General features: G+C 42.7%; 3 protein-coding genes across 4 annotated transcripts in view; 1 reads left to right on the top strand and 2 right to left on the bottom strand.

Annotated features, from left to right (window-relative positions):
- Positions 1 to 54,647: 54,647 nt before the first annotated feature.
- On the bottom strand, positions 54,648 to 212,552 carry LOC139166693 (transmembrane protein 47). The gene is made up of 3 exons (XM_070750590.1): positions 212,262 to 212,552; positions 115,422 to 115,562; positions 54,648 to 55,245 (listed from the first exon to the last, which is right to left on the bottom strand). Exons 1-3 carry the CDS (start codon positions 212,485 to 212,487, stop codon positions 55,067 to 55,069), a joined length of 546 nt encoding a protein of 181 aa, XP_070606691.1. The 5' UTR covers positions 212,488 to 212,552; the 3' UTR covers positions 54,648 to 55,066.
- Positions 188,451 to 190,624, top strand: LOC139167332 (tigger transposable element-derived protein 1-like). Of its 2 annotated transcripts, none has more exons than XM_070751799.1 (2): positions 188,451 to 188,627; positions 189,213 to 190,624. In XM_070751799.1, exons 1-2 carry the CDS (start codon positions 188,477 to 188,479, stop codon positions 190,331 to 190,333), a joined length of 1,272 nt encoding a protein of 423 aa, XP_070607900.1. In that variant the 5' UTR covers positions 188,451 to 188,476; the 3' UTR covers positions 190,334 to 190,624. The 2 variants fall into 2 exon arrangements, with proteins under 2 accessions (XP_070607900.1, XP_070607901.1); XM_070751800.1 differs by having other exon boundaries at positions 189,270 to 190,623.
- A 38,576-nt stretch (positions 212,553 to 251,128) lies between the features above and the next one.
- CFAP47 (cilia and flagella associated protein 47) overlaps positions 251,129 to 288,358 on the bottom strand; it is a 1,022,460-nt gene continuing 985,230 nt past the window's right edge. Inside the window, exons 64-65 of the mRNA XM_070750589.1 lie at positions 271,372 to 271,540; positions 251,129 to 251,352 (exon numbers count right to left, since the gene is read on the bottom strand). Coding sequence (XP_070606690.1) covers positions 251,173 to 251,352; positions 271,372 to 271,540 — 349 coding nt within the window. The 3' untranslated portion in view covers positions 251,129 to 251,172. The remainder of the gene's footprint in view (positions 251,353 to 271,371; positions 271,541 to 288,358) is intronic.

Here is a 288,358-nt window from a genome sequence, read left to right as displayed (position 1 = left end):
AAAAGAAAAAAATTCAAAATTTTGCCTGACCGTACCCATAGGAGCCCATCACTGTACAGTGTTCCCTCGATTTTTGCGGGTTCAAACTTCGCAAATGGCCTATACCACGGTTTTTTCAAAAAATATTAATTTTAAAAATACTCTGCGGTTTTTTTTTAACACCACGGGTTTTCCTCTCCCAGGGTTAAGCATGGAAGCCAAGCCGCAGCTTTTCTTTTCTTGGAGAAGCCTGGAAGCTTCAGAAGGAGAGGCAACAGGTTGGGGGGGGGAGAGAGAGAGGAACCCCGAGCTGCCCTCCTCCTGTGCCCATATTTTATTATTATTATATCAACCTATAATATTTCTCTGTACCTTAAATCACTCTATTGTCCTGTATCCTATTATTAGTAGGAATAATACTCCTATTATTATGAGGAATGAACTTTAACCTGGGTGGGGTACTGGCAGAAAATTAGTATTAGTATGGCAACAGTGTAACCAACATGGCTCTGTTAATAAATCAAACCTTGGATGAGAGACTTGGACTGGAATCTGATTTATTTCTCAGATGCTATTTGGAGTACTGACTCTCTGTCTCTCCCTCCCCCCTCTCTCTGTGATTTTATCACATTATTCCACCAGTAACAAGTGATGCAATGTCCAGCCTCTGTTTGTTTGTACCACTGTTTTTTTTAAAATATAATCATTTTTTCCCTGTTTATAACAATAACAAGGGACAAATCTCAAATTCCAACTGTAAAACCACTGTTTCAGAGTTCTTCTTTTCTATTTATATTATCTGTTGAATATTAAGTGTATTGCCTCAGAGTATTGCCATGTAAACTGTCTCTAGGCAGACTATGTAAATAGGTTGCGCCTGATTGGCTGCGGCGCTGACAGCTCGCGTTTGAGCGGGAACTTTGTGTATAAATAGAGCCGGTTTTGCCGGCTCCAGCTGAGACGCGTTCCAGCTGGTAGTCACTTCTAAAGAGCTGAGAAATAAAGCGAACCGTCTCTGTACGTGCTGTCTCGAGTCACTTCACCTGGCGACGAGGATGGGATAACTTGAGGGAGAGTCTATCAACCAATACGCGACGCGCCTCAGAGCTGTGCTGTCAAAGTGCCGGTTTGAAAACCCGGAAGCGCGCTTAATTGATGCCCTCATCTTCGGAATGAAAAACTCTACGGTAAGAAACAAGCTCCTGACCGAAGAGGAGCCTTCACTTCAAAACGTAATAAAACTCGCCCAGACAGCTGAAGTCGCTGAAGCAGCTGCTCGAGAACTCAAGCAAAACGATAAACAGGAAGTCGTGGCTCACATCTATTCGCCTCCTCAACAAGCCAACTCTCCTCCCGAAGCAATTACACCTCCACACCCCGAAGACGACTGCTTCCTAATTCGACAAGAGCACCTCCAAGCTTCGAGATCTCCACGTCAAATTCTTCCCTGTTCCGGGTGCCGCGGCAACCATCCCCGCCATCAATGCCCCTTCCGGGACGCCGATTGCCGCCGTTGCGGCCGCCGTGGGCACATTGCGGCCGCTTGCAGAGCCCCAACTCCTGAGGACACCTTCTCCTCTACAAGGGCTGCCAGATTCAACAACCAAACCCGAGGGAATAGAGGCTTCCGTTCTTTCGGCCGAAACAAGCACTCAAACTATAACCGCGACTACATAAGAGGTACTCAAAACATCACTATTAATACGGTAACCACCAACAAAACTAAAATTAACATTTCTTTGCTGTTAAATGCTAAACCATGCCAGATGGAACTGGACACTGGTTCTCGTTATAGCATTATGCCTTGGTCAAAGGTTAAACTGTATATGCCTCATGTTAACAAACATAACTTAATTCATTCTGATTTACGTATTAAGGATTTTCAAGGGCAATTGATTCCTGTTTTAGGCATTGTAAATGTACCAATTGTATACAAATGTTTTAAGGGTGACCTTCCATTACTAATTGTGTCAGGGCAAACTCATTCCCTTTTAGGCTTAGATTGGATGGACCCATTGGGAATAGGGATTTCTGGAATCCACACAATTACACATTCTGACAATCCGGATTTTGTCAAGGAATTTCCAAATGTATTCAGTCCAACTCTAGGGACTTATAAAGGGCCGCCTATATCTTTCTCACTAGACCCTAAGGTGCCTCCAATCCGGCTCAAAGCACGGAGAGTCCCTCTACCTCTGTTACCCAAACTAGATATTGAGTTAGACAAACTCATCCATCAGGGTATTTTAGTGCCAATTGATCAAGCGGCCTGGGAAACACCAATTGTCACTCCCCTCAAACCAGATGGCTCGTTACGTGTGTGCGCAGATTACAAGTCAACCCTGAACAGAGCCTTACAACAACACCCATACCCCATTCCTGTTGTGCAACACTTACTGCATTCCTTGGGGGAGGGGAAGGTGTTTGCAAAGATTGACCTGGCCCAGGCTTACCTACAGCTTCCCGTAGACGAACCTACATCATATTTCCAAACCATTGTCACCCATAGGGGAGCGTTCCGATGCACACGATTACAATTTGGGGTTAGTGTAGCCCCGGGGATATTCCAGAGTTTGATGGAACGCCTCCTCACTGGAATAGGAGGAACTATACCATACTTTGATGACATTTTAATTTCTGGGAAGGATCAGGCCCAATTAAATGCTAGAATAAGACAAGTGCTAACTAGGCTACAGGACAAAGGCCTTAGGGTTAAACCAGGGAAATGTGTATGGGGAACCAGCAGTGTTAATTTTCTGGGATACACTATTGATGGCGAAGGGATTCATCCCACTAGCGAGAAAGTTTGGGCAATACAAAACGCTCCCGAGCCAAAAACTAAGTCTGAATTACAAGCCTTTTTGGGATTACTTAATTTTTACTCTGTTTTTTTGAGGCAGAAGGCCACAGCAGCGGAACCCCTCCACCGGCTGCTTCAGAAGGAAGTTCCCTGGCAATGGGGGAAAACTGAGAGTGAAGCATTTACCCGAATAAAAAGTCTATTAACGTCCAAAAGCGTAGTGGTACAGTACAGTTCATTACTTCCCCTACGTCTTACGTGCGATGCTTCCCCTTACGGGGTGGGTAGTGTACTGGCTCATGTACTGCCTAACGGTACAGAGGCCCCTATCGCATTTTTCTCCAGGACCCTGTCTAGCACAGAAAGGAACTACAGTCAGCTAGACAAGGAGGCGTTAGCATTAGTCTCAGGAGTAAAGAAATTCCACAATTACATTTTTGGTCGAAAATTCCAATTAGTAACAGATCACAAACCCTTGTTAGGCCTTCTAGCCCCAGACAGACCAACTCCACCTTTTATGTCCCCCCGCTTACTAAGGTGGGGAATATTCTTGGCAGGATATCAATATGAACTAATTCATAAGGGAGGAACAACCATCAACCATGCGGATGGCCTTAGCAGATGCCCCATTCCCGACTTAGTAGAGGATCCTGCCCCATCCGCTGATGTCTTATTAATAGAGTTGGCTGATAACCCAATGACTACTGCCAAGGAGGTAGCCGAACATACAGCTAAAGACCCCATTCTCATTAAAGTAGTGAATTGTGTTCTCAAAGGGTGGAATAATGAAAACGTGGGGACAGACTTGTCTGAATTTAAAAGTAAAAGGTTAGAACTCTCTGTTATTAAGGGTTGCTTGTTATGGGGCGACCGGGTTGTAATTCCTGAAACTCTGAAATCTAAGGTTTTAACCATGCTACATGTAGGCCATCCAGGCATCGTGAGGATGAAGGGGTTAGCAAGGGGCCATTTCTGGTGGCCAGGGCTTGATGGCCACATTGAGAGTTGGGTGTCAAAGTGTGACCCTTGCCAGGAGTCACGGCCTAAACCCCCAAAAACAACCCCTATGGACTGGGAGCCACCCCAGGGCCCGTGGTCTAGGCTGCATATAGATTTTGCTGGTCCCATTGATTCTAAATATTTTCTAATTGTTGTAGACGCATATTCTAAGTGGGTCGAAATAATATTAATGCATAATATCACCACATGCTCTACTATTAAAGCGTTACGCCACCTTTTTGCCACGCATGGCTACCCAGATGTGTTGGTTTCCGACAATGGGCCCCAACTGACAGCCAGACAGTTTGAACTCTTCCTGGATCAGTTAGGGGTAAGGCATGCCCTCATTTCTCCTTTTTCGCCATGGGCGAACGGATTGGCAGAGAGATACGTAAGAGTTGCCAAGGAAGCATTGAGGAGGGCTGGCCCTGGGGAGGTGCAAGAGCACCTTGATGAATTTTTATTGGCACAACATATGACTCCAAATTCAAGAACAAATAGAAGCCCAGCAGAGGTTTTAATGGGCAGGAAGCTCAGATCAACCTTGGACAGATTAAATCCTGTATATTGTACAAAGAATTATGTAAATAATAATGTTGGTAATGTTGAGAGAAATATGTATATGGGGCAATGTGTATTCGCAAGGAATTTCGATGGGGGCCCAAAGTGGTTGAAGGGCACTGTTATTCAACAAAAGGCTCCAAAAACTTATTTGATTTCTTTGAACGATGGCCGAGTATGGACTAGGCACATCGATCATTTGAGAGGGTGCCAATACACTGGGCCAAATGCTACCGTTAACCCGCTGATTGCACACGCAGGCCCACCGATGGAAACCAACGCAACGCCAACATGGACAGACTTAAATCTGGACTCACCCATGCGAAGCCGCTCGGCCAGCCTCCCGGAATCATCCTCGTCAACGGAGGTCGGAGATGTGCCAGCCCACTCAACTCTGGGCCTCGGAGTGCAACCAGGGCCTTCGGAGTCCAGAGGAGGTACCAGCGAATCGACCTCCTTCCATGCCTGCGACGAAGGACTAACTGAATTGCGCAGGTCCACAAGAAACACCCAAAGACCTCACCGATTGGATGAATATGTCACATGGCTTTCTGTATAATCTGTATGGTTTTTTTTGTCTAGGAGGGGAGGGGTGTTGAATATTAAGTGTATTGCCTCAGAGTATTGCCATGTAAACTGTCTCTAGGCAGACTATGTAAATAGGTTGCGCCTGATTGGCTGCGGCGCTGACAGCTCGCGTTTGAGCGGGAACTTTGTGTATAAATAGAGCCGGTTTTGCCGGCTCCAGCTGAGACGCGTTCCAGCTGGTAGTCACTTCTAAAGAGCTGAGAAATAAAGCGAACCGTCTCTGTACGTGCTGTCTCGAGTCACTTCATTATCTATTCAGGTTTTACTTCTTTCTCCTTACATTAAATGTATATACAGTTTTTCCCCCTCCAAGAAGTTGTCTCCCTTCTCAACTGCCCAGTAACCATGATTTCTCCGAGCATATTCCTTCCTTCCAGAACGCCGGGTGTTCTTTCTTTCCCTCCAACTATATCAATAGAAAGAGGATCACTCTAATTTGCCCTCCAGATCTTTCCTTAAGTCACTCCATTTTTCTCCTTTTTGAAGACTTCCTTCATCACTAATCTATCACCAAAAGAATCCATGATCTCTTAGAGATTTTCCTTTCCGTCTCTTATGCCTCTCTCTCTCTCTCCCTCCCTCCCTCCCTCCCTCTCTCTCTCAGTGGAATCTTGCCCGGCCACTCTGCTCAGGGTAACTCGCTCCCTTCTCAATAAGGGGGGACTTAGGCAGCCCTTGCAAAAAAGTGCCGAGGATTTTAACTCATTTTTCACTGATAACATCGACTTTGGACTTAGACTCCGGTTGAATAATAATAATAATTATTATTATTATTATTACTATTATTATTATTATTATCATCATCATCATCATCATCATCATTATCATTATTAATTAGATTTGTATGCCGCCCCTCTCCGTAGACTTATATATATATAAACATACATACAGTCATATCATACACAAAGAGTCGACTGGTAATGAGTCAGTCGAGGTGACTAGCGCTCATCATTGTCCATCAGTGTGGAAGGAGTTTGACCTGGTGACACCTGATGAAGTGGACAAGGCCATTGGAGCTGTGAGTTCCACCACCAGTTTACTGGATCTGTGTCCCTCTTGGCTGGTCTTGGCCAGCAGAGAGGTGACACGGAGCTGGGTCCAGGAGATTGTCAATGCTTCTTTGAGGAGGGGGTCCTTTCCGGCACCCTACAAGGAGGCACTTGTGCGCCCCCTCCTCAAGAAGACTTCCCTGGACCCAGCCATTATTAACAACTATCATCCAGTCTCCAACCTTCCCTTTATGGGGAAGGTTGTGAAGAATGTGCTGTCGCTCCAGCTCCAATGGTCCTTGGAAGAAACTGATTATCTAGGCCCTCAACAGTCAGGATTCAGGCCCGGCTACTGCATGGAAACTGCTTTGGTCGCGCTGATGGATGATCTCTGGCAGGCCCTGGACAGGGGTTTATCCTCTGTCCTGGTGCTTCTTGACCTCTCAGCGGCTTTCAATACCATTAACCATGGTATCCTTCTGTGCCGGCTGGAGGGGTTGGGAGTGGTAGGCACTATTCTGTAAGTGGTTCTCCTCCTACCTCTCCGGTGAGTCGCAGTCGGTGTTAGTGGAGGGTCAGAGGTCGACCTCTAGATTTCTCCCTTGTAGGTTGCCACAGGGGTCGATACTCTCCCCTCTACTTTTTAACATCTACAGGAAACCACTGAGTGAGATCATCCAAGGATATGGGGTGAGGTATCATCAATATGCTGATGATACCCAGTTATACATCTCCACCCCATGTCCACTCAGTGAAGCAGTGGAAGTGATGTGCTGGTGCCTGGAGGCTGTTGAGGTCTGGATGGGTGTCAACAGGTTCAAACTAGACCCTGACAAGACAGAGTGGCTGTGGGTTTTGCCTCCCAAGGACAATCCCATCTCTCCATCCATTTCCCTGGGGGAGAAATCTTTGACCTCCTCGGAGAGGGTTCGCAACTTGGGCATCTTCCTCGATCCACAGCTAATATTAGAACACCATCTTTTGGCTGTGGCAAGGAGGGCGTTTGCCCAGGTTTGCCTGGTGCATCAGTTGCGTCCCTATTTGGACAGAGAGTCTCTGCTCACAGTCTCTCATGCCCTCATCTCCCTGAGGTTCGACTACTGCAATGCTCTCTACATGGGGCTACCTTTAAAGAGTGTTTGGAAACTCCAGATAGTGCAGAATGCGGCCGCGAGAGCTATCGTGGTGCTCCCTAGATTCGCCCACATCTCGTCAACACTCCGTGGCCTGCATTTGTTGCCGATTAGTTTCCGGTCACAATTTAAAGTGTTGGTAATGACCTATAAAGCCCTATATGGCATCGGACCAGAATACCTTCGGAATCATCTTCTGCCGCACGAATCCCAGCAACCGATTAGGTCCCACAGAGTTAGCCTTCTCCATGTCCCGTCAACTATATATCCGGTAAGCCCCAGGGGAAGAGCCTTCTCTGTGGCAGCCCCGGCCCTCTGGAATCAACTCCTCCCAGAGATCAGTGTGGTTAAGGCAGTGGTGTAAAGCTGAAGGTTTTGGCTATGTAAGTCATTATGTCAGTAGGTGGTCTAATAGGGAGTTTTTTAAGAGGGATGGTTTGCATCCATCATACAGAGGTACCCAGGTGCTCGGTGAGGAATTCAGAACTTTTTTGGACAGGCATTTAAACTAGGTAAAGGGGACAGAGATGTAACTGATGTGGATGATTTCTGTCCCCGACCAATGAGGATAAATCAGTTTCTGGAAGCTTATGAAAAGGGAGCTGTAAATGAAATAGATGTAGTTGTTGATGATAAGGGGCAAACTAATAATGAAAATAATGTTCTTCAGGTAATGTGCACGAATGCTCGAAGCTTGAGCAACAAGCTCTATGAGTTAATGGCCATAATATCTAGAGATAATTTGGATCTGGTTGCCATAACTGAGACATGGTTTAAGGATTCTAATGAATGGGAAATATCTATACCAGGATATACACTGTATAGGAAGGATAGAATAGAGAGAAGGGGAGGTGGAGTAGCCATTTATGTTAAAGAAAGTCTAAAAACAACACTAATTCAAAATACATGTAAAGATCTGGAGACTCTCTGGATTTGCATGCAAAATAAAGAAGGTTCTATCATTAGAACTGGGGTGATCTAAAGGCCTCCAGGGCAATCTGAGGAATATGACAACAAGATGATGGATGAAATTACCCAAATGGCAGTGAAGGGAGATATTGTGATTATGGGTGATTTCAACATGCCTGATGTTGACTGGAATATCCCCAGTGACCTTACATGCAAAAGTAAGAATATAGTAGAGGCCTTTACAGGAGCAGCTCTGACACAGCGGGTTAAGACACCAACTAGAGGGGAGAATATTCTAGATTTAGTTTTTATGAATGGTTATTGGGCTTCAGAGGTCAAGGTGGGAGAAAATTTAGGTTGCAGTGACCATCTATGTTTGTGGTTTGATGTAAAAACTGATTGTGAGCAATCCTATACTGCAACCAAAGTATTGGATTTCAGAAAAACAATTTTTAATGCAATGGGGGAATATTTAAATAAGGAATTAAAGGGGAGGGATAAAATGGCAGGAGCGAGCACCCAGTGGACTGTATTAAAAAAGGCCATCTTAAAAGCCACTGAACTATATGTAAGACAAATAGCTAAAGATAAAAGGAAGAAGAAACCGCTATGGTTTAGCAATGATGTAAGGGCTATAGTCAATGAAAAAAAGGCTGCCTATAGGAGGTATAAAGAGTCTGGAAGTATAGCTGATAGAGAGGTGTATAAAATGAGACAGAAGGAGGCGAAACAGATAATATATGCTGCTAAAGCCTCAAAAGAGGAAGAAATTGCCAAATCTGTAAAGAAGGGGGATAAAACCCTCTTCAGATATATTAGTGATAGGAAGAAGAAAAACTGCAGCATCACGAAGCTTAGTACCGGGAATAATACATGCATTGATGGGAATAAGGAAATCGCTGACCATTTCAACAGCTACTTCTGTTCAGTTTTCTCAAAAGACACCTTACAAAATAATACTATAGAGGGCTATAGCATTGCTTCCAGCTGTACGGATTCAGCTCCAGTGATCTTAGAAGCCGATGTCTTAGAAGAACTTGAACGATTAAAGATAAATAAGGCAATGGGTCCAGATGGCATCCACCCCAGAGTTCTTAAAGAACTCAGATCTGTCATTGCTACCCCCGACTGATTTGTTTAACCAATCCCTGTTAACAGGAGATGTTCCTGAGGATTGGAGAATGGCCAGTGTTGTGCCTATCTACAAGAAGGGCAGTAGAGAAGATGCTGGTAACTAAAGGCCAGTTAGCTTGACATCAGTTGTAGTTAAAATGATGGAGACTCTACTCAAAAAGAGGATAAATCAGCACCTAAAAACATTATCTTATTGGACCCAAATCAGCACGGCTTTACTGAAGGCAAATCATGTCAGACTAATCTCATTGATTTCTTTGACTATGTCACAAAGGTGTTGGATCAAGGTGGTGCCGTGGATATTGCCTACCTGGACTTCAGCAAAGCCTTTGATACGGTTCCACATAAAGAGCTGATAGATAAATTAGTGAAGATTGGACTTAATCCCTGGATAGTTCAATGGCAATTCTGTGTTAGCAAAAACTTCAGAAGAAAAGGATTTAGGGGTAGTGATTTCTGACAGTCTCAAATTGGGTGAACAGTGCAGTCAGGCGGTAGAGAAAGCAAGTAGGATGCTTGGCTGCATAGCTAGAGGTATAACAAGCAGGAAGAGGGAGATTATGATCCCGCTATATAGAGTGCTGGTGAGACCACATTTGGAATACTGTGCTCAGTTCTGGAGACCTCACCTACAAAAAGATATTGACAAAATTGAACGGGTCCAAAGACGGGCTACAAGAATGGTGGAAGGTCTTAAGCATAAAACATATCAGGAAAGACTTCATGAACTCAATCTGTATAGTCTGGAGGACAGAAGGAAAAGGGGGGACATGATCGAAACATTTAAATATGTTAAAGGGTTAAATAAGGTCCAGGGGGGAAGAGTTTTTAATAGGAAAGTGAACACAAGAACAAGGGGACACAATCTGAAGTTAGTTGGGGGAAAGATCAAAAGCAACGTGAGAAAATATTATTTTACTGAAAGAGTAGTAGATCCTTGGAACAAACTTCAAGCAGATGTGGTAGATAAATCCACAGTAACTGAATTTAAACATGCCTGGGATAAACATATATCCATCCTAAGATAAAATACAGAAAATGGTATAAGGGCAGACTAGATGGACCATGAGGTCTTTTTCTGCCGTCAGACTTCTATGTTTCTATGTTTCTATCAGAACCACCTCCACCCTCCTTGCCGTTCGTAAATTACTGAAGACCCACCTATGTCATCAGGCATGAGGAAATTGAGCCCCTGGATTTATATTATTTATGTATGGTATGTGTTGTATGGTTTTAATAATGGGTTTTTAGATGTTTTTTAAATGTATTAGATTTGTTTACATTGTTGTTATTGTTGTGAGCCACTCCGAGTCTCCGGAGAGGGGCGGCATACAAATCTAATAAATTAAATTAAAAATTAAATTAAATTAAGAAGTATGAACTGCTTCTCAAGCCATATGTACATTTGTATGCCGCCCCGAGTCTGCCGAGAGGGGCGGCATACAAATCCAATGAATGAATGAATGAATGAATGAATGAATGAATGAATGAATGAATGAATGAATGAATGAATGAATGAATAAATAAATAAATAAATAATAAATAATAAATAATAAATATAAATAATAAATAATAAATAAATAAATAAATACAGTTTCTCCCATGTAATATATATTTCTTTCCTTTGTTCATTTCATAATTCCAAGGTGAATTTGCTCATTTTTGTGCATTCCAGTAGTTCATTAATTATGGCTTGAAAAGATAAAAAAAATTATAAGCTTAAAAACTACAAAACTGTAATGAGATATCTCATAAAAAGATTGTAATGAAGATTACGATATCAAGAGAAAAGGAAACATTTATATGGATATAGAAAACTACAAATTATATACTGATGTCAAAGAAGCAAATATTAGTGATAAGAAATTAACAACGTTGGATATTGTATTATTTTTGTTGTTGTTTGTTTAGGTTTTCTTTTTCTTTCTTTTTATCTATTATTTTCTTTCTTTTTCCTTTTGTTACATGTATTTATCTTATTTATTGTTTTTATGTATGTAAAACTTTTCAAAATTCCAAATTTAAAAAAAAATTAAAAAGAAGTATGAACTGCTTTACCTAGATCAGTGATGGTGAACCACAGGTGGCACGCGGAGCCATATCTGCCGGCACGTGAGCTGTTGCCCTAATTAATCTGCAGTATACATGTGCATGCTGACCAGCTGATTTTCAGCTTGCACAGAGGCTCTGGAAAGGCGTTTTCAGCCTCTGGAGGGCCTCCATGGGGGTGAGGAATCCATTTCCCCCCTCCCCAGGCCTTTGGAGCCTTGGGAAGTCGAAAAATGGTTCTAGCAGGCCCACCCAAAGTTGAGAAATGTGGGAGTGGGGGGTGCATGCACAGGGGATGGGGCAGCACGGGAATCACAGGTGCATGTGCAGGGGGCATTGAATTATGGGTGTGGGCACTCGCACAGGCACAATAGTGTGCACACATGTGCTTTTGGCACCTGAGGGGAAAAAAGGTTCACCATAATTGACCTACATTATTGTGGTTACATTTGAAAATAAAATTTATAAACACATGAAGGGTGATAATGAAAAGAAAGGCATGAGTTAAAAAATATTGTATTGTTTTGATTTAGGGTATGTATACTTTATTAAATGTGGTATGTATATATAGCATAGTTTTATTGCTTATATGATGGATGTAAAGCATATGTGACAATAAATGAAATGCCTACTGAATGATTATAGTCTGTGAACAAAGTAAAACAAGGATTTGTGATGTTCCATTGGTTGTTTAGTATGCATTCATATAGTATAAATATCTAAAGATAGATGATGAAAAACATGAACTGAATAAAATTTAAGTAATTATAGAAAATTAGTATGTTAGGACAATTAAATCATATACTGATTGAATTGAGAATTCAATTATATCCTCATGAGAATGCATGAGGATGTAACTGAAAGAACATATAAAACAATGAAAGAATGGAGAAGGGGAACATCAAGAAAATATATTTATATGGGTATCCGCAAGAAGAGAGACTTTAAGGAAGAAAAAACAATGTACGAACTGACATACAAATAAGGAGAAATTTGTAGGGTTAAAATATTATTTATAGGGATAGAAAAATATGAACATTTAGTATGTTTGTACAAACAAGATTTAATAAGATTTTTTCAATTCCTTTCATTTAGTATATCTTATATTTTTTTCTGCAGTTTGTAATGTAGTGTTCCCTCGATTTTCACGGGTTCGAACTTCGCGAAGTCTATACCATGCTTTTTCAAAAATTTTAATTTAAAAATACTTTGTGGTTTCCCCCCCTATACCATGGGTTTTCCCACCCAATGATGTCATATGTCATCGCCAAACTTTCATCCGCCTTTAATAAATATTTTTTAATAAACTGTAATAAATAAACATGGTGAGTAATAATCTAAATCAGAGGTCCCCAACCGCCGGTCCGCGGACCGGGACCGGGCCGTTGGGGCTTTTCAGCCGGTCCGCGGCGCCAGGGCCCCCTCGGCCTTTCCGCACCACCAGCGGCGCTCCCCCCGCCAGCCAGCCAAGCCCCGCGCCCGCCGGAACCGGCTCCTCGCTCTCCCCCGCCGCCCGCCGCGTTTGCAGGAGGTGGGGAGGGTTGGACGGCCCGCCAAGGCCAGGAGGGACGCCGCTGCCCCCCCCCTTCCCTCTCTCCGCCCGCCGCTGCGCCTCCTTGACGCCGAGAGGAAATGCCGGCAAAGGCTTTCCTCAGCGGAGGCCGGCAAAGGTGATATTGAATGTCGGGGGAGAACGGGCGGTTGCACGCGCTCCCTATCTCCCTGCTAGCCCACTCGGAATATTCAAAATAAGAAAAACCTTTGCCGGCGAAGGCTTTTCTTATTTTGAATATTCCGAGTGGGCTAGCAGGGAGATAGGGAGCGCGTGCAACCGCCCGTTCTCCCCCGACATTCAATATCACCTTCGCCGGCCCCGCCTCTCCTGCAAACCCCCTTGCTGAGAGCCCGGGGCGAAAGTGCTCTCGCAAAGGTGAGGCGGGCAGGGCGTGCGCACGTCATCGCTGAGAAGAACGGAGAGAGAACGAGAGTGAGTGAGAGCAACAGACAGCAAGATAGAGAGAAAGTGAGAAAGAGAGAGTGAGAAAGGGGGGGAGAGAAAGAGATAGCAAGAGAGAGAACAAGAGAGAGAAAGAGCGTGAGAAAGAAAACAAGAAAGAGTGAGAGAGAGAGAAAGCAAAAGAGACAGAAAGAAAACAAGAGAGAGAAAGTGAGAAGAAGAGAGAGAAAGAGGGGGAGAGAGAGAAAGAGAGGGAGAGGGAGAAAGAGAGAGGGAGAGGGGGGAGAGATAGCAAGAGAGGGAGAGAGGGAAAGGGGGAGAGAGGGGGGAGAGAAAGAGAGAGGGAGAGAGAGAGGAGATAAAGGAAGAGGAGAGAGAGAAAGGAAGAGAAAGAAAGAGGGATAGAAAGAGAGAGAGAGTGAGAGATGCTCAGTGAGCCTTTCTTTGAAGTTGCCTTTCTTTCTTTCTCTTTCTTTCTTTCTTCCTTGCTCTTTTTCTTTCTCTCTTTCACCTTCCCTTCCTCTATTTCTTCTTTTCTTTCTCCTTCCTACCTTCTTCCCTTACTCTCCCCTTTCATAAGTTTCCTTGCTTCCTTCCTCTGTTCCTGTCCCTTCCCCCTTTCTTTCTTTCTTTCTTTCTTTCTTTCTTTCTTTCTTTCCTTTCCTCCCTCCATTTCTTGCTTTCCTTTTCCTTCCTCCCTTCTTTTCTCCCTCATTCCCTTCTTTCACTCCTTCCTCTCTTACTCTCCCCTTTCACACCTTTCCTTGCTTCCTTTGCACCCTTCTTTTGTTCCTGTCCCTTCCCTCTTTCCTTCCTTCCTTCCCACCCTCCGTCCATTCATTCACCCATTCCTCTCTTGATCGCCCCTTTTACGGCGCCGCTGACAGCTAGCTCCCCCCCCCCCCACCGGGCCATGGAAAACTGGTCTAGCTTAAAGCCGGTCCCTGGTGCAAAAAAGGTTGGGGACCTCTGATCTAAATGGTTGCTAAGGGAATGGGAAATTGTAATTTAGGGGTTTAAAGTGTTAAGGGAAGGCTTGTGATACTGTTCATACCAAAAATAGTGTATTTTCCACATCTCTACTTTGTGGAAATTCGACTTTTGCGGGCAGTCTTGGAACATCCCTCATGAAAATTGAGGGAACACTATACTGCATGTATTGATGTTTTCAAATATAGCAACAAAATCTTGCAAATTTCTTTGCAAGAAGAAATTGATCAAATTCCTGCAGATCCATTTTTGAAGATAAGCAATTCAGAATATGAATTGCATGTTTTAAAAAATCAGTTAAAATCAGTTAAATCAGTTAAAAACAAACTACAGGTAGTCCTCAAGTTATGAATGTAATGGAGCTTGTACACTCCATTCGTAACCTGAAGATTCATGGGAGTGAATCCCGTACCTTGAACAGACTCATTCTCTTCTTTCGCTAATCAAATGCAAGGCTTGTTAAATGCACATGAAGTATTTCAGGGTGGGGAAGGCCATGAGGGGGCTAGTGATGGTACAGGCCACCTGCCTAAGACCACCCAAGGACTCCCTGTCCCATTGAAATACCACATGTTCCCCACAATTGCTTTCCTCCCACCCAACCTACCGTGATGGGTCACTTACTTGTGAAGATCTAGCAGTTTTCTCTCCAACCTCTGAACTGTATGGACCACTCTGCAGTTTCATTCAGCCTCCAAATGATAATAATAATAATAATTATTGTTGTTGTTGTTGTTGTTATTATTATTATTATTATTATTATTATTATTATTATTATTATTATTATTGTTGTTGTTGTTGTTGCAGGCCAAAACGAAGCTTCTAGAGACCCAAAAGGATCTACAGAGGATGTAGGTAGCTAAGAGGCTGAATATAACTCAAATTGTAAAATAACATTGCTCTTTTTAAATCACCCAGTAAACCTAACAAATATGAGTGGTATTTAAATATAAGTCTCTTATGTCCTAGTCAGACCTTGTAAGTCACTACCTGGTGAATTGTATTTGATAGCTAGTCATTCCATTGGTTCACATGCATGAGAGAAGTGCCCCAATATCAATGTGGATGCTGCTGTACATGCAATGGTTTCACATATACATTCTCTGAACTGGAAAGAATCAAGATCTAAGAATACATTGTGGTCTTTTAGTATCATGCTTTGCATTAATATTACACTGACTCAGAGCACAAAATATTCCTGACTCTTACTGCTTGGCAGCCTTCCATTTAAATACAGAGTAGACCCTTGTCTATTTATGAAAAATTATGTACTGGCAAATGAAGATAACATGTGACTGGACATAGAGAATTGAAATTCTCATTACTTTCTGTTGGCATTTCTGCACCGGACAATGTGAAAAAAATATATTATTAGGAAATAACCTATTGGCCTTGTCCAATGTTGAAAAAGTTATTGAACAGAAAGACTGGTAAACTCAATTTCTCAACATACAATTAAGTAAACTTTAAAATTAAAAGATTATAACTAATTAGACTAGATAAGGGTTTAAAACCTGACACGAACCTGAACTTTTGCCAAACTTTTCAGGTTCAGCATTCGGGAGAACGCCAAGAAGTGCCCGGCTGTTTCGGAAGGTGACAGCTGGGCGGCGGCGCCCAGCAGAGCACCTGTTTTTATGATCCTGGGATTCCCCTCCTGGGATTTCCCTACAGCATCGCAAAAACACGGAAGTCAGGAGGTGGGATTTCCCATGGAGGGGAGTTTCAGGGGAGTCTCAGGGGAATCCCAGGATCGCAAAAACGGGCGCTTCGCTTGCAACGGAAGTCCAGAGGCGGGGCATCCCAGCAGCGCCGGTGGGTTCGTAAGGCGAAAAAAGTTCGTAAGAAGAGGCAAAAACATTCCGAACCCTGGGTTCGTATCTCGAAAATTTTGTATGACGAGGGGTTCGAATCACGAGGTACCACTGTACTTGTATTTGTTCTCATGTTCCTCTTCTTCAAATTATTTTTGGTTGTCTTTTTATGTATATATACTTCTTTTGCTTCTTTCTCAATAAAGGTATTTTTAAAAAAAGAAAGAAAAGAAATTACAAAGGAGGAAATTGAATTCACCCACAAAGACATGTTGCTAGGAATTTGGAGGAAAAAATATCCTAAGCAAACCTGATATCTAATGACCCATATAATAACTGCAGAATATCCTATGCCCAATTATGGAAAATGAAAAGACTCCATCAAAAAATAATATCATAGATAAAATCTATTAATGTGTAGAAATGGACAAAATGACTATCGAAATTAAGGGAACAAGTGATAAAGAATTTGACAAGATATGGAATAATGGTATAAATGGATTGAAGACAGAAACATGGTGAAATGATACAATGTGTTAGTGTACACAAAAACAATATTTGATATAGATAATGCTTAAAGGAATACAAAAACAGATGGATAAATAGAGAAAACTATTTACCTCCTACCTTCTTTCCATACCTGCTATGCCTATTGCTATCTCCATATATCTATAAATGTGTATACTTATTACCTATCTATCTTACTAACTACACCTATTTCACTCTTGTGATTAGAATACATTGTACATAGATTTGTAAATAAGAAATACAATGAAATGCGCTATAGTCTGTAAAACACTATTGTGATGTACTATATATTTATTTTTAACTTGAAAAAATTAATAAATAAACTTTAAAAAAAGAAACCAACTGAGGAGGGTTTTTTGCTAACAGCTGCTCTTAAGCTATAACCCTTAAAAGATGTCTCAGAGAAGGGCTATTCTTGAAAATGTAACCAGTCAAAATTGTAATGCCTGGCTTGAGGAGGAAAATGCAGATATTTCTTTGAATAAAGACAGACCTAGTAGTGGTGATAAAAGCGCTTAAATGGGATTTAGCAGAAGGAAAAGCAAAGAACTCTGTTAGTTTATGTGAAGGATCAAAAGATGGCTAAAGATATGCTTGCTGCTTTACAAAAGGATTTGGAGAATGAAATAGAGGCAGCAAAGTTACTCTGTGTAGAGAATTATTTTCTGTTAAACTACAAGAATATGCAGATGCGGAACAACATATAGAAAGATTATTAAATTTAATTGATAAACTAGCAATGGCTGGTACTGTATTGGAAGAAGAGATAAAAATTGGGTTGCTGTTAAGCTCATTGTCTGAGTCATATTCTGCCTTAGTGTCTGTCCTTAATGGAAGGGAAATTAGTTTTGAAGAAATCCTGCATCCTACAGGAGATCCCACTTTAAGAATAAAAGGAATGTTCCTCTTTGTTTTATTTGTAATGAGCTAGGCCATTTACAGAGGGAGTGCCCATATAATAAGGATGAAGGTAAACAACCTTATACTGTTACACAGACAAAGGGATTTCCCTTCCAGGTAGCAATTTAACTATTGTATGATTTATGCTGCATGAACTGATGAAAATAGTAAACCATGGTTAACTGATAGTGGTGCTTCTGCATATATGACATCAGATGTTACTTTGTTTGATGAACTAGATAGAAATGCTGTAGGTAATGTACACTTGCAAATGGAGAGCAAGCTAACATTCAAGGAAAAGGAAATATTATTTTAAAATGCCATTTGAGTAATACTGAAGTTGAAACTGTTGCAGAAAATATATTATACATTTTGAAGGTGAATTTACTCAGTGTACCCATTCTTTCAGAGAAAGGGTTTGTTGTGCATTTTGAAAATAATAAATGTATTATTACAAGAGAAAGGGAGCTATATTCTACAGGTTTTATTTTTATTTTATTTATTTAGTTATTTTGACCAAAACGCAATGAGGTTACAGGGCATATACACATAGTACATCAATCAATGGAAGAATAAAGGAGAAGATGTAGGAATAATATAAAAGATAGGAAGAGTAGTAGAAGAAGAGATCGAGATATAGTGATAGAAGAAAAAGATAGTTATAGAAGAGACCTTAAATGCTCAATAATGTTGAGGTCTGCTGATTGTGGTGGCCAGATGAGATGCTGAACTAGAAGTTTTCTCATCATTCCTATCATCCTTTTCCTCCCACTTAGGACTGTATGACTGTAACTTGTTGCTTGTAGATAGAATAGAATAGAATAGAATTCTTTATTGGCGAAGTGTGATTGGACAGACAAGGAATTTGTCTTTGGTGCATATGCTCTCAGTGTAAATTTAAAAAATATACATTTGTCAAGTATTATGAGGTTAATGATTGTCATAGGGTAAAAATAAACAATCAGGAAACAATCAATATTAATAGAAATTATAAGGATACAAGCAACAAGTTACAGTCATGCAGTCATAAGTGGGAGGAGTTGGGTGATAAGAACAATGAGAAAAACTACTAGTAATAATAGACATCTCACGATAGTTTTTGATTAAATCACCATACAATTTATTTTACATTTGTATTATATATTTCAAGGGCACCTCCAAAATTAGGCTGAAATCCGAGATACCAAATATTTAAACAGAAAACCAGAATATGTGGTTGTCATGTGGAGTGGAGAGATGAACCCAAAGTTAGGTGAGGTATTAAAAGAGCACTAACAAATCATTTCAGCTACGCTGCCATGGTTCTTGCAAGTTGTTAGAATGTTTCCTAAAAAGGTTTTCTGCACAATCTTATATCAAGATGATTCTGCATGTCAACAAACTCTAATTGCACAGAATTTCCAATTTATATTTTTACATAAGAGTCCTCATGTGTTCTATGTACAGTATGTGCAGACTTATTGTTCCATGATAGGCCAGTAAATGTTCCATGATAGGCCAGTGATAGGCAATAAATGTAAGTAACTCATTTAAAGGAAACATGATTGAAGTCATATAAAAGTTGTGATTACTGCCCCAGATGGCATTTGCCACCCAACAGACTTTCTAAAATGTACCCGAATTCCCAACTGAATTGTTGGAAATGTAAAAAAGAGATAGGCTGGAACCTAATCGATATTACTGGAACCTAATCGAGAAATGGCTAAAAGAAATAATACAAGAGAAAGTGGGAAAGACTCCAGAATTCTTCCTACTAGGTATACCTTCTCAAAAATATAAAAAAGAAATTCAATACTTGTTAATAAATATTTTAATGGCAACCAGGTCAGCCTATGCACAAAAATGGAAGGATGCCGAAATCCCAAAGGAAGAAGAAATAATTAATAAGATTACTGATTGCGCCGAAATGGATATGATGACAGGGTGGTTAAAAGGACAAGAAGAATCAGAATATAATAAAATTTGGTATAGGTTTTATGATTGGTTGAACAAAAGAATACTTATGTAATAGTAAATTTTATATTAGATGGTATAAAATTATGTAATTTCTGTAAATAGTTGTAATACACTTACTTATAGTTTATATTTTTTCTCTCTTTACCTTTTTTTCCTTTTTTAAATACGATATGTAAGACTCTTCGAAACTTCTGAGAAGAATGGAGCAGTTTGGCTCCTTGTTTTGTTATGTGTTTTGTTTGTGTCTTTGTTTTGTCTTGAAATTAAAAATCAATTAAAAAAAGAAAGTTGTGATTACTGCAAACAATGCATCATGTTTAAATTAAGCCTGTAACTGGCAACAGACAGACTCCTCTTTGACTCCTATATTCCATTTTGCTTTATTTTGTATTTTCACTTAGAAATGAAAGAAACCTTAACTATATGTCTTATAAGGTGGGTACGGAAGACATTAATCTTTTTGTTTGGCTGGTTAACTACATAACTTTTCAGAAATAGTTAACTATCTAATTATTTTGTAAAAATTATGAATTCTGAACAGTTAATACCAGAATTGCCTGAACTGTTTCTTTTCCAATGCTAAAAACAAAGAGGAAGCCCAGGCAACTGAAACTTTATCCAATGGTGAACCATTATAGCTGCTTCCATATCTGGCTATAATGGCCTATGCTCCAACTTAGGAAATTCTTAAAACTCCTGTTATTAGAGCCTAGAACCTATTATTATGAATAATAACAACAGCTACTACTACTACTATTACTACTACTACTACTACTACTACTACTACTACTACTACTACTACTACTACTACTATTTCCCCTGACTTTTTTCCTGCATTATTAATCTAAAGCAAACAAGTCAGTTTTCTCAGAGAGATAAAAGTAATAAAATAAAATGCTAAATAAATGTTTCTTTTTTTCTATCAATTGTCTTCCACCCATCACCATCCCACCCATTCCATTATTTTCTTTAAACCTACATTAATTCTTAGCTACATATCCACTGGCTTCTAAGGAACAAGTGATTTAGACAACAATGCAGGAACAAATGAGATGAAATGGAATTGCCTTTTGACCAGAGGAGGATGGAAATCAAACCGCACAGATTTCCCCCCAAAATGCCACATTCCCAGCTTTAGTTGGACATACAGTTTAACTTAGTAGCAGAGGGCCCAGCAAGCCACAGAAAACTTTCCCAACAGCAACTTCGGAACTAACTTTTTGTGTGTTATCAATAACCTCTTTCACACAATGGAAAAGATCCTGGTGGGTTTTGTTTTTAAAGCACAAATCCAAGCCACGTGTAACATCCCCAAATCATTTGTCCTACCAGATCTGCTCTTGATAATATCAGTGAATTCGTCAACTGCAGTCACTTCCTCGAGTTGTCCTCCCACCTCAGCCATGGCCGAGCCGACGCGTCTAACCAGACACCCAAAGCTCTCGCTTGGCTCTGCTTCGGCAGGCTGGAGCTTCCCTCCGGCCGGGAAACCGAGACCCACCAAAGTTTGAATAGGTTTCTGTTCTCTTCGAAGAAGAGGGAACGGGAGGAGAGGGAGAACGGAGAGACTTAGCCTGGCAACAGGGAGCCAAAGAAAGGAGGGCGGCGACGGTAAAGCCCTCTGTCTAAACTGGCTGCAGATCACATAGGCGGGAGAACTGTCAAACTGAGCGCCGAGACGCCAGAACAGGTGCTGAGTGGCGAGAGTCTGCCTTAAAAATAGAGCCCGAGATCGAGAGAGAGAGACTGCCATGGAAGGTGAAAACGGAGAAGGTATGAAGTCTCAGTAAATCAGCAGACTCCAGCGAGTCCCCTTCCGCTCGGCATTAGATCAATGCAAAGAGGAGCAATTAGCAAATTGCACAGCGAGGGAAAGAGAAACGTGAATTATTAAATAATGAATGAATGAATGAATGAATGAAGCAATCCTTTCCTATATGGATGCTCCTCCTGAAGCTTCACTCATTTTTCTTTCTTATTCGCCTCAGTCAGCGCTGGAATCCCGGAATTGGAATGTCAAAGGAGGAGTCGTCTAAGCCTCTTGGGAAGTACAGTACAGTATTTCGGGGAGGTACTAGCCCTTAGCGAACACACTGAACTGTTCATATGCAAAACTTACTTGCTCAGTCAGCATTTTTCCCAATTCGAAAGGTATGATAAAGCTTCTGAAACACTTTTGTCTGCTTTACTTTTCATTTTTAGAATGCTTCAGTTGGAGAGGAAGACCTCTGCTTTTATATAAATATACACAGTAGAATTATAAGACTGGATGGAAACATTTAGACCATCAAGTTCAATCCTTATGCAAGAATCCCTCAAGTCCAACACATTCAAGGAACTTCTCTTTCTCTCTTTCTTCTATGTCTCTCCACCCCCTTCAATCAGATGTTATTTTTCACTTCCCCCACTAAATCTTTCACAATGATTAAATTCATGTCCTAGAGAACTAATGCTTTTCTGTCTTCTTCTGCCCTCTAAAAATCAAAGTGATCAGGAATTTCTTGGAAAAGCCTATTAAATCGAATTTGTTTTCTTCAATATGTGCAGATAATTATAGTCTTATTGGTTACTGCTTTGTGCCTGTTAGAAAATTGAAAATTGCTTTTGTAAAGCACCATCCACAACTGCACTGGGCAGGCCATGAAAGGCACTAAAAAGGGCTTTGTTCATTCACCTATTTCAAATCAACTCTACAGAATTGCTAAGCTTTCCCGTTTCCCCAACACATCCACCTGGCTTCTTCCCCCCCCCCTGCCCATCTTGGCTTTCCCGCTCAGTTCCCTTAATCTGGCCTTGGAAAGAAAGCGGGACAGGGTTGGCTAAGGAGTGGACGGGAGAGGAAGGGGAGTCCCGCAAAAGAGATCCTTTGGAAGCCAGTTGTGGGGGATCTTACAGCCTTGCCGGCCCAGCGTTGCGGATCCAGGCGGTGGCTTGTCTCTCTCATGTTTTTCTTTTAAAATAAAGAGAGCCAGACAGAGGAAAATCCCAGCAAGGTGCTAAAAACTCGATCCAGGCCAAAACGGGAGGGAGGGGGGAGGACGAGGCAGCTGCACAGCCGGTTTTTTAGGGGTGGGAGAAAAGGAGCACAGAAGAGATCGTGGCCACGAAGGAGAAAATGGGCTGAGAAATCCTGTCTCTTTCCCCCTCCCCCCCGCAGAGGACCGGGTGAAAAACAAAACAAAACCCGTTGCATTTGAAAGACCCCCATAAACCCTGCCATTCCCCGCATCATCCGAACCCCATAGACAAGGGACATGCATTCTTGCCCACCCCGCAGCATCTAGCGCTCCCCAGTCCCGCATTTTGGGACGAGCACGCAGAACAGGGGGTGAAAAATGGGTCCCATTGATTTCTGTGGGAATCCTTTTCCCTTCCCAAAATTTCACCACGAAACTATCCTGTGATCTTGGAGCAGTCTCCCATCCACTCCAACTCGGTCCCGCTTTCTTTCTGTCTCTTGTCTATGGATTCGGGGGATGCGAGGAATGGCAGGGTTTGGACATTCAAGGGCTCATTATGGGGGTTTTTCTAATGCATGCTCCTTTCCTCCCACCTCTAAAAAACTGGCTGTGCGGCTGCCTCCTCCTCCTCCCTCCCGTTTTGGCCTGGATCGAGTTCTTAGTCCCTTGCTGGGTTTTTCCAATTTTTTCACTTTATATATAAATTATGCTTGTGAATTCCAAATTACATAGGTTTTTGTAGTAAAATGGATTTATTTCATAAAATTAGTTGTCTGGCCATCATATACTTGCTTTGCAAAAGGATATTCCAAATATTTTCAGCCAAAGCTATATAAAAAGTGAAAATAATGACACACAGCAAGGCACAGGTGGTGGCCCTTTTCTGAGCAAAATAAACAAATAAGCATCATTTTTTCAGTTCATTTCTATTTTTCTTATGATCAGGAATTATAATTTAATTTAATTCCTGATCAGGATATAATTTATTATATTAATACCAAAGGCGAAAATCCTTTTGGGATTTGGAGCCTAAAAAATATATAAACTGAAAAAAAATTCTCAAAATCATGGGGGTGGGGATTTTCTGAGCAAAATAAACAAATAAGCATCACTTTTTTCATTTCAATTTTCATATCATTATGTTCAGAAATGTTCAAACTAGTTTCCCAGTAAAAATGTTTTCAAAAAGGTTGAAACTGACAGGCTAAAAAAAATGTAAAGTGGCAATGATTGCACACAGCTGAAATGTGGTTGGGGCTTTCTGAGTGAAATAAAAATATAAGCACCAATTAGAAAACTTAAGAAATATATTTCTGATGATCAGCAATGTTCAATTTAGTAAACCAATGCCTAGGGTATTAAAAATATTTTGGATTTGGAGCCTAAAAAAAATGTAAAGTGAAACCGATTGCACACAGCCATGGGGGGGGGGAGGCCCTATTTCTCAGCAAAATAAACAAATAAGCATCAATTTTTTCAGTTCAATTTTCATATCATTATGTTCAGAAATGTTCAATCTAGTAATCCAATACAAAAAGTTTTAATAATATTTTGAATTTGGATCCTGAAATATATATAAATTGAAAAAAATGCACACAGAGGGGGGGGACACATTTATGAGCAAAATAAAAGGATAAACATCCATTTTTTTCAGTTCAATTTTCATATCATTATGTTCAGAAATGTTCAAAATAGAATTCAATGCAAAATGTTTTCAAAAAAGTCGCAACTGGCAGGCTAAAAAAATGTTAAGTGAAAATGATTGCACGAAGCTGGGGGGGGGAAGGCCTTATTTCTGAGCAAAAAACCCCAATAGGCATCATTTTTTTCAGTTCATTTATATTTTTCTTATGATCAGGGATGTTCAAACTAGTAATCCCACACCAAATTTAGTAAAATTGTATGCAGTTTGCAGGCTAAACTATCTATAAATTGAAAACAAATTCACAAAAACGGGGGGGGGGGGCTTTTATGAGCAAAATAAAAAAAATATAAGCATTAACTTTTTCATTTCAATTTTCATTTCATTGTGTGCAGAAATGTTCACATTAATTTACCAGTGAAAAAGGTTTTCAAAACGACCAAATTTAAGTACCTAAAATAAACCATTTTTGATACGGGTCATAGTGACCCGGGAACAGAACAAGTGTGAGTTTTTTTGCCCAGCAAACACTAAGCCCCCCACTCCCCCCAAAAAAATTCTCATAGAAAGAACCCCTAAACTGATGCAAAGTCATAACATTTCAAGTTTCAAATATGCAGGGAAAATTTTTTACAGGGTGTCAAACTTCGTTTCGGGTCAAATAGACCTGAACAGAACTTTAATATAGTTTATAAGATACAACTTGTATAGAGCTGGTAGTTTATCATTAGAGACTTCTCACTATTAGTGACTTTGAAGCTAGAAATAATGCAATGTGCCATACATGCAGGGGTGGGTTCTTCCTGGTTCAGACCAGTTTGCCCAAACTGTTAGCAACCCTCTGGTGATATCACAATGATTTCAATAAACGGGGTCAGTTGGTGCCAGTCTGTGGGCGCTGCCATCTTTTTAAAAAATAAATAAATAAATTTCTTCTGAGCATGCACAGAAGCTGAGTTTCTAGCACTGCATGTGCACTGCTTCCCTACTCTCTGCTCACTAGCTCGCCCTGCCTGCCTAGCTACCTGTTGCTTGCCCAGCCTCTGAGACCACACAGTCCTGACTGGGTATAAAAATGGCAGTAGGTAATTACCAAGAGTGGTGCTGGGCTTCGCTGCCTGCTCAAGCAGGTTGGTCCTTGAGTTAGCTTAGTGACATGACCATTTTTCAAGTCCACAAGTCTTAAAGTTGCCAACCTTTGGCCAATGGTTTGTGAGATTTTGGTAAACAGAGTTGGAAGGGACCTTGTAGATCATCTAGTCCAATCCCCTACACCACTTATGACAATTTTGTGTATTTCTGTGCGATAACTGGTTTTTGAAGTAATTGCTTCTTGCAGCAATCACCTTTTGCATTGGACGTGAAATGAACACTCAGACACCAAGCTGGGTAAAATAGGTCACTTTATTAAATATTAACAGAAATACCTGCAGGGGTAGCTAAGTGAGGCGGAGTTACCTGAACACAACATGATTGGGCAACTAATGGGTGTAACTCCATGCTTTGTCAGGGTGAGGCATGCCCCGCCTGCACCCAGCCCGGTAAGCCATGCCCAGCGTGTGGGAGGACTCACCCCACATCACCCGGAACCGGAAAAGACATAGGTGAGCCCCAAGGGCACCCCCTTCACACCGCTCCAACCGGTTAGGCAGCATGAGTTGTGCAACAGGGGAGCCAATCATCTTACAAAAGATGCCCAAAGGACAACACACAGTTTCTACTGATACGCTTTCAGCCCTGTTTCTGCCATATAATGACCAAATATATATACATCCAATGGTTGATTCAAAACCTATTTACAGACAGATGCACCCCGTAACCACAAATCCATTTCACTCATCCAGGATGGAGTAGGCAAAAAAACAATCCATAAGAAATGCTCTAGGATTGCAAAAAATTCCTACTTAGCCCCCCACCAGGCAACCTTTAAAAACACCCTGGATTGAGCGGAGGGTGGGTGAGTGTCAAAGCAGGGCATTGGGCTCAGAGGACAAGGGAAGCAAGGGTGGCAAGCAGGCCCTGATATAGAGTGCTAGCCCCACCCAGGCTTCCCGGAATGCCCGAGCGGCTGATGAAATTCTCTGGGGTGCTCTCACACTGCCACGTGAGATTGCCCCAGATGGTAGGCAAGTTGTCAAGTTGCTTCCCACCTTCTGCAAATGTTGGCCAGGCGTTAGTTCACCCGGCCTCTCAATTATATGTTCATATGTTTGTGGCTTTTAAGTGCAGGTTCGTCCTTGAGTTAGTTTAGTGACTGTTCAAAGTTAAAATGCCAGTGAAAAATAGTGACTTATGACCATTTTTCGCACTTAATGACTGCTCCAGCATCCCCAGGATCATGTAATCAAAATTCAGACACTTGGCAACTTATTCATATTTGTGACCATTGCAGTGTCTCAGGTCATGTGATCCCTTTAGCAATTTTCTGACAAGTAAATCCAGATTCACTTAACAACTGTGTCACTTAAAAACTGCAGGGATGCACCTTAGCATCTCCTGGTAGTTCAAAGCAGGGGTCCCCAAACTTGGCAACTTTAAGACTTGTGGACTTCAACTCCCATACTGGAGAATTTTGGGAGTTAAAGTCTAAAAGTTTTAAAGTTGCCAAATTTGGCCTATGGTTTGTGAGATTTTGGTTCAATACTCAAAAAGCACTGGTGGGACTTCAAGCTCTGCAATCGGAGCAAGCTCTGCTGAGTCAGCCACAGTTGCCTACCACCCGCCTGCCTCCTTCAGCCTCCTGATGCACAACAAGGATGCCTCACTGCCCGACCACCTCCAATCCTATCCCTCAGGGCTACCTGCCCCTAATGAGGCTCCGCCCATCAGCAGCGGCATCAATACCTTGGATCTGCCCAGACCTCCTCCGTGTTGAATATGGGTTTTACAGATGATCCTGGTCCATCTCAATAATCCCATGTGGAGAAAATTAATTTAAAAGAAGAAATAGTGGTGAAAGTAGTGGAACCAGAAGAAAGTTCAGAAGATATGGCAGTTTTTCCTCCCAGCCAGGACCAGCTTCCTTTTAAGGGGATACCCAAAGGGGGCCCCTGAGGAAGCTGTCCGCTGTCCCTCAACAGATGGTGGGCTTGAAGATGAACCCCCTGCAGACACAGCACTGTAAGCCCATGTCCGTTGCATGGGCAACAATTACCACCTACCTGAAGATTCCCTTTGGAAGCTGCAATCTCGCACCATTCATCATAATACTTGACCTTTTCATACCTCCTGATTGTTTTATTATTTACTATTCTTTCGTTCTCCCTCCCCTTTTCCAATTTGTTGTGATTCTGTATTTTTTGTATCTTATGAGCGCTCGCATCATTGAGAACGTCTACCTGGATGTCACACCACAATTACGTCAAATTTTACGCCGGACTGCATGTTTAAGGAAAGCCCTTTTGTCTGCTTTCTGTGTGGTAATCTTCCTCCTCTTAATTAGTATAGCTGTTAACTCTATGTACTTATACCACTTGTTTAAGTCCCAGCAAAAGGCTTCTCAGGAGGATATAAGCTTAGCTGATTATGAAGACATCTGCCAGGAGAGGACTCCCCCTAATTCTGTTTCTTCATCAGTATGTTTCTGCTGTTTTGGCCCTCCACCCTCCCACATCTTCTACACTTATCCCTTGTTCTCATTGCATTAGGTGCTTCCCTACTGGGAGACATTTGTTCGTACTTTGCTTAAGCCAGTGTTTCCCAACCTTTTTTGAGCCACGGCACATTATTCATATTTTCAAAATCCTGGGGAACACTGAACGGGGGGCCGGGGGGGGGCGCAGGGGGGCTAAAGAAAAGTTTGGACAAAAAAATATCTCTTCCTCTATTTCACTCTATTTCTCCCTCCCTCTTTCCTCCCTCTTTCCATTGTATCTCTCCCTCCCTCTTTCCTCCCTCTTTCCTTTCTATCTCTCCCTCCCTCTTTCCTTTCTATCTCTCCCTCCCTCTTTCCTCCCTCCCTGTTTCCTTTCTATCTCTTTTCTTTCTATCTCTCCCTTCCTCCCTCTTTCCTTTCTATCTCTCCCTCCCTCTTTCCATTGTATCTCTCCCTCCCTCTTTCCTCCCTCCCTCTTTCCTTTCTATCTCTCCCTCCCTCTTTCCTTTCTATCTCTCCCTCTTTCCTCCCTCCCTCTTTCCTTTCTATCTCTTTTCTTTCTATCTCTCCCTTCCTCCCTCTTTCCTTTCTATCTCTCCCTCCCTCTTTCCATTGTATCTCTCCCTCCCTCTTTCCTTTCTATCTCTCCCTCCCTCTTTCCTTTCTATCTATTTTCTTTCTCCCTCCCTCTTTCCTTTCTATCTCTCCCTCCCTCTTTCCTTTCTATCTTTCTCTCTGTCCCTCAGCGGCGGCAAAGAAGAAGGAAGGCAGGCTGCAGAGGGCACCGAGGACAAGAGCGCTCGCTCGCTCCCTCACCCTCTGACTTCCCTCCCTCGCTGCTGAAGTGACGAGCGCGGGCACGAGCGTGCGCGCGGGCCCGCTGCAAGAAGTTTTTGTTTGCTTTTTTTCCCCTTCCCCCGCCTCACGGGAGAGAGAGAGAGAGAAAGAGCAGCGCCCTGTCGGTTCCGAGCACAGCCAGGGAAAGTGGCCTCGAGCCGAGTGCGAACTGCAGGATGCGGCAAAGGACTCCTTGCCAACCAAAAAAGGGGTGGGGGTGGCGAAGGCAAAGCCTGGGAGGCGGGGAAGGGAAGAGCGAGAGACCCCCAGACAGAACGGCTGAGGGGAAGGAAAGACGGAAGGAGGGAGGGATTGAGAAGCGAAGCGTTCAAGATAGAGCCAAGGATCAATAGATAGACAAATAACTTAAAAGTCTTTGAATCCTCCTATAGGGGTGGTGGGGGTGACGGTGTGTGTGTGTTGTTTGGTGATGGGCACATGCACTGTGCACTGTTATATGTTTGTTTTTTGTAAACCTATAAAATCAATAAAATTTATTTAAAAAAAAAAAAGAGAAGCGAAGCCAGGGAGGGCTGAGAGCAAAGGGGAGTGGCGCGCGCACGAGAGGGGAGGGGAGGGGCAGGGATTCCCGAAACGGACGGAGAAAGCCCTCTCTCACAGCGAAAGCGCTCCCAGCCAGGGGGCTGTGAGAGAGGGTTTTCTCCGTCCGTTTCGGGAAAGTCCGCCCCGGCACCGGCAGCGCCCCGCGGCACACCTGGCCGTGTCTCGCGGCACACTAGTGTGCCACGGCACACCGGTTGGGAAACGCTGGCTTAAGCCACCTAACTGTGTTACAGTCAATCTCCCTCCTTGTTGGCATGAAGGAAGAAAATTCTGGCAATGCAAGACCAGCTCTACTATTAGTACAATTTTTGCAAATTGTACAAAAGTCCCTACAAGCTTCCCCCAGACAAAGATATTATTTACCTTACCCCACTATCGGTCCTTGTCCGCCATGCAGTGGTGGGCTACTAGCTGGAATGCTAAATTGTGTTCCCCGCTGTGCTCTTAAGTGCTTGAGGGGGACAGTGCAATTTTGCTTCTGCATCTCTAGAGGTAGCAAAATCATACATGAAGCCACAGGTGCACCCATGTTTTGGCAATATGTTTTTGCTTCCGCGCATGCCAAAACATGGGCACACCTGTGGCTCCATGCACAATTTTGCTACCTCCACAGGTGCAGAAGCAAAATCACACTGGTCCTGCAAGTACTTACGAACCACGGTGGTGAGCGCAATTTAGGGTTCTGGCTAATCATGTATTCTTTTTGACGGAACTTTGAACCCCACCCTGACTCACTTATCTTCTTGTACTAATTTAGACTACCATTCTTGTACTTCTATTATAGGCCCTTTTTATCATTGTAATGGTACCCAGAGTTTTGAATGTTTCCTTACAGAAGTTACCAATTCAGACCCTGAGGAGGTTGTTGATTCAGAGCCTACAGAGACTTCTAACCCAGACCCTACTGAGATTGTTGACTACGAACCTGGACATGATACTGATTTGGAATCCCAAGGAGCTGCTGACATTACTACCTCAATGCCTACACTTCCTTTGGCTCCCTGTACTCAAGATCCCTCTTTTAATTCCAGAAAGAAGTGTGCTCTTAAAGCACTCCCTTTGGGTACCCAGTGTCATTCATGTATTCATATTACTCAATCTGGCAGTAAAATCACTCATACTCTTGTCTATCATGTCTCAACCCCTCCCACATGTAATCAATTTGGCCTTCCCATATGTATTGTCAATGGTACTATTTACCAGCGATGTTATAGATCTATGGGTATTGAATGCTATGATTCTAAACAAGCCTCTAAGGTTACTGAGCACCATGTAATTCTCTACCATGTCATGAAAGTATGAAATTTCCCGCAAAACATTACCTAGTTTTGGCATACCGCTACACTTTCATTTTGATGTTTGCTAGTATATTAACCGAAACACTTAACCTATGGATACTTGTGGTAGCCTTTCATGGGAACGATCTTACTCCCTTGCATACAAATATGTATGTCATCACAATACCGATGACTGTCACCCTGAAGGTCACAATTTTTGCCCCTATTAGTCATGTGTCACCTTTGCTACTTGGTCTAAAGGACCTACAGGCTATATGATTTTTTCTTTGACAAAAGGGAGGGTGGATGCTAATTGTCAGAGTGGTAACTGTAATCCTGTTACCTTGTCTTTTATTCCTCATAGGGTTATAAAAGCTCCTTTTCATTTGGGACTCCAGATTGAAGGAGAGGGGGTTGACCCTATCTTAGTTCTTTCTATAAAAGTCACAACTGCTACTTGTGTCATTGGAAGGAAAAAGTTTATTTTGGTCACACTACCAGGAACTGGATATGTTCAACATTCAGAAGATACCTTCTGCAGTCACTAACACATTATTATTATTATTATTATTATTATTATTATTATTATTTAATAATAATAATAATAATAATAATAATAATAATAATAATAATAATAATAATAATGTATTAGATTTGTATGCAACCCCTCTCTGCAGACTCGGTGCGGCTTTTGTTCAACTTGCTCAAAATGTGGCTCACACTTTACAGGTTACTAACTGCTTTGTGTGCGGAGGCACACTATGGTAGAGAAATGGCCTTGGGAAACATTGGAATTAAAGTATACTTAGTTCTGGAAATGGAACAGATGGGCAATCTGACTGCTGTAAAAGGAAAGGAGGGAAATTGGGCCTTAAATTGAAATCTGGTAGGATTTCCGGTTGGTAATCTGCATTGTTTGTCCACCTGGAACAATGGTGAATGGTGGTCTGGGAAGGGTGTGCAACCTACCCCAGAAGCCCATGCTTTGAGGAAAGTTACCCTCCTTAAGAAATACATCTTGAATCCTCAAGATACGACGCTTTTATAATTATCCCCTGATGGAATGTATTGGATTTGCAAAAAGTATGCTTATGCCCAATTGCCACTTATTTGGTGTGGCTCCTACATATTAGAAGTCACACAACCTGGATTCTTTTTGCTCCCTCTTAAACAGCGCCAGGTGTTGGGAGTACCTGCTTATGACGAAGTGAAGTTTATAACTGTGTTGCCACACAGTATGTATGTATAGCACAAGGACAAAAGCACTAGCCTGAAGATGACGACTGGGATCTCGTTGAAATGTTACCAGAACTCTCTGAAACTTACATGGGAAGAAACCCGAATATGCCAAGACTTTCATACCTGTACCTGTACCTTTGAAAATCTACAAAAACATATATATATATATCTATCCTAGTGTCCCTTAATTTTCAAATTCAGCAAAAAACATGTGACACATACAGATGGAATTGTCGGCTATCAATAAAATTAACTGTCTTGGAAATGGCCCTGGGTTGGGCCAAGAGGCAAATAAGGAGCTGTGATGTTACTTCAATACACCAGGGTGATTCGACACAAAAATATGTAACCCTTCCCTGGTGCAGAGCTGAAGGGATTGGATACTGTAGCCCAGAGGATAATTCTCTGCCTTACAAGGCAACGGTTGCAGGTTCAAGTCCCAGTGGGTATGGATAGCTGATGAGGCCAAAATAAGGCCGAAATAGATCTATCCTAGTCTCCCTTAATTTTCAAATTCAGCAAAAAAACATGTGACATATATATATTTGTTTTCATAGATTTTCACCCGTACAGGTATGACGGTCTTGGTATATTCGGGTTTCTTCCCGTGTAGGATTTAGAAATTTCTGGTGACGTTTCGATGAGGTCCCACTCGTCATCTTCAGGCTGGTGCTTCTGTCCTTGTTCTAGGACGAACACAGTGAGACCTGAGCTGCCTTCCTTCTATAAATACTGGTGGCTGGGTGTGGTTTGATGGCTTAGCAATTGCCTGCTGTCTAGAAAGTTCCTGGTGAGTCAATGGGGTAACACCTGGGGTCCTTGATTTAACAGGTATGCTGATTAGTTAATGATTGTGGATTAGGGGTGATATCCTGAGTAGTTGGAGCTTGCAGGCTACTTGGTTGTTTTGCAATGTGTGTTCTGAGTCTGGTTTCAGTTTCTATGACTGGGATACATTTGTTAATGAAGGCTGGTTTCTAGATGTCTTGTAGGCAGGAGGTAGGATTCCAAGATCTCTTTCATAGTTACTGTCATTGAGCAAGGTACCACATATACTTTTCTTGCCTAAATGTAGCTTACTTTTTTCTTCATTGAATTTTATTTTGTTAGATAGCACCCAATGTACAAGTCTGTCAAGATCCTCCTTTACTTGAGCTTATCTTCTGGAGAGTTGGCATTCCTGCCAGCTTGGTGTTGCCTGCAAATTTGATGAGTTCTCAATCTATCCCCACCTCCAAATCATTGATGAACATAGTTCTTCATTTTTCCAACTCTGTCTTCAATTTGCCATTTCTTCCTTAGAAGACCCCATTGGCAGGGCTTTTTTTCCATTATGAAAATACATAATTCAACCAAGGTTTAAAAAGTTCAAGTTTAAACCTGAAAAAGCATAATTATGCAGGGGAAACTTCAACATGTCATAGGCCTGTGTTATTGCCGATAGAGTCAGTTCAGAGTTTAGTTTCCTCGGATGAAGAAGAAGGTGGGAATGACTTGAAAGAGGGGGGCTTGGCACACAGCCCAGGCAGTCAATCTCCATGATCTTCCATTGATTCGGATGAAGACGTCTTGGACCCACGCAAGCGCAGAATTATGCATAGAAGAGAGCAAGTAAGGACATACTACAGGAGATAAGAGAGGTCATCTGTGTTTGGGTGGGGCTCCAGTAATTAGGGCTGCTGCTATAAATAGCAGCGTGTGGGTTTGGCCATTATGGAAGAACATCTGATCACAGTTCTTCAGGAATTGTGCCTTGACTTTGTTTGTTGATTTTTCACGTCTTTGAAACCAATGCAAAATACCCCCCCACGCACCCTTTTCCTCGAGCACGCGCTCCCCATCCCCCTGCCAGCCCGCGGGGGGCGGGCGGGGAGGCGCAGGCAGTAGAAGGGAGCCGCGGCCGCCCCTACCTCTCCATGGTGCCTCCATCCCCCTCGCGCTCCTGGCCTCTCGGCCCTGCCCCCCGCCCTCCCGATCCGCCTCTTTCTCCTCCGCTGCAAGAGAGGCGGGGCAGGTGTTCTCCGGAGGCTGGCGAAAGTGATTTACAATGTTGGGCTCACGGGCCGGCGCACGCTCTCCCCATCCCCCTGCCAGCCCGCCCAGAACATTCAAAGTGTGTGGGTGTTTCACTTCGTGGACGAAGAAGGGGTGTGAAGTTTCTTCACAGCTGCTACCTTAGTACTTAAAGACTGATTAAGGGAAATTGTACAGACTACCCGGTTGTTTTGGGACGAGTGCTTTTTGCAATACAAAAAGAGTGCTCAGTTTATTTTGAATTTTGTGATAAAGAACATTGTTTTGAATTTTCAAACGTGTGTGTGTCTGAAATTTGTATTCTTGAATTTTCAGGAGGCTCCTACCAGAGAGCCCAGCAGAACACAAATCTCCAAGGGATTTTCCCCCCAAAGGTTTGATATACTAAATTGAACATTCCTGATCATACGAAAAATATAAATGAAGTGAAAAATGATGCTTATCGGTTTATTTTGATCAAAAAGGCCTCCCCCCATTTTTGAGCATTTTGTGTCAGTTTATATTTTGGGGGGGCTACAAATCTCCAAAAAATTGTCCCCCAAAAGGTTTGATATACTAAATTGAACATTCCTGATCATAAAAAAAATATAAATGAACTGAAAAAATTGATGCTTATTGGTTTCTTTTTGAATATAAGACCATAGGGTCTTATACTCGAGTATAAGCCTATTTGAGTATAAGCATGGGGGCCCTTTTATGAGCAAAATAAACCAATAAGCATCATTTTAGTTCAATTTTCATATCATTATGTTCAGAAATGTTCAAGCTACCAATCCCACATCAATTTTAATAAAAGAGAACACAGTTTGCAGGCAAAACTACCTATAAATTGAAAAAGATTTCACAAAATGGGGGGGAGACCTTTATGTGCAAAATAAACCAATAAGCAATAATTTTTTCAGTTCAATTTTCATTTCATTGTGTGCAGAAATGTTCAAACTAGTTTCCAAGTGAAAAAAGCTTTCAAAAAGACTAAATATAAGTACCCAAAATAAGCAATTTTCAGTCCGGGTCAAATAGACCTGGGAAGAGTACAAGTGTATAGCGTTTTTGAAGAGAACAGCAGGGTTAAAAAAAGGAAAGAGGAGGAGGCACCACATAGTTGGTGCTTGAGATTCCCCAACACCAATTTTACCTCTTTTTTTTTTGGGTGTGAGCGGAAAAGTATAGCGTCTTAGCGGCAGTCCCCTTGGGACTGGGCGGCATAGAAGTATAAACAAACAAACAAACAAACAAACAAATAAATAAATAAGAAAAAAATCCCTTCTTTCTTATTAAAATAAATTAAGAATAAAACAAAACCAAAATCTATTACTAAAACAACCAGCAAAACCAAAAAAGATAACTATTAATAAATCCATGCTTTAAAATCTTCATTTCTTAAATATTTATCATAGTATTATAGTAATCTAGTAATACTATGAAAATCTACCTGAACACCAATGCATCATTTAATATATTTCCATAAATTATACTTTTCTATAATTTCATTCAATATTTCCAAGCTCAATTAATTTTCAGGCACTTGGCATTTACTATTATTAACATACACCAATCTTCTACATTTCCAAGTATATTTTAGATTCATAATGCAAACTCATAAAATCATACAGTACATATCATAAACCCCTTATTTATCATATGTATCTTCCATTAATTTTACCTATGTAATTCTATATAGTTCTAAAATTCTAATCCAATTTTTAAAATTAATACATTCTAATATTAAACAACACTCAAATATATCTTTTACCAATATTCCATAGTCAATCCATATTTAATAATCAATCATCCCTCCTCAAATTTCTACCACTGTTCTCATTTCTCCCCCTTTTCTGTTTCATTTGTTTCTCATTTCTCCCTCTTCCTCCATTTTCTCCCATTCCTTCCCTCTCTCACTTCCCCCCTCTTTTTCCATCCCTGCCTTCTCTCCCCCCTGCCTGTGTGCGTGTGTTTGTATGTGAACTCTTGAACCATTTCCAAAAACAGGTGAGGGCTGGGTTTTTTTTCTCTTTTATTATTTAAGTGCCTTTACCATATGTTTTAAATCAAGAGTCACTTCTTTCTCTGTTTCTCTCTCTTTCCTGTCATTCTCTGATTCAATCATTTTCTCATTTCTCTTTTTTCTCCCCTTTTTTCTATCATTTCTCTATCTCTTTCTTCCACTCTTCTCTCATGCTTTCTTCCTCTCTCTCACTCCCTTCCTCTCTCCTCTCTTCCATCCTATCTCTCTTGCTTTCTCTTTCTCTCTCTCTCTCCCCCCTTGCTCTCTCTCTTTCTTTTTCTCACTTTCTCTCTCCCTCTCTCGTTTCTATCTTGCTCTGTCTGTTGCTTTCTCTCTCTCTCTCTCTTGTTCTCTTTCTCTCTCTTGTTTTCTTTCTTTCTCTCTCACTCTTTATCTCATTTTCTTTCTCTCTCTCTCTCTTGCTTTTTCTCTCACACACATACTTTCTCTTGTTCTCTCTCTTTCTCTTTCTTTCTCCCCCTCTCTCTTTCTCACTTTCTCTCTATCTCGCTCTGTCTGTTGCTCTTTCTCTCTCTCTTGTTCTCTCTTTCTCTCTCTTCCTTTCTTCTCTGCAGAGGCCAGCAAAGGTTTTTCTTATTTTGAATGTGCCGGGCTGGCTGGCAGGGGGATGGGAAGCATGCGCGCGCACACGGCCGGCATTTCAAATCACCTTCGCCGGCCTCAGCTGTGAGAAGAACGCCTGCCCCGCCTCTCCTGTAGCCCCTTCGCTGACAGCCAGGACGAAAGCGCTCTCAGCGAAGGGAGGGGTGGGGTGGGTGTTCTCAAAGTGCTTGGAGCAGCTAGCAGCCGGATGAGGAGGACAAGAAGCCGCAGCCGCCACCACCGCTGCAGCCACCAATGCGGGAGGAGCCGCACCCCAAAGCGGGTAGTGGAGGAGGAGAAAGAGAGGCGGATCGGGTGGGTGAGTGGGGGGCAGTGGCAAGAAGCCAGGGGCATGAGGGGGCCAGAGGCGCTGGGGGGGCGGGGGCCTTGGAAAAGAGTGCGCGAAGGGGTGTTTTTGGGTGCATGGCCGCGTGGCCGCGCACCTTAGAGGGTACAGTGCCCCACACATCTTTTCTTGGCTGCCACAGTGGGAAGATCCCTGGACTTTTGCTCTCTGGCTTTTCTGCCCACAAATTTCATTGGACGTGTAGTGCACTATTCTAAGCTGCACGGCTGCACACACAACAATATACTTCCACACAACACTTTCCAATTGCTGCACAGTTGAAAGTGTTTCCCTCTCTCCTTTTGTTCCTCTGGCAAGCCACAACATGCAATTTCTAGGGTCTCCTTTAAAAGCAGTAACCATTTTGGCAGCCCCATTCCTTTTTGATGAGGCAAACTTAGTGCTCCAAGTTTTCGTCGGAAAGATGGTGATGTGAGGAGTGTGCATGTGTGCATGCATGTATGGGTGTTTTTGACCTGTGGGTGAACACCCATGGCATTAAAAGAGAAGGACAGTGATTCAATTCAGCCTTGCCATTCTCTTCCCCTTTCCACGCCACCCTCGCCTTTTTTCCACTGTTCTGCAATTCACTTTTTAACCCAGATACAAGCCTGCTTAGTTGCTTGGCACGGCAATTAAACATAGTCTTTTACCTCAAGGTGCAGTGTGTGAGAGTGGGTATCAGAATGCATGAATTTTGGGGCATAAGGTCAGAGTTATGAAGAGTAAAACTAAAAAGTTGCCAGGGCCAGAACAATGACTAAATTTGATATAACTGATACTGTTCTGTTTGCAAAGACTATACACTTGTTCTGTTCCCAGATCTATTTGACCCGGATTAAAAAAAGGTTGTTTTTACGTACTGGAAGTGTGTTTTGTATACCTTTTGCATTGGCATACTAATTTGAACATTCCTGATCATAAACAAATGAAAAATGAAATGAAAAAAATTAATATTATTTGTTTATTTTGCTCAGAAAGCCCCCACCCCGGCTGTGTGCAATTTTTTCAATTTATATATAGATTAGGCTGCAAATTCCAAATTTTTTAAACCTTTGGCATTGGCATACTAATTTGAACATTCCTTTTCTGAGCAAAATAATTAGCTCTATTAAAATGGGTGACACATTCCCTCTATTTCTCACTTTCCGTGGCCTGGTTCACTAAGTCAAAAGGAGGATGAAAATATTTTGGGACCAGTATATTTTACAGACCTAGACTTTTTTCACTTATAAAGTATAGTTTGTGAAAAGGTATAATGTGTGAACCCAGTCAGTTGTGGTTTATTTGGGAAACACTGATCTATACTATTAAACTATGGTTTGGCACAGGAATAGGCAATATTTAGAAACATATTTAGAAACATATCCTTCAAAAACATGTAATTAGGATACATTTAGTCCTTGACTTACAGCCATCATTTAGTGACAGTTTGAAGTTACAACAGCACTAAAAATATGACCCCCACCTTCAAGCCACTCCACTCAGCCACATGACCTCCAAACCACCCCCATCTGGTCACATGACCAGCAAGCCACCCCCCATTCAGTCACATGGCTGGCAAGCCATTCCTACCCAGTCATATGGTTGACAAGCCACTCCCACCCAGTCACATGACCATCAAGCCATACCCACAAAATAAGTCATGCCCACAGTGTGGTAGTAAAAAATTTGGGAACCCTACCCTGCATGTTTTGATGATATGCTCATTTCCCCCTCCACACCCTCAGAATTATTTGCAAGGGTTAGAGTCATCCTTAATTTAGATAAGTAGGCCTGTTTGTGTGGCCTGATAAATGCCATTTTGGGGTCCCCTCAAGTGGAATTCCTTGGGCTTCTCATTGATGCACACAGCATTCACCCCACCCCTTCCAAAATTGAGGCTATTCAATTGGTCCCTACTTTCTCCTCCATTTCAGCCCCATATCCATTGTTGCATGTTTGAGCTGAAATGCTCTGAATAAACAGCTAATTTTATTCAAGCCGTCTCCTGCCTCTTCCTTCGAGCCAGTTGATTTCTGGCTTCCAGCAATATTTGTCCTGACCTCATGTTCTGCAACAGTTTACATTCAATTTGTGGACAACAAATAAAAGAGCCTTTTCCAACAGTGACCAGAGCTTGATTGACTTTTGTCTCAACATACATCCTTACAAAAATGACCGAAATAATAGGATAACCAACTACAATTTTTAAAAAGCCAACTATGATATCATAGATGCTAACCTCTCATCTTGATTGGCTAACATTATTCTCTGGCTGCAATACTGCTGAAGATTATTACAATATCTTTTTGCTCAAAATGCAAAGAGTCATTAATTAACATGTACCACTAGAAATCACCAAAACCAAGAAAAACAAATTACCCATAAAAATAAGGAAGCTAAAGTTAAAAAAAAATCCCTTTGGTGGGAAAACAAAATTGACTATGCTGGTAACTTTAAAAATAGCTACAAAAATCAATGCCACCAATTAAACACTGAATGCACCAATTATCACATCAATCAAGAAGAAAATCTACTGTCACATGTGCCTTCTATACATTTGTAAACAACGAACTCAAAGGCTTGAGATCCATCCCACCCCTCAAAGACCCAAATGGTAAAGAATATAATGATGAAGCCATTAAAGCCAACCCCTTTAACACATTCTTTGACTCCGTGTTTGTAAACAGCAATGGCTCATGCCCAATATTTCCTAGTCGTACCACAGATAACTGCAACAATCTAACACAAATCAATTTTACAGAAGATAATGTTGGAAAAGCATTATGCAACCTAAAACCATCTCTATCCATTGGACCTAATGGTCTATGTGCATATTTCTTTAAAAAGCTCTCCACAACCATAGCTGAACCTCTAAGCATAATTTTTAAAAAATCCTTCAGGATTTTACCCAACTTATAGTGATTAGTCATACTTATCCCTATATTCAAAAAAGGAGATCCAAGTAATGTTGAAAATTACAGACCAATCTCTTTATGTTACATCACCTGCAAAGTCATGGAATCAATCATAAACCAATGAATTACTCTCCACCTAGAAACTAACAGACTACTCTCTAACAAACAAATTGGTTTCTGAAAAAAGATTATCCTGTAATCTGCAACTCCTACACTGCAAAAACATGCAATTTTTGTAAAGCCTTTGACTCAGTAGTACATGCCAAAGTACTTCAGAAACTAAAATCTTATGACATCTCTGGTCCCCTTCATTATTGGATAACTGCATTCCTGTCAAACAGACAACAAATCATTAAAATAGAGTAGAGGTATCCCTCAAGGCAGCATTCTAGCACCAACACTATTCATACTTTACATAAACAACCTTTATATTATAAGCAATAGTGTTCTCTTTTCTGACAATGTTAACTATTCAACACCACCAACATTACTGCCACCCTTCAAAAAAGACCTTGACCATGTACCACAGTCTGACAACAGGCAACTTCAAGTATCGACCAACAAATGCTCTGTCTTACACATTGGTAAAAAGAATCAGAACACAAAACACAAGCTTGGAGTACATGACCTTGTAGATGAACCTCACTCTGTCAAGGACACAGGAGTAATCATATCTAATGACCTAAGTGTACTGTAACAACATTGCCAAAAGGGATTAAGAGTGGTTAATTTAATCTTGCATATCTTCTTCTCTGGCAATATTATTGCTAACCAGAGTATACAAAAGAATTCACACCAATTCTCGAAAACAGCTCACCTATCTGGAATCCATACTGCACAATTGAGAGAGTCCAGAAATATTTCACAAGAAAAGTCCTCCACTCTTCTACTCACAATAGAATACCTTATTCCACCAGACTTGAAATTTGGGGCTCAGATGGCTTAGACCTAAGTCACTTTCGATCTGATCTAAACATAGTTCATAAAATCATCTGCCACAATGTCATACCTGTCAATGAATGCTTCAGCTTCAACCACAACAATGCATGAGCACACAATAGATTCAAACTCAATGTAAACCACGCGAAACTTGACTGCAGAAAATATGACTTCAGCAACAGAGTGATCAATGCCTGGAATGCACTACCTGACTGTGGTTTTTTCCCCAAACCCCAAAAATGTTAACCTTAGACTGTCTACAGTCTACCTCACCCCATTCCTAAGAGGTCTGTAAGGGGCGTGCATAAATTCACCATTGTGCCTACTGTTCCAGTCTTATTGTCCTATTGTCCAAATGTACCTGTACCTACTGTTCCTTGTAAGCTGCGCATGTGTGTGCGCGCGCGCTCCAAAATACCCCCCCGCGCACCCTTTTCCTCGGGTACACGCTCCCCATCCCCCTGCAAGCCCGGGGGGGCGGGCGGGGAGGCGCATGCAGTAGAAGGGAGCCGAGGCCACCCCTACCTCTTCATGGTGCCTCCAGCCCCCTCACGCTCCTGGTCTCTCGTCCCTGCCCCCAACCCACCTGATCCGCCTCTCTTTCTCCTCCGCTGCAAGAGAGGCGGGGCAGGCATTCTCTGGAGGCTGGCGAAAGTGATTTACAATGTTGGGCGTGCAGGCCGGCGTGCGCTCTCCCCATCCCCCTGCCAGCCCGCCTGGAACATTCAAAGTAAGAGCGAAGGGTTTTCTTATTTTGAATGTTCCGGGCAGGCTGGCAGGGAGATGGGGAGAGCGCGCGCCGGCCCGTGCGCCCGACATTGTAAATCACTTTCGCCAGCCTCTGGAGAATGAGAGTGAGAGCGACAGAGTAAGATAGAGAGAAAGTGAGAAAGAGAGAGAGAGAGAAAGAGGGGGGAGAGAAAGAGATAGCAAGAGAGAGAGAATGAGAGAAAGAGTGATAGAAAGAAAACAAGAGAGGGAAAGTGAGAAAAAGAGAGAGAGCAAGAGGGGAGAGATAGAGAGAGAGAATGAAAGAAAGAAAGAAAGAGATGAGAGAGGAAGGAAGAGAATGAGAGAGAGGAAGAAAGCAAGAGAGAGAAAGAGAGAGAGAGAGGGAGAGAAAGAAAGAAAGAGATGAGAGAGGAAGGAAGATAGTGAGAGAGAGGAAGAAAGCAAGAGAGAGAAAGAGAGAGAGAGAAAGAAAGAAAGAGATGAGAGAGGAAGGAAGAGAGTGAGAGAGAGAAAGAAAGCAAGATAGAGAAAGAGAGAGAGAAAGAAAGAAAGAAAGATGAGAGAGGCAGGAAGAGAGTGAGAGAGAGGAAGAAAGAGAGAGAGAGAAGAGTGGAAGGAAGAGAGAGAGAGAAATGATAGAAAAATGGGGAGAAAAAAGAGAAATGAGAAAAGGACCGTTGCACTTACCTGAACGGTCTTCTCGCTGCACTGCAAGGAGAGTCCAACATGGGTTAATCTTCAGCCTAGCTGGAAGGGACTGAGTTAAAAATTAGCATAATTTACTGGTCCAACCCCCATGCTGCCCTTCCCGGGTCAGTCTTACAATAAAACGAAGTCATAGTGATAGTAAACCAAAGAACTTTATTAATCAACTAACTTGAAAGTAACTCAAACTATGACAACCCTGAGACCCTGGGCCCAAACAGCCGGGTGGGTTTGGACTCTCCTTGCAGTGCAGCGAGAAGACCGTTCAGGTAAGTGCAACGGTCCTTCTCCACTTGCACTGCTTCGGAGAGTCCAACATGGGTATACCCAAGCTTAACTTATTAGGGGGGGAAAGGCTGGACCAGGGGCGCAGTATCGGTGCAAACTCTCTGCAGTACTCTGCGTCCAAAGGCTGCTTCAGCAGAAGTGAAAGTGTCCAATCTGTAATGTTTAACGAATGTATTAGGTGTGGCTCAAGTTGCCGCACGGCAAATATCGTCAATCGGGGCCTGTGTCGTCCATGCCGCTGAAGTGGCCGCACTCCTTGTTGAGTGTGCTGTGATGCCTCTTGGTATCGGTGTAGACCTCAATTTGTATGCCGTGATGATGCAGGAACGAATCCAGCAACTAATTGTCTTGGGCGAGACTTTACTCCCCATAGATGCTGGAAAATATGAGACAAATAGGGCTTCCGTTTTTCTAAAGGTATTAGTCCGTCTAATATAAAGTTTGATGGCCCATCGAACATCCAACTTGTGCCATCTTAGTTCCAGTGGATGAGACCCCTGGGCACAAAAGTCCGGCAGCACAATGTCCTGAGATCTGTGAAAAACCGTGTTCACCTTAGGTAGGAAGGCAGGATCTGGTCGGAGGACCACTCTGTTGGTGTGGAAGATGCATAAGTCCGGTCGTACTGATAAGGCTGAGAGCTCGGAGACCCTCCTTGCCGATGTGATTGCAGTGAGGAAGGCCGTCTTTAGTGATAACAGATGCAGCGGTATCTCCCTCAAGGGTTCAAAGGGAGGCTCCGTGAGGGCCTGTAACACTAGTGGCAGATCCCATGTGGGGAAACGGTGTATAGTAGGAGGTCTGATGTTCGCTGCTCCTCTAATGAAATCCCGAATCCATGGGTGCTGGGAGATTGGAGTAGCAAAGTCCATCTTAAGTATTGTGGCAATAGCCACCGTTTGTCTGCGAAGTGTATTTGGAGCCAATCCTTTATCCAGACCGGCTTGTAAGAACTCCAGAATCTGGATCACTGATGGTGACTGAGGATCCTGATTACGACCTCTGCAGAAGGAGCAGTAAGCCTTCCAGGTAGCTTGGTAAATTCGTGTCGTGGAAGGACGGCGTGCTGCCTGTATGGTGGATATCACTTTATCTGGAACCCGTTCCTTCCTTAACCTCTCCCCCTCAAGTGCCACACGGCAAGACTCCACCACTGGGGGTCTGGGTGGCAAATTGACCCCTGCATCAGTACCACCTTGTGATGTGGAATGCGCCAAGGGGGAGAAATTGAAAGGTCCATGAGGTCCGCAAACCAAGGGCGTCTGGGCCAGTGAGGAGCTACCAGGAGAATTTCTGCTTGTTCTTGTAATAGCTTGTGTATTACCCTCGGTATTAGGCAGACGGGGGGGAATGCATACAGCAGACCCCTCGGCCACGGGCAGGCTAGAGCAGTGGTCCCCAACGTTTTTTCCACCAGGGACCAGTTTCAGCAAGACAATTTTTCTATGGCCCGGTGGGGGCGGAAAGGGGTGTGGTTGGGGGCGGGATTAAGCATGGGGGTGCTGGTCCTCCCCGCCCCTCTTTCCCGCCATCGTCCTGTGGCCGGCAGAACCTGCCTCCCAAGCCCTCTTGCCCAGCGGGAGCTAAGCGCTGGAGACAGGGGGTCAGGCTGGCCCTCCTGCCTCCCCCCAGCCAAAAACGCAAAAGCGCCCCACGGCAGAAGCCAAAAGAGGCTTGAGCCTCTCGGTCCTTCCCGCCCCTCTGTCCCGTCCATCATCCTGTGGCCGGCAGAACCTGCCTCCCCAGGCCTCTTGCCCGGCGGGAGGCGAAGCGCTGGAGGGAGGGGGTGGCGGCATGAGGGCCGGCAGCTGCTGACTCCACGGACCGGTGCAACATGCCCCGCGGCCCGGTACTGGTCCGCGGCCCGGTGGTTGGGGACCCCTGGGCTAGAGCATTGATCTGTTCCGCTCCTGGTGATGGGAACCTTGAGAAGAACCTCGGTAAGTGGCTGTTGTGGCAGGTGGCGAATAAGTCCACTTCCGGAGTCCCAAATCTGCGCACAATGTCCCGAAAAAGATCTGAGCTCAGGCTCCACTCTGTCAGGTCGATAGTGGTCCGACTGAGCCAATCCGCCTTTATGTTGGAGGTGCCGGATATGTGCTCTGCTCGTAGAGATGCGAGATGTTGCTCTGCCCACCTGAACAGGGACTGAGATTCTCTCATCAGGCAACCTGATTTCGTGCCGCCTTGATGGTTGATGTGTGCCCTGGTCGCCACATTGTCTGTAAGTATCAGTACATTTTGGCCCCTCACCAGGCCCGTGAAGTGTCGGAGAGCCAGGTGGACCGCTCTGAGTTCCAAGTAATTGATGTTGGGACATGCGAGGTCCTCTGGACTCCATAATCCTTGGGCCATCCCTACCTCGGAGTGAGCTCCCCAACCTGAGAGACTCGCGTCCGTAGTTATCGTCACCTCTTGTTGTAGTAGGAACGGCGACCCCTGATGTAGCGCTGACGACTTCCACCATGGGAGCGATCGGCGCACCTCTGGTGAAATTGTCACCAATCTGGAAGAGTGGCTGGTCCAGTTCTGTTGAAAAGGAATGAGAAACCACTGCAGTGGTCTGGCATGTAGCCTGGCCCAGGGAACAATGTCTATGCAGGATATGAGAACTCCCAACAGTTGGGACAGAAACGCCAGTGTTACTGTACGGCTGCGTTGCAATTCTGTGATCAACGCCTTGACCTTGACCTGGCAGTCTGACGATAGGAAGACCTTGCCCTCCATGGTGTCTATGTTGGTACCTAGGTGAGGTAAGTACCTGGTCGGTATGAGATGACTCTTTTGGTAATTGATTGAGAACCCCGCCTCTGCCAAGGTCTCTATAGTCTCTGACAGGTCGCGTCTTGCCCGACTGGAGCTGCTGGACAGTATGATGATATCGTCCAGATACGCCATCAGGCGTAGAGGACGTGTCCGTAGCTCTGCGGTGAGGATGTCCAATAACTTTGTAAAAGTCCTGGGAGCTGACGATAGGCCAAAGGGCATGGCCTTGTACTGAAAATGGTGGTTTTCGAAACAAAACCGGAGGTATTTCCTGGAATCTGGATGCACTGGGACATGGAGGTATGCCTCTTTGAGGTCTATTGACGTCAGCCAGTCCTGTTGACGTATTGCAGCTAGTATAGTCCTTAGAGAGTGCATCTTGAACCTGCAGTATTTTATGTATAGGTTCAACTGTTTCAGGTTGAGGATGAGGTGGCAACCCCCTGAGGCCTTGGGTACTATAAACACTATGGAATAGTACCCCTGCTTCTCCTGGTGTGGTGGAACCTTCTCGATGGCCCTGATTTGAAATAGATGATGAATTTCTTGGTAAAGGAGGTTGCGCTTGTGATTGTTGGAAAGTACCGGACACTCCAGAAATCTGTTTGGAGGATTCAGGGTAAACTCCAGGGTGAGTCCCTGAGTTATAGTATTTATGGCCCAAGTGTCGGTGGACATAGATGCCCAGGAGGCGGTGAAGTGCTGCAGCCGCCCTCCTATGGGAACTGTCGTGGTAAAGTCATTTGTTCCTTCTAAAGCCTCCCCTGTTGGAACCTCTATAGGCCTTCCTTGTTTGTTGGAACTGCCTGTTCCTATCTCCAAAGTTACCCCTGTCCCCTCTGTAGGACAGTTGGGAGTAGGACCCCTGGGTATATGATCTTCCAGCCTGGGGTGCAGAGGAGGAAGATTCGGCCCGAAAGGACTGGCGCCTAAAATATGGAGCAGTGCGTCTTTCCTGCCTTCTGTAAGTTCTAGGCATGACTTTCTTCTTGTCCTTGTCCTCCACAAGGACCTTGTCAAGAGATTCCCCAAACAATCTTGACCCATCAAATGGGGCCGAGGCTAGACGCCCTTTGAACTTGGCGTCAGCTTGCCAAGTCCGGAGCCAGAGTAGGCGTCGGGATGATTGGTTTGCTGCTAGGGCTCGTGAGGAGAAACGAGATGCAGACAGAGTGGCATCCGCCGAAAATTCCGCAGCAGCTAGCAACTTGTTAAGGTCCTGCCTTAAGCGACCCTCTTCAGGTCCCAGCTTCGAGAGCATTTCCTGGAGCCAAAGGACCGAAGCTCTGTTAAAAAATGAGGCTGCCGAAGCTGCTTTGAGGGCCCATGCCGACATCTGGTGAGCTTTTTTATTTATTCCCTCTGCCCTCCGGTCTTCCGGTTTTAGGCCATCTGCCACATCGGAAGGGACTAATGCATTAGATACTAGGGCTGCAATTGGAGCATCCACCGATGGAAATTCAAGTAACTTTTCCAATTCTGGCTCAAATGCGTAAAACTTACGCTCAGAGGCTGTTGGGCCTAGAGCAGGTGCTGGATATTGCCAAGGCCTCTGTACATTGTCCAAAAAAAGTTTAGGGGCTGGTATAAGGTCAGTATCCCTTTGGAGCTCCGTGAGCACCCTCGAGGCCGGAGGAGGGGCTGATGTTGGATCTGTGGGCTTTTCAGGGGTGCCCAAAGCCACAGTCATCTTTGCCTTATTGAGCAGTACGCGAAAGATAGCGGGCCTAAAGAGGCCTGTATACACTGGCAGTTCCGGGGGTGCCCCTTCATCCTCAGACAGGCCATCATCTGGCTCTGATCCCTGTCCTCTAAACGCAGGGTCTTCAAGGAATGAATCATGCGCAGGTGACGAGGGGGCTGGGGCTGCCCAAATATTCCTTTGCAGGGAAGGAGGAGGAAGAGGGTGTGGAGAGGCAGGGGGTGCACTTGCCGTGTATTGTTGTACCCCAGCTGCTATGCCATGCGAATATGCTGAAGCGATCATATCTTGCAAGGCTGGTGGTAGGCGTTGCCAGGTATCTGGAGATGATCTGAGCCCCGCAGCTGTTGGGGTAAATGTGGCAGTAGGCAATGGTTGAGGTGCCATGTGCCATGCAGGAGAAACAGAGGGTGGCCTGGCAACCTCAGGTCTCATGGGTTCTGCCACCTGGGATGGGCCCCCGAACCTATCTGGAGACCAGTCCTTGTCTGTGGCCAAACCACTTCCTTCTGGGAGTCTTGGGGGGGTCCCAGTTATCATGCCCCCACTCTGACCTGGCACTGATGAGACAGCGGCATTGCATTGCTTCTGAGCCTCTAGTTGCTCCTCCAATGCCTTAATTCGACGCTCGGCCTCTCTTAATCCAGATGATGATTGAGAGGTTTTTGACTTTGCCTTTGAGGAGTGAGTTTTCTCCTTGGCTTTTGCAGCTGAAGGCTCTGCTGTCCCCTGCTGTGGAAGATCAGCCATTGGGGAATTAATTCCAAGCCTCCGCAACGTAAGAGTAGAGAAAATAACTTTTTCTTTTGTTATAACAAGTATTACCGAGCGAAAAATGGCCACCGCTGTTCTTTTCCTGTGTAACAGGAAATCCGGTCTCTTCCTGCCTCTCTAGGCATTAAGCCGGAAGTCGGCTGCTCCAAAATGGCGGCCCCCTGTGTGCCGCGCCATCTTCTAATGGCCGTTCCCTTACGTAGCCGTCTCAGGCGGCAAAAGGGAATCGTCGGATTAGTTCCGATCCCGGGCGGCGTTTTTGGGCGGGAAATTCAAATTCCTGCTCGCCCTGGCCCAACTTGCTAGAAAAACGCCTTGCCCTGAGGTATGGCCGCGCAGGCCGGGGACCTCTGCCGATAGCGGTCTGTGGCGGGAGATTTGAATCTCCTCCTGCTGTGTCCAAAAAAACCGCTCCAAAGGACGGTATGGCTGCGCAGGCCAGGGACCTCCATCACCGGTAACACCCAGTCTTGGGAGCTGTACCCACGCAGGGAAGAGGCTCCGACCTGGGGAAGACGATTTAGGGGCAATACTCCACAGAGCAGGGGCCCAATCACATCGAGGTGAGCTGCTCCATGATTCTGGAATAGAAACAGAAAGGAGAAAAATCATTAAGCACATTTAGCATATTTATTAATCAAACAGTTAATTCAGATAAATATACAATTAAAATCAATTAAAAAACAATTAAAAAACAATTAAAAGTACCCCTAGACTCTAAGAGTCCTAGGAGGGAAAAACTCATGTGTCCCTACACTATGACTGAGTTTTTTAGACTGACCCGGGAAGGGCAGCATGGGGGTTGGACCAGTAAATTATGCTAATTTTTAACTCAGTCCCTTCCAGCTAGGCTGAAGATTAACCCATGTTGGACTCTCCGAAGCAGTGCAAGTGGAGAATGATTGAGGCAGAAAATGACAGGAAAGAAAGAGAAATAGAGAGAGAAGTTACTCTTGATTTAAAGCATATGGTAAAAGCACTTAAATAATAACAGAGAAAAAAACCCAGCCCTCACCTGTTTTTATTAATAGTTTTGCTGGTTGTTTTAGTTTTAATAGTAATGGATTTTGGTTTTTTTAAGTTATTAATTTCTTTTAATAAAAAAGAAAAGATTTATTTATTTATTTATACTTCTATCCCACCCAGTCCCAAAGGGACTGTCACTCAGACACTATACTTTTCCGCCCACACCGAAAAAAAATTAGAGGGAACATTGCCTGTACCTACTTTGTTTTTGTTTATGTTTATACCAATACCTGCTATCTGATTCGTGTTTTGACAAATAAAATAAATTAAACAGACAAACAAACAAAATATTTTGGTTTCTTTAACCTTCATCACTGGTAGTTTGACACATTTTGGTTTTCAATATTAAGCTAGTTACATTTTGTCACATATGGAAAACATTGAGCCACTCACCCTTTACTTCATAACATTCTCTACAATGGTTACAATGGTTCAAAATGGAATTCCAATGAAATATTCCGTTTGTTTCCAAGCTATGATACCTACCAGCCCAATTAGCATTCATTTTAGGGTGGGGGATAAATGAATGCAGATAATACCAATGATTTGTTTTGCATGGAGTTGTTTCTGCTTCTGAATATGCAGACTGTTAGTTCCTTCCACCTGGATATGCACCAACACTTTTTCAAGCTTCAATGACATGGGATGGATGAGTAGAGGTTGCCCAGAAAGTGTAAAGCATAAAGAAGTTCTAGACTGGGACAAAAATCATAGCTCAGATCTTTAAAAAAGCACACATCTGTTTGTTAATAATTATACATTTAAACATATTTATATTTTGCAGGACACTCCATTTTTTTCTTTCTGTCATTTGAAATAATTGTCTATTAGTTTTCAAATTAAGAAATTCTGCATTACAGAACAATAACATAGAGTAGCATTTCCATTGTTTTAAGTATTACATTTTTAAAGGAGAGCCAGACTAGGGTACACTCTAATTTATATATAAGAAAAATAATTGTTTTAAAATTTGTATTAAAATATACACTGTATAAAAATATTTTCAGAATTGAAAAATATCCAAATAAGACATTTCTTAACAAAAATAAATGTTATACTGGATAAATCAATTTCAATTTCTCATCCCTAACTTTGGTTTATGTGTCTATGTGTGTGTCTGCAAAGAGGGATTTGTCACATTAGCACTTTTTTATAATAGAATGTCTAAATTGTGTTATAATTCTTTTTTCTAGTTTTACTTCAAGTGAGTTTAATAGCAATATTATTACACACACCTTAATGGAATATATTTATCAGTATAGCTTTCAGCCATGGTCATATACATGTATGTTACAAAATATATAATTAAATACTGATAATATCTTGTTAAATTAGCCACTGCTCTCAGAAATTATACATATATTTATATTAATATTACCTTAATTTTAAAGGATGTTTCAATTTAAAATGTTTGTATTTATCTGCAAATTAATTTTATTTATGGCAAACAAATACTTGGCAGCAGTAGAAATTGTGGCAAACTCTTATTGATCATCTTAAGAGCTAAGCTAGATTAGATGTTTAATTTCTTACAGATACTGCAATCTTCCTACTGTAATGTCACACTTTTCTAAATTACAAGTTTATTGTTGAAAACATGTAGTTAACATTAACTAAGATTTGTTTGCAAAAACTAATTTCAGAATCCATAATTTTAAATTGGCGAGTAATTGAAATTTACCACAGCGGCAGGTAGGGTGAGAACCGAAGGGTAGGCCGCAATTCCTCATTCTGCCCCCCCGGACTCATCCTGTGTAGCAGGTGTCAGATGAAGTAACGGCCCTGGTCTCAGGCTGATGCTTCTCAAAGCCAGGTCAGTTGTCAGCAAAGACCCTTGATCAGAGATTTACTCTTGGATGGAGGGGCTGACCTGGCTTGTGTGACTGAAAACTGGCTGGGTCCCGAGGGATGTTTTCCTCTCTCAGAAATGTGTCTAGATGGGTTTTCCGTCTTGCACCATCCACAACCCCAGGGAAGGGGTGGTGGAGTAGCTAGTCCAAGGGACTCCAAGCTCTCACAGGGTCTCTGAACATAAGAATATAAGAAGAGCCATGCTGAATCAGGCCAAAGCCCATTGAGTCCAGCATTCTGTGTCACACAGTGGCCACCAATTGTACATGAGGTTCTTGAGCAGAAAGAGAAGGCAAAACCCTCCCTTTCCATTGACCACCAACAAATAGTACCCAAGGGAATCCTGCCCCTGAGATTGTTGAGTGTGAGCCCCTCCTCTTGAGATTGGACTTAGGGGTTCAGGTGGACTGGTTAACATACCTGCCTCCTAGCTATCTTGCCACAGCCTGCCTGCGTTGCTCGAGGTAGTGGCTGGGCTGACAGTGGAGTTCCCCAGGCTTATGGTCCTGGGGGACTTCAACCTGCCATCGCTCGGTGATTCTTCAGATGCAGCACAGGAGTTTATGGCTTCCATGGCAACCATGATCTGACCTAAGTAATTCAGGGTCTAACTCATAGAGGGAGACATACACTCGACCTAGTATTTCTCTCGGGGCAGTGGAAAAGTGATCTGGCCCTAAGGGGTATAGTCAAAACACCCTTGTCATGGTCAGATCACTCCTTGTTGAGGCTGGACTTTGATAGACCAATCCCCCACTCCAGGGAGGCAGAGCCAATTAGGTGGTTCCGTCCTAGGCACCTAATGGACCTGGATGGGTTTCAGAGAGAGCTTGGGGAAATTCCCGACTCGTCTGTCTGCAGCTTGGCTGAGTTCCTAGTGGCAGAATAGAATAAGGATGCACTGGGAGCCCTGGACTGGATTGCACCTATGTGGCCTTTCCGAAGTGGTAGACCTTGGAGTTCTCCTTGGTTTACTGAGGAACTCTAGGGGATGAAGTGCCAAAAGAGAAGTCTAGAGCAAGCATGAAGGGACAGTAACTCTGAGTCTGACTGAACATGGATTACATTAGGAGTTACCTTGTGGCGATAGAGATGGCAAAGTTGGTATATGTTGCCACCCTTACTGCGTCTGCATATTCTCGCCCAGCCAGCCTGTTTAGGGTGACCCATTCCTTTCTGCATAGGGAAGCAACAGTGGAAACCTTGCAGGTTTTGCTGAGGAATTTGTTCAGTTTCTTGCAGATAAAGTCGCTCAGATTCAGAATGATCTGGACTCCAATTTGGCAATCCAGACCGAGGTGACAGGGTCAGGTCTTAGTCCTGTTATTTGGGAAGAGTTTGACCTGGTAACTCCTGATGAAGTGGACAAGGCCATGGGAGCTGTCAGTTCCTCCACCTGTATACTGGACCTGTGCCCCTCCTTGCTGGTTTTAGCCAGCTGGGAGGTGACACGCAGCTTGATCCAGGTTTCATTAATGCTTCCTTGAGTGAGGGGTCCTTTCTGCAGCCGCTGAAATAGGTGATTGTGCGATCCCTCCTCAAGAAACTGTCACTGGATCCAGCCAAATTGAAGAACTTCAGACCAGTCTCCAACCTGCCCTTTCTGGACAAGGTTGTTGAATAGGTGGTGGCAGTCCATTTCTGGCAGTCCTTGGATGAAGCTGATTACCTAGACCAGTGATGGCAAACCTTTCTTTCCTTGGTTGCCAAAAGAGCATGTGTGTGTGCTATCAGACATGCATGAGTGCCTACACCCATAATTCAATGCCTGGGGAGGGCGAAAACAGCTTTCTGCACTCCCCACAGGCCTTCCCAGTAGGCTCACGTTTTGCCCTCACCAGGTTCCAAAGGCTTCCCTGGAGCCAGGGGAGAGCAAGAACAACCTCCCCCATCCCACTGGAGGATCTCTGGAAGCCAAAAACACCTTCCCAGAGCCTCTGTGTGAGCCAAAAATCAGCTGGCCAGCACACACATGCATGTTGGAGCTGAGCTAGGGCAACAGATTGAGTGCCAGCAAATATGGCTCTGTGTGATCCCTGTGGCCCCCGCCATCACTGACCTAGACCCTTTTCAGTCTGGTTTCAAAACAAGTCACAGCACAGAAAACGTTTTGGTCACACTGATGGATGGTATCTGGCAGGCCCGGGATAGTGGTTACTGCTCTAACCTGGTACTTCTTGACCTCTCAGTGGCCTTCTGCGATGGCTGGAGGTGTTGAGAGTGGAAGTCACCTTTTTATGGTGGTTCTCCTCCTTACTGTCTGGTCACTCGCAATCAATGTTAGTGGGGGGGGGGACAGAGATCCACCCCTCAGTCCCTGCTCAGTGATATGCCACAGGGGTCGGTTCTCTCCCCCCTATTAGTTAACATTTACATGAAGTCACTGGGTAAGATCAGCCGATGGCATGAGGTGAGGTATCATTAGTACACTGATGATACCCAGTTATACATCTCCACCCAATACCAGTTCAGTGAAGTGGTTGATGTGATATGCCGGTGCCTGGAAGCTGTTAGGATCTGGATGGGAGCCAACAAGCTCAAACTCAACCCATACAAGATGTGTGGCTTTGGGCATTCCCTCCAAAGGATTGTTCCACTTGTCACCCATTGTTCTGGGGGGGAAGGGAGTCTCTGAACCCCTCAGATAGAGTCCATAACTTGGGTGTCCTCCTGGGTCCACAGTTGAATCTTGAACATCATCTCTCACCTGTGGCCAGGTTTGCCTGGTGTACCAGTTGTGGCCCTATTTGGACCAGGAGGACTTGTGTACAGTCACTCAGGCCCTCATCACCTCCCATCTTGATTATTGCAATGTGCTCTACATGGGGCTACCCTTGAAGAGTGTTTGGAGACTGCAGATAGTCCAGAATGCAGCCGCACGAGCTGTTGTGGGTATACTTCATATAACATCAACATTCTGCATGCTTCACTGACTACCAATTAGTCTCTGATCACAATTCCTATACATAGACCTATAAAGGCCTACATGCCTTAGGGCCTATTTACGGGACCATCTCCTGCAGCATACCTTCCAGAGACCCATTAAATCGCACAAAATTGGCCTCCTCCAGGTCCCATCGACTAAACAATGTAGGTTGGTGGGACTGCGGGGGAGGGCCATTTCTGTTGCTGCCCCGGCTCTATGGAACCAAATCACCCCCCCCCCGATGTTTGCACTGCTCCTACTCTACTGCCCTTTCACAAAGCTGCTAAGACCTGGCTTTGCTGACAGGCCTGGGGGCCATAAATCTTAACATCTGACACGCCCAAATTATGCTTGATTGGTATATATGTTAGAATGGATTCAAGGTTTTTATATGGGATTATTTTACTTGGGTTATAACTGGGGTTTTATAATTATTGTTATATTTGACTTCTTTTTTATTATTGTATTACTGTATTGTTTTTATTGTTATAAGTCCTACGGGATAGGGTGGCATAGAAGTTGAATAAAAAAAATAAAATAATAATAAAGTTTGGATAAAATAGGAAACTGCAATTAATCTTAAGGAAAAAAATCTCCATATATATCCTCTTATAATCATGCCAGAGGAAAACATAAGAACTTGGTGCCATGCATACCTGAAATTCATTTTGCCTCATTTGCCACATAATACATGATTTATTGTGATGACTATGATGAAGACATCTCATCCCTAATTGTAGACAAGCAATATTAATTTTAATTAATTATTTTAAATCTATTGCAGAAAATTCTCATAAATTGATAGTCATTTAACAGCTTCTTGCCTGCACTCTATCATTAGCTTAGGGCAGTGATGGCGAACCTATGGCATGGGTGCCACAGTTGGCACACGGAGCCACATCTGCTAGCACACAAGCCGTTGCCCTAGCTTAGCTCCAATGTGCATGTGTTTGCTGGCCAGATGATTTTTGGCTCACATAAAGGCTCTGGGAGGGCATTTTTGGCATTTTTACCTACAGGGGGATGGGGGAGCGGTCTTTTACCCTTCCCAGGCTCAAGGGAAGCCTTTGGAGCCTGGGGAGGGCGAAACATGAGTCTACTCAGCCCACCAGAAGTTGGGAAAGCAACCTGTTCCTGACCTCGAGAGGGCCTCCAGGGGGGCGGGGGAAGCTGTTTTCGCCCTTCCCAGGCATTGGGTTATGGGTATGGGCATTTGCACATGCATAATAGTGCACACTCACACTCTTTTGGCACCTAAAGAAAAAAGGGTTCACCATCACTGGCTTAGAGTATCAGGTTCTATCTCCATAGTTCTATAATTACAGAGATATCAATAACAATTTTATCTAAAACATTTTCAAACACTGCTCATGAAAACTTTACTGTGGTGGTTAAAAATGAAATGGCATCAAAATAAAATTAGCTTGTGCATATTTTACTCACTCCCACTATTTTTGAGAATTCTTAGTATATATTTGTTATTCTCCACATTATTTCTAGAACTTGATTACAGCTAGACTGAATGTCCAAACACATAAAATGAAGAATATGTTCCAAGTTTTGACATTGACATAGTACAGCAGGATGAAAAATGTACCAACTCATCTTGTTTGCGAATTGCTGAATGCATGTAATAATCAGTTGTCTTCTTTTCTCTCAGCATTCGTTCAGTCATTTATTTTGCATAAGAGTCCCAGGACCAATACAAGACAGAAGCCTAAAGTGGTAAATTTCAGCATATTTCAGCATATATCTTCATGTATGATATAAAGAGACAATTGTACATTTTTGTGCTAATAAACTATAACAAATACAACTGCTTTTTGTCATATCCATTGTCTTCCTTACTATAGGTGCCATTGTTTCATTTCACTACGGATGTAGCAGATGTAATGTATCAGTTCTTTTAAAAAGAGAGGCTATAAAGCTATTTGCAGTAGTTATAGCCAAAAAGAATTGGCTAATAAATCAATGGAATAGACACCTTACACTCTACAAAAGTACTAAAAACACTTATAAAAGACAGGACAATCCTTGTTTTATTCCTTTCCTTAACAAAAGAAGAACTTTTAATAGTAGTCTTCATAGTTCTTAGGGTTCAGACAATAAAGTATGGCACCCCCAAATGAAAATATAGTTGCACCCCAAGCCAGGCCATAGCCCCAGTTGAACTCATGGTATATTCTTAAGTTGACAGTTTCAATGAACTTGATTGGGTAAAGGACAAGACTGCATACCTGAAGAACCACTGGAAAAAAAGAGGAGGGGGAGAGGGAGTCAGTATAATGTGTCTCAATTATCTAGTACAAATTTATTTAATTTGATTTAATTCAATTTATAGGCCACCCTTCTCCTTGCAGAGTCAAGGCGGCTCATAAGAGTAACAATAAATACATTACATAATAATACAATATAAAACATTTCAAAATGTATAAAACCCACTATTAAAACAATCAGTCATACCTCTTACATACAAATGGTAGGAGTGAAGCTCACAATCCCCAGGCCTGCCGGCATAGATGTGGCAAGGAGAGTGGGGGCAAATCTCCGGGAGGAGTTGGTTCCAGAAGGTTAGGGCCACAACAGAAAAGGTTTTTCCCTGAGGAACCACCAGCTGACATTGTTTGGCCAATGGGGCTCGGAGGAGGCCAACTCCTAACTGGTTGCTGGGATGTATGAGGCAGAAGACGGTCCCATAAATAATCTGGTCCAATGACATGTAGGGCTTTGTAGGTGATAATCAACACCTTGAATTATGTTCAGAGACCAATTCAACACAAAATCTTCAGGACATATTTTAAAATTAAAATATGCCCCTCCCTGGACTGGATTAGAAACCATGTATTTCAATGTTCTGAATTAGAAATTTTATTTTTACAAAGGCAGCAAAGTTGTTTTATGAACAGCAATGAAATATATTACCATATGTCATTCTTAATTGAAAATCACTTATAAAACTTCATATATTTGTAATGTCTAAAATAACTTCATTAACTTCATTAATTTGTAATGAAATTAGTTATAATAATAATAATAATAATAATAATAATAATAATTTATTAGACGTATGCCACCCCCTCTCTGAAAAATTGGACAGGATTGCAGACAAAGAACAATGCATTTTAGGGAATGTTGAATATAAAAAATTCTGGTACATAGAACTATATAAAAATCCATATGGCATTAGAAGTTATGCCTGCTTGACATAAAAATGCACAACTCTGATTGTTGAAGAGTGCTGAGGACTAGGGCAATACATAATTTGAAAATCCTACATATTGATATTAAAAAATTCTAATGAATCGTAGCATCTGCAGATTTATTCTTGTATATGCTATTTGTTCTGTTTTCACTAACAAATTAAAGATGGTAACTTATTTTCTCAGTTTATACTAATAATACTACTACTACTAATAATAATAAGGCAGACTCATGATTAATCTAAAATTCTTATTTGCTAAAATACTTTTATTTCTACATTTTCACTGATTATTCCAAAGAGGAATGTTGATTCATCCACCCTGTCTTGTAAGCATCTTTAGGACTTGCATTTAGGACAAACATTTAGGGCATGTTTGTACATAAAAAGTAAGAGGGAAATTTCTATTACTTGTCTGATATTAAATTGTTTACAAAAATTCTAGCACTGGCTGTTGCTACGATATATTTCCATCTCAGTAAACCTAAGAACTTGATAGAGTACCACAATTGCAATATAGCAATGAAAAACTCTTCAAACTGGATCTCATGATGTATGAACCCAAAGCCTTACACTTCTAACAACCCATATGTCACGCAAACCAAGACCCAGCATCTGAGAAAATAAATGAACTTCCACGTCTTCTTTCTTTAGCGTAGAGTCATTTTATTTAACAAAGCCAATTTGGATTCAGCATGTTTCATTCCAACTTAAGGTCCCTTAAGATTACATCCAGGTCAAAAGCTCATCTCCTATCCCCACACCCACAAGAGCAATCATCAGGACAAATCCAATGCAGGGATTTCTAATTCCTTCCTGTGTTCAGTACTTTGGATTCTGCGTGAAGGAATGTGTGCTACGTGGCATAATCTCTCACTCCCCTGTGTGTGGGGGTTTATTTTCTTTCTACCATACTGTGTCAGGCCAGCCTTTGAATTCACATATTAACCTGGGGCCTGACACCATAGCTGTTGAATTCTTATGAAATAAAGTATTATTTATCGTTTCATCTGCCACTTAAACTGACATATTTCAGGAAATGTAACTTATTACTTTATAAACATTTGCTTCTCCTTTATAAGCAAAACTTTTCAGAGTGTCTGAGAATGGACTTCTGTGAAGGCAGACCTGTGGCACGTGTTATGAGTGGCACGCAGAGCCATATTGGAGGGCGCACAAGACTTTGGCATGTTTTAGCTTCAGTGCGCATGTGCGCCCTGGCCAGCTGATCTTCGGTCTTGGAAAGGCTGTTTCCTCCTCCAGACGCTTCAGGGAAGTTTCCCTGAAGCCCTGGAGGCAAAATGTTCCCCCAAAAGAGGGCAGAATGCTGCCATCTAGTGGATGTGGTGAGCGGATAAAACTGCATTTTAAATGCCAAGTTTCCAAATTCTCTTATCAATGGCCTTGACAGCTAGAATTTCCCATAACAAGACCATCTGGTGGGAAAGTTAAGATTCTGCGGTTGCTGTTTATCTTTTTTTGTCTTGTTTGGGACTTCTTTTAATTTTGGACCAAGACAGTGTAAAAGACTTTTTTTTTGTAAAGACCTTTGTTTATTCTTCCTTTTTCTGTGTTATTTGTATGTTATAAAAAAGAGAGAATAGAAAGGAAATAAATCACTAATACTCTTTTTCCCCCTCCCCTGTTTGATTTTTACTTTGGCTGTATATATATCCCACCTTTTCTTTTTTTCCACTGTTTTTTTCTTGTTTTCCCTTCTCCCTCTTTTTGAGGGAGAGTGGTTTTTTGTGAGTATGTGTGTGAGTGCATGTGCTTTTTGACTTTTTTGGGGGGGACTCTCCTCCCTTTGGATCTTTTTTTGGGGGGGATTTTGGGAGCCTTGTGGTTGTTGTTTTTTGTTATGTTTTTTGGGGTCTTTCCTGATTTTTTTCTTGTATTACTGAGAATGTTTTCTTTTTTCTTCTATTGGATTACTTTTGTGAGCGTTTTTTGGAGCATTGGGTTTGCCTATCTATTGGATTACAAATACCCATATTTTAACCTATCAGATTATAAATACTTTTGTTTATACCCATTGGATTAAAAATATTTCTATTTATTCTCATTGGATTACAAATATTCTTATTTTTACCTATTGGTGTACAAATATTTTTCTTTCTTATTCATTGGATTACAAATATTCTTATCTTTCCTTATTGGATTACAAATATTACTATTTATACCCATTGGATTATAAATATTTCTATTTTTACCTATCGGATTACAAATATTTTTGTTTTTATACATTGGATTACAATATTTATATTTATCCCGTTGGATTACAAATTTTCCTATCTTTACCTATTTTTACCTATTGAATTACAAATATTCTTGTTTTTTATTCATTGGATTTTAGTTATTGGATTTTCCTATTGGATTATAAATATTCCTATTTTTATTTATTGGATTACAAATATTTTTGTTTTTACCGATTGGATTACAAATATCCATTAGATTAGAATTTTTCCTATTTTTACCTATTGGGTTACAAATATTTTTCTACTCATTGGATTAGAAACATTTCTATTTTTACCCATTGGATTACAAATATTCATATCTTTACGTATTGGATTACAAATATTATAAATATTAGATCACAATTTATTTATTTACTTTTGGATTGAATTGCTTCTGCTCTGCTTGATTGATTTAATTGCATGATGGCAGCAAAGAGAACATCTTCACATTCTGCAAGTATACCACCATTATCCTCATTAGGTATTGGAGAAAAGCTGGATATAGCAGAAATTAAAAATTTGTTTCAAACCTTAAATGAAGGTTTTAAATCTCTTAAAGAAGAATTTTGTTCCACAAAGGAAAGCTTGAGTCAAGTGAATGAGAATGTAAATCAGATGAAAGCAGAAATGAAAGAAATGATGGGAAAAAATGATCAGCGTTTACAAAAGATAGAAGAAAAAGTAGAAAGGCATGATTCAAAACGGGAGGAGTTGGCTACAGTTGATAAAATGCAGGAAAAGGCAATGATTATTATTTTATCTACGTTTTCAAAATATTCCTGAAGAAAGAGGAGATGATTTGCGAGAAATAGTTGCTGAAGTATTATCAGAACCTTTAGAGAAAGAAAAAGAAAAAATACTTAATGATATTGATGAGGCTTACAGGGTAAATACTCGATTTGCTATGAAGAATAACTTACCGAGAGAAGTTCATGTAAAAAGGCATGTAGAATTCAAGTGTTACAAAAAATGAGAAATACAACATTTAAATACCGAGAAAAAAAAATTATTGTTTTGAAGCAAGTGCCAAGGAAGGTGAGCGATCTAAGAAGAGAATATCAATTTTTGACAAGAAAACTTAATGAAAGAGGAATAAACTTCTGATGGTTGGTCCCGGAAGGTATTTTTGTGTTTTGGCAAGGGCAAAGATACAGATTGGATACAGTTAATAAGGCTGAGATATTCTTCAGACAAAATTTTGTACAGACAGGACGAGGTGAGAGAGAACCACAAGTAAAAATAAAGGGAACAGAAACAACCCAACCATCACTAGCACACGGAGGATTAGTGGAATTGTCTGAAAAGCATTTATTGGACATAGCAGCAGGGGGGATGGAACCAATACTATCACTACCACTTGAAAATATTGCAATTGCAGAAGAATTTGAAAAACAACTAGCGGCTAAGAAAAAGAGAGAAAGAGTTATGACGAGATCAGCAACAGAAAGGCAAAAGCCTTAAGATAGGAAAAATAAAAAATTAACAAGTATGGATCAACAGTTTAAATGGATTTCATTGAATATTAATGGACTTAATGCACCAAATAAGAGAAATAAAATATTTACTAAACTTAAAAAATTAAACATGGATATAATTTGCTGACAAGAAGTACATATTAAAAATCAATCTAAAAAGTTTTTGGAAAATAAATCTCTAGGAGAATTGTATGTTTCTTTAATTGATCAGAATAAAAGAGGAGTGGCAATGTATGTTAAGAAGAATATAGAATCTAAAGACATATATTCTGATCAAGAAGGAAGAATTCTCATGGTTGAAATAAAGATGAACAATCAAAATATATTATTGGTTGCAATTTACGCACCAAATGATAACCAAGAAATATTCTACACAAGATTACATAAAAAGATTAATGAATTAAAGTATGAAAATATTTGTATATTGTTGTGGTTAGCTCTGGCCCAGCTCCTGCCCCAAGGACTGTGGATGTGGGGGAGACATCCACATGCTGCAGGCCTGTTTTGCCCCTGGTGGAATCTGCTGATGAAGGCTCCTCTGATCAAGAAAACATGAGTGACAGGGAGGAGGAGAGTGTGGCAGACAGCTCAGAAGGAGATCAATTATCTAGCTCCTCCTTGGATTCAGAACAAGAGTTAATGATATAGCCATGCATGCGGAGAGCAATGCATAGGCAACAACAACTGAGAAACTATTATCAAAGAAAATGAGGCCACCTGTGGTTGGGTGGGGCTGTGGTAATTAGTGAGGCTGCTGTGGGTTTGGCCATTGTGGAGGATTATCTGATCGTTGTGTTTCGTGCCTACTTTGCTGACTTTGACCTTTTGTGTGCTGATTTTCCCCCGCTTTGAAACTAAATCAGAGCAAAGTGTGTTTCACTTTGTGAAAGAAGAAGGACTGTGAATTTTCAGGAGGAGTCTACTAGACAGCCCGACAGAACATATATTAGACTTTAATGCAATATCAAATATTGGATTGGATTATAAGACTAACAAACAAAATAAAACAAAAAGAAGAATACTTCCTAAAACCTTTTTTAATATGGTAGAGCAGTGATTTTCAACCTTTTTTGAGCCGCGGCACATTTTTTACATTTATAAAATCCTGGGGCACACCACCAACCAAAATGACACAAATAAATAAATAAATAAATAAATAAATAAATAAATAAATACATACATACATACATACATACATACATAAATAAATAACCCCCTCATATATACAATCCCATGTAACATCCCCTTATAAATACCTGTACAGTCAATCATCAATCATCCCTCCTGAAATTTATACTACTGTCTCATTTCTGGGTACTTCTCCTGTCTTTCCCCCTTTTCTCTCTCATGTTTCTAATTTCTCTCTCTTCCTCCCTTTTTCCCTCATTCCTTCTCTCCCTCCCTTTCTCTCTCTTTCCTTTCTCTCATTCCCTTTCTCTCTATCCTTTCTATCTCTCACTTGTTCTTTCTCTCCCTCCCTTTCTGTCTCTTTCCTTTCTCTCATTCCCTCTTTGTCTCCTGGGGCTGACTGCGGCTGCCCTCCACCCCCCACCGCGGAGGGAAAGCATTTGGCATCGGCACCGCCAACCCCCCCTCCAGGAGCAAAAGCCTCAGCGATGGAGCCGAAAGGGAAACGGCGCGATCCGTCACTTAGGCTTTTGCTGCTCCTGGAGGGGGGGGAGGATTTTCTCCTCCCCACCCCCTCGGCAGCCAAACGTCGCTGAGGCTTTGGGCATCGGCGCCTTCCCTTCCACGAGCAGCAAAAGCCTCAGCGACGGAGCCGAAAGGCAAACGGCGTGCCCCATCGCTGAGGGTCTTCCTGCTCATAGAGGGGTGGCGCTGATGCTCCCTCTCGCCGCCTCCATCTCCCCACGACCGCCTGGGGCCGCTGCAGCCGGCACACTCCCGCTCCCACCGCCAGTGCCCTCCCGCCGGGCCCAAAGGACACTTGCCGCCGACGCCAGGAAACTCCAGCTGGGCGGGGCGCTGCCGGTGCCTCCGAGCTCCCACTCGCTTTCCTTTTTCCCACCTTCCTTCTTTGGGGCCCAGCAGGAGAGCGCCAGAAACCGCGGCAACGGGCAGGAACCGGGGGACAGCTGCGAGTGGGAGCTCGGAGGCACCGGCAGCGCCCCGCCCAGCTGGAGCTTGGCGGCACACCTGACTGTGTCTCGCGGCACACTAGTGTGCCGCGGCACACCGGTTGGGAAACGCTGTGGTAAAGGAATGGAACCTGACTGATCTCTGGAGAGATAGACATAAGAGAGAACAACAATACACCTTTTTTTCGGCTAGACACAGATCTTAGTCTAGAATTGATATGATATGGACTACGTTAGAATTAACAAAACAGAAAAGTGGATATTGAAACGAATGTGTGGGCGGATCATAATCCTATCACTATGCAATGGAAAGTTAAAAGAAAAAGACCAAGATGGATTTTAAAGAGAGAAATTTTACCAGAAAAAGACTTTCAATTATTTATAAAGAAAGAGATGGTGTTTTTCTTTCAAGAGAATAAAACAGGAAACACTACCTTACAAATTCTTTGGGACATGGCTAAAGCCTATTTTAGAGGTTTAGTTTCAACTTATACAAGCAACCGAAATAGACAAATTTTTAGATATAAAAATGATATCGAAAGGAGACATGGAGAACTGGAACAGTCTTTACAATTAGATTCACAAGACATAGAAATTCAGGAAACTTTGGACTTGACGAAGCACAAATTAAATTTGATGGAAAATGAGGAAATAGCTAAAAACATTAAAAAAACAAGACAAAGATTTTTTTGAACAGGCGAAAAACAGGGAGATGGTTGGCTTATAAAGTATTCTAGTATTGTTTCTGATTTGTCGTGCGGGTAGAAATCCATTTTGATCGGAATGAATAGTTTTGTTTAAGATTTTTTTTTATCCTTTCTGTAATAATTGTAAAAATTTTGTAATCCACATTTAATAGTGAAATTGGTCTATAATTTTTAATTTGATTTGGGTCTGTATCGTTTTTATGAATTAATGTGATGTAGGTTTCTTCCCAGGATATTGGGCAGATTGCTGTTTGTAGGATTTCATTATAAACTTCCAACATCAAATCTCCTATAATATCAATTGTGGTCTTATAAAATTCACCGGGAAAACCATCTGGTCCAGGTGTTTTATTATTTTTCTGCTTCGACACTGCAAATAATAGTTCCTCTTTAGTTATTATATTATTCAACATATCACTTTCATCTTTTTCTATGGTATTTACATTCTTGTCTTGCAAGTATTTTGTTACTTCTTCTATCTTAATTTCATCCTTTGCATATAAATCTCTAAAATAATTTAATATAATTTCTTTCTTCTTTTCCGTTTGGTGGTATATTTTTTTATTCTGATCCTCAAGTTGCTGTATCATTTTTTTCTCCTTGTGTTTTTTTATTTTATAGCACGGTTTGTTTGCGTTTTCAAAATAATCTTGTTTTATTAATCTAATATTTTTGGCAATTTCTTCTTCCTTCATTAAATTTAGCCTGTGTCTCGTCATATTTTTTTCTGCTATAATTTTTGAATTTTGTGGGCACTTTTGTAATTCTTTTTCTATTTGTTTTAATTTATCTAATAAATACTTTCGCTGCAGTCCTTTTTCTTTGTTACTTTTTGCTAGATAGGAGATTGTCACCCCTCTTTGGAAGGCTTTTGCCATATCCCATAGGTTCTGAATACTTGTATCCTGATTTTTGTTTTCCCTGATAAACATTTCCATTTCTTTTTTAATCTGATTTATGTAGTCCTACCTAATATTCTTATTAGGTATTTTACCAGAAAATTTTAATAAAGAAACATATTTGATTATACATATTTTAACAGCAGCTAGAATAGCATATGCACAAAATTGGAAGCTGAATAAAATTCCAGACAAAAGAGAAATATTACGTAAGATTTTAGACTGTGCTGAAATGAATAGGCTTACTTTAAAACTTAAAGATAAAGAGGAGTGTGATTACTATAGGATTTGGGGACAGTTTTATGAATGGTTGGAAATTAAAAATAATTGAGAAGTATTTTCTTTTACATACTTTTGAAGAAATACATGATGATTTAATTTTAATCTATTAAAGACCCAGATGACAAAATAAGGACTGGTGGCAGCATTGGATAAGGAGTCAACACAGAGATGAAAGGATTAAATTAGATATTGAATTGATGTTCAGATGTTTATGTTTTATTATAAATAGAAAAAGGGAATATAAGGGACTGGATTTTATAATATTGTTATTTGTAGATGAAATATATCTCATGTGTGGTTAGTTTTAATTAACAGCAAAGAAGAGGATAAAAAGTATATATTAAAAGTATTATTAGTGCTTTTTTCTCTCTCCGAATGTTTAACATATCTAAGAAATATTATTAATTATTATTTTAAGCATTGATTCTGTGTTTTTAATTGCTTATGTTGTTTTATTGCATTGTAAAAGAAAAATAAATAAAAATTTTGTACTCAAAAAAAAAAAGTTCCTCCAATGAACAAACCAGAAAAATGCACTTCTGGTTTGCCATTGTGCTGTTTTTTGCACTCTGGAGGATTCAGGGAAGCTTTCAACTACCAGGCTTCAGAAAGGCCTATGCGCATGTGCTGTCACGCTGTGTATTGACAGCCCCAGAGACATTCAGTAATTAAATAGTTAACTCCATATATGTTAATTTAGCTCCGCCCATTATCATGTAAATCCTGTCTAGTCACTTTCTCTCCGTTTGGGGAAGAAGGAGGAAAATCTCCACCTTGTTTTAACTTTCTAGCCATGTAGATGTGCGTGAAAGCCTGTGATCAGGCAAAATTCATTTATTTGTTTTTCTATTAATAAAAGTAACTTCGTTTTGAAGCTTTTCTCTTATTTCATCCATCGACCTCCGGATTACATCTGTTGCAGCTCACGCGGGTTGTGATTGATGATTTATAATCTTGACATGTGCTGGGGGTAGTGCGGACGGAGTGTGCATGTGTGCGTGGAGGAAAGGGCTGTGGGCACATGCACACATGCCAGCACAACTACACACACACCTTTTGGCATGCAAACCAAAAAAGGGTCGTCATAACTGGTCTAGGTTTTATGCCCCAGACTAGAAACCAGGATATTGTGAGTTCTACTCAAACTTAAGCCTGAAAACCAGCTTGGTAATTTTAAACTCTCAGCCAAATCCACCTCAGATAGTTGTTGTGGAGAAAATAGGAGAAAGAAGAAGTATTAGCTATTTTTGCTGTTTTGAGTTATATATAAAAATAATAAAGATAGAATAAAAGAAAAAAATCCTCACAAGCATTTAAAATTTAAAAATTATTGCATAGAAATCCTCTGAGAATGTGAGTTTCATTTTAAAGTAATAGACAATCTAAATTTTGCTTAGCCAATATTAAGTAATATCAAAATTAGATTACCACAATTAATTATATTTAATCCACAAAGAACACATCATATATAAATCATATGTTATTAGAAAATAGCACATAGACTTCTGCCTGTGCTTCCACTGGCATCAGAGGTAATAATCACAAGCTCTGTGGCCCCGCCCTGAGTTTTCCCCATCATAGGGCTACAAAAGAAGTCATAGCCACCCTTAGGGGTGGTGAAGGAAAGGGAGGCATCCTGCAGGTTGAGGACAACTGCATCTCTTCTCCCTGACTTGGAAAATCTCCCTCATCCAAAGACGAAAAGCAGTGGCAGTCAACATGGCTGCCATGAAATTGAGGACAGCTGAAGCAACTAAGGAAGTACAGTGATACCTTGTCTTACAAACTTAATTGGTTCCGGGATGAGGTTCTTAAGGTGAAAAGTTTGTAAGACGAAACAATGTTTCCCATAGGAATCAATGGAAAAGCGATTAATGCGTGCAAGCCCAAAATTCACCCCTTTTGCCAGCCGAAGTGCCCGTTTTTGTGCTGCTGGGATTCCCCTGAGGCTCCCTTCCATGGGAAACCTCACCTCCAGACTTCTATGTCTTTGCGATGCTGCAGGGGAATCCCAGCAGGGGAATCCCAGCATCGCAAAAACGGGTGCTTCTCTGGCAACCGAAGTCCGGAGGTGGGGTTTCCAATGAAGGGGAGCCTCAGGAGAATCGCAGCAGTGCAAAAATGGGTGCTTTGCTGGCAACGGAAGTCAGGAGGCAGGGCATCCCAGCAGCGGCGGTGGGTTTGTAAGGTGTAAATAGTTTGTAAGAAGAGGCAAAAAAATCTTAAACCCCGGGTTTGTATCTTGAAAAGTTTGTATCACGAGGCGTTTGTAAGACGAGGTATCACTGTACAGGATTGAATAGAATTAACAATGATTGTTTCTGTGTAAGATGACTTTTCTTCTACTTAAAAATTAACCCCAAGAAAAATAAAAAATCTGTTGTAAAAGAGTCCAAATGATCAACTAAACATGAGCCAGCAATGTGCAGCAGCGGCCAAAAAAGCCAACACTATCCTAAGCTGCATCAACAGGGGGATACACTCCAAGACCAGGGAAGTACTAATACCACTCTACTACGCCCTGGTCAGACCACATCTGGAGTACTACATCCAGTTCTGGTCACCACACTTCAAAAGAGACATTGAAACTCTGGAGAAGGTGCAAAAAAGAGCAACCAAAATGATTAGGGGACTTGAAACCAAGACTTACGAAGAGAGATTGTGGGAACTGGGCATGGATAGCCTAGAGAAAAGGAGGGCCAGAGGGGACATGATAGTTGTATACAGGTATATAAGGGGTTGTCACAGAGAGGAGGGGGCCACTCTATTCTCCAGAGCACCAGACTTAATGTTGGACTTAATGACCTGCATGGTCCCTTTCAACTCTATCAATCAATCAATCAATCAATCAATCAATCAATCAATCAATCAATCAATCGTTTTAGCTGTGAAAATAAGCACTTCTGAGATCTATGATGAAAAGTAAGTTGAGAGTGCCATCTATTGATGAAAGGAAAAGTGATTCCTACATTCCTACAGAGAAGGAAAGGAATATCTGTTATCCAGTGGAGAGCTATGACATTTAACTGTTTATTATCTTACATTTACCAGAGGTAGAAATAAGAGAGAGATTTTATAAAAGAAACTCTGGGAAATTAGAATAAGAGGCCAAAATCATAGAGCAGATTTAAAGAATTTATAAAATAGCTTGGATTGTTAGAATATGGAATAAATGTTGTAATTGGCTCATTTAAATAAATGACTTTGCTTTCAAATCAATGAGTTTTGACTGAAATTAACATCTGCTGGAAAAAACACAGCATGGAAACCTGAGAAGAATGTGCCAACTACTAATGACTGGAAACTTATAATTTTGAACTCTTCTTGAAATAGATTGGGGCTTTTACTATTTTGCAGCATCATGAAATCACCAGAACTATAAAGCCTACAAACTATAAGTTTGGCTTCTATGTGCTTGCTAAGAAAGGATTTTTCAAAATCACCATCATATCATTAGTATTTCTTGTATTCTTTTTTAAAAATATTCAGAATAAATGACATAACAAAACATGCAACATTTAATACAAAAAGGAACTACAATTGCTCCACTCAGCATAGAAGTCTTCTTAATACAGAAAAAAAACCTAATTATAGTTTAGATCAATATAGAAAAGTAAACATATCAATAAAATATCTCTATATAATATATGCTATCATAGAGATTTTAACTTTTCAATACTTTCCACCAATTATATAATTGTGGTTTAGGCCAATTCGGAAAAATAAACTTATCTATCAAATATCTCTATATGGTATATTCAATCTAGTAAATTTAACTATTTAACACTTTATTTTGATATCTTTAAAAATCTTTTTTTGTGTTCCACCAGTTGTAAACCTTCTGCCAAGTTTTATAAAATTCTGTTTCAACTTGGTTATTCAACTGCCTCGTCATCATATCTAATTCTGAACATTCCATAATCTTCCTAAAGACCTCTTCGTCTTTTGGAATTTCCTTTTCTTTCCATTTTTGTGCAAAAGCAATCCTTGCAGCTACTAAAATATGAATTATTACATAATACAGCGGTACCTCGTCTTACGAATGCCTCTTCTAATGAACTTTTCAAGATACGAACCCGGTGTTTTTTTGCCTCTTCTTCCGAACTATTTTCACCTTATGAACTCAAGCCGCTGCTGCTGGGATGAAGGGGTTTCTTTTTTTTTCTTTTTTGAAGAAAGAAAAGGGAGGGGCGGCTTGGAGGGGGAAAGAGTTTGCATTAACAAAAGTAGGAGAACAGCGTGCTTGCAGAGGCACTGAAAGGGTGTCTTTTGAAGAAAGAAAAGGGAGGGGCAGCTTGGAGGGGGAAAGAGTTTGCATTAACAAAAGTAGGAGAACATCGTGCTTGCAGAGGCACTGAAAGGGTGTCTTTTGAAGAAAGAAAAGGGAGGGGCAGCTTGGAGGGGGAAAGAGTTTGCATTAACAAAAGTAGGAGAACAGCGTGCTTGCAGAGGCACTGAAAGGGTGTCTTTTGAAGAAAGAAAAGGGAGGGGTGGCTTGGAGGGGAAAAGAGTTTGCATTAACAAAAGTAGGAGAACAGCGTGCTTGCAGAGGCACTGAAAGGGTGTCTTTTGAAGAAAGAAAAGGGAGGGGCGCCCCCCTTGCCTTTCTTCCTTCCCACTCACCCTTTAGCCTAGCCTTGCTTCTTCCAACCGCCCCCTTTAGCTGCTCCTCCCTGCCCTCTGTTCGCCTCCCTTCTAAAGTTTGGAATTTTCCTGAAGGATTTGCATGCATTATTTGCTTTTACATTGATTCCTATGGGAAACATTGTTTCGTCTTACGAACTTTTCATCTTATGAACCTTGTCCTGGAACCAATTAAGTTCGTAAGACAAGGTATCACTGTATGTTTCTTTTTTTATACCTGATATCTGTGATACCTAATAAGAATAATTCTGGGGTCTTCCTAATTTCTTTGTTTGTAATTTCTCTTAACCATTTTTCCACCTTATTCCAATAGATTTTTATTTTTGGACATGTCCACCGTGTATGAAAGTATGTACCAATTTATTTTTTACATTTCCAACAAAATTGGGTGAAGTACTTGGAAACATCTTTGAGATTCTATTCAAGTGCCATCTATAAAACATCTTAATTTGATTTTCTTTAAAAGAGACTGATTTAGTTATTTTCCAATTTTATATCCAAACCTTTCCCCATGTATCTAAATCTATTTCTTTTCCTAAGTTTTTACACCAACTAATCATATTGTCTTTTAATATCCAATCTATTGTCTTGTAATTTATTAAATATTTATACACCTTCCCAATCAATTTTCCTTGATTTTGAATTAATAATTAATAATTTCCCTAATATATTATTATCTTTCTTAAATATAAATATTCTTACATCTTGGAATCTGGATTTAATCTGAGTGTATTGCCACCAATCCATTTCTACGCCTACTTCCTGTTTTCAATTTTAGTTAATTATCAAGTATATCTCTATATTTCCATATTTTACCTTCTTTTAATAAATTTGGGGGACATATAGCTTCTATTGGCGAAATCCATTCTGGCATTGCCAGGAAGTGAATTTTTTTATCTCATTCCAGACATCTAATAATGCCATTCTGATTGTGCGTCTTTTAAAATATGAGTGATTTTTTGAACTTTTCATACCAAACAAAGGCATGCCAACCTAACATTAAATCAAATTTAATAATCTTCTATTTTCCAAAGTTAACCATTCTTTTATCCAAGATAAACTGCCACTTGATAGTATAACTTCCAATTTGGGAGGGCGAGTCCGCTCCTCTCCTTCCGGTCTTCTAGTGAACTTTGTTTTATTCTTGGTTTTTTACCTTGCCATATAAATTTTTTAGTAATCTTGGTTAATTCTTTAAAGAAATTCCCTCCCGCATTTATTGGAATTACCTGAAATAAAAACAATACTTTGGGAGAATATTCATTTTAATTGTAGAAATTCTTCCTAGTAAAGATAACTGTAGATATATTCCATATTTCCAGATCTTTTTTAATTTGACCTAAAAATTTTACATAATTATAATTTTTTAAGGATATAGCTTTGGCTGAGATCCAGATACCCAAATATTTTACTTTTTTTGTTATCTTCATATTTGTTAAGTTTTCTAATTGTTTTATCTGTGAATCCATCATATTTTTTGTTAATAATTGCGTCTTTTCCTTATTAATTTTCAAACCTGCCACTTTCCCATATTCTTCTATTAAATCTATTAATTTTAATATTGATGCCATGGGATCTTCTATTATAAAGACCACATCATCAGCAAATGCCTGGAATTTGCATGATTCTTTTTTTATCTGTAATCCTTTAATGTCATTTTTTGTTCTTACCTTTATTAATAATGTTTCCAGTGTTAAAATAAATAACAATGGCGATATGGGGCAACCTTGTCTAACTCCTCTTTGTATTTCTAATTTTTCTGTTTGTTCATTATTTAATATAATTTTAGCTGATTGTTTTGAATAGATAGTGTCTATTATGTTAAAAAATTTGGTCCCCACATTCATCTTATTTAATTGCATTTTCATAAAAATCCAATCTACGTTGTCAAATGCTTTTTTGGCATCTAGAAATACTAGTGCCATTTGTTTTTCTGGGTATTGTTTGTAATATTCCAATGTGTTTATAATTGTCCTCAAATTATTTTTAATTTGTCTGCCTGGCAAAAATCCTTTCTGGTCTTCATAATTTCATTCATAATGTTTTTAAGTCTAAACGCATATATTGATACAAAAATTTTATAATCCATGTTTAATAACGAAATCAGTCTGTAATTTTCAATTTTTTCCTTTTCTGTTCCCAGTTTCTGACCAGGATCTAGGCAATGTACCATCTGCAATTATCTTGTTAAATATCTCTAACATATTCGAAGAGAGTATGTTACTGTCTAATTTGTAAAATTCTGCAGGTATTGCATCTGGGCCTGTGGCTTTGTTATTTTTCTGATTTTTAAAGGATTGCTGTAATTCAGGCATTGTAAAGGGTTTATTGAGCTTTTGTTGCTGTTCTTTTGTTAATGTAAGTAAGTCTATAGAACTTAAACAATCAAATATATTCTCTTCTTTTATTTCTTCTTTTTTATATATATTTTTATAAAATTCTAACACTATTTCCTTCTTTTCATCTGTTCTGTCTTATTGTACCTTTACCATCTACTAATTTTTTAATAGTTTTAGATTCTCTGTCTTTTCTTAATTTATAAGCCAACCATCTTCCCAGTTTATTTGCATGCTCAAAATATTCTTGTTTTGCTCTTTTTATTTTTTCAGCTATTTTTTCTTGTTCTATCAAATTTATTTTATCTTTTAATAGGTCCATCTGACTTTTAACTTTATTATCATATTCGTTATGTTGCAGTTCTAATTCTAATTTTTTTAACTCCTCCTCTAATTTTTGATATTGTTTCTTTTTCTCTTCTTTTTTTTCCATAAAAGAAATTGTCAGACCCCGAATATATGCCTTTGTTTTATCCCATAGATTTTGTGGGGTTGTTTCATTATTTTTATTTGTGTCGAAGAAGAATTCTAATTCTTTTTTGATCCATTCTTTATATAGGGGATCTCTCAGGATGTTTCTATTCTCATGCCAATTGTTGAATTTTTTTCTTACCTTTCCAATATATGACTAGTGGGTTGTGGTCTACCCAGCTATTTGTTTCTATTTCAGTATCTGTAATCCAAACCATGTCTATCCTAGTCCAAATTTTGTGGGGGTTTGAGTAAAAAGTATATTGCTTATTTTGTGGATGACATTCATGCCAGGCATCTTTTAAAGGTAATTCAGTACTCATTTTCCAGAAAGTTGTTGGTAAAAATGTCTTTTTCCCCTTTTCTTTCTTTTTACCTGAATAGTCCATTTGACTGTTAGAAATTGCATTGAAGTTGCCTACTAATTGTTGTGATTCCGTCTGAGGCCCCTCAGGGAACGGCTGATCCTCTGCCGGCTTCCTGCTCAGAGGGGGAGGAGGAGGAACAGGAGGTTCAGGCAGACGGGGAGGAGGAATCTCAGGCTGAGGGAGAGGGAGGACAGCCAGAGTCCCCCGAGAGGGAGCTCTCCCCAGCAAGCAGCCTGGATTCCTTAGATGAAAATGCACAAGCAATAATCGATCTCCGGCAGAGAAGAGCAACACAACGAAGGGGACAATTAGCCAGGTACTTTCAGCACTAAAGAGGCAACAGCTGGGTTTGGGTGTGGTGCTCTCTGGAAAGGCTGAAAAGGCAGACCCATCCTTCCTGGCTTGTGGAGTATTATCTTTGGGAGTCCTGGGACCTGGCTGTGATCTTTGGTGTCTTGGAATTCTGGTTTGTGACTTTGAATACTGAAACCTTGGGGGGGGGGGGAAAGGTGTGGGTCTTATTCTCTACAGTGGTGGGTGTGCCAGCAAGAAGTCTGCTGTATTGTCTGGCCATCAGGACTCTGCTGTGAAGTCTCATAGCCTGCCTGTTGGGAAGAACAGGTTTTTCTCTGTGTTTATTTTTCAAACTATAAAGTGCTTTTGCTTTTACCAGCAATTGTACAATTAAGATTCTACCTTCTTGATCACTATATAGTTGTTTTGAATTTATTGCATCATCAATATACACCTCTTTTTTTTGATCAGCTAAACTTGTTTAGATACTTCCTAATTTTGGGTTACTTAGTAATTTTCCATTTGATTTTTTAAATATGTACTTCTTGCAGGTTGCTTATTTGTGCTCTTTGTTTTTTGAGTTTAGTAAATATTTGGTTTCTTTTTCTAGGGTTATTCAATCCATTTACGTTAACTGATTTTTTTTTTTTAGATCTGATAACATCTCTATAGTATTTCTTGGTTTCTTTGGGCTCTTGTAGTCTACTGCTTAATACCAATTCTTGTTGTATTTGTGGCTGTTTCCTTCTGACATCTTGTATTTCCTCCCTCTCTTTACAGGCAGCCCCCTGTTCCTCTTCTTTATCTTTGGGTTTTTTGTGTGGTTGTTCGGTTCTATTCAAACCACTTTGTGGAAAAAATGCTCTAGCTTCTTCTACATTCTCTATCTTAATCCTAGCTCTTTGCCAATATAAGGGGAGTCCTTCTGGAACCAACCATCGAAAGATTGTTTTCTTTTATTAATATTCTAGTAAGAAAATAATATTACCTCCTACTTTCTCTTACTCTTTTTGGAACTTGTTTTAGGATTATGATGTCTTTTCCTTTATATTTGAAATTTTGGTTTCTTGTCCATTTTAAGATGTCCTCTCTGATTGTTTTCCTAGAAAATTTAATATGGACCTCTCTTGACAGATTGCGTTTCCTGGCATAGCTGGTCTGCGCTCTGTAAACTTCATCTATTTCTTTTAGTAGTTCTTGTGGGTCCATCTGCAAAATCTCTCCTATTATCTCTGCCATCTTTACACTTAAATCTTCATCCTTTTCTTCACTCATGTTTTGAAATCTCAATCTGTGTGAGGCAGATTGTAATTCCAGATGTGTTATTGCTTCGTCAAAGCCTCTGTTGATTATGTAACTATGTTCTTCAAATTCTTCCATTTTCTGTCCTGCGTTCTCCACTTTGTCTTCCATTGTTTTGATTCTTTGTTCATTATCATTCAGATTTTGTTGTATAACTTCTAGTTTTCCATCCATTACTTTCATATCTCCCATACTTTGAGATCTCCAATCTCAACTTTCATTTCTTCAAGGTATTTTTTCACTTCTTCTCTATTTGTATCCATAGAAATTTGAGTTTTCTGCATGAAATCTTGGATGACAGCCAAGGAATCTTGAATAGTCTGAAAATTTGGTTATGTCGGAGCTTTCTCCTTTTCTTTTTCTTTTTCCTTGGCCAACATAGTTGTTATTTACCTTTGTTGTAATGGAGATGGTACTGGAGATCCTTGTGGAGTGGAAGATGGAGTCGATGCCTGGTTTTTGTTGTTTTTATGATGGTAGTCATGCTTGACATCCTAGAGGAACTTCTCATACCTCTGAAATTAATATGTCTAAGCTGGCATCCAATTAATAATACAATATCATAACTTATTACCTATTATTCTTAATATTGCAACTATATTATTGTAACAACTATAATGAAACTAAATACAATAACACAATGAAGAGATAAAGAGAAAATATAAGTTAAATACAACGATAAAATATCAAAGGAGAATACTAAACAATCCAATAAAGGGTTATATAAAAAAGAAGAAAGAAAGCTTAATTAAAAGGCTGTATATATATTTTTCAAAACACACTCTTAATTAATTATTGTCACTTATTCTGATTAAAACCTCTTCAATAAAACAGATATTTATCAATGCTCTTATATCCAATCAATTAGTATATATGTATATGAAAAAAAAGAAAAAAAGAAAGAGAAATAATAATAATAATGTATAATTAGTTAATTAATTATTCATTTTAATTCAAACTGTTAATCTATTTAATCTGTAAAATCAGCAGGAGAACAAAAGCTAAAAGAAAAAGAGAAAAAAGAAGAAAAAAACCACATCTACATGTAGAGAACAACCTGTCTATAAAAAGTTTGGGGGTATACCAAATCGAGAGGGGGAAAATTAAAAGTTTAGCACATCATTCTATACCTTAGCTATCTATAATAAAAAAAGAAGCCATAGAATATAAAATATAATGAGAAAAAGAAAATCAATAAATATACTTAAGTTGTATTTTCAATGTAAGTAATTCCAAAAAAGAGAAAAAAAGATTTTTTAATTAAGTCCTTCTTGAATTCTTCTTCCTTGTTACCTTTATCTTTTAGTCTGTAATGTTTATTCAGTCCTCAACCTCGCAATTGTTTTTAATCCATAAAAAGAGTCCAAGAGACTTGATGTCAATCCACAAATAAAGAAAAATAAAAAATAAAAATGTATCTTCTATTTATAATCCACATTGGAATTTCTGTCCATTTATGTGTAGGTCCATTAGATTAGGCAATGTAATTTAATCCATACACTGCAATCTCTTATAAAGTAGTCCCTCTTATAAATTCATCCAAACTTCAAAAATCCATTTTATAAAGTTAATTTATTTCATCAGGGTTAAATCAAAAATTTTCAATGTCCAGTGTCTAATCTTCTAATATTTTAATCCAATTTGTATATATTTTTCTTTTGAGAAAAAAACAATCTTTAAAAACCCAAAGCCATTGAGTACACAATATTTTCTGTTAATTCATTTTCCCCTTTTATTTAAGTTTCATCCCCTATTTATATACAAGGCAAATATCTTTGTTCTTTTCCAGGGTGAAGTATACATGGAATATATCTTATCTGTTAAAGTTCGTTTATAAGAAAGAAGTGAATAGCTAAAAAAATAGATCCGGTTGTAGCTTTCCTTTTGCCCAAGGATTTAATTCTTAAGAAAAAACTTTTCTTTGTTCACCTTATTTATTTTCGAGTTCTTTCACTTTTCAAAAATTGTAAAGTCCAAATTTTACCTTATTCTGTACTTTTCTTTTCTGTTGATCTTTATTTCAGTTGACCTCTGTTTAAATGTTTTTGCTTCCTCCTTCGTTTACAAGCTGCTATGCTGCGTCTCAGTCGGAACTGAGGTGCGGTTCTTCATTGCTGGAGCTGCGGGGTATTCCTTCCCCTCCGGGGCAGTGGCATTCTGCCCCTTGGGATCCAGGAGACCCCCTGTTCTAGATCGAGCCCTCCGAGCTTGACCAAATCGCAATCTGCAACCTACAGCATGAAAAAAGGAGAGACGGTGACGTAGCACTATCCCCGACCTCCCGCCATGGCTCGATTGCTACCCAGAAGTCCAGTAGTTCTTATATTCTTATTAACATGCTCTGATGCTAAGGAATTAGATGTTCTACTCTCTCTTCCACCTGAAAAGAACTCTGTTTCAATTGCCACTTGGGTGTGGCCAGTGTGTAATGGCTGGGAGTTTGAACAGGATCAATGGGGCCAGCCTGACGAAGAGAAGAAGATAAGATAAGAGAGGCATCTGTGGGGCAAGCCTGTAGGAGAGAAGGAGAGAGGAAAGGATCAATGGGGTCAGCTTGAGGGAGGGAAGGGGATAACCTAGGAGAGGCCTCTTGAGGGAGGCAAGGGGGATAGTAGAAGACAGACCTTTGTGGGGCTATCCTGAGGGAAAGAAGAGGACCATTGGGGCCAGCCACAATGAGAGAAGGGAGATGGGAGTGGAAAGGCCTCTGTGGGGCAAACCTGAGAAAGAGAAGGGTGGTAGGAAAGAAGAGGCTTTTGTGGGACAAGCCTGAGGGAGAGAAGGGGAGAGGAGAGGATCAATGAGGCCAGCCAGAGGGAGAGAAGAGGGATAGTGTGGAGAGACCAATCATAACTACTTATTGTTGTGTTTGGGCCTGGGCCAGCCGTTGCTCCCACAGATGGGAGAGACACGGCACAAAGTGAATGCGAAAGCCTGGCTGACAGCCAGGAATATGTGGCAGACAGCCAGGAAGATGTGGGAGACAGCCAGGAGGACGAGGCCACTGGGACACAGGATTCAGCAGACAGCCCAGGGGATTTGGTATGGAGTCCCTCAGACAATCTTTCGTCCCTGGGTTCTTCTGCAGATCAATATATTGATCTGCGTAGCCAAAGAGCTATGCAAAGAAGGGATCGCTTTAAGGAGTATTACAAGTCATTATAGGAGCACCTGGGCTGGGTGTGGTTCTTATACTGAGGGCTGGGTGTGGTTCCCTTAATGAGGGCTAAAGGGATAAAAGGGAACAAAGGCCAAGGCAAACTGTGGCTGTTTATCTGTATTATTTTGTGGTTCCTGCTCTGAAGTTTCTGTTCCGTGCCGTTGGAGTTTTCAACCCAGCTTTTTCAGACAAGTGGGAGGTGAAAACTCTGAAACTTGCTGTTTGCTCCAAAGATTCAAAAGGACTCCTGAAACGTCTTTGCTCATTCCAGGTTGTCTTTGTTTGTTTTTTCCTGTGTTTTTGTATGCGGCTGCAGTAAGCCTTGCACTATCATTGTTTTCGGACACTAAGAACTGTTTTGAGTAACCCTTTTTTGTTTATTTAATACAAGTTTGCTGATTAGCAGAGCACGTGTGTGTTTGATTTCTTTTCCTTGGACTGTTACGCATTGCCTGAGCCAGTCAGATAGAACACTTATTAATTTGTAAGTGTCAATTTATCAAGCCTGATAACGTAATTTCATAGCAGAGCATAAGTATTCAGCTAATATTTTAATAGAAAAACAAAAATAATAGATATAAAAACTAAAGGGTTACAGATGTTAGGCATTTTTTTTGCTGTTCAAATAATATTATGAGATGATCACCTAAGTTTGATAAATGTGATAAAGATTACTAATATTGGTATTGTAATTTTGATTAATATTAATGATGCCCAGATTCAACACTATCCACATACAATATGGATATATATTTAAAAATAAAATTAAAAAAGGAAAAAGAAAAAAGAAAATAGCACATATGAGGATTCTAAACAACAATCCACGTTCTCCTTCCATTATTCTTTTTCTGTTTATGTCATTCAGACTTTTATGATAATTGTCAAGAACGCAGGTGGCAAAATTAATGATTTATATTATTAGAACAGAATAGAAGTTAATGAAATAATATAACCAAGTGAAGTTTATTTGTCACATATGGCTTGTTATAATATTAACGAGTACTTAAATATAATTCCTATGAAACTGTGTATATAATTAAATGGTGAATACCTATTCCCAATTGGGGAGATACCTATATGTAGAAAAAGTATAAAACTTTCATAGTATAGTTGGTAGATGTATTTGATGAATATCTTAGCAAGCTTTTTTGCTAAGAGCATCATGGGACAAGGAATAAAGTGGGATTGTTTGGAAAATAAATAAACTACTGTCCATTTTATTGTGTTCCCCCAAGTCTTGGGGAGTTCTATAAAATCCATAGCTATGTCTTCCCAAGGTCTGCTTGTACTTGCCACTTGTTGAAGGAGCCCAGGGAGTTTGGCTAGTCTCATTTTCATAGTGGCACAGATGGCACAGCTTTTCTTTTCTTTCTTAAATATTTTTTATTTTATATTGATCTGCGTAGCCAAAGAGCTATGCAAAGAAGGGATCGCTTTAAGGAGTATTACAAGTCATTATAGGAGCACCTGGGCTGGGTGTGGTTCTTATACTGAGGGCTGGGTGTGGTTCCCTTAATGAGGGCTAAAGGGATAAAAGGGAACAAAGGCCAAGGCAAACTGTGGCTGTTTATCTGTATTATTTTGTGGTTCCTGCTCTGAAGTTTCTGTTCCGTGCCGTTGGAGTTTTCAACCCAGCTTTTTCAGACAAGTGGGAGGTGAAAACTCTGAAACTTGCTGTTTGCTCCAAAGATTCAAAAGGACTCCTGAAACGTCTTTGCTCATTCCAGGTTGTCTTTGTTTGTTTTTTCCTGTGTTTTTGTATGCGGCTGCAGTAAGCCTTGCACTATCATTGTTTTCGGACACTAAGAACTGTTTTGAGTAACCCTTTTTTGTTTATTTAATACAAGTTTGCTGATTAGCAGAGCACGTGTGTGTTTGATTTCTTTTCCTTGGACTGTTACGCATTGCCTGAGCCAGTCAGATAGAACACTTATTAATTTGTAAGTGTCAATTTATCAAGCCTGATAACGTAATTTCATAGCAGAGCATAAGTATTCAGCTAATATTTTAATAGAAAAACAAAAATAATAGATATAAAAACTAAAGGGTTACAGATGTTAGGCATTTTTTTTGCTGTTCAAATAATATTATGAGATGATCACCTAAGTTTGATAAATGTGATAAAGATTACTAATATTGGTATTGTAATTTTGATTAATATTAATGATGCCCAGATTCAACACTATCCACATACAATATGGATATATATTTAAAAATAAAATTAAAAAAGGAAAAAGAAAAAAGAAAATAGCACATATGAGGATTCTAAACAACAATCCACGTTCTCCTTCCATTATTCTTTTTCTGTTTATGTCATTCAGACTTTTATGATAATTGTCAAGAACGCAGGTGGCAAAATTAATGATTTATATTATTAGAACAGAATAGAAGTTAATGAAATAATATAACCAAGTGAAGTTTATTTGTCACATATGGCTTGTTATAATATTAACGAGTACTTAAATATAATTCCTATGAAACTGTGTATATAATTAAATGGTGAATACCTATTCCCAATTGGGGAGATACCTATATGTAGAAAAAGTATAAAACTTTCATAGTATAGTTGGTAGATGTATTTGATGAATATCTTAGCAAGCTTTTTTGCTAAGAGCATCATGGGACAAGGAATAAAGTGGGATTGTTTGGAAAATAAATAAACTACTGTCCATTTTATTGTGTTCCCCCAAGTCTTGGGGAGTTCTATAAAATCCATAGCTATGTCTTCCCAAGGTCTGCTTGTACTTGCCACTTGTTGAAGGAGCCCAGGGAGTTTGGCTAGTCTCATTTTCATAGTGGCACAGATGGCACAGCTTTTCTTTTCTTTCTTAAATAATTTTTATTAAGCCTTTTTTTTTTTAAAAAAAATGATTTTTACAATCTGCTTATTTAACATTTATCCCATATCCTTTTACATACATCCCCAATCCATTTGTTCCTCTTTTCTGTTACAATTAACTATACATATCTATCCTTATCTATCAAATTTACAATACTATTAAATATAAAGATATTTCATTTTTACAATTTTTACAATTCCTTAACACCTTTCAAACTTCTATGCCTTCTTAATTTTATTCATTCATGGCCTATCCATCTATTATTTAACCATTTAGACCAATCATCCCCTATTTTGACACCTTGTTGTCTGTTTGATAGGAAGCCAGCTATTCAGTCATGTAGGGATCCTGAGATGCCGTAAGATTTCAGTTTTAGAAGTTGTTTGTCATGAACGACTGAGTCTATTTATTTATTTATTTATTATTTATTTATTATTTATTTGTATGCCACCCCTGTCCGTGGACTCGGGGCGGCTAACAACAGTAATAAAACAACATGTAACAAATCTAATATTAAAACTAACTAAAAACCCTTATTAAAAACCAAACATACACACAAATATACCATGCATAAATTGTATAGGCCTGGGGGGAATGAATATCTCAATTCCCCCATGTCTGACGACAGAGGTGGGTTTTAAGGAGCTTACAAAAGGCAAGGAGGGTGGGGCCAATTCTGATCTCTGGGGGGAGCTGATTCCAGAGGGTCGGGGCCACCACAGAGAAGGCACTTCCCGAGACTTCCGGTTTCGTTGAGGACCGCAGCGGAGTCTCTTGGCAGGGCTCTGCCTTGAGACTCCTTTCACCCTCCCAGAGGTTGCCCCAACGCGATCGGATCGAGTCCGGATGGCTCGATCCTAGAACAGGGGATTTCCCTCTGTCCAAGGAGCCATCGCCGAGGCTCCGGGGGCAGGGGGTCTGTCCTGCAGCTCTGGAGCAGGGAGCACCGGTCCTCTCGTAACAGGACGCGGCCATTGCGATCCCACCAAACCAGCGGGAAGCAAGAAACATCTGAAAAGTGAAAGCAGAGATTAAAGCAATCCTCAGTGAAAAAGGAATACACTAAAGAAGCTACAATCAAGGTAAAAAGATTTTTTTTCTTCTATGTTTCATGTTAAATAAGAAGATTGAAGTAAAAGAAAGCAGACAATAAAAAGTTTTAAAAGAAGAGAAAGTTGTTGAAAAACATTGTATCCAGGCGCAAATCAACAGCCGGAACTTATTTTTACTACTTTCACTTATTGTTTTGAATTTAGACTTGAACTGTCAAACGCTTGAAAACAAGGGGAATTTGAAGGATTTCAAAATGAGACATTAAAAGGTTTAATAGATATAAAATGATACTATTTGGCTGAATATTTTTTCCCCTCTTGAAGCAATTGGTTACAAAAATATTAGAAAATGAAGTCCGGGCTCGGATTTTTTTAGCGGAAGGATTAAGACTGTTTACTATCTAGTCACAAAACTTGAATAAATATATAAAAAAATATTTTCCTCCTATTTGGGATTTTTTGTATTTGGATTATCTGATTGACCCTATTTGGATTACTTCGTTGGATTATTTCGTTTGGATTAACGGCGGTTTTGTCGGATTCGTAGCGGAGAGGCTTCACAATTTCCTTTAAGCTGCGAGAGACGGATCGACTTCATTTTAACATTGGATAATTAAATTGCAATCGTTTGGAAAACTGAGATTTTATAAATTTTGAGAAGATTAAACTTTACTGTTTCTATTTTTTTAATCAACGGGACCTTCTTTTAACCTACGCTAAAGTGTCTTCTAAAACAGATTAGATCTTCAATCAACAAAATTATTCTATTACGACTGGAATATTAATAATTGGTTTTTTGCTTTTTCCTTCTTACAATTTTAAGTTTTGAATTTTAAACCCATATTACATCATAATTATCTTGGTTTTGTATATGCACTGTTAAAAACCCTTGGTATCCTGCTCCTCCTTAATTGAATAATATTCTTTCTTTGCTTCTAGATTGCCCTCTTCTTTTTACTCTCTTCTTCTTTTTTTCTTTATTTCCTTTCTTCCTCCTTCTCCTTTGGTTTTCCTTCTATTTTTTGTTCCCCTGCTGTGCCAAACCAATTTCTTTTTTTTATATATAAATTTTGGACTTAGAGTAATAAGAATTTACGAGTTACATCCTGAACATTGAATTCTAATCGTATTTGTACTTGAACTGTATTCCAAATTTCAGTTTTTATTGTGGTTTGCCTAGGGTAATTAATTGTGTAGGTTTGGAATTTATACTAATTGTCTACATATTGCTAACATAAAATAATATTAATTTCAAATTTTAAAATGTCAAGTACTTCTACCTACACCAAAACAATTAAGAAGCAGACATCTGTTGCATCGTCCCCCCAAGGCTCGCCTCATCCATCCCCCGCACAGCCGGTCTTATCAGCAACTATGTTTACCAAGGAGAAGGACAAAGAGAAACCACAACAACCTTCGCTGGCCTCAATCCAAGAGACACTAACTGCATTAAATGATTTTATGCTTCAATCTCAACGCGATGCAACCCAACAGAGAGACGAAATAAAAGCAGAGATGGCTGATATGAAAGTAGACACAGGAGAGATGAAAGACCAGATGAAGGAGATCAAACAAGCCTTGAAAGACAGTGAAGACCGAATGAAAGTAGCTGAAGAAAAGGCGGAGAAAATGGAGAAAAGAATTGATCACCTTGAGGACAGAGCGGATTCACGTTACAGAAGATATGATGAATCAATCACACATCTGGAAATGCAACGTGCGTCATATGGGCTACGATTTCAAAATATAATAGAAGAAAAGGATGAAGATTTAAAGGCCATTATGGCTGACATTATTGGGAAAATCCTCAAGATGGACCCACTTGAAATAATAAAAGAAATCGATGAAGCTTTCAGAACTTTGAACAGCTACATACGCCGTTTCAACCTTCCACGAGAGATTCACATCAAATTTGTAAGAAAAACCTTGAGAGATGACATATTGCACTGGTCAAGAACTGGTCAATTACAACACAAAGGTAAAGAAATAAAAATATTAAAACAAATTCCAAGACGTGTTCGAGAGACTAGAAGAGACTACCACTTTTTGACCAAACTCTTGATCAAAGAGAACATAACTTTTCGCTGGCTTATTCCACAAGGACTGTCATTGACATGGAAATCAACAAGATATAAATTGGAGAATCTGGACCAAGCAAGAGACTTTTATGAAAATAGTGGAATAAGCGAAATGGAACAGTTAACAAGAGAACTGGAAGCAATGCAGGCAGAAGCCATGGGGGCATCTGCACAAGTGGAGGAGCAGGACCACGGGGCCAGAAGAAAGCAACCCCAGCGGGAAACCAAGAAGTACAATAAATGACCACATTGAGAGACTTAAAAATTTTCTCTGTAAATGTCAATGGACTAAATGAACTAAAAAAAAGAAAACAAATATTTTCTAAAATTAAGAACCAAAAGGCTCAAATTGTTATACTTCAAGAAGTACATATAAAAAAAAGTAATCGGAACTTATTGCTAAATAATAAAATTGGAAATATGTATGCTGCATTAGCAGATCAAAGGAAAAGAGGAGTAGCAATGTATGTTGAGAGTTCTATAAATTCCAAACAATTATTTAGTGACAACGAAGGTAGAATTTTGATTGTCCAGGTTAATATTGAACCTAGACCTCTTGCTATTGTTTCTATATATGCCCCAAACGATGATCAAATTGCATTTTATAAAAAACTACACCAAAAAATTATAGAGTTAAATTTGGAAAATATGTTAATTATTGGAGATTTTAATGCCATAACAAACAGGCAATTAGACCACTCGGGGGAGAAGAAAAATAGTAAAAAGAAAAAAAAGAATTTACTACCCTCCACTTTTCAAAAAATGAAAGCAGAACTGTTATTGAATGATATCTGGAGGGAAAGACATCCTCAAAGAAGGCAATATACTTTCTACTCAAACCCCCACAAAATTTGGACTAGAATAGATATGGTGTGGGCTCCAAAAACAACAGCAGAGTATATACACGAGGTGGAAATAGATGTTAATACTTGGGCGGACCATAATCCAGTTATAGTCTACATGAGAAATAGTAAAAAAGCATTACAACTGGCAAATGAATAGAAATATTTTGAAAGAGAAAGAATATAAAGAATGGATTGAAAAGGAATTAAAAATATTTTTCAAAATTAATAAAAATACAGATACTACTCCCCAAAATTTATGGGACGCAACTAAAGCATACATAAGAGGATTAACAATATCCTACACAGCAAAATATAATAAAGAAAAGAAAAGAAAATATGAACAACTAACGAATGAATTAAAACAATTAGAATTTATATCACAACAAAATATGAAAAATAAGGATTTGGAAAAAAAAAATTTAATCAAACATAAAATTAGACTGGAAGAACAAAATCAGACACTGGAAAAAATAAAAAGAGCTAAGCAACAATATTTTGAACATGCCAACAAACCAGGTAGATGGTTAGTATATAAACTGAGAAAACAGAGACAATCTAAATTGTTGTGGTTCAGTCTGGGACCCCTCCGGGAATGGCTGACCTTCTGTCGGTTTCCAGCTCAGAGGGAGAGGCTGAGGAACAGGAGGTGCAGACTGACGAGGAAGAGGAATCCCAGGCTGAAGAAGAAGGACAGCTAGAGTCCCACCAGGGGGAGCTCTCCCCAGCAAGCAGCCTGGATTCCTTAGGGGAAAATGCTCAAGACATCATAGATATGCGACAAAGGAGAGCTAATCAGAGACGGACTCAATTGGCTAAGTATTTCCAGCATTAGAGGTCACAGCTGGGTTTGGGTGTGGTGCTCTTGGGAAAGGATAAAAGGCGGACCCACCCTTCCTGGCTTGTGGAGTTTTATCTTGGAGATTCGTGAGACCTGTCTGTGAACTTTGGTGGCTTACAATCCTGGTTTGTGCCTTGGACTATTGAAACCTTGGGGGGGGGGTGCCAGCAAGAAGCTTGGGGTATTGACTGGACATCAGGACCCTGCTGTAACGTATTATAGCCTGTCTGTTGTGAAGACAGGTTTTCCTTTGTGCTTATTTTTTCCAGCTATAAAATACTTTTGGATTTTACCAGAGTGTCTGGCTGTTTTTTCAGTTGGTGTTGAGGTCTGGGAAAACCCAGACAGAACACTAAATTAATTAAATATTTAGAAGACAAAGACGGAACAATAAAATATGACACAGAGGGAAAAGCAAACATAGTACAAATTTTTTTTAAAGAATTATACAAAGATGATAATATCAAGGAAGATGAAGTATTTAAATACTTAGACAGTTCAGAGTTACCACAATTAACAGAAGAACAACAGGAGAGGATGGAGAGTCCCATAACAATGGAAGAACTCCTTATAACTATTAAGAAACAAAAAAACAACAAAGCCACAGGGCCAGATGCTATCCCAGCAGAGTGGTATAAAATAGAAAATGAAACATTAAGAAATAATATGCTGCAAATCTTTAATGAATGCAGGTTAGATGGTAAAATTCCCAAATCATGGTCTGAATCTTTGATAACTTTAATTCACAAATCAGATACAGCAAAGGAAAAAATTAAAAATTATAAACCAATATCATTATTAAATGTAGATTATAAAATATTTATTGCAATATATGCAGACAGGTTGAAAACGGTAATAAATAGTAAAATCCACTCAGACCAAAATGGTTTCCTGCCAGGTAGACAAATTAAGAATAATCTTAGAACAATTATTAATGTATTAGAATATTATGAGCAACATTCAGATAAAACATTATCATTAATGTTCTTAGATGCTCAAAAAGCTTTTGATAACGTTAATTGGACATTTATAAAGATGCAACTAAATAGAATGAGATTCGGCTCTAAATTTGTTAATTTAATAGACGCTATTTATTCAGAACAAACAACAAAAATTATATTAAATAACGAGCAATTGGAAGTGTTTAAAATAAATAAAGGAGTTCGGCAAGGATGTCCTATTTCACCCCTCCTGTTCATTATGACTTTAGAAACACTATTAATAAAAATAAGAGCAGATTCAAAGATAAAAGGGTTAACAGTTGGAAAAGAGATATATAAAGTCCAGGCTTTTGCAGATGATCTGACCTTTATAATGGAAGATCCGATAGTCACAGCACCAAGATTAATCCAGACAATAGAACAATATGGTAAGGTAGCAGGTTTGAAAATAAATAAAAATAAAACAAAATTTATAACCAAAAACATGAATAAATCACAAGAAAGTAATTTAGAATGTATTACTGGAATACAAATAGTTAAAAAAGTAAAGTATCTGGGAATATGGCTAACAGCCAAAACAATAACATTAAAGAATGATAATTATATAAAATTAATTAATGAAATTAAAAAGGATTTAGAAATATGGAATAACTTAAAAATATCCTTTCTGGGAAGAATTGCTACAATTAAGATGAATATCTTACCTAAGGTATTATTTTTATTTCAAGTGATCCCAATAAATCCAGGGGCAAATTTTTTCAAAAATTTAACAAATGTGGTTAGAAAATTTTTATGGCAAGGAAAAAAGGCAAGAATTAAGATAAATATGTTAGAAGATATAAAAGAGAGCGGGGGGTTGCCCTCCCAAACTGGAAATTATATTACCAAGCAGCCGCCTTAACATGGATTAAAAATTGGATAACCCTAGAGGACACGAGAACATTAAAATTAGAAGGACATGATCTTATGCTTGGCTGGCATGCCTTCGTTTGGTACAAAAATCGAATGACAAAAATCATTCTTATTTTAAAAGACATACATTAAGAAAATACTTATTTGATGTATGGAAAGATATAAAGAAAAACCACTTCTTAACAATTCCGGATTGGGTTGCCCCATTAGACGCAATAATACATCCAAATTCCATCAAGGATACAAGAAAAATAAGATATAAAGATTTGTTAGATGATCAAATGAAATTAAAAACTAGAATTAAATTACAAGACGAAGGGATACAAATCGATTGGTGGCACTATGCACAGATTAGATCTAGATACCAGAAAGACAATATACTTTATATATTCAATAAAAATAAAAATTTGTTAAGTGATTTAATTACTAAAAATCAAAACAGGGTAATTGGGAAAATATACAAATATCTGATTGCTCACAAGAATATTGATTTAACATTAAAAGATAGTATGATACTGTGGTGCAGAAATATAGGCAAAGAAATAGATTTAGACACATGGGAGAAAGTTTGGATGTGCAATTGGAAGATGACAAAATCAGTTTCTTTGAAAGAGAATCAAATTAAAATGTTCTATAGATGGCATCTCCCACCAAGTAGAATAGCAAAAATGTTCCCTAAGACATCACCTTTGTGTTGGAAATGTAAGAAAGAAATAGGATCCTACTACCATCAATGGTGGACATGTAATAAAGCTAAAATGTATTGGAAAATGATAGAGAAAATGACAAAAGAGATTACAAAGCAAAAAATAGAAATTACCCCAGAGTTCTGTTTACTAGGAATTACTAACCAAAATTACAAAAAAGAAATCTTGTACTTAATCATACATATTTTTACAGCGGCAAGGATTATTTACGCGCAAAATTGGAAAGGGGAAAATATCCCCAAAGAAGAGGGAGTTATTACAAAAATATTAGACTGCGCGGAGATGGATATGATGACAAGACGCTTGAATGATCAAGAAGAAACGAAATTTTATGAAACATGGAACAATGTTTATGAATGGATAGATAAGAAAAAAAAACTAATAATAGAAGATTAATAATAGGTATAGATACTTTGGTTTAAATCTTTCTTTTCTTTTTATTGAGATTAATATTAGATTTAGTTTATATACATAGAATTGACAAGATTGTTTGACTTTATAGTAGTTATAACTATTTTTATTTTTTACAATATCACTTTTTCCTTACTAGATATTTTTGTATTAGTAGTATTGAATTACGCATTTAATCACGTATTCCTTTTTCTGTATCTGCATTTATACTTTTGAGAAAAGCGGGGATGATACATCCCCACATTCTATGTTAAATGTTTGTAAATCTGTGTGTTATTTTAAGAAAATTAATTAAAAAAAAATATTGGAGAGAAGGCACTTCCCCTGGGTCCAGCCAAATGCCATTGTTTAGTTGATGGGACTCGGAGAAGGCCAACTCTGTGGGACCTAACTGGTTGCTGGGATTCATACGGCAGAAGGCGGTCCCGTAAATATTCTGGTCCTATGCCATGAAGGGCTTTATAGGTCATAACCAACATTTTGAATTGTGCCCGGAAACTGATCGGCAACCAATGCAGACTGCAGAGTGTTGGTGTGACATGGGCATACCTAGGGAAGACCATGATTGCTCTTGCAGCTGCATTCTGCATGATCCGAAGTTTCCAAACACTCTTCAAAGGTAGCCCCATGTAGAGAGCGTTACAGTAGTCGAGCCTCGAGGTGATGAGGGCATGAGTGACTGTGAGCAGTGACTTCTGGTCCAAATAGGGCCGCAACTGGTGCACCAGGCAAACGTGGGCAAACGCCCCCCTCGCCACAACTGAAAGATGTTTTTCTAATGTGAGCTGTGGATCGAGGAGGACACCCAAGTTGCGGACACTCTCTGAGGGGGTCAATGATTCCCCCCTCAGGGTGATGGACGGACAGATGGAATTGTCCCTGGAAGGCAAAACCCACAGCCACTGTTCAATCTAAGCTGCGCGCGCACACACACGCACTCCAAAACACCCCGCTGTGCACCCTTTTCCAAGGGCATGCAAGGAGCTGCGGCCCCCTGCCCCCCCAGCATCTCCTGCCCCCTCGCACCCCTGGCTTCTCGCTGCTGCCCCCCACCCGCCCACCCGATCTGCCTCTCTTTCTCCTCCTCCTCTTTCCACCTTGGGGTGGGGCTCCTCCCGCAGTGGCGGTGGCGGCTGCAGCTTCTCGTCCTCCTCATCCGGCCTCTAGCTGCTCCGAGTGCTTTGGTAACGCCCACCCTGCCCTTCTTGCAGTCCCTTCGCCAAGAGCGCTTTCGTCCCGGGCTGTCAGCGAGGGGGCTGCAGGAGAGGCGGGGCAGCCGTTCTTCTCACAGCAGAGGCCGGCAAAGGTGATTTTTAATGTCAGGCGCGCAGGTGTGCGCGCTCCCCATCCTCCTGCCAGCCCACCCGGAATATTGAAAACAAGAAAAACCTTCGCCAGCGAAGGTTTTTCTTATTTTGAATGTTCAAGGTGGGCTGGCAAGGGGAATGGGGAGCACATGCACCCGACATTGAAAATCACCTTTGCCGGCCTCCGCTGTGAGAAGAACGAAGAGAGAATGAGAGAGAGTGAGAGCAACAGACAGAGCAAGATAGAGAGAAAGAGGGGGGAGAGAGTGAGAGAAAGAAAACAAGAGAAAGTGAGAAAAAGAGAGAGAGAGCAAAAGGGGGAGAGAGAGAGAGAGAAAGCAAGCAAGAGAGAGAGAAAGAGAGAGAGAAGAGAGGAAGGAAGAGAGAGTGAGATAGAGCAAGAAACAGAGAGAGAGAGATGAGAGAGGAAGGAAGAGAATGAGAGAGAGTGAGAGAGAGGAAGAAAGCAAGAGAGAGAGACAGAGAAAGCAAGAGGGAGAGAGAGGGAGAGAGAAGAGTGGAAGGAAGAGAGAGAGAGAGAAATGATAGAAAAAAGGGGAGAAAAAAAGAGAAATAAGAAAATGATTGAGGCAGCGAATGACAGGAAAGAGAGAGAAACAGAGAGAGAGAGAAGTGACTCTTGATTTAAAGCATATGGTAAAAGCACTTAAATAATAACAGAGGGAAAACCCCCCAGCCCTCACCTGTTTTTATTAATAGTTATGTTTTTGGTTTTGCTGGTTGTTTTAGTTTTAATAGTAATGGATTTTGGTTTTTTTTTATTGTTAATTTCTTTGAATAAAAAAGAAGGGATATTTATTTATTTATTTATTTATTTACTTACTTACTTACTTGCTTACTTACTTACTTATTTATACTTCTATGCCGCCCAGTCCCAAGGGGACTGCGGCTCAGACACTATACTTTTCCGCCCACACCGAAAAAAAATTAGACGGAACATTGCCCACAGCCACTCCGTCTTATCAGGGTTGGGTTTGAGTATGTTGACACCCATCCAGACCCCAACAGTCTCCAGGCACTGGCACATCACATCCACTGCTTCGTTGACTAGACATGGGGTAGAGATTTACAACTGGGTATCATCCGCATACTGATGATACCTCACCCCATGCCCTTGGATGATCTTGCCCAATGGTTTCATGTAGATATTAAATAGAAGGGGGGAGAGGACCGATCCCTAAGGCACCCCCCAAGGGAGAGACCTAGAGGTCGACCTCTGACCTCCACTAACACTGACTGTGACCGACTGGAGAGGTAGGAGGAGAACCACTGAAGAACAGTGCCTACCACTTCCAACCCCTCCAGCCGGCGCAAAAGGATACCATGGTCGACGGTATCGAAAGCCACGTGCTGTAGCCGGGCCTTAATCCTGACTGCTGAGGGCTTAGATAATCGGCTTCTTCCAAGGACCACTGGAGCTGGAGCCACCACCTTCTCAACAATCTTCCCCATAAAGGGAAGGTTGGAGACTGGCCGATAGTTGTTAAGAATGGCTGGGTCCAGGGAAGGCTTCTTGTGGAGGGGGCACACAAGTGCCTCCTTGTAGGGATCAGGAAAGGACCCCCTCCCCAAAGAAGTGTTGACAATCTCCTGGACCCAGCTCCGTGTCACCTCCCTGCTGGCCGAGACCAGCCAGGAGGGACACGGATCCAGTAAACAGGTGGCATCAAGGTGGCATGATACGCGCATCTTGCCGCCTTGAGTGCCACTTTGTAAGTCTTAATATGAGCTCTCTCTCCACCTCAGGGTTCGAAGGCTTTGCAGAAGTCTATGTAAATTGCATCTATTGATTTGCCCTGGTCAAGATATGTAGTCCATATATTTTTGCAGTGAAGGAGTTGCAGGTTACAAGATAATATTTTTATGAAGCTAAATTGTTTGTTAGAGAGTTAGAAATTCCATGACTTTGCATGTGATGCAGTATAGAGACATTGGTCTGTAATTTTCAACTAGACTGGGATCTCCTTTTTTGAAGATGGGGATGACCGTGGCTAGCAACCAAGCTTTGGTAGTGAACTGGTTCTGAATGATTCTTTAAAGATTATACTTAGTGGTTCAGTTATGGCTGAAGTATGCACATAGACCGTCAGGCCCAATTGATAGAGAATGTTTTAGGTCATGTAGTGCTATTTCAACACTGACTTCTGTGAAGTCTATTTGTGTTAAGTCATTGTGAATGTATGAGGTGTGATTATGGAATTTTGGGGATGAGCCATTGCTGTTTACAAAGACTGAGCCAAACAATGTGTTGAAGAGATTAGCTTTGATAGCAATCCTTGTTGTTGGGTTCTTCCAATGGTGGGATGGGTCTTTAGTCCTTGAGTTTGTTATTTACAATGCTGTAGAAAGCATGATTGGATTTGATGCAAAGGAGTGTCAACACCCCAAATAGCATCTGAGAAATAAATCAGATTCCAGTCCATTTCTCTCACATAAGGTTCAATTTATTATCAGAGCTATGTTGCTCACGCTACTGTCACTCCGATACTAAGTTCTTTCCAGTACCCCACCCAGGTTAAGGTTCTTTCCACATCCCTACACCCACAACTTCATCACAAGAACCATTCTGAGTGCAGGGATTCCACCGACTTCCTCTTTTCTTCAGTTGATGCAGAACAAAAGATGACCTTGGGCTCTAAGAAAGAAATTTGTTGTGGCTAGTAACTTTCCCTCTCATTCAACTACCCTTCCCAATTCCCTTAATACTGTGCTACTGTGGCAGGCAAAGTCTCTAACTCCAAATAATGGCTTCAGCCTGACAGGGGGCCCCCTTTTGCAAAGAACCACCTCCTGAAACAATAGAATAAAACATATAGGGGTTAGTACTGCTTTTAAACCCTTCTCCAACAAAAAGCTAAGTCTTCCAATATTTCATCGCCTTTTCTATGAATTTCCTGATATTTTCATTGACTCCAATGACTTCCAGGCATTTTATGATCCAGCTGTGTGGCAATGAGTCAAAGGCTTTCTTGTAGTCAATCCAGGTCATGTATAGGTTTGTTTTCCTGTTCTTACAGTTCTCTGAAATCATTTTATCAATTAGGAGCTGGTCTTTCGTACCTCTGCTTCATCTTTTATTGCCCTTTTGCTCCACTGGTATGATGTCATTTTCTTGTAGGTAGTCCTGAATTCTGTCAGCTATGATACCTGTCAGCAGTTTGAGCATAGTCGGCAAACATGTTATTGGCCTGTAGTTTCCTGGTATGGCTCCTTTCGCTGCGTCTTTCTGTATTTAATATGTTCTGTCAGTTGTAAGCCATTCACTAATATTTCCTGTCTGCAGCGTTTTGTTGAACAATTCAGCCATTTTTGCATGCAGGCTAGTCAGGTATTTCAGCCAGAAACCATGCACCTGATCAGTGCCAGGGGATGTCCAGTTCTTTACCCTCTTCACTCTTTCTGCAATCATTTCAGGTGTTATCTCCAGATGCTGCATATTGCTCCCTGAGAATTCCTTCTCAAACTCCTTTATCCACCCAGCAGTTCTGTTATAGTCCTTTTCGACCTCCCAGAGATCTTTCCAGAACTTTGTTGTTATTTTCACCTCTGGTTTTTCAATTTTCTTATCTGTTTGCTGATGCAGGTTCTGGTAGAACTGCCTCTGGTTGGATTGAAATGTTTGATTCTGCCTGTACTGGGTGATCCTAGCTTCATATCGCTCAATTTTCCTGGCTGTCACTGTTATCTGCTGCTTTACAATTTCCAGAGCTTCCTCGATCTTTCTTGTACTAAGCCAGTACTTTTTTGTCAAATAGTCTTTGATCTTCTGATGGTTCAGTTTCTGTTCCTTAATGTTTTTCAAGTTACTTGTATCTGATTTTGATTTTCAGTTCTAGTCGGATTTTCCATTTTGGTTTTCCAGTTGGTTTTCTGATTGGTTTCTGTTGCAGTAACCCTAGTTCTTCAGTTACTATCGCAGCTGTACTGTAGGCAAGCTGATTCAATTCTTCAATTGAAGTTACATTGACAGTTGCAAGTGCAGAGTTAATATCTTCCATCAGTGAGACAAGTCATTTCTTGCTTATGTTTTTTAAGGCTGGCAGTCTCTTTCGTTCTGCATTGGACCCTGCATGAGCAAGTATTTGGTCCTTAAGTTCTTGCTGCCTTTGAGTCATAGTGTCAAGTATCTGATCTGCAGCTTCTTGCTGTCTTTCCAAGTTTTCATCAGGTTCCAGTTGTGCAGTGACTCCAGATCTTATTGGAGCTTCTACTGGTGACAGATCAGATTTTGGTGTTTCTATTTTGAAAATTTTCTGTATTTCTTCTAATTCGACTTCACTGAACATTTGGTTCCTGATTATGAGTCGTCGCTGATCGGCCAGTGGAAGTTCCGTTATTTTTGAGTCTGCATATTCTTGTTTCCATAATTGGTACTGTTCTGTCTGGGTTTTCCCAGACCTCAACACCAACTGAAAAAACAGCCAGACACTCTGGTAAAAGCCAAAAGTATTTTATAGCTGGAAAAAATAAGCACAAAGGAAAACCTGTCTTCACAACAGACAGGCTATAATACGTTACAGCAGGGTCCTGATGTCCAGTCAATACCACAAGCTTCTTGCTGGCACCCCCCCCCCCCAAGGTTTCAATAGTCCAAGGCACAAACCAGGATTGTAAGCCACCAAAGTTCACAGACAGGTCTCACGAATCTCCAAGATAAAAATCCACAAGCCAGGAAGGGTGGGTCCGCCTTTTAACCATTCCCAAGAGCACCACACCCAAACCCAGCTGTGACCTCTAATGCTGGAAATACTTAGCCAATTGAGTCCGTCTCTGATTAGCTCTCCTTTGTCGCATATCTATGATGTCTTGAGCATTTTCCCCTAAGGAATCCAGGCTGCTTGCTGGGGAGAGCTCCCCCTGGTGGGACTCTGGCTGTCCTTCTTCTTCAGCCTGGGATTCCTCTTCCTCGTCAGTCTGCACCTCCTGTTCCTCAGCCTCTCCCTCTGAGCTGGAAACCGACAGAAGGTCAGCCATTCCCGGAGGGGTCCCAGACTGAACCACAACAGGTACATCCGTCTTTGATATCCACGTTTTTCAGGCTCCGAGTTGTAATAACACTTCATGATTGTGCGATTCTCTGACATTGAGAATTTCTGCCACTTTTTGATTTGTAAGCTTTTTTTGTTTTGTTCCTGTAGCTCATTTGTTGATGGCTGCCAAGGTTCCACGGCAGCCACTGCAGTCCTTTTTATCCTGGGCAATGACCAAGCCAATATGGACTTCTTTTTGTTTTGTCTCTCCATTAGTTTAAATGGGTGAGGTACGTTTAGTCTGGCTCCTCTGCTTTGACCACTCTGGCAAGGTTAGACCTACCAGTAGTTTACACTACCACCGGCACAGCTCTCAGCTTCATTGAAGCACACAAGCCCCACTACCATGACAAGGTATACCGATCAGTGGGGATTATTATTATTATTATTGTTGTTGTTGTTGTTGTTATTGTTATTATTATTATGTCAATACAACACAGCAAATGAGATCACTATGCTGGATTTCGTATTTCATCACCAGTCGGGCGCTTCCCATGCACCTAGGACTGCGTGATGTAGCGGCGAATTATGCTTGCTGATCCCAGTAAAGCGGCTTTTTGCAATTGACAGATGGAGATTTTGACAATTCTGATGGTTTTCAAATGTCCGCTGAGATCCTTTGGCACTGCGCCCAGCATGCCAAGTACCACTGGGACCACTTTTACTGGCTTATGCCAGAGTCGTTCCAGCTCGATTTTTAGATCTTCGTATTTCACTAATTTCTCTAGCTGCTTCTCCTCAATTCTGTTGTCCCCTGGAATTGCGATGTCGATAATCCATACTTTCTTTTTCTCCACAATCAGGATGTCTGGTGTCTTATGCTTCAGAATTTGGTCAGTCTGAAGTTGGAAGTCCCACAGTAGTTTCGCTTGCTCATTTTTGACCACTTTTTCAGGCTTATGATCCCACCACTTCTTTGCCACTGGTAAATGGTAGTTCCGGCACACGTTCCAGTGGATCATCTGTGCCACAGCATCATGTCTATGCCTGTAGTCAGTCTGTGCGATCTTTTTGCAGCAGCTGAGTATGTGATCGATTGTTTCATCTGTTTCTTTACAGAATCTGCACTTTGGATCGTCTGTTGATTTTTCAATTCTGGCTTTGACAGCATTTGTTCTAATGGCCTGTTTTTGTTCTGCCAGTATTAGTCCTTCTGTCCTCTTTTTGAGTGTTCCACTTGTAAGCCATGACCAGGTCTTTTCTTTATCCACTTTGCCTTCAATCTTCTCCAAGAACTGGCCCTGCAATGCTTTGTTCCGCCAACTGTCCATATGACATTGAGTTACAGTTTTTCTGTACTAGTCCTTAGTTTGCTTCACCTCGAGAAGCTTCCTATTGTTGACCTCCATCAACACTGACTCTTTGCTCTCCTTCACATAGTCAGCTAATGCATGCTTCTCTTCTTCCACTGTCTGCTTCACTTGCAAAAGTCCTCTGCTGCCTATTTTCCTTGGTAAATACAGCCTGTCAACGTCACTGCGGGGGTGTAATGCATGATGGATCATCATTAATTTTCTGGTTTTCCTGCCCAAGTTGTCCAGCTCTGCTTGAGTCCAGTTCACTATGCCAGCTGTGTATCTAATGATAAGTATGGCCCAAGCATTTATAGCCTTGATAGTGTTGCCACCATTCAGTTTGCTCTTCAAAAATTTTCTGGTCTTCTGGATGTACTCTTTACTGATCACAGTTTTCACATGACCATGCTTGATATTATCCAGTTGCAAGATGCCCAAGAATCTTTAGGCTTCTGGCTGGTGGCACTTGATGGTTTGACCATTTGGCATTTCAATGCCCTCACTTTCAGTGATTTTCCTCTTTTTCAGTGTCACTGTGGCACATTTATCCAGGCCAAACTCCATGCTGATGTCATTGCTGAAGATTTGCACAGTGTTGGTTAGTGATTGTATCTCAGTTTCTAATTTTCCGTACAACTTCAGGTCATCCATATATAGCAGGTGTGAAATTTTTGGTGAATTCCTAGCAGTTTGGTAGCCTAGGTTTGTTTTCTGTAGGATGAGTGACAGCGGGATTATAGCTATGATAATGATTATTATTGTTGTTGTCGTCATCATCATCATCATCATCATCATCATCATCATCATCAATCTCTTATAGATTTTCTAATGGATTTGATGTGCACCTCTCTTGATAATCAGTGTTTTCTTATGTAATTCGTTGAGACTCTTTATACTTCATCTATATTATGTCTAACTTCCTCTTTTTCCAATTCTAGGATTTCAGCAATAAATTCTGTCATTAAATCCAAAATATTTTCTCCTTTTTCTTCGGTCACATTCTGGAATCTTAAATAGTGAGATGATTTTTCGAGCTCTCATTGAACTATGGCACCCTGTTCACCTCTTTTGGTCTTTCTTCCATTAGTCCTTGTCTCTTCTCAACCTTCTCTGTTTTTCCTTCTATTTCTTTAATTTTATGTCCATGTTCATTTACTGTTTCTTGAGTATTGTCTATTTTCCTTTCTAATCTTTTGATCTCTCCTTTTAATTCCTCAAAATTTCCTTTCATTTCTTCATGGTGTTTTCCTATAATTTCTTGGATTTTACCATGAACTGTGTTATTTTGTCTAAGGTGGCCTGCATTGACTGTAAGGAGGGAGTTATTTGTTCTTTTTCAATTGTTGTTACCTCTGTGCTTTGTTTCTGTCAAGCTGGTAGTGGAGAGGCTGTCCCTGGTACAATTTTTTGAATTGTCTTTGTAACTGTGTTTGAAGACATTTGTGGTTTAATGAAAAAATTACTCCAGGCTCTTCTGCACTCCTTCATATACACCTCCTTTCCTTTTTTAACTTATTTGGTTATCACATCCACTTTAAATTTACCATCAAATTTCACAGATCAATTCAATTACTTTGCCAATAACTATTGTATATTATTAGATATCAAATATCAAATCCCTAAAAAAACCTATATCAATATATGTAATATCTCTTCAATCAATTAATTTGTCCTATATAATCAATCACTTATCAAATATCAATTAATATAAAAATGGAAAATATGATTTTATAAAGATTAATAATTTTACTCTGATTAAAATTTCTATATATACCGTGTTTCCCCGATAGTAAGACCCCCCCGATTGTAAGACATATGGGGGGTTTCAGGGGGGTCGGCTAATATAAGCCATACCCTGAAAGTAAGACATATGTCTTGCTTTCGGGGAAACACGGTACTAAAAGCGAGGGAGGCGTTGGAGCAGTTCGCGGCGCTGGCGAGGGAGCTTCGCGCCCAGGAGAGTCTCCCAAACCCGGCACGGATAAGAAGGACTCCTCGGCCGTTCACGCCAAGGACAGGCAGCCCCAGTTCCAGCGCCTCAGCCTGCTCGCCCGGCCTCTTGCCCGGTGGGGAGAGAAAAGGCGGCGGCGGGAGTAGCGGAGGCGAGGCGGAGAAGAAAGAAGCGGCGGAGCACCTTCACAGCCCCTCACTCAAGCACACAGCCAGGCTGGGCCAGAGCACCCTCAGGCTTCTTGGCGCAGGATCCCAAGCCGGCGCGTAAACGCCAGGAGGTCCGAGGGGAACATGAGGGTGGGTGACGGGGGAGAGAGAGAGAGAGAATCTTCGCTCTTCCCAGCTGGGGAGGCTACTGCCGCATTCCCCTGGAGCCTTCCCGACGCCTTGTTGCTCGCTGCTGCTGCCGCCGCAGCCATTGCTGCAAACAGACACCGCGCCACACCACACACGGCGTGCACAAGTGGCGCGCACAACCGGCAAAAAAAGGAAAAGAGGCAGGCGCGGCAGCTCCAGGAATACAGGGAAAGCTGGAGTCCCTTCGTTGGACTCGCCCCTGAGGTGCTGCTGCTGTCACTCGGCTTCGCTCGCCCGGGTCCGCCTTTCGTATCCGAGGCAGGGCTCCTCTCCTTGCCACCACCGCTGCTGCTGCTGCCGCTGCCACCGCTGCTCCTGCTTGGGAACGTGTTTCTATGCGCTACCGCCGAGGACACGAGACGCGGGAGGTGCAGGGTTTGGCCACGTCCAATAGCCCATTGGAAGGGGGGAGGGGGGATGGAGGGGGGGTGATTGGAGGGAGAGAAGACGGCGTGGAGGTGGGGGGGTGGAGACCGAAAGGAAAGGTTCGGCAGGGGAGGGGGGGCGACCGCGTCCCTTCCTTTTCCTCGAAGCGTTTGTGTGCTGAAATGCCCTCCCTCTGACTCGCCGAAGCCCGAAGACGAGCCGGCCCCGGTGCCCGGGACAATATAAGACATACCCCCAAAGTAAGACACAGTGGGGCTTTTGGGGGTAAAAAGAAAGTAAGACACTGCCTTACTATCGGGGAAACACGGTAATTTCTAGATAGATTTTAAGTCATATAGAATTCAAATATGTTGAATAAAGAAAAGAAAGAAAAAAATAATAAGCGCACAAGAAAAATATCAGCAATCAAATCCAATCACTTGCCAGTGTATTTCCATGCCGATATCACCATCAATACTTAGTATTCAAAATAAAGGTCCAGAAAAAAGAAGAAGTCAGAATACGAATCCAGCAAGGTCCAGCAAATGGTTCAAATATCAATATCCTAGAAGAGAGTCAATGTCCACTGATCACAAAGTTTACCTCAGAGCCACTCTATTTCCCATCATTCAAATCCTTCTCTTGACAGATAGATCCTCTCTTGTGCCTGATGTTCTCCTCTGTTCTCGTTCCCCTTTCTCTGCCCTCTCTCTCTCAAGTTCACACATTCAGATCTCTGCTTTGAAAGAAGACTCTAGTTTAAATCTCCGATTTCTCCAGTTCCATTCTCCAATCACTCCAATCCCTTTCTCCTTCTTGGGTCTCTTCCAAGATGTCGTCTTGCAGGTCTGGGTAGTCATGCTCGCTCCCATCTTTTCCTCACTTTTTGCTGTCTCCTGCGTCTGACAGCTGATTGTATGAACGGAATAGGACTGCCTTAAGCTCCAGGTTAGCTCTAAATTTAAATTATGTTAATGGCAATATTCCTAGGAGACAAATAGTCTATATCAGTGTTTCCCAACCTTTTTTGAGCCGTGGCACATTATTCATGTTTTCAAAATTCTGGGGAACACTGAAGGGGGGGGGGGGCGGGGGGCTAAAGAAAAGTTTGGACAAAAAAAAATCTCTTCCTCCATTTCACTCTATTTCTCCCTCCCTCTTTCTCTCCCTTCCTTCCCTTCTTTCTCTCCATCCCTCTTTCTTTCTTTCTTCCTCTCTTTTTTGCTCTCTTTCTCTCTCCCTCCTTCCCTCTCTCTATGTCTTTCCCTCTCCCTCCTTCCCCCCTTTCTTTCTCTCTCTCTCTTGCTTTCTTTCCCTCTCTTTCTCTTGCTTTCTTTCTCTCATTCTCTCTCCCCTCCTTTTTCTCTCTCTCTCTTTCTCTCTCGTTCACCACGCCAGCAACAGAGAGAAAAAGAAAGAGCGAGAGAGAGCCGGAGAGAGAGTGGAGTGCGCAGCAGCCATCAGCCTCCTCGCCCTCCCAGACGTCCCCAGCGCCCGGCCTCACGCCGCCTCCCGTTAGCCCGGCCGAAAGCCACAGTCCCGGACTCCCGGATCGCTTGCTTCTCCGGCCAGCGCGGCGCTTTCCTGGGCAGATGGTTTTGCTGACCGGAGAAGCGAGCGATCCGGGAGTCCGGGACTGTGTGGCTTTGCGCCATGAAGAGAAAACGGCAGCAGGGAAAAGTCGGCCGCTTTCTCTTCATGGCGCAAAGCCACACAGTCCCGGACTCCCGGATCGCTCGCTTCTCCGGTCAGCAAAGCCATCTGCCCAGGAAAGCGCCGCGCTGGCCGGAGAAGTGAGCGATCTGGGAGTCCGGGACTGTGTGGCTTTGCGCCATGAAGAGAAAACGGCCGACTTTTCCCTGCTGCCGTTTTCTCTTCATGGCGCAAAGCCACACAGTCCCGGACTCCCGGATCGCTCGCTTCTCCGGCCAGCATGGCGCTTTCCTGGGCAGATGGCTTTGCTGACCGGAGAAGCGAGCGATCCGGGAGTCTGGGACTGTGTGGCTTTGCGGCATGAAGAGAAAACGGCAGCAGGGAAAAGTCGGCCATTTTCTCTTCATGGCGCAAAGCCACACAGTCCCGGACTCCCGGATTGCTCGCCCCAAGGCAGGAGGCGGCGGCGGAGGAGAGTGGGCGGATCGGGCGGGCAATGGGGCAGGGCGGAGAAGCCAGGGGTGCGTTTGGCCGGAGGCACCGTGGGGAGGCAGGGGCAGGGAGGTGCGGCAGTAGGTGCCTCCGGCCAAACGCGCCCCTGGCTTCTCCGCCCTGCCCCATTGCCCGCCCTATCCGCCCACTCTCCTCCGCCGCCTCTCGCCACAGCACACCTGATGATGTCTCGCGGCACACTAGTGTGCCGCGGCACACCGGTTGGGAAACGCTGGTCTATATCCTATATTTCTTCCAAAGTTCAAGATCTGGTTTGTTTTGCACTTAGAGCTTAAAGTCTTTGTTAAACTTTATGCTCTTTGCTCTTAATGCTGCCTGGTTAATCTCTGAGCCTCCCTAGGTTCCAATCAAATCAGTCTTTTCAAGGGAGTGTTTAGAGATTGACTCTCCATATCTTAAATATATCGAAATCACACAGATAAAGTCCAACAGAGAAGTTTACCGATCAATCTCAGTGCTTCCTCTTTTTGAAGTTAAACCACTATGTCTTAGGATCTGCACATCATGTTGATCTCTTCTAAGCTTGAATTTCAAGTGTTCCACCTGCTGCAATGGGGAAAAGCACCTCTCCTCATTTGCAGCAGCTTATCCCCTTTATAGTAACGATCTCCTCCAGAATAATCGTTTGCCTAAACTGGCAATCCAAGTCTCAGAAAGTTGGGCAAAGACCACAATTGCTTTCTCTGCTCTGCTCCGACATAGCGCCACCCCGGAAGTCTCCAAAAAAGGCCAACACAGTTCTAGGCTGCATTAGCAGAGGGATAGAATCAAGATCACATGAAGTGTTAATACCATTTTATAATGCCATGGTAAAGCCACAGTTTTGGTCACCACAATGCAAACAAGGATATTAAGACTCTAGAAAAAGTGCAGAGAAGAGCAACAAAGATTATTTAGGGGATTGGAGGCTAAAACATATGAAGAACAATTGCAGGAACTGGGCATAGCTAGTTTAATGAAAAGAAGAACCAGGGGAGACATGATATCAGTGTTCCAGTATCTCAGAGGTTGCCACAAAGAAGAAGGAGTCAACCTATTTTCCAAGCATCTGAGGATAGAACAAGAAGCAATGGGTGGAAACTAAACAAGGAGAGAAATAACTTAGAACTAAGGAGAAATTTCCTGACAGAATGATTGATCAATGGAATAGCTTGCCTCCAGAAGTTGTGAATGCCCTAACATTGGAAGTTTTTAAGCAGATGTTGGATAACCATATGTCTGAAGAAGTATAGGGTTTCCTGCCTAAGCAGGGGGTTGGACTAGAAGACCTCCAAAGTCCCTTCCAACTCTGTTGTTGCTATTATTATTATTATTATTAGCAGAAATGAATGGCTGTTAGGCTGCTTCTCTGCTCCACCAGCAATCACGTGTCACATTTAAGGAGATTAATATATTATAATGAGATTCAAAATGACCAATGGCAAGTTAATGTATGCAAAATTGCCACCGGCACAATAATGTGTTCAAAATGGCTACCTGTTGATAATTTATCCAAAATGGCCATCGTAACTGAAAAACAGCCGATTCTTGTCAGATTAAGGCCCTGTGGCTGCTACAATCTCAGCAACTTCAGGAAACTGCAGATGTAAACAATGGCAAAAATCATTCAAGCTCAGTAAAACTATTTTGATTCAATCCAGCTATTAGGCCATGGAGGACCCAGCTGGAGGGAGAGGTAGATGGCCACTTGAGCGCTTGACTCCTGTGGCTTGATGAGGCAAAGACTGGAACCAGATGTGTAAAGAGCTTCTCTCCCCTCCAGCTTTTGATGGAATGATAAAAACAGTGATCCCCAAACTCTCTCCCCTCGAACAGTGATTCCCAAAGTCAATAATGCTTTCACAGCCAGAATCAATTGATAGTTAAAATTTTGACAGCTGTCATCGGCTGTCCCCTCAGGGCAGGGCACCGGCCCACCGCCCACCTCAACTGACACATGTTATCAGAGGAGGCAGATGTTATTGATGATTCTTATTTTCCCTGGTACTCACTGATGAATTTGAAGAAAAAAGATTTTTCATCTCAGAAGTGGCTAGCCTTTAAGGATGGGAGAGATGCACGTATCCTATGGCTAGGGACTGAGCCAAAAGAGGGGATGTGATCCTTAGGGAGCCCTATTTATATGATTTCAGGTTCAGTCCTTATAGGCTATGGTTGGCGTCATTCCATCCTAGGAGAGTAGCTACACCCACTGTGGAGAAGCTGTGAGTCCTGCTCAATCAGTCTGCCTGAACATTCACCACCCCTGCAATGTGATCTGCTTTGGGAGACCACAGGTTGGCATTTGTCCAACTGCACAGGGCCTCTGATTCCTCCATGAGCAGAAAGGACTAGGTGCCCGCCTGCTGATTTATGTGGACCTTTGTGGACACATTGTCTGTTAGGAGGAGGACATGGCAATCCCTGATGTCCTGTTGGAAGGCTATCAGGGCCAACTGGGCTGCCATGAGTTCCAGCCAGTTGTTATTGTGCTGGCGCTCCTGTGAAGGGGTGACACTCATCCCAAAGTGGGCCCCCAATCATAGCAGACTGATCTCTGACAAAATCATCGACCTGTCCTGGTCTTTGAAGAAGCAACCCTGGAGAGGGCACTTGACCCCCACCAATGCAGGGAATGAAGAAACCTGGCTGGCATCCAAACCCTCAACTGAGAGGTGCCCTGCCCCCCCTTCTGGTAGGGGAGGAGGAACCCTTGTAGGTAATAAGTGTGAAAGTCCAGAGCCAATGTCCAAGTGGGAGATCATCTTCCCCAGGAGTTGGGACAGAAGGGCCAGGGGAGCATACCTGTCCCTCCATATGCAGGTTACAGGGGGCCAAATCCAGCCAAATGGGAAGATGGCATATTAAAAATGGTGCCCAGCATAACAAAATCTCAGGAACTGCCTGTGTCCTGACCAGAGAGAAACATCAAGGTAAGTTTCTATAAGGTCCATGGAGGCTAGGAAATCTCACTCCCTGATTCCCTGAAGGATGGAGGAGAGGAATGAACCTGCGATAAACCAGGTACTTGTTGAGCCCACTGAGATTTATGATTGCCCTCCACCCTCCTGAGGATCTTTGGATGACAAACAGGTGGGAGTAAAATCCTAGCCCCCATTGATTCTAATGCATTAGCTGGATTGCCTGGATGTATTAGCTGGATTGCCTGATGCATTAGCTGGATTGCCTGGATGTCCAACAGATGCCAACAGGAACTGTAGGCAGGAGTAGAAAAAACTCTTTAAAACCAATCCAGTATGCAGAGCCTCCATCCCAGAATGTTAGAGGAAAGATTAGTTGCACACACACCCCTACACTGGACCCATGTGACAATGAAGCTGATACCAAAATGGCAGCCCCCTCATTCAAAATGGCCACCACCATGTGGCAATGAAATCCAAGTTGTGATGCCCACAAGCTGGTTGAGACTCCTGGCTCCCATCCACCTCCATGAAGAGCCAAATGGCCCCTTACCTGCCTGTTGTCCTGGGAATTGGAAGTTGTGTGGACTTGTTGCACCTGCTCTCACCTTAGTAGCCTCCTTCCAAAGCTGGTGAACTTGTTGCACTTGGCCCAGCTTCAACACCATCTGTTTCAAGCCAGAAAAAGTAGGGGGAGGAAAAGCTACCCCCTCTGAGCACTTGAGTATCACACCACAACCAACGTTGATCAGCAAGGCACCGATTGCTGGCCGATACTTTAGAAGGGCCCTGGCCACTCATCAGCTGGTGAAGGAGCCAGGGAAGGGTGCTACGATGAACCTGAATCCTTCCTTGCAAATAGCTCTCCCCTCTTGCTCTGTTCATTGAGGGGAGAGGGAAAAATAGAATTCTCTACCAGGGAAAAAACAAAAATTACAAACCAACTACAGTAGTTTAAACTCAGGAGCTAAAGATTTTATGTCCAAGAGCTGAGACTGCATTGAAAAACTGGAGAACATGACCAGGGAGGCATGTCTTCAGTTGGTCAATATAGTCATACAGCTAGAGGACTACAGATGACCCATCCTGAAGTCCCCTATCAATCAGAGCATGAATAGGTAAAGAATCAAATGGTTTGATGAGGACACATTTTATTCCTATCTTTGAAAGATGTGGCAGAAAGAACTTGGTGAAATAGAAACCACTAATTATGATTATCAATATCTTGAAAGATTGTAGAAAAAACATGTACATCTTGACATTGGGAAAGTGATAAAAAGGCCCATGGAATTCCGATTAGCCAGCTAGTTAAATATTTTATTTTTACTTCTTTTTTTATTTATTATTAGAGTTGAAAAGGACCTTACAGGTCATCAAGTCCAATCCCCTACTTAAGCAGGAAATCCTATAGCACCCTAGACAAATGACAGTCCAATCTCCTCTAGAAAATGTCCAAAGTTGGGGAGTTCACAACCTCCACTGGCAGGCTATTCCACTGGTTGATCGCTCTGACCATCAGGAAGTTCTTCCTTATCTCCAGGTTGAATCTCTCCTTGGTCAGCTTCCAACCATTGTTCCTCATCCGGCCCTCTGGTGCCCTGGAAAATAGTGTGACCCCCTCCTCTCCGTGGCAACCCCTTAAGTACCTGTATACAGCGATCATGTCCCCCTTAGCCCTTCTTTTTACTAGACTATCCATGCCCAGTTCCAGCAACCTTTCCTCGTATGGCCTGGTCTAGTCCCCTTATCATTTTAGTTGCTCTTTTCTGCACCCTTTCCAGAGTCTCTATATCTCTTTTGAAGTGTGGTGACCAGAACTGGATGCAATACTCCAGGTGCGGTCTGACCAGGGCCTTATAGAGTGGTATTATTACCTCTCTGGTCTTGGAGTGTATCCCCCTGTTCATGCAGTTTAGGATTGTGTTGGCTTTTTAAGCCGCTGCTGCACATTGCTGGCCCATGTTTAGCTGGTTATCCACCAAGACTCCAAGATCCCTTTCACAGTCACTTATGGTGAGTGTGATTTCGCCCAGTTTGTATGTATGTTTTGAGGGGTTTTTTGCCTAGTTGCAGGATTTTACTTTTCTCTACATTGAACTTCATTTTGTTCATTTCAGCCCACTGTACAAGTCTGTCTAGATTTTTCTGTATCCTGAGCCTATACTCTGGGGTGTTGGCCATTACCGCCAGCTTGGACTAGATGGCAGGTTCATTAAACAAAAACATGTACAGTGATACCTTGTCTTACAAACTTAATTGGTTCCGAGATGAGGTTCTTAAGGTGAAAAGTTTGTAAGATGAAACAATGTTTCCCATAGGAATCAATGGAAAAGCGATTAATGCGTGCAAGCCCAAAATTCACCAGTTTTGCCAGCCAAAGTGCCCGTTTTTGTGCTGCTGGGATTCCCCTGAGGCTCCCCTCCATGGGAAACCCCACCTCTGGACTTCTGTGTTTTTGCAATGCTGCAGGGGAATCCCAGCAGGGGAATCCCAGCATCGCAAAAACAAGCGCTTTGCTGGCAACGGAAGTCCAGAGGTGGGGTTTCCCAGCGAAGGGAGCATCAGTGAAATTGCAGCATCACAAAAACACCGAAGTCCTCAAAACCCCATCTTTGGACCTCTGTATTTTTGCAATGCTGCGATTTCACCAAGGCTCCCCTTGCTGGGAAACCCCACCTCCGGACTTCCATTGCCAGCGAAGCGCTCATTTTTGCCCTGCTGGGATTCCCTGCAGCATCACAAAAACAGGGAAGTCTGGAGGTGGGGTTTCCAATGGAGGGGAGCCTCAGGGGAATCCCAGCAGCGCAAAAACTGGTGCTTCGCTGGCAACAGAAGTCCGGAAGCGAGGCATCCCAGCGGCGGTGGTGGGTTTGTAAGGTGAAAATAGTTTGTAAGAAGAGGCAAAAAAATCTTAAACCCCGGGTTTGTATCTCGAAAAGTTTGTATGATGAGGCGTTTGTAAGACGAGGTATCACTGTACTTATTTATTTATTTTACTTATTTGTTGGATTTATAAGTCGCCCAACTCTTGCTGGACTCTGTGTGGACTCTGGAAATACTTGAACAGTATTCCTCAATGTCTCATCAAATGATTGGGTGGATATATGTCTATTGAATGAGGTGCTGCAGAATTATCCTTATGATTTGAATTAAATAAATATTTATATATTTATATAAATAAATATTTAAATATTGTCACATTTGATATCATGCAAGTAAAACAAAATCCAAAAAGAAAGGTTTGAAAAGATAATGAAATGCAGACAAATACAAAGTCTTTAACTTATGAAAAGAAATAAAAATGAAAATGTGACAATGATACTAGAAAAAAAAGCTTAATACAATAATATAGCATGGCTGCTAGAAAAAAAATGTAAATTGGGTGTAGTGGTGGAACATCTTCCTATTCCACCTATTCCCTTTCTCCTCCTACTCCTCCTCCCCCTACAGGTGGTGGGGGAAATGGGGGAGGAGGAGGAGGAGAAAGGGAATAGATGGAATAGGAAGATGTTCCACCACTACACCCAAAATTCCTTTTTTTTTTCTAGCAGCCATGCTATATTATTGTAATAAGCTTTTTTTTTGGTATCAGGTGAAAGGGCAAAGAGGGGAGATGAAGGAGGAGGAGAAACGGAGTAGGTGAAACAGGAAGATGTCAAAAGTTCTTATCATCATCACAATGCATGAGACAAAAAAGTATGGTACTGTTGTGAGCACTCCTTGTCCACCTCTGGTCATGTCAGATTTTGAGGAGGATGAGCCAGGCCCCTTTGATACCCTGGGCCAGTGGGGTTGCCAGCTGATGCAGAGAGTGATAGTGAGGGGGGAAATGACCTGAGTGAACCCAAGGAACTACCAGAGGGGTCTGATATAACAATAGGAGAGTGGTCTCAGTTGGAGGATGAGGAAGACATTAGAGTGGATAGCCCATTATTATTATTATTATTATTATTATTATTATTATTATTATTATTATTATTATTTATTAGATGTGTATGCTGCCCCTCTCTGAAGCCTCAGGGCAGCTATTAGAAGCTAGATGTAGGATATTTCTGAGAAGGCAAGAGGACTTGCATAGTAAAAGGAAATAAGCTTATAGCTTTACCTCTTTGGGGTGTGATGTCACTTCCAGTCAGTATAAAAGCTAAGGATTTGGGGTAATTGAGTGTGGGGTTTCAACGCCGTTCATAAAAGAGGTGTTCGAATGGGATGGGTGCCTGAAAAAGGCTTCAAAAACATGATTCCTGCCTTACTAAAAGACATTCTTTGCTGGATGATGTTTGTCCTAGATTCCAGTGAGCTGATTTATTCTCTTGAATGATAAATGGTTGCTATTATCACTAAAGAATGCAACTAGGTCGAGTTGGTGCTTTTCCCAGACTAGCTGCTCCGAGTCTTCAGAGAGGGGTGGCATACAAGTCTAATAAATTATTAATAATAATTATTATTATTATTTGTTCATAAATTAGAAATAAATACTAGGAAACACTACCTGGTGGAAACAGCATTTGAACAATTAATTTATTTATCAAGGAAATGTGAACTTCTTTTTCTGGGTGAGCACAGTCAAAGGCTGAATAACCATCTTAAGGATGCTTTAATTTTGATCCCTGCACTGAATACGGAATTGATGATTTAAATGGTCTTTTTAAATTATTTAATTCTATATCTATAATTCATTTCATTTTCTTCACAGCAGTAGTCAGTCAGTTATTTTTTCTAAAACATCACAAAATGTATGATGAAGGAGGGAGGGGGAGAGAGAAAGAGAGACAGAAGAATGAGAGACAGACAGAATGAGAGAGACAGAGAATGAGAGGGGGAGGGAAAGACAATGAGAGTGGGGGAAAATGAAAGAGAAAGAGAGAATGAGAATGACAGAGAATGAGAGAAGGGGAGGGAAAGAACGAGAGAGAGGGAAAGAGAGAGGGGGAAAGGAGAGAGGCAGAGATTTATAAAATCTGTAACACAACAATCCATATTTTCTATTCATTTTTATTTGTCATTTTACACTAGAATACTTTCTCCCAAATTCCATGATGCTCTTTGCAAAGGATAAAATACAGCTCCTATGATTTTTAATACTATGGCTGGATATTATACTTATTACATGATGAATGAGTGACTTTGTGATGAAAGAGAGGGGGAAGAGAGGGAGACAGGGAGAGACGGGGTGGATGAGAGAGGGAGGGAGTGGGAGTGGGAAGGAGGGGGAGAGGGGGAGGGAGGAAGAAAGAGGGTGAAAGAAAGGGAGAAAGAGTTTTGAGAAAGAGGGAGAGAGAAAGAGCGATGAGGGAAAGAGGGAGGGAGAAAAATGAGGGAGGGAGAAGGGGAGGAAGAAAGAAATGGGGGAGGAAGAGGGGGCAAAGAGAAAGAGATGGGAGAGAGGAAGAAAGAAAGAGAGGGAGAGAAGAGGAAAAAGACATACCTGTTTCCCATAGAAAATAACTGAGAACCACAAAACCTGAGTAGGTATGGCTGGGGGGGTCATGTGACTCAGTGGGAGTGAGTGGTATCAAGTTGGCCACACCCACCCTGGTTCTGTGGCTCCGAGTGTTTTGCTTTCTTTGGGAAAGTGGTCCAAATGGCTCTTTGAGTGTTTAAGGTTGCAGACCCCTGATTGATACTAACACTGTAAATGTAGACATTTGAATAAATATTTTGAAAAAAACCCACCATTCTTGTTTATTAGCAAAATCCAATTATCTCAAGGCACTGAAACATTTTTAATTGTTAACAAATTTCTCTTTTCAATAGCAGTTTCATCTATTTATGTAGGAATTCTAAACCAACAGAAAATAGCAATCTAACTTTTGTTCTGATATGTTCTTGGCATCACTGAATCAATTTCTCTTTCACACTCTTTTCAGTCTTAACAAATCTGTGATACAAAATGGTTTATTTTGTTTTCCAGCTTCTGCAGCATTGTTTACTACAAGTTTTAAAGTTGTTGAATGTTTAAAATTATTTGTATTATCATTCAAACTTGATCGTGTCACGTGATGTATCACAGTGTATTGTGACTTTTTTGCCTTTGTGGAACCGGGGCAGGCATAGCCCTTGCATGACACACCTGGTTCCTGGGTCACCAGTTTGATCTCCCCCGCCTCCGCTCTAGTATAATCCTTTTTGTCCTCCTTATTCTGTCAGATAACTGAAGCTTTTTTCAAACAGATGATACGCAATGGCTTGAATGAAAGCAGCTGAAGAACTACAATTGTCTCTCCTTTATCTCATATATCTTTTCTTACTTTCATATATCTTCTCCTCTATTTTTATATCTTATCTTCTATCCTTTTCTTTATATAAATTACTACATGTCTATTCTCTTAAATATATGTTGTGTACTGGACAAATAAATAAATAAATAATAAAACTATAAATGTTTAAGTAAAATAACTAAAATAAAACATGTTTTCAATAAACAATGGTGAGTGGAACAAAGATCAAAACAATCCTTGCAAATAGAAACATAGAAACATAGAATACTGACGGCAGAAAAAGACCTCATGGTCCATCTAGTCTGCCCTTATACTATTTCCTGTATTTTATCGTAGGATGGATATATGTTTATCCCAGGCATGTTTAATTTCAGTTACTGTGGATTTACCAACCATGTCTGCTGGAAGTTTGTTCCAAGGATCTACTACTCTTTCAGTAAAATAATATTTTCTCATGTTGCTTTTGATCTTTCCCCCAACTAACTTCAGATTGTGTCCCCTTGTTCTTGTGTTCACTTTCCTATTAAAAACACTTCCCTCCTGAACCTTATTTAACCCTTTAACATATTTAAATGTTTCGATCATGTCCCCCCTTTTCCTTCTGTCCTCCAGACTATACAGATTGAGTTCATTAAGTCTTTCCTGATACGTTTTATGCTTAAGACCTTCCACCATTCTTGTAGCCTGTTTTTGGACCCGTTCAATTTTGTAAATATCTTTTTGTAAGTGAGGTCTCCAGAACAGAACACAGTACTCCAAATGTGGTCTCACCAGCACTCTATATAGTGGGATCACAATCTCCCTCTTCTATGTAGCCAAGCATTCTACTTGCTTTTCCTACCGCCCGACCACTCAGCTCACCCATTTTGAGACTGTCAGATATCCTGGATATCTACCCCTAAATCCTTCTGTTTTGAAGTTTTTGCTAACACAGAACTGCCAATACAATACTCAGATTGAGGATTCCTTTTCCCCAAGTGCATTATTTTACATTTGGAAACATTAAACTGCAGTTTCCATTGCTTTGACCATTTATCTAGTAAAGCTAAATCATTTACCATATTACAGACGCCTCCAGGAATATCAACCCTATTGCACACTTTAGAGTCATCGGCAAATAGGCAAACCTTCCCTACCAAACCTTCCCCTATGTCACTCACAAACATATTAAAAAGAATAGGACCCAGAACAGACCCTTGTGGCACACCACTTGTAACCTGTCCCTGCTCAGAATACTCGCCATTAACAACAACTCTCTGATGTCTACGCTTCAGCCAGCTGCAAATCCACTGAACTATCCAGGGATTAAGTCTAATCTTCATTAATTTATCTATCAGCTCTTTATGTGGAACCGTATCAAAGGCTTTGCTGAAGTCCAGATAGGCAATATCCACGGCACCACCTTCATCCAACACCTTTGTGACATAGTCAAAGAAATCAATGAGATTAGTGTGACTTGATTTGCCTTCAGTAAAGCCATGCTGATTTGGGTCCAATAAGTTATTGTTTGAATAGATTTAAAAATTAGAAGGTACAGCTTTAATATAACAATACCTTAATGTATTCCTTTCCCTCTAAAAACAATCTAACTAAAATAATGGAAACTGAAGATGGCAGTAGGATTTTTTTCGTTATAATTATATTCATCCTTTTAAATTGATTTTTAAAAATCCACCTAGCAGATTAGATAGTTCTGTCATTCTCTCTATTTTGATTTATCAGACAAGCTTACTATTTCCGTGCCAGCAAAAATATGATTGACAGAAAGGAAGTCGCAGCTGAAAAATTTAGCAAGAAGGAAGGGAAAACTATTATTAGCTAACTTAATTGATATCCAAATCCAAATCAATGGTGATTTTGTTATACACTAAAGAACATCCTTGAAATTGCATATGAGCCTTAAAAATAATTTCTTCATATATCATATTTTTCAGAATATAAAATGCATCAGAATATAAGATGCACCTTAATTTTGAGGGAGGAAAACAAGAAAAGAAGAATTCTGCCTCTGCTTACGAGCATCAGGATTAGCGAGGTCCTCACTTCCACTGGGATTTTGATAACAAGCAGCACAGATCTTTTTATCTGTTCTATCAATAAAAATGACTTTTGCTTTCTAAGATTACAGAAATGTGAATAAGAAATTATAGGTAATTATATATGATTGTATAAACTTTTCTGTTTTTGTATTATTAATAAAGCATATTAGATAGTAGCAGATATTCCTGGATTTTTCAGAATCCACTTTTATTGCATAAGGTAAATCTCAGATTTCTGCTATGGAAATATAAGGTATAAAGTAACTAAATTTTCCAAGAAAAGTCTCCTCAGGTAATACTAGGAAAATTTAGAAGACTAAGGAGATTTCTTTAAAGCACATATTCTTCAAACCTTTAATCAGACTTTCTGTTTTATTATGCATTTTTCTACAGAAATTAGGATAGATCATCCCAGCTGCCAAAACACGGAACCCGATTCCCAACAGAGCAAAGAGTGCAGGAGGGAGGGAAGGAGGGAGTGGCGGGAGGAGGAAACAGCAGCCGGGGTTTGGAAGTGGGAGGCAGAAGTCAGGGGTAATTCGGGTCCTTGGGAGAACTGCAAGATGGCTCACTTCCCTTGTAACTGTGGAAGGTCCAGATTTCAAAGATTGCAGGAGTTCTTGAAGATGTTTTAAAGATAAGATATTTTAAAACAATAAGATCATTTTAAACAAGAGGCAAAAAATGCTGCGGCCTGAGAAAAAAAACGCTCATCTGAATACCTAACTAAGCAAACATCTGAACACCTAACTAAGTCTTCAGAGAGTGGCGGCATACAAATCTAATAAATTATAATTATAATTATAATTATAATTATAATAATAATAATAATAATAATAATAATTATTATTATTATTATTATTATTATTATTATTATTATTATTATCTCTTGCTTTGGTTTTGACCCAAGTCACCGCAGAAAGAGAGCAAAGGATTTAATAAGAAGTTTTCAGTGGCAGATCCCCCTTCATTTTGGGGGAGAGAGAAATCTGCCACCTGGTATCTCTTTCCTCCATATCTTCACTTTTCAGGCGACTTGGGATCAAAACCAAGGCTGGAGATCCCAATCGCTTGCTCAGTTAGGCATTTAGATGAGTGATCTGTCCCAAGCGGCAGTGTTTTTTGCCTCTTGTTTAAAATGATCTTATTGGAAAGCTCCTTGTCTTTGAGAACTCCTGAGTCTTTCAAATCCAGACCTGCCACAGTTAGAAATCCAGACCTGCTACAGTTACAAGGGAAATGAGCCCCCTTGCAGTTCTCCCAAGACCTGAGTTGCCCCCGACTTCTGCATTCCACTTCCAACCCCCAGCCACACTGCCTCCTCCCACCTCTACCTCCCTTCTGCACTCCTTGCTCTGTTAGGAATCAGATTCCATATTTTGGCAGCTGGGATGATTCCAGCACAGCATCTTTTTCACTCCTCCCAAACATTCACCCCCTTTGCTCTTTGTTAGGAATGCTCTCAAGGCAGTTCTTTGGATTCCATGTGGAAGTGAGGATCCCCACCACCTGGAACCATCCAAAAATGCAATGCACGGAGCCTGTGGGCAGGGCATATTCAAAGTATAAGATCCATATTCGAAGTATAAGACGCACCCAGATTTTCACCACTTTTTTGGGCAGGAAGGTGTGTCTTATTCTCTGAAAAATATGGCAATCCCTTTCCTTTGAAAAATAAGGAATTTATTTACTATGATGGTCATTGAAATAAATAACAAAAGGCTGAAACAATGAAAGTAAGGCTTTCTGTGGAGCATAAATATATAAATAGTGTTGGGCGAACCGAACTTGCACAGTTTGGGTTCGTACTGAACTTTGCTGTGTTCAGCATGCCGAACCCGCACTTGTTTGAAAGTCTGTGCAAAAGTTCGGCGTTCGGCATGAACTCTGCAACACACCAATCAAAAGTGTTCTTCTTAGCTGAAGCCATGCAGTCTCCGGACATAAAATGCAAGAAAAGGCTGTGATTGGCCATGGGTCCTGCTGGCCAGTGATTGGCCCGTCAGATGCATGGCTTAGATTGGTCCAGAGGGACACCTGACCTGCCTCTATAAAAGGCAGCACCATGAGGTTCATCACCATTGGAAGAGATTAGTAGCTAGTTAGGGACAGTTCTGTTGCTGCTGCTGAGAGGGAGAGATAGATTGGGGAGATTTCGAAGAGCAATTTGGCTGCATCTGCTTGCTGCTTCACTGAAATTGATATTTCTAAACTGTGACATTGTCTTCATCCAAATTAAAGAAAGAAGAAAAGTTGTGTGGGCGGGGTGGGTGGGTCATACCAGCCTAGCAATCCAGCCAGGGCAGAAGAAGATAAAGACAGGGGGCAGGGGGGCAGTTCCTCTCTCCTCATGTTCCAGTTGTACAGTGTTTTAATTTGATTTTGTGGTCAAAGCCAGCCAGGACCCAAGGAAAAAAAATTTCCTGAGCAAGACTGCAGTTCCTGTCTTCAACAGTTCCAGTGTTTTCCAGTGCCTGCCTTGTTCTGGGTGCCCAGCCTGACACCCAGGATCCAAGGAAAAAAAGTTTCCTGATCCTGAACAAGACTGCAGTTCCTGTCTACACTTCCACTGAAAGGTGAACCTAACTTGCATAGTTCAGGTACGTGCAGAAGTATGTGATTTTCGGTCAACCACAGGGCCATTTTCTTTCTGTGCATTTCCTTTCTCTCTCTCTCTCTCTTTATTTATTTATTTAATTGGACTTGTATGCTGCCCTTCTCCGAGCGCTTGGGGCAGCTCACAGCAATCTAAATTAAAGCCACATAGAGCTCTGTGGCATATGTGTTTTGGGGTCAACCACGGGGCAGCTATAATGGGAGTTGAAGTCCTTTCATCTAAAAGTTGTTGTGGTTGAGAAATGTGAGACTACATTAATGAATCTCATTCTTAAACCTAATGTGATTCCAAAGAAGTAGTACCTTGTCTTGAGCTCTGGGATATTAGTAGATTGCTCAACAATAGATTTGTCCTATGTGCAGATTGGGTTGGAAAAGTTACTGTAGAAGGGATACATTAGGGCTTTCCAGTAATTTAAAGGAGCCGGTCAGTCTTGCATTGCTGCTACTGAGCCTGACCTCCGGGTCAACGATAGACTTGTCCTACAGGCAGATTGGGTTGAAAAGGTTAGTATAGTAGGGATAAATTAGGGCTTTCCAGTAATTTAAGGGGGCCGGTCAGTCTTGCACTGCTGCTACTGACCTCTGGCACTTGTACTTTTGGGTCCACCACAGGGCCACTTTCTTTCTCTGCATTTCCTTTTTCTATGTAATCTAAAGCCACTAGTGCTCTCTCTAAATTTAATTTGGGGTCAACCACAGAAACACCTACTTTCTCTGCATTTCCTTTTTCTATCTAAAAACAAGCCACTAGTGCTCTCTGTCAATTTAATTTGGGGCCGTCCACCTGCCCCATCCCCAGTTGCAGACCTTTGGCTTCTGGATAGCCCAGAGCTTCTGCTGGAGAAAGAGGAGTGTCCAGGGCATCATCGAGGAAGGATGATGAGACCCAGATCCCCGCTCCTGCAGCTTACTGCAATGTTGAGGCTGAGAGGAAGGCTAGCAGGGAGGAGTGGGTGGAAGAAGATGCCAGGGGTGATGACGAGGTGCTAGATCCCACGTGGACCGAAGGCCGGCAGAGTTCAGAGGAGGAAGAGGCTGTGGTGGTCCCACAGCCCCAGTCAGCCAGCAGAAGAGGGACAAGGCTGCAGACCCTCAGCATTCAGTCTGCTGGTACCACTGGCCACAGTGGCCAGGGACCGAGCGCACCACATAGCACATGTCCTCCCATCACACAGGATTGCTGTAAAATAGCAGGTGCCTACTGCACACAGTATTGCTGTAAAATAGCAGGTGCCTGCTGTTGCCTCCTCCTGCTACTCTGCTTATCCCTCTTCACCCTATTGCAAATATAATTTTGGGTCAACCGCAGGGCCACTTTCTTTCTCTGCATTTCCTTTCTCTATGCAATCTAAAGCCACTAGTGCGCTCTCTAAATTTAATTTGGGGTCAGCCACAGGGCCACTTTCTTTCTCTGCATTTCCTTTTTCTATCTAAAAAGAGCTCTCTGACAATTTACTTTTAATAAAGTGTGGCTTTATTTCCAGAAGAGTTCAGAGTTCGGGTTCAGGTTCGGGTTCGACGAACTCACCCGAACTTCATGGCAAAGTTCGGCTGAACTTGCCAAACCCAAACTTTGTTGGGTTCGCCCATCACTATATATAAACACATTTGAGTTTAATCCTATTTATTTTTATATGAATGATTTCCAAAACTAATGCTAAAAACACTATCACTATCTTGCACAATAAAGTCCCTTAAGCTTCTACAAAGATCTGAAATGGTATCTGTTATAAAAACTTACAATGTGTTTTTAAAATGTCAAGCAAGCAATGCCAGAGGAGATAAGACACTATAATGTGTGCTTTATTTCTTGTAATGACATCTAGGCTGAAAAAATAGGTGCAGAAGTACTCCATTTAGTTGCCACTGGGATTTTGGCCTGCTGATAAAGAATGCTCTTCAAACTTTAAATGATAGAAAGAGTTGGCCTGGAAAGAAATCTTGGGGTTTCTTGGCCAAACAAAAGCTGAACCATCTGAAATGAAGGAATTATTTTTGGATTATCAGAGATGTTTTATCTTTGCCCTTTAGAAAGTAACAACTGTTAACTTACCTGCCGCAAACAGCATGACAGCAATAGGCCGGTAGAACCTTCTCCGTGATCCCACACAAATAGAAATTAGTCCAACCAAAAAAGCTATAAGAATTATGGTGGCACCACCCAACAGCATAGAAAGAGTAGTAATCTGCCAATCTATAAAGAAAAAGTAACAAGATAGGAATTTAATTTAGACAATAACTCAAATAAAGTGCTCTTCACTGGAATAGAAATAAATAATAAAAAATATGAAATAAATAAACTTATTTATTATGTGACAGCAGAACTCTAAATATATTCTTTACAGAACTTATAAACTTTTCATTTAAGACTGACATTTATCTGCTTGACCTATATTCCATAGGAAACAAAATATAACCACATTTTATGTGACGGTCTTGGTATATTCGGGTTTCTTCCCGTGTAGGATTTGGAAATTTCTGGCGACGTTTCGATGAGGTCTCACTCGTCATCTTCAGGCTGGTGTTTCTGTCCTTGTTCTAAGGCGAACACTGCGAGATCTGAGCTGCCTTCCTTCTATAAATACTGGTGGCTGGGTGTGGTTTGATGGCTCAGCAATTGCCTGCTGTGTAGAAACTTCCTGGTGAATCACCCCTGTCACCCGTCATCGCAAACTTATACATGGAATATTTTGAAACCAATGCCTTGGACAAATCTGAATACAAACCCAAACTCTGGCTTAGATATGTAGATGACACCTTCATAATTTGGCCACATGGGAAAGAAAAACTTCGCCAGAAATTTCCAAATCCTACACGGGAAGAAACCTGAATATACCAAGACCGTCATACCTGTACCCGTGAAAATCTACGAAAACAAATATACAGTGATCCCCCAGGTATCGCGATCCCGATCATTGCAAACGGACTAAATCGCGATTTTTCAACCCGGAAGTAAAAACACCATCTGCACATGCACGCCCTTTTTTTTTATGGCCACGCATGCGTAGATGGCGCCGGGCAGATCAGCTGCTGGGCGGCTTCCCTGGGTCTTCCCCCGCTTGCTGGCGGGAGGGCAAGAAGCCCCCCCAGCACCCGCCCGCCCGCCGTTCGCCCGCCCTTCGCCCGGCCACCCGCCGTTTGCTCGCTGCTCGCCCGGCCACCCGGGTTTGGGGGGGTGCTGGCAAGCCCCCCATGCCGGCGGCGACGTTTTAAAACAGCCGCGCGGCTTCCCAACTGAGTCCCGAAGACAAACGCGGAAGTTCGCCTTTGACGTTTGTCTTCGGGACTCAGTTGGGAAGTCGGGAGGCTGTTTTAAAATGTCGCCGCCGGCATGGGGGGCTTCCTAGCAGCCCCCCAAACCCGGGTTGGGGGTCCGGGGGGTGCTGGCAAGCCCCCCATGCCGGCGGCGACGTTTTAAAACAGCCGCGCGGCTTCCCAACTGAGTCCCGAAGACAAACGCGGAAGTTCGCCTTTGACGTTTGTCTTCGGGACTCAGTTGGGAAGCCGCGCGGCTGTTTTAAAACGTCACCACCGGCATGGGGGGCTTGCCAGCACCCCACCGGACCCCCAACCCGGGTTTGGGGGGCTGCTAGGAAGCCCCCCATGCCGGCGGCGACGTTTTAAAACAGCCGCGCGGCTCCCCAACTGAGTCTCGAAGACAAATGCGGAAGTTCGCTTCAGGACTCAGCTGGGAAGCCGCGCGGCTGTTTTAAAACGTTGCCGCTGGCATGGGGGGCTTGCCAGCACCCCCCGGACCCCCAACCCAGGTTTGGGGGGCTGCTAGGAAGCCCCCCATGCCGGCGGCGACGTTTTAAAACAGCCGCGCGGCTTCCCAGCTGAGTCCTGAAGCGAATTGGCTTCAGGACTCAGCTGGGAAACGGCGCGAGCGAGCGGCGCGAGCGAACGGCTTGTCCACCGCCTGCCTGCCCATGCGCCCGCCGCTCGCCCACCCTTCGCCCGCCCACGCCGTTTGCTTGTGCCGCTTCCCAGCTGAGTCCTGAAGCGAATTGGCTTCAGGACTCAGCTGGGAAGCGGCGCGAGCGAGCGGCGCGAGCGAACGGCTTGTCCGCCGCCTGCCTGCCCGCTCGCCCACCGCTCGCCCGCCCTTCGCCCGCCCACGCCGTTCGCTCGTGCCGCTTCCCAGCTGAGTCCTGAAGCGAATTGGCTTCATGACTCAGCTGGGAAGCGGCGCGAGCGAACGGCGTGGGCGGGCGAAGGGTGGGCGAGCGGCAGCGAGGAGTTTGCGTGGGCAGTGGGGAAACCCCAATCTTCGGCTCCTCGCTGCTGCGGCGGAAGTAAAAACACCATCTGCGCATGCGCAGATGGTGTTTTTACTTCCACAGCGCTACTTCGCTAAAAACCGATCATTGCGAGGGGTCCTGGAGCGGAACCCTCGCAATGATCGGGGGATCACTGTAGTGATCCCCCGATCATTGCGAGGGTTCCGCTCCAGGACCCCTCGCAATGATCGGTTTTTAGCGAAGTAGCGCTGTGGAAGTAAAAACACCATCTGCGCATGCGCAGATGGTGTTTTTACTTCCGCCGCAGCAGCGAGGAGCTGAAGATTGGGGTTTCCCCACTGCCCACGCAAACTCCTCGCTGCCGCTCGCCCACCCTTCGCCCGCCCACGCCGTTCGCTCGCGCCGCTTCCCAGCTGAGTCATGAAGCCAATTCGCTTCAGGACTCAGCTGGGAAGCGGCACGAGCGAACGGCGTGGGCGAGCGGTGGGCGAGCGGTGGGCGAGCGGGCAGGCAGGCGGCGGACAAGCCGTTCGCTCGCGCCGCTCGCTCGCGCCGCTTCCCAGCTGAGTCCTGAAGCCAATTCGCTTCAGGACTCAGCTGGGAAGCGGCACGAGCAAACGGCGTGGGCGGGCGAAGGGTGGGCGAGCGGCGGGCGCATGGGCAGGCAGGCGGTGGACAAGCCGTTCGCTCGCGCCGCTCGCTCGCGCCGTTTCCCAGCTGAGTCCTGAAGCCTGAGTCCTGGTACCTCGAGATACGAGTTTAATTCGTTCCGGACCTGGGCTCTTAAGTCGAGCAGCTCTTATCTCGAACGACTTTTCCCCATAGGAATTAATGTAAATAATTTTAATTGGTTCCAGCCCTCAAAAAACTCACAAAGTTAGTCTAAATTATGCAGAAAGACATGTTTTTAATGAAGAAATGTACATGTACATATAAATGAATAATGAAGTTTCTTTCACTTAACTTGTAAACTTTCTTAAACTTTTAAATTTACATATGTTCAACTTCTCTGCCACCCAATCCTGTAGGACAGAGGTCCCCAACCCTTTTTGCACCAGGGACCGGCTTTAAGCGATCAAGAGAGGAATGGGTGAATGAATGGACGGAGGGTGGGAAGGAAGGAAGGAAAGAGGGAAGGGACAGAAACAGAGGAAGGAAGCAAGGAAACTTATGAAACGGGAGAGTAAGAGAGGAATGAGGGAAGGGAGGGAGGGAGGGAAGAAGGTGGGAAGGAGAAAGAAAAGAAGAAATAGAGGAAGGGAAGGTAAAAGAGAGAAAGAAAAAGAGCAAGAAAGAAAGCTGCAAGCACCCCACCCCCCCGAGCCCCTCAGGCCGGCTGCAACCTTTTAAAACACGCGCGCCGCTTCGCAGCTGTCTCCTGAAGCCGAACGCGGAAGTTAGCGTTTGGCTTCAGGAGACAGCTCCTTGGCGCTTGTATCTCGAATTTGGGCTTGTAAGTAGAACAAAAATATCTCTCCCCTCCCAGCTCTTATCTCGAGTTGCTCTTAAGTAGAGCAGCTCTTATGTCGGGGTTCCACTGTATTTCTTTTCTTTATTTTATTCTTATTTTTTCTACACCTTCTATTTTTCTTTATTACACTTTGCACTGTGTTAGTTTTTACTGTTCTAATTGTAATCTATAATAAATTTATTCTTAAAAAATTAAACATTTTGACTTCAAACTGTTTCAGGACTGAGCAAGTGTGTTTTATTAAATTAAATTAAATATAATTATCAGTTTTTAAAATTGTTTAGCGCACTATCCAATCAGATTATATATTACATAAAAAACAGGATGGTAACCAAAGATAATAGAGTCTCAAGATTTACACCTGATAGCATCAAATCAGATAATAGCAAAATAATTTTGAGCTGAGATTTTAAAAGCTAGTGTTTTAAGTATTTTTTCAATTAGTGTATATCACTATTGTGGGAAGCCTCTCACCCCCAGAATAATGAAATATTTTAGGAAATATCTTTAAAAGGGCAGGATAGAATATTTCCCCTAAAGAAGAAATAGAAAAAAATCTTAAGGGTGGCAGAAAGCAGTCCCAGTTTCCCTAGAATAGTAGAAGAATAAATAAGTGTTACTGTTTGAACATTAAAAGTCTGAAGTAAATTATTCAAATATCATCTGATGAGCTTGAACCAGAAGAGCAGTGGGTGAAACAACCTCAGTCATCAAATCCATGCTGCGGTTCGGAGTTCAGGCAATGTGGTGAAGCGGCGGACCAATGGACAGCCTTCTTCTTTCTTTTTTTTAATATATTGAATTTTCCATAAAAAAGACAGATAAGACATACATACATTTAACATCTATTTGGGGTTACAACTACCCCACTTATTTTAGAACTCTTTCTAGTACAGAAAAAGAATTCACTAATAACTTATAAAATCAACTTAATAATTCGAATGAAAAGAAGAATTTTTGTTTTTATATAATTATTACCTATAAGCATAGTTCCCTCTAAGCTGAGCAGTGAGCAATGGCTCACTTAAAAATCATCATCAACTCAGAGTTTTTCAAACCTGCCCAGAAGCCGAGAGGGAAAGAGTGAGAGGGAAAGAGTGCCACCCAGTCCCAAAGGGACTGCCGCTCAGACACTATACTTTTCCGCCCACCCCAAAAAAAAATTAGAGGGAACACTGCCTATAAGGTTAACAAAATAAAGCTATTTCTAATATCTGTACATATTTTTGAATCATTTAAATTTTTATTTATTGATTTTATTTTATTTATTGTTAGAGTTGAAAGGGACCATACAGGTCCTCAAGTCCAATCTCCTCTTGAAAGTGTCCAGCTATCATGTCTCCTCTGCCCCTCCTTTTCTCTAGGCTATCCATGCCCAGTTCCCACAATCTCTCTTCGTAAGTCTTGGTTTCAAGTCCCCTAATCATTTTGGTTGCTCTTTTCTGCACCTTCTCCAGAGTTTCAATGTCTCTTTTGGAGTGTGGTGACCAGAACTGGATGCAGTACTTCAGATGTGGTCTGACCAGGGCGTAGTAGAGTGGTATTAATACTTCCCTGGTCTTGGAGTTTATCCCCCTGTTGATGCAGCTTAGGATAGGCTTTTTTGGCCGCTGCTGCACATTGCTGGCTCATGTTTAGTTGATTATCCACCTAGACTCCAAGATCTCTTTCGCAGTCACTAGTGCTAAGTGGGGTTTCTCCCAGGCTGTATGTGTGTCTAGGTTTTTTTTTACCAAGGTGAAGGACTTTGCTCTTGTCGATGTTGAACATCATGTTGTTAGTGTGGGCCCATAGTGTTAATCCCTCTCGATCTTTCTGTATTTTGAGCCTGTCCTCTAGGGTGTTGGCTACCCCTGCCAGTTTGGTGTCATCTGCAAATTTGATTACTTCCCCTTCTACTCCCTCGTCCAGGTCATTGATGAAAATATTGAAGAGTACAGGGCCCAGGACAGACCCCTGTGGTACCCCACTACCTACCTTCTTCCATGTGAATTTGGAACCGTTGAGGAAAACTTGTTGCATGTGGTTGGACAGCCAATTATTTATCCATCTGCATGTGTTGTAACCTACCCCGTTTTTTTTTTCTAATTTGTGGATTAGGAGGTTGTGGTCAACTTTATCAAAAGCTTTGCTGAAGTCCAAGTATATGAGGTCTATTACGTTGTGTTGGTCCACTGATTTGGTTATGGTGTTGAAAAATGAGATGAGGTTGGTTTGGCATGATTTGTTTCTGACAAACCCATGTTGGCTGTTGGATATAATGTTGTTTGTTACTAGGTAGGGGCAAAGTTGTTTTTTAATTATTTTCTCCAGTACTTTTCCAGGTATAGAAGTCAGACTTGGTCCAATCTTGGGCAATATACAAATACCGAAGCATCCGCTATTCACTGCACCGCAAAATGGGAGGATCAGGTCTAGATCAAAAGAACCAGAAACCCCAGATGGTGGGGATTCATGGTCCCCCCAAGGAAGAGGGGGACCCCCATGCTGCCGCAGCCATTTCACCTTGCCCTTTTCTTTCTTGTAAGGGTTTTGAGAGAATACAAAAGAGAAGTAGGAATATGCACTATGGTGTATTTGAAGTATTAAAAAGGAGAAGGATATTAATTTAATAAAGTTTTAAAGGAAGTTAAGCTCAAATTCAATTAGACAAAAATTAGATACCTAGATGACAAAATTAGAGGTCAAGGTTGGGGGGGTTGGATTGATACCAGAAGTAATTAATTCGGAATTAATAATTTTGGGGGGAGATTAATTATAAATAATGTACTAACTTGATATTGTTTTTATTATAATATGAAATAATATTTCCAAATATATTGAAAAAGTTTGTATGAAGAAAAATAAAAAAATCACCCCCCCTGCATATCCCATAGTATTTCAAGTCTTCCCTATCGTTTAACTCCAAAGTCATTTTATCTAATTTTGCACATTCAAATATTTTTCTAACCGTATTTCTTTTTTTAAAGCTTTATTTATTCAATTTTTTTCAGTTTTAAAAACATCACAATAATTTTGCACAGATCAGAACTGATCTCTCAAATTATATGTTTTATTGTTTAGTGTCATTATTTAAGTTTATGTTATTTACACAGATTGTACATACTGTTCATATTTACATCGTTCCTGTATTTATAGGTACTTTCACATTATAATACAGTTTAATTATTATTTTTCCTATCCAATTGTACCATTCCGGTTCCAGTGGGGTAACAAGAAGGAGGGAGGGTACTGCTGCTCTGACCAACTTCAAAATAAACATTAAAAAAAACATCAAAATAAAGGAAATTTGCTTGGGTGAGTACTGATACTGACCCAGAGCCCCAGCACCGATCTGATCCCTGGGGACCCCGATGCCACGAGGATTCCCCCGAGCCCAGCTACTTACAGGGAGCCCCGACGCCCAGCTGACTTCCCCGAGTGCCATGAGGATTCCCCCGAGCCCAGCTACCTACAGGGAGCCCTGACGCTCAGCTGAGTTCCCCAAGTGCCAGACACCAGGGGATTCCCCATGAGCCTCGCAAGCCTCGTGAGCCCTCGGCGACCCCCCCAGAGCCCCGACGCCCAGCTGACTCCCCCAAGCCCCCGGAGCCATCTGCGAAGCCAGGAGGACTCGCCCCAGCCTCCGGAGTTCTCAGCGACCTCCCCCGAAGCCCCGACACCCAGCTGATTCTCCTGGGAGCGTAAGAGGCTAGGAGGACTCCCCAGAGCCTCCAGAACCATCTACGATGTCCAGCTGACTCCCCCAAGCCCCCAGAGCCATCAGCCAAGCCAGGAGGACTCCCCAGAGCCTCCAGAGCCATCCCTGACCTCCCCTGAAGCCCCAACACCCAGCTGACTCTGCCGGGAGCGTCAGAGGCAAGGAGGACTCCCCAGAGCCTCCAGAGCCATTTACGACCTCCCCTGAAGCCCCCGACGCCCAGCTGACTCTGCCTGAACAACCAGACACTAGGAGGACTGCCCTGAGCCTCTGGAGCCCTCGGTGCCCACAGCAACCTTCCCCAACATCCAGCTGACTTCACCGGGAGCACAAGAAGCCAGGAGGACTCCCCCGAGCCTCTGGAGCCCTCTGTAACCCCCCATGAAGCCCTAAAGTCAGGCAGTCTGCCCTTGGCGTCCTCCCCCAACCTCCGCCATTACCTCGTGGCTGAAAGACCAGCTCTGCTCCTCAAATCTCTGTTCTTCATAATCCTAAAACCACCCAGCTTGCAGTGACGATCCAACCCCCCCTAGTGGCTGTATAATAACACAGTAGTCACATCCAAAACCTTTCTCATTCAAAAGCTATAGATCTCTACAGGTCGCTCCAACACCCCTAGTGGCTGCAAAGGAACCTAGCAGTCACTTCCAAATTGCTCTCATTCAACCAGCAGCTATGCCGTCCAAGAAAAAAACCCAAGCAAATCAAGTAAATGATTCTGTTAACATTTGCTTCATATGCAACAACACTATTAATACACAAGAAGGATTTATAAAACTCCTATAAAAAATCAGCTCAACATACCTGCCTTAACATAAATAAGCATGTCGCCACTTTTCTTCAAGATAATCCTTTCTACTATTTCTGCCCATCCTGTACTCCCAAACCATACTCCCTTGGCAATCTATCCAATGTAATCCAATCAGCAGTCTCTAAAACTCAACAATCATACACAGAAAGCATGGAATTACGGCTTGCCTCCATAGAAAAAAACATCCAAGATCTTATACTCGCTAAAACACCAAAACAAGTACCCTACACCACCCCACCACCACCACTTTATACTCCACCCAGGCCACCACTACCTCTATCTCCAAACCCTACTACTGACATCTCCACCCTGATGCAAGATACCATGGAACGTGGACAAAAACGCCATACCGCCGTACTTTTTGGCCTAGAAGAAAATGGGGAAACCAATCTATCAAATATCCGTAGTATCATCCACAACCATCACCCTCAATCAATCGCCCCTGATGATATCTTAGAGGTTTCTAGAAGTGGCCCTGTACTAAAGTACAGTGATGGATCAATGGCTCCCCAGCTGTGCAGAATAGTCTTCAAAAATGAAACTACCAAACAATAGTTCATCAAGACCATGAACTCCATCGCCAGAAATAACACAAAATACAACAAACTCCGATCCAGACCAGACCTAACACTACTCCAACGCATCTGCTCTCGGGAACTACGGGCCAAACTCCGGAGATGTTGTGACCAAGGTGAAACTAACCTCTACATTGACTACTGCTCTGATTGCATCAGGACCAAAACTCATAATCCTCCCTTCATCCCCAGACCCACTGTCCCTCCTCAACCATCTTCTCCACCCACCATCCCTCATCTACAAATGGACCCCCCCCCAGTACTTCAAGCAACAAATAGGATAGCGCGCCTCTTACTACCTCATTCCAATCCAATTTCAACTCAACTCATTCCAATCTCACCCCTGATCACAAATTCAATCTCAAATGTAAACTAATCAATGCAAGAAGCATAATCAACAAGTTGTCTGAATTCCTCATCCTACTTGACACAAACATATTTGACTTAATCTTTGTTTGTGAAACATGGCTGAATTCTTCCTATCCTGACTCCATCATCACACAAAGTAACTACCTGGTCTTCCGGTCTGACCACGAATCCCGCAGAGGGGGTAGTGTAGCCATATTCTACAAAAGCTCACTCAATCTAAAAAACATTCAAGTTGCACAAGATCTTATCCTTCCTGAAAGCCTAGTTTGTGACATTTCCCTCAACACTACACTCTGTTTCCTACTGTGCTACAGAGCTCCAAACTACGACATTACCCTGTATAGTCTGGAGGACAGAAGGAAAAGGGGGGACATGATCCAAACATTTAAATATGTTAAAGGGTTAAATAAGTTTCAGGAGGAAACTGTTTTTAATAGGAAAGTGAACACAAGAACAAGGGGACACAATCTGAAGTTAGTTGGGGGAAAGATCAAAAGCAACGTGAGAAAATATTATTTTACTGAAAGAGTAGTAGATGCTTGGAACAAACTTCCAGCAGACGTGGTTGGCAAATCCACAGTAACTGAATTTAAACATGCCTGGGATAAACATATATCCATCCTAATATAAAATACAGGAAATAGTATAAGGGCAGACTAGATGGACCATGAGGTCTTTTTCTGCCGTCAATCTTCTATGTTTCTATGATACATGTAATTTATTCCATTTTTCTAATTATGTTTCTTATGGTTTTTTAACAATACTTTATAGTTGTAATCTTTAATTGTGGTGCATTTTATGACATCATTACCCCTAGGTATTTCACTTTCTTTACAGTTTGAATTTCTAGCTTTGTTTCTAACTCTTCATTTTGTATATTTATCATGTTTTTAGTAATTTTTTTTTGTTTTTTGTTTGTTAATTTTAAGCCCTGACATTTCTCCAAATTTATCTCCTTTAGTAATTTTGGACCTGTTTATAGTGGATCTTCAATAATAAGCACTAAATTCTCTGCAAACTCCTGCATCTTGAATTCTTGTCCCCTTGTCATTAACCATATAATTTCTGGATTTTTATGCATTCGTCTTAGAAATGTCTTTAGGGAAAAAATTTAAAAAACAGTGGGGATAACGGACATCCCTGACATACTCCTTTTGCATTTTGGGAACTTTCTGTTATTTCTTCATTCAATATAATTTTTGCCAATTGTTTAAAATATATTGTCCTAATAATTTTAATATATTTATCTCCAAATTTCATTAGACTTAATTGTTTAAATAAAAAAATCCCAATTCAAATTATCGAAGGTCTTCTGGTCCTCTAGGAACATTAATGCCATGGATTTCTCTGGGTAGGCTTCATAAAATTCTACAGTACTTAATATTATCCTTGTATTGTTTTTCATGTCTCTACCATGCAGGAATCCATTTTGATCTGGATGGATCCACTCGTTTAGTATCAATTTTAATCTGTCATAATTGTGGTAAATATTTTATAGTCAGCATTTAGCAAAGAAATAGGTCTATAATTTTGAATTTTTTGGGGGGGGAGGTTGCGTTATTGTTTAATTGTTTATTTAATTGGATTTGTATGGTGCCCCTCTCTGAGGACTCAGGGCAGCTCACAGCATATACAAAGAGACAGTAGTAAATCAATCCAATTAATATACATTAAAACAATCCTTAAAAATTCTAATTTTAAAAACTTCCATTAACATTCATTCAACAAATCATACTAAAAAACATTCATTGGTCAGGGGGAAGATCTAGTAACCCCAGGCATGTGACAAAGATGAGTTTTTAAATTCTTTCAGAAGGCAAGGAGGGTAGGGGCAGGGCAAATTTCCAGGGGGAGCTGATTCCAGAGGGCCAGGGCCCCCACAGAGAAAGCTCTTCCCCTAGGTCCCACCAGCTGACATTGTTTGGTTGACGGGACCCTAAGAAGACCAACTCTGTGGGACCTCACCAGTCACTGGGATTCATGCGGCAGAAGGCAGTCTTGGAGATAGTCTGGTCCTATGTCATGTAGGGCTTTATAGGTCATAACCAACACTTTGAATTGTGTCCAGAAAGAGATCGGCAGCCAATGCAGTCCGCGGAGTGATGATGAGATACGGGCATGTCTTGGAAAGCCCAAAACCACTTGTGCGGCTGCATTTTGGATGATCTGAAGTTTCCAAACACTCTTCAAAGGTAGCATGTGGAGAGCATTGCAGTAGTCAAACCTCAAGGTGATCAGGGCATAAGTGACTGTGAGCAAAGACTCCCTGTCCAAATAGGGCCACAACTCTGCAATACAAGTTGTTTTATCCTCCTGACCACAAACCAGTAACACCTCTGAGAAAGTCACTGAATCAGTTATTCTGCTCAGCTCTACACTAAGACATTGGAAATCTCTTTTTACTTGATTAACATTTCTCCGGGACAAATCATTTGTGCCAAGATGCACCACCACATCAATGTTACTATCTTTTCTTACAGCCTTCACAATATTTATAATCCGCCTCCTGTCTCTGCTGGCAGTGGCCCCTGGAAGACACTTCATCAGCCTCACTACATCTTACTCTGTCCCAAATCAACACTTCTAACAGTCAAGTCACCCAGAAGAAAATGCATCCTCTTTTTATTTCCACTAACTGCACCTGATGGTTTGGTAATGCTATGAACTTCTCTTACAACACCTTCCCTTTGGAACATCCCCTCATCCTCTACCTGGGGGGTCTCGCTAATGTCCGCAGCAACTTCACTATTATAATCTGCAAGAATATTATAGGAATTAGATAAAGAGAGATCAAAATTGCTGTGTCTGTACTCCACTGCACGTAATCTTCCTGAACCAACTGTTGTCCACACAGCTCTTCTTGAGGGGTGCTGAGGAAGTGGAGGCTGCACACATGGCTGCATTACAGCATGTGGCTGGGACAATGTTTCCACTTCTGACTGCAGGGTACAACTAAGGACTGCAACCTAGAGATCTCACCATATAAACTAAATGTCCTTATGCAAAGAGGGCAGCGGCCCAAGTTCCACAAGGTACTACGGAACACAACAGCCAAACAAGTGTTACACTACACCAAGCCAGACATCTTAACAATTTATTGAAAAACAAGTACTTACCAAGAAAATCAACAATCCCTGCAATTAAAATTTTAAAATTTTACACAACTTTAAAACAAGTATAAAATATAAAATGGCTTTTACAGTACTAGTTAAATGGCTTTAACAGCCACTAGTTTCCCACCAGCCCCTTTGAATTCAAGCAACAGAAATACAAAATGGCTTTTACAGCACCTTCCTTCTCTCACTCAGCCTCAGAGTCCTTGCCTCATCCTCTGTGAACTGAAACTACCATGTTTTCTATTTCTCTGTCTGCCTAAACCATGCCAATTCTTGACCATTTATTTATTTATTTGTTTATTTGTTTATTTATTTAATTAATTGGATTTGTATGCCGTCCCTCTCTGTGGACTCGGACCATGCTTTCTAAGGTGGTGAAAAATATGTAAATTGATGTTCTAACGGATGCCCCTCTCTCCATAAATCTTTCAATCTATATTCTTTCACTATCTCAAAAAATCTTTTTGGTAATGTCTTTCTCGCCTTATTTTTTTTTCTTTCCTGTTTTATAGTCTTTCCTTATGTCAGTAACCATGTTAAAATCTCCAATAATACATATGTTTTCTCCTAATTGATTCATCTGTTCATAATTTTTTTCATTACATTCTTTTTGATTTATATTAGGGCTGTAAATTACCATCAATAAAGTTTTTTTATTTAATCTCTATATTTAGAATTCTACTTTCCATATCAGCATAGATTTGTTTGGGATTTAACAATTTTTGGACGTAGGCAGTGATCCCTCTCTTTTTGGACTCTGCCAATGCTACAAACTCTGCTCTCTGAGTTTGGGATTTTGTATTAATTTATGATCTGTTTTCTTTATGTGAACTTCTTGTAAACATGTAATATCCGCAATTTTGTGTAACTTATTTATTGTTTGTCTTCTTTTTATCACCGAATTTAAACCATTTATGTTTACCATTTATGTTTAATTGGCAGAATTGGCAATTAATTGGCAGAAGGCAAGAGGGCAACAGGAGCAGGCATCTAACCACATCACGGGAGATCGAGATAGGGAAAAAATAAAAAAATCCCAGTGATAGAGGTAGAATAAGCAACAGAAAAGCTAAGGCAAATTGAGGAAAATAATAGATAAACTCCACACAAATATTAAACCATGGCTGCGGCTGGAAATCAGAGCGAGCCTAATAGGCTCCACATGGTGACTGCAACCACCATTAGACTTGCCACCACCAACAGATACTGGCGGGACAATGCTGAATAAAGAGACCAACAGCCGTGAGCAAACCAGAAAATAAGAAAAAAATAATAAGGAGAAAGCAGAAGAAAAAGGACACACACCCCAGTCCCAGGTGAGGGACTATTGGAATCTCTCAGAAGCATTGGGAAAGGCAGCGGGCAAGCAGAGAGAACAGAGGTGATCACAGGGGGAAAGGAAGGAGAGAGCCGCCAGTTTCAAACAGCCCAAGAGACATTGGAGGAATTCAATGACTGAGGCAAATTAGGGAAGGGGTAAATCCCCCAATCCCCAGCAGATTCCTCCCTGGAGCTCCCAACACAAGGCAGACTCCCCCCCAGCCCTTCGGAGCCCTTTAATGACTTCCCTAAAGACCTGACGCCCAGCTGATCCCACCTCAGAGTGCCAGACACCAGGACTATTTTCCTGAGCCTTCAGAGCTTTCCAGCAACCAGTCCTGATGCCCAGCTGACGCCAGAGGGATTCCCCCATGCCTCCGGAGCCCTCGGAAACCTCCCCAGAGCCCTGACACCCAGTTGACTCCACTTTTTCATTTCAAGATGGCGACAAGGGCAGATGTATAACCACATTGCGGAAGATCGTGCTAGGGGAAAAGTAAAAAAATCCCAGAGCTAGAGCTAGACAATTAGGAGGAAACTTACCTGAACTCACCAGGACCCCCAATCAACTAATAATTAGACTATGTTCCCCTAAAGATAAGAGCAAGAAAAACTACAAAAACAACTAGCAATTGTTTAAAAAAACAAGCAGCAAACAAATCAACATAAACAAGAACATAACTCATCATAGCAATAATACACAAAGAGCACTCAACTGAACACCACTGGACTCATCTGGACACTCAACCCCACCTAACCAAGATATAACTCCCCATCATTCTCCAACACTCTAGCAAAATATCTACACACATCCAGCAACAAAGCATAACAAACCACAGGCTAAACTTCCAACACTCTCCCACACCCACCCTGCAACTTACCTTACACATGAAGAATGAATTAAGCACAGAGAGAGTAGACATGGAAGACAAATCCACTACTTATAAAGACGAGGAAGGACCTGACTCCATGGTTAGCTGCACACTGTGCTCAATGTATACACTCCTACCTTCAAACCTCCTGCACTTTACTTGCAACAAATGCAAACTAATCCAATTACTTGAGGAAAAAATAGAAAACTTAGAGAAAAACCTAAAAACTCTGAAACACCAACATCTAATTGAGAAAGACCAACACACTCCCAACAAAACTAACACCTCAGAGGAGCAAAACAGAATTAACACACACACACACACACACACACCAAGATAGTAAATGGCTGGACACATGTCACCCAAAGAAGAAAAAAACCAACCAACCCAAAATCTCTACCAAATCCAAACCACCTCCTCCCAACCCTACTGCCTACAAGCAACAAATATACAATACTCCTGGCACAAGAAAACCAACAAACACCTGACAAGGAATCATCAAGAACCAAGCACAAAAACACAGCACCACCAAATGCCTTCACAACGAAAGCTAGCCCTTGCTACCCCAACCAAAAATGAAAGGAGAGTGCTGGTAATTGGAGACTCAACTCTAAGGGGAACTGAACCTGCCATCTGCAGACCAGACAAACAATCCAGAGAGGTGTGCTACTTCCCGAAAGCCAAATTCTCTGACATAACTCAAAGCCTTACCAAAATATTAAAGCCCAGTGACTACTACCCCCTACTGGTGATCCATGCAGGAACAAACGACATAGGGAAAGACATGAATCAAATAATGAAAGACTATGATCACTTGCGTAACACAGTAAAAAAGACAGGTGCACAGGTTGTTTTTTACTCCATTCTACCCACAAGAGGATGACACCCAGCCAGGGAATGCAAAATCCCATAAATTAACTATTGGCTAAGGCAGTGATTTTTAACCTTTTTTGAGCCGCGGCACATTTTTTACATTTATAAAACCATGGGGCACATTGAGGGGGGGGGGGCGGCTAAAAAAAGTTTGAACAAAAAAATTCTCTCTCTTTCTCCCTTTCGCTCTATTTCTCTCTCCCTCTTTCTCTCCCTCTTTTTTTCTCTCTCCATCCCTCCTTCCTTCTTTCCTCTTTTTGCTCTGTTTCTCTCTTTCTCCCTACTTCCCTCTATGTCTTTCTCTCTCCCACCTTCCCTCCCTCTGTTTCTTTCTCTCTCTTGCTTTCTTTCTCTCTTGTTCTCTTTCTCTCTCTCTTTCTTTCTTTCTCTTGCTTGCTTTCTCTCTCTCTTGCTCTTTCTTTCTCTCTTTCTCTCTCTCTTGTTTTCTTTCTCTCTCTGAGCTTCGCGGCACACCTGACCATGTCTCGCGGCACACTAGTGTGCCACGGCACACTGGTTGAAAAACACTGAGCTAAGGAGATGGTGTCACCAAAACAACTTTGGTTTTCTCGACCACGGGCTACAATACCTCCAAGAAGGGCTTCTAGCAAGAGACGGGCTACATCTCTCCAGAGCTGGGAAGAACCTCCTAGGAAATCAATTAGCCCAACTTATCAGGAGGGCTTTAAACTAGATCCAAGAGGGGTGGGTGACCAATCTAAGGGACTGAATAACGAACAAAATAAGGAAGGGGAACAAGTGAAGCCCACAAATAAATCAGAGGATATAAAATATCTGCCCAGAATCAAACACAAATAAAATGCCTGTACACAAATGCACAAAGCTTAGGGAGCAAACAGGATGAACTGGAATTACTAATACTCGAGGGTGACTATGATCTAATTGGAATAACAGAAACCTGGTGGGACGAAACACACAACTGGAACACACAGATAAAGGGCTATAATCTCTTCAAGAAAAACAGATCAAACAAAAAAGGAGGTGGAGTTGCACTATACATAAAAGACCACTACACTGCCACAGAACTACATCCAACCAAAGAAGATAACCCCCTAGAAAGTATATAGGTCAACATAAAAGAAAAGTAGTGCAACCCTACTATAGGAGTATACTACAGGGCACCAAACCAAACTGATGCAATGGACAACCTCTTTACAAGCCAACTATCAGAAAAAAAGCAATAAGCACAGCACAACAATAATGGGTGACTTTAACTACCCCAACATTAACTGGAAAACAAACTTGGCACGAAGTGGAAAGTCTGATAGATTTCTCACCAGTCTCTCTGATAACTTTCTAACCCAAAAAGTGGAAACAGGGATCAGAGGGACTGCAATACTAAACCTAATACTAACAAACAGGGAAGAAATGATAGAGGGAATTGAAGTAGAAGGGACGCTGGGTGAGAGTGACCACATCATTCTAAATTCAACATACTGCAATCACTAATTGCTGTACCCAACACCACTATAGTCCCAGACTTCAGAAAAGCGGACTTTAGCAAGCTCAGAGTGAACTTGGAAAAAAAACCCTAGAAGGAACTACTTAAGGGTAAAACCACACAGGAGGTCCTCAAAAACACTATCATAGATGCCCAAAATGATACAATCCCTATGAAAAGGAAAAACAGGAAAACTAAAATGAAACCAGCATGGCTAAACAAAGATCTCGCAGACAACATAAAAGAAAAAGAAGCCAAATTCAATGGAAAGAAGGACACATAAGCAATGAGAAATATCAGCAAACAGCCAGAATCTGCAAACAAAAAATAAGAACAGCAAAGGCCCAACGTGAACAATACCTTGCAACGAAAGTTGATGATAACAAAAAAAGTTTCTTCCAGTGCATAAACAACAAGAAGAAAATCAAGGAAACAGTCAGCACACTAAAAAATGAAGACGGTAATGAAATCACAGACAACAGAGATAAAGCACAGCTGCTCAATCCCTACTTTGCATGAGTCTTCACACAAAAAGGAACCACCAATCAACCAACCTGTAGCTCAACTGCAATACACAGCCCCGAAACCGAACTCAACGTAGACAAAAACACAATAAGGGACTACTTGTGGGAGCTCAACAAGAACAAATCACCAGGACCAGACGGACTTCACCCCAGAGTCCTAAAAGAACTGGCAGACACCATAACCGAACCACTTCTCATCTACCAAAAATCCTGCACCACTGGAAACCTACTGGAAGACTGGAAACGAGCTGACGTAGTCCCCATCCACAAAAAAGGTAAAAAGACTGACCAAGGAAACTACAGACCTATCAGTCTGACTTCTATACCTGGAAAAATACTGGGGAAAATAATAAAAAAACAACTCTGCCACTACCTAGAAACAAACAAGATAACAGCCAATATGGGTTTGTCAGAAACAAATTGTGTCAAATCAATCTCACATCATTTTTCAACACCGTAACCAAATCAGTAGCCCAATGCAACGTAGTAGACCTCATGTACTTGGACTTCAGCAAAGCTTTCGATAAAGTTGACCACAATCTCCTAATCAACAAATTAGAAAAAAGCGAGGTAGAGAACAACACATGCAGATGGATTAACAGTTGGCTAACCGACCGCATCCAACGAGTTGTCCTCAACGGTTCCAAATCCACATGGAAGAAAGTAGGCAGCGGGGGTACCACAGGGGTCTGTCCTGGGCCCTGTGCTCTTAAACATTTTCATCAACAACCTTGACAAGGGAATAGAAGGGGAACTAATCAAATTTGCAGATGACACCAAGCTGGCGGGGTAGCCAACACCCTAGAGGACAGGCTCAAAATATAGAAAGACCTAGACAGATTAACACTGTGGGCCCACACTAACAAAATTATGTTCAACGTCAACAAGAGCAAAGTCCTTCACCTAGGAAAAAAAAACCTAGACACACATACAACCTAGGAGAAACCCCACTTAGCAGTAGCTACTGTGGAAGAGATCTCAGAGTCTTGGTGGATAATCAACTAAACATGAGCCAGCAATGTGCAGCAGCGGCCAAAAAAGCCAACACAGTCCTAAACTGCATCAACAGGGGAATACACTCCAAAACCAGGAAAGTATTAATGCCACTTTACCATGCCCTGGTCAGTCCACATCTGAAGTACTGCATCCAGTTCTGGTCACCACACTTCATTGAGACATTGAAACTCTGGAGAAGGTGCAGAAAAGGGCAACCAAAATGATTAGGGGACTTGAAACCATGACTTATGAAGAGAGATTGCATGAACTGGGCATCGATAGCCTAGAGAAAAGGAGGGCCAGAGGAGACATGATAGCAGTGTACAGTTACTTGAGGGGTTGCCACAGAGAGGAGGTGGTCACTCTATTCTCCAGGGCACCAGAGGGCCGGATAAGGAACAAAGGCTGGAAGCTGACCAAGGAGAGATTCAACCTGGAAATAAGGAAGAACTTCCTGATGGTCAGAGCAATCAACCAGTGGAACGGCCTGCCTGCAGAGGTTGTGAACTCCCCAACTCTGGACACTTGCAAGAGTAGATTGGAGTGCCATTTGGCTGGGGTGCTATAGGGTTTCCTGCTCAGGCAGGGGGTTGGACTTGATGACCTGCATGGTCTCTTTCAACTCTAACAATCAATCAATCAATCAATCAATCAATAAAATAAAATAAAATAATTTGTTTCACCATGTTCTTGTCTATTGAGTCTATGGAAATGGGCGGCATACAAATCTAATAAAATAATAGTAATAATAATAATGATGATGATGATATTATTATTATTATTATTATTATCATTATTATTTTACTTCTGCTCTCATTACTATTTTAACTGTCCCTTCTCAGCCTCCACTTCCACAGCGCCCCCCGAGGAGGAGGGCTGTGTGGACAACTGTCAGTTCAGGAAGATTATGTGCAGTGGAGCAAAAACATAGCAATTTTGGTCTCTCTGTATCAAATTCCTATAATGTTCTTGCGGATTTAAATAGTAAGGATGTTGTAGATATTAGCAAGGCCCCTGAGGTGGAGAATGAGGGGATGTTCAAAGGGGAAGTTGTTGTAAGTGAGGTGCATAGTGTCACCAAACCATCAAGTGCAGTTAGTAGAAATAAAAAGAGGACACATTTTCTTGTGGGTGACTTGACTGTTAGAGGTGATGATTTGGGACAGAGTAAGGATGTGGTGAAGGTGATGAGGTGTCTCCCAGGGGCCACTGCCAGCAGGGACAGGAGGCGGATTACAAACATTGTCAAGGGTTGAGTAAAGGTAATAACGTTGATGTGGTGGTGCGTCTTGGCATAAATGATTTGTCCCAGAGAAATGTTAATGTAGTAAAAAGAGATTTTCAATGTCTATGTGTGGAGCTGGGTAAAATAACTGATTCAGTGACTTTCTCAGAGGTGTTACCAGTTTGTGGCCAGGAGGATAAAACAACTTATATCAGAGAGTTTAATGTGTGGTTAAGGTAGTGGTGTAAAGCTGAAGGTTTTGGCTATGTAAGTCATGATGTCAGTAGGTGGTCTAATAGGGAGTTGTTTAAGAGGGATGGTTTGCATCCAACATACAGAGGTACCCAGGTGCTCAGTGAGGAATTCAGAACTTTTCTGGACAGGCATTTAAACTAAGTAAAGGGGACAGAGATGTAACTGATGTGGATGATTTCTATCCCCGACCAATGAGGATAAATCAGTTTCTGGAAGCTTATGAAAAGGGAGCTGTAAATAAAATAGATGTAGTTGTTAATGATAAGGGGCAAACTAATAATGAAAATAATGTTCTTTGGGTAATGTGTATGAATGCTCGAAGCTTGAGCAACAAGCTCTGTGAGTTAATGGCCATAATATCTAGAGATAATTTGGATCTGGTTGCCATAACTGAGACATGGTTTAAGGATTCTAATGAATGGGAAATATCCATACCAGGATATACACTGTATAGGAAAAATAGAATAGAGAGAAGGGGAGGTGGAGTAGCTATTTATGTTAAAGAAAGTCTAAAAACAACACTAATTCAAAATACATGTAAAGATCTGGAGACTCTCCGGATTTGCATGCAAAATAAAGACGTCATTAGAATTGGGGTGGTCTATAGGCCTCCAGGGCAATCTGAGGAACATGACAATAAGATGGTGGATGAAATTACCCAAGTGGCAGTAAAGGGAGATATTGTGGTTATGGGTGATTTCAACATGCCTGATGTTGACTGGAATATCCCCAGTGCCCTTACATGGAAAAGTAAGAATATTGTAGAGGCCTTTACAGGAGCAGCTCTGGCACAGCTGGTTAAGACACCAACTAGAGGGGAGAATATTCTAGATTTAGTTTTTACGAATGGGAATTGGGTTTAAGAGGTCAAGGTGGGAGAAAATTTAGGTTGCAGTGACCATCTATGTTTGTGGTTTGATGTAAAAACTGATTGTGAGCAATCCTATACTGCAACCAAAGTACAGTGATCCCCCGGGTATCGCGATCCCGATCATTGCGAACGGCTATATCGCGATTTTTCAACCTGGAAGTAAAAACACCATCTGCGCATGCGCGCCCTTTTTTCTATGGCCACGCATGCGTAGATGGCGCCGGGCAGATCAGCTGCTGGGCGGCTTTCCTGGGTCTTCCCCCTCTTGCTGGCGGGAGGGCGAGAAGCCCCCCCAGCACCCGCTCGCCCGCCGTTCGCCGCTCGCCCGCCCTTCACCCGGCCACCCGCCGTTCGCTCGCTGCTCGCCCGGCCACCCGGGTTCGGGGGGGTGCTGGCAAGCCCCCCATGCCGGCGGCAACGTTTTAAAACAGCCGCGCGGCTTCCCAACTGAGTCCCGAAGCCAAACGTCAAAGGCGAACTTCCGTGTTTGGCTTCGGGACTCAGTTGGGAAGCCGCGCGGCTGTTTTAAAACGTCGCCGCCGGCATGGGGGGCTTGCCAGCACCCCCCGGACCCCCAACCCGGGTTTGGGGGGCTGCTAGGAAGCCCCCCATGCCGGCGGCGATGTTTTAAAACAGCCGCGTGGCTTCCCAACTGAGTCCCGAAGCCAAACGTCAAAGGCGAACTTCCGCGTTTGGCTTCGGGACTCAGTTGGGAAGCCGCGCGGCTGTTTTAAAACGTCGCCGCCGGCATGGGGGGCTTGCCAGCACCCCCCGGACCCCCAACCCGGGTTTGGGGGGCTGCTAGGAAGCCCCCCATGCCGGCGGCGACATTTTAAAACAGCCGCGCAGCTTCCCAACTGAGTCCCAAAGCCAAACGTCAAAGGCGAACTTCCGCGTTTGGCTTCGGGACTCAGTTGGGAAGCCGCGCAGCTGTTTTAAAACGTCGCCGCTGGCATGGGGGGCTTGCCAGCACCCCCCGGACCCCCAACCCGGGTTTGGGGGGCTGCTAGGAAACCCCCCATGCCGCCGGCAACATTTTAAGACAGCCGTGCGGCTTCCCAACTGAGTCCCGAAGCCAAACGTCAAAGGCGAACTTCCGCGTTTGGCTTCGGGACTCAGTTGGGAAGCCGCGCGGCTGTTTTAAAACGTCGCCGCCGGCATGGGGGGCTTGCCAGCACCCCCCGGACCCCCAACCCGGGTTTGGGGGGCTGCTAGGAAGCCCCCCATGCCGGCGGCGACGTTTTAAAACAGCTGTGCGGCTTCCCAACTGAGTCCCGAAGCCAAACGTCAAAGGCGAACTTCCGGAAGTTCGCTTCAGGACTCAGCTGGGAAGCGGCGCGAAGGGCGGGCGCGCGGGCAGGCAGGCGGCAGACAAGCGGCGGGCGCGGCAGCAGCGAGGAGTTTGCGTGGGCGGCGGGGAAACCCCAATCTTCGGCTCCTCGCTGCTGCGGCGGAAGTAAAAACACCATCTGCGCATGCGCAGATGGTGTTTTTACTTCCGCAGCGCTACTTCGCGAAAAACCGATCATTGCGAGGGGTCCTGGAACGGAACCCTCGCGATAATCGGGGGAACACTGTATTGGATTTCAGAAAAACAAATTTTAATGCAATGGGGGAATATTTAAATAATGAATTAAAAGCGAGGGATAAAATGGCAGGAGCGAGCACCCAGTGGACTGTATTAAAAAAGGCCATCTTAAAAGCCACTGGACTGTATGTAAGGCAAATAGCTAAAGGTAAAAAAAAGAAGAAACCACTATGATTTAGCAATGATATAAGGGCTATAGTCAATGAAAAAAAGGCTGCCTATAGGAGGTATAAAGTATAGCTGATAGAGAGGTGTATAAAATGAGACAGAAGGAGTTGAAACAGATAATATATGCTGCTAAAGCCTCATCTGCCAAATCTGTAAAGAAGGGGGATAAAACCCACTTCAGATATATTAGTGATAGGAAGAGGAAAAACTGCAGCATCACGAAGCTTAGTACCGGGAATAATACATGCATTGATGGGAATAAGGAGATCGCTGACCATTTCAATAGCTACTTCTGTTCAGTTTTCTCAAAAGACACCTTACAAAATAATACTATAGAGGGATATAGCATTTCTTCCAGCTGTACGGATTCAGCTCCAGTGATCTTAGAAGCCGATGTCTTAGAAGAACTTGAACGATTAAAGATAAATAAGGCAATGGGTCCATATGGCATCCACCCCAGAGTTCTTAAAGAACTCAGCTCTGTCATTGCTACCCCCCTGATTTGTTTAACCAATCCCTGTTAACAGGAGATGTTCCTGAGGATTGGAGAATGGCCAGTGTTGTGCCTATTCACAAGAAGGGCAGTAGAGAAGAAGCTGGTAACTACAGGCCAGTTAGCTTGACATCAGTTATAGTTAAAATGATGGAGACTCTACTCAAAAAGAGGATAAATCAGCATCTAAAAACCAAAAACTTATTGGACCCAAATCAGCATGGCTTTACTGAAGGCAAATCATGTCAGACTAATCTCATTGATTTCTTTGACTATGTCACAAACGTGTTGGATCAAGGTGGTACCGTGGATATTGCTTATCTGGACTTCAGCAAAGCCTTTGATACGGTTCCACATAAAGAGCTGATAGATAAATTAGTGAAGATTGGACTTAATCCCTGGATAGTTCAGTGGATTTCAAGCTGGCTGAAGCGTAGACATCAGAGAGTTATTGTTAATGGTGAGTATTCTGAGCAGAGACAGGTTACAAGCAGTGTGCCAGAAGAGTCTGTTCTGGGTCCTATCCTTTTTAATATGTTTGTGAGTGACATAGGGGAAGGTTTGGTAGGGAAGGTTTGCCTATTTGCCGATGACTCTAAAGTGTGCCATAGGGTTGATATTCCTGGAGGCATCTGTAATATGGTAAATGATTTAGCTTTACTAGATAAATGGTCAAAGCAATGGAAACTGCAGTTTAATGTTTCCAAATGTAAAATAATGCACTTGGGGAAAAGCAAGTAGGATGCTTGGCTGCATAGCTAGAGGTATAACAAGCAGGAAGAGGAAGATTGTGATCCCCTTATATAGAGCGCTGGTGAGACCACATTTGGAATACTGTGTTCAGTTCTGGAGACCTCACCTACAAAAAGATATTGACAAAATTGAACGGGTCCAAAGACGGGCTACAAGAATGGTGGAAGGTCTTAAGCATAAAACGTATCAGGAAAGACTTAATGAACTCAATCTGTATAGTCTGGAGGACAGAAGGAAAAGGGGGGACATGATTGAAACGTTTAAATATGTTAAAGGGTTAAATAAGGTTCAGGAGGGAAGTGTTTTTAATAGGAAAGTGAACACAAGAACAAGGGGACACAATCTGAAGTTAGTTGGGGGAAAGATCAAAAGCAATGTGAGAAAATATTATTTCACTGAAAGAGTAGTAGATCCTTGGAACAAACTTCCAGCAGACGTGGATGGTAAATCCACAGTAACTGAATTTATACATGCCTGGGATAAACATATATCCATTGTAAGATAAAATACAGGAAATAGTATAAGGGCAGACTAGATGGACCATGAGGTCTTTTTCTGCCGTCAGTCTTCTATGTTTCTGTTTCTGTTTTTTCCATTGTACTTTCAATTTTTTTTAAAATTCTTTATTCCTAGTTGGCAATTACTTCCTGTATGTTTTCCATTTTTGCATGTAATTTTTCCATATTTCCCTTCATCATCTTGAAGTTTCCGTTTGTTCGTTCCTGATTTTGTACAATCATCATTTCCTGGTTTCTTATAATAAATTATTGGATCATTTCCAAAGATGCATGAATAGATTGCAGTGATGGAAGTTGTTCTTGTTTTTCTGAGGGTGTCATATCTATATTTGATTTCTGTCCCACAGGAGAAGGAGTCACAGGTGTTGTTTTTTTCACTGTTTTTGTTATCACTGTAGACATGTTGACCATTTAAAAAAAATAGCTCCACATTTTCATCAATTATTATAATCACCAAGGTATAGTTTAACACTCTTCTTAATTAATATCTATTAATATCAATCAAAATACTTAGTCTCTATCTAAGGTCAACTTAGTACACTGCTCAAAAAAATAAAGGGAACACTCAAATAATACATCCTAGATCTGAATGAAGAAATATTCTCATTGAATACTTTGTTCTGTACAAAGTTGAATGTGCTGACAACAAAATGAAATTGATTGTCAACCAGTGTTGCTTCCTAAGTGGATAGTTCTGTTTGATTTCACAGAAGTTTGATTTACTTGGAGTTATACTGTATTGTTTAAGTGTTTCCTTTATTTTTTTCAGCAATTTAATTCAAATTCAACTTAATATCTATTCAAGATCCATACATTAAACTTCAATTAATCTAATTATTCCACCAATTATTCCGAAATAGACCGAGTATGATGATCCACATGGATTTGGACAGCAATCGTGAGATGACGGTACGTTCTGGGATCAGTAGCCGAAGAATCCTGGGCACATGTAATGCCAGCCCAACCTAGCATTGCCACCAAGCCGGGCTGCCCTCGTTTCCTGACTGCACAACCAGCGGAGAAAGCAGGGGCATGGGAACCACCATCGGGGAATCGGGGACTATGGTGGAAACACTGGTTGCAGACTTTGGAAGCTGTCCTGCAAGAGTCAGGGTGGCAGCAGTCGGGCCGGGAGGTATCAAGATAGCGGCAGCAGCCATGCTCCACCATTTGCAAGGACAGGCATTTGCAAAACGACCTGCCCCCCCCCCCCAATAGTAGCACAGGCCTGACACACGTCAATGCGCTCTCTCCTCTGGGGTCATGCGGGATCGAACGCAGCTCACATACATGGGCTGCCCTGCAGGGGCACGATCCGCCATGCGAGGAGGCAGGGCTGGCATGAAGCGATGGGGTACAGGAACCGGGGTCTGCACTGGCATAGCGGACACCCCCCGCCATGGAGCAGGCACAGGCATGATGCTAGAAACACGGGGGGAGGACTGCCCAGCCTGACGCACCTCTCGTGCCAGCAGTCAAGCCTCAATGGCCAAGCAGTGCTGCTCCAGCTCATCTAGTGTGCCCGGCAAGGCCTCATGCACCAGCTCATCTAACATTGTCTCTGACAAGCCATCCTGGAATGCCTCCATCAAGGCGGCTTCATTCCACTGCACCTGTCCAATGAGACTGCGAAAGTCACTTAGATATTCTGCTAATGGGTGCGAGCCTTGTTTCAACTGCTCCAAGGCCCTCGTGACTGTCTGCTCCCGCACTGGATCTGAAAACTGACGTCACAACTGGGCAGAAAAAGTGGTATAATCCTGCAGTATCGGATCATCTCTGTCCAGCAATGGCTCTTCGCATGTATGCATCTATAACTGCTTCCTCATCAGAGTCCAGCGAAGATAAGGAGGATGAGGAACGGCTTCCTCCTGGGCTGCCTGCCAAGCTCCCCTCTGAGGGTCCCATTTCACAGTCACTCCCTGCTTCCGACGATACTTCGCTGCCCAAAGCAGTCGGCAGTAAAACAGGTCTCTGACAGGAGGATTCACCCACATCCACCCCCACAGTCCTTGGGGCAGGAGCTGGCCCAGAGCCAACCACAACAAATATACTGCTCAAAAAAATAAAGAGTGCACTTAAACAACAGAATATAACTCCAGGTAAATCAAACTTATGTGAAATCAAATGTCTGCTTAGAAAGCAATACTAACTGACAATCAATTTCATTTTGTTGTCAGCACATTCAATTTTGTACACAACAAAGAATTCAATGAGAATATTTCATTCGTTCAGTTCTAGGATGTGTTATTTGAGTGTTCCCTTTATTTTTTTGAGCAGTGTATAAAAATATTGCTCCCCTCTCTTGCCAAGGGGTATCCCCTCCCTTCCAGCAAGTGGAAAAACAATGTTCTTAAAAGTCCAATAATTAGGACTAATTAGGCAAATAACTAAAGGTAAAAGGAAGAAGAATCTGCTATGGTTTAGCAATGATGTAAGGGCTATAGTCAGTGAAAAAAGTCTGCCTATAGGAGGTATAAAGAATCTGGAAGTATAGCTGACAGAAGGTGGCAAAACAGATAATATATGCTGCTAAAGCCTCAAAAGGGGAAGAAATTGCTAAATTTGTAAAGAAGGGGGATAAAACCTTCAGATATATTAGTGATAGGAAGAAGAAAAACTGGAACATCACAAAGCTTTGTACTGGGGATAATACATACAGTACATTGATGGGAATAAGGAAGTCACTGACTATTTGAATAGCTATTTCTGTTCAATTTTCTCAGACGACAGCTTACAATATAATATTATGGATGGATTGCTTCCAGCTGTAGGGATTCAGCTCCAGTGATCTCAGAGGCCGATGTCATAGAAGAACTTGAACAGTTACAGATAACTAAGGCAATGGGTCCAGATGGCATCCACCCAGAGTTCTTAAAGAACTCAGATCTGTGATTGCTATCCCCTTGACTGATTTATTTAACCAATCCCTTTTAACAGATGTTCTTGATGATTGGAGAATGGCCAATGTTGTGCCTATCCACAAGAAGGGTAGTAGAGAAAAAGCTGGTAACTACAAGCCAGTTAGCTTGACATCAGTTGTAGTTAAAATGATGGAGACTCTACTCAAAAAGAGGATAAATCATCCCCAAAAACCAATAACTTATTGGTAGTGTCGGACGAACCCAACAAAGTTTGGGTTCAGCGAACTTACCCAAACTTGGCGGTGGAGTTCGGGTAAGTTTACCGAACCCGAACACTTCTGGAAATAAAGCCACGTGCCAGGAAGAAGTCTCTGTTTCATCAAAGATCCACCCTTGGAATCCCATTGTGGGATTCACCACCTCCTTTTTTTGCAGCGCTGCTGCGGTGTCCTTTTCTGTAAAAATAAAAACGATTATTTTTACAGAAAAGGATGCCGCACCAGTGCTGCAAGCAAAAGGAGGTGGGGAATCCCATGATGCAATTCCAGGGGTGGAGCTTTGATGTTACGGATACTTCTTCCTGGCCAGCCAAAATAAAGCCACACGTCAGGAAGAAGTCTCCCTGTCGTCAAAGCTCTGCCCCTGGAATCCCATCGTGGGATTTCCCACCTCCTTTTTCGCCTCCCTCCCAGTCTGCCGGCCAGCCGACAGCTCCCCGGTGTTCACCTTCCTCTGCCGCTACCAGCACCTGGCTCCTCCTTCTCTTCTCAGCAGATGACAGCTGTGCGGCGGCGCTTCGTGGCGTTCAGCACGAACGCCAAACTTGAATATGAAATTTTTTAAAAGTTCGGGTTCAGCATGCCAAATACTGCAAAGTTCGGTACAAACCTGAACTGTGCAAGTTCGGTTTGCCCAACACTACTTATTGGACCCAAACCAGCATCTTTGCTGAGTGAAGCCCACAGCCAGCTCAATAAACTTGAAGGAATTGTCCTCCTGACGGAAAAGGGGAATCTTTGAAAATATCTTCATATTCTTTCCCAGAAACCAAGTAAACAAAAGTATGAAACTGCCTTCCCAATTGCAATTGGGACAGGCAGAAGTTACCAGGTTCAAGTTGATTGAACTGGCTGTGGGTTTCACTCAGCGAAGCTTTTGCCTGTCAGGTTTCTGTTTGAGATGGAAAGGAAGTGAAGATTCTGTCCCCCACCCTGAGTCCTAGCCGGTTTCATCGCAATGCTTACCATATTTGCAAAGAAAGTAAGAGGGACAGAAGAGCTTGAAGGAATTGTCCTGCAGCCGCAAAAGAGGAATTTTTGAAAATATCTTTTGTTCCCCTCCCCCCATCCTGCTCCCCTCTCCCCCGTGCAGGCTTGGCTTTGTTGATAATGTTGGAAGGGAAAGTGCAAATGGGTAAGCAAGTCCCTCAATGCTGGGAAATGATGCTGTTTCAGCCGGTCTCAAATCTTCAATCAATCTGGTAAACATTGCGATGAAGACGGCTAGGACTGGGAGTGGGGGAACACAGAGACTTTGCTTCCTTTCCACCCCAAACAGAAACCTGACAGGCAAAAGCTTCACTGAGTGAAACCCACAGCCAGCTCAATCAGCTTGAACTTGGTAGCTTCTGTCTGTCCGGATTGCAATCAGGAAGGCAGCTTCACACTTTCGTTTGCTTGGCTTCAGGGAAATAATACGAAGATATTTTCAAAAATTCCCCTTTTGCGGCTGGAGGACAATTCCTTCAAGTCCTTCTGTCACTCTTTCTTTCTTTGCAAATATGGTAAGCATTGCAATGAAGCCGGCTAGGACTGGGAGGGGGGGGCAGAGGAGACAGGGATGGAAAAAAGAGGGGCAAAATGTGAGAGGGGGAGGGAATGAGAGAGAGAAAGGGAGAAAGAGAAGGAAATGAGAAAATGATGGAGGGAAAGAATGAGATAGATTAAATAGAGTCAAATGAGAGAGAAGGGAGAGAGAAATGAGACAAAACATTGAGAGAGAGAGAGAATGAGAGAGGGAGAAAAGGGAAACAAATGGGAGAGAGAGAAGGGGAGAGAAAGAAAAACAGGGAGAGAGAGAGAGAAAAGAGAAAAAACAAATGAAAGTGAGAAATGAGAGGAAAAAGGGGATGAGAGAGAAACAAATGAGAGAGAGAAGGGGGGGAGAGGGAGAGTTACACAGAAATAAGAGATCTGAAGGGAGAAAATGGGAGACAGGGAAAAGAGAGAAAAGAGAGAGGGAAGTGGAGAGAAAGAAAAGGGAAAAAGAGGGAGGGAAGGAAAGAAGTGAAGAGGAAAGAAGGAAGGAAGGAAAGAAAGAAAGAAGGAAGAAAGACATTTCCCACAGAAAACACTGGGAGCCACAAAATTCACCCACTTGTGGCCAGCATTCCCCGTAAGCTGCGCGCGTGCACACGTGCGTGCCCCAGAATACCCCCCGCGCACCCTTTTCCACGGGCGCGTGCTCCCCATTCCCCTCCCAGCCCACGGGGGGGTGCAGGGGCATGGAGGCGCCAGCAGTAGAAGGGAAGGGAGCCGCGGCCGCCCCTGCCTCCCCACGCTGCCTCCGGCCCCCTCGCACTCCTGGCTTCTCGACGCTGCCCCCACCCGCCTGATCCGCCCCCTCTCCTCCTCCGCCGCCTCCTGCCTTGGGGCGTGACTTCTCCTGTGGCGGTGGCTGCGGCAGCGGCTTCTTCTTCTCCACTTCTGCGCTGCCAGCCAGGGGGTTGCGAGAGAGGACTTTCTCTGTGCACTTCGGGAATGCCCGCCCCACCCCTCTCACAGCCCCTTCGCTGGGAGCGCTTTCGTTCCAGACCTTTCGGCAAGGGGGCTGCAGTAGAGGCAGGGCAGGCGTTCCTGAAGCGCTCGGAGAAAGCGCTCTCGCAGCCCCCTCACTGACAAAGAGAGAAAGTAAGATAGAAAGAGAGAGAGAAAGGGAGGAGAGAGATAGCAAGAGAGAGAAGAGAAAAAAGCAAGAGATAGAAAGAGTGAGAGAGAAAGAAAACAATAGAGAGAGGGAAAGAAAACAAGAGAGAAAGAGTGAGAGAGAGAGCAAGAGGGGGAGAGAGATAGAAAGAGAGGGAGAGAGAAAGTGAGAAAAAGAGAGAGAGAGCAAGAGGGGGAGAGAGAAAGAGAGAGAAAGAGAGAGAAGAACTGTTGCACTTACCTGAACGGTCTTCTCGCTGCACTGCAAGGAGAGTCCAACATGGGTTAATCTTCAGCCTAGCTGGAAGGGACTGAGTTAAAAATTAGCATAATTTACTGGTCCAACCCCCATGCTGCCCTTCCCGGGTCAGTCTTACAATAAAACGAAGTCATAGTGATAGTAAACCAAAGAACTTTATTAATCAACTAACTTGGAAGTAACTCAAACTATGACAACCCTGAGACCCTGGGCCCAAACAGCTGGGTGGGTTTGGACTCTCCTTGCAGTGCAGCGAGAAGACCGTTCAGGTAAGTGCAACGGTTCTTCTCCACTTGCACTGCTTCGGAGAGTCCAACATGGGATATACCCAAGCTTAACTTATTACGGGGGGAAAAGGCTGGACCAGGGGCGCAGTATCGGTGCAAACTCTCTGCAGTACTCTGCGTCCAAAGGCTGCTTCAGCAGAAGCGAAAGTGTCCAATCTGTAATGTTTAACGAATGTATTAGGCGTGGCCCAAGTTGCCGCACGGCAAATATCGTCGATCGGGGCCTGTGTCGTCCATGCCGCTGAAGTGGCCGCACTCCTTGTTGAGTGTGCTGTGATGCCTCTTGGTATCGGTGTAGACCTTGATTTGTAGGCAGTGATGATGCAGGAACGAATCCAGCAACTAATTGTCTTGGGCAAAACTTTACTCCCCATAGATGCTGGAAAATATGAGACAAATAGGGCTTCCGTTTTTCTAAAGGTGTTAGTCCGTCTAATATAAAGTTTGATGGCCCGTCGAACATCCAACTTGTGCCATCTTAGTTCCAGTGGATGAGACCCCTGGGCACAAAAGTCCGGCAGCACAATGTCTTGAGATCTGTGAAAAACCGTGTTCACCTTAGGTAGGAAGGCGGGATCTGGTCGGAGGACCACTCTGTTGGTGTGGAAGATGCATAAGTCCGGTCGTACTGATAAGGCTGAGAGCTCGGAAACCCTCCTTGCTGATGTGATAGCAGTGAGGAAAGCCGTCTTTAGTGATAACAGACGCAGCGGTATCTCCCTCAAAGGTTCAAAGGGAGGCTCCGTGAGGGCCTGTAACACTAGTGGCAGATCCCATGTGGGGAAACGGTGTATAGTAGGAGGTCTGATGTTCGCTGCTCCTCTAATAAAATCCCGAATCCATGGGTGCTGGGAGATTGGAGTAGCAAAGTCCATCTTAAGTATAGTGGCAATAGCTGCCGTTTGTCTGCGAAGTGTATTTGGAGCCAATCCTTTATCCAGACCGGCTTGTAAGAACTCCAGAATCTGGATCACTGATGGTGACTGAGGATCCTGATTACGACCTCTGCAGAAGGAGCAGTAAGCCTTCCAGGTAGCTTGGTAAATTCGTGTCGTGGAAGGACGGCGTGCTGCCTGTATGGTGGATATCACTTTATCCGGAACCCGTTCCTTCCTTAACCTCTCCCCCTCAAGTGCCACCACTGGGGGTCTGGGTGGCAAATTGACCCCTGCATCAGTACCACCTTGTGATGTGGAATGCGCCAAGGGGGAGAAATTGAAAGGTCCATGAGGTCCGCAAACCAAAGGCGTCTGGGCCAGTGAGGAGCCACCAGGAGAATTTCTGCTTGTTCTTGTAATAGTTTGTGTATTACCCTCGGTATTAGGCAGACGGGGGGGAATGCATACAGCAGACCCTCCGGCCATGGGCAGGCTAGAGCATTGATATGTTCCGCTCCTGGTGATGGGAACCTTGAGAAGAACCTCGGTAAGTGGCTGTTGTGGCAGGTGGCGAATAAGTCCACTTCCGGAGTCCCAAATCTGCGCACAATGTCCCGAAAAAGATCTGAGCTCAGGCTCCACTCTGTCGGGTCGATAATGGTCCGACTGAGCCAATCCGCCTGTATGTTGGAGGTGCCGGATATGTGCTCTGCTCGTAGAGATGCGAGATGTTGCTCTGCCCACCTGAACAGGGACTGAGATGCTCTCATCAGGCGACCTGATTTCGTGCCGCCTTGATGGTTGATGTGTGCCCTGGTCGCCACATTGTCTGTAAGTATCAGTACATTTTGGCCCCTCACCAGGCCCATGAAGTGTCGGAGAGCCAGGTGGACCGCTCTGAGTTCCAAGTAATTGATGTTGGGACATGCGAGGTCCTCTGGACTCCATAATCCTTGGGCCATCCCTACCTTGGAGTGAGCTCCCCAACCTGAGGGACTCGCGTCCGTAGTTATTGTCACCTCTTGTTGTAACAGGAACGGCGACCCCTGATGTAGCGCTGACGACTTCCACCATGGGAGCGATCGGCGCACCTCTGGTGAAATTGTCACCAATCTGGAAGAGTGTCTGGTCCGGTTCTGTTGAAAGGGAATGAGAAACCACTGCAGTGGTCTGGCGTGGAGCCTGGCCCAGGGAACAATGTCTATGCAGGATATGAGAACTCCCAACAGTTGGGACAGAAAAGCCAGTGTCACTGTACGGCTGCGTTGCAATTCTGTGATCAACGCCTTGACCTTGACCTGGCGGTCTGACGACAGGAAGACTTTGCCCTCCATGGTGTCTATGTTGGTACCTAGGTGAGGTAAGTACCTGGTCGGTATGAGATGACTCTTTTGGTAATTGATTGAGAACCCCGCCTCTGCCAAGGTCTCTATAGTCTCTGACAGGTCGCGTCGTGCCCGACTGGAGCTGCTGGACAGTATGATGATATCGTCCAGATACGCCATCAGGCGTAGAGGACGTGTCCTTAGCTCTGCGGTGAGGATGTCCAACAACTTTGTAAAAGTCCTGGGAGCTGACGATAGGCCAAAGGGCATGGCCTTGTACTGAAAATGGTGGTTTTCGAAACAAAACCGGAGGTATTTCCTGGAATCTGGATGCACTGGGACATGGAGGTATGCCTCTTTGAGGTCTATTGACGTCAGCCAGTCCTGTTGACGTATTGCAGCTAGTATAGTCCTTAGAGAGTGCATCTTGAACCTGCGGTATTTTATGTATAGGTTCAACTGTTTCAGGTTGAGGATGAGGCGGCAACCCCCTGAGGCCTTGGGTACTATAAACACTATGGAATAGTACCCCTGCTTCTCTTGGTGTGGTGGAACCTTCTCGATGGCCCTGATTTGAAATAGATGATGAATTTCTTGGTAAAGGAGGTTGCGCTTGTGATTGTTGGAAAGTACCGGGCACTCCAGAAATCTGTTTGGGGGATTCAGGGTAAACTCCAGGGTGAGTCCCTGAGTTATAGTATTTATGGCCCAAGTGTCGGTGGACATAGATGCCCAGGAGATGGTGAAGTGCTGCAGCCGCCCTCCTATGGGAACTGTCGTGGTAAAGTCATTTGTTCCTTCTAAAGCCTCCTCTGTTGGAACCTCTATAGGCCTTCCTTGTTTGTTGGAACTGCCTGTTCCTATCTCCAAAGTTTCCCCTGTCCCCTCTGTAGGACAGTTGGGAGTAGGACCCCTGGGTATATGATCTTCCAGCCTGGGGTGCGGAGGAGGAAGATTCGGCCCGAAAGGGCTGGCGCCTAAAATATGGAGCAGTGCGTCTTTCCTGCCTTCTGTAAGTTCTAGGCATGACTTTCTTTTTGTCCTTGTCCTCCACAAGGACCTTGTCAAGAGATTCCCCAAACAATCTTGACCCATCAAAAGGGGCCGAGGCTAGACGCCCTTTGGATTTGGCGTCAGCTTGCCAAGTCCGGAGCCAGAGTAAGCGTCGGGATGATTGGTTTGCTGCTAGGGCTCGTGAGGAGAAACGAGATGCAGACAGAGTGGCGTCCGCCGAAAATTCCGCAGCAGCTAGCAACTTGTTAAGGTCCTGCCTTAAGCGACCCTCTTCAGGTCCCAGCTTCGAGAGCATTTCCTGGAGCCAAAGGACCGAAGCTCTGTTAAAAAATGAGGCTGCCAAAGCTGCTTTGAGGGCCCATGCCGACATCTGGTGAGCTTTTTTATTTATTCCCTCTGCCCTCCGGTCCTCCGGTTTTAGGCCATCTGCCACATCGGAAGGGACTAATGCATTAGATACTAGGGCTGCAATTGGAGCATCCACCGATGGAAATTCCAGTAACTTTTCCAATTCTGGCTCAAATGCGTAAAACTTACGCTCAGAGGCTGTTGGGCCTAGAGCAGCTGCTGGATATTGCCAAGGCCTCTGTACATTGTCCAAAAAAAGTTTAGGGGCTGGTATAAGGTCAGTATCCCTTTGGAGCTCCGTGAGCACCCTCGAGGCCGGAGGAGGGGCTGATGTTGGATCTGTGGGCTTTTCAGGGGTGCCCAAAGCCACAGTCATCTTTGCCTTATTGAGCAGTACGCGAAAGATAGCGGGCCTAAGGAGGCCTGTATACACTGGCAGTTCTGGGGGTGCCCCTTCATCCTCAGACAGGCCATCATCTGGCTCTGATCCCTGTCCTCTAAACGCAGGGTCTTCAAGGAATGAATCATGCGCAGATGACGAGGGGGCTGGGGCTGCCCAAATATTCCTTTGCAGGGAAGGAGGAGGAAGAGGGTGTGGAGAGGCAGGGGGTGCACTTGCCGTGTATTGTTGTACCCCAGCTGCTATGCCATGCGAATATGCTGAAGCGATCATATCTTGCAAGGCTGGTGGTAGGCGTTGCCAGGTATCTGGAGATGATCTGAGCCCCGCAGCTGTTGGGGTAAATGTGGCAGTAGGCAATGGTTGAGGTGCCATGTGCCATGCAGGAGAAACAGAGGGTGGCCTGGCAACCTCAGGTCTCATGGGTTCTGCCACCTGGGATGGGCCCCCGAACCTATCTGGAGACCAGTCCTTGTCTGTGGCCAAACCACTTCCTTCTGGGAGTCTTGGGGGGGTCCCAGTTATCATGCTCCCGCTCTGACCTGGCACTGATGACACAGCGGCATTGCATTGCTTCTGAGCCTCTAGTTGCTCCTCCAATGCCTTAATTCGACGCTCGGCCTCTCTTAATCCGGATGATGATTGAGAGGCTTTTGATTTTGCCTTTGAGGAGTGAGTCTTCTCCTTGGCTTTTGCAGCTGAGGGCTCTGCTGTCCCCTGCTGTGGAAGATCAACCATTGGGGAATAAATTCCAAGCCTCCGCAACGTAAGGGTAAAGAACTTTTTCTTTTGTTATAACAAGTATTACCGAGCGAAAAATGGCCACCGCTGTCCTTTTCCTGTGTAACAGGAAATCCGGTCTCTTCCTGCCTCTCTAGGCATTAAGCCGGAAGTCGGCTGCTCCAAAATGGCGGCCCCCTGTGTGCCGCGCCATCTTTTAATGGCCGCTCCCTTACGTAGCTGTCTCAGGTGGCAAAAGGGAATCGTCGGATTAGCTCCGATCCCGGGCGGCGTTTTTGGGCGGGAAATTCAAATTCCTGCTCGCCCTGGCCCAACTTGCTAGAAAAACGCCTTGCCCTGAGGTATGGCCGCGCAGGCCGGGGACCTCTGTCAATGGCGGTCTGTGGCGGGAGATTTGAATCTCCTCCTGCCGTGTCCAAAAAAAACCGCTCCAAAGGACGGTATGGCCGCGCAGGCCAGGGACCTCCATTACTGGTAACACCCAGTCTTGGGAGCTGTACCCACGCAGGGAAGAGGCTCCGACCTGGGGAAGACGATTTAAGGGCAATACTCCACAGAGTAGGGCCCAATCACCTCGAGGTGAGCTGCTCCATGATTCTGAAATAGAAACAGAAAGGAGAAAAATCATTAAGCACATTTAGCATATTTATTAATCAAACAGTTAAATTCAGATAAATATACAATTAAAATCAATTAAAAAACAATTAAAACTACTCCTGGACTCTAAGAGTCCTAGGAGGAAAAACTCATGTGTCCCTACACTATGACTGAGTTTTTTAGACTGATCCGGGAAGGGCAGCATGGGGGTTGGACCAGTAAATTATGCTAATTTTTAACTCAGTCCCTTCCAGCTAGGCTGAAGATTAACCCATGTTGGACTCTTCGAAGCAGTGCAAGTGGAGAAATGACTCTTGATTTAAAGCATATGGTAAAAAGCACCCAAATAATAACAGAGAAAAAAAACCCAGCCGTTTGTGTGTGTGTGTGTGAACTATTGAACCATTTCCAATAGCTCACCTGTTATTGGAAATGGTTCAAGAGTTCACACACACACACACACACACACACACACACACACACACACACAAGGGGGGAGGAGACAGGGGTGGAAAAAGAGAAGATAGTAATAATAGTAATAGATTTTGGTTTTGTTTTATTATTAATTTCTTTTAATAAAAAAAGGAATTTTTATTTATTTATTTATTTATTTATTTATTTATTTATACATACTTCTATGCCGCCCAGTCCAAAGGGACTGCCGCTCAGACACTATACTTTTCCGTCCACACCGAAAAAAAATTAGAGGGAACATTGCTTGTGGCTGGAGATGTTCATATGACTGGGTGGGAGAGATGGTGGCCATGCCCATCCAGGTTCTGGGGCTCCCGGTGTTTTCTTTACTGTGGGAAAGGACGGGTCTTTGAGTGTTTTAAGGTTGCAGACCTCCAAGGTCCCTTCCAGCTCTTACTACTGGTGGAGTGCTACATCTGCTTCTAGTTGTGCTTTTCCTAAGCAGAACCCAAGGCTACCTTTAAGTCACGTGGACAATGAAAATGATAAGCTCATCACCTAGCCTTGTGATGGTGAACCTATGGCACCCAGTTTTCACAATAACTGGAGTGTTTGTGCTTTATCCGAGCTCTCAGAAGCACTCCGAGATATCCCAAACCCTCTGTGTGCCCCATTTTTTGAAAAAATGGGTCTGCTTTTCACCCGTTTTTGCAAAAAGCTGGGTGTGCAGAGGGTTTGAGACGCTTATAAAGTGCTCTGGGTGGGCAGGGGGGACAAATGTCTTTTTTCTTACTTACCTCTTCACAATCTTGGTGTGTCTTGTAGTCTGAAAAATGTGGTAATTTGCCCTATTGGCACTCGGAGATAAATACGTGGGTGTTGGGTTGCGGTTTGGGCACTCGGTCGCAAAGAGGTTCGCCATCACTGAATTATAGTATTGTGGGTCTAACTTAATAACTGGGAGAGGAGGGTGAGGAACAACCCACTGGTGGGTTCACCTGACAGGAAGTCACAGCAGAGGGAAGAATGAGCTGCAGGTTGAAGACACTTGTTGCTTTGGCCTGCCTGTGCCACCCCTCTCTTGCACCTCATTCTGGTTGGTGGGGGCTGCACTGCAAAGTTGAAATTTTCAGGTAGTTCTTTCTATGGCAAAGATTTCCAACCCCACCATGAGCTGCCTGGCAGGTTCCATATTTCAGAACTCTAGTCACAGGACTGGCCATTAATCATCCCAGAGCAACTCCTCCACCTAAGTGTGCTGCAGACCACCCAAAATTTCTTGTTGATCACCAGTGGTCCACGGACCACCTGTTGGTGATCTGTGCTCTAGACTTTATGATGTGATTATCCACAATCATATGGCAATGTATCTTAAAACAGTTATATAATGGAGATTCAGAACTTGATTTGCAATGGTTTAGTCAAAGAACAGCCTATTTAAAAGGTTGTTTTAAATTAAGTCCAAATCATTATATTCCTATTGCCAAAAGATAAATAAAGGTTCATGCCAATATATAGGTATAAGGCTGTAATCAAATTGTTCATCTTTTATTTTTTCACAGTTTCAACATTTATTAGAACAGCATGCATTATGGATTTTTCTTAAAGCATGAATTGTTCTACTCTATTTTTCATATGGATATTTTCTACAATAAACAGCCATTATTTTTCATTCCAATGCATTAAAGCAAAATACAGTGTTTTTAGGGGTTACATTTTATATAACACAATCCTTAATGAGACTGGGGAAATAAACTTAAAAAAAAATAAAAAATCTGCCTAATAGTTATCTTTGCTAACCAAGCTTCAGATGTATGAAGTGTGAATCATAGTGCAAAAAGTATTGGAAAAAATATTGTTTCTCTTGAATATAGATATATAGATATGGGCCGTGCATAAGTGTACCACATTGCCTTCCATCCGCGTCCTAATGTTTCTCTTTTACTAGTATCATGTATATAAATATTATGATATCTTTGTATACCACCAATACGTATTTGACAAAACAAACAAACAAACAAATAAATAAAATATAGATGCAGAATAGTCAATAACTGATTGAATAGAACCTGAAAATTTATCTGTATATACATATACCATTTGATGTAAACATAACTTTATCTGAGGATGTAAACTTAAAAATGGTCTAAATATTAGGCAAGTGGCAATATTTGAAATTTTTAAAAATATTTACTGTAATCTTTGTGCAATAAAATAATGTTTTTGTATATATCATGTTTATAGAACAATTTAACAAGAGAAGTAAAGCAAATTACATGCCTATGTTTGCTGAAAATATCTGAAAGAAATAATCAACCAAAGAAGGCTTCAGAGTAAGGAAACAAGGTTTACTTGGGTGTTGCAATCTCTCTACTGCCCCAAACGGTTGGCCAAGAGCGGTGTAACCCCTTTCAGGATGCACACCATACAGAAATGAAATGCAGGTTTATTTATCTTATCCAGAGACCTCCCATTCCCACCTGCTAGCCTGGTGGGTGGGTTACAAAACTAATCACATTTCCTGATACATGTCCTACTCTTTCCTACCTATCCATCCCTTATCTTACCCTCTAGCTGCTTAATCACAAGTTTCAAAAGAGGTACAGGTTTCCCGTTACAAGGGTTGCTTAAAATAACTGACAAAGGTATGGTTTACCAATTCATGCTGACTTGATTTATATACAAAACTTTAAATTTTAGAAATTTCTTCTTTATGCCCCCCATTTTCTTCTTTGGGATTTCCAAACACCATTCTTTTAAGTCTTGTCATTCTGCTTTCGCCTTTCTGGAATTCCAGTTCAAATTCTTTTAGAGCCTCTTTTTCAACATTGCTCAGCAGTAACATTGTTTGCTTAGTTTTTAATTTTGGGCACACTTGCGATGACACTTTTCCACTGTGAACTGAAAAGCACTTCAAACGAGAGGAAGAAGACAAGGTAACATTAGTAAACCTAACAGGACTACACCAATCATGAAGGCTGCCTGTTTCCAGTTTCTAAATATATCCCCCAAAATTCTTCCTCATCCAATAATCCAGTCTACTTTTGTATCGGTACATGTATGATTCTCTTCAAATCTATGATTAAATCAGCTACCACCTTCCCCACAGTATTTATTTCTAAACAACAGTTGGTGAAATTAAATTTTTCATATATACCCCCTTCAGTGGCTAACAGATAATGCAATGCAAGCCTATTCCGATAAAATGCTGTCCGCAGTTTATCTTGCTCAGTTGCTATGTAACGTTGCATCTATTCTATTCCCTGCTATTTTCATTACCGCTTGTAACCTTATAATCCTGTTGAGCATATAAATTGGAGTATCCCCAACTTCCAGTATCCCCAACTTCCATCCTCTGCCCATTAACCAACTTGTAACCTTCTGATTCCAGTACCAAGCCCAGTGTTGTCACTCCTTTTTACTTTGGTTCATCTCCAATTCATCATAAACTGGTACACCTAAATTCTGTTTGTTTCTCAGCGGTATTAAAAAGAAAGATGGTTTAATCCAGGCTAACACACAAGTTCCAGTCCCATTAGTAGGCAAATATTCATATTCCGTATTCCCACAAATCCAATACATTCAATTTGATGTGGTCTAATTACTACTGTTTGTTAAAACTCCTGTGAAATTATGAGGAATCAAAGTATAATTTGCATTACTATGCTATACTCAATTCTCCAAGACACATTTAATCCCCCACATATGGTCCACCTGTCTTATTTTGCTTATAACAGGTCTTAGCCACCGAATTGTTAAAACCCACCTTCTTTCAGGATATTTCCCTTTTTCTTTTTCTTCTTCTTATTCAATTTTCACCATTTTACATCGTCATATGTCTTGTTTCCACACACTATTCTCCGCCCCTCAGGCAATTTAGGCAGTATTTTATCCATTTCTAATTTTTATTAACCATCTTCTACTACTTTTACACATCTCTTGGGGAATTAGTGCAACCGATTCCCTACATTCTTGTCTCATTCCTCCTTCACTTATACATTCATTTAACTTCCATTTATACCATGCTTTCTTCAATGTCAAGGATGGTTAACATTCTTGTCCTTCCAGACTCTCCATTCTTCCTTCACCACTTGATTACAATTCTCCACAAGTTTCCATCCAACCTCAAATCTAGGTTTCACTTGCTTTAATACACATATATATCCCATTCATACCACTGTTTCTTATTTGCTCCTTCAACAATTGTACATATACAAATAATTAATATCAAACCATTTCTTTCAATTTCCTCTCCCAAGGTTCTCTGTGTTTCCCAAACTTAAAGGTAGCTTTCTAACTGGCTTAAACCAAAACTTTTCTCAAGGATACATCCATCAAGTCAGATCTAACTCTGGTCTGTAATTTAATTACTTCATCTCAGTAAGCTCAATTAATAGTCTTGCTCATTAATTCCCCTTCTAAATTTCATTCATATTCCCCAATCTATGTTTAATCTCTTCTTAGTATAATTTCACTACAGTGGTACCTCGAGATACGAGTTTAATTCGTTCCGGACCTGGGCTCTTAAGTCGAGCAGCTCTTATCTCGAACGACTTTTCCCCATAGGAATTAATGTAAATAATTTTAATTGGTTCCAGACCTCAAAAAACTCACAAAGTTAGTCTAAATTATGCAGAAAGACATGTTTTTAATGAAGAAATGTACATGTACATATAAATGAATAATGAAGTTTCTTTCACTTAACTTGTAAACTTTCTTAAACTTTTAAATTTACATATGTTCAACTTCTCTGCCACCCAATCCTGTAGGACAGAGGTCCCCAACCCTTTTTGCACCAGGGACCGGCTTTAAGCGATCAAGAGACGAATGGGTGAATGAATGGACGGAGGGTGGGAAGGAAGGAAGGAAAGAGGGAAGGGACAGGAACAGAGGAAGGAAGCAAGGAAACTTATGAAAGGGGAGAGTAAGAGAGGAATGAGTGAAGGGAGGGAGGGAGGGAAGAAGGTGGGAAGGAGAAAGAAAAGAAGAAATAGAGGAAGGGAAGGTAAAAGAGAGAAAGAAAAAGAGCAAGAAAGAAAGAAAGAAAGAAAGAAAGAAAGAAAGGGGGAAGGGACAGGAACAGAGGAAGGAAGCAAGGAAACTTATGAAAGGGGAGAGTAAGAGAGGAATGAGTGAAGGGAGGGAGGGAGGGAAGAAGGTGGGAAGGAGAAAGAAAAGAAGAAATAGAGGAAGGGAAGGTAAAAGAGAGAAAGAAAAAGAGCAAGAAAGAAAGCTGCAAGCACCCCCCCCCCGAGCCCCCCAGGCCGGCTGCAACCTTTTAAAACACGCGCGCCGCTTCGCAGCTGTCTCCTGAAGCCGAACGCGGAAGTTAGCGTTTGGCTTCAGGAGACAGCTCCTTGGCGCTTGTATCTCGAATTTGGGCTTGTAAGTAGAACAAAAATATCTCTCCCCTCCCAGCTCTTATCTCGAGTTGCTCTTAAGTAGAGCAGCTCTTATGTCAGGGTTCCACTGTATATTAAATTCCAAATAACTTTATAATTCATCATTTAATTCCCATACATCCCACTCCTCATTTTACAAAAAAATAATTGTTCTAATTAATAATTTATAATTTTATAATAATCTCAATCTTCTTCCTCTTCAGAAATTTTACTGCCATCCATATTTTCTCATTTGCAAATTTATTCCAAATTACAAAGACTCTTTCTGGTAATAATATCTATTTTATTTATTCATTCATTCATTCATTCATTCATTCATTCATTCATTCATTCATTCATTCAGTCAGTCAGTCAGTCAGTCAGTCAGTCAGTCAGTCAGTCCAATACACAATAATACACAATGAAGTTTCAAGTTTTATTGGATTTATATGCCGCCCCTCTCCGAAAACTCGGGGCGGCTAACAACAATCATGAATAATATACAATAATAATCCAATACTAAAAGCGAATTAAAACCCCTTAATATATAAAACCAAACATACATACAAACATACCATGCAAACAATTGTAACGGCCTAGTGGGAGAAGAAGTCTTAATTCCCCAATGCCTGGCGGCAGAGGTGGGTTTTAAGTAGCTTACGAAAGGCAAGGAGGGTGGGGAAAATTCTAATCTCTGGGGGGAGTTGGTTCCAGAGGGCCGGGGCTGCCACAGAGAAGGCTCTTCCCCTGGGTCCCGCCAAGTGGCATTGTTTAGTTGACGGGACCCGGAGAAGACCCATTCTGTGGGACCTAACTGGCCGCTGGGATTCGTGCGGCAGAAGGCGGTAGCTGAGGTAATCTGGTCCGGTGCCGTGTAGGTCATAACCAACACTTTGAATTGTGACTGGAAACTGATCGGCAACCAATGCAGACTGCGGAGTGTTGGTGTGACATGGGCATATTTAGAGAAGCCCATGATTCCTCTCGCAGCTGCATTGTGCACGATCTGAAGTTTCCGAACATTACAGTAGTCGAGCCTCGGGGTGATGAGGGCATGAGTGACTGTGAGCAGTGACTCCCGGTCCAAATAGGGTCGCAACTGGTGCACCAGGCGAACCTGGGCGAATGCCCCCCTCGCCACAGCTGAAAGATGTTTCTCTAATGTGAGCTGTGGATCGAGGAGGATGCCCAAGTTGCGAACCCTCTCTGAGGGGGTCAATGATTCTCCCCTCAGGGTAATGGACGTACAGATGGAATTGTCCTTGGGAGGCAGGACCCACAGCCACTCCGTCTTGTCTGGGTTGAGTTTGAGCTTGTTGACACCCATTCAGGCTCCAACAGCCTCTAGGCACCAGCACATCACTTCCACTGCTTCGCTGACTAGACATGGGGTGGAGATGTATAATTGGGTATAATCGGCGTATTGATGATACCTCACCCCATGCCCTTGGATGATCTCACCCAGCGGTTTCATGTAGATGTTAAATAGCAGGGGGTAGAGGACCAACCCCTGAGGCACCCCACAAGGGAGAAACCTAGAGGTCGACCTCTGACCCCCCACTAACACCGACTGTGACCGATCGGAGAGGTAGGAGGAGAACCACTGAAGAACAGTGCCTCCCACTCCCAACCCCTCCAGCCGGCGCAGAAGGATACCATGGTCGATGGTATCGAAAGCCACTGAGAGGTCAAGAAGCACCAGGACAGAGGACAAGCCCCTGTCCCGGGCCTGCCAGATATCATCCATCAACGCGACCAAAGCAGTTTCCGTGCTGCAGCCGGGCCTGAATCCAGACTGCTAAGGACCTAGATAATCGGCTTCTTCCAAGGACCGCTGGAGTTGGAGTGCCACCACCTTCTCAACAACCTTCCCCATAAAGGGAAGGTTGGAGACTGGACGGTAGTTATTGAGCACGACTGGGTCCAGGGAAGGTTTCTTGAGGAGGGGGCGCACAAGTGCCTCCTTATAAAGGGCCAGAAAGGACCCCCTCCCCAAGGAGGCGTTGACAATCTTCTGGGCCCAGCTCCGTGTCACCTCTCGACTGGCCGAGACCAACCAAGAGGGACATGGATCCAGTAAACAGGTGGCAGAACTCACAGCTCCAATGGCCTTGTCCACTTCATCAGGTGTCACCAAGTCAAACTCCTCCCAGACAAATGGACAAAGACGTTTAGCCCCAGTCACCTCGACTGACTTGTTGTCAATCGACTCTCTTTTACAATTGGAGTCGAGGTCCACTCAGATCCGAGCGATTTTATCAGCGAAAAACGTGTTAAAATCCTCGGCACTCTGTAAGGGCTCCCCAACTCCCCCCTGATTAAGAAGGGAGCGGGTTACCCTAAAGAGAGCAGCCGGGCGGGATTCCGCTGATGCAATCAAGGTTATAGAGGATAAAGCTACAGCATGGAAACTGCTTTGGTCATGCTCATGGATGATCTCTGGCAGGCTCGGGACAGGGGTTTATCCTCTGTCCTGGTGCTTCTTGAGCTCTCAGCGGCTTTCGATACCATTGACCATGGTATCCTTCTGCGCCGGCTGGAGGGGTTGGGAATGGGAGGCACTGTGTTATGGTGGTTATCCTCCTACCTCTCTGGTAGGTCGCAGTCGGTGTTAGTGGGGGGTCAGAGGTCGACCTCTAGGTCTCTCCCATCTGGGGTGCCTCAGGGGTTGGTCCTCTCCCCCCTGCTATTCAATATCTATATGAAACCGCTGGGTGAGATCATCCAAGGGCATGGGGTGAGGTATCATCAGTATGCTAATGATACCCAGCTGTACATCTCCACCCCATGTCCAGTTAGTGATGTGTCTGGATTCCTGCTGTCCATCCATTACCCTGGGGGGGGGTAATCACTGACCCTCTCAGAGAGGGTTTGTAACTTGGGCATCCTCCTCAATCCACAGCTAAAGTTGGAACAACATTTCTCAGCTGTGGCGAGGAGGGCATTTGCACAGCTTTGCCTGGTGCACCAGTTGTGACCCTATTTGTTCAGGGAATCATTGCTCACAGCCGCTCATGCCCTCATCAGGTCAAGGTTCGACTACTGCAATGCTCTTTACATGGGACTACCTTTGAAAAGTGTTTGGAAACTTCAGATCGTGCAGAATGCAGCCGCAAGAGCTATCGTGGGACTTCCCAGATTTGCCCACATCTCGTCAACACTCTGCGGCCTGCATTGGCTGCCGATCAGTTTCCGGTCACAATTCAAAGTATTGGTAATGACCTATAAAGCCCTACATGGCATCGGACCAGAATTCCTTCGGAACCGCCTTCTGCCGCACGAATCCCAGTGACCAATAAGGTCCCACAGAGTTGGCCTTCTCCAGGTTCTGTCGACTAAACAATGTCGTCTGGTAGGCCCCAGGGAAGAGCCTTCTCTGTGGCAGCCCTGGCCCTTTGGAATCAGCTCCCCCTGGAGATTAGAATGGCCCCCACCCTCCTTGCCTTTCGCAAATTACTTAAGACCCACCTTTGTCACCAGGCATGGGGTAACTGAGCTACCCTGAGCACATATAGTTTTATGAATGGTATGATTGTATTGAATGGTTCTTAATGATGGGTTTTTTAAATGTTTTGTTTCTTTTTAAATATTGGATTTGTATATTGCTGTGATTGTTGTGAGCTGCTCCGAGTCTCCGGAGAGGGGCGGCATACAAATCTAATAAATTAAATTAAATTAAATTAAATCTTAGAACAAATTACTTCCCAGAAAATTCACCTCAAACTGGAGTCATTCCTTTTAGGAATTGTTGGACAAAACATTAAAAAAGAAGACCAATACATTATTCTCCACATTCTAATGGCCACAAGAATCTTATATGCTCAGTTCTGGAAACAAGAAAAACCCCAAACTACTGTAAATTTTCTAATAAAAATTATGGAATGCGCAGAAATGTCAAAATTAACAATAGAAATTCAAAATAGGGATGAAACGGATTTCTACAAAGCCTGAGAGAAATGGTATCAATGGTTAACACAAAAAATACCTAAATATCATTAAAAAAAGAAAACTAGAAAACAACTTCACCCAATCAGCAGTGCTGGAGGACCTGGTGGACGGAGGACTGACCATTGCGATAGGAGAGGAGACTGAAAGGAGACCAAGGGAGGAGGACTGGTGGACCGAGGTTTGGTGGTGTGAGAGTCATGCGGAGGCTGTATTCTATGACTAGAGGCCAGGAAATTCAGAGATGCACCCCAACACCAGCGGAAGCATTGACAGATATCCAGAGCGACTTACGAGAGCGAAGAGGGGCTGTGAAGATGAGGGAGGCAAAGAGAAAGACCTGGCCAATAATAGCAGCTGCTATTAAGAGCCTGGGAGGACAGGGTTTTATATACCCAGGACTCAGACTTTTGTCTTATGTTCTACGTTACACTTACATTATATATCGCCTGAACTCACCTTTTAGATCTGATGATACCTGTATGAACTTGGCTGAACTGACTATTGACTATTGATCACTGAGTTCCTCTCTCAGAAATATGCCCAGTTGGGTTTCAGATATGGCATCAGCTTTGACCCCAGGGAAGTGGGGGGGGAGTGGCTATTGTAGCCAAGGAGAACCTTCGCCTGCATCGACTCGTTGCCCCTGAGATTGCGGATTGTGAGTCACTCCTTGTGAAGTTGTATTTAGGGATTCAGATGGACTTGTTACTCACGTACCTGCCTCCCAGCTGTGTGTCAACAGCCCTGCCTGTGCTGCTCGAGGAGGTGGCTGCGTTGGCTGTGGAGTTCCCCGGACTCATTGAACTGGGGGACTTCAATCTGCCATCGCTCTGCGGTTCCTCTCGATTAGCACAGGAGTTCATGGCCACCATGACAGCCATGGACCTGACAAGTAATTCAGGGTCCGACTCACAAGGGTGGACACACACCTGATATGATATTCCTCTTGGAGCAATTGAATAATGGTCTGAGACTAATGGACTTAGAAGCATTGCTTTTGTCATGGTCAGACCATTTTCTACTGCGGCTTGACTTCCTGGCTCCAATCCTCCCCCGCAGGGAGGCGGAACCGATTAGGAGGTTCCGCCCCAGATGCCTGATGGACCCTGAAGGCTTTCAGAAGGCACTTGGGGTTTTACCAAATTCACTCATCCACAGCTTGGCAGAGTCTCTGGCTGAGGCCTGGAACAAGGCTGCAGTGGAGGCTCTCGACCAAATTGTGCCATTACGACCTCTCTGTGGCACTAGACCCCGTAGAGCTCCATGGTTCAATGAGGAGCTCCAGGAGTTGAAACGCCAGAAGAGACGTCTAGAGAAGCGATGAAGGAAGAGTAAGTCTGAATCCAACTGAACACTTGTAAGAGCTTTTATTAAGACCTACAAAGTGGCGCTCAAGGCGGCAAGATGCGCGTACCATGCCACCTTGATGGCATCAGCAGAAACCCACCCAGCCGCTCTGTTTAGGGTGACCCGCTCCCTTCTAAATCAGGGGGGAGTTGGGGAGCCCTTTCAGGGTAGTGCCGAGGAATTTAACTCGTTTTTCGCTGATAAAGTCGCCCGGATCCGGGCCGATCTCGACTCCAATTGCATAGCAGTATCGGCTGACAATGAGTCAGTCGAGGTGACTGGGGCCCGTACTTGTCCATCTGTCTGGGAAGAGTTTAATCTGGTGACACATGATGAAGTGGACAACGCCATTGGAGCTGTGAGTTCCGCCACCTGTTTACTGGATCCGTGTCCCTCTTGGTTGGTTTCGGCCAGCCGAGAGGTGGCACGGAGCTGGGCCCAGGAGATTGTCAACGCCTCCTTGGGGAGGGGGTCCTTTCTGGCCCTTTATAAGGAGGCACTTGTGCGCCCCTCCTCAAGAAGCCTTCCTTGGACCCAGCCATGTTTAATAACTACCGTCCAGTCTCCAACCTTCCCTTTATGGGGAAGGTTCTTGAGAGGGTGATGGCGCTCCAACTCCAGCGGTCCTTGGAAGAAGCCGATTATCTAGGTCCTCAGCAGTCTGGATTCAGGCCCGGCTAGAGCATGGAAACTGCTTTGGTTGTGTTGATGGATGATCTCTGGCTGGCCCGGGACAGGGGCGTGTCCTCTGTCCTGGTGCTTCTTGACCTCTCAGCGGCTTTCGATACCATCGACCATGGTATCCTTCTGCACCGGCTGGAGGGGTTGGGAGTGGGAGGTACCGTTCTCCAGTGGTTCTCCTACCTCTCTGGTCAGTCACAGTTGGTGTTAGTGGGGGGTCAGAGGTCGACCACTAGGTCTCTCCCTTGTGGGGTGCCTCAGGGGTCAGTCCTCTCCCCCCTGCTATTTAATATCTATATGAAACCGCTGGGCGAGATCATCCAAGGGCATGGGGTGAGGTATCATCAATACGCCGATGATACCCAGTTATACATCTCCACCCCATGTCCAGTCAATGAAGCGGTGGAAATGATGTGCCGGTGCCTGGAGGCTGTTGGGGCCTGGATGGGTGTCAACAAACTCAAACTCAGCCCAGACAAGACGGAGTGGCTGTGGGTCCTGCCTCCCAAGGACAATTCCATCTGTCCCTCCATTACCCTGGGGGGGAATTACTGACCCCCTCAGAGAGCGTTCGCAACTTAGGCATCCTCCTCGATCTACAGCTAACATTGGAACACCATGTTTCAGCTGTGGCGAGGGGGGCGTTTGTCCAGGTTTGCCTGGTGCATCAGTTGTGGCCCTATTTGGACAGGGAATCATTGCTCACAGTTGCTCATGCCCTTATCACCTCGAGGTTCGATTACTGCAACGCTCTCTACATGGGGCTACCTTTGAAAAGTCTTTGGAAACTTCAGATCGTGCAGAATGTGGCCGCGAGAGCTATCGTGGGGCTTCCTAGATTCGCCCACGTTTCTACAACACTCTGTGGCCTGCACTGGCTTCCGATCGGTTTTCGGTCACAATTCAAAGTGTTGGTAAGGACCTTTAAAGCCCTTCATGGCATTGGACCAGAATACCTCCGGAACCGCCTTCTACTGCACAAATCCCAGCGGCCGATACGGTCCCACAGATTTGGCCTTCTCCAGGTTCCATCGACCAAACAATGTCGTTTGGTGGGCCCCAGGGGAAGAGCCTTCTCTGTGGCGGCCCCAGCCCTCTGGAACCAACTCCACCCGGATATTAGAACAGCCCCCATCCTCCTTGTCTTTCGCAAGTTACTCAAGACCCACCTATATCGCCAGGCATGGGGGAACTAAGACATCTCCCCCAGGCTCTCCTATATTCTATGTTTGGTATGTATGTGTTGTATGGTTTTTTTAACAGTTGGTTTTTTTATATAATTCTTATTATTAGATTTGTTCCATTATCTATACTGTTATTTATTGTTGTTGTGAGCCGCCCCGAGTCTTCAGAGAGGGGCGGCATACAAATCTAATAAATAATAAGAAGAAGAAGAAGAAGAAGAAAAAGAAAAAGAAGAAGAAGAAGATGTGCAGTGAAAACAATCCATAGATTGAATAGCAAAAGCCATTGATCGAGACATTTATTTATTTATCAGTGTTGAAAGGGGCCTTGCAGGTCATCAAGTCCAACCCCCTGCTTAAGCAGGAAATCCTACAACACCACAGCCAAATGACAGTCCAATCTCCTCTTGAAAATGTCCAAAATTGGGGAGTTCACAACCTCTGCTGGCAGGCCATTCCACTCGTTGATCACTCTGACCGTCAGGAAGTTCTTCCTTATTTCTAGGTTGAATCTCTCCTTGCTCAGCTTCCAACTGCTGTTCCTCGTCTGGCCCTCTGGTGCCTTGGAAAACAGTGTGACCCCCTCTTCTCTGTGGCAACCCCTCAAGTACCTGTAGACTGCTATCATGTCCCCCCTGGCCCTTCTTTTCTCTAGGATATCCATGCCCTGTTCCAGCAATCTCTCTTCATAAGTCATGGTATTTAGTCCCCTAATCATTTTGGTTGCTCTTTTCTGCACCTTCTCCAGAGTTTCTATGCAACCAAAATGATTAGGGGACTAGAAACCATGACTTATGAAGAGAGATTGCTGGAACATGGCATGGATAGCCTAGAGAAAAGAAGGGCCAGGGGGGACATGATACTGTTCTTATTTTTTGTTTACAGATTCTTGGTTATGTGTCCTTCTTTCCATTTTTTGTATTTGGCTTTTTTTCCCCTTTTAGGTTGTCTGTGAGGTCTATGTTTAGCCATGCTGGTTTCCTTTTAGTTTTCCTGTTTTTCTTTTTCATAGGAATTGTATTGTGTTGGGCATCTATTATTGTGTTTTTGAGGGCTTCCTGTGTGGATTTACCCTTTAGAACTTCATAAGAACATAAGAAGAGCCATGCTGAATCAGGCCAAAGCCCATCGAGTCCAGCATTCTGTGTCACACAGTGGCCCACCAATTGTCCTTGGGGATCTTGAGCAGAAAGAGAAGGCAAGACCCTCCCTTTCCCCTGACCCCCAACAAATGGTACTCAAGGGAATCCTGCCTGGCTCAACCAACATAGAGGTGGCACATGGACATCTGTTTCAATAACCACCGATACACTTGGCATCCATGAATCTGTCTAATCCTGCCTTGAAGCTAACAAGGTTGACAGCTGTCACAACCTCTTCTGCAAGTGAATTCCATAAACCAACGACCCTCTGGGTGAAGAAATATTTCCCTTGATTTGTCCTCACTTTCTTACCTATGAGCTTTAGGGAGTGCCCCCTTGTCCTAATATTGTGCGATAGAGAAAATATTTTTTCTCTATCCACCTTTTCTATCCCATGCATGATTTTATACACTTTGATCAAGTCACCCCTTAAATGCCGTCTTTCAAGGCTGAAGAGACCAAGGCGTTACAACCTGGTATCATAAGGGAGGTGCTCCATTTCCCTTATTATTCTTGTTGCCCTTTTTAGCACCTTTCCAGTTCCATTATATCCTTCTTGAGGTGTGGTGACCAGAACTGTACACAGTACTCCAAGTGCGGTCTCACCACTGATTTGTACAGAGGCAATACAACACTTACCGACTTATTTTCTATTCCCTTCCTAATCATGCCAAGCATGGAATTTGCTTTTTTTTTTTTACTGCTGCTGCACACTGGGTTGACATCTTCATTGAGCTGTCCACCAAAACCCCAAGATCCCTTTCTTGGGTTGTCTCAGAAAGTTTGGTTCCCATCAGTCTGAGGTTCTTTGCACCGATGTGCATAACTTTGCACTTGTTTAAGTTAAAATGCATTTGACACTTTGTTGCCCACTCACTCAATTTTGAGAGATCCTTCTGGAGCTCCCGACAATCAGTTTCACTTTTCACTAACTGGAACAAGTTAGTGTTGTTAGCAAACTTTGCTACCTCACTATTTACTTCTACATCCAGATCATTAATAAATAAATTAAAAAGGTCCCAAAATTGAACCTTGGGGTACACCACTTCTCACTTCTTTCCATCCAGAGAAATGTCCATTTATTGCTACCCTTTGCTTTCTACAATTTAGCCAGTTTCCAATCCAGGACAAGACCTGTCCTCTAATTCCGTGGCTGAAGAGATTTTTTAGGAGTCTTTGGTGAAGGACTTTGTCAAAAGCCTTTTGAAAGTCAAGATATACAATATCAACTGGGTCCCCTTTATCTATGTGTTTATTTACACCTTCAAAGAATTCTAACAAGTTAGTAAGACATGATTTGCCTTTGCAGAACCATGTTGATTTATTTCAGCAATGCCTATTTTTCTATGTGCCCAGTAAATTCATCTTTAATAATGGTTTCCATCACTTTACCTAGAACTGAGGTTAAACTGACTGGTCTATAGTTTCCTGGATCACCTCTGGATCATTTCTTGAAGTTTGGGGTTATATTTGCCTCCCTCCAATCCTCAGGTACAGTGCCTGATCTTAGAGAAAGATTATATATTTTAGCTAGAAGTTCAGCAATTTCACACTTGAGTTCCTTGAGAACTCTAGGGTGGATAACATCTGGACCTGGTGATTTGTTAACAGTTTAGAGAGGCATGCAAGAACATCTTCCTTGTTTATCTCTATCTGGTTTAATTCTTCTAATTCCCTCTCTGGGAAAACTAATTCAGTGGCAGGCAAATGCTCTCTATCCTCCTCTGTGAAAACGGAGGCAAAGAAGTCATTTAGTCTCTCAGCAATCTCTGTCTTCTCTGATTATGCACTTCTGACCATTGTCATCAAGTGGCCCAACTGTTTTTCTGATTGGGTTCCTGCTTCTGATGTACTTCCTTCCAGGGGATATTTTCCAGGTTGTCTCTGATGAAGTCTGCTTTTCTGAAATCTGGGACTGTAGTGGTATTAGGTTCAGCAGTTAGTGACTGTATTACATTGAATTTTAGGATGATGTGGTCACTCTCACCCAGCGTCCCTTCTACTTCAATTCCCTCTATCATTTCTTCCCTGTTTGTTAGTATTAGGTCTAGTATTGCAGTCCCTCTGGTTCCTGGTTCCACTTTTTGGGCTAGAAAGTTATCTGCAAGACTGGTGAGAAATCTATTAGACTTTCCACTTGGTGCTGAGTTGGTTTTCCAGTTGATGTCAGGATAGTTAAAATCCCCCATTATTGTTGGGTTGTGCTTATTGCATATTTCTGTTAGTTGTCTTGTAAAGAGGTTGTCCATTGTATCAGTTTGGTTTGGTGGCCTGTAGTATACTCCTATTGTAGTGTTGCACTTCTTTTCTTTTATGTTAAAAGAGGGTTATCTTCTTTGGTTGGATATAGCTCTGTGACAGTGTAGTGGTCTTTTATATATAGTGCAACTCCACCTCCTTTCTTGTTTGACCTATTTTTCTTGAAGAGATTGTAACCCTTTATTTGCGTGTTCCAGTTGGGTGTTTCATCCCACCAGGTTTCTGTTATTCCAATTAGATCATATTCACCCTCGTGCATTAGTAATTCCAGTTCATCCTGTTTGTATCCCCAGGCTTTGTGTGTTTGTATACAGGCATTTTAGTTGTTTGTGTCTGATTCTGGGTGGACCTTTTTTTATCCTCTGATTGATTTGTAGGCTTGACTTGTTCCCCTTCCTTATTTTGTTTGTTGTTCAGCCTCTTAATTTTGTCACCTGCCCCTCTCGAATCTAGTTTAAAGCCCTCCTGATAAGATGGGCTAGTCGATTTCCTAGGAGGTTCTTCCCAGCTCTAGTGAAGTGTAGCCCATCTCTTGCTAGAAGCCCTTCTTAGAGATATTGTAGGCCATGGTCGAAGAAACCAAAGTTCTTTTGGCGACACCATCTCCTTAGCCAATACAGTGGTACCTCATGATACGAACCCCTCGTCATACGAACTTTTCGAGATACGAACCCAGGGTTTGGAATTTTTTTGCCTCTTCTTACAAACTTTTTTCACCTTACAAACCTGCCGCCGTCGCGGGGCATCCAGACTTTCATTGCAAGCCAAGCCCCATTTTCCCCTCCATGGGAAACCCCACCTCCTGACTTCCGCAAAAACGCGTTGCTGTAGGGAAATCCCAGGAGGGGAATTCCAGGATTGAAAAAATGGGCAGAGTAGGGGGGACAAAAACAGGAAGAAAAGACTCATGGAGCTCAAGGGAGGAGAAAGGTGTGGGGGAGATGAGCAAAGTGGGGTGGGAAAAACCAGGAAGAAAAGACTCATGGCGCTCAAGAGAGGAGAAAGGTGTGGGGGAGATGAGGAGAGTGGGGTGGGAAAAAACGGGAAGAAAAGACTCATGGAGCTCAAGGGAGGAGAAAGGTGCAGGACAGGGTGGGAAAAAACGGGAGGGACCCATGGAGATCAAGAAAGTTGCAGGACAGGGTGGGGGAAAATGGGAGGGACTCATGGAGATCAAGAGAGGAGAAAGGTGCAGGACAGGGTGGGAAAAAATGGGAGGGACCCATGGAGATCAAGAGAGGAGAAAGGTGCAGGACAGGGTGGGAAAAACGGGAGGGACCCATGGAGATCAAGAGAGGAGAAAGGTGCAGGACAGGGTGTGCAAAAACGGGAGGGACCCATGGAGATCAAGAGAGGAGAAAGGTGCAGGACAGGGTGGGCAAAAACGGGAGGGACCCATGGAGATCAAGAGAGGAGAAAGGTGTGGGGAAAATGAGCAGGATAGGGTGGGAAAAAACAGGAGGGACTCATGGAGATCAAGAGAGGAGAAAGGTGCAGGACAGGGTGGGAAAAAACGGGAGGGACTCATGGAGATCAAGAGAGGCTCTTTTCGCCTTGCTTCGTTGGGACTGCCAGCTCTTGCCACCTCTCGCTGTCCCTCCCCCCACTCCGTTCACCTCAGCTTCGTCTGCCGGCAGCTTTTTTTTTTTTTTTTTAAAGCCTTAATGTTTTGGATTTTCCTAATCGGCTTGCACGCATTATTGGCTTTTCCATTGATTCCTATGGGAAACATTGTTTCATCTTACGAACTTTTCACCTTACGAACCTCGTCCTGGAACCAATTAAGTTCATAAGATGAGGTATTACTGTAGTTTATTTGTGGGATTTTGTGTTCTCTGGCCGGAAGTCATAGAAACATAGAAACATAGAAGATTGATGGCAGAAAAAGACCTCATGGTTCATCTAGTCTGCCCTTATACTACTTCCTGTATTTTTATCTTAGGATGGATATATGTTTATCCCAGGCATGTTTAAATTCAGTTACTGTGGATTTACCAACCACATCTGTTGGAAGTTTGTTCCAAGGATTTACTACTCTTTCAGTAAAATAATATTTTCTCATGTTGCTTTTGATCTTTCCCCCAACTAACTTCAGATTGTGTCCCCTTGTTCTTGTGTTCACTTTCCTATTAAAAACACTTCCCTCCTGAACCTTATTTAACCCTTTAACATATCTAAATGTTTTGATCATGTCCCCCCTTTTCCTTCTGTCCTCCAGACTATACAGATTGAGTTCATGAAGTCTTTCCTGATACGTTTTATGCTTAAGACCTTCCACCATTCTTGTAGCCTGTCTTTGGACCCGTTCAATTTTGTTAATATCTTTTTGTAGGTGAGGTCTCAAGAACTGAACACAGTATTCCAAATGTGGTCTCACCAGTGCTCTATATAACAGGATCACAATCACCCTCTTCCTGCTTGTTATACCTCTAGCTATGCAGCCAAGCATCCTACTTGCTTTTCCTACCACCTGACCACACTGCTCACCCATTTTGAGACTGTCAGAAATCACTACTCCTAAATCCTTCTCTTCTGAAGTTTTTGCTAACACAGAACTGCCAATACAATACTCAGATTGAGGATTCCTTTCCCCCAAGGAAATTATTTTACATTTGGAAACATTGAACTGCAGTTTCCATTGCCTTGACCATTTATCTAGTAAAGCTAAATCATTTACCATATTACAGACGCCTCCAGGAATATCAACCCTTTTGCACACTTTAGAGTCATCGGCAAATAGGCAAACCTTCCCTACCAAACCTTCCCCTATGTCACTCACAAACATATTAAAAAGAATAGGACCCAGAACAGACCCTTGTGGCACACCACTTGTAACCTGTCTCTGCTCAGAATACTCACCATTAACAACAACTCTCTGATGTCTACACTTCAGCCAGCTGCAAATCCACTGAACTCTCCAGGGATTACATCCAATCCTCACTAATTTATCTATCATTTATCTATTATGTGGAACCATATCAAAGGCTTTGCTGAAGTCCAGATAGGCAATATCCACGGCACCACCTTCATCCAACACCTTTGGTCATCCTCTTGTGGATAGAATGGAAGAAAAAACAACCTGTGCACCCATCTTTTTGACGGTGTTGCCCAAGTGGTCATAGCCTTTGCTTATTTGATTCATGTCTTTCCCTGTGTCATTTGTTTCTGCATGGATCACCATTAGAGGGTAGTAGTCAGTGGGCTTTAATGTTTTGGTAAGGTTTTGCATTATCTCAGAGATTTTGGCTCCAGGGAGGCAGCACACATTTCTGGTTTGATTGTCTAGTCTGCAGATGGTAGGTTCAGTTCCCCTGAGAATTGAGTCACCAATCACCAGCACTCTCCTTTTCCTTTTGATTGGGTTGGTGTGTGGTGGTCTTTTTCTTTGTTGCAGTGGTGTCGGTTGGCACTGTTTTATTGTGCTTTCTTTCTGGTGATTCTTTGTCAATTATCTGTGCATTCTTTTCTGTTAGGAATCCTAGGTATATGTTGCTTGTAGGCAGTGGGGTGGGATGTGGGTTGGAGTTGGTAGCGGTTTTGTATTTGGTTTGTATTTCCTTCTTTGGGTAACGTGTCCAGCCATTTTCATCTTCTGGGGGGTTGATTCTGTTTTGCTCCACTGAGGTGTTGGTTTTGCTAGGAGATTGTTGGTCTTTTTCGTTTCGATGTTTGAGTTTCAGAGTTTTTAGGTTTTTCTCTTGGTTTCCTATTTTCTTCAAGTAGTTGGATTAATTTTCTTTTGTTGCATGTAAAGTTTAGGTTTAAGAGCAAAAGTGTGTACATGGAACACAATCTCCAACCACCATGGAGTCAGTTCCTTCCTCAGTCTTCTGTGTGGTGGGTTTGTCTTCTATGTGTGTAGTTGGTACTTCTTCTGGGTGTATGGTTAGTTTGTCTTCTATGTGTGTGTTTGGTTGCAAGGTGGGTGTGGGATAGTAGAATGAGGGAAGTTGTGCTTTTGGTTTATTAGGTTCTTTTGTAGGGTGTTTGTAGGTATTTTGCAAGATGAGTGTGTGAGTGTGGTGGGAGAGCTGTATCCTGGTTGGGTGGGGTTGAGTGTTTAGTTATATGATTCTCCTCCTCTTCTTATTCAAACTCACAGTCCTCTGGCAGTTGCTCTTTCCCCAGCCACTGTAAATTCAAACTGACTGGAGGATGGCAATTTTCCTCCTTTCTCCTCCCCTTCTTATTCAAACTAAATGCTAAAGGTGTTTATCAAAGTCCATAACTCAAATCCCAAAAATTCTGGATTACCTAGATAAAACATAATTAACATCCAAAAATTATAGCCACATGCCAAATTCACTTAATAATATTACTACAAATAACTAAAACTGAAGGGAAATTTACAGCTACCTAACAACTGAAATTAAATGTTATTTATGATCAAAATGTCATCTATACAGTTGACAAAAGATTTCTTTCTCTCTCTTTAATCTTGTCCTTAACTTTCTCACTTTATTTCTTTTATATTTAATATTTTCTTTATTCTTTTTTCTGTCCAATTTATATTATTGTCATACTGTGTATTATATGTTTTTCTCTTCTTTTAATGTAAATATTCAATAAAGATTATGCTTAAAAAAATTAAGTGAAAAGATATCCTGTTCCTAAGTTTAGCAACAGAGCAACACAAAAACCATTTGAGTTAGTACATGGAGATCTATCAAGACCATTTAAACAAAGCCAAGGCAGTGTGAAATATGTATTCATGTTAGTAGATGACTACACATATTGTATCTTGTTGAAGTGTAAAAGTGAGGCATTCCAGAAGTTCAAAGAATGGATAACTATGATTGAATGGCAGTTTATTGTAAAGCAAGGAAGTTAAAACTGACAGAGGTGGTGAATTTACCTCGTATAACTTCAAAGGTTGGTTGAAAAGCAAGGGCATTGTTCAGAGGTTAATAAATCCTCATTCTCCTGCTGAAAATGGAGTGGCAGAGAAAAGGATAGGATATTAAATACAATCCATGATGCAATGTTTGCAAATGCAAACATAGATTTCAGTTTTTGGGGAGAAGCAATTATGACAGCTACATATTTGTTAAATAGGACTTGGAGTTCTAGTGTTAAACAAACTCCATATTATATCTTTAAGAAAGCTCCTCGGTTAGATCATTTAAAGATTTCCGGTAGTTATGCATATGTGTTAATTCCTGAGGCAAGGAGGCTAAAAGGTCAACAGAAATGGAAATGTCTGAGATTCATAGAATATGATGAAAATTCTAAAGGGTATAGGTTTTCATGTTAAGGTAATAATATCCAGGAGTGTGAATTTTGAATGACATGTTGGCTGGGAAAGGATACATAATAATACCAAAGTGTTATTTGATCAGAAGATCACAGAAGTGTGAAAACTGAAAGTTCTATATCTTTGCAGGATAGCATAAAGGTTGAAAGTATTATAGAGACTGAAAATGGTGTAGAAGCTGAACAGGTGCCAGAAGGTGAGACAGTATTGCCATGAAGATCTGAAAGGAGTACTAAGGGTATACCACTGGAAAGCTATGGATTTATTCGGGGTGTTTATGCATGCAATATCCTATGTAAACCTCAAAGTTATGCAGAGATGCTGCTGGCTAGACCTGCTGAAGAGGTTAGACAGTGGAAACGTGCGATGGATGTCGAGTTTCAGATATTGAGGAAACAGAAAATATTAGATGTTGTGAGTTTAACTGCAAGACACAAGACAGTGGAATCACCATAGGCATATAGGCTTAATGTGATGCAGGATGGCAGTGTTGAGTTTATGTGCAAGTTTGATAACAATGGGTTGTACACAGAGCATGGCTAGTGCTTGTGTATGTAATAAAAATTAAAGGAGTTGGGTAAAACATTTAATGTTAAAATGTAATTAAATTTTTAGTTAATCGGGTTTAATGTACGGGTTTCATTATATTATATGAAAATGTATTTGGTAAAATAGAAGTCACGGAAGCAGACATCAATCAGCTTGTCGAAGGAGGAGGCTGAATATGCAGCATTGTCTGAAGTTTGCTGTAAAGTGATATGGATTGATCAACTGCTAAAGGACTTTGGAGAGAGAATTATGATGCCCATACCAGTGTTTGAAGATTCACAAACATGTGTTCATCTGGAATGTATGAATACTAGTGTCAACCTTCGCTATGATTCTGCATTTCTACTATGCATGGTTGCCAAACACCTAGATTTGGAGCATTCTTTTGTAGTCCAAGTTGACGCAAGCAACATGGCCATGGAAGCGGTCCTGTTGCAGGGAGATGAAGAACAGGGCCTTCGCCCTTGTGTGTATACTTCTAGGAAACTCATTGAGACTGAACTGAGGTGGGCGATGTGGGAAAAAGAAGCATTTGCAGTGTGGTGGGGCCCTACTGTCCTGGAGACATTTCCTAGAAGGAGCTAAACAGCAGTTTGAGGTGTGGACTGATCATAAAAATTTAGAGGCGTTAAAGAAACCCCAAAAATTGTCCCCCAAGCTAGCTAGATGGGCGCAGCATTTCAGCCGGTTCAACTTCTCGTTGCGCTATATATCTGTGGGAAATAATTTTATGGCAGACACCCTTTCTAGGTTGCCTCAATATAACAGTGGTAGACTGGAGATAGTTCAACCGGTGATCCCAGCACAACAATGGGTGTGCCCGGATGACTTGTCAGTAGAACTACAAAAGGCTTTAGAAACCGATGACTGGTTTTTGACTCATCAGGCAGACTGCACTCAACGGTCTGGATTAGCATGGATAGGAGCCAGAGTGTATGTTCCAGCCTCGATGAGAACTGTCATATTAGAGAGGGGCCATGATTCAAAGGTAGCAGGACACTTTGCATTTCTGAAAACCTTACACCTGTTGAGGAGACAATTCTGGTGGCCCTCCATGAAAAAGGACATTGAAATTTATGTGGCTAGCTGCTCTGTTTGTGCGTCAGCGAATCGGCCCCCAGGTCGACCACAAGGACTGTTGCAAAGTGTGGTGAGACCTGGGGCACCCTGGAAGGACATTTCTATGGATTTTATTGTGGGTCTGCCTGAGGGTGGGGGGGAATATGGTTATTTGGGTTGTTACTGATCTTTTTTCCAAGCAGGTTCATTTTGTAGCTTGCCCAAAAATCCCCACTTCCAGGGCCTTAGCAAGGCTTTTCATACAGCACGTGTATTGTCTTCATGGAGTTCCTGAAAGAGTCATTTCGGACCAAGGAGTGCAATTCACTTCAGATTTTTGAAAAGAGTTTTTGAGCTTGTTAGGTACCAAGCAGGGGTTAAGCTCTGCCCACCACCCGCAAATGAACGGAGGGTGTGAACGGGTCAACTCCGTGTTGGAGCAGTACCTCCAGTGTTATTTAAATTACCAACAGGACAATTGGAGAGAACTTTGCCGTTCGCAGAGGTTGTGTATAACAATTTGCTACATAGTAGCACAGGATTTACTCCGTTTAAATTGGTAAGTGGACAGGAATTTGTACCACAGGATGAACCTAAGCATCCTACCTTAAAGGAATAGGTAACCCAGTTGAAGGCAAATTGGCCAGTGGCTTGTAAAGTCCTTGATGTGGCTCATAATGCCCACAAGGTGCAGGGTGACAAAGAAGGAGCTGTGCAGTGGATTACAAAGTGGGGTTTTCCTCTCCACAAAGTTATTAAGGACTACTCAAAAGTTGAAGAAATTGGGGGCCAAATATGTGGGACCTTTTCCAATTATGCAAGTGGTGAATTTAGTAGCTATGAAGTTGGAGCTACCAAAAATGTTATGGAAGATTCGCCCAGTGTTTCATGTTAGCTTACTCAAACTGGAATGCACATCCGATTTGTGTCCTGCTCAAGCAGGCCCCACCCCCACGTTTGCTCATAGAAGGAGAGCAACATTTTGAGGTCAAGGAAATTCTTGATTCTAGAAGACACAGAGGCAAACATTTCCCTGCATCTAATGCAGAGTGGGTTGATGAGAAACACATGAGACCCCAGAGGGAAATTGATTGTTTTAGAGAGAAGTACCCTGACAAACCGTAATATATAACTGTGTGTGGTGTTTGGTGTCTTTTCTTTTTTCTTTTAGGACTAAAGTCCCTGTTCCAGGGGGTCCGAATGTCAACCTTCACTATGATTTTGCATTTCTACTATGCTTGGTTGCCATGAGAAACCAGGAGGGGTTTTAGTCATTGTGGGGGGAAGAGTGCAGGAGGCCCTGTGAAGTGGGATAAATTTCGTTTTCCTAGAAACTAGGTGACCAGGAGGAGACCGTTAGAAGTTGCATTCCATAAATGTGACGTGGGTCTGAAGATGCGTCCACCTGATGGTTATGGACACTAGGGATTGGCCAATCTCCATGGGGGGTGGGGTCAAAAGGGGTTTTGATATACGCATATATCGCACCTTTTCCCTCAGTCTTTGCTTTTACTTTGATTGCTTTCAGTTCTGATTTTTGATAAATTCACTTTTGGAACCAAAAATGGACTCTGAGTTTTATTTTTCTTAAATTCTGACTGTAGCAGTTGACAGCGAGGAAAAAATATATTGCTGTAAAGTTCCAAAATATACAAGAGATCATTAGAAATGGAATGTTAAAATTGCAATACATAGAGTCAGAGTGTAACATAGCTGATGGATTAACAAAACTGATGCAAAACATTGTAAAATGGTGAAACATATGTTTGTTCAATGAAATGTCAGAAGGGGTGTTAGGAATTGTAATCCTAGGTGATATTTCATTATAGGACCATATAAAGTTGAATAGAATGTAATGCATGCTCATGCTGAGTCATTGGGTATGAACTGCAATGTGATTGGGACAGAGCATTATATTATGCAGATCACTTTCAACATTTCCTTGTTGGTTGGTTGTTGTTGGTCTTGTTGGTGTGGTTGAATAAAATTCTTAAAATTCTTCACAGGCTTGCCTGCCTGTTTCAATTGAAAAAATTCAGGTTCTATCTGTCTTGCTACACATTTGGCTCAGGAGCCTCTCATTATGCAATTTGGAAGCAGTCTGCCATTTGCAATCAGAGGAGAAGGGGGGCTGAGCAGGTTTTGAAATTCCCCCACAAAGGAATTGCTTTGATATGGCATCAGCTTGCATCTATCTCGCACTTCACTTAGGGAGTCATGGACTGGGGTGGAAGGAGAGGCTACATTATTCATTGTTTCCGTGTAGAGAGGTAACTTCAGGAGGCCATGGGGAAGGGAATCTTCAGAAACCCATGGGCATCTCAGCCACCCCCACTCAGGAAGATAGGTTGTTTCTGGCTTGTTCATCTCAGCCCCACATCTATTCCTCCCCTCTTTACCTTCATAATGTTGAACTCTGTCTGGCTCCTACTGGAGAGGGGGATGTAGGAAATTCCAAACCCTTCCACCTCCAGATTCTTGGTTAGCTCCCTCTGTTCCATTCTTCGGATTGGGGAGAGTTGGAATTGTTGTCAGCAAACCAAATAGCATCTGAGAAATAAATCACTTCCACGCCTGTGCTTCTCGCAGGGTATGATTTATTAACAGCCATGTCTGGATTCGACTTGAATCATTCCAACTCTGAGTTCCTTAGATTACATCTGGGTCAAAACTCCATATCACATCCCCACACCCATGAGTGCAGTCATGAGGACCAATCCTATGCAGGATCTCTCTCTCTCTCACCCCACCCCCTGTTCCTCTATTACTACCAAACTGTGTCAGGCCAACCTTCAGCTTCACATAATGACTTTGAGCCTGACATTAAAACTGTGGGACAGTACTAACAAAATGATGTTCAACGTCAACAAGAGCAAAGTCCTTCACCTACCTTAAAAAAAAATCCTAGACAGCCTAAGAGAAACCCCACTATGGCAGTAGTGACTGTTAAAGGGATCTTGGAGTCTTGGTGAATAATCAACTAAACATGAGCCAGCAATGTACAGCAGCAGCCAAAAAAGCCAACACAATCCTAAGTTGTATCAACAGGAGAATACACTCCAAGACCAGGGAAATATTAATACCACTTTACTACACCTTGGTCAGACCACATCTGGACTAGTGCATCCAGTTCTGGTCACCATACTTCAAAAGAAACATTGAAACTCTGGAGAAGGTGCAGAAAAGAGCAACCAAAATGATTAGGGGACTTGAAACCAAGACTTACGAAGAGAGATTGCGGGCACTGGGCATAGATAGCCTAGAGAAAAGGAGGGCCAGAAGAGACATGATAGCTGTATACAGGTATATAAGGGGTTGTCACAGAGAGGAGGTGGTCACTCTATTCTACAGGGCACCAGAGGGCCGGATGAGGAACAACGGCTGGAAGCTGACCAAGGAGAGATTCAACCTGGAAATAAGGAGAAACTTCCTGACAGTCAGAGTGATCAACCAATGGAACAGCCTGCCTCTGGAGGTTGTGAACTCCCCAACTCTGGACACTTTCAAGAGGAGATTGTACTGCCATTTGGCTAGGGTGCTGTAGGATTTCCTGCTCAGGCAAGGGGTTGGAATTGATGACCTGCATGGTCCCTTTCAACTTTAACAATAAATAAATAAAATAAATAGTCTGTTAAAAATAAAATTTAAAATAGAATCAAAGTCACTCAGAGGAAGGATAAGAGGATGAGAGAGGAAATAGGTTTTGAGAAGTTAGAGGTGGGGTGGTTAGAGGAAGGAAGGCAGGAGGGAGAGAGGGGATGGAAGGTAGATGGGAAAGATGAGAGAGTGGGATGGGGGTGAGAAAGAGACACATGAATACAGACTAAGCTCATATTAACAAGACAGGGGTGTTGATATTAATATAAAAGAGATCATTAAGAAATATGTAACTTTGTGTGTCCTTGAGATATAAATAAGTAAGGTACATGCATTGATATTTGTATGGATTTAAATAAAAAAAACTTAAATAGAAACTTACAGAAACTTATACCAACAGATATAATCCATGTTTAATTTAATTTAATTTATTGTATTTCTGTGCCGCCCAACTCTCGAAGGACTCTGGGCAGCTTAAAACAGGATATGTTGTATTATAATAACTCATGAAAGTTGAATCTGAAATATTTCACATTCCACTGTAGAATGTGAAATAAAGAAATAATTGGCTGCAATGATTAATCAAAAATAATTACAATTTTTTAAATACCACATTTAACGCATTAATTAATATATGCTTGTACAGTACAGCTTCTAAAAAATAAGAAATGTATTTCTAGAAATCTAAATGTTGCAAAAACACATAGTAAATGAAGATGATAAACAAATATTGAATGCAGAAATTGCACAACATGAAATTGCTAGAGTAATTTAAGGGTTAAAACAAACCAAAACACTGTGCCCGCATGGGTTCACAGGGGAATTTTATAAAACCTATATGAATGAATTGTTGCCACATTTGGAGAAATTGTTTAATAATATATTGCTGACTCATGATATTCCGCAGACATTGAAGATTTCAGAGATTGTTACCATCCCGAAGATTGACCGAGATCTAAGAGAGCCAGGGTCCTATTGTCCTATTAGTTTGGTAAATCAAGATTATAAAGTATTTAGGACTTCCAGGGCAGGGCCACAGCGAGCAGGCAGGAGAGAGCAACGCTCTGCTCTCTCGAACCTGGATTCTGACGCTCGGTGGCTGAAATTTCAGCTGAATTTCGGCACAACCACGTTGGAGAGGTGGGTGAAGAATCGGGGGTTCCTTCAAGCACGGAGGTGAAAAGCAACCACCCCGTGTGTAGAAGAGAGAGCTCTGCAAACCCCGAGGCAGGAGAGCCGCCAACCAACGTGGCGACGGTAGAGCCGTGACTGCCCACTGTAACAGAGGAAGCAAGAAAGAGAGAAACCTACAATTCTGCTTACAAAGAAGAAAAAAAACCCATTATGGTAATCAAAATATATATATATTTAAAGTGGACGAATATATAATAATACACTAAGAGAGACAGTAACGCTGAGACCCGCTAAAGTTAAACAGCGACTACTTAGCGGTGGGGGAGAAAAGGAGAAGGAAAAGAAAAGTAATCTAAGAAAGTTTGTGAGTCGTGCAGAGACTAAATCAAAATATCGGGGAGTGAAGTGTCAAGGAGATTATTGGAGCCTAACGTGGTTGGTTGTAAGCTTCATTGCCTGAAATACGCTGGGGAGAGTAAGCGAAGAGAGCCGGAACGACGAGGATTTGACAGATTTGGTGGTGTGGAGATTGTGAAAAGTATGGAGGTTACGGAGGCTACGGAGCGGCTGGAAAGTGGAGGAGGTGTTTAGGAGCTGAAAAGAGTTGTGGACAAGGACTACGTTGCAGAGTGTGGTGGCAGAGCAGCTGTGGAGTTTGCGGAAAGTGAAGGGGGAGGGAGGCTTAACTTGTTGATTGGCAACCTGGGCGAACTCTGCAGAAGGAAGTAGAAGGAGGCAACGCAATCTGGAAGAAAAACAACAGGAGAGAGAGAACTTAAAGAGTGAAGACAGCCTCAATCAACGGTCAAAATAAAGCCAGCTTTACATTAGCAATACAAGACAACAGTCAATAATAAACAGGAAAGAGAACACTACTTCTTATCCCCCTCTTTCCTTTGTTTTCTTACTTTGCTGATATCTATAGTGGGGGAGAGAGAAATGGACTGAATCAGGAATTGTACTAAACTTGGACCTTAAACCTTGACACCGAAGATTTAGGTAAAACAGGAAAATCTAATCAATTTAAATTAATATAATGAACTGATATACTGATTTTTGATGAACTGATGAATTGATTCTTAATGAACTGAATGATATTAATGGAATATTAATTGTTACCAATCATTACCTTTACCTTTGTTTCAACATATCTATTACATTTAGAATAATATAAGTGCTAATATTGAAATATTTAAGAAAATATCTTTCTATAAGTAGATATAAGCTATAAATTAACCGTATGAATTATTTCTAAAATTAAATTTGGGGGTTAGAAGTTAGATATAGTACAATATATTTAGAGCTTAGTTATAGTATAGCATATACTGGATTTATAGAATATATTGGATTTATAGTATTTATTGCACTTAATAATTAATTGACACCAACTGAGATTATTTATCTTATTGAAAGGAACTTTACAGTAACTTGTATGGTAGAGTGGGGTGAAGTAATAAGGGTGATTAAAATGTCAACATTTCAGAAATATGCTAAAAAAACATCCTCCAATCCAACATTAACAACAGGTTCCCCCTCAACCCAAAAATCAATAGTCAGTATGTTAGCAACAGATAAGACTAGTAATACCTCACAAACAACACAGGAAACATTATTGGCAATCCAAGAAACAATGCTAAAATGCCAGGAAAAATTAGATAGAAACCATGAGACAATGAGGGAGAATATACAAAAAATGGAAAATAAAATTGAAATAATTCATCAAATATTAGAAAAAAATGAAAGAATAGAACAAATTGAAAAGAAAGTAGAACAAAGTGATAAAAAAGTAGTAATAATAGATGAAAAACTCTTACAGATAAATAAAGAGTTAGAAGAATCGATAATTAATTTTGAGATGGACAGAGCAGAGTTTTATATTAGATTTGAAAATGTAGAAGAGGAAAAAAATGAAAATTTGATAGAGACAATGACAGAAATGATTGCCAATATATTACAAAAAGATAAGCAGGAAACCGCAAGTGGAATAGATGAGATTTACAGGGTGCACACCAACTATGCCTGAAAACACAAGCTTCCTAGGGAAGTACATGTGAGATGTGTTAAAAAAGAAACTAGAAATGAAATATTAAAAATCACAAAAGATGCAACAATAATTTATAAAGGGAAAGAAATCAGAGTTCTTAAGCAAGTACCTAAAAAAGTAAGGGACAACCGAAGAGGATATCGTCCATTAGCAGAACTATTAAATAAAAGAAAAATCCCCTTCAGATGGTTAATCCCAAAGGGAATGCTCATCACATGGAAAGGAAGGAAAATAAAAATAGACAATGAACTTATGGCTCAGGAATTTTACGAAGAATTTATATCAGAAGAGAGGACAGAGATAGAAAGTGAAAAGCAGGCAGAAGAACCCCTGATAGATCTAGATAGCGGGAAAGAAGGAACTTCTAAAGGGAAAGAACAGGAGGAAGAAAGAATGTTAGCTAGAGCACAGAAAGAAAACAGGACAAACAGAAGGCAAATAAGAAACTAAAAGGTTATGGGAACAGAGGTTAAGTTAATCTCAATCAATGTAAATGGCTTGAATTCATATATTAAAAGAAAACGTATATTTAACAAATTACAAGAACAAAATTTGAATATTGTCTGTCTACAAGAAGTACATATTCCACAAAAAAATGAAAAACAATTAGAGAATGAGAAATTAGGAAGCGTATTTACAGCTCTATTGCACAATAAGAAAAGAGGAATTGCAATATGTTAAAAAAGAATTAGATCCAAGAAAAATATATGCAGATAAAAAATGAAGAATTTTAATAATAACAGTGACAATTGTTAATATAGATGTAACCCTAGTTGCCATATATGCACCGAATAAAAATCTCAATTTTTTTTTCCATATGTTGCATCAGAAATTAATTGAACTGGAGGCGGAAGATATTTGTATGGTTGGCGACTTTAATGGCATAATTGATCCTACTAAGGATTATAAAAGTGCTAACAAAAATCGATATAAGAAAAGTGCTCCCGAAAACATTCCACCAAATGTGCAAAGAATTAAATTTGAGAGATTGTTTATTTTGATAAAAAATCAAAATAAAAAAGAATACACATTCTACTCTAATGCACATCAAGGCTGGTCCAAATTAGATATGGCTTGGGTCAACAATAAAATAGGAAACCTGATAAAACAAATTCAAATTGACAAGAATGATTGGGCTGACCACAACCCAATAAAAATTATATGGAATGGGGAAGGTAAGAAAAATAGGAGATGGATGTTAAATCTACAATTATTAAAAGAGCAAGAATATATAGATTGGATTGAAAAAGAAATGAAATTATTTCTAAAAGAAAATAACAATTCAGACACTTCCCTACAGAATTTATGGGATACAGCCAAAGCTTACCAAAGAGGACTAACAATAGCTTATACATCTAGAAAAAATAAGGAAAAAAGACAGAACCAAAAAGAGTGGATATCTAAATTAAGAAAATTAGAAAAAGAATCCCAAAATGATCCGGGAAATCAAAATATCAGGCAACAAATTATGTTAACAAAACACAAATTAGAATTATTAGATCAAGAAGAGATAATAAGGAAATTAAGAGCAGTAAAACAAAATCAATTTGAGCATGCAAACAAACCTGGCAGATTATAAATTGAGGAAAGAAAGGGAAAAAAACCTGATCCAACAATTAACAGATAAAAATGAAATAACACATTACCAATTAGAAAAAAAGAAAGAGATAGCACTAGAATATTATAAAGAACTATATAATAAAGATAACATTAAAGAAGAAGATATAGTAACTTATTTGGAGACATGTAAAATTAAATATATAAGTAAAGAAGATAAAGAAATGCTGAATAAAGAAATAACCAAAGAAGAACTAGAAAAAATAATTATGAAACAGAATAATAATAAAACACCAGGTCCAGATGGGCTCCCAATTGAATTTTATAAATATATAAATATATATTCCATATAACGGGAGAATTATTATTAGAAATTTATAATAATATGTTAAAAAATGGTGAATGCCCGCCATCATGGCAAGAAGCCAATATAACATTGATACACAAAGAAGAAACAGATGCAAACTATATTAAAAATTACAGACCGATATCTCTACTAAACGTAGACTATAAAATATATATGTCAATTATAGCAGACAGAATGAAAAAAATATTAAATAAAATAATACACTCAGATCAGAATGGCTTTCTGCCTAATAGACAAATTAGAAACAATATAAGAATTACTTTAAATATGTTAGAATATAATGAAAGTCATAGCGACAAGGAATTTGCAATGCTGTTCCTGGACGCTGAGAAAGCCTTTGATAACCTTAATTGGAATTTTTTTTAAAAATTGATAAACTTTATGGACTTTGGGACAAACTTTGAAAATATGATAAATAAAATTTATTCCAAACAAAAGGCAAGGATACTAATAAATGGAGATCTGACAAATTCATTCGATATTATGAAAGGAGTGAGACAAGGTTGTCCACTATCCCCCTTAATATATATAATGTCTACTGAAATTTTACTGAATCAAATTAGGGAAAATATACAAATACAAGGCACTAAAATTAAACAACAAACATATAAAACACAGGCATTTGCCGATGATTTGGTATTTTTTTTAGAAAATCCAGCCTGCTCAATGACATATTTATTAAAAGAATTAGAAGCTTATGGAAATGTAGCCGGATTAAAAATAAATAGAAATAAAAGTAAAGGACTTCCGGGGGCGGGGCGAGGCCGTTGTGACGTGCGGATTTGGGGCTCCAGGTCTGTACTCGAATCTTCCGTTCGTTAGCTGTGATAATGGAGACAGTTCCTCACGGTCGAGGGTGCTGAAGAGAGGGGAAGTCTCAAGCGAGGGGGGAGTGCGCAAACCCCGCTGGCAGAGAGACGGATCCCCGTGATCGGACGGGAAAAAAAGTTGGGGTTTACCTTCAGCCCGAAGGCCCAGCATGCCGAATGGTCATCAGGGAGTCAAAGCTACAATCGGTGAGATCAGCGAAAATCGGCAGAGCACAACAGCAATCCATTTGTTCTCCCAAACCAGAGGGTGTTGAGGTTAAAATATTTACTTTTCTGAGCGTTGTGAGTCTCCTGGAGTGCGGTAAAGCAGCGATCATTGTGATCGGAGCATAATCAGAAGAGAGCAAAAGGAAGTTGAAGTGAGTAAGCGGAAGTGAATGGCGGGCATTGTATTGTGAGAGGTGAAATGAACGGAGAGGAAGTAAAGTGAGGAAAGATATCTCCCACTTGTTCTCGGTGTGTTTGCTGGCGTGTGGTGCAGCAGAGCAGAGTAGCAGCGTTTCCATCAAGTCGAGAGAGAGAGAGGAGCAGCAGAGACAAACATCGAGAAGAAGGAGACGGTGAAGGTGAAGGAGAGACAGAGTTCGAGGCGGCGGAGCAGTGGGCGGTGACTGAAGAGTGCGACGTGACAAAAAGAAAAGAAAAGAGAAAGCAGAGGAAGCAGAAGAATTTTTGCCGATTTATTTTGCCTCTTTTTGAGGTTGGGAAAGCAATCGGGGGGTTTTGAAGCAGTGGAAAGACATCGCAGAGAGACAACAAAAGCCGAAGAGACAGGGAGGCCAACAGCAACGGACGACGAGAGACGAGGGAGCCTAAGATAAAGGAAGGATAGACACTTCAGCTCCGCTGGGAAAGTTGAAATTTTCACTTATTTATCTCATTCAGATTGTTTTTATTTTTCAATTTGAACTAAGCTTGTTTACTGATTAATTAATCTATCTTAAATCCTCTTAATCCTCTTAATCACAAACCCTCATTATTAATAGATTTGATAATTAGTATTTGATAAATTGATAATTAGTATATTTGATAATTGATAAATCCATCTAATTAACTGTAATATTTATGATAGTATTTATTAGTATTTATTAGTAGGTATTAGATTAGATTACATTTATTAGATTAGAAAATTATATTTATTGTTATTGATCTTTTTTAGCTATATTTAAGATAATGAGAAACTGATGATTTGATTTACTAACCTATACAATTTATACAAGCGTCTGAACTATTTAACTGATTTACTTATTGGATAATCTTGATCATTTGATGAATTGAAAAAGACAAGACTGATTCTGAATAGCGGTTTAACTGAGACTAGACTGTGAATCATTGAATGAACTGAATCAACAGTGATAATATAAAACTACATACTAAGTAAATCCTATCAGTAATTTGGTATTTTAGTAATTAGCAATTTTTATTAAACTCTTCAATACATTGTGACAGACATATATTGTGATGAAATAAAAAGGGGAAATAGGGAGAATGGTCTGAGAGCAGACTGAGGAACGGTGCAAACTTATAAACTCATATAGCCGACATGATTTAATTATATCCACACTTAAACAAATTCAGAAAGATTGTATAAGAAATATATTTGTTATAAAAGGGAAACTCCATCCGAAGAAGCGAACTTTACATCATTAAACATCTAATAACAAAGAGAACTATGGAAAATCCTTTCAAGTAGGTCAACAACCTTCACCAAAACATCTAAAAAAACAACTACCGCAGGAAGTCCAAACATCTCTAATCCGAAGCAGACCACGGAGATGACCTCTACAGAGAAACAGAGCCAACTACCGACCCTACAATCAATTCAGGCTTCACTTGACCTCATCCAAGAATTTATGGCGAGAAGCCAAGAAGCAACAACTATAACTCAGGAAACAATGGTAAAGAATCAAGAAGAAACCAATAAGAACTTTGACAAAATGGCAGGGAAGATAGAGGGTCTAGAGGCAAGAATGGAAGCTGTTCAAGATGCGGTCAACAATCATGAACTCAGAATCAGAAGTATGGAAGCCACCATAACTAAAACTGATAACAACATTGTTCTTGCCGAAGGATGACTGAAGGCGGAAAACAAGGAGCTGGAAGGGGCCATCATGGTATTAGAGATGGAAAAATCGTCTTACTACCTCCGCTTCCAAAACCTACCTGAACAGGCGGATGAAGACTTACCTAACAAAATGGTAAAGATACTAACTGATAACCTGCAACTAGACGAGGATGAAGTGAGGAATCACATAGATGAGGTCTTTAGAATTCAAACCAACTACGCTAAGAAAAACAGTCCCAATATTCGTTTTACAAAAAAAACAGCAAGAGATGCAATTTACAGAAACACCAGAAATGAACAAATACTGTATAACGATAAAGAGATAACTATATTAAAATAGGTACCTAAAAGAATCAGAGAGAGGCGTAAAGAATTCCACTTTTTGACAGCTGAATTGATGAGGAAAGAATTACCTTTCAGACGGCTAATTCCAGAGGGACTATTGATAACCTGGAAAGGCAAAAAAATTAAGATAGACTCATTTGAAAAAGCTGACAACTTCATCTATCAACACTTGGAAGGAGAAATCACATCCGGTTCCGAAAGAGGCCCTCAGACCAGACTGGAGGAAAGAGAACACAGACAACAAAGCTTAGAAAGAGAGAAAGATCTTAGCCCAAGAAAAGAAAATAGAGTGACAACAAGAGCGACAGCGAAGAAACAATAAGAAGATAACACCACAACACCAATAAAAAAAAAGAAGAAAAGGAACATCAATGAATAAATAAGTAAAGAGTTAAATAAACAGTTTTAAAAGGGGGAAAGAGATAAATAAAATAAGACAAGAAAATCAACATATTTATTCATTAAATAAATTAAAGGGGAAAAAAACATGAAACTCCTCAAAATATTTTCAGTCAATATAAATGGGTTAAACTCAACTATCAAAAGAAAACAAACGATGATCAAACTTCAGAAAGAAGAAGCAGATATAATTTGTCTGCAAGAAACGCACATTAGATCACAAGACCAGAACCTACTTCAAAATAAAAAACTAGAAAATTGTTCACGGCACTAGCAGACACAAAAAAAGAGGAATAGCAATTTATGTAAGAGAGAGATTACAACCGGAATTAATTTACGCAGATCCAGACGGAAGAATTCTTAATCTGAAAATTAAAATTGGACAAAAACCCGCAGTCTTGATGGTGATATATGCCCCAAACATAAACCAATCAGAATTCTATAAAAAAAAATAAATGACCAAATAACACAATTAGAAGGAAATAATATTTGTATGATAGGAGATTTCAATGCAATTCATAACACACAAAAGGATTATAAAACTGTAAAGAGAAAAACTCAGGACAGGAAAATCTTACCGAACAAATTCTTTGAAATGGTAAGAGAGTTTAATCTATTAGACTTATGGAGAGAAAGACACCCGGGAAAAACGGAATATACCTTTTTTTCAACCCCACAACAATCGTGGTCGAGGACAGATATGGCTTGGGGAGATCTGGATATGGACAAGTGTATAGAACAAGTGGAGATCGGACCCAATATATGGGCAGATCACCACCCAATTATAATTAAAATAAAAGAACCAAAAAAAGATTTTCTAAAATGGTCCCTAAATCAGCTACTACTTAAAGAAAAAGACTACACTGATCATGTAAAAAAGGAATTACAGTGATCCCTCGAGTTTCGCGATATCAATCTTCGCGAAACGCTATATCGCGATTTTTCAGCAAATGATACCATCTCGATCTTCGCAAAATGCTATATCGCGAATTTTCAAAAAAAATTAAATTAAAAATACCTGCGCGGTTTTTCCCGCCCGATGACGTCACGCGTCATCACCAAACTGACGTCTACCATTGCTGGTTGGCCGAAATCTCGGCCAATCAGCTTTGCCATTGTAATAAGTTTGCCCGGCAATGGTGATACAGCAAAATTTCAGCCAATCAGCGTTGTCATTGCAAACATTTCGCCCGACAATGCTGATGGGCAGAAATCTCGGCCAATCAGTGTTGTTTGCTCAGCGTGCTTTGCTTTGAAACTTTTGGAACTTTTTGAGCTGTTGGTCGTAGCTGTTGGTCGTAGCTGTTGGTCGGATTTGTTTCTTGCATCTGTTACTTGGATCTGTTTCTTGGATCTGTTACTTGGATCTGTTACTTGGATCTGTTTCTTCGATCTCTTTCTTGGATCTGTTTCTTCAATCTCTTTCTTGGAGCTGTTTGTGAAGACTTCTTGGAAGATGGCACCTAAACGTTGCATGCGGAGTGGAGGCGGCGACGCTAAAAAGAGCAGGAAGATGCTGACAATCAAGGAGAAAATTGAACTTTTGGACATGCTGAAAGCGGGACGTTCTAATGTAGATGTTGGTCGGCATTATGGGATCAACGAATCGACTGTGCGATACATCCGGAAAGACGAAAAGAAGATAAGGCAAACTTCTCAGATAACATTCAACAAGGCTGCAAAAAGAATGGTGACGCCTAGAAACAAACGCCTTATGAACATGGAAGCTGCTTTGTCTGTGTGGGTACAAGACTGCCGCAAAAAGAGCATTGCTTTGGATACGAACACTATACGAACCAAGGCGCAGCAATTGTACAACCGTCTTGAAGACACAGAAGGAGGCGATGCAGATGAGGGAAACGCAGGTGAGGGTTGGGGTTTTTTATTCTGAATTTAAGTGTTTTTTAAGGAGGGAGGGAGGGAGGGATGGAAGGAAGGAGGGAGGGATGGAAGGAGTGATGGAAGGAGGGAGGGATGGAAGGAAGGAAGGAGGGATGGAAGGAGTGATGGAAGGAGGGAGGGATGGAAGGAAGGAGGGAGGGAAGGAGGGAGGGAGGGAAGGAGGGATGGAAAGAAGGAAGGAGGGAGGGATGGAAGGAGGGAGGAATGGAAGGAAGGAGGGAGGGAGGGATGGAAGGAGGGAGGAATGGAAGGAGGGAGGGATGGAAGGAGGGATGGAAGGAGGGAGGGATGGAAGGAGGGAGGGATGGAAGGAAGGAGGGATGGAAGGAAGGAAGGAGGGAGGGATGGAAGGAGGGAGGGATGGAAGGAGGGAGGGATGGAAGGAGGGAGGGATGGAAGGAGGGAGGGAGAGGAGGGAGGGATGGAAGGAAGGAGGGATGGAAGGAGGGAGGGATGGAAGGAGGGAGGGATGGAAGGAGGGAGGGATGGAAGGACTGTATGCTTTCATTCAAGTCACTTCTCTCTCCCTTTCCTGTCATTCTCTGTAGATGAAGGTGCTGGTGACTCTGAAGACCCCCAGCCATCAACATCTTCTGCTTCTTCAGCCCCAGCCACATTCACAGCAAGCAAAGGGTGGTTTGAGAAATTTCAACGGCGCTATGGCCTGAAGAGTGTGTCATTGCATGGAGAAGCTGCCTCAGCAGATACAGGTGCAGCCGAAAACTTTGTCCAGCGCACGTTTAAAGATCTAATTGCAGAAGGGGGCTACCTTCCAGAACAGGTGTTCAACATGGATGAAACAGGCCTGTTCTGGAAGAGGATGCCTTCACGGACTTTCTTGATGCAAGATGAAGCCAAAGCCCCTGGCTTTAAGGCCATGAAAGATCGAGTGACTTTGATCATGTGTGGGAATGCAGCAGGCTTTTTGATGAAGCCAGGGCTAATTTATAAGTCACGAAATCAAAGAGCCCTCAAGAACAGAAATAAGAATGCATTGCCAGTGTACTGGATGCATAATCCTAAAGCATGGATTACAAAACCCCTCACGCGGGACTGGTTTCATCAGTGCTTCATCCCACAGGTGAAGGATTATTTGGCTGCCAAAGGACTCAATTTCAAAGTGCTTCTCCTAATGGACAATGCTGGAGGCCATGATGACCTGGCACATGAACATGATGGGGTGCAAGTCGAATTCTTGCCACCAAACACCACATCGCTTATCCAGCCGATGGATCAAGGTGTTATCCGCGCATTTAAGGCACTGTACACGCGCAATTCTCTTGGAAGCATCGTGGAAGCAATGGATGCTGATGAAAACTTCACATTGAAGGCCTACTGGCGTCAGTACACAATTGCATCTTGTCTGAAGAACATTCAGAATGCCTTAATGGATATGAAGTCACAGACAATGAATGCCTGCTGGAGGAAATTGTGGCCAGAAGTGGTGCATGATTACAGGGGATTTGCTCCCGAAGAAATTCAAGATGCTGCAGTCCAGAACTCTGTGAAGCTGGCACAGGCACTGGGTGGAGAAGACTTCGTTGACATGACACCAGAGGAAGTCAATGGTTTGCTTGATGAGCATGGCCTACCGCTGACAGACAGAGATCTGGAGGAGCTGACCAGGTCAGCGAGTGAAGAAGAGGAGGAGGAAGCGGAAGCTGAATAAGCTGAGGAAGAAGAAGATGTTGGCCTAACGCTTGAGCGGCTTGCAGAACTGAACAGAACTGCTGCACATCTCCAACGCATGGTGGAACTTTGGGATCCCAACATGACTCGCTCTATACACTTTAAGGCCTCCCTTGACAACACCATTGCACCATACAGAGCCATGTTAGCCAAGAAAAAGAAAATGTGCCAACAACTGCCCATAACTATGTTTGTCACAAAAACCACAAGGTCTGTCACACCATCACCTGCAGCGTCCATTGTAGACATGGTGATAGAAGAAGATCCCGATTTATCCTAGTTATGCTAACCCCCCCCCCCAAAAAAATGTAAAAATGTAAATATTGTTATTGTTTCTATCAGGATGACTAAGTGTGTTATTCAATGTGTACAGTACAGGTACAGGTACAGTACAGTACATTAAGGGGATGGGAAATGGTAATTTGTGGGTTGAAAGTGTTGGGACTGAGTGGCATACAGAAGAATGAATGAATGACTGAGTGAATGAAATTCAAACACAGGTGAGGGCTGGGTTTTTTTATTCTGTCATTGTTTAAGTGCTTTTTACGAAAGGAAGGAAGGAGGGGTGGAAGGAGGGAGGGAGAGAAGGAGGGAGGGAGAGAAGGGAGGGAAGGAAGGAGGGATGGAAGGAGGACATGAGGGCAAACCATCCAGCGTCTAATTGGACTTGAAAATCAGAAGTGGGGGAAGTGTTCTCACTAAGAACTAGCAACTTGGGAGGGCAAAACATCCAGGTTCAAATTGGACTTGAAAATCAGAAGTGGCAGAAGTGTTCTCACTAAGAACTAGCAACTTGAGAGGGCAAAACATCCAGGTTCAAATTGGACTTGAAAATCAGAAGTGGGGGAAGTGTTCTCACTCAGAACTAGCAACTTGAGAGGTTAAAACATCCAGGTTCAAATTGGACTTGAAAATCAGAAGTGGGGTAAGTGTTCTCACTAAGAACTAGCAACTTGGGAGGGCAAAACATCCAGGTTCAAATTGGACTTGAAAATCAGAAGTGGGGGAAGTGTTCTCACTCAGAACTAGCAACTTGAGAGGGCAAAACATCCAGGTTCAAATTGGACTTGAAAATCAGAAGTGGGGGAAGTGTTCTCACTAAGAACTAGCAACTTGAGAGGGCAAAACATCCAGGTTCAAATTGGACTTGAAAATCAGAAGTGGGGGAAGTGTTCTCACTCAGAACTAGCAACTTGAGAGGGCAAAACATCCAGGTTCAAATTGGACTTGGAAATCAGAAGTGACAGAAGTGTTCTCACTAAGAACTAGCAACTTGAGAGGGCAAAACATCCAGGTTCAAATTGGACTTGAAAATCAGAAGTGGGGGAAGTGTTCTCACTAAGAACTAGCAACTTAAGAGGGCAAAACATCCAGGTTCAAATTGGACTTGGAAATCAGAAGTGACAGAAGTGTTCTCACTAAGAACTAGCAACTTGAGAGGGCAAAACATCCAGGTTCAAATTGGACTTGAAAATCAGAAGTGGGGGAAGTGTTCTCACTCAGAACTAGCAACTTGAGAGGGCGAAAAATCCACGTTCTAAGGAGGGAGGGATGGGAGGGGTGAATCGGGCGGGCGGGGGGTAGCGGCGAGGAGCCCGGAGGCGCTGGGGGGGGCGGCATGAAAAAAAACCATTGCCAGCCTCTGAACTGCCGTCGCCCCACCATCTGCGCATGCGCGGCCATGGAAAACAGGACGCGCATGCGCATATGGTGTTTTTACTTCCACACCGCTACATCGCGAGAAATCGATTATCGCAAGGGGTCTTGGAACGGAACCTTCGCGATAATCGAGGGATCACTGTAATTTTTTTCCTTAAAGATAATTGGAATGAAGAGACCTCTACACAAAACCTATGGGATACCTTAAAAGCATACATAAGGGGGATTACTATTTCATATTCTGCCAAAGTAAAGAAAATTAAAAACCAAAGAATTAAAGATTATCAAATAAAAATTAAACAATTAGAAATAGATCTGCAACAAGACATTTCAAATGAGAAATTAAAAGAGGAAAAAGATAAACTAAAACATCAAATTAATCTAATAACTCAGGATGACCTAACATGGAAATTAAAAAGGGCTAAGCAAGATCATTTTGAAAACCCAAACAAATCTGGCAGATGGTTAGCCTACAAACTTAAAAAAGAAGAAAAAGAACAATATATCCAATCTCTAGAGGACAGTAAAGGAGATAGACACACCATGATAGAAGAAAAAAAACAAATTGCCACTAATTATTATAAAGAACTATATAAAAAAGAAATTAAATCATTAGAGGAACAAAAGGCATACATAACAAAATCTGAGTTGGGAGAACTGATGGACGGTGAAAGAAAAAGGTTAAATAAAGAAATTACGATGGTAGAACTGGAGGAAACAATAAAGAACTTGAAAAATAATAAATCCCCAGGCCCCGATGGTATTCCCTGTCAATTCTATAAAGAATTCTCTACTGATTTAGGCGATCTCCTACTAGTACTATACAATGAAGTGTTAGAAAAAGGTCTAATACCCAATTCCTGGACTGAGGCAATCATGAGTCTAATATCAAAAAACGAATCTGAGAAACATAAAATTCAAAATTACAGACCTATATCTCTGCTGAATGTGGACTACAAAATATTCATGAGTATCATGGCAAGCAGATTAAAAGTAATTCTAAATAACAGGATACATCCTGATCAAAATGGTTTCCTACCTGGCAGATACATCAGAAATAATACAAGGATAATATTGGACGTCTCAGAATTTTATGAAAATCACTCGGATAAGCAATTGGCTCTTATTTTTTTAGACGCCCAAAAAGCATTTGACAATCTAAATTGGGGATTCATGACGGAATTAACAAAACAAATGAAATTTGGCTCCCAATTTATTACAATGATTGAGACAATTTATCATAAACAATATACAAGAATTTCAATCAACAGGGACATAACTGATAAATTCCAAATTGAAAAAGGGGTTCGCCAAGGCTGCCCACTATCCCCTTTATTGTACATCCTTGCCACAGAGACTATGCTAAGGCAGATTAGATCCAATGCAAAAATAAGAGGGCTGAAAACCAAAGGCCAAGAGTTTAAACTGCAGGCATATGCAGATGATTTAGTCTTCATATTAGAAAACCCATTGGAATCAGGGAAACACATAATGGAGGAAGTGGAGGATTTCGGCAAAGTAGCAGGTCTAAAAATAAATACTCAAAAAACCAAAATTATAACGAAAAATATGAACAAAGAACAAGAAAAGACCCTGGAAGAAATTTTGAAAATTAAAATTGCCAAAACAGTGAAATACTAAGGGATTTCACTAACAAAAAAATGTAGTACTATTAAGGAAAACAATTACGAAACATTATTGAAAACAACTGAGAAACAATTAAATGACTGGAACAAATTGCAAATTCCGTTATTGGGTAGAATAGCGACGATTAAAATGTCAATTTTGCCGAAATTCTTATACCTTTTCCAAACAATCCTGATAAAATTAGATAACCACTTTTTCAATAAATTAAATAAAGCCATCTCCAAATTTATATGGAACAACAAAAGGCCCAGAATAAGATTGAAATGGTTACAGAATAAAATTAAACAAGGAGGTTTGGGTCTACCTGATTTTAAAATTTATTACTACGCAACCAATCTCCTCTGGATCAAAGACTGGATAGAGATCAAAGCCGAAAGATTATTAGTACTAGAAGGCCACGATATGCTATCTGGCTGGCACAACATTTTATGGAACCAATACCAAAAAATCCCATCATATTTCAAAAACCACATGATTAGAGATGCAACTACATGGCTAAAAATAAAAAAATAGATCATTATACAAAAATACCCAGATGGTATTCCAGCCTGGAAGCTCTTACGCACCCGAACATTACAGAATTTAAAAAGATGATAACTTATAACCAATTATTAAATATAGAAGGTAATATTAAAACAAGAGAAGAGCTAGCAGAACAAAATATAAACATTGATTGGTGGCCATATATGTTAGTACATTCAAAGTGGCAAAAAGATATTAAAAATGAAGGAATACTGGCAAAGGACACAATGTTTGATAAATTAATTTTAGGAGGGGAAAAAAACTTTATAACAAAAATATATAACTACTTAATAAACTATAAAATGGAAACGGAAATAGTAAAAGGATCAATGACCAGCTGGGCAAGGAATTTTGGATACAATATTTATATCGAACAATGGGAGACAATTTGGAAAAAGAACTATAAAATAACTAAATCAGTAGCATATAAGGAAAACACTATAAAAATGTTCTACAGGTGGCATATGTCACCATCAAGACTAGCTCAAATCTTCCCTAAAACTAAGCCAAACTGCTGGAGATGCGCAAACACGAACGGAACATTTTTCCATATGTGGTGGACATGTCAAAAAATAAAAACATTATGGATCAAAATTAGGAACTGGATTTATGAAATCACGAAAATCAACCTTCTACTTAAACCAGAGATTTTCTTATTAGGGATAATAGATGTAAAACTCAAAAAAAAAAAGAATACCACCTAATACAACATATTGTAACAGCATGTAGAATCACTATAGCCCAAAACTGGAAAAAAGAAGAAGTACCAACAGATAGAGATCTGATTAAAAAAATGCTAGACTGTGCTAAATTTGACTCTTTAACGCAAAAAATGAAAAATAATATGAAAATACAAGACACAGATATATGGGACAATTTCTACAACTGGATTAACGACAGGGGGAGAGAGAAGAAAAAACCGGATTGAATTAAAAAAAAAAATTAACAATCAAATAAAACACAACCAAATAAACAAATTTGGATATACATAAACTTCACAAATAGGGAAAAAGTAATATTTTATTTACTCGCTGATTCCTTTTCAACCGAATTAACATTATTATCTCAATAAATAAATAAATAAATAAATAAATAAATAAATAAATAAAAAATAAGAGATTAAAATTAATTATAATTATAATAATAACAATACCAAATACAACACTTAGAATAGAAATACAGTGATCCCTCTATTATCGCGAGGGTTCCGTTCCAAGACCCCTCGCGATAATCGATTTTTCGGGATGTAGTGGTGCAGAAGTAAAAACACCATCTGCGCATGCGCGCCCCTTTTTCCATGGCCGCGCATGCGCAGATGGTGTTTTTACTTCCGCACCTGGGAAGTAACCTTTTACTTCCGCACCTGAGGAGCCGCCTGCCTGCCCGCTTGTCCGCCGCTTGTCCGCTTGTCCAGCCGCCGCTTTTCCGCCGCTTGTCCGCCACTTTTCCGCTTGTCCGGCCGCCGCTTTTCCGCCGCTTTTCCGCTTGTCTGGCCGCCGCTTTTCCGCCGCTTTTCCGCTTGTCCGGCCGCCGCTTTTCTGCCGCTTGTCCGCCGCTTTTCCGCTTGTCCGGCCGCCGCTTGTCCGCTTGTCCGGCCGCCGCAGTTGATCTGCTCGGCAGCGCAGTAGCAGCGAGGAGCCGAAGATGGGGTTTCCCCGTTGCCCACGCAAAGGGGAAACCCCATCTTCGGCTCCTCGCTGCTACTGCGCTGCCGAGCAGATCAGCTGGTGGGCGGCCGAAGGAACCTTCCCTGGGTGCCGCCTGCCGCTCGAGAGCAAGAGGGGGAGAGATAGAGAAAGAGAGAGAAGGAAAGAAAGAGATGAGAGAGGGAGGAAGAGAGTGTGAGAGAGGAAGAAGCAAGATAGAGAAAGAGAGAGAGAGAAAGAAAGATGAGAAAGGAAGGGAGTGATGTCATCGGGTGGAAAAATCGCGATATAGCGTTTCGCAAAGATCAAGATCGCGAAACTCGAGGGATCACTGTACTGAGATACGTAACTGCACAAATCTACAGATATAGGATTTCGCTGATAAATACCACCGGGAAAATAAAATAAAGCATAGCTGCAGGCTGGCAGCTGGGATAGGGAGGGGGGATTGTGGGTGTATGTCGATGTGACTGAGAAACGATGACTGTATAGACACTCTATGAACATTCTGATCTGTCAATGTATTGTCTTTTATATTTGTAAATATCTAATAAACATTATTTTTTTAAAAAAAGAAATAAATAAAACTAAAATATTATCTAAGAACTGTAAACAAGATCAAATTAAGATATTAACAGAAGAAACAGGATTTCAAATGGGAAAAAAAAATATTTAGGAATCTGGTTCACTGCAAGATATTCTTCATTAAAAGAACTAAATTATATGAAACTATTAAACAAAACAAAAGAGGATTTAGAAAAATGGGTAAATCTAAACTTATCTTTAATGGGAAGGATTAACACCATAAAAACCAATATACTCCCAAGGTGGCTTTACCTCTTCCAAACAGCTCCAATACAATTAGACAAATCATTTTTTACAAAAATAAATAGAATAATTTCAAAATTTATTTGGCGTAATAAAAAACCAAGAATCAATATGAAAGCTTTACAAGATTTGAGAATAAGAGGAGGATTTGGCCTGCCTAACTTAGAATTATACCATCAAGATGCCAAATTACTATGGATTAAAGAATGGGTTAATCTAGAAAATTCTAGAATATTAACAATAGAAGGCCACGATATCAATGAAGGCTGGCATGCACATTTATGGGAAAAAGAAAATATAAAGCGCTCACATTTCAAACAACACCAAATACAGAACACCTTGCTGGAATATTGGCGGAAAGTTAGGAAAAAACATTATAGTGAAATACCTAGATGGCTATCCACATTAGAAACCCAAATCTATCCAAATATAATTAACCAAAAACAAATAATAACATATGAAGACCTATTAAATGCTAAGGGAGGTATAAAACCAGGGAAAGACTTAAAAATGAAGGGATAGAAATAGATTGGTTACCATACTATCAAATACAAAGTAGATATAAAAAAGATCTAGTAGAATTCAGAATTTGTAAAAAACTAAATGAAATAGATAAAATCTTAACAGGCCCAGATAAAAAATTCATTACTAAAATGTATAACTATCTACTAAATTATGAAAATATTGAAGAAATAGTTAAACATAATATGATAGCGTGGATGACTAATTTTGGCTATACGATCCAACTGGAAGACTGGGAAAAATTATGGAAAGTAAATTATAAGATGACACTATCAATACCCTACAAAGAAAATCTATATGTTTTTCCGATGGCACTACGCTCCAGCACGTTTAGCTAAAATAAATGGGAATGTAAGTAACAAATGCTGGAAGTGCAAAAAAGACGTAGGAACATATTATCATATTTGGTGGCTTTGTACGGAAGCAAGAAAATTTTGGACCCAAATTCAGACCTGGCTGGAAGAAATATTGGATTACAAATTAGAGATGAAACCAGAAATGTACTTACTAGGAATAATTAGAGGCCAACACAGTAAAAAAACTATTATTTAATAAATCATATACTTACATCAGCAAGATTGGCATTCGCACAAGTATGGAAGCAAGAAAAGACTCCAAATGAAGAGATGGTGATTAAAAAAAATGTTAGACTGCGCCAAACTAAGTAAATTAATGTATGAAATACAAAATCAACAAAATAAGGACTATTACAGAGTGTGGGATAAATTGTACAATTGGATTGAAAAAAAAAGGGGGGGAAACTAGCAGTAAAGGAATATAATGTATAGTAAAAAGAATTGTAAAAGATTAATTTTCATGCATATAGGGAATGGTAAAAGTTTAACGTTGTTTGTATGTTGGTATGTCAAATAAACTTTACAAAATTTAAAAAAAGATTATAAAGTTTTTATGAAGATATTGGCAAACAGACTTGAAAATATTTTAACAAAAATAATTGAAGAGGATCAATATGGGTTTGTGAAGGGTAGGAAGATAAGAGAACCAATTAGAAATGTAATAAATGTGATACACCATGCTACTGTTACTAAAAGGAAATTGGGAATTTTGAAATTAGATGTCTATAAAGCTTTTGATAAAGTCAACCACAGTTAAATTATGTAAGGAATTAAACATGGGGGGCAAATTTTGCGGAACCATAAAAGAGATTTATAAAGGGAATGAAGCATATATAAGAGTGAATGGACAAAGAATGCAGAGAATCAAAATTCAAAATGGCACCAAGCAGGGATGCCCGTTATCTCCAGTGTTATTTGTAATAGCAATAGAGACTTTAGCCAATAAGATAAGACAAGATAACACTTGGGTAGGATATAAAATAGGGGATTTACAGATGAAATTAAATCTATTTGCAGATGATGCAATTATACTAACCCAGACCCCGATGGAGATGATTAAAGGTATAAGAAATATTTTGCAAGAGTTTAAACAGGAATCGGGATTATCAGTCAATATGACAATCATTAAGTGTTGTACCACATGATTCTTGACAAATGTATATTTTATTTTATGTACGTTGAGAGCATATGCACCAAGACAAATTCCTTGTATGTCCAATCACACTTGGCCAATAAAAATTCTATTCTATTCTATTCTATATGGAAAAATCAGAGATTATGTGTCTTAAAACCTGATTATACACGTCCAAGAGAGCAGATAGAAATTAAAAAGGAATCAGGGTTGAAATTAGGACTAAAGAAAATTAAATACTTGGGAATTTGGTTATAGAGAAATCCAGTGAAAATTGAGGAGGTTAATTATAGACAAATATGGAGGAAAATGTTAAAACAGATGAGGAGCTGGAAAGAAAAAAAGTTAAGGAGAATGGCCAAAATAAGACCATTAAAAATGATCATAGTTCCCAAGATGATGTGCCTGTTTCAGGTATTGCCAGGGGGTTTATTAGCATCAAAGTTCAGGGAGTGGGACAAAAAATTATTGGGTTGAAGAAGATAAAAGACAGAGAGCAAGGAAAAGTGGTTAATAGCTAATGAAAAAGAGGCTGGATGAGTAGTGTTGGGTGAACCGCACTTGCAGTTTGGGTTCGCCATGGATTTTGCGGTGTTCGGCATGCCGAACCCGAACCTGTTTGAGAGTCCATGCAAAAGTTTGGCGTTCGGCATGAACTCCGCAATGCACCAATCAATAGCATTCTTCTTAGCTGAAGCCATGCAGTCTCCTGACATAAAACACAAAAAAAGGCTGTGATTAGCCACGTGTCCTGCTGACCAGTGATTGGCCAGCCAGATGCATGGCTTAGATTGGTCCAGAGGGGCACCTGACCTGCCTATATAAAAGGCAGGACCATGCAGTCCATCTCTATTGAAAGAAATAGTAGCAAGTTAGAGACAGTCCTGTTGCTGCTGCTGAGAGGGAGAGATAGGTTGGGGAGATTTCCAAGAGCAATTTGGCTGCATCTGATTGCTGCTTCAATGAAATTGATATTTCTAAACTGTGACATTGTCTTCATCCAAGGTAAAGAAAGAAGAAAAGTTGTGTGGGCAGGGGGGCATCCCAGCCTAGCAATCCAGCCAGGGCAGAAGAAGATAAAGACAGGGGGCAGGGGGGGGGCAGTTCCTCTCCTGTTCCAGTTCTAAAGTGTTTTAATTTGATTTTGTGGGCAAAGCCAGCCAGAACTCAAGAAATTTTTTTTCCTGAGCAAGACTGCAGTTCCTGTCTTCAACATTTTCAGTGTTTTCCAGTGCCTGCATTCTCCTGGGTGCCCAGTCTGACACCCAGGAACAAAGAAATTTAAGGTTCCTTATCCTGACCAAGACTGCAGTTCCTGTCTACCTCAGTTCCAGTGTTTTCCAGTGCCTGCATTCTCCTGGGTGCCCAGTCTGACACCCAGGAATAAAGAAATTTAAGGTTCCTGATCCTGACCAAGACTGTAGTTCCTGTCTACACTTCCACTGAAAGGGGAACCTAACTTCCATAGTTCGAGTACGTGCAGAAGTATATGATTCTCAGTCAACCACTGGGCCACTTTCTTTCTGTGCAATTTATTTGTTTGTTTGCCGCCCCTCTCCGAGTACTCGGGGCAGCTCACAACAATCTAAATTAAAGCCAAATAGATCTCTCTGGCATATGTCTTTTGGGTCCACCACAGGGCCAATTTCTTTCTCTGCATTTCCTTTTTCTGACTAATCTAAAGCCTCTAGTGCTCTCGCTCAATTTAATTTGGTGTCAACCGCAGTGCCACTTTCTCTGCATTTCCTTTTTCTATCTAATCTAAAGACTCTAGTGCTCTCTCTCAATTTAATTTGGGGTCAAACATGGGGCAGCTATTTTGAGAGTTGAAGTCCTTTCAAGTAATTAAAAGGGACCAGTCAGTCTTGCATTGCTGCTACTGAGTCTGACCTCTGGGTCAATGATAGGCTTGTCCTACATTCAGATTGGTTTGGAAATGTTACTGTAGAAGGGATACACCAGGGCTTTCCATTAATTTTAAGGAGGCCAGTCAGTCTTGCACTGCTGATAGTGACTTCTGGCACTTGTACTTTTGGGTCCACCACAGGGCCACTTTCTTTCAATTTCTTTCTCTGCATTTTTTCTTTCTATATAAAAAAGCAACTAGAGCTCTCTGTCAATTTATTTTTGGGTAAAACAAGGGCCAATTCCTATCTCTGCATCTTCTTCTTCTATCTAACCTGAATCCTCTAGTGCTCTCTATAAATTTATTTTTAGATCAAACACGGGTACGCTATTCTGGGAGTTGAAGTCCATTCATCAAGCAGTAGCACCTTGCTTTGAGTTCTGGGATATTGGTAGATTTCTCAGCGATAGACTTGTCCAATGTGCAGATTGAGTGGAAAAAGGTCACTTAGAAGTGATCAATCGAGCCATTCCAGTAATTAAAAAGTGCTATGGCTAACATGTTGTAAGCCGCCCTGACTCTAAGGAGAAGTGCGGCATAAAAATCAAATAAGTAAGTAAGTAAGTAAGTAAGTAAGTAAATAAATAAATAAATAAATAAAAGGGGTGGACAGTCAGTTTTGTCTTGCTGCTGACCTCTGGCAATTGTACTTTTGGATCCACAACAGGGCCACTTTCTTTCAATTTCTTTCTCTGCATTTCCTTTTTCTATCTAAAAAAAAGCCACTAGAGCTCCCTGTAAATTTATTTTTGGGTGAAACAAGGGCCAATTCCTTTCTCTACATTTCCTTTTTCTATCCAATCTGAAGCCTCTAGTGCTCTCTGTAATTTTGCGTCAAACACGGGGCCACTTCCAGTATCTGTGATCTTAATATTTTTCTGCCTAATACAAGGGCTCTACTGCTGTCTGGGCATTTAATTTTGACAGGGCATTTATTTTTCAAATTCTAGGTCCTCCAGAACACCACACCTTCTTCTGTTCCTTGGGCCAGTGTCACTGCAGGGCTTCAACCATGAATAAAGCCGCGAAAAAATGACATGGACGTGCTGCCACTGGTGGTGATGGAGCTGGTGCTGCAGGGGCAGGGAGAGGGTGTGTAACATCTGCGTTTCATACCCCTTCCTCTGGTGCAAGCCTGGGTTTGATGCAAGAAGTTGGAGATAATATGGCATGCAGTGCTATCTTTTCCTTGGTGTTGCCTTCTACACACTCCACCTCATCTGTGTCTTCAGTGCCCTTGTCATCACCCCCCTCCAAAGCAGCAAGGCCATCTCACCCAGAAGCAGCGGAGTATTTAATGCTGTTTGATGACACTTGTAACTGGAATGCCAAGGGCCGTCCACCTGCCCTATCCACAGTTACAGAACCTGAGCTTCTGTATAGCCAAGAGCTTCTGCCAGAGAACGAGGAGGTGTCCAGGGCATCAGGGAAGACCACGATGGATGCTGATGAGACCCAGATCCCCGCTCCTGCAGCTTACTTCAATGTTGAGGCTGAGAGGGAGGATAGCGGGGAGGAGTCGGTGGAAGAAAATGCCAGGGGGGATGACGAGGTGCTAGATTCCATGTGGACTGAAGGCCGGCAGAGTTCAGAGGAGGAAGAGGCTGTGGTGGTCCCACAGTCCCAGGCAGCCAGCAGAAGAGGGAGAAAGGTGCAAACCATCAGCGCTCAGTCTGCTGGTACTACTGCCCACCATCACCAGGGACCAATCATGCCACATGTGCCACAAAGAATGTCACCAGCGTGGCATTTTTTCAAGCAGGTTACAGATGACAAGACAAAGGTAATTTGCACCCTCTGCCGCCAGTCCATCAAGTGAGGGAGAGGTGTTAATAATCTCAGCACCACCTGCATGACCAGGCACCTGAATACAAAACATGAGTTTTGGTGGCAACAATACGTTAAAAGTATTCAAACACCTGGGTCCTCTTCTGCTATGGCTGCCTTGGCCCCTGCCACCGACTCCCCAAAAACAAGGCCACCTGTCTCTCCCCAAAGGGACAATGTAGAATCACCACCAATACCACCACCACCACCAGCACCGGCACCACCAGCAGCACCAGCAGCGGCACCAACACCATCACCATCAGCAAGCCTGTCTAAACCATCCCAGGGAAACTTTCAGCTGTCCATCCCTCAAACTTTGGAGAGAAAGTGGAGGTTCGGTCCATCTCACCCACGAGCCCAGGCTCTGAATGCCGGCATTTCAAAGATGCTGGCATTTCAAATGCTCCTCTACCGCCTGGTGGAGACAGCAATTTTCAAGAATGTTATGAAACTGGCTATTCCACAATACTCCATTCCCAGCCGCTACTACTTTTCATGCCAGGCCATCCCTGCCCTGCACCAACATGTAGTGGAGAAAGTTTGGTGTGCACTGCACAATGCTGTCAGTTCCCGTGTCCACATCACCACACGTAGACTAGTAAACATGGCCAGGGCCGGTACATCTCTCTCACTGCCCACTGGGTGAATGTAATGGTGGCTGGAAATGAGGCGGGAAGCAATTTAGCGCATATCCTTCCACCACCCAGGATTGCTGGACATCAGTCGGTGCCTCCTCCTCCTCCTCTGCTTCCCCGTCTTCACCCTCCACATCCAGTAAGCGTAACCCAGCAACCTCTGACTTCAGAACGGCCCTGGGGAAATGGCAGCAGGTGGTGCTGAAACTCATCTGCTTGGGCGAGAGACCACACATCAGGCAGGAGCTATGGACCGGCATCCAAGGGCAGACAGATGAGTGGTTGCTGCCGCTGAACCTGAAGCCTGGGAAGGTGGTGTGCGACAACGGGCGGAACCTTGTGGCAGCCTTGGGCTGAGCGGGCTTGATGTACATCCCTTGCCTGGCACATGTGCTCAACCTGGTGGTGCAGAAGTTCCTGGCCAATTATCCAGACATGTCGCCCCTGCTGAATAAAGTGCGTGCAGTTTGCACGCACTTTTGCCGTTCTCACCCTGCTGCTGCTCGCCTATCTTCCCTGCAGAGGAACTTTGGCCTTCCCACCCACCGCCTCATCTGCGATTTGCCAACCAGGTAGAATTCCATGCTGCATATGCTTGAAAGGGTGTGTGAGCAGCAGAAGACAATAGTGGATTTCCAGCTTCAAAACATCAAGGCGAGTAGAAGTGCAGACCACAGCATTTTATCACCAATGAATGACATATGTGCCATGCTGCAGTGCTTCTAGTATGCCACTGATATGGTCAGTGCTGATAATGCCATCATCAGTTCTACCATCCCCACCTTTTGCCTACTGGATAAAACCCTTCAGGCCATGCCGGAGGATGTGGCACAGGAGGAAGCAGAGGAGCAGGAGAAAGAGGAGGAGGAAGGCCAATTTTCTTCAGGGGGGCACAGCCGTGGCTCGTAGGGTGGGTTGCTGGGCCGACAGCAGCCAGGTCTCCACTATCCAGCCAGCTTAGAGTTTTGGGGGAGGAGGGGGAGGAGGGGGAGGAGGAGCAGGACTTGCAGCAGGGCAGCCCCCAGTGCAGCTCATGGACATCACTGGAGTGTGGCTGAGGGAGGAGCAGGAGGAAGAGGAGGAGAGACCTGTTGCTGAAAACATCACCTTGACTCAGGGCAGCCTGGTTCACATGAGCCACAATGACCCCAGGGTAGCCCGCCAGTTACTGGGTGGCCACCCTGCTGGATCCCCGTTATAAGGACAACATCACCCCCTTGATCTCAGCATTTGAGCGGGAGCACAGAATGCAAGAGTACAAGCGTGCGCTCATGGACGCACTAGTGGCAGAGTTCCCACAGCAATTGGAATGCTCAGTGGTGGCACGTGGAGTAGGAGGACGCAGTTGCCAATGCAGCAGTGGCACTGACAGCACCTCATGGGGGAGGAGGAGCATGGACAAAATGTGGGAAAACCTATTCCATCATCCCACACATCCACCACCATCGGATGTCATGGCCCATATCAGAAGGCAGAAGGTGACACGCATGGTGGATGACTACCTGTCCACGCGCCTGATGGTTATTAGCAATGCCTCCACCATCTTCAATTTTTGGGTAGGTAAATTGAATATGTGGCCAGAGCTTGCCCTCTATGCCGTGGAAGTGCTGGCCTGCCCTGCGGCAAGTGTCCTGTCCAAGCGTGTCTTCAGTACCGCAGGAGGGGTCATCACTGACAGAAGGATCTGCCTATCCACAGACAACGTGGACATACTGACTTTCCTTAAAATGAACCAGGCGTTGATCCCACAGGACTTGGCTGTGCCACCACCACCTGAATGAGTGGTTAGAGCGTTTGCTACCACCACCACCACCACCACTTCCTCCCCATGGCAGCTGTAAAATTCATCTTATCTATGTAGATAATCAGGTATATTTTTATGGTAAAAGTTTGGGAGTGTTCGAATAAAGTTTGTGTTCAATAAATTTATTTTTTGCACAGATGTTTTCTGAGAGTCTAAATGCATGTTCCTTCCAAGGTGTGTCACCTTTTGAAAATCTGAGATATCCAGGTGTATTTTCATTGGAAAATTTGAGTGTGTCCTGAGTTCGAATCTAGTCAATGGCTGTTGCACCTAGCCAGGAAAAAAAATATCTTTGGGAAAAATGGTTCCAGGGAGCCTAAATTCATGTTCCCTCCCAGAACTGTCCCCTGTTGAAAATCTGAGATATCTAGGCGTATATTCATGGGAGAATTTTTTTTTACGTAAAGGGACGCTGCATTGGTGCTGCAAGCAAAAGGAGGTGGGGAATCCCACGATGGGATTCCGGAGGTGGGGCTTTGATATCATGGAGACTCCTTCCTGGTGCGTGGCTTTATTTCCAGAAGTGTTCAGATTCGGGTTTGGTAAACACAGTTCTGGTTCTCTCTCCACCAGTTGTAGTTTGCCAGTGTGCCAGTCTTGTCCTGTGTGCAAAGCCAGCCAGCCAGGGCACCAGAATAAGCAGACTTTGGTCGGTGGGGTGCCAGTTCCTCTCTCCTCCAGTTCCAGTTCTAAACTGTGCCAATTTGATTCTGTGCGCAAAGCCACAAAGAGCCCTCGTCATCACCCACCTCCAAAGCAGCAAGGCCGTCTCAGCCAGAAGCAGTGGAGTCTTTAATGCTCTTCGTTGACACTTGTAACTGGGATGCCGTGGGCCATCCACCTGCCCCCATCCCCAGTTGCAGACCTTGGGCTTCCAGATAGCCTGGAGCTTCTGCTGGAGAAAGAGGTGGTGTCCAGGGCATCATCAGGGAAGGATGATGAGACCCAGATCCCTGCTTCTGCAGCTTACTGCAATATTGAGGCTGAGAGGAAGGATAGCAGGGAGGAGTGGGTGGAAGAAGATTCTGATGGTGATGATGAGGTGATAGATCCCATGGGGACCGAAGGCCAGCAGGTGTCTACTGCATACAGGATTGCTGGAAAAAAGCTGGTGGCTGCTGTTGCCTCCTCGTGCTACTCTGCGTCCCCCTTTTCACCCTCTTGCAAATTTAATTTTGGGTCAACCACAGGGCCACTTTCTTTCTCTGCATTTCCTTTTTCTGTCTAATCTAAAGCCTAAAGATGGCACTTTCAGATCACAGAGAAGGAGAGAGAAAGGTACTGCTTGTTACATTTTGTATTTTTTGAATTCAAGGAGGTGGGCAGATATTACTGGCTGTAAGGGACAATTTTATTGGCAGTTTGAGTTCAAGCTGTAAGGCAGTGTTTCCCAACCTTTTTTGAGCTGCGGCACATTATTCATGTTTTCAAAATTCTGGGGAACACTGAAGGGGGCGGCGGGGGGGCTAAAGAAAAGTTTGGACAAAAAAATATCTCTTCCTCCATTTCACTCTATTTCTCCCTCCCTCTTTCTCTCTCTTCCTTCCTTCCCTTCTTTCTCTCCATCCCTCTTTCTTTCTTTCTTCCTCTCTTTTTTGCTCTCTTTCTCTCTCCCTCCTTCCCTCCCTCTATGTCTTTCCCTCTCCCTCCTTCCCCCCTTTCTTTCTCTCTCTCTCTTGCTTTCTTTCCCTCTCTTTCTCTTGCTTTCTTTCTCTCATTCTCTCTCCCCTCCTTTTTCTCTCTCTCTCTTTCTCTCTCGTTCACCACGCCAGCAACAGAGAGAAAAAGAAAGAGCAAGAGAGAGCCGGAGAGAGAGTGGAGTGCGCAGCAGCCATCAGCCTCCTCGCCCTCCCAGACGTCCCCAGCGCCCGGCCTCGCGCCGCCTCCCGTTAGCCCGGCCGAAAGCCACACAGTCCCGGACTCCCGGATTGCTCGCTTCTCCGGCCAGCGCGGCGCTTTCCTGGGCAGATGGCTTTGCTGACCGGAGAAACGAGCGATCCGGGAGTCCGGGACTGTGTGGCTTTGCGCCATGAAGAGAAAACGGCAGCAGGGAAAAGTCGGCCGTTTTCTCTTCATGGCACAAAGCCACACAGTCCCAGACTCCCGGATTCCTCGCCCCAAGGCAGGAGGCGGTGGCGGAGAAGAGTGGGCGGATCGGGCGGGCAATGGGGCAGGATGGAGAAGCCAGGGGCGCGTTTGGCCGGAGGCACCGTGGGGAGCAGGGGCAGGGTGGTGCGGCAGTAGGAGTAAAGGGAGCCGCGGCTGCCCCTGCCTCCCCACGGTGCCTCCGGCCAAACGCGCCCCTGGCTTCTCCGCCCTGCCCCATTGCCTGCCCGATCCGCCCACTCTCCTCCGCCGCCTCTCGCCGCGGCACACCTGACGGTGTCTCGTGGCACACCAGTGTGCCGTGGCACACCGGTTGGGAAACGCTGCTGTAAGGGACAATTTTATTGGCAGTTTGTGTTCAAGCACAGACCACTCACAGATTAGGCTGGGGCAGGACTAGACTGGGAAGGATAAAAACGAGTGGAAAGCCATTTTAAATTGCACATTCAGATCACAGAGGAGAGAGAAAGGTACTGCTTGTTACATTTGTATTTTTTGAATTCAAGGAGGTGGGGCAGATATTACTGGCTGAAAGGGACAATTTTATTGGCAGTTTGAGTTCAAGCTGTAAGGGACAATTTTATTGGCAGTTTGTGTTCAAGCACAGACCACTCATAGATTAGACTGGGGCAGGACTAGACTGGGAAAGATAAAAATGAGTGGAAAGCCATTTTAAATTGCACTTTGAATGGTTTAAGGATTCTAATGAATGGGAAATATCTATACCAGGATATACACTGTATAGGAAGGATAGAATAGAGATAAGGAGAGGTGGAGCAATCTGAGAAATATGGCAACAAGATGGTGGATGAAATTACCCAAATGGCAGTGAAGGGAGATATTGTGGTTATGGGTGATTTCAACATGCCTGATATTGACTGGAATATCCCCAGTGCCCTTACATGGAAAAGTAAGAATATTGTAGAGGCCTTTACAGGAGCAGCTCTGGCACAGCTGGTTAAGACACCAACTAGAGGGGAGAATATTCTAGATTTAGTTTTTATGAATGGGAATTGGGTTTCAGAGGTCAAGGTGGCAGAAAATTTAAGTTGCAGTGACCATTTATGTTTGTGGTTTGATGTAAAAACTGATTGTGAGCAATCCTATACTGCAACCAAAGTATTGGATTTCAGAAAAACAAATTTTAATCCATTCTATTTCATTCCATTCCATTCTATCCAGCCCTCCAATCAATCCTGCAAAAGCAGCATTGCCCTCCACTCCCTTCGCTTTTTGCTCAGCGGCCAGCCTGGCGCTCTTCTTTTTCCTCCACATTGCACCCCAGTTAAACTAGTGCTGGTCTTCCTCCTCTACCTCTGGCACACACCAGGTCTGGCTAAGACGGAGGCAGGTCTCCAAGGAGGAAGTAGCCTCTCATTCCATCTATGCTTCTCTTGGTTGTCCCTCCCCCCCAGCTCCACAACCGCCCAATACGACACACCTGAGACTCACGCAGGGATGAAAGAATCGCAAGTAGGAGCAGAGCAGGGAAGCAGGCTGTGGGCACCGTGCCCTGCCGCAAGCTGCCACTGTCCGAAGCCGCCACTGCTGCCGCCGCTGCTGCCAATGCCACTGCCATTTTCCTGCTTCCATCACCTTTTCCTCCCATTGTTCCACCCCCGCCTATGGTTGGAGAGGGGCGGGAAAGCTGAGGGGGACTGCTGCGCACCTATTGAGCTGCGCCCCTGTCAATCACGCACACCTCCTAAATCCCATGTCCCCCTTTTCCCAAGGCTCAGCCTTTTGCTTCCCCTTTCTGAAAAGCAGTTGGACATGCCAACTGCCACTCCTGCTTGAGGGGAGTTCTTAAGAAAGCATGGCCTCACCCTCGTTGGGGGGCTGACACATGACTTTGGTGGGTTTTGTAGCATTCTCTAATTTCCCCACAGTGCACCTGACCATGTCTCACGGCACACTAATGTGCCATGGCACACTGGTTGAAAAACATTGGACTGGGGCAAGAGAGAGAGGGAAAGAGAGAAGAAAAGGGGAAAAACCCTTTCATACAAAGTTGGCTCCCCAGTAACTGTACAAGATATATAGGAAGACAGAAAGACACCTCAGGCCAAATATTTCAGGCTCTAGTGATAGGTATAAACTAAACAAAATGACTTCCAATACAGCTTTCAAGTAAAGTTCTTTAGAACAATGCAAAGAATTTCCATTTATGCCAGAACAAAATGTAAGATACATATTTGGACCAATAGAAAATTTATATTTTATTGTATAATGATATTGTTTGAAATAAAATGAGACCTAAGGATAATCCATGAGTTAGACATACTGAACATGGGTTATAATTTAACTTCTAAATATTTCCAAAAATTATGAAAACCAAAACTACAGTTTTGTGGACTAAGCTAACTATACTTGGTTGAAGGGGAGAAAAAAAAATCAATCTTCCCCTTTGGATCAACAGATATTTTACACCGGGACAGGTCTCCTATTTCTTCCTCACACCCATGGATACCCTGGAGAAAATACTATAAGAAAAATACCAATCAACCAACAAAGAGACAGAGATAGAGACAGACAGATAGACAGACACATAGGGGGGGGGAGAGAGAGAGACAGAGAGAGGGAGATAGAAAGAGGGAGGGAGACAAATGAGACATAGAAGAAGTCATACATGGACAGAAAATCCCCCATCAAATGTGACTTTATGTTGGCTACATAAGGAAGCTGAATGCCAAAAGTTGGTTTAGCATCTGTTAAACAGGTGCTAAGCACACACACTGACCTGAATTGAAACAACAGCCAAATATTGTTTCAATCACCTGCACACTTGATCAGACAGGATTCAAACTCATCCATAAATATGCAAATGAGGTATCTCAAGTGATCACCTGATATAAAGGATTTGCAAACTTTATTCTCCCCCTCCAAATTTCTCCAACATTCTTATTTTTGGGACAAAGAGAGTATGCTATATTATTAGATTATATGATATATGAAATCTTTTTTTTAAAGAAATGTGGTCCCTTCCGTCTTTCACTTATGGGAGAACTGCTGAAAAAATGAGAAAAAGGCAGAAAGCCTACATTCAGAAGGAAGCATTAGAGGATTAGAATAGAAAATTAGTTTGTTGGTTAGGGAGTTGGTTAGGACAGTGTTTCCCAACCTTTTTTGAGCCGCAGCAAATTTTTCATATTTTCAAAATCCTGGGGAACATTGAGCCGGGGGCGGGGGGGCGGGGGGGGGGGGCTAAAAAAAGATTTGGACAAAAAAAATATCTCTTCCTCCCTTTTGCTCTATTTCTCTCTCCCTCCCTCTTTCTCTCTCTCCCTTCCTTTCTCCATCCCTCTTTCTTTCTCCCTTCCTTCCTCTCTTTCTCTCTCCCTCCTTCCCTCCCTCTATGTCTTTCTCTCTCCCTCCTTCCCCCCTCTCTTGCTCTCTCTTTCTCTCTCTCTGTCTCTCTTGCTAGCTCTCTCTTTCTTTCTCTCTCTTGCTATCTCTCTCTCTTTCTTTCTCTCTCTTGCTATCTCTCTCTCTTTCTTTCTCTCTCTCTCGCTTGCTATCTTTCTTTCTCTCTCTCTTTCTATCTTTCTCTCTCTCTTGCTATCTTTCTCTCTCTCTCTCTCTCTTGCTATCTTTCTCTCTCTCTCTCTCTCTTGCTATCTTTCTCTCTCTCTCTCTCTCTTGCTATCTTTCTCTCTCTCTCTCTTGCTATCTCTCTTTCTTTCTCTCTCGTTACACCACGCCGGCAACAGCGGCATTGGGCAGTAGCCAGGAATGGCGGCAGAGCAGTTGACTGCGAGCAGGAGCCCTGACGGCGGCGGCTGGACGTGCTGCTGGACGTGCTGCTTGTCCTTTGGGGCTCAGTGGGAGGGCAATGGCAGCAGGAACGGGAGGCTGCCGGCTGCAGCGGCCCCAGTCGCCGGGGGATGGCGGCGGCGAGAGGGAGCTCCAAGGTGGAGGCACCGACGGTGGCGGTTGGACATGCTGCTGGATGCCGTACATGCTGGTGCTGTGGGGTTGGCACCTCCGACCCAGCCAGCGAGCCAGTGCCAGCCCCGCAGCGCCAGCATGTACGGCGTCCAGCAGCACATCCACCACCGTCAGTGCCTCCACCTTGGAGCTCCCTCTCGCCGCCGCCATCCCCCGGCGACTGCTTGGGGCCGCTGCAGCCGGCAGCCTCCCGTTCCCGCTGCCATTGCCCTCCCCCCGGGCCCCAAAGGACATATGTTGCCACCCCCACCAGGAAAGCTCCAGCTGGGCAGGGTGCTGCCAGTGGCTCCGCCCTGGAGCTCTTGCTCGCCGCCGCCATCCCCCGGCGACTGCCCGGGGCCACTGCAGCTGGCAGCCTCCCGTTCCCGCTGCCAGTGCCCTCCCGCCGTGTCCTAAAGGACATATGTTGCCACCCCCGCCAGGGAAGCTCCAGCTGGGTGCGAAGAATAAAGCTCAGCTTCTGGTCTCGAAAGCTGAGCTTCGCGACACACCTGACCATGTCTCGCAGCACACACCGGTTGAAAAACACTGGGTTAGGAAGTAAGGTAAGATTGTTTGATAACACTTAAACAAAAATAAAGTAATTGCATCACTGAATAAAGGGTAGATTCTATGTAGAATTTGGGATGAGAGAAGAATTCCTGCAATCCCAAGACTTAACCATAATAACAACAAAGCAGGTGTGGGCTACTGCCCAGAGGGGTGGAGGACCTCAGTGGGATAGCAAAAATGGAGCTCCACCCCAGAACACCCAATTTGCACTGAAAGATGTTGAAACAAAATGCATAAGCCACGCCCACAGTGTGATAGTAAAAAATTTGGTAGCCCATCACTGCAAGAAAGGTGTGTTGGTGTCGAAGTCAGACCTAATTCTGAAGTGGCAGCCCAATGAAGAATGTTTTGCGAAACAGGACAGGGAATGCAACGCCGGTAATTTGCCCGGCTGGCAACCGAGCGCTGGAGCCGAATGGTGGGGCAAAGATGAAGCTCGCAGAGGATCGTAACAGTCAGCGGAGCTATAGAAGTCCATCCAAGCAGCGGAAGGCTTGGGCGTACGCTAAAAGATGGGAGAAAGAGCTCCTCGATTGCGAGAAGAGCGCGCTAGGGGATTCCTAGGGGATTCCAAGCGCAGCGGAAAGGCTTGGCGGCAAAAGCGAAGAAGGGAGGGAAAAAAGAAAAGGAAGAGAACGGGGTGGGGTAATGGGGCTCTGAGCAGCAGCAGCAGCAGGGAAGGTGACCGTGGCCTGGCGTCGGAGGGAGAGCGCTGCTGCATTGGGTGGGGGCCGAAAGAAAGCCAGGGCTTGGGTGCGGGAGGGGATGAATGGGGGAACCCCCCCAAAGCAGTCTGGACTCAACGGGGCCTCTCTCACCGCTGTTCAAGGTAGTTTTGCAGCGCCAGGTCTCCGGGTTGCCGAATTTGTTGCAGGACTCCCAGAGGGACAAATAAGACTGGTGATCCGCCGTCACCCAGGCTGGGCTCAGGACGGCTCCCAGATCCAGACACAATGCCAGGAAGATGCACACCAGCCCCACCAGCTTCAGTGGGGTCAACACCGAGACGCGCACCTCCTCCACGCCGCTGCCGGTGGAAGCCATGGGCGGGCGATTCGGGAATCTGGTGCCCCGATGGAGCCCGAGGAAAGGAGGCGGCTTCGGCTCCACCGGCCCCGGCCGACCAAGTGCGGCGACTGTGGCAGCAGAAAAGGAGGCGGCCGCTATCTCCAATCGCCCTTTCGCAGATCGCGCCGCCCAGCTCGACCCTCCACATCCCTCCTCCCCTCTTTCTTCCCCCGCGGGGGAAGGGGCGGGATGAGTGGCACGAGGACGGCCTCGAGCTGTGGACGTCATTCTCGGGGTTTCTTCCAGGGGGAAAAGGGAGAGAAGCTTCCAGCGACTCCGAGCAGAATTTTCTTCGAATGGCGGAAATACGTTTTTCTTCCCAAAAGTTCCCGCCTCGGGCCCTTCGCAAGGACGTCTGACCAATCGAGTAACCGAGTAGTTGATGCATGGAACTCACTACCAGACACTGTAGTATCATCACCTAATCCCCAAAACCAGAAATGGGCTGATAAATGTAACGGCGAAGTGTGCTCGTCCCCATGGCTCTGGGTGCTAGCGGAGTCCAGCGCAATTCTGCTACTGCACCTGGGCAGGTAGCGAAATTGCGTAGGGACACGCACCTCCACTGTAAATCCCAGTATAATCATTATGAATCTCAATATAACCATCAACCTGTTCTTCATTTTCAGTGTGTTTTTTCCCTTTTGTCACTGCAGTAGCCTGTATAATCATCCATTTGTCCTTTCTTTTCAGATCTCCTCTCCTCTTTACTCTCTTCTTTTTCTCCATCCTCCTTGTTTTCATTTCTTGCTGATATTATTTCTAAATGTTCGTTGTATTCCAACTGTTTTTCTATTTCCTTTCCACCTCCAGTTTCCCTAAAACACTTTTTTCAGGTCTTCACAAAGGTGTTTAAAAAGTCCAACCAGCTCCTCATAGTCACATGCTTACATCTTGTCAAAATCACACTTCACAAACTTACTAACATTAACCGGCTTCCACATCTTTTTATAATATCTTTTGAATAACAGATGAAATTATCAATTAATGAGGTGATTCTTTTTAATAAATATATCTTTGTTTAGATCATTTGGAACCCTGACAAAAATGAGTAGTTTAAGAACTATTTTCTTCAATCTTATATTTCAATTTCATCATTTCACAAAATTTGTGGGCTTTTATAGTTCTTTATTTATAGTCTTTTAATATAATATAATCCGGTTTCCAGGTTTCACAAATACAGTCTAAACCAGTCCAAAACAATCCAAATAGCACTGTTTTTGAGTTTCTTTTCAACTCTAAGATATCTCTTTCTGTTCAAGGTTAGTCTCAGCTGTCAACATGAATAGATTCCCACAGTCTAATGCAATTAGTCTTCCAACCAGTAGAATCAGCTTCCAATCAGCTTCTCTGTGAACTTTGCAAAAAGTCACCTGACACCGACCGCCTCCCTACTGTACCTTGAGGCCATCATCGACACTATGACATGCAAGTTGTTCTTATCTCCCAAACACGGAGTCAATTTAATCTCCCTCATTGTAACAGTTCATCCTCTACATTGAATGCCTATGCTTTCCCGAATAAGAATAAGAACAACCCCCCTTGTCGTGGTAGTGGGGCTTGTGTGCTTCAATGAAGCTGAGAGCTGTGCCAGCGGTAGTGTAAACTACTGGTAGGTCTAACCTTGCCGGATTGGTCAAAGCAGAGGAGCCAGACTAAATGTACCTAACCCATTTAAACTAATGGAGAGACAAAACAAAAATAAGTCCATACTGGCTCGGTCATCCAGGATAAAAAGGACCGCGGTGGCTGCTGTAGAACCTGGCTATTGACAAATGAGCTACAGGAACAAAACAAACAAAGCTTACAAATCAAAAAGCGGCACAAATTCTCTTTTTTAAAAAAAATATTTTTATTATACAAAGATTAAAAAGCATGGGGTGAGGTATCATCAATACGCCGATGATACCCAGCTATACATCTCCACCCCATGTCCAGTCAACGAAGCAGTGGAAGTGATGTGCCGGTGCCTGGAGGCTGTTGGGGCCTGGATGGGTGTCAAGAAACTCAAACTCAACCCAGACAAGACGGAGTGGCTGTGGGTCTTGCCTCCCAAAGACAATTCCATCTGTCTGTCCATTACCCTGGAGGGGGAACTACTGATCCCCTCAGAGAGGGTTCGCAACTTGGGTGTCCTCCTCGATCCACAGCTGACATTGGAACATCATCTTTTGACTCTGGCAAGGAGGACGTTTGCCCAGGTTCGCCTGGTGCATCAGTTACAGCCCTATTTGGACAGGGAGTCACTGCTCACAGTCACTCATGCCCTCATCACCTCGAGGTTCGATTACTGCAATGCTCTCTACATGGGGCTACCTTTGAAAAGTGTTTGGAAACTTCAGATCGTGCAGAATGCAGCCGTGAGAGCCATCATGGGGCTTCCAAGATTTGCCCATGTTTCCTCAACACTCTGTGGCTTGCATTGGTTGCCGATCAATTTCCGGTCACAATTCAAAGTGTTGGTCATGATCTTTAAAGCCCTACATGGCTTTCGACCAGACTACCTCTGGAACCGCCTGCTACCGCATGAATCCCAGTGACCAATAAGGTCCCATCGACTAAACAATGTTGTTTGGTGGGCCCCAGGGGAAGAGCCTTCTCTGTGGCGGCCCTGGCCCTCTGGAACCAACTCCCCCCGGAGATTAGAATTGCCCCCACCCTCCCTGTCTTTTGTAAACTACTCAAGACTCATTTATACCACCAGGCATGGGGGAGTTGAGATATTCCTTCCCCCTAGGCCATTACAAGTTATGCATGGTATGTCTGTGTGTATGTTTGGTTTTATAATAAGGGTTTTTAGTTGTTTTATTATTGGATTGTCACATGCTGTTTTTATCATTGTTGTTAGCCGCCCCGAGTCTACGGAGAGGGGTGGCATACAAATCCAATAAATTATTATTATTATTATTATTATTATTATTATTATTATTATATCATTTTACAGTATAATTATTATTTGTTGAGATATTGTTCTTACATTCTGAAATATAATCTACAGAGCTGCTAGTAGTTCCCCTCCCTCCCAATTGAACTGTTAGCCACACAGGGTTTTTTTTAAATTTCATTATACAGCCTATGGCATCGGTGGTTACCAAATATTTCTTCTATAATAAAGTTGATCTAAAGTCAGATTAATTTGATCTTAATTTTATATTTGGATTGATTCTGAGAACATCCGATTTATTTACTACTATTATCTCTTCTTATATCGACTCAATTGTAGAATTTCTTCTAGATTTTGTAATATTTTGATTCTTCTTTATCCTTAAGTTTTTGGGTTAATCTATCCATTTCTGCACAGTCATAAATTTTTCATTTCTCTTTCTGGCACAAATTCTCAATGTCAGAGAATCGCACAATCATGAAGTGTTATTACAACTCAGAGCCTGAAAAACGTGGATATCAAAGACGGATATACCAATTATGGAAACAAGAATATGCAGACTCAAAAATAATGGAACTTCGACTGGCCGATCAGTGATAACACATAATCAGGAACCAAATGTTCAGTGAAGTCGAATGAGAAGAAATACAGAAAATTTGCAAAATAGAAACCCCAAAATCTGATCTGGCACCAGTAGAAGCTCTAATAAGATCTGGAGTCACTGCACAACTGGAACCTGATGAAAACTTGGAAAGACAGCAAGAAGCTGAAGATGAGACACTTGGCACTATGACTCAAAGGCAGCAAGAACTGAAGGACCAAATACTTGCTCATGCAGGGTTCAATGCAGAGCGAAAGAGACTGCCAGCCTTAAAAAACATAAGCAAGAAATGACTTGTCCCACTGATGGAAGATATTAACTCTGAACTTGCAACTGTCAATGTAACTTCAATTGAAGAATTGAATCAGCTTGCCTACAGTACAGCTGTGATAGTAACTGAAGAACTAGGATTACTGCAACAGAAACCAATCGGAAAACCAACTGGAAAACCAAAATGGAAAATCCAACTAGAACTGAGAATCAAAAGCTTGAGATCAGATGCAAGTAACTTGAAGAACATTGAGGAGCAGAAACTGAACAATCAGAAGATCAAAGACTATTTGACAAAAAAGTACTGGCTTAGTACAAGAAAGATCGAGGAAGCTCTGGAAATTGTAAAGCAGCAGATAACAGTGACAGCCAGGAAAATTGAGCGATATGAAGCTAGGATCACCCGGTACAGGCAGAATCAAACATTTCAATCCAAACAGAGGCAGTTCCACCAGAACCTGCATCAGCAAACAGATAAGAAAATTGAAAAGCCAGACTCGAAAATAACAACAAAGTTCTGGAAAGATCTATGGGAGGTCAAAAAGGACTATAACATAACTGGTGGGGGGATAAAGGAGTTTGAGAAAAAATTCTCAAAGAGCAATTGCGGCAGCTGGAAATAACACCTGAAATGATTGCAAAAAGAGTGAAGAAAGTAAAGAACTGCACATCCCCTGGAACTTATCAGGTGCATGGTTTTTGGCTGAAATACCTGACCAGCCTGCATGCAAAAATGGCCGAATTGTTCTACAATATGCTGCAGACAGGAAATATCAGTGAATGGCTTACAACTGGCAGAACATATTTAATACAGAAAGATGCAGCAAAAGGAGCCATACCAGGAAACTACAGACCAATAACATGTTTGCCGAACATGCTCAAACTGCTGACAGATATCATAGCTGACAGAATTCAGGACTACCTAGAAGAAAATGACATCATGCCAGTGGAGCAAAAGGGCATTAAAGACGAAGCAGAGGTATGAAAGACCAGCTCCTAATTGATAAAATGATTTTGGAGAACTGTAACAACAAGAAAACAAACCTATACATGACCTGGATTGACTACAAGAAAGCCTTTGACTCATTGCCACACAGCTGGATCATAAAATGCCTGGAAGTCATTGGAGTCAATGAAACATCAGAAAATTCATAGAAAAGGCGATGAAATATTGGAAGACTGAGCTTTTTGTTGGGAATGAAAGCTATGGACTGATCAACATCAGAAGGGGCATCTTCCAGGGGGACTCGTCCCCATTGCTATATGTCATCGCTATAATCCCACTGTCACTGATCCTACAGAAAACAAACCAAGGCTACCAAACTGCTAGGAATTCACCAAAAATTTCACACCTGCAATATATGGATGACCTGAAGTTGTACGGAAAATCAGAAACTGAGATACAGTCACTAACCAACGCTGTGCGGATCTTCAGCAATGACATCAGCATGGAGTTTGGCCTGGATAAATGTGCCACAGTAGCGCTGAAAAAGGGGAAAATCACTGAAAGTGAGGGCATTGAAATGCCAAATGGTCAAACCATCAAGTGCCACCAGCCAGAAGCCTACAGATACTTGGGCATCTTGCAACTGGATAATATCAAGCATGGTCATGTGAAAACTGTGATCAGCAAAGAGTACATTCAGAGGACCAGAAAAATTTTGAAGAGCAAAACTGAATGGTGGCAACACTATCAAGGCTATAAGTACTTGGGCCATACCTGTCATTAGATACACAGCTGGTATAGTGAACTGGACTCAAGCATAGCTGGACAACCTGGACAGGAAAACCAGACAATTGATGACAATCCATCATGCACTACACCCCCGCAGTGACATTGACAGGCTGTATTTATCAAGGAAAATAGGTGGCAGAGGACTTTCCAGAGAGGTCTTTCCTCTCAAAGTGCAAGACATAGAAATCAGTACTCAGAAGGGGAAAAACCATTAGCTTGAACCCCTCAAGCTAACTTCATCTCCATCTCCCTCTCACCCTGAGACTACTTGAGAATAGCTCCTTCTATGTTACAGAAAAATTATTCAACTACCTGGAAATAATTGGAAACAGAATCAGAGTGTATTATGGCCTCCCCAAAACTGGTGAGAGAGCAGAGCAGAGCCAGCTCCTCACCTTCCTTTTCTTTCTTTCTTTTTAAAAATAATTTTATTGAATATAAATATTTTAAAAACATTTTCTATCAGCATTTCTGGGAGAGCAGAGAAGAGAAGAGAAGAGAAAGTTCCACGAGGAAACAAGGCAAGACAAAGGCAAGACATCAAACCGTAAGTGATTGATCCCTACTGCCCATTGAACACCACAAAGCCTCAATCTGCCGAGCGCACCCCAGGACCTCCAGCACCCTAGCACCATCAAACTTCTTGCCATTAGCCTGAACCCCCTGCAGAACCCAGCTTACCCTGCCACCAGCCGAGCTATCAACCAAGGCTTGGAGCCATCTGAAGCTTGTAAGCCAAGAGAGTGACCAAGAGAGTAACCCTTAGTTTGAACAAGTGCCAGGAGTCCTGTTAACAACAAAAGGACCTGTAAACGCTCCATTCAAAGGGAGACTGAAAAATCTTCTAAATCACCTCCGCAAACACCATTTGGGCTAATAAGGCAAGCTTAAACTACCAGGTGCTGGCTGTGAAAGAAGAGGGGGGTTTACTGTACATTTGAAAGCCATTGTTCTTGCCTGTTTCAACTATTTGCCTCTCTCTTAAAGTTACAAACGGCTTAAGTGAAGTTGTTAAGTATACCTCTACAACCCTAATTGCCTCTCCCTCAACACACTATAAAGTCATAAAGAGGCCCACTGAGCAGGAAGCCAGAAACTCAGGCAGGGTAACCAAAAGACTTTCCTGAAGCACTAACCACCACCCCACACACACATCCTGGTAGACAGACGCTGGCACAGAACAGCTCAAATCAAAGCAGAAATGCCAATCAAAAAGAATATACAACAAGAAGAACAAAAAGAACAACATGCAACAATTGATAATCACAGCTACCCTGTTTCCCCGATAGTAAGACACCCCCGATTGTAAGACGTATCGGGGGTTCAGGGGGATCGGCTAATATAAGCCGTACCCCGAAAGTAAGACATATGTCTTACTTTCGGGGAAACACGGGGGTATTGCTGGGGGGGGAGCCCGATGACGTCGCTTCCAAGCTCCCCGCACGCCCCTCACCTTCGCCTCGCCGCGGCGCCACCGCCTCTTCCCCGGCTTGGCAAAGCGAAGGACGGCGCTGGTCCGAAGCGAGCCGAGTGGGCGGCGGCTTGCAGCGAAGGTGCTCGTCCCAGCAACCGAGTCCTGCCAAGGCTCGGCTGCAAGCGGCCAGCAAGGCCGACCAGCTCCGAGGCGAGCGGCCGGAGCTGCGCCCTCCTTCGCCCGCCTCCTTTCCGGCAGGCAGGTGGGGCTGCCCAACTGCGCAGAGCGGCTCCTCCCCTCCAGACACATGCTTCCCCGACACGCGTCTGTGGCTCCACGCGTGCACGCCGCTTGGAGCCCTGAGGTTGAACTTGGAAAAGGGCTCACGAGGCTCCTGTCCCGCGGCTGCCCTTCTGAACTCTGGGGAGATGCCTTCCGGAATGCGACCCTTTCAATTTTTTTCCAATGTAAGACATACCCCGAAAGTAAGACGTAGTGGGGCTTTTGGGGGTAAAAAGAAAGTAAGACACTGTCTTACTTTCGGGGAAACACGGTATCAATGCTTTAAATGCAATGACATTATCAATGATCATGATGGTTTCATAAAATGCCAGACTTGCAATCAGTCTGCTCACAAAAGCTGCCTCAATATTTCTATTGCCACCTTTCTAAAAGCAAACTCTTCATTTCTTTATATGTGCTCCTCCTGCACCCCCAAGCTAAATATACTTAGCAGTTTGTCTGATGAGATTAACACATTAAAAGAAGCCACCAAAACCCAACAAACATTCATAGAAAGTATTGAACCAAGACTTCTCAAAACACAACAAGAATTCACAGAAAGTATTGAATCAAGACTCTCATCCATGGAGAAAAATATCCAAACACTGAATCCACCCGACAAAATACCACTCACCACTCCACCACCCCAACCTCAACCTCAACCACTTCCAATACTTCAAAAACCCACTAATTCTACCACTGATATCTCTACCCTAGTCAAGGATGCCATGGAACATGAACAAAAATGCCAGAATGCTATCCTCTTTGGTCTTTATGAAAGTCATGAATTAGATATAACAAGAATAAGAAATATCATCCACCAACATCACTCACATGCACAAACAATCGCCCAAGAAGACATTTTGGAAGTTACCAGAATTGGACCTGAGCACAAGTATAACGATGGCTCAATAGCTCCCCGCTTCTGCAAAGTAGTATGCAAAACTGAACAAATAAAACAGCAATTCATCAAGACCATTAACCAAATTGCCAGAAATAACAAGTCCTTCAACAAACTCAGATCCAGACCAGATCTTTCTCTCCTCCAACGTATTTGCTCTCGCGAACTACTGGCAGAACTCAAGAGATGCTATGAACTTGGTGAAACAAACCTTTACATAGATTACCGCACAGAAAGCATCAAACCCAAAACCCATAATTCTCCCCACATCTTCCGGTCTAACTTTCAACCTACCATCTCACAACATCAAACTGACACCTGCCAGACCACCATCCCACAACAACAAATTCACAACGCTACCACCTCAAACCAAGAATAGGAAAGCGTGCCCCTTACTTCCTCTAACCACCCCAAAACCAATCCCCAACACAAGACCATTCTCAAATGTAAACTATTAAATGCTAGAAGTTTAGTCAACAAGATATCTGAATTCGTCCTTCTACTTGACACCTTCAACTTTGATATAATTTTTTTATATGCGAAACATGGCTAAATGCTTCCTACCCAGACTCCATTATCACATCAAAAAACTACCATGTTTTCCGCTCAGACCATGAATCTCGCAGAGGAGGCAGAGTAGCTATATTCTACAAAAAATCGCTGAACCTAAAAATCCTCAAAGTTGCACAAGATTTATTGGTACCTGAAACTATTGTCTGTGATTTATCCCTAAATACCACAATTCGCTTCTTTCTCTGCTACAGAGCCCCGGACTACGACATTGAACATGCTAACAAATTATCCACATTACTAATGTGGGCAACCAACTGCCCATACCCCATTATCTTCCTCGGAAACTTCAACCTACCACACATCAACAGGTCCTTAAATGAATGCAGCACGGAACCCATCCATTCTACTATATATAATACCATCACCTATCTGGGACTCGACCAACTAGTAACTAACAATACCAGACTTGATAACTGTCTGGATCTCATCTTCTGCAACAGCAAAAGTACAATATATGGCTTACAAATAACAGAACCATTTTGCAACAGCGACCACAGCATGATAAACTTCAGTCTCAACTTAAGCCACATTATGAACCACCAAAATAATACAACACCAAAATTCAATTTCAAAAAAGCGAACTACGAACTCATTGAAGCCCACCTCTCAACATTAAACTGGAAAACTCTATTCTCTGAATGCTACACTACTGACGACCTCTACAACACATTCCTACTCGAAATGAAAATTATCATCAGACTTTATGTACCTCTAACATGTACCATTAACAAAAAAAATAACCTCCCCATCTCAATAATAAAATTACAAACAAGAAAAAAATCTCTCTGGAGGAAAAACAAAAAAGGACAAGTTTCCAACTTCAAAAGCCGATATAAAAGCATTTGCTATCAAATAAAAACAGAATGCCTTAACTACTGCAGCAAACAAGAGGAAAACCTCCTACGCACCAAATCTAATAGAGCTTTCTACAACTTTGTCAACAATAAACTCAAAAACTCTAGACCTATCCCACCTCTCAAAGGACCCAACAACAAAGAATACCATGATGATTCATCCAAAGCCAACCTCCTCAACTCTTTCTTTGGTTCTGTCTTTGTTAACAGCAATGGGTCATCCCCCAATTTCATCAATCGCACCTCAAACTCCCTCAACGACTTAACCCAAGTAGACTTCACTGAAGATTGAGTTAAAAAAGCATTACGTGACCTTAAACCTTCTCTATCAGTCGGACTAGATAGTCTATGTGCTTACTTCCTAAAAAAGCTCTCTTCTGCCATAGCTGAACCACTATGCATAATTTTTGAAAAATCCTTCAGAACCAGCACACTTCCTAAGCTATGGTCGAAAGCAATGGTCATCCCCATCTTCAAAAAAGGAGACCCCTCTCTTGTAGATAACTACAGACCAATTTCACTATGCTGCGTCCCATGCAAAGTCATGGAATCAATTATAAACAAATCAATTACTCTCCATCTAGAAACTAATAATTTGCTCTCTAACAAACAATTTGGTTTCAGAAAAAAACTATCCTGCAACCTGCAGCTCCTCCACTGCAAAAATATATGGACAACTCATTTAGATCAAGGGAAATCTACAGATGCAATTTATATTGACTTCTGCAAAGCCTTTGATTCAGTGGTCCACGACAAACTACTCCTAAAACTCAAATCCTATGGCATCTCAGGATCCCTCCATAGCTGGATTACAGCATTCCTGTCAAACAGACAACAAGTGGTCAAAATAGGAAGCACCATATCCACCCCCGTCCCACTTAAAAGCGGTGTTCCCCAAGGTAGTGTACTGGGACCAACGCTCTTCATTCTCTACATCAATGACCTTTGCGATTACACCACAAGCAACTGTGTCCTCTTCGCCAATGATGTAAAACTCTTCAACACCACTGATAACACAACTACTCTCCAAAAAGACCTTGACGCTGTTTCTGAGTGGTCTAACACATGGCAACTCCAAATCTCAACTAGCAAATGCTCTGTCCTACACATTGGGAAGAAGAATCTGAACTCCAAATACGAACTGAATAATCAAATTATCACAGATAATCCCCACTCGGTTAAAGACCTTGGTATACTAATAACAAAAGATTTAAGTGCCAAAGCCCACTGCAACAATATAGCCAAGAAGGCTTCAAGAGTTGTAAACCTAATCCTACGTAGCTTCTGCTCTGGCAATCTCACACTACTTACCAGAGCTTACAAAACTTTTGCCAGGCCCATCCTCGAATACAGCTCATCTGTTTGGAACCCATATCACATCTCAGACATTAACACCCTTGAAAATGTCCAAAGATACTTCACCAGAAGAGCCCTTCACTCCTTCACTCAAAATAGAATACCCTATGAGACTAGACTTTCAATCCTGGGCCTTGAAAGTTTAGAACTAAGATGCCTTAAACAAGATCTAAGTATTGCCCACAAGATCATATGCTGCAACGTCCTGCCTGTCGGTGACTACTTCAGCTTCAACCACAACAACACAAGAGCACACAACAAATTTAAACTTAATATTAACCGCTCCAAACTTGACTGTAAAAATATGACTTCAGTAACTGAGTTGTCGAAGCGTGGAACTCATTACCGGACTCCATAGTGTCATCCCAAACCCCCCAACACTTTACCCTTAGATTATCTACGGTTGACCTATCCAGATTCCTAAGAAGTCAGTAAGGGGCAAGTACAAGTGCACTAGAGTGCCTTCCATTCCCTGTCCTATTGCTCTCCTATATCTCCTATATCTTTCTTCTATTCCTATATCTCTTCTTCTATTCTTTCATTGATATGTTCTATTACTATATCTTCTTTTCTATTATTTCTTAGATATATTTTACTATGAGTATCTCCTCTATAACCTTCATCATGTATTTTACTATGTGTATATAGATATATACCCACTAAAACTCTCATTGTGTATTGGACAAAATAAAAAAATAAAAAAAATAAAGTGAAGCAGACAGTGGAAGAAGAGAAGCATGCATTAGCTGACTATGTGAAGGATAGCAAAGAGTCAGCGTTGATGGAGGTCAACAATAGGAAACTTCTCAAGGTGAAGCAAACTAAGGACCAGTAAAGAAAAACTGTAACTCAATGTCATATGGACAGTTGGCGGAACAAAGCATTGCATGGCCAGTTCTTGGAGAAGATTGAAGGCAAAGTGGATAAAGAAAAGACCTGGTCATGGCTTACAAGTGGAACACTCAAAAAGGAGACAGAAGGACTAATACTGGTGGCACAAGAATAGGCCATTAGAATAAATGCTATCAAAGCCAGAATTTAAAAATCAACAGACAATCCAAAGTGCAGACTCTGTAAAGAAACAGATGAAACAATTGATCACATACTCAGCTGCTGTAAAAAGATCGCACAGACTGACTACAAGCATAGACATGATGCTGTGGCACAGATGATCCACTGGAACTTGTGCCGGAACTACCATTTACCAGTGGCAAAGAACTGGAGGGATCATAAGCCCGAAAAAGTGGTCAAAAATGAGCAAGCAAAACTATTGTGGGACCTCCGACTTCAGACTGACCGAATTCTGAAGCATAACACACCAGACATCCTGATTGTGGAGAAAAAGAAAGTATGGATAATTGACATCGCAATCCCAGGGGACAGCAGAATTGAGGAGAAGCAGCTAGAGAAATTAGTGAAATACGAAGATCTAAAAATCGAGCTGCAACGACTCTGGCATAAGCCAGTGAAAGTGATCCCAGTGGTACTTGGCACACTGGGCGCAGTGCGAAAGGATCTCAGCGGACATTTGAAAACCATCGGAATTGACAAAATCTCCATCTGTCAATTGCAATAGGCCACTTTACTGGGATCGGCAAACATAATTCGCTGCTACATCACACAATCCTAGGTGCTTGGGAAGTGCCCAACTGGTGATGAAATACGAAATCCAGCATAGTTATCTCGTCTGCTATGTTGTATTGAAATAATAATAATAATAATAATAATAATAATAATAATAATAATAATAATAATAATAGATTGAGTTTTAAATATTATAACCCAGATGGAGAAGATGAGTAATGGTGGTAGCACTATGTATTGATATAACATATAAAAAATATTATTCGAATAAACTAGCTTAAACATATCCAAATTAAATTTTTAGTTGTAATACATAAATTTATTTTATATATAATCTATTTTATTATTATATAATATGATATACTTAGTTATTGGAATCATTAGTTTATTAGACATATAGGAAGATTTATCTTATATATAATCTACTCTACTTATATGTATTATAAGATGTTGTGGTTGTGACTTATTATTATTATTATTATTATTATTATTATTATTATTATTATTATTATTATTATTATTATTATTTAGATTTGCATGCTACCCGTCTCCAAGGACTTGGGGCAGCTCACAACAATAATAAAATACAATAAACAGTGGTACAAATCTAATATTAGTAAAACTGAAGTTAAAATCCCTTAATATTAAAAAACAATCAGTACTACACAATCATACCATTCTTATATGGTAGTACGTGCTGTGTGGTGGTTTATATTTCCAACATTCACTGTATAAATTATTGCAGATTTTTGCAAGTCTTACTGGGGCATAATGCCACCAATAGAACATCTTATAAAGATTTTCTTTATATGGTATAGATATTTCAGTTTGAAATTTAATGTCCATAGTTGTTCCCATCTTCTAGTAGTATGTTGTAACCAAAGTTGGTCATCCACGCTATCATGTTTGCTTTCACAGATTCTTCTACATTCTCAAAATTTAATAAATAATTATACATTCTAGTAATAATTTTTTTCCCTGGATCTATTAAAATTTTATCTTCCATATTCATAGTCTATTAAATCCCTCTTATAGCTATTTCATATTTGATAATAAAATAACCAATCCAATCCTTTTCCTTCCTTTTCCAATTTCTCTTTACTTTCCCCCCCAATTTTATTTAATGATTTTCACATAATAATAAAAAGGTGGCTAACAAGGTGGCTATGACCCCATAGGGCAATGATGGTGAACCTTTTTTCCCTCAGGTGCCAAAAGTGTGTACACACACACTATCATACCTGTGCAAGTGTCCACACCCATAATTGAATTCCTGGGGAGGTTGAAAATTGCCTCCCCTGACCTTGGAAGCCCTCTGTAGGAAAGAAACATCCCATTTCCCAACGTTTGGTGGACCTGTTAGGCCCATTTTTCACCCTACTCAGGCTCCAGAGGCTTCCCTGGAGCTTGGGTAGGACAAAAATGACCTCTCCCCTCCAGAGCCCCCCAGAAGCCAAAAATGCCCTCCCAGAGCCTTTGTGCGAGTCAAAAATCAGCTGGCCGGGGGGCACATGTGTGCTGGAGCAGAGCTAGGGCAATGGCTCATGTGCCAGCAGATATGGCTCCTCATGCCACCTCTGGCACTGATGCCATAGGTTCACCTTCACTGCTGTAGGGTCTCCCAACAGCAGTTACCGGCTGAATGTTATGGTACTAAACAAATAATTTCCTCAACACTGTCAGACTTTCTACTAAATCTGCACTTCTATTCTACTAGTTTTTCTCATCATTCCTATCACCCATTTCCTCCCATGTTGACTGTATGACTGTAACTTGTTCCTTATATCCTAAGATTTTTATTAATATTGCTTCTTCATTGCTTATTTGACCCCTATGACAATCATTAAGTGTTGTACCACATGATTCTTGACAAATGTATACAGTGTTCCCTCGATTTTCGCGGGGGTTACGTTCTAAGACCTCCCAAGAAAATCGATTTTCCGCGATGTAGCGGCGCGGAAGTAAAAACACCATTTTTGGCTATGGACAGCCAAAAACTACCCCTCTCACCAGCTTTCTTCGGACACGGGTCCTCCTGCAGCAGCGCTGGTGGCCATCGTTCCCCGTAGGCACCCGCCCGCCGTTTGCCGCTCGCCCGTTCGCCCGCCCGCCGTTCGCCTGTCATTCGCCCGGCCACCCGCCGTTTGCCCGGCCGCTCGCTTGCCCGTTCGCCCACCCACCCACTCGCCCGCCGTTCTCCCGCCGTTCGCCCGGCCACCCGCCGTTCGCCCACCGTTCGCCCGGCCACCCGCCGTTCACCCGGCCGCTCGCTCACCGCTCGCCCGTTTGCCCTCCATTCGCCCGCCCGCCGCTCGCCCGGCCGCTCGCTCGCCCACTCACCCGCCCGCCTGCCTGCTCACCCGCCCGCCTGCCTGCCGCTCGCCCAGCCGCTCGCTCGCCGCTCGCCTGTTTGCCCGCCCACCGCTCGCCGCCCCGCTCGCCGCCCGCTCTACCTCTCTTTCTCCTCTGCTGCAAGAGAGGCGGGACAGGCATTCTCCGGAGGCTGGTGGGTGCACGGGTCGGGGCGTGAGAGAGAAAGAGGGGGGAGAGCAAGAGATAGCAAGAGAGAGAAAAAGAGTGAGAGAAAGAAAACAAGAGAGGGAAAGTGAGAAAAAGAGAGAGAGCAAGAGGGGGAGAGATAGAGAAAGAGAGAGAAGGAAAGAAAGAAAGAGATGAGAGAGGGAGGAAGAGAGTGTGAGAGAGGTAGAAAGCAAGATAGAGAAAGAGAGAGAGAAAGAAAGATGAGAAAGGAAGGAAGAGAGTGAGAGAGAGGAAGAAAGAGAGAGAGAGAAGAGTGGAAGGAAGAGAGAGAAATGATAGAAAAAAGGGGAGAAAAAAAGAGAAATGAGAAAATGATTGAAGCAGAGAATGACAGGAAAGAAAGAGAAAGAGACAGAGAAGTGATTCTTGGTGATGACGTATGACGTCATCGGGTGGGAAAAACCGTGGTATAGAAAAAAAACCGTGGAGTATTTTTTAATTAATATTTTTTGAAAAACCGTTGTATAGCGTTTTGCGAAGTTTGAAGCCGCGAAAATCGAGGGATCACTGTATTTTATTTTATGTACGCTGAGAGCATATGCACCAAGACAAATTCCTTGTGTGTCCAATCACACTTGGCCAATAAAAATCTATCTATCTATCTATCTATCTATCTATCTATCTATCTATCTATCTATCTATCTATCTATCTATCTAATTCAGCGCCCGCTATTTTCCAGCCGTTCTCACTGCAATGGCAACCGAAAGCCACTCATCAGCTAAATAGCTTGAAATAGATCTATACTAGATCTTATACTCCCTTAATTTCTTTGTTGGTAAATATAAATTTAACAGAAAAATAGTTTGTCGCGAAAGTGACTGCCTGCAGAGGCTCCTGGATTGGGGCTGAAAGGAGAAAGTGGAAGCAGTATGCTCTGTCCCATATTTGGGTAGACCAGGTTGCCTTGATTTTAAAAAATAACCCACACTATTAATTGTCACATAATGCTTTATATCCCCACTTCCTTTCTAGTAATGAGTGTTCAGATGAAAAGAGAGACTAGTATTTCTGCTATAGCAGTAAATTTATGAGTGCCTTCAGCTACACACTGCAGCTATGGCAGCAGTTCGGTGTGTCTAAGTTATTCATTCCTGAACCTTGTAGATATTGCCATAACTGAAGACATTTTAGGCAATCTTCAGCCACAGAGATTTTACAACACTAGTTATATTCAAACGGCATCTAGAGAAGAGGCACCTGTACAGAGAGAATGAAAAATACAGGAAGAATCAGGTTAGTAGCCATAAATAGCAAATAAGGGTATGTTCAGATTTATGAAACCACAGCAGATAATTAAAACACTATCCATTTTGCCAAGCTGTGACACCATTGGAAGAGCAGGGAGTAGGTTCACAGCAACCTTTGAGAAATTACGGAAGAATTGTATCGAGTAAAAGAAAGAAAAGAATAATATTTAAGCAGTTCTTTTAAAAGAAAATACTAAGAATATTTATTCCATAGAAAAAAAATACTCTTCTTCTAAAGCAGTGTTTCCCAACCGGTGTGCCGCGGCACACTGGTGTGCTGCGAGACATGGTCAGGTGTGCTGCAGAGAAAGAAGCTCAGCTCTGGTCCCGCAACCTTTTGCGAAGAGCCTTCCAAGTTTTCTGGCAGCTGCAGCGCCCCGCCCGGCTGGAGCTTCCCTGACGACAGCAGCAGGTGAGCTTTGGAGCCTGGTGGGAGGGCGGAGGCAGCAGGAGGGCGGCGCGCAGTGGGAGGGTGATGGCGGCAGCAGCGGGCAGTAGCCGTGGGGCAGCGCCAGGGTGGTCAGCTGTGAGGTGGAGCTCTGGAACGGAGGCACCGACCGGCGGCGGCTGGACATGTTGCTGTAGCCGTGGGGCTGCAGCAGGGTGGTCAGCTGTGAGGCTGAGCTCCGGAACAGAGGCACCGACGGCAGCTGGACATGCTGGAATTGTGTGGCTGGCACTTGCCTGCTGGCTGGGCCGGGGCGGAGGCTCCAGCCCCACGTCCATGCCCAGCGCATCGCCAGCATGTACGGTGTCTAGCAACACGTCTAGCCGCCGCCGTCGGTGCCTCCGTCCCGGAGCTCCGCCTCACAGCTGATCATCCTGCCGCTGCCCCACGGCTATTGCCCAATGCTGCTGCTGAGAGAAAGAGAGAGTGAGAGAGTGGGGAGAGAAAGAGATAGCAAGAGAGGGAGAGAGAGAGAGAGGAAGAGAGGGGGGAGAGAAAGAGATAGCAAGAGAGGGAGAGAGAGAAAGAGAGAGGAAGAGAGGGGGGCAGAGAAAGAGATAGCAAGAGAGGGAGAGAGAGAAAGAGAAAGGGAGAGGGGGGAGAGAAAGAGAGAGAAAGAGGTAGCAAGAGAGGGAGAGAGAGAAAGAGAGGGAAAGATATAGCAAGAGGGAGAGAGAGGGAGAGAGGGGGGAGAAAGAGAGAGAAAGGGATAGCAAGAGAGGGAGAGAGAGAAAGAGAGAGGGAGAGAGGAGGGATAGCAAGAGGGGGAGAGAGAAAGAGAGGGAGAGGGGGGAGAGAAAGAGATAGCAAGAGAGGGGGAGAGAGAAAGAGAGAGGGAGAGGGGGGAGAGAAAGAGATAGCAAGAGAGGGAGAGAGAGAAAGAGAGAGGGAGAGAGGGGGGAGAGAAAGAGAAAGAGAGGGAGAAAGAGAAAGATGGAGGGAGAGAGGGGGGAGAGAAAGAGATAGCAAGAGAGGGAGAGAGAGAAAGAGAGAGGGAGAGAGGGGAGAGAGAAAGAGAAAGCAAAAAAGAGAGAGGGTGAGGGAAAGACATAGAGGGAGGGAAGGAGGGAGAGAGAAGGAGGGCAAAAAAGAGGAAGGAAGGGAGAAGCAAAGAGAGAGGGAGAGAGAGGGGGAAAGAAAGAGGAAGGAAGGGAGAGAGAGAGAAAAAGAGGGAGAGAAAGAAATAGAGCGAAACTTTTTTTAGCCCCTCCCCCCCGCTCAATGTTTCCCAGGATTTTGTAAATGTGAATAATGTGCCGTGGCTCAAAAAAGGTTGGGAAACACTGTTCTAAAGTATCAACAAGTAAAGAAAAAAGAACTAAAAGAACAGAAAACTTAAATGACTTGTTTGGAAATACAAATGCATTTTTGTAAGAGCTGGCAAATGAAATGTTTGTGTTCTTCTTCTTGCATGTTTCTGTACTCTCATGCAGCATTTCCATGCATTCTTTTTGGTGGAACTATAATTGAAAAATGTGCATGGAATACAAAGTATTCAGACTTGAAAGAGCTTCATAAATCTCAAAGGCAGGCATCTCATGCAGTTTTTACAGTCTTGATAAAAGCTTTATTACAACAAATTGTATCACTTCTTAATATATCAGTATCAGATTCCTACTGGCATGGATGAGAATTATTATTATTTATTAGATTTGTATGCCGCCCCTCTCCGTAGACTCGGGTTGGCTCACAACAGTGATAAAAAAACAATACATGGTAACAAATCTAATAATTAAAATCTAAAATAACAGTTTTACATTACAAAGTCTAAAAAGAAAAAAAACCCCAATAGATAAAATACATACACACAGTCATATCATGCACAAAATTACATAGGCAAGGGGGGGAATGTCTCAGTTCTCCCAAACCTGATGACAGAGGTGGGTTTTAAAGAGTTTACGAAAGGCAAGGAGGGTGGGGGCAGTCATAATCTCTGGGGGGAGTTGATTCCAGAGGGTTGGAGCCACCACAGAGAAGGCTCTTCCCCTGGGTCCGCCAGACGACATTGTTTAGTCGATGGGACCTGCAGAAGACCAACTCTGTGGGACCTAACCGGCTGCTGGGATTCATGCGGCAGAAGGCGGTCTCGCAGATATCCTGATCCGGTGCCATGAAGGGCTTTATAGGTCATAACCAACACTTTGAATTGTGACCGGAAACTGATCGGCAACCAATGCAGACTGCGGAGTGTTGGTGTAACATGGGCATACTTAGGAAAGCCCATGATTGCTCTTGCAGCTGCATTCTGCACGATCTGAAGTTTCTGAACACTTTTCAAAGGTAACCCCATGTAGAAAGCTTTACAATAGTCGAACCTCGAGGTGATGAGGGCATGAGTGACTGTGAGCAGTGACTCCCGGTCCAGATAGGGCCGCAACTGGTGCACCAGGCAAACCTGGGCAAACGCCCCCCTCGCCACAGCTGAAATATGTTTCTCTAATGTGAGCTGTGGATCGAGGAGGATGGCCAAGTTGCAGACCCTCTCTGAGGGGGTCAATAATTCCCCCCCTGGGTAATGGATGGACAGATGGAGTTGTCCTTGGGAAGCAAAACCCACAGCCACTCCGTCTTATCAGGGTTAAGTTTGAGTCTGTTGACACCCATCCAGGCCCCAACAGCCTCCAGACACCAGCATATCACTTCCACTGCTTCATTGACTGGACATGGGGTGGAGATGTATAGCTGGGTATCATCCGTGTACTGATGATACCTCACCCCATGCCCTTGGATCATCTCACCAAGCGGTTTCATGTAGATATTAAATAGCAGGGGGGAGAGGACCGACCCCTGAGGCACCCCACAAGAGAGAGACCTCGGGGTCGACTTCTGACCCCCTACTAACACCGACTGCGACCAATCAGAGAGATAGGAGGAGAACCACTGAAGAACAGTGCCTCCCACTCCCAACCCCTCCAGCTGGCACAGAAGGATACCATGGTCGATGGTATTGAAAGCCGCTGAGAGGTCAATGGGCACCAGGACAGAGGATAAACCACTGTCCTGGGCCCGCCAGAGATCATCCATCAACACGACCAAAGCACTTTCCGTGCTGTAACCAGGCCTGAAACCTGACTGTTGAAGATCTAGATCAGTGTTTCCCAACCTTTTTTGAGCCGCGGCACATTATTCATGTTTTCAAAATTCTGGGGAACACTGAATGGGGGGGGGGGGGGGGCGGAGGGGGCTAAAGAAAAGTTTGGACAAAAAAAATATCTCTTCCTCCATTTCACTCTATTTCTCCCTCCCTCTTTCTCTCTCTTCCTTCCTTCCCTTCTTTCTCTCCATCCCTTTCTGCCTCTCTTTTTTGCTCTCTTTCTCTCTCCCTCCTTCCCTCCCTCTATGTCTTTCCCTCTCCCTCCTTCCCCCTTTCTTTCTCTCTCTCTCTTGCTTTCTTTCCCTCTCTTTCTCTTGCTTTCTTTCTCTCTCATTCTCTCTCCCCTCCTTTTTCTCTCTCTCTCTTTCTCTCTCGTTCACCACGCCAGCAACAGAGAGAAAAAGAAAGAGCGAGAGAGAGCCGGAGAGAGAGTGGAGTGCGCAGCAGCCATCAGCCTCCTCGCCCTCCCAGACGTCCCCAGCGCCCGGCCTCGCGCCGCCTCCCGTTAGCCCGGCCGACTTTTCCCTGCTGCTGTTTTCTCTTCATGGCGCAAAGCCACACAGTCCCGGACTCCCGGATCGCTCGCTTCTCCGGCCAGCGCGGCGCTTTCCTGGGCAGATGGCTTTGCTGACCGGAGAAGCGAGCGATCTGGGAGTCCGGGACTGTGTGGCTTTGCGCCATGAAGAGAAAACGGCAGCAGGGAAAAGTCGGCTGTTTTCTCTTCATGGCGCAAAGCCACACAGTCCCGGACTCCTGGATTGCTCGCCCCAAGGCAGGAGGCGGCGGCAGAGGAGAAGGGGCAGATCGCGCCCCAAGGCTTGAGGCGGCGGCGGAGGAGAGTGGGCGGATCGGGCGAGCAATGGGGCAGGGCGGAGAAGCCAGGGGCGCGTTTGGCCGGAGGCACCGTGGGGAGGCAGGGGCAGCCCCAGCTCCCTTTACTCCTACTGCCGCACCTCCCTGCCCCTGCCTCCTTTTTCCCGCCTTCCTTCTTTGGGGCCCAGCAGGAGAACGCCGGATATGGCGGTCTGGCACCGGCAGCGCCCCGCCCAGCTGGAGCTTCCTAGGGGCGCCGCGGCACACCGGTTGGGAAACGCTGACCTAGATAATCGGCTTCTTCCAAGGACCGCTGGAGCTGGAGCACCACCACCTTCTCAACAACCTTCTCCATAAAGGAAATATTGGAGACTGGGCGATAGTTATTAAGTACGGCTGGGTCCAGGGAAGGCTTCTTGAGGAGGGGGCGCACAAGTGACTCCTTGTAGGGAGCCGGAAAGAAGCGGTGACAATCTCCTGGACCCAGCTCCGTGTCACCTCCCTGCTGGCCAAAACCAGCCAGGAGGGACACGGATCCAGTAAACAGGTGGCCGAACTCACAGCACCAATGGCCTTGTCCACTTCATCAGGTGTCACCAGATCAAACTCTTCCCAGACAGGTGGACAGGTACAGGCCCCAGTCACCTCTATTGACTCATTGTCAGTCGACTCTGCTATATAATCGGAGTTGAGGTCCGCCAAGATCCGAGCGATTTTATCAGCGAAATATGTATTAAAATCCTTGGCACTACTCTGCAAGGGCTCCCCAACTCCTCCCTGGTTAAGAAAGGAACGGGTCACCCTAAACAGAGCGGCCGGGCGAGATTCCGCTGATGCAATCAAGGTGGCATGATACGCGCATCTTGCTGCCTTGAGCGCCACTTTGTAAGTCTTAATATGAGCTCTTACAAGTGTTCAATCGGATTCTGACTTACTCTTCCTCCATCGCTTCTCTAGACATCTCTTCTGGCGTTTCAGCTGCCGGAGCTCCTCGTTGAACCATGGGGTTCTACGGGATCTAGTGCTGCAGAGAGGTCGCAACGGCGCAATCCGGTCAAGAGCCTCCGCTGCAGCCTTGTTCCAGGCCGCAGCAAGAGACTCTGCCGAACTGTGGACGAGTGTATCTGGAATAACCCCAAGCACCCTCTGAAAGCCCTCTGGATCCATCAGGCATCTGGGGAGGAACCTCCTAATCAGTTCCGCCTCCCTGTGGGGAAGGATTGGAGCCAGGAAGTTAAACCACAGTAGAAAATGATCTGACCATGACAAAGGCAATGCTTCTAAGCCCCTTAGTCTCAGATCATTACTCAATTGCTCAGAGAGGAATACCATGTCAAGTGCTTGCCCCCCCCTCATGAATCGGACCCAGTACTACTTGAGTCCGGTCCATGGCTGTCATGGTGGCCATGAACTCCTGTGCTAGTCCAGAGGTTTCACTGAGCGACGGCAGGTTAACGTCCCCCAAGACAAAGTCCCCCTTCTAGGGAACCCCACCACCAGCCTGGCTACCTCCTCAAGCAGCACGGGTAGGGCTGTTGACACGCAGCTGGGAGACAGGTACGTGAGTAACAAGGCCACCTGAATCCCTAAGTCCAACTTCACCAGGAGGGACTCGCAACCCGCAGTCTCTGGAGCAACGAGTCTACGCAGGCAAAGGCTCTCCCTGGCTATAATAGCCACTCCTCCCCCCTTCCCTGGGGTCGGGGCTGATGCCATATCCGAAACCCGGCTGGGCAAATTTCAGAGAGAGGAACTCCTCCCTCCGGGCCCAGCCAGGTCTCGGTCACACAAGCCAGGTCGGCTTCCTCATCCATGATCAATCCCGGATGAGGAGAGCTTTATTTACCACCGAATTGGCATTGAGTAGCATTGAATTACACTCATCAATAGTGCCTTGAGGTGAGCCTTGAGTTGAGCTCATGGAGCCGGAAGAAGGGATCACTACTAAGCAGTGATCCCTCCTTCCCTTGGAACGGCTAGCTCCATGCCCCCCCCCCATATCTGCCTCTCCCCAGCAAGACTGGGATATTTTGACCCTCTGCCACCCCTCCTGCCTCTCCAGTGTCAGGTGTGCCAAGAATTTCATTCAAAACGTATTCTTTCACTTGATACATATTATAATCCCACCCACCCACCCCATTCCATCTACCAACCCCCTCCCATCCACTCCCATTCACACCATTCCATTCATTCCAGTAGTTATAGACATCCATTGTTAGGTGACCCTAATAATTCATTTAAAATGCAAATTATTATTTGTTTGTTTGTTTGTTTGTTTGTTTATTTATTTATTAGATTTGTATGCCGCCCCTCTCCGTAGACTCGGGGCGGCATACAAATTAATTAAAACATTAATAAAATAGTCCATTCACTCATAACATATATAAGTTAATCCCTTAAATTAGTTAAGAAAGAATTAATATACATCCATCCCAATTATCTATCAATTAAAATCCCCAGATAATTTAGCTAAAAACAATAAACATAAAAATTTGGCTATAAAATATATAAAATATACAAAAAATATATAGAATATATAAAATATATAAAATAGGGAATCAGTTTTTAATTAATAGTTCTTGGTCATAAATCAGCTAGAAAGTCATTAAAAAACAGCAGCAACAGCAAGATGGCGCCAGAGTACAGTCTGGCAAGTTCTAGAAAGTCCAATGCTGATATCCAGTCCATGATAGGTAGTGCCCTCAGTGCTGGCCCCTATCATTGGTCAGCATTCTGAGGTCCTGTCTATTTACCTTGCTTGAACAATGACGGTTCTCATCAGTTGCTCTGGTCGCCCTCCAGAAGTTATCGCTCTTGGGCAACATCTCCAGAGCCTCCCATCTTTCGCACCCCCGAACAATCTCCAACCTGTCTCTGGACAATCTCCGCTTAGTTCTAGTGCAGTCCCTCTCATTCTCTCTCTCCTCCTCTGCCAAAACTCTCCGCCCCATGGTATCAGAAAGTCCGAGTTTCCACTTCATCAGTAGCCCCTCCGATGCCAGGTGCCCCCTCAACACCCTGGCGTCTCAGGACTCCAATTCCAGCAGTTCCAGAGGGTTAGAGCTAGTCCAGTTATCTCAGAGACTTATTTCCATGGCTGCAGCAGGCATGCAGGTAATGGCAAGCGGTAGGCGGGTCTGGTGGTTCCCGTGGCTCTGGTGACTCAAAAAATGCTAGCGGCTCTCACTGAGCCACGAAGAATCACCTAGGAAACAGGTTGATTGGTTTTCTCAGGCAGGGCTAGCCCAGCAGGCAGACACACAGGCAGGCACACAGATGGTAAAATAACAAGCGGCAAGTGGCAAGCAGCTCCAGCAGTTTCCTCGGCTTTGGCATTCAAGGAATGCCAACGGTCGCCATTTCTTGAGCCCCAGTTGATCGGCTGGTTGGCTCTTAGTTCTCACAGAGCCACAGAGGGTTACCAGAAAGGCAGATTGACATGATCATTAAATGCAGAGACTTCTTCTCTCCCTGGGGCTGTAAAAAGAAGCTGCTAATCTTAACTGCAAGTCCCCTATTTTAAGATGTTTCTGCCGTAGTCCGGCGGAGCAGCATTTCACCAGTAGTAAAAATGGAGCTGTGTGCACAGCTTTCGGTCTCTGGTGTGTGCGCGCATGTCCTAGTGAGGATTTGCTTCTGTGCATATGCAGGAAGCAAAATCTCATGAGGGGACTATAACAAGTGAGGCCTCGGTTAAGTCAGAATGCTTTAATCAGAACACATGCCAGGCTGGCAGGTACAGGCTTAAAGAGCAAAAACATTACAGAGGCTTTTATACACAAAGCTGCCTGAGGCAGCAACCAATTAACCTTGGAGAAACTTCCCGCTTACTATGTATCCAGGGGACGCGCGCCAATCAGCACCCTGGAGAGCCCCGGCTCGCAAGACTCCTAGCGGCCGGCTGTTACTAAACAGACAGACACAACAGGGACACACGTGTGAGATATTTTGGCAAAATACGGTAATATAGCCATATAATATAATAACAATATAATTCAAGTTAGCTTTAACCATAAATTAATCTAGTCTTCAAGAAACAATTATCTTTATTTATAAATTTTAACTCTTTTTCTCAATTTAATAATCATAGTTATCATACTCTACTTTGTTTATTCCGACCAATACTATTCATTCATCTTGTATCATTCTTATTTCTTTACCCCTATTTCCACTGTAGTTCCCAATTTCATAACCATATAATTTCAAATAGTCACTCAAAAATTATTCTTTTATAATTTCATCATTGTCCAGGGGAAGAAGGGGACAGGGTCAATGGCCATGGCAGCAAGAGCCTTTCCGCTCTCATGGGAAGGCTCCAAATCCCCACCGTCTGGGGGTTCTGATCCTTCTGGATCAGACCGGGAGGGGACACAGGGAGTCTGGGGGCCGCTACTGGCAGTCTGGTTAGGGGTTGGCATACCCCACCAGACGAATCGGCCCAGTCTCGCACTTCGCGGTGGTGCGAAACCAGCCAGACAGCCATGCTTGAGTCAACACAGCTATGGATACAACATAACGCTGAGATGGAAAGATGAGCGGTAACATATGGAAAGAGATGGAGGAGTACTTACACAGAGAAGAAAGGATTAATTTGATGCTGGTTAGTGAGAGCTGCTGAAAGGGATTTTTGGATGTTTATTTTTTGACTTGTTTTTCAATGGAGTTAAAACTGCTGGAAATGGAACCAGAAGCAGCTATTTGGCAATGGGGCGAATAGAGAAAGCTTAAGAATGTAGCAAATAGCCCAGGACTCGATTGCTGAAATATTTAATTATTTATACATTCATTTTTTGCCAGATTGGGGTTTAATTTTTTTTTCTTTGTGGAGGCTGTGTTTCTTTCTCTTATATTCACTGAATGAAGAGAAATATTACACATTGGAGGATTCAAAAATTGATCATCTAGTGCCATCTAGTGGTTGAAGGAAATATTGCAGTTGGTGTAAATATGTTTTTTTGTTAAATATTGTTTTTGTTGGAAAGCATATTTTATCTGTTTGGCCTTCACATCTGTTTTTCTATGAAGAAAGGAGGTTACCAGCTATGGTGTGGAAGGAAGGAACATCTGAGACGAGATAAAGGAATTGATTGAACTGACTGAAAACATAATGGATAACACTATTTGAAAAGAGGTTTAAGACACTACATGGAATACAGATATGAAATATATAGATGTCAACAATACTGCAAAACAGAGGAAGAAGGCCAAGTTCTACCATAAAGTTATAAATTTTACAAACAAAAGACTATGCACTTGGAATTATTAATGATTTAATTTTATTGGAATGTATTATTAAAAAGGAAATAAGAGATAAAGAATGCTAAAATGGAATGATTGATTAAGAAAGAGAAAATTGAATGGTTATGTTGTGATTCCGTCTGAGGCTCCTCAGGGAACGGCTGAACCTCTGCCGGCTCCATGCTCAGAGGGGGAGGATGAGGAACAGGAAGAGGAGGAGGAGGCCCAGGCAGACGGGGAGGAGGAATATCAGGCCGAGGGAGAGGGAGAACAGCCTGAGTCCCCCGGGTGGAGCTCTCCCCAGCAAGCAGCCTGGAGTCCTTAGATGAAAATGCACAAGCCATCATCGATCTCAGGCAGAGAAGAGCAGCACAATGAAGGGGACAATTAGCCAGGTATTTCCAGCCCTAAATAGGCAACAGCTGGGTTTGGGTGTGGTTCTCCCCAGAAAGGCTGAAAAGGCAGACCCACCCTTCCTGTATTGTGGAGTATTATCTTTGGGAGTCCTGGGACCTGGCTGTGATCTTTGGCGTCTCTGATTCTGGCTTGTGGCCTTGAAGGCTGAAACCTTGGGGGGAAAGGCGTGGGTCTTATTCTCTACAGTGGTGTGTGTGCCAGCAAGAAGTCTGCTGTATTGTCTGGCCGTCAGGACTCTGCTGTGAAGCCTCATAGCCTGCCTGTTGGGAAGAACAGGTTTTTCTCTGTGTTTATTTTTCAAACTATAAAGTGCCTTTGCTTTTACCAGCGTGTCTGGCTGTTTTTTCCAGTTGGTGTTGAAGTCTGGGGGCACCCAGACAGAACAGGTTATGATTATTATGGATGTGAAAATTGAAAATTAAATTTGTTATGAGTATTATGGATGAAAAAATTGAAAACGGATATGATTATTATAGATGAGTAATATTTTTAATATTTTTATTGACCATTTGAATTATAAGTTTATAATGTGATTTATAGTGATAAATAAAATAGGTGGAAAGGGAAAAGGATATATGTAAATTATGATTATTAAAGAAGGATTAATATGGGATAAATAATTATTGTTGATTATGTTGGGCATGATAGTGAAAGATAGATGGAGTAAGGAAAAGTTCTTTTTTCTTCTTTTGGGTATGATAGTTAAATTAAATAGATTAGGGAAGATTATCACACTGAGTTCAATAGAGGAATATATGTAGAATAGGGAAAATATATAGATTAGGGAAACATATAGATTAGGGGAGATTATCACACTGTAATTGGCAGTGAAAACAATTAGAATAGGGAAGATTATTACACAGGGTGTGACAGTGATGTGTAGATTAGGGATTGGCAGTGGAGTTTATAGATTAGGGAAGATTATTACACTAAGAACAACAGTGGAAAATATGTAGATTAGGGAAGATTATTATTATATTGGGGTTCTCAAGGAAAGATATTTTTGTGAAAAATAAATAGAAAAATATGTTATATAATGATTATGATTTGTTAAATTAGAAATGATATATTGGTAAAATGGAAGGAATGAAAGGAATGATAAAATACTTAAACACACAGAGTAGAAAATCTATTTTAATTTTTTAAAATAATAACCCTACCTCCTATATGTATTGATAATGTTATAATCAGACTAAGGTATGATGTGGATGGTGTTTTCTTTTTTCCCCTTCCTGTGATATAAAAAGAAGTAAATTTGGAGCCTTGTTTTTGTTAAGGGCAGCTATGATAAAATGATGGTTTAAAAAACAGGAATGAGTTAAATAAGAATACAAGAAATTGATTTAAGAACAATGGCATAGTTTTAGTAAATAAAAGCAAACAGCCAAGATAAATTTAGATAGCTAATAGCATTTTGAGTTCAAATGAAAGCAAAAAATAATTTCTGAAATCCGGATGATAAAATCTGAAAAGGAGGTAACACAAGATGACTGATGTGTACCAGAATAAAATGGATAAATGATTAGGACATTTTGATTAAGACTTTGGCTATTGATATTATATTGAATTGTATTTTAATTTGAGGTATGTGAATTTGAATCTCTGTAAGGTGTAGAAAAACAATAAATAATGTATACATCCCCCCCAAATCATTGGCCAGATCTTCTTCATCCAGCTCTTTTTCTTATTTCAATTATTATTTGTTTATCTTGTTTTTATTTCTGTCTCATAGTCATATTTCCAGTACAATTATTGTCCTTTCCATATTCTCAGTCCATACCTTCATATTGCAAAATCTGTCCATTCTGTCCTTTATGTAGTACCAAGCTAAGATGTAATCAAATCGCTTCACCCAGACAGTATATTAATTTTTCCCATCATCAGTTTCTTCTGTCGCCAGTAATAACTGAAATAAACCTTTCTTCTCACAAGTAAACAAAAAGTTCATTCCATCCACACCACCACAATAGATAAGATGTTCCAAGACCAAGGCCGGGAGATGTTTAAAAAATAAATAAAAAATCCCCCTGTAATAACTCCTCCAACCACCAGGTGGGGCTCTGTTGTTAATTCCATAGAGTTCCTTATTATTTCCTTGTTCCAATAGTTAAATATCTTAATAAATAAATCTTTTTTCCCCGGATACTACAATTGTCCAATTTGAATATCCTTACATACCAATTTTGGGCTCTTCGCAACTCCCAAAGCTTTTCGCTGTCATCTCACCACTTAACAGCTGCTTCCTTCCATTTCTGGCTAATTTTGTTCCCGATTTCCAAATAAATAAAAAAAGCTCTCAAATCTCTCTTTGGCCACTTCACTTCTTCACCTCTCCAGCACAGTTCTTAGGTCTCTTCCCAGATGTTTTCTCACTGCTTCAATTCCTTTGTTGCAGTGACGGCGGCTTCTGTCAGTTCAGGCATAGCAGCCTGGCCGATTTCACACTGCCGCCAGTAGAAGTCAGGTCGGTTCATGTGTGTGGGGGGTGTATGCCGACCCCAAACCAGACCCCCAACAGTGACCCCTTCTTCATCCAGGGAGCAGCTGGCCTGGTTCCATAAGAATCAGGACCCCCAAGCAGTGGGGATTCGAGGCTCTCCATAGGTGAAGGGGAGTTCCATGCTGCCACAGCCACTGGCCCTGCCCTTTTCCACCCATTGTTTCTTGTTCTACCTTCAGGTGCTCTGGAGAATAGATTGACTCCTTCTTCTTTGTGGCAATCTCTGAAATATTGGAACACGGCTATCACGTCTCTCCTGGTTCTTCTTTTCATTAAACTAACCATACCCAGCTCCTGCAATTGTTCTTCATATGTTTTAGCCTCCAGTCCCCTATAGAACCTTACTTTTTTCACCATTAAATTTCATTTTGTTAGATGGCATCCATTGTTCAAGTTTGTCAAGATCCTTCTGTATTTTGCACCTATCTTCTGGAGTGTTGGTTATTCCTGCCAGTTTGATGTCATTTGCAAATTTGATAAGTTTCCCATCTATCCCCTCGTCCAAGTCGTTGATGAAAATGTTGAAGTGTACTGGGCCTAAAACAGAGCATTGTGGTACTCCACTGCATACATCTCTCCATGTAGATATAGTTTCATTGAGCACTACATGTTGAGTGCATACATCTCTCCATGTAGATATAGTTTCATTGAGCACTATATGTTGAGTGCAGTTGGTTAGCCAGTTTTGAATCCATCTGGTGGTATTGCTGTCCATCCCACATGTTCCTACTTCATATAGAACAGAACAGAAGAGAACAGATTTCTTTATTGGCCAAGTGTGATTGGACACAGAAGGAATTTGTCTTTGGTGCATATGTCTCAGTGCACATAAAAGAAAATATACATTTGTCAAGAATAATGAGGTAAATTACTTAATAATTGTCATAGAGGTCAAATAAGCAGTGAAGAAACAATCAATATAAATAAAAAATATAAGGAAACAAGCAACAAGTTATAGTCATACTGACATAAGTGGGAAGAAATGGATGATAGGAATGATGAGAAAAGACTAGTAGTAATATTAGTGCAGGCTTAGTAAATAGTTTGACAATGTTCAGGGAATTATTTGTTTAGTAGAGTGATGGCGTTTGGGAAAACTGTTCTTGTGTTTAGTTGTCTTGGTGTGCAGTGCTCTGTAGCGACATTTTGAGGGTACGAGTTGAAATAATTTATGTCCAGGATGCGAGGGGTCAGCAAATATTTTCACAGCCCTCTTTTTGACTTAGGTCATCAATGGAAGGCAGGTTGGCAGCAATTGTTTTTTCTGCAGTTCTGGTTATCCTCTGGAGTCTGTGTCAGTCTTGTTGGGTTGCAGAACCAAACCAGGCAGTTATAGAGGTACAGATGACAGACTCAATGATTTCTCTGTAGAATTGTATCAGCAGCTCCTTGGGCAGTTTGAGCTTCCTGAGTTTGTTTGTCTGTCTGTCTGTCTGTCTGTCTGTCTGTCTGTCTGTCTGTCTGTCTGTCTGTCTGTCTGTCTGTCTGTCTGTCTGTCTGTCTGTCTGTCTATCTATCTATCTATCTATCTATCTATCTATCTATCTATCTATCTATCTATCTATCTATCTATTTATTGTTAGAGTTGAAAGGGACCATGTAGGTCATCAAGTCCAACCCACTGCCTGAGCAGGAAATCCTATAGCACCCCAGCCAAATGGCAGTCCAATCTCCTCTTGAAAGTATCCAGATTTGGACAGTTCACAACCTCCGCAGGCAGGCTGTTCCACTGATTTATCGCTCTGACCATCAGGAAGTTCTTCCTTATTTCCAGGTTGAATCTCTCCTTGGTCAGCTTCCAACTGTTGTTCCCCTCTGGCCCTCTGGTGCCCTGGAATATAGTGTGACCCCCTCCTCTCTATGGCAACCCCTCAAGTACCTGTTGACTGCTATCATGTCTCCTCTGGCCCTCCTTTTCTCTAGGCTATCCATGCCCAGTTCCTGCAATCTCTCTTCATAAGTCTTGGTTTCAAGTCCCCTAATCATTTTGGTTGCTCTTTTCTGCACCTTCTCCAGAGTTTCAATGTCTCTTTTGAAGTGTGGTGACCAGAACTGGATGCAGTATTCCAGACATGGTTTGACCAGGACGTAGTAGAGTGGTATTAATACTTCCCTGGTCTTTGAGCGTATTCCCCTATTGATGCAGCTTAGGATAGTGTTGGCTTTTTTGGCCGCTGCTGTACATTGCTGGCTCATGTTTAGTTGATTATCTACCAAGACTCTGAGATCTCTTTCACAATCACTACTGCTAAGTGGGGTTTCTCCCAGGCTGTATGTGTGTCTAGGTTTTTTTTTACCTAGGTGAAGGACTTTGCTTTTGTTGATGTTGAATATCATTTTGTTAGCATAGGCCCACAGTGTTAGTCTGTCTAGGTCTTTCTGTATTTTGAGCCTGTCCTAGGGTGTTGGCTACTCCGCCAACTTGATGTTGTCTGCAAATTTTATTAGTTCCCCTTCTATTCCCTCATCAAGGTCATTGATGAAAATGTTGAAGAGCACAGGGCCCAGGATAGAACCCTGTGGTACCCCGCTGCCTACCTTCTTCCATGTGGATTTGGAGCCGTTGAGGACAATTTTTTTTTTTGTTGTTGACTGCGAGGTCTTTGTTTAGCCATGCTGGTTTCATTTTAGTTTTCCTGTTTTTCTTTTTCATGAGGATTGTATTGTTTTGGGCATCTATGATAGTGTTTTTTAGGGCCTCCCAGGCTTCCTGTGTGGTTTTACCTTTTAAAAGTTCCTTCCAGGTTTTTTTTCCCAGGTTCTCTGTGAGCTTGTTAAAGTCCACTTTTTTGAAGTCTGGGACTATAGTGGTGCTGGGTGAAGCAGTTAGTGATTGCATAATGTTTAATTTTAGAATGACATGGTCATTCTTGCCCAGCCTTAAAAAACATAAGCAAGAAACGACTTCTCCCATTGATGGAAGATATTAACTCTGCACTTGCAACTGTCAACGTAACTCCAATTGAAGAATTGAATCAGCTTGCCTACAGTACAGCTGCGATAGTAACTGAAGAACTAGGGTTACTGCAACAGAAACCAATTGGAAAACCAACTGTGGAAAACCAAAATGGAAAATCGGTAGAGGAGGGCTTGGCACACAGCCAAGGCAATCAATCTTCCTTATCTTCTATTGCTTCAGATGATGACATTTTGGACCCATGCAAGCACAGAATTATGTGTAGAAGAGACCAAGTAAGAACATATTACAGGAAATAAGGGAGGCCACCTGTTTTGGAGTGGGGCTACAGTAATTAGGACTGCTGCTATGGAAGAATGTCTGTTGCAGTTTCGTCAGGAATCTTGTGTGCTGGACTTTGTTGCTTTTTCACGCCTTTGAAACTAAAACAGAGCAACGTGTGTGTGTGTGTGTCTCACTTCATTGGAAGAAGAAGGGGTGTGAAGTTTTTCCACAGCTGCTGGCTAAGTACTTAATGACTGCTTAAGGGAAATTGTACCAACTACCCGGTTGTTTTGGGAAGAGTGCTCTTTGCTATACAAAAAGTGTGCTTAGTTTATTTTGACTTTTGTGATAAAGAACATTGTTTTGAATTTTCAAACATGTGTGTGTCTGAAATTTGTACCCTTGAATTTTTGGGAGGCTCCTATCAGAGAGCCCGGCAGAACACTTGGGCTATACCTGTCATGAGATACCCAGCTGGCACAGTGAACTGGACTCAAGCAGAGCTGGACAACTTGGACAGGAAAACCAAAAAATTAATGACGATCCATCATGCACTACACCCCTGCAGTGACATTGACAGGCTGTATTTACCAAGGAAAATAGGCAGTAGGGGACTTTTGCAAGTGAAGCAGTGGAAGAAGTGAAGCATGCATTAGCTGACTATGTGAAGGAGAGCAAAGAGTCAGCATTGATGGAGGTCAACAATAGGAAGCTTCTAAAGGTGAAGCAAACTAAGGACCAGTACAGAAAAACTGTAACTTAATGTAGTATGGACAGTTGGTGGAACAAAGCATTGCATGGCAAATTCTTGGAGAAGATTGAAGGCTGCAATGACTCTGGCATAAGCCAGTGAAAGTTAACCCTAGTGGTACTTGGCACGCTGGGCGCAGTGCCAAAGGATCTCAGCGGACATTTGAAAACCATTGGAATTGACAAAATCTCCATCTGTCAGTTGCAAAAGGCTGCTTTACTGGGATTGGTAAACATAATTCGCCACTACATCACGCAGTCCTAGGTGCTTGTGAAGTGCCCGACTGGTGATGAAATACGAAATACAGCATAGTGATCTCGTTTGCTGAGTTGTATTGACATTATTATTATTATTATTATTATTATTATTATTATTATTATTACTATTATTATTATGTCAATTATTTATTAGATTTGTATGCCGCCACTCTCCCAGGACTCGGGGCGGCTCACAACATAACAGCAATACAATATACAGTGGTACCTCGAGATACGAGTTTAATTCGTTCCGGACCTGGGCTCTTAAGTCGAGCAGCTCTTATCTCGAACGACTTTTCCCCATAGGAATTAATGTAAATAATTTTAATTGGTTCCAGCCCTCAAAAAACTCACAAAGTTAGTCTAAATTATGCAGAAAGACATGTTTTTAATGAAGAAATGTACATGTACATATAAATGAATAATGAAGTTTCTTTCACTTAACTTGTAAACTTTCTTAAACTTTTAAATTTACATATGTTCAACTTCTCTGCCACCCAATCCTGTAGGACAGAGGTCCCCAACCCTTTTTGCACCAGGGACCGGCTTTAAGCGATCAAGAGAGGAATGGGTGAATGAATGGACGGAGGGTGGGAAGGAAGGAAGGAAAGAGGGAAGGGACAGAAACAGAGGAAGGAAGCAAGGAAACTTATGAAAGGGGAGAGTAAGAGAGGAATGAGTGAAGGGAGGGAGGGAGGGAAGAAGGTGGGAAGGAGAAAGAAAAGAAGAAATAGAGGAAGGGAAGGTAAAAGAGAGAAAGAAAAAGAGCAAGAAAGAAAGCTGCAAGCACCCCACCCCCCCGAGCCCCTCAGGCCGGCTGCAACCTTTTAAAACACGCGCGCCGCTTCGCAGCTGTCTCCTGAAGCCGAACGCGGAAGTTAGCGTTTGGCTTCAGGAGACAGCTCCTTGGCGCTTGTATCTCGAATTTGGGCTTGTAAGTAGAACAAAAATATCTCTCCCCTCCCAGCTCTTATCTCGAGTTGCTCTTAAGTAGAGCAGCTCTTATGTCGGGGTTCCACTGTAAATACAAATCTAATGTTAAACAATTTAAAAAACTAATTTAAAAATACATTGTTATAAAAACCTATCTGCTACACAATCATACAAACTCAGTCCGACTGGACATAGACACAATGAAGGTCAGCGAAAAAAGGAGGGGGCGGAGATTAATTCCCCCACACCTGGCGGCAAAGGTGAGTCTTTAACATTTTGCGGAAGGCGAGGATGGGAGGGGCAGTTCCAATCTCTGGGGGCAGTTGATTCCAGAGGACCAGGGCCGCCACAGAGAAGGCTCTTCTCCTGGGTCCTGCAGACAGCATTGTTTTATCAACAGGACTCGGAGAAGATCAATTCTGAGGGACCTAATCGGCCACTGGGATTCGTGCAGCAGAAGGCGGTCCCAGAGATATTCTGGTCCGATGCCATGAAGGGCTTTATAGGTCATAACCAACACTTTGAATTGTGACCGGAAACTGATCGGCAACCAATGCAGACTGCGGAGTGTTGGTGTGACATGGGCATATCTGGAAACGCCCATGATAGCTCTCGCGGCTGCATTCTGCATGATCTGAAGTTTCTGAACAGTTTTCAGAGGTAGCCCCATGTAGAGAGCATTGCAGTAGTCGAACCTCGAAGTGATGAGGGCATGAGCGATTGTGAGCAGAGACTCCCTGTCCAAATAGGGCCGCAACTGGTGCACCAGGCGAACCTGGGCAAATGCCCTCCTTGCCACAGCTGAAAGATGGTGCTCCAATGTTAGCTGTGGATCAAGGAGGATGCCCAAATTGTGGATCCTCTCTGAGGGGGTCAATAATTATCCCCCCCAGGGTAATGGACGGATGGATGGAATTGTCCTTGGGAGGCAAAACCCACAGCCACTCCGTCTAGTCTGGCTTGAGTTTGAGCCTATTAGGCACATAAGGCACATGAAACAGGGCATTGAAGAGTTTCGTGATCTGACTTGCCACATAGATTGGCCAGAGGAAATACTTCAGAATTGGTTCAAAGATGGCTTAAACAATGACCTGTACAATGCCTGCATTGTACTGCAATGTCTTATACTTAGCTAACATTGAATTTTGTTTCTACCCTAAACATTGATGATAACATAATTATGGCAGCATGAATATCCTACGCACAATTCTGGAAAAACAAAGAGATCCCGCCAGAAAATAACATCATAGAAAAAATTTATAGATGTGCAGAAATGTATAGGATGACTGTGGAGATAAAGGGAACTAGCAACTCACAGTACTATGAGATCTGGAAAAATTGGTACGATTGGATAGGTAACAACAGTAAAGACAGTAATAAAATGCGAAAGGATGTCTCAAAAGAAATATAGAAACATAAAACATAATATTAGTATCTATAAAGAGGTGATATAAGAAATGTAAAAAAATTATTTATTTATTTATTTATTTATTTATTAGATTTGTATGCCGCCCCTCTCCGCAGTCTTGGGGCGGCTAACAACAACAATAAAACAACATGAAACAAATCTAATATTAAAAATGACTAAAAAACCCTTATTAAAACCAAACATACCGTATTTTTCGCTCCATAAGACGCAGTTTTTTTCCTGCCAAAGTAGGATGAAAAATCAGCCTCGTCTTATGGAGCGAAGATGCAGGCAGGGAGGGGGGGGGAAGGCTGCGAAGTCGGAAGCGCCATCCCGCCGGCTGGCTGGCTAGCTGCTGCCTGGCCCCCTCCCTCCCGGAGGAGGGTCTCCCTCCTCACCACCAGCGGCGCTCCCCCTGCCAGCCAGCCAGCCAAGCCCTGCCCGCCGGAACCGGCTCCTCGCTCTCCACCCGCCGCCCGCCGCGTTTGCAGGAGGTGGGGAGGGTAAGGCGGCCCGCCAAGGCCAGGAGGGACGCCGCTGCCCCCCCTTCCCTCTCTCCGCCCGCTGCTGCGCCGAGAGGAAATGCCGACAAAGGCTTTTCTCAGCGGAGGCCGGCAAAGGCGATATTCAATGCCCTGCCCGCCTCACCTTTGCCGAGAGCTCTCAGCAAGGGGGTTGTAGGAGAGGCGGGGCCGGCGGCAAAGGTGATATTCAATGTCGGGGGCGCACGGGCGGTTGCACGCGCTCCCTATCTCCCTGCTAGCCCACTCGGAATATTCAAAATAAGAAAAGCCTTTGCCGGTTAAGGTTTTTCTTATTTTGAATATTCCGAGTGGGCTAGCAGGGAGATAGGGAGCGCGTGCAACCGCCCGTGCGCCCCCGACATTGAATATCACCTTTGCCGCCGGCCCCGCCTCTCCTACAACCCCCTTGCTGAGAGCTCTCGGCAAAGGTGAGGCGGGCAGGGCGTGCGCGCGTCACCGCTGAGAAGAACGGAGAGAGAACGAGAGTGAGTGAGAGCAACAGACAGCAAGATAGTGAGAAAGAGAGAGTGAGAGAAAGGGGGGGAAAGAGAGAAAGAGAGGGGGAGAGAGAGAAAGAGAGGGAGAGGGAGAAAGAGAGTGGGAGAGGGGGGAGAGCTAGCAAGAGAGGGAGAGAGAGAGAGAGGGAAAGGGGGGAGAGAAAGAGAGAGGGAGAGGGGGGGAGATAGCAAGAGAGGGAGAGAGAGAAAGAGAGAGGGAAAGGGGGGAGAGAAAGAGAGAGGGAGAGGGGGGAGAGATAGCAAGAGGGGGAGAGAGAGAAAGAGAGAGGGAAAGGGGGGAGAGAAAGAGAGAGTGAGAGGGGGGAGAGATAGCAAGAGAGGGAGAGAGAGAAAGAGAGAGGGAAAGGGGGAGAGAAAGAGAGGGAGGGAGAGAGAGGAGATAAAGGAAGAGGAGAGAGAGAAAGGAAGAGAAAGAAAGAAAGAGGGATAGAAAGAGAGAGAGAGAGATGCTCAGTGAGCCTTTCTTTGAAGTTGCCTTTCTTTCTTTCTTTCTTTCTTTCTTTTTCTCTCTTGCTCTCTTGCTCTCTTGCTCTTTCATTCTTTTTTCTTTCTCTTTCTTTCTTTCTTTCTCTTGCTTTCTCTCCTTCCTTCCCTCCTTCCATTTCTTTCATTCCCCCTCTCTATTTTTATTTCTCTTTCATTTTCTTTCTCTCTTTCTTTCTTTCTTTCTTGCTCTTTTTCTTTCTCTCTTTTACCTTCCCTTCCTCTATTTCTTCTTTTCTTTCTCCTTCCTACCTTCTTCCCTCCCTCCCTCCCTTCAGTCCTTCCTCTCTTACTCTCCCCTTTCATAAGTTTCCTTGCTTCCTTCCTCTGTTCCTGTTCCTTCCCCCTTTCTTTCTTTCTTTCTTTCTTTCTTTCTTTCTTTCTTTCTTTCCTTCCTTCCTTTCCTCCCTCCATTTCTTGCTTTCCTTTTCCTTCCTCCCTTCTTTCCTCCCTCACTCCCTTCTTTCACTCCTTCCTCTCTTCCTCTCCCCTTTTTGGCTCAAAATATTTTTTTTCTATTTTCCTCCTCTAAAATCTAGGTGCGTCTTATCAGCAGGTGCGTCTTATAGAGCGAAAAATACGGTACATACAAACATACCATGCATAAATTGTATAGGCCTGAGAGGGGGAAGGAATATCTCAGTTCCCTCATGCGTGACGACAAAGGTGGGTTTTAAGGAGTTTACAAAAGGCAAGGAGGGTGGGGGCAATTCTAATCTCTGGGGGGAGCTGATTCCAGAGCATCAGGGCCACCACAGAGAAGGCTCTTCCCCTGGGTCCACCAACCAACATTGTTTGGTCGACGGGACCCGGAGAAGGCCAACTCTGTGGGACCTAATTGGTCGCTGGGATTCGTGCAGCAGAAGGCGGTCCTGGAGATATTCTGGTCCGATGCCATGAAGGGCTTTATAGGTCATAACCAACACTTTGAATTGTGACCAGAAACTAATCGGCAACCAAATATAAGATATCGGCTTTAAATCTGTATAAAATAATTGAAATGTCATTTTTTTTCTTTTTAAAAATTTGGAAAAATTAATCAGCATTATTTTAAACTAAAAATTGATGAAGTCCTATATCAATGATGACTAATTTTTTTCTGGTTGTATGCTGAAAACACAAGTACATGCAGCAGCATGAATGCACACATGCCAGCACCCATATGCAATGCCTGCATGATATCCTCCATGTGCCCCACTCCTGTGCATGCATGTGTGATCCCCGCACTTACCCCACACACTTGCATGCATGCATGATTCCCATGCTCCTCCTCACCTGCCATGTATGCACACATGACCCCCACATTCCCCCTGCCCCCCTGTGACCTTCCCACCCCATTTTGGGTCTATCAGTCCCTGCAGCCTCCTGGGACCAAAAATGGGCTGTGTGGGAGGGCTGCATCCTTCCCACATGCATGTGTTCATGATTCCCCCTCAGCCCCCATACATGTACACTCATCTCCCTATGCACCCTACCCTCTGTGCATGCGCAGCAGGTACCAGAAAATCAGCTGGCTTGTAGGTGGTGCATGTGTGATGGAGATGAGCTGGGCCACAGCTTGCATGCCCACAGAAAGAGCTCTGTGTGCCACTTGTGGCATGCATGCCATGGGTTCACCATCACAGCATTGTGAAAACTGCAAGAGTATCTTCTTCATCATGGCCACTAGATTCCAAGAATATAGAATGATTTACACATATTTTTCCAAATTAATGAAATAAAATTCTTCATGAATTGCTGATTAACATAATTGTAGTATATCTGTGTATATATAAATATTTTTCAACAATTTTCATAAGATAAAAAATATTTTGTATAATAGTTTATTTTATTCTTAAAATAAGAGGTGCCCCTCAATTGGGGAGGACACACTGGTGGGATAAGATTTTCATATTTTCCCGTACAAAATTGCGCTGTCGCACAGTTGCTGATCTCATGTATGTATTTCTGCAAATTACTTTTGCTGAAGAAGTGGGCGGGATAGTCTTTGGGAGTAGACCATTAATTTCATACATCCATTGGATTGCTGCAGTCTGAAAACATAGGAAAAAAGATTCAATAAATGTTTATTATTTGTTACTGTGAAGCATATACAGCCATCTGGCACAATGCCTGTAATTATGCCTTTCATTGTTTTCCAAGTGGGGGTGCTACACAGTTGAAACTGCACCATAGTGGAAAGAAAGCATTACCACGCATAATAAGAAGGGACTTTTTTTAATGTACTAAGATCAGCATGTTCAAATATACACATGGTCTAGCACCCCAGGTAATCTATGCACTTTTTAATATGCCACAATTTGGAATTCTCTTTCAAGAAGATTATTGCACAGTAGGAAGTACAGAAAACTAACAAATAAGGTAGTGGGCCTGCCAGCAAAGATATGTTTTTAAAATGTTTTGAAATGCTGGCAGGGTGGGGGCAGTGTGAATCTCTGGGGGGAGTTGTTTCCAAACAACTGGAGCCACCACAAAGAAGGCCCTTCTCCTTGGCCCTGCTAGGTGACATTACTTGGCTGACAGTACCTGGAAAAGGCTGACTCTGTGGGATCTGACCAGCCACTGGGATACATAAGGCAGGAGACGGTCCTGTAAGTTTATGTATTCATTTTTAAAATTAAGTTTATACTGTACATCAAATTTAGAAATCACTTATCTCATTACAGGGTGACTTATCCTTTCATATTTATTTACATTTTATTGTAGCTGCTGAAAAAGCCATCCAACAGATTAGGAAAAGGAGTACACTGCTAAATTTTGATTATTTATTTGGAATAAATAGTCATTCAATGAACTCATGGCCTTTTCTCCCTGCTAAAAAGCAGTAGATATTTTTCTCTGACCATCCATGTAAGCATGTAAATGCTGGACTTCCGGTGGCTGCCTGTGGTGTAGCAGAAGTGAGGAGGGGATCTCTCCCTCCCGAAGCTGCTTTTTCTTTAGATTCACGTGACCTTTTGAGGCACAGCTCATTTGGAAAATGAAGTGGATAAGGAGAAAAAATCCAGGCATCGATTGGTAAAGGCATTTCCCAATCGAGGCGAAGGACATCCTCTCTATCGGGAATCAAAAGCATGGCAGGCCTGAAATCACAGTGGCCCACAACAGAGGGAAGCGAATGAGATATATAGATCAACTCCGTAAGCCAGTAAGTCCTACACTGAATACTGTGGATGGCTATAAGGACAGACTTTTATAGAAACTATTTTAGATCTTTGATTTAAGAAATCAACAATCCCATTAGGAAATCTAGAAGAAAGGGACTCACAAATTTGAGAAGGTGGCGATGGCGAGTATGAGAAGAAAGGACAGTTAAGTGCCAAGATTGCCAAGATTGACAAGGCTGGGAACACTGTGCAGACTCCTAAAATGGGGCTGATAATCTTTCCTAGGGTTATTTAGTATTTTTCAATTGGTCCACTGGAACATTATTTATTTAATATTAGAGCGGATTTCCTAACATTGGGACTAATTTGCTTCTGACTTTTGACTCCATCAAGGTTTGGAAAACTGACAGTCAGCTGATAGGCAGTGAGGATGGAAAGCGGCAAGGGACAAGAGGTGGATCTAAGATCCTAGGGTGCCGACATTTGAATTGATTAGTGAATTATTGAAACACAGAATTGGGTCCCTGTGGACTCTGAGTGGATATTGTAAGAGTTGGGACTGGTCCTTACTGTGGAAGCCAGAGTGAAATTCAGGAGAGAAATTCAAGAAGAGGAGATTGGTTGAATGGAAAGCATCTGGGCGTTTTGAACCAGCTCCGACTGATCTGCAGCGAGAGATTTCGACTTCAGAATTTAAGATTAGACTTTGAGATTCTGAGCAGGACTGCAATGAATTAAACTTGAAATAATAACTCATTGAACCAGAACCTCCTCTTTCTTTCTTTTTTATGTTGCCACAGCCCGTTTGTAAGTAACTTTGGAGGGGGAACAAGCTGGAGACTGAACCAGAAATGATGTATCATTCTACTGACTGTCTGAGAACATAGAGCTACTAAAGAAAAGAACTTAAAACTTAAAAACCAGAGGAAGTTTCTAAAGTTACAGTAGAACATACCTATATAATCAGTTACAATCTTATATAATTAAGTGCTATTAGAAATCTATTAATTATATTTATATAGATATATTGAATACATAGAACACATAGAATATTATAGTAATATTTACCATAGATAATAGTTTAATTTTATACTCCTTATTAATTATAACACATTTGGTTTCTCTTTGAAATTACGTTTATAGCATTGGAATATTGATTGTTTAAGAGTCTTAGGATATTAATGCATTTATTAGATTGACAATTCACATAGTATTAAGATATTTATTGTATTGACATTTCCATTCTTCTTCTCTTCCTTTTTTTCTTTTTTCCTTTTTTTCATCCCATCTCTCTCTTTTTTTGTGGCAAAGAATTTTTTAATTTTTTTCCCTCTCCAATCACAGTACAATAAAAATTATAACAACAACATTAAATTGTTTTACAATAAATCAATTTCAGGAAGTTGTATAATACAATGCTACCACCTTCACTTTTGACATCTGAATAAAAATAGCTGTCCAATTTTTTAATGCTATAGAAATATACTATTAGCTAAGACCCCATTTAAGCTGTTCCGAATTCTAGTATCTCACATTGAATAGGCTGAAACATTTCAAATCTCTCCTAATTGCTTCCATATTGATTTCCATATATAATCAATACCCTTTACAAATAGTTAACGCATGTTCTGTCTGGGTCCACCCAGGCGCCAACACCAACCAAAAAGAGTAGCCAGACACACTGGTAAAAAGCAAAGGCAGTTTATATACTGGACAGCAAACACAGGTAACAAAAACTGTTCTTCCAGACAGGAACACTATGAAGCTTCACAGAGGTTTCACGAAGGCCAGGCAATAAAACAGGATTCTTGCTGGCAAAAACAACGCTGGAAATAATAAAACCCACGCCTCCCCCAAGTCTTTCAGACTTCTAGGCCACAAGCCAAGATCAGAGATGCCAAGAATCGAAGCAAGGTCACAGGACTCCCAGTTGATAACTCTCCACAAGACTGTAAGGGCGGGCCTGCCTTTTCAACCCTGCTGAGGAGAACCACACCCAAACCCAGCTGTTGCCAATTGAGGGATGGAAATACCTTTCTAATTGGCCCCTTCTTTGAGCTGCACGTCTCTGCCTCATGTCTATTATAGCCTGTGCGTCTTCATCCAATGAATCCAGGCTACTGGCTGGGGAGAGCCCCCCCCCCCGGGGGTCTCAGGCTGCTCTCCCTCCTCCTCTTCCTGACGTTCCTCTCCCCCGTCTGCCTGGTCCTCCCCCTCCTGGTCACTGTCCTCCTCCTCTGGGCATGGATCCGGCAGAGCTCCAGCCGGTCCCTGAGGAGCCTCAGGCTGAATCACAACAACGCATATTAATAAAATACCCTTAAAAAACATTTTTTTAAAAATTCTTACAGTAGCGTAGTCAAAGGGGAAAAAATAAACCCAATAATATCACCAAATATTACCTAATTAATCCAATTACCAAATCCATACTCCATCTTTAACAGCCTTTAAAGCTCTTCAAAAGAAGAATGTCGATTAGGCACTTTTGCTAATCCATGCCCCTATTCACGAGCAGCCGCTGTGATCTATTTCCGTCTTCTCTAGTCATGATCGTAAACAAATTCTTGAACAGATCCAATTAGCTTCCTTAGCACTCCAAACTCACCAGCACATTGCTTAAAGTTTCTTCACCATGCCAATGCTTGTTTTTAATTCCCTTTCCAGATGTTACAGGTCTTCTTCAATCGCCTGCATTGCATTGTCTCCCGTGGCTGGTGCCGGCACAGACATGGCTGCCTGGCCAGCTTCGCACCACCGCTGTTGCAAGACCAGGTTGGTTCACCTGGTGGGGGTTTACCGACCCCCTACCAGGCCCCCGATAGCGTCCACTATGTCATCTCCCCTCCAGGGAGGATCGGGTCTGGTTCATCAGAACTGAGACCCCTGGATGGTGGGGATTTGAAGCTACCCTCTAGAGACCGAGGACAGCTCCATGTTGCCAAGGCCATTGACCCCACCCCTCCAACCCTCCCATCTCTTTTTATAACAGTAATATAAATTAATCTAAATTTCATTTCTTAAATATCTTTGATGGTCTTAAACATTGTTTATGGTTATCTGGAACAAGATCTATAAAATTCTAGAAAAGCAAGAGCAAATTTTAAAAGAGATGGCAGACAATCAACCTAGAGGTGGCAAAAAACCAATGTCCACTTGTGTCAACAAATATAGCCTCTCCAGCCTCACAGAGGCAAATCAATGAAATGCTAAATCTAGAAAAACAAAAGGGAAATTTATCATTGATGCAAAATATTAATAATACCTTAACTATAATGCAGGAAACGATGTTGAAACTGCAAGAACTCATCACAAATAATCATTTGGAATTAAAGGCAGAAAATAGAAAATAGGCTGGAAACAGCTCAAATCGCAACAGAAAGGAATGAACTAAAAATAGCATCTGTAGAGAAAAAAACAGAACAAAATGAAAAGAAAATTGAATAAGTTGATCAAAAAGTAAAAGACTCCCACAATGATTTGGAAATCTCTCTGATCCATTTGGAAATGGAGAGATCCTCATATTTTTTTGTGATTCCAAAATATAATTGAAATGAAAAATGATAACCTAGGGGAGATCTTTATAACAGTTTAACTGGGAAGAAGCAATAACTGAAATTGATGAGACTTACAGAATCCAAACTAACTATGCCCAAAGACACCAATTGCCGAGGGAAGTCCACTTGAGATTTTCCAGAAAGGGAGGGAAAATTAACATATAAAGGAAGAGAACTAAATATTTTAAAACAAATCCCTAGAAGAGTACAGGAACGAAGAAGAGACTATAAAAATCTAGCAACACTTCTAAATGAAACATATATCACATTCAGGTGGACTATCCTGGAAGGAATGATGATAAATTTATAAGGTAGAAAGGTGTAAGTGGATATTCCTGAAAAGACACAAGAAATTTATGGACAAATAGCAGGATTAGAGCTGGAACTAGAATGCGGAGAAAGATTAGAATCAAGTAAATAAGATGAAATACAATCTGATACACGAAGGGAAGAAAGGGAAGAAGAAATAAGGGTAGTGGAAGGAGAGAAGGGTAAAGGGAAAGAGGAAAGAACTAAGACCAGGTCATAAACAGCAGCAGCAGTAAATAAATAAATAAAAAAAGCCTAGAGAAGAAAACCTTAAATTTGATGTTTCCAGAAATGAAACTGATCTCAATAAACATCAATTGTCTTAATAATGGCTACAAACGGAAAAAATATTTTCTCAAAACTATTAAACTAAAAAGCTCAAATAATCTGTTTACAAGAAGTACATATTAAACAATCACACAAAAATATTTGGAATATTCTAAATTGGGGAAGTTATATGCATCACTAGATGGAAAAAAAGAAGTGTGGCCACCTATGTGTAAAAAGAGCTAAAACCTAAAGAATTAAGAAATTGAATTTAAAAGAGAAAGTTATATTAGTTAATATCTATGCCCCAAACCAAAAGCAAAAACAATTCTATAAAAAGAATAGATATGGCATGGCTTCTCCAGAATAAATATGGCATGGCTAAACAAAGGATTGTATAAAAAAATTAAATTGGTTGATATAGAACCCAATATGTGGGCTGACCACAATCCATTTAAGATTTCTTGGCAGGGAGAAATGAAAGAATACAGGAGGTAGACTCTGAATACAGTTTTGCTCCAAGATGAAAAATATAAAAAGATGATTTAAAAAGGGATAGAACTATTCTTAGTAGAAAATAGGAAACAACCTACATCAATCCAAATACTCTAGGACACATTAAAGGCATATATAAGAGGCCTAACAATAGCTTTAAAAGAAAAAAGGAGCAGAGGGAGGAATATAATCATTATTTAAACGAGATCAAAATCCTAGAAAGAAACCTACAACAAGAGCCAACAAATAATAAGACACTAAATTTGTTGTGGGAAGCCAGACATAGAGAAAATATTATCGACCAACAAGAACACATCAGAAATATCAAGCAAACTAAACAAATATATTTTGAAACAGCTAATAAGCTAGGTAGATGGGTCTCTCAAAAGATCAAAAAAAGTAAAAGCAACAGAGTACTTTACCAACTAGTAGATAAAAATGGATTGGTTCAACATACGCAACAATGCAAAAAAGAAATAACATTTAAATACTATAAAAACCTATACAAACAAGATCCAGCAGAAACTTTAAAAACAACCAAATACCTAATTGAAAACAATACATTACAAATTGATGACTCAGATAGACGAATGCTAAATGACAAAATTACTATCCAGGACCTCTGAAAAGACAAAAAAATAATAAATTACCAGGCCCCGATGGATTCCCAGGCGAATTCTATAAAAAGAACAAATAAAACTTTTGAACCCATTCTAATAGAAGTATATAATAAAATTCTGGACCAGGCTAAAATACCTGATACATGGAGGGAATCATACATCACTGTAATTCCAAAAGAAGGGCTTGAGAAAAAAAAATACAAAATTATAGATCCATATCGCTGTTAAATGCAGACTCTAATATCTTCACGTCGATATTGACAGAAAGAACAAAAAAAGTTCTAAATAAAATAATCAACTCAAATCAAAGTGGTTTTTTATCACACAGACAAATAAAACAATGTACCAGAACGGTATTAGACATTTTGGAATATTGGGGGCACATCCAGGGAGGAAAGTTGCTCTTGCCTTCCTGGATGCACAGAAGGCATTCGACAATGTCAGTTGGCAATATCTATTGGAACTAATTAGTGACCTAAAACTGGGCAACAATTTTGAAAATATAATCTATAACATATATACTCATCAATCTGACAACACTATTCCCCATTGAAAAGGGGATCCACCAAGGCTGCTCGATGTCGCCTCTTCTGTTTATTTTATCACTAGAAATATTATTAAATAAAATCCAGAATAGTAAAAAAATAAAAGATGAAGAATATAAACTACAGGCCTATGCCGACGATGTTGTTTTCTTCCTAGAAGATCTGATAAGCACAGGTCCAGAACTAATTAGAGAAATTGAGATATTTAGTGAATTTTTGGGACTAAAAATTAATAAACAAAAAACAAAACTCATGACAAAAAATATGACATCAAAACAGATCAAGGAACTAGAAAAAATTACAAATTTCCAAATTACTAATAAGATTAAATACTTAGGATTAACAATTACTAATAAGTAGTGTTGGGCGAACCAAACTTGCATAGATCGGGTCCGTGCCAAACTTTGTGTTGTTCAGCATGCCGAACCTGAACCCGAACTTTTTAAAAAGTCCATGTTCAGGTTTGGCAATCGAGTGAACTCCACGATGCCCCAATCAACAGCCTTGTTGTAAGCTGAAGCCATGCTGTCTCCAGGCAGGAAACGCAAGGACCGGCTGTGATTGGCCATACATCCTGCTGACCAGTGATTGGCCAGCCAGACACATGGCTGTGATTGGTCCGGAGGGACAACTGACCCTGCCTATATAAAAGGCAGGACCATGCGGACCATTGCCATTAAAAGAGCTATTTGTTAGTTAGGCACAGTGCTGTTGCTGCTGCTCACAGGGAGAGATAGGTTGGGGAGATTTCTAAGGTCACCTAGGCTGCATCTGGTGGCTGCTGCCACTGAAAGGGAGATTTCTCAACTGTGCCATTGTCTTCAAAATGTCAGATCACCTAGGCATCCAAGACAAAGAAAGTACAAGACTTGTGTACAAGGGGCACTTCTCAAGTGTGCCATTTTGTTCCTGTGGGCACAGCCACCTACCCATCCATCCAAGGCAAAGAAAGTAAAAGACTAGTGTGAGCAGGGGGAAGTTCTTCTGTTCCCAAGGGTCAGCTCTCAAGTGTGCCATTTTGTTCCTGCGGGCACATACAGCTGCCTATCCATCCAAGGCAAAGAAAGCTCAAGACTTGTGTGGGCAGGGGGCAGTTCTTCTGTTCCCAAGGGGCAGTTCTCAAGTGTGCCATTTTGTTCCTGCAGGCACAGCCATCTACCCATCCATCCAGGGCAAAGAAAGTAAAAGACTAGTATGTGCTGTGGTTAGCTCTGGACTGAGGAGGTAGATGCGGGGGAAACATCAACATGTCATAGGCCTGTTTTGCTGCTGACAGAGTCAGACAGTGAATTGTCCTCTGCAGAAGGAAGTGACAGTGAGATGGAGGAGGGGGGCTTGGAAGACAGCCCAGGAAGAAGTCAATCACCCTTATCTTCCTTAGATTCAGATAAGGAAATGATGATAGATCCACGCATGCATAGAGCTATGCATAGGAGTGAACAGCTTTAAAAGTATTATAGGGGATAATTGAGTCCACCTGTGGTTGGGTGGGGTTCAAGTAATTAGGGCTGCTGTTAAATTGGCAGCGTGCTGGCCTTGCAGTGTGGAGATTATCTGATCGTACTGGTTTGGGACGTGACTTGCTGTTTCAGAACTGTTTGTTGATTTTTCAAGATTTTGAAACCAAGGCAGAGCAAAGCGCGTGTGTTTCAACTCGTGGAAGAAGGAGGGCTGTGACATTTCTTCACAGCTGCTAGCTAAGTACTTAAGGACTGTTTAAGGGGTTTTTACAGCTTACAAGGTTATTTTGGGAAGAGTGCTCTTTGCAATACAAAAAGGGTGCTTTGTTTCTTTTGAATTTTGTGGTAAAAAACATTGTTTTTGAATTTTCAAGTGTGTTTGTGTGTCTGAAGTTTTTACCCTTGAATGTTTGGGAGGCTCATACCTTAGAGCCCGGCTGACAGTGTGGGCAGGGGGCAGCTCTTCTGTTCCCAAGGGGCAGTTCTCAAGTGTGCCATTTTGTTCCTGCGGGCACAGCCACCTACCCATCCATCCAAGGCAAATAAAGTAAAAGACTAGTGTAGGCAGGGGGCAGTTCCTCTGTTCCCAAGGGGCAGTTCTCCAGTGTGCCATTTTGTTCCTGTGGGCACATACAGCTGCCCATCTATCCAAGGCAAAGGAAGTACAAGACTTCTATAGGTGGCACCTCCCACCGAATAGGATACCGAAAATGTTCCCTAAGATTTCTCCACTATGTTGGAAATGTAAAAAAGAAATAGGTTCCTATTATCATCAATGGTGGATGTGTAGTAAAGTTAAGCTTTATTGGAAAATGATAGAAAGAATAATAAAAGAAATAGTAACACAAGAGATAGAAAACCCCCCGGAATTCTACTTACTGGGTATAACTAATCAGAAATATAAGAAAGAAATTCTACATTTAGTCATTCATATTTTGACAGCGGCCAGGATAGTATATGCGCAAAATTGGAAAGGGGAAAATATTCCCAAAGAAGAGGAGGTTATTAAGAAAATTTTGGACTGCACTGAAATGGGTATGATGACAAGACAGTAAAAAGACCAAGAGGAAACAGAATTTTATGAGATTTGGAACAAAGTGTATATATGGATAAACAAGAAGAAGAAGTAAGAATAAAAAGAATAAGAGAATAGTAGAAGTATGATTATGTTTTAAACTTTGTGTTGGATGTAGTTTATATATGAAGATTTACTATATAAGGTTAAACAAATTTCTTCTTTTCATTTAAAGTAATAAGTAGATTTAAAGTATTAATAACGTATTTTTTTTCTGTATTGAAATTTATCTTCTAGAATAAGCGGGGAAATTGCAACCCCACCTTTATGTTAAATGTATGTTTGTCAGTTTTGTCTATTTTATGAAAATTAATAAAAATTTATATGAATGAATTATTACCACATTTGGAGAAATTGTTCAATAATGTTTTCCAAACCTTTGATATTCCACAATCATGGAAGACCTCGGAGATTATAACTATCCCAAAGCCGGATCGTGATCTAATGGATCCAGGATTACAAAATATTTATGAAAATATTGGCAAACAGGATAGAGAATATCTTACCAAAGATAATTGGAGAAGATCAATATGGATTTGTTAAAGGAAGAAAGATTTATGAACCAATTAGAAATGTTGTTAATGTGATACACCATGCTACCACTACCAAAAAGAAATTAAGTATTTTAAAGTTAGATGTGTACAAAGCTTTTGATAAAGTTAACCATGATTATTTGTTTCAGTTGTGTAAGGATTTAAATATGGGAGATAATTTTTGTCAAATTATAAGAGCAATTTATAAGGATAATATGGCTTATATAAGGGTAAACGGAAATAGAACAGAGAAGGTTAAAATTCAAAATGGAACTAAGCAGGGCTGTCCACTATCCCCAATGCTTTTAGATCTGAGAACTGAGGTCTCATTGCTGACCTGATGGACAATTTATACCATCAAACAAAATTAATCTATATTAACTTATAATTTTTATCTTAGATTTTATATACTTATATTTTTAATGTTTTAGTGTTTTAAATTGTTATTAACTGCTATTTTACACTGTTACTAATTTAATTGACTTTTAACATAATTGGGGTTCTAAGTAATGGATGACTGGGATAAATATACTTGGGAGTATGAGTGGAATGACTGGTATGATTGGGTGGGTGGGGGTGGGTGGGGTTATGGTATGGATGAGTTGAGTGATAGTAGTGTGAATGATAGGTCTGGCCCACCTGACGCTCGGGAGACAGGAGAGGAAGGGGCACCGATCTCTGGGGTGGCAGGGGGTCGGAATATCCCTGTGTTGCTGGGGAGAGGCAGATATGGCGGGGGCCACAGAGTTAGCCGTTCCAGGGGAACGAGGGATCGTTGCTTAATAACGGTCCCTTGTTCTGGCTCTGTGAGCCCAATGTTGGGTACTGGTGGTGAGTGTAACTCTGGCCCTGGGCTCAGGTTGCTGCTGCTTAATGCCAGGTTGGTGGTAAATAAAGCTCTCCTCATCCGGGATTTGATCCTGGATGAGGAGGCCGACCTGGCATGTATTACTGAAGCATGGCTGGGCCCAGAGGGAGGTGTTCCTCTCTCTGAAATTTGCCCAGCCGGGTTTCAGATATGGCATCAACCTCGACCCCAGGGAAGGGGGGGAGGAGTGGCTATTATAGCCAGGGAGAGCCTTTACCTGCGTAGACTCATTGCTCCGGAAATTGCGGGTTGCGAGTCTCTCTTGATGAAGTTGGACTTAGGGGTTCAGGTGGGCTTATTTCTCACATAACTGCCTCCCAGCTGCGTGTCAAAAGCCCTGCCTGTGCTACTCGAGGAGGTCCTGGGGGACTTCAACCTGCCGTCATTCGGTGAAACCTCTGGGTTGGCACAGGAGTTCATGGCCACCATGACAGCCATAGACCTGACTCAAGTAGTACAGGGTCCGACTCACGAGGGAGGGCACGCACCTGACATGGTATTCCTTTCTGAGCAACTGAGTAATGGTCTGAGACTAAGGGGCTTAGAAGCATTGCCTTTGTCATGGTCAGACCATTTTCTACTACGGCTTGACTTCCTGGCTCCAATCCTTCCCCGCAGGGAGGCGGAACCAATGAAGATGTTCCGCCCCAGACGCCTGATGGACCCAGAGGGCTTTCAGATGGCGCTTGGGGTTATTCCAGAGGCACTCGTCCACAGTTCGGCGGAGTCTCTCGGGGAGGCCTGGAACAGGGCTGCGGCGGAGGCTCTTGACCGGATTGCGCCTTTGCGACCTCTCTGTTAGACCCCGTAGAGCCCCATGGTTCAACGAGGAGCTCTGGGAGTTGAAACGCCAAAAGAGACGTCTAGAGAAGCGATGGAGGAAGAGTAGGTCTGAATCTGATCGAACACTTGTAAGAGCTTTTATTAAGACTTACAAAGTGGCGCTCAAGGCGGCAAGATGCGCGTACCATGTCGCCTTGATTGCATCAGCGGAATCCCGCCCTGCCACTCTGTTTAGGGTGACCCGCTCCCTTCTTAACCAGGGGGGAGTTGGGGAGCCCTTGCAGAGTAGTGCCGAGGATTTTAACATGTTTTTCGCTGATAAAGTCGCTCAGATCCGGGCCGACCTCGACTCCAATTGTAAAACAGAGTCGACTGACAACGAGTCAGTCGAGGTGACTGGGGCATGTACTTGTCCACCTGTCTGGGAAGAGTTTGATCTGGTGACACCTGATGAAGTGGACAAGGCCATTGGAGCTGTGAGTTCCGCCACCTGTTTACTGGATCCGTGTCCCTCCTGGTTGGTTTCGGCCAGCAGGGAGGTGACATGGAGCTGGGCCCAGGAGATTACCAACGCTTCCTTGGGGAGGGGAGTTTTTCCAACACTCTATAAAGAAGCGCTTGTGCACCCCCTCCTCAAGAAGCCCTCCCTGGACCCAGCCGTACTTAATAACTATCGTCCAGTCTCCAACCTTCCCTTTATGGGGAAGGTTGTTGAGAAGGTGGTGGCACTCCAGCTCCAGCGGTCCTTGGAAGAAGCTGATTATCTAGGTCCCCAGCAGTCGGGTTTCAGGCCCGGTTACAGCACGGAAACCGCTTTGGTCGTGTTGATGGATGATCTCTGGCAGGCCCGGGACAGGGGTTTATCCTCTGTCCTGGTGCTCCTTGACCTCTCAGAGGCTTTCGATACCATTGACCATGGTATCCTTCTGCACCGGCTGGAGGGGTTGGGGGTGGGAGGCACTGTGCTCCAGTGGTTCTCCTCCTACCTCTCTGGACGGTCACAGTCGGTGTTAGTGGGGGGTCAGAGGTCGGCTCCTAGGTCTCTCCCTTGTGGGGTGCCTCAGCAGTCGGTCCTCTCCCCCTGCTATTTAACATCTACATGAAACTGCTGGGTGAGATCATCCAAGGACATGGGGTGAGGTATCATCAATATGCTGATGATACCCAGCTTTACATCTCCACCCCATGCCCAGTCAACGAAGCGGTGGAAGTGATGTGCCGGTGCCTGGAGGCTGTTGGGGCCTGGATGGGTGTCAACAGACTCAAACTCAACCCGGATAAGATGGAGTGGCTGTGGGTTTTGCCTCCCAAGGACAATCCCACCTGTCCGTCCATTACCCTGGGGGGGGGAATTATTGACCCCCTCAGAGAGGGTCCGCAACTTGGGCGTCCTCCTCGATCCACAGCTCACATTAGAAAACCATCTCTCAGCTGTGGCAAAGGGGGCGTTTGCCAGGTTCACCTGGTGCACCAGTTGCGGCCCTATCTGGACCGGGACTCATTGCTCACAGTCACTCATGCCCTCATCACCTCGAGGTTCGACTACTGTAATGCTCTCTACATGGGGCTACCTTTGAAAAGTGTTCGGAAACTTCAGATCGTGCAGAATGCAGCTGCGAGAGCAGTCATGGGCTTACCTAGGTATGCCCATGTTTCACCATCACTCTGCAGTCTGCATTGGCTGCCGATCAGTTTCCGGTCACAATTCAAAGTGTTGGTTATGACCTTTAAAGCCCTTCATGGCATTGGACCAGAATATCTCCGAGACCACCTCCTGCCGCACGAATCCCAGTGACCGATTAGGTCCCACAGAGTGGGCCTTCTCCGGGTCCCGTCAACTAAACAATGTTGGTTGGCGGGCCCCAGGGGAAGAGCCTTCTCTGTGGCGGCACCGGCCCTCTGGAACCAACTCCCCCAGGAGATTAGAACTGCCCCTACTCTTCCTGCCTTCCGTAAACTCCTTAAAACCCACCTTTGCCGTCAGGCATGGGGGAACTGAAACATCTCCCCTTGGGCATGTCTAATTTATACATGGTATGCTTGTGTGTGTGTCTGTTAGTATATGGTTTTTTTTAAATTTTCAAATATTTTAAATTTAGTTGGATTATTTATGATTTGTTTCACTTGTTGTGAGCCGCCCCGAGTCTTCGGAGAGGGGCGGCATACAAATCCAAATAATAAAATTAATAAATAATAAAATTCACAATTGAGGTCTTAGCAAACAAAATTAGAAACGATAAGGAGTGGAGAGGTTACCAAATAGGAAAACTTGAATTAAAATTAAATCTTTTTGCAGATGATGCTATAGTATTGACTGAAACCCCAATTGAAATGATGAAAAGAATAATGGTTTTACTTCAAGAATTTAAAGATCAATCGGGTGTTTCAGTTAATACAGAGAAATCTGAGATAATTGGTTTAAATACAGGTCCTAAAGAGCAAATTGAGATACGAAAAGTTTCAGGATTGAAATTAGGATGTAAAAAAATGAAATATTTAGGAGTTTGGTTATTAAAAAATCCTAATAAAATTGTGATGGTTAATTATAACTCAATATGGAAGAGAATTCAAAAGCAGATAAAAAACTGGAAGAAAAAAGGTTGAGAAGAATGGCAAAGATTAGAGCTCTTAAAATGATGATTATTCAAAAAATGATGTATTTATTTCAGGTCTTACCAGGTACCTTTCCAGGGGCAAAATTGAGGGAATGGGATAGTAAACTAAATTTTTGGATTGAAGGAAATAAAAGACCTAGAATAAGGAAAAGATGGCTGTTTGCTAATGAGAAAGAGGGGTGGGTGGGGGAGCCCGAGCTTAGAGTTATATAGGGAAGCATTCCAAATAGAAAGATTAATGGAACTACAGTTACTGGGGGGGGGGGGTGAAATTGGAAAAGGAAATCAATAATATAAATAATAAGGAGTTATTATTTTAAAAATGGAGTAAAATAGAAATCAATAATTTAACCGATCCTCTGAAAGCAGTTTTAGAAATATGGTTAAAATGGCAGGGGAAATTGGGAATTAGAAACTCAAAATTATCAACGTTACATGTATTGAATACAAATAATGACGTTAACTTAAGCAGAATTATAAAAGAATTAAATTGTAAAGGGATAATGAGAATAGAACAATTATATGAGAAGGATGGAAGAGTTAACAGAACTCGGTTGGAATGGTGGTTGGGTCAACAGAAATGGCTGCAGATTAATACAATATGTAAATATTTAAATAAAAGTGAGAATAAAGAAGCCTTTTTGAGAGAAGAAAATTGCTTAGGAAAAATATTAAAAGAAAAGATTAATGATACAAAGGCACAAGCAAGTAATATATATAGAATGTTATCGCAAGCGGAAGAGGGAGTAATAGAAGGCTTGACAAGATGTTGGCAAAATGATTTACAAATTGATGAAAGAGAAATGAAAGAAATAGTAGAAAATATATATAAAACCAAGAATACAAGAGTTAGAGAGATGAGAAGGAAAATTTTACATAAATGGTACTATACACCAGCACAACTTTCACACTTCCAGAGGAAAGGGAAAGGTAATTATTGGCATGGTTGCCAAAAGAAAGGAATCTTTATGCATGTGTTCTGGGAGTGTGTTGAAGTTCAGAAATTTTGGAAGGAAGTGCAGAATGAAATAAATAAAATGTTAAATATTAAGTGGATAATTACAAAAGAAATAGCGATATTAGTTAAACAAAGAGAATTAAGAGACTTCAAAGAAATAAAAACAGCAGCATTAGAAAGCACTCAAGCAGTAGTGGTATTGGGTAGGAAAGAATCTAAAAAATGGACATTACAGAATTGGTACTGGTACATGGTGGATCACATTCATTTTGAAATAATGGAAATAAGATTAAACAATTTTGACGAAAATAAATTGGAGAAACTGATGGTATGATGGAATAAGGTGAAAGATTTTATGCTGAGTAGAATTTGTTACGAAAATGTGAAAAACAAACTCCAATCACTCTTTCAATAATAAAAAAATGCAAAGTAGAGCTAAGGAAATAAAGGAATATAAATTGGTAAATATTTGAACCCCCTGCAATTGGTGGTGGTGGTGGTGGGATTGTCAGTCGGGTGATAGGCACATGCACTGTGCACCATTTTATGTTTGTTTCATGTTAACTTCAATGTGCAAAACCAATAAAAATATATTTTTTTAAAAAACATCCTACTATTTCTCATCCCATTTGTTAATTGCATATTAAAATATCCTGCCAAAAACATTGTGCCCCCCCATAAAGTTATCTAGCTTCCTTTTTGTATTTATTATAAATTGTTTTGTTTTTGCATTCGGGGCATAAATTGTTGCCAATGTCAACTTCTTTTGATTAATTTTCCCTTTAACAAACAACCACCTCCCTTCTCTATCTTTCTGAACTCCAACCTTTTCAAATAAAACCCTCTGATGAATAAGAATCGCTGTACCTCTACTATTTTGCGTTCCTCGAGATTCATATACCCATTTCCAATTTCTATCATTAATCAATTTATCCCTTCCTCCCTGTCTTTTATGTGTTTCTATCAAAATCATAATATCCACCTTATTTTGCTTAGCCGTTCTCAATATCCTGTAATGTTTTAAATCAGATCCCAAACCATTTACATTTAAAACCATTATATTACACTCATTCATAATATACAATAATATCCCTTGCCCCCTCTTGTTTCACTCTTGGTTTGCTTGTTTTCTCCTTCCTTACTCCAGTCCTCCCCAAAGTGCCTCCCCCTATGCTCCCCCCACCAGAAGGGGAGAAGAAAAGAAAAAACCTTGTTGAATCATGAGGCACTACTCCGGATTGCGTTCCCACCCTACTGAGCTACACTTTCAACCACTTTTAAATATAATTAAAGAGAAAAATTCCTCTCCCACCCTCCCTTACCCATTTAAACAATTCCTTCTTTTACTTTTTTTAAACTTCCTTTACCTTTTTCCCTTCTCCCCCCAACAAAAATAAGAGTTAACATTGCATTCCAGAAACCTTTCTTCCCCTGCAAAGCTCTTGTTTTTTCTCTACTCCCTTGTGATGGCCTCCACCTGCCCGATTAACTCCTTCAGCTCTTTATCCCTTTGCCTTTCCTCCTCATCTGGGGTACTGTGACCGCTGAAATAATCTTCTCCTCCTTCTCCTTCTTCTGCTCTTTTTGGCTCTCCAGCTGCTACAGTCCCTCCACCTTCTGCTCCTCGTGGCTCACTCTCTTGAAACTGAATACCCAGTTGATTCAATAAACTTTTTTCCACTTTGATATAGGCGGCTTGAAATTGGGCGTAAGGCAGCTCTTGTTCTCAAGGTTTCCCAAGAGAGATCTCTCAGAACTCTTATCTCGTTCCCATCTTGTTTAAGGCTAGCACAGCTTTTCAAATATTTGTAAATGATCTCCGCTTTTTTCTTGCTGGCCAAAGCCATAACAATGTCTCTTTGCCTCTCCTGGTTTCTACATGGGACAGCCCAATGGACACGTAAAATATCATCAAAAAGAACCTGAGCACCCTGCGCTTGCATCCAACCTAGATTTGCTTCATTTACTCTTGAACCTGAAGCAAAATCTGGTCTAAATCCATGCAGACGTAAATTCCTTCTCCTTTGGCGATCTTCCAAATTAGCAATTCTGTAATTCATTTGTTTAAAAGTGCCATCCTGAATTTTAGCTTGTTTTTCCAAACTTTGATTTTTTCAGCTGCCACATCTCCTTCTTTCTTAACTGTTTTAATGTCTAAAGAGCAATTTCCCAAAGCTGATTCCACTTTCTGAAACCTTTGTTCAAAGCCTGAAACAATTTGTAATAGCTGATCCAGCTTCATCTCAATCTTGCCGAGGCTAGGTTCAGACCCTTCAGCCATTTTATTAAGATTGATTGTACTCACTCGTAATAGCGAAAGAAGTTCAGTCTTCCTTAGAAAATTCAGATCTTAGATTCTCTTTGAACTCCTGAGAATGCTTTACGCCTCTGCTTTCCTTCAAGAAGGATTTATGGTGTTTTAAAGAGGAATTTCCCCTTTATTTAATATATCATTAGAGCTCAAAAATGAGAGCATCTAGAACCTAAATTGATTAGGGATAAATGTATAAAATTTATGGGGAATAATTACAAATGCTGAAATGTATAATGATTTCTAATGCAAGATGGCACATCTTAATATATAAAATTACTATAGAGGCATGCAGCTATAAGATAAGAAACAAACATTGAGGGAAAACTGACTAATAAAGGGGAGAGAGCAATAGGCCTTATAATAAAAAAGAACAAGAAACCATAAGTTATGGGAAAGTAGAGGACAAATATTAAATTGGGAGCTAAAAATGGAGGTTAATTACATAGAAAATCTGGATGACAATATTACTTTTTTTTTTAGGGGAGGAAGAAGAATTTGGTATTATATACCTAAAACAAAAAGCTTTATTAGGAGTTATAAGCAACAAATTTAAAAAATAGTGATTGGTACTGTCTTTAAAGTAGATTTTTCAGCAACAGTCTGCTATGTAAGTAACCCAGGAATGGTACTAGAGGGGTGAAGAGGAAGTAGAAAGGAAGGGAGAGGAGTGAGAAGTGGAGAGAGATGAAGAAGAAAGAGGGAGAGAGAGATTTATGAGGAGTGAAGGGAAAGGAGGTAGGAGGAGAAAAGAAGGAAGGAGGAAGGGGGTACAAGAAAGGGTAATTAAAGGGACAGGCTGCTGTTGTTCAACAATTTAAAAAAATTAAATAGGGGTCTATGAATAAATGGCAAAAATGTACAATTATGAAGTTTGTATGATGTATGTAAAACTGGAAGGTATTTAGATGTTGAATCTATATTTGTGAAGATGGAGAAAAATAAAAAACTTTAGGGGGAAAAAGAAAAAACCCTCACAGAATTTTAAAAAATAACAACAGCCATGCATGGAAGCTCTGATTTCAAATATTACCTTATAAACATATTGTACCTACAGTAATCACCAAAGTAAATTAATTTCCATATTGAAATGTCCATTACATTTCAAATTGTCTGGACAAGATATTTACATTTACATTAATCTGCACTGAAATTTGCAATGGGCAATATTATTACAACTAGTCCTGGATTTATATCCACAAAAATTGACATTAAATGGTGCTGTCATAAATGAGGTATCATATAACCATGATTTGCAACAGTCTTCCTTTCTGATTTCCTTGTTGGAAGCCAGCTGGGAAAGATGTACATAGTAATCACATGACAAAATTACTGTAAATGTGCAACAGTTGACAAACATGGAAGTCATGATCACATGACTGCAGGGATGTTGCAACAGTTGTAACAGTTGTGTATACTGTATTTTTCGGAGTATATGATGCACTGGAATATAAGACACACCTTAGTTTTGGAGGAGGAAAATGGGGGGGGGGGAAATCTGCCTATCAAGTATTCATCTGGCTAGCATCCTTAGCCTGGTCAGCTTCAGCATATTATTTTATTCCCTGCTTAGAGTTTAAAAAACCTCATTCGGAGACAGTAACAATGAAAAAGCCTGCATGTTGGTAAGAGCTGGGAACACCATTAGCACCTCATTAGGGTTGAAAAAAAAACTTATTTGGAGCAAGTAGAACGATAAAAAAAGTCCTGCCAAGACTGAGGGTTGGAAAAACATTCTTCAAAGAGAGTAACAATGAAAGAGCTTACAAGCTGGTAAAAGCTGGGAACATTGTTAGCACCTTGTTGGGGCTGGAAAGAAACTTATCCGGAGCAAGTAGAGCAACGAAAAAAAGCCTGCAAAGTCTTAGGGCTGGAAAACATTCTTCAGAGAGAGTAACAATGAAAAAACCTACAAGATAAGAGCTGGAAAGATCGTTAACACCTAGTTAGGGCTGGAAAAAAAGCTTCAGAAACCCCCAAACCCCTACATTCAAAGTATAAGACGCATCCAAATTTTCAGCCTCTTTTAGGGAGGAAAAAGGTGCGCCTTACACTCCGAAAAATACGGTAAGTCATATTTTCCAGTACAATTGTAGCTTCAAGTAGTTGCTAAATAAATGGTTATAGATTGACAACTATCTATACACAAATTAATGAATTTGACCCAAATGTTACTTGTATATTAAAGTCTTCATGCAAATTACATAAGTCTCTAACAATGAATTTAACTAACATGTAGGAGTAACCTACATTACTCCTACTGAGTGGCTCAGTAAACCAAGGTTTTCTTGTAATGCAATAAAAAAATATATGTTTACATTTCATAAACTGATTTATTTTATGAATTTACAATTTTGCAAATACAGTATGAAAAATGAATATAATTACAATAATTCCCTAATTTATTAGGAAATAAAGCTTTTCTACAAAAAGCTTTTATATAACAAAGCATAAAATTTAGCTATAGAAATATTGCCTTCATAGTCATCAGGGAGGAAACATATTCTTAAATCTACAAATGTGGTATCAAGAATCTCATTCTTATGGCTCACCTGTATTACCAGAGTTGCTTTGTGTTTTTTGCTGTACATACTGGGCTTGAATCCAACAGTAATGCAGGTTCCTGCTGTATCAAGTGGAAGAAGCTCCCCTGCTTGAGGAGATACAGTGAATTCAGTATCACTGCCTGGTAGAAAGAATGCTGTGTAAGGCTCTGGGTTTCTAGCAAAGAAAAATAAATTGGCCAACAGTTAGCATATACAACAATAATTCGAAATAATGTGTGTTCTACCATAGGATATCAGAGATATAAGATAAATTTGAGCTTAATATATACATATATATGGAGATCTATAATGGGAGAGAGAAACAGGGGAAGGGAATAGTATAAGTTTTTTCTTTTTCTAACGAGAAATGTCTGTCAGAAAAGAATTTCTAATATGGGTGATTGAAGGTTAGTGGTAATTTTATTATTTGGACTATACTGCAATTAATAGTGAGTAAAATAGGGTTTGATTACTATATTGGGATTTACAGAAAAAAAGAAATAAAAAGAAATAAAATTCAATATAATACAATCACTAACTGCTGAACCCAACACCACTACAGTCCCAGACTTCAGAAAAGCTGACTTCAATAAGCTCAGAGACAACTTGGGAAATATCCCCTGGAAGAAAGTTCTAAAGGGTAAATCCACACAGGAAGCCTGGGAGGCCCTCAAAAATACAATCATAGATGCCCAACACAATACAATCCATATGAAAAAGAAAAACAGGAAAACTAAAAAGAAACCAGTATGGCTAAACAAAGACCTCACAGACAACCTAAAAGAAAAAAAAAGCCAAATACAAAAAATGGAAAGAAGGACACATAACCAAGGCGGAATTTCAACAAACAGTAAGAATCTGCAAACAAAAAATAAGAACAGCAAAGGCCCAAAATGAATAATACCTAGCAATAAAAGTCAATGACAACAAAAAAAAGAGCTTCTTCCAGCACATAAACAATAAGAAAATCAAGGAAACAGTCACTATACTAAAAAATGAAGATGGTAAAGAAATCACAGACAACAGAGATAAAGCACAACCGCTCAACACCTATTTTGCATCAGTTTTCACACAAAAAAGAACTACCAACCTGCAACTCAACTGCAATAAACAGCCCTGGAACTGAACTCAACATAAATAAAAACACAATAAGGGACCACTTGTGGAAGCTCAACGAGTACAAATCGCCAGGACCAGATGGACTACACCCCAGAGTCCTAAAAGAACTGGCAGACACCATCACAGAACCACTTCTCCTCATCTACCAAAAATCCTGGACCATAGGAGATCTATTGGAAGACTTGGAATGAGCTAATGTAGTCCCCATCCACAAAAAAGGTAAAAAGACTGACCCAGGTAACTACAGTCCAATCAGTCTACTGGAGGAAATAATCAAAAACAGTTTTGCCACTACCTAGAAACAAACAAAATAATATTTATTTATTTATTATTTGGACTTGTATGCCGCCCCTCTCCGAAGACTCGGGGCGGCTCACAACAAGTGAAACAGTCACAAAATCCAATTAATTAAAATATTTAAAGATTTAAGAAAAACCCCATGTAATAACAGACACACACACAAGCATACCATGTATAAATTAAACGTGCCCAGGGGAGATGTTTAATTTCCCCATGCCTAACGGCAAAGGTGGGTCTTAAGGAGTTTACGGAAGGCAGGAAGAGTAGGGGCAGTTCTAATCTCCGGGGGGAATTGGTTCCAGAGAGCCGGTGCCACCACAGAGAAGGCTCTTCCCCTGGGGCCCGCCAACCGACATTGTTTAGTTGACGGGACCTGGAGAAGGCCCACTCTGTGGGACCTAATCGGTCGCTGGGATTCGTGCGGCAGGAGGCGGTCTCGGAGATATTCTGGTCCGATGCCATGAACGGCTTTAAAGGTCATAACCAACACTTTGAATTGTGACCGGAAATTGATCGGCAGCCAATGCAGACTGCGGAGTGATGGTGAAACATGGGCATACCTAGGAAAGCCCATGACTGCTCTCGCAGCTGCATTCTGCACGATCTGGAGTTTCCGAACACTTTTCAAAGGTAGCCCCATGTAGAGAGCATTACAGTAGTCGAACCTCGAGGTGATGAGGGCATGAGTGACTGTGAGCAGTGAGTCCCGGTCCAGATAGAGCCGCAACTGGTGCACCAGGCGAACCTGGGCAAACGCCCCCCTCGCCACAGCTGAGAGATGGTTTTCTAATGTGAGCTGTGGATCGAGGAGGACGCCCAAGTTGCGGACCCTCTCTGAGGGGGTCAATAATTCCCCCCCCCAGGGTAATGGACGGACAGATGGAATTGTCCTTGGGAGGCAGAACCCACAGCCACTCTGTCTTATCCGGGTTGAGTTTGAGTCTGTTGACACCCATCCAGGCCCCAACAGCCTCCAGGCACCGGCACATCACTTCCACCGCTTTGTTGACTGGGCATGGGGTGGAGATGTAAAGCTGGGTATCATTGGCATATTGATGATACCTCACCCCATGTCCTTGGATGATCTCCCCCAGCGGTTTCATGTAGATGTTAAATAGCAAGGGGGAGAGGACCGACCCCTGAGGCACCCCACAAGGGAGAGACCTCGGAGTCGACCTCTGACCCCCCACTAACACCGACTGCGACCGGCCAGAGAGGTAGGAGGAGAACCACTGGAGAACAGTGCCTCCCACCCCCAACCCCTCCAACCGGTGCAGAAGGATACCATGGTCGATGGTATCGAAAGCCGCTGAGAGATCAAGGAGCACCAGGACAGAGGATAAACCCCTGTCCCGGGCCCGCCAGAGATCATCCATCAACGCGACCAAAGCAGTTTCCGTGCTGTAACCGGGCCTGAAACCCGACTGTTGGGGACCTAGATAATCGGCTTCTTCCAAGGACCGCTGGAGCTGGAGTGCCACCACCTTGTAAAGGGAAGGTTGGAGACTGGACGATAGTTGTTAAGTATGGCTGGGTCCAGGGAAGGCTTCTTGAGGAGGGGGCGCACGAGCGCTTCTTTATAGAGTGTTGGAAAAACTCCCCTCCCCAAGGAAGCGTTGGTAATCTCCTGAGCCCAGCTCCGTGTCACCTCCCTTCTGGCCGAGACCAACCAGGAGGGACACGGATCCAGTAGACAGGTGGCGGAACTCACAGCTCCAATGGCCTTGTCCACTTCATCAGGTGTCACCAGATCAAACTCTTCCCAGACAGGTGGACAAGTACGTGCACCAGTCACCTCGACTGACTCGTTGTCAGTCGACTCTGTTTTACAATTGGAGTCGAGGTCAGCCCGGATCTGAGCGACTTTATCAGCGAAAAACGTGTTAAACTCCTCGGCACTACTCTGCAAGGGCTCCCCGACTCCCCCCTGATTAAGAAGGGAGCGGGTCACCCTAAACAGAGCAGCCGGGCGGGATTCCGCTGATGCAATCAAGGCGGCATGGTACGCGCATCTTGCCGCCTTGAGCGCCACTTTGTAAGTCTTAATAAAAGCTCTTACAAGTGTTCGATCAGATTCAGACCTGCTCTTCCTCCATCGCTTCTCTAGACGTCTCTTTTGGCGTTTCAACTCCCGGAGCTCCTTGTTGAACCATGGAGCTCTACGGGGTCTAGCGCCACGGAGAGGTCGCAAAGGCGCAATCTGGTCTAGAGCCCCTGCAGCAGCCGTATTCCAGGCCTCCGCAAGAGACTCCACCGAACTGTGGATGAGTGCCTCTGGAATAACCCCAAGCGCCGTCTGAAAGCCCTCTGGGTCCATCAGGCGTCTGGGGCGGAACATCTTCATTGGTTTCGCCTCCATGCGGGGAAGGATTGGAGCCAGGAAGTCAAGCCGTAGTAGAAAATGGTCTGACCATGACAAAGGCAATGCTTCTAAGCCCCTTAGTCTCAGACCATTACTCAATTGCTCGGAAAGGAATACCATGTCAGGTGCGTGCCCTCCCTCACGAGTCGGACCCTGTATTACTTGAGTCAGGTCTATAGCTGTCATGGTGGCCATGAACTCCTGTGCCAGCCCAGAGGTTTCGCTGAGTGACGGCAGATTGAAGTCCCCCAGGACAATGAGTCCGGGGAACTCCACCGCCAACCCGGCTACCTCCTCAAGTAGCACAGGCAGGGCTTTTGACACGCAGCTGGGAGGCAGGTACATGAGAAATAAGCCCACCTGAACCCCTAAGTCCAACTTCATCAAGAGAGACTTGCAACCCGCAATTTCCAGAGCAATGAGTCTATGCAGGCAAAGGCTCTCCCTGGCTGTAACAGCCACTCCTCCCCCCCTTCCCTGGGGTCGAGGTTGGTGCCATATCTGAAACCCGGCTGGGCAAATTTCAGAGAGAGGAACACCTCCCTCTGGGCCCAGCCATGCTTCAGTAATACATGCCAGGTCGGCCTCCTCATCTAGGATCAGATCCCGGATGAGGAGAGCTTTATTTACCACCGACCTGGCATTAAGCAGCAGCAACCTGAGTCCAGGGCCAGAGTTACACTCATCACCAGTACCCAAGATTGGGCTCACAGAGCCGGAACAAGCGACTGTTAATAAGCAACGGTCCCTCGTTCCCCTGGAACGGCTAGCTCTGTGGCCCTCGCCATATCTGCCTCTCCCCAGCAACACAGGGATATTCCGACCCTCTGCCACCCCAGAGATCAGTGCCCCTTCCTCTCCTGTCTCCCGAGCGTCAGGTGGGCCAAATCTATCATTCACACCACTATCAGTCAACTCATCCATACCATAACCCCCTCCCCCAGCCCAGTTATACCAATCATTCCATTCATACCCACAGGCATATTTATCCCAGTCATCCATTACTTAGCCCCCCCAATATATTAAAAAACAATTAAATCAGTAACAGTATAAAATAGCGATAATAAAAATTAAAGCACTAAAACATTAAAATTATCCTTATAAATAAGTTAGTAAGATAAAAAGTTAAAAAGTTAATAAAATAGTATAAAAATATAAAATACGAAATCAGATCTTAATTAATAACAATCATCAGCCAATCAACCAATCCAGGTCCGAATCCTCTATAGATCTTCCATATAGTCAGAGTCTTAAAGTTTGCTGTTTTTACTATAGTCTATGGTCTTGCCACTAGGGGCGCAGTTCTTCTATGGTCTTAGTAGTAGTTGAGGAGATGGGGAAAAAAAAGTAAAAAATGGTGTGTGTGGGGGGGTGACAGTTAACATGGGTTTGTCAGAAACAAATCATTCCAAACCAATCCCATATCATTTTTGAACACCATAACCATATCAGTAGACCAACGCAACATAGTTGACCTCATATACTTATTATTTATTTATTTATTATTTGGATTTGTATGCCACCCCTCTCCGAAGACTCGGGACGGCTCACAGCAAGTAGTACAAATCATAAATAATCCAATCAGTTAAAATATTTAAAGCTTTAAAAACCCCATAGACTAACAGACACACACACACAAGCATACCATGTATAAATTAAACATGCCTAGGGGGAGATGATTCAATTCCCCCATGCCTGACGGCAAAGGTGGGTTTTGAGGAGCTTACGGAAGGCAGGAAGAGTAGGGGCAGTTCTAATCTCCAGGGGGAGTTGGTTCCAGAGAGTCGGGGCTGCCACAGAGAAGGCTCTTCTCCTGGGACCCGCCAAACGACATTGTTTAGTTGACGGGACACGGAGAAGGCCCACTCTGTGGGACCTAATCGGTCGCTGGGATTCGTGCGGCAGGAGGCGGTCTCGGAGATATTCTGGCCCAATGCCATGAAGGCTTTAAAGGTCATAACCAACACTTTAAATTGTGACCGGAAATTGATCGGCAGCCAATGCAGACTGCGGAGTGATGGTGAAACATGGGCATACCTAGGTAAGCCCATGACTGCTCTCGCAGCTGCGTTCTGCACGATCTGAAGTTTCTGAACACTTTTCAAAGGTAGCCCCATGTAGAGAGCATTACAGTAGTCGAACCTCGAGGTGATGAGGGCATGAGTGACTGTGAGCAATGAGTCCTGGTCCAGATAGGGACGCAACTGGTGCACCAGGCGAACCTGGGCAAACGCCCCCCTCGCCACAGCTGAGAGATGGTTTTCTAATGTGAGCTGTGGATCGAGGAGGACGCCCAAGTTGCGAACCCTCTCTGAGGGGGTCAATAATCCCCCCCCAGGGTAATGGACGGACAGATGGGATTGTCCTTGGGAGGCAAAACCCACAGCCACTCCGTCTTATCAGGGTTGAGTTTGAGTCTGTTGACACCCATCCAGGCCCCAACAGCCTCCAGGCACTGGCACATCACTTCCACCGCTTCGTTGACTGGGCATGGGGTGGAGATGTAAAGCTGGGTATCATCAGCATATTGATGATACCTCACCCCATGTCCTTGGATGATCTCACCCAGCGGTTTCATGTAGATGTTAAATAGCAGGGGGGAGAGGACCGACCCCTGAGGCACCCCACAAGGGAGAGACCTCGGAGCTGACCTCTGACCCCCCACTAACACCGACTGCGACCGGCCAGAGAGGTAGGAGGAGAACCACTGGAGAACAGTGCCTCCCACTCCCAACCCCCCCCCCCAGCCGGTGCAGAAGGATACCATGGTCGATGATACCTCGACCGCTGAGAGGTCGAGGAGCACCAGGACAGAGGATAAACCCCTGTCCCGGGCCCGCCAGAGATCATCCATCAACGCGACCAAAGCGGTTTCCGTGCTGTAACCGGGCCTGAAACTCAACTGCTGGGGACCTAGATAATCGGCTTCTTCCAAGGACCGCTGGAGCTGGAGTGCCACCAGCTTCTCAACAACCTTCCCCATAAAGGGAAGGTTGGAGACTGGACGATAGTTATTAAGTACGGCTGGGTCCAGGGAAGGCTTCTTGAGGAGGGGGCGCACGAGCGCTTCTTTATAGAGTGTTGGAAAAACTCCCCTCCCCAAGGAAGCGTTGGTAACCTTCTGGGCCCAGCTCCGTGTCACCTCCCTGCTGGCCGAAACCAACCAGGAGGGACACGGATCCAGTAAACAGGTGGCGGAACTCACAGCTCCAATGGCCTTGTCCACTTCATCAGGTGTCACCAGATCAAACTCTTCCCAGACAGGTGGACAAGTACATACCCCAGTCACCTCGACTGACTCGTTGTCAGCCAACTCTGTTTTACAATTGGAGTCGAGGTCCGCCCGGATCTGAGCGACTTTATCAACGAAAAAGGTGTTAAAGTCCTCGGCACTACTCTGCAAGGGCTCCCCAACTCCCCCCTGTTTAAGAAGGGAGCGGGTCACCCTAAACAGAGCGGCCGGGCGGGATTCCGCTGATGCAATCAAGGCGGCATGGTATGCGCATCTTCCCGCCTTGAGGGCCACTTTGTAGGTCTTAATAAAAGCTCTTACAAGTGTTCGATCAGATTCAGACCTACTCTTCCTCCATCGCTTCTCTAGACGTCTCTTTTGGCGTTTCAACTCCCGGAGCTCCTCGTTGAACCACGGGGCTCTACGGGGTCTAGCGCCACGGAGAGGTCGCAAAGGCGCAATCCAGTCAAGAGCCTCCGCAGCAGCCCTGTTCCAGGCCTCCGCAAGAGACTCCGCCGAACTGTGGATGAGTGCCTCTGGAATAACCCCAAGCGCCGTCTGAAAGCCCTCTGGGTCCATCAGGCATCTGGGGCGGAACATCTTCATTGGTTCCGCCTCCCTGCGGGGAAGGATTGGAGCCAGGAAGTCAAGCTGTAGTAGAAAATGGTCTGACCATGACAAAGGCAATGCTTCAGCAAAGCTTTTGATAAATAGATCACAATCTCTTAATCCACAAATTAGAAAAAAAATGGGGTAGACTACAACACATGCAGATGGATAAAAAGTTGGCTGACCAACCCCACCCAACGAGTTATCCTCAACGGCTCCAAATCCACATGGAAGAAGGTAGGCAGTGGGGTACCACAGGGTTCTGTCCTGGGCCCTGTGCTCTTCAACATTTTCATCAATGACCTAGATGAGGGAATCAAGGGGGAACTAATCAAATTTGCAGGCGACACCAAGCTGGTGGGGATAGCCAACACCCTAGAGGATTAGGCTGAAAATACAGAAAGACCTAGATAGATTAATGCTGTGGGCCCAAACTAACGAAATGATGTTCAACGTCAAGAAGAGTAAAGTCCTTCACCTAGGTAAAAAAACCCTAGACATGCATACAGTCTGGGAGGAACCCTACTTAGCAGTAGTGAATGTGAAAGGGGTCTCGGAGTCTTGGTGGATAATCAACTAAATATGAGCCATCAATGTGCATGAGTGGCTAAAACGGCCAACACAATCCTAAGCTGTATCAACAGGGAGATACACTCCAAGAGCAGAGAGGTATTAATATAACACCCTGGTCAGACCACATCTGGAGTACTGCATTCAGTTCTGGTCACCACCAGTGTTCCCTCTAATTTTTTGGGGGGGTGGGCGGAAAAGTATAGTGTCTGAGCGGCAGTCCCTTCAGGACTGGGCGGCACAGAAATATTAAATAAATAAATAAATAAACAAACAAACAAACAAATAAAAAACCCACCCTGTTTTGCCTCAGAGAATTTCAAAATAAAATACTGTACTGTGTGTCTATAACAGTGAGCTCATAATAGGGCAACTCTATCAATATCAAAATGCCACTTAAATAGTTGAGCTAGTTTCAAACTAGATTTTGATTTTCTTTCTCTCTTCCTTACTCCCATTCTTTTTCTTTCTGTTTCTCTCTCTTCCTCTCTTCCTCTCTCTCTCCTTCCCTCTCACTCTTTCCCTCTCGGCTTCTGGGCAGGTTTGAAAAACTCTGAGTTGATGATGATTTTTAAGTGAGCGATTGCTCACTGCTCAGCTTAGGGGGAACTATGGTCACCACACTTCAAAAGAGACATAGAAACTCTGGAGAAGGTGCAGAAAAGAGCAACCAAAACCAAGACTTATGAAGAGAGATTGCTGGAACTGGGCATGGATAGCCTAGAGAAAAAAAGGGCCGGGGGGGACATGATAGCACTCTATAGGTTTTTGAGGGGTTGCCACAGAGAGTAGGGGCTCACACTGTTTTCCATGGCACCAGAGGGCCAGATGGGGGACAATGGTTGGAAGCTGACCAAGAAGATATTCAACCTAGAAATAAGGAAGAATTTCCTGATGGTCAGAGTGATCAACCAGTGAACGGCCTGCCAGCAGAGGTTGTGAACTCCCCAACTTTGGACATTTTCAAGAGGAGATTGGACTGTCATTTGGCTGGGGTACTGTAAGATTAACTGCTTAAGTAGGGGATTTGTCTTGATGACCAGCAAGGTCCTTTTCAACTCAACTCAAATAAAATAGTATTATATTGGGGTTTTCAGTAAAAAACAAACAGAAATAGAGTATGAATATGACACTGGGATGTACAGTGAAAAACTAAAGAGAAAATGATATGATTATTACACTGGGACTTACAATGGAAAATAAATAGAGTAGGGCATGAGTATTACACTGGATTTACAGTGAAAAAACTATAGAATAGTGTATGAATATGACACTGGAATTGATAGTGAAACAAATAGGTCATGATTATGACACTGGGAGTTACAGTGAAAAATAAATAGAATACGCTATGATTCACAGGGATAAATAGAAATAGGGTATGATTAATATATTGAGATTTATGGTGGAAAAATCAAAAGAATAGGGTAATAGAAAAAGGGTGAGGATACTTCCGGGTGATATAGTATTATATGACTGTTGGATTTTATATGACTTTTTAAAATCTTGACCAATGGAAACTTTCATTTGTGATGCTGACTGATATTTGAATATTATACATTAATGATATGATCTCTAAGTTAAGTATACTGCAAAGTAGTATTTTTGACTGATTGAATAAATCTTAAAACAATATAGTTGTAACATGAAATTTTTTTTCTTCTTCCTCTGTATTGTTATAAGGCATGAAATAATAATAATAATAATAATAACAACAACAACAACAACAATAACTATTATTATTATTATTATTATTATTATTACTATTATTTAGATTTGTATGCTGCCCCTCTCTGCAGCCTTGGGGCGGCTCACAACAATAATAATAACGATGTGCAATGTAACAAATCTAATATTTAAAAGAAAGTATCTAAAAACCATCATTTAAAAACCATACATCACAAGTAGTGTTGGGCAAATTCCCCACCTCCCTTTGCTTCCTTTTATTTTTACAGAAAAGGATGACACAGCAGCGCTGCAAGCAAAAGGAGGTGGGAAATCCCACTATGGGATTCCCCACTTTCCTCCTGGGCGGCAGTGTTTTGTTGAACCCAAACCTGAACTTTACCCAAACTTTTTTTAAAGTTCGGGTTAGGGTTAAGCATGCCAAACACTGCAAAGTGTGCTAAGGGGTCCTAATGTATTTTGACAACACTCTCATCTATCTAAGCAGAATGAATGAACATGTGAAACTAAAGTCCTAGACTTAAAAAAAGTCCTAGAGAAGCTCCTGAAAGCTAAGTTGCATGTCAAGCAATGTTCCCTCTAACCTGTGCTATGCGCTATAGCGCAGGAGATTTGAGATCTCAGCGCAGGAGATTCCAGTTGTAGCGCAGAGGTCTCAAATATCTTTTGGAGGAGATTTGGAAACTATGAAGAAGGAAGCTAAGCTTCCGGTCTCGCAATTTTTTGCTGAGGGCATGAAGAGCAAAAAGTTGCGAGACCGAAAGCTGAGCTTCCTTCTTTCCAGCTTCCAAGTTTTTCTGGCCACCAGTGATAGAATTGGAGGCAGGCGGGTGGAGTGGCATTTGCACTGGCCTGGTGAAGACTCCATCCCAGCCTGGCATTCGCCCCTTTCGACTCCTGGCCTTCCCCCCCCACAACACCGCCCTTGCCTCCCTCCTGCCCGTGGCTTAACCCTCCTCATCTGGGCACCTGGCAGTGGTCGGCCCTCAATGCATGGCGGTCTTTGTCTGGCCGCCACTGCTGCTTCCTCGACATGCGGGTCCTCCTTACACGCGGCTCCTGCCTGGGGGTCTCTCGTCCCTCAGTTCTCCTCCTTCCCCTCCCCTCCTTCCTTTGGCCATGACGATCCTGCCCAAGAAGAAGGTCTGCCTGGCTGCCGGAGACAGAGATAGGGACCAGCCCAGCTCATGAGGAGGAGGCCTCGGCGGCTTTGGAGGGCCTGGTGGTGTCGGTGGCCCTGATGCCTGAGGCTGCCCCGGCTCTGATATCCACCTGCATGGCAATGGAGGAGGCGTCAGCCCGGGGATCCATATTCTGAGTGTGGTGGGGCAGCCCTGAGCTTTGCTTCCTCCCCTGCCACCATGCTGGGGGCTGCCCCCCACTGCCATGTCCCCTCAGCCACCCAATCTTGGTGTTGGATCTGGGGACGATGGGCCTGGCCTTGGCCTACTCGACCGCGGTGTGGCCAAAGCACGGGGCAGAGTAGGCGGCTGCTGCTCCAGGCCTATCCACAGCAAATGGCAGCAACAGGGGGAGGTGGCAGGCTTGGGCTCGGCAGAGCAGTAGGGCCTGGGGGAGGAGGAGGGGGAGGCAAAACTCCCGAGCAAGATGAGATCAGCTACAACAGTGAAAACTAGTACGAGACGGCGGCAGCCCGCATCGAAAGCATGGACCCGGCCACCGTTGAACAGGTAGCAAGAGAGGGAGAGAGAAAGAGAGAGAGAAAAAGAGAGAAAGAAAGCAAGAGAGAGAGAGAGAGAGAGAGAAATGAGAGAAAAAAGGGGAGAAAAAAAGAGAAATGAGAAAATGATTGAGACAGAGAATGAGAAGAAAGAGAAATAAAAGATAGAGAGAAATGACTCTTGATTTAAAACATATAGTAAAAAGCACCCAAATAATAACAGGGGGAAAAACCAGCCCTCACCTGTTTTTGGAAATGGTTCAAGAGTTCACACACACACACACAAGGGGGGGGAGGAGACAGGGATGGAAAAAAAGGGGAGAAGTGAGAGGGGGAAAGAATGAGAGAAAAAGGGAGGAAGAGGGATAAATGAGAAACAAATGAGAGAGAAAAAGGGGAGAGACAGGATAGGTATCCAGAAATGAGAGAGTGGTAGAAATTTGAGGAGGAATGATTAAATATGGATTAACTATGGAATGATGGTAAAAGATATATTTAGGTGTTGTTTAATATTAGGATATTAATATTAGGATGTATTAATTCGTAAAATTGGATTAATTTTTTTAGAATTATATAGAAATACATAGGCAAAATTAATTAATTAATTAATTTATTAGATTTGTATGCCGCCCCTCTCCGTAGACTCGGGGCGGCTCACAACATACAATAGAACAATTCACAACAAATCTAATAAATTTTAAAAAAACATTTTAAAAAAACCATTATTAAACCAGACATACACACAGATATACCATACATAAACTGTATAGGCCTGGGGGAGGGGGGATGCCTCAATTTCCCCCATGCCTGACGGCAAAGATGAGTTTTAAGGAGTTAACGGAAGGCAAGGAGGGTGGGGCAGTTCTAATCTCCAGGGGGAGCTGGTTCCAGAGAGTCGGGGCCGCCACAGAGAAGGCTCTTCCCCTGGGACCCGCCAGATGACATTGTTTAGTTGACGGAACCCGGAGAAGGCCAACTCTGTGGGACCTAATCAGTCACTGGGATTCGTGCGGCAGGACGTGGCCCCGGAGATATTCTGGTCCGATGCCATGCAGGGCTTTATAGGTCATAACCAACACTTTGAATTGTGATCAGAAATTGATTGGCAACCAATGCAGACTGCGGAGTGTTGGTTAATGGAAGATACATATGATAAATAAGGGATTTATGATATGTACTGTATGATTTTATGACTTTGCATTATGAATTTTATGCCTGAAAATTAATTGAGCTTGGAAATATTGAATGAAATTATAGAAAAGTAAATATGGAAATATATTAATTAATGCATTGGTGTTCAGATAGATTTTCATAGTATTATTGTTTTCATAGTATTATTAGATTACTATAATACTATGATAAATATTTAAGAAATGAAGATTTTAAAGCATGGATTTATTAATAGTTGTGTTTTTGGTTTTGCTGGTTGTTTTAGTTTTAATAGATTAATAGATTTTGGTTTTGATTTATTATTAATTTATTTTAATAAAAAAGAAGGTAATTTTTTTCCCTATTAATTAGGAAAAAAGTTGTATAAGGGTTTTTTGTTTCTTTTAAGAAGAATGTATAAGAAGGAGGAGTAGGCATGATGGCCTATCTGGATTTATAAGAGGATAATGATATTAATTGAAATATAAAATAACAGAATAACATAGTGGGAAGGGACCTTGTTCTGCCCCAGCACTGAGCCCCAAATAAATTGTCTTGGGTGATATCTGTGAAAAAAAGTCAGATGCTCAGGCATTTATTTATTCATTCATTCATTCATTCATTCATTCATTCATTCATTCATTCATTCATTCATTCATTCATCCATTCATTTAATCATTCATTCATTCATTCATTCATTCATTCATTCATTCATTCATTCATTCATTCATTCATTCATTCATTCAGGCTTCTATGCCACCCAGTCCCAAAGGGACTGCCACTCAGACACTATACTTTTCTGCCCACATCGGGGGGGAAATTAGAGGGAACATTGATGTCAAGCTGTCTAAATGTGAGTGTGCATGTTCACAATCATAAGGCAATGCCCTTCCCCACACATGCACACACGCCACCTACAATGCCCCCCCCCCCACACACACAGGTGTGCAGGGCTCACTGAATCTTCTGTACTTCCAGACTTCTGGTAGGCCTATTTCGCACCCTCCCAAGGCTTCAGGAAAGCCTTTTGAGCCTGTGGATGGTGAAACATAGACCCAATGGGACCACTAGAAGTTTGGAAATGAACTTCCAGTTGGGCCATTGGGCCATATTTCACCCTCTCCAGACTCTGGAGGCTTTCCTAAAGCCTGGAGAGAGTGAAAAATGGCCCAACAGCCCAACCTGAAGTTCATTTCCAAACTTCTGGTAGGACTATGGGGTCTGTTTTTTGCTATCCACATCTCTGGGGGCTTTCATGAATCCTGGGGGAGGTGAAAATGATCTCCCTCACCCTCTGGAAGGCCAAAAATCACCTAGCCAGCATACACATGCATGCTGGTGCTGACATAAGGCAACGCCTTGTGTAGCCTCAGATATGGTTCCACAAACCTCCTGTGGCACGCATGCCATAGGTTCACCATCACTGATATAGAGTGTCATGTGAAAGACACTCCGACTTGGCACCAAAACCATCTCTGTGTCAAGTAAACCAACTAGCATCTGATAAATAAATCACAATCCACTTTTGTGTACTCACAGAAAGTTTGATTTATTAACAAAGCCATATCTGGATTTGTTGCCGTCATACCAACACTGGAATTCTCTTCCGTAATTATCTAGGTTAAAGTTCATTATTACAACCCCACACCCACAAGTGCATCACATATACCAATCCAGGGAAGGGAGTGCTGGCTTCTCACTTGTTCAGTCGACCTAGGACTCTGCAGAAGGAATGTGCTGTGGCACCAATATATCGCGCTCTCTCTCTCTCTCACTCCTCCCATATCCCTATCACTGTTACTGTGTTAGGTTGCCTGACAGGCAGCCCCCCTTCCACAAACCCCCATCTCCTGGAATGATAGAGTAAAGCATCAGGGCAGAACCACTTCCAAAACATCCTACTTCCACTGACTGACTAACCTATCATCCTTGACATCCCAACTCTTTACCCAGGTAGCCTCCGGCAGAGGATACCCCTTCCAATGAATTAGGTACTGTAAATTCCCCCTAAAAATGCGGGAATCCAAAAAAAAATTCACTTTGTAGTAGGATTCCCCCTGAGTCACTACAGGGGAAGGGGACGGCTGTGCGTGTGGCCTAATGTTGGAACTGATCACCGGCTTAAGCAGGCTGCAGTGAAATACAGGGTGGATCCTCCCTAGGATTCTAGGCCAGTGTTTCCCAACCGGTGTGCCGCGGCACACTGGTGTGCCTCGAGACATGGTCAGATGTGCCGCGAAGAAATAAGCTCAGCTTCTGGTCTCGTAACTTTTTGCGAAGAGAAAAAAGTTGTGAGACCGGAAGCTGAGCTTGCTTCTTTGCGCCTTCCAAGTTTTCCAGCAGCTGCGGCGCCCCGCCTGGCTGGAGCTTCCCTGTCAGCAGGTGAGCTTTGGGGCTTGGTGGGAGGGCAGCGGCAGCGGGAGGGTGATGGCAGCGGCAGCGGCAGCGGGCAGAAGCCATGCCGTGGGGCGGTGGCAGGGTGGTCCCTCTCTCTCTCCCCCCTCTCTTGCTTTCTCTTTCTCTCCCCCCTCTCCCTCTCTCTTTCTCCCAGTAGCCGTGGGGCGACGTCAGGGTGATCAGCTGTGAGGCGGAGCTACGGAACAGAGGAACAGAGGCACCGACGGCGGCGGCTGGAAATGCTGGAATTGCGTGGCTGGCACTTGCCTGCTGGCTGGACCAGGATGGAGGCTCAAGCCCCACGTCCATGCCCAGCGCAACACCAGAAATGTACAGCGTCTAGCCACCGCCGTCTGTGCCTCCGTTCTGGAGCTCCGCTTCACAGCGGATCACCCTGCCGTCGCCCCATGGCTACTGGGAGAAAGAGAGAGGGAGAGAGGGGGGAGAGAAAGAGAAAGCAAGAGAGGGAGAGAGAGAAAGAGAGAGGAAGAGAAGGGGGGAGAGAAAGAGAGAGAAAGATATAGCAAGAGAGGGAGAGAGAGAAAGAGAGGGAGAGAGGGGGAGAGAAAGAGAGAGAAAGAGATAGCAAGAGAGGTAGAGAGAGGAAGAGAGGGGGATAGAAAGAGAGAGAAATAGATAGCAAGAGAGGGAGAGAGAGAAGGAGAGAGGGAGAGAGGGGGGAGAGAAAGAGATAGCAAGAGAGGGAGAGAGAGGGAGGGAGAGAGGGGAGAGAGAGAAAGAGATAGCAAGAGAGGGAGAGAGAGAGAGGGAGAGAGGGGGGCGAGAAAGAAGGAGAGAGAGGGGGTAGAGAAAGAGAGAAAGCAAAAGAGAGAGAGAGAAAGAGAGATAGCAAGAGAGAGAAAGAGAGAGGGGAAGAGAGAAAGACAGAAAGACAGCAAGAGAGAGAAAGCAAGAGAGAGAGAGAAAGAGGGGGAAGGAGGGTGAGGGAAAGACAGAGAGAGGGAAGGAGGGCAAAAAAGAGAGGAAGGAAGGGAGAAACAAAGAGAGATGGAGAGAGAGGGGAAAGAAAGAGGAGGGAAGGGAGAGAGAGAGAGAAAGAGGGAGAGAGAAAATAGAGCGAAAGGGAGGAAGAGATATTTTTTGTCCAAACTTTTTTTTACACACACACACCCGCCCCCGCTCAATGTTCCCCAGGATTTTGTAAATGTGAATAATGTGCCGCGGCTCAAAAAAGGTTGGGAAACACTGTTCTAGGCAACGCAAGGTGCACCGTGACCTGGTTGATTACTTTCACAATTGGGAAAGGGCACAGGAATTTTGGATCTAGCTTTTTGCTAGGCAGCCTCAACTGAATGTATTTGGTAGATAAGAAAACCTTATCTCCCACTCTAAAAGGGGGTTGGGGAGATCGGTGTTTATCTGCTTGCTTCTTATAGGCTTGAGTTGCCACCACCAGCACCTTCTTGGTGTCCTCTCATCCTCTCTTTAGTTTCTCCATCCACTCCACCAACGTGATGAATGAGGGAGGTTCCGGCATGGGAACAAAATCTTGACCACTGGTAACCTGGAAAGGAGTTAGTCCCATGCTGATGTGTACAGAATTGTTGTAAGCTACTTCTGTGAAAGGCAACAATTCAGCCCAGTCATTCTGCTGGTAACTCACATAACACCTAAAGCAGTGGTTCTCAACCTTTCTAAGGCTGCGACCCCTTAATACAGTTCCTCATGTTGTTATGACCCCCAACCATAAGTCTAGTGCCAATTCTCCCAACAGAGCTTTGAGCTGATTGGCAGGAAAGTCAGAGAGCCTGATTGGTAGGATTGTAAAAATATGTTCCAAGATGCCAGAATAGAAGCCGCTGAAGGATCTTTAATGTTTTGAGGGTTTTGTGGTCAGTCCATACTTCGAAAGGAATAGCTCCGCCTTCTA

This window comes from Erythrolamprus reginae, chromosome 4 (assembly GCF_031021105.1).
Source record: "Erythrolamprus reginae isolate rEryReg1 chromosome 4, rEryReg1.hap1, whole genome shotgun sequence".
NCBI classification, from domain to species: Eukaryota; Metazoa; Chordata; class Lepidosauria; order Squamata; family Dipsadidae; genus Erythrolamprus; species Erythrolamprus reginae.
The sequence above is the reverse complement of the archived record's forward strand: the minus strand, read 5'-3'. Positions and strand labels throughout refer to the sequence as shown.

Coding starts and splice junctions, on each gene's coding strand:
- LOC139167332 (XM_070751799.1), top strand. CDS start 188,477: ATGAACATGGAAGCTGCTTTGTCTGTGTGGGTACAAGACTGCCGCAAA. Junction 188,628..189,212: donor TGCAGATGAGGGAAACGCAG/GTGAGGGTTGGG, acceptor CATTCTCTGTAG/ATGAAGGTGCTGGTGACTCT.
- LOC139166693 (XM_070750590.1), bottom strand. CDS start 212,487: ATGGCTTCCACCGGCAGCGGCGTGGAGGAGGTGCGCGTCTCGGTGTTG. Junction 115,563..212,261: donor CAAAACTACCTTGAACAGCG/GTGAGAGAGGCC, acceptor TTTTCTTTATAG/ATTGGCAGATTACTACTCTT. Junction 55,246..115,421: donor TGTCATGCTGTTTGCGGCAG/GTAAGTTAACAG, acceptor CTTTTTTTCCAG/TGGTTCTTCAGGTATGCAGT.